Source organism: Stegodyphus dumicola, chromosome 5 (genome assembly GCF_044657685.1).
Source record: "Stegodyphus dumicola isolate Sdum_Otavi_A_Nest chromosome 5, ASM4465768v1".
NCBI classification, from domain to species: Eukaryota; Metazoa; Arthropoda; class Arachnida; order Araneae; family Eresidae; genus Stegodyphus; species Stegodyphus dumicola.
The window spans coordinates 34,875,223-35,163,580 of NC_140772.1; the positions used below are offsets into that span (position 1 = coordinate 34,875,223).

At 33.2% G+C, this 288,358-nt stretch overlaps 5 protein-coding genes across 10 annotated transcripts in view; 2 read left to right on the top strand and 3 right to left on the bottom strand.

Annotated features, from left to right (window-relative positions):
• The window catches only part of stet (rhomboid serine protease stem cell tumor), a 555,200-nt gene extending 548,684 nt beyond the window's left edge, over positions 1-6,516 (top strand). For all 4 annotated transcript variants that reach the window (XM_085816564.1, XM_085816563.1, XM_085816565.1 and 1 more), the window contains 3 exons: positions 1,239-1,339; positions 1,795-1,849; positions 3,471-6,516. In XM_085816564.1, coding sequence (XP_085672690.1) covers positions 1,239-1,339; positions 1,795-1,849; positions 3,471-3,703 — 389 coding nt within the window. In that variant the 3' untranslated portion in view covers positions 3,704-6,516. The remainder of the gene's footprint in view (positions 1-1,238; positions 1,340-1,794; positions 1,850-3,470) is intronic.
• Positions 6,517-27,453: 20,937 nt separating this feature from the next.
• LOC118195183 (protein Njmu-R1-like) lies at positions 27,454-61,592 on the bottom strand. The gene is made up of 11 exons (XM_085816566.1): positions 61,437-61,592; positions 60,665-60,748; positions 56,969-57,100; positions 51,827-51,978; positions 49,385-49,440; positions 44,888-45,007; positions 44,136-44,197; positions 37,130-37,254; positions 30,649-30,749; positions 27,855-27,925; positions 27,454-27,685 (listed from the first exon to the last, which is right to left on the bottom strand). Exons 1-11 carry the CDS (start codon positions 61,538-61,540, stop codon positions 27,532-27,534), a joined length of 1,161 nt encoding a protein of 386 aa, XP_085672692.1. The 5' UTR covers positions 61,541-61,592; the 3' UTR covers positions 27,454-27,531.
• Positions 61,593-72,891: 11,299 nt separating this feature from the next.
• On the bottom strand, positions 72,892-159,784 carry LOC118195184 (uncharacterized). Of its 3 annotated transcripts, none has more exons than XM_085816568.1 (11): positions 159,329-159,531; positions 152,030-152,182; positions 145,500-145,530; positions 141,137-141,265; positions 111,337-111,474; positions 108,010-108,111; positions 99,197-99,300; positions 87,341-87,407; positions 87,098-87,230; positions 86,825-87,010; positions 72,892-74,232 (listed from the first exon to the last, which is right to left on the bottom strand). In XM_085816568.1, the coding sequence occupies exons 1-11, from the start codon at positions 159,364-159,366 to the stop codon at positions 74,201-74,203; spliced, it is 1,113 nt and encodes a 370-aa protein (XP_085672694.1). In that variant the 5' UTR covers positions 159,367-159,531; the 3' UTR covers positions 72,892-74,200. The 3 variants fall into 3 exon arrangements, with proteins under 3 accessions (XP_085672694.1, XP_085672695.1, XP_085672693.1); XM_085816569.1 differs by lacking the exons at positions 72,892-74,232; positions 159,329-159,531 and adding exons at positions 75,596-75,725; positions 159,645-159,784; XM_085816567.1 differs by lacking the exon at positions 72,892-74,232 and adding an exon at positions 75,596-75,725 and having other exon boundaries at positions 159,329-159,522.
• Positions 159,785-200,519: 40,735 nt separating this feature from the next.
• LOC118194298 (LIM/homeobox protein Lhx4-like) lies at positions 200,520-234,746 on the top strand. The gene is made up of 5 exons (XM_085817798.1): positions 200,520-200,577; positions 216,024-216,201; positions 220,818-221,029; positions 223,157-223,302; positions 234,497-234,746. Exons 1-5 carry the CDS (start codon positions 200,520-200,522, stop codon positions 234,743-234,745), a joined length of 843 nt encoding a protein of 280 aa, XP_085673924.1. The 3' UTR covers position 234,746.
• A 7,315-nt stretch (positions 234,747-242,061) lies between these two features.
• Myt1 (protein kinase, membrane associated tyrosine/threonine 1) overlaps positions 242,062-288,358 on the bottom strand; it is a gene marked incomplete at its 5' end in the record, with an annotated part of 53,246 nt that continues 6,949 nt past the window's right edge. Inside the window, 15 exons of the mRNA XM_035365514.2 lie at positions 242,062-242,318; positions 242,420-242,546; positions 245,596-245,700; positions 251,946-252,072; positions 252,592-252,661; positions 258,601-258,636; positions 258,739-258,842; positions 260,693-260,799; positions 265,993-266,084; positions 275,798-275,920; positions 276,011-276,086; positions 282,249-282,374; positions 282,456-282,538; positions 283,537-283,631; positions 287,486-287,636. Coding sequence (XP_035221405.2) covers positions 242,292-242,318; positions 242,420-242,546; positions 245,596-245,700; positions 251,946-252,072; positions 252,592-252,661; positions 258,601-258,636; positions 258,739-258,842; positions 260,693-260,799; positions 265,993-266,084; positions 275,798-275,920; positions 276,011-276,086; positions 282,249-282,374; positions 282,456-282,538; positions 283,537-283,631; positions 287,486-287,636 — 1,449 coding nt within the window. The remainder of the gene's footprint in view (positions 242,319-242,419; positions 242,547-245,595; positions 245,701-251,945; positions 252,073-252,591; positions 252,662-258,600; positions 258,637-258,738; positions 258,843-260,692; positions 260,800-265,992; positions 266,085-275,797; positions 275,921-276,010; positions 276,087-282,248; positions 282,375-282,455; positions 282,539-283,536; positions 283,632-287,485; positions 287,637-288,358) is intronic.

A 288,358-nucleotide genomic window follows, 5' to 3' on the forward strand; every position in this document is an offset into this window, starting at 1 on the left:
TCTTATGTTTTTATTAGTTAGGAGCTGGATTCGCAAAATTACACTAGCTAGATTTATTAAAAGCATTATATATATATATATATTTATAGTTACTTAAAAAGTGAAATGGACAACAAAAGTGTATTCGATGCCAAAGTTATATTCGAGAAGCCCATCTGGTCTAAAATTGTGTGGTAACACTTAATACTGCATCGGAAATTCTAAAGATATGTTTTTAAAAATGATTTTGCTGTTGAATTTTATATAGCGTAAGTGCTAAAAAAGTGATGTTTAATAATAAAGTTAAAAAGACAAGAAAATGCTGTGCCAGCAGGAGCGAGTCCATGAGCAGATAGGTAAACAGTGAACTCAAGGAGAAACAATGCAAACAGAGAACATAAAAAACCTTAACAAACTCTCTGGTGCAATGTTAAAATATGAATTCACTCAGATTTTTTCCTCTTTTATTCTTTTTTTTTTTTTCTCCTTTTGGTAAAATCTTGTTTATTATTATTATATTTTTGAATTTTGTTCATTGCTCTCCTTAGCGTCTTCCTAATGCTCCGATACTTCTAATTTTCGAAACTACGCCCTGCTATTAATGAGAGAATAATTGTAGCTCTCGCGCAAATACTGACACAGAATGGTTTATTAAAACTGAGGACATATTTCACAGTCTGAAGTAGCATATAACTGAAAATTATTTATTTTATTTTCACTTCAGGTAAGAATGCATCTGAGTTAAGAGGAAAATAGATAAGTGGTGCTGCCATCTATTGACTAAAAAGGAAATTTCAACACGACGGTTTCGGCAGGTCCTTAAAATTGGTATTTAGGGTATTATTCTTAGAAATGCTTCAGAATGAGATTCATTGTTCAGATTCGTTGTTTACTTTTACGATTGAGCAGCTTATTTTGACGAATGATTTAATAGTTCTTATACAATCTAGACTACATGCAATCAAATTACGCACTGCTTGACTGAAAACAGCTTAGAAATACTACGATATCATCTGCTATGACTGCTATTATTCGACCAATTTTACTTTTCCATTCTGTATTTTCTGTATACACTTCTATTTTACGCCGATGGTTTGTGGTAACTATTTTTCGATCGTTCCGACATAAATAAACTAATTCTCGACCTGGTTGATCCGCCCCCCGGTGATTTGGGAGTTGAGTGTTACAAAATTATAAATATATATTATTCACTATAATATTTTTAAAAATACAATGGATCTTGTTTTTTCTTTCGACAGGTTCCTTGGGCACTTCAGTTTTCGATACAGACGTCTATCTGGTCGGGGCGTCGGGAGGTGTATACGCGCTGCTGGCGGCCCACTTGGCCAATGTTCTGCTGGTAAGTTCCATTTCCATTTTTCACTTTTATTATCGCATTTTGAAAACAATCAGTCAAAATATTCGAAATAAATTTTTAATGTCAGACCTTTCTGAGATTAAAAATTAATTCTCACCTTTTACCAAATTAAACCTTTCTGAGATTAAAAATTATGGGTGATAATTTTAGTGCACGTAAATGTAACATAAACTTCTTGCTATCAAACTGCACTACAATTAAAAGAAAAGCAAGAATATCTCGATAAATTTACTTCGCTAAAGCGATTTTTGTTTGAACAAACAGTAAAAATTTCGTCCCTGTAGAAGTGGATTGAGTATAAGTTTAATTTTTCTCAATATTGAGCAAATTTACGGAATGAATATGTTTATGTTTATTTAAACTTGTAATAATAATGCACATGAATATATTTTGTTACAACATTAATGTTTTTTTTTTTTTTTTTCATTTCTTCACAGAATTATAACCAGATGGAATTTGGGCTAGCAAGGTTAGGAGGCATTTTTGTCATAGGTAAGTTATTGTTTTAATATATAATATTTATACATATTACAGAGGTACTTTTCTAATGTTTTCGCATCGTTTTTCTTTGAGCTTCGTTCACACGTACTTTCAAAATCATAAGTGGTCTAAGCCGAGACCCGTTGCTAGGCAACCAGACCTTTCTACGTCAGAAAACCTGATTTAAGAATTTTTGCCTAAAGGCTCTAACTTTCCACCTCTTGGCATAAAAGCCGACCAATCATAGCAAAGCGGTTTCGCTGAACACGTTTACGCATGCGCAACTTTTCCTTCCCTGATTGGCTATGGCTTAAACCCTGGACTTATGGACTTTTATGCCTTAAACCGCAAAGCTTTATGACGATAAAACCGTTGTCTGAACGAAGTATTATGCTAAAAAGCCTCCGTCAACAGTCAACGATATTCGGCAAAAAAAACAAAAGAGCTAGCTGCCAATCTATCGAATACTAAAAATCAGGATTTTTTTTTTTTTTTTTTTTTTTTTTTAATCAAGAAAAAAATTTTTTAAGTAATGACAAAAGTAATGCCTAAAAGATAAAAATATATCCGAAAATCATTTTAAAAAAAACATGTTGATTTTTAAAAAAGACGAAATAAAAAGACTGCAGTGACAAAATAGACACATCACTATTCCTAACGAAATAATGCAAACTAAACCGTCTTTGTATATGGTTTTTGAAAAGTATACGTTTATTTTACTTTCTTCATAAACACAAGACAGTTGCTCAGAAATTCTGAAGTCAGTTCTTGAAGCATATGAAGCTCATACCATGTAGTAACAACAGAAACGTTAAGAACAGCCTGATCTCACTTTATGCTCATTGGTAATATACATCACATGATCCATAGTTTTATGCTCAATGGAAAACTGGAACATCGCGTTTTCAGATATATCTGCTCTCACAAGCACAACGGTGGCTTCTAGGCAGCGTGCTTTACCTTAATCAAATAAACCAAACAAATAAAACCTTTAATCTTGCATAGCCACGAAGAATTTTAAGAGCACCCACATTATTTTCTTAAATCTCGAATAGCGGCAAAGAAAAGTAATTTTCTCAAATCTCAAACATTCAGCTAATAAAACACAGTTGAGCACATATTTAAAAGAAGGAAATTTTTCTGCCTAAATAAAGGCATGCCTTCGTGGAGGACTTTCTAAGGAAAATGGCTCATATATATATATATATTGCACGCGTTATGAGAAAAACCATGAAAAATACCATGCAGCCAGCCCCTTCGCCACATTTCAATATCTGAACGAACTACCAGTGTTCGGCGACTTTACCGCTCGACCGGTGGTCGGCCTGATGAAAATTTATAACAAAGAGGTAGAAATGCATTTGGAAGTTAACGCCATTTTGCACCAATCAAAATTCTCAGTTTATTAGGCTATGTGGCAAAGTACGGGAGGTGATATGCGTAAGCAGAGGGATTGACATGTTAGGTTCTCAAAAAAAAAAAAAAAATAAAAATAAAATAAAATAAGAATATGACTTTAACATAAGACTTCATTTATATTATATATTGCATTATTTCAAGAAATTATTGATTTATTAATATGTTATTAATGTGTTGGGTTTATTTTCTAAAAATTCTCTTTGTTATCTTTCAGCGAGTGCCGATGTCGGATTTGCCATCTACGACAGATACGCAGTCGAACAGCAAGGGCCCCCCGTCTCCTACGTAGCTCATCTGACAGGGGCCCTTGCAGGACTAACAATCGGACTTCTAGTTTTAAAGAATTTTGAACAGAAGCTCCACGAGCAAGTTCTATGGTGGGTGGCGCTGGGTGTTTATGCGGCATGCACTCTCTTTGCCGTCCTCTTCAACATCTTCAACTACTAGTGAAACCCTCTATCGGGTTGGAAGCTTTTTTCTCTCAGGGAAGAAACTTGTGACCTCTTCCAAAAAAAATCTCATCAAAAATTCAATTTTTTTTTTAATTGGGAAGATATTTTCACTTTCCAGTAATGCTTTATTTTTGTGACAATTGTACCAGTTATCACAAAATATGAAAGACTGAGGCTCGATTCCAAACTTCGCTGCAGTCTAACAATGAATTTAGTGTTGTTATGCAATAAGTTATTTTTCTCCTCATTTTATATATTTGTTAATTGGAAAAATTGTTTTCCTTTTAAAATAAGAAAATATATTTGTTATGACACCATGTGACTATGGGCAAATAAATACTGATGAGCAGCGAAATATATTCAAAAAGTCTATATCAGATTCCCCGCCACCACCACCACCAATGAATTCCATGTAACTTTCATCTCAGGATATTTTCTACTACCTTTGTGAAATGAATACTCAACTTCAACTCGAACCCCCAAGTGGAGTTTGGGGCATCATGACCCTTAAATTGCTGCAGGACAATTACCTTTTAAAAATATCACTACTGTTGGAATTTGTGCTTCACTGCCATCGAGAATATTTTTTGTCTCAGGATCATCTCCATCTTTTGCATTTATTGTGGATTGTCGATTCAAGATCCCCTGATCGACACGTTGCAAGTCGACGTGTTTGTAGTGTAGTGTGGTAAAATTCACTTGGATGAAGACTTTTCAAGGAATGGCTTCCAACATACAGACTGGATATTTCTGAATCCGACATCCCATCATCCTTGATCATTCATGCAAAGTATTTCCCAAACTAATGTACAGCAGTTTTTCTACATTGTATACAACAAAAGTGATGTGATGAATAAGATTTATGTAAATCATTTTTCTAAGTCAAATCTAGATAGTATAGTTTATTTAAATGTAACGTCTGTATGCGTGTCTGTGATGTTGTGTAATTCTTTTCTGAGTGAATGGGGCCATGTCGTTGTGCCGCTGAGTGTTAAGTGCCTAGTTGGATGACTTCAAGAATTGCTTCAATTTTTTGGAACTGAATATTTGTAAAGTGTGAAAAATCTCTTAGCTTTTTCCAATATAAGATGAAAAGTGTTGTATAAAATAGTTAGTATAAGTTAATTGCAGGCATTAACACTTCACATAGTTATTGAACTTCATTTAAAACTAAAAACTCCGTTCGATTCTTTTTTTTTTTTTTTTTAATTGTGTTAGAGTTATGATATAAACCATTATTCTCCTAAATAATATGCAAGAAGCAAAACGCCTAATAGATTCAATTTAAGTGTGTCAAATCAAGAACGTAGTCATGTAATCAGACATGTGATCGTTAAATTAAAACACAATCGAAATAAGTAAAGAAGTTTTTGAACAAATCTTAAGGTATTTAGGTTTAGTAATGTAACAGAAATTTAATTTTAAAATATTCTCCTTTTTTCTGGAGAGAGAAGACTTTCTCAGGAAAATTTGCAATTTGATATATAATTACAACGAAATTCATATTCCAGAATGCTTAGTTACTGAAAATGAACATTGGTAATAAATAGCAACCAGGTATGTTAAATTAATAAAAATTAATTTTAATTTAGTTAGTAAATAATCAAAAAAAATTTTAATTTCGATATTTTTCGTACGATTTTCTCATAACAAATGTTGAAAAGAAAGGGCATTCAATAAAATCATTATCACGGCATAAAATTTTCTGCATTTTCGTATTATAAAACTCACTGCAAAAAATTACTTTAAGAACTTTCAAATATTTGTTCTCAGAAAGAAATTCATAAGTTTATATTCAATAATGAAATTCAGAAAACAGTATTTTAGAATCGCATGTAAGAATAGAAGTATTAAATATATCACATTAATATCCCTTTTAATCAAAATTTTCAAAATAATATTTTAATTTTAATAGTTTGAAAGTTTTACTAATTATTAATTTATGATTGCTGATTATAAATTAGTTTTGTCAAAGTGCAAAGTCAACAGTAATTACAATCGATTTAAGAAATAACTGCCGATGGACTATTTGCAATTATGGAGTTATTAAATTCTTGCTCACAACGGGTAATTCCAAATAAACTCATTATCAAAAAGTCAGGATATATATTCATTCCATTAGCAGTTTTATTTTACACGTTAATTTAATTGCACATAAACTTATTATCAAAAAAGTCAGAAAATGTATTTATTGCATTAGTAGTTTTATTTTAATTGTTTCTAATTTAATTACATGTAAACTTATTTATTATCAAAAAGTCAGAATTGATATCATTGCATTAGGAGTCTGATTTTACTTGCTTTTAATTTAACTACACATTAACTTATTTTCAAAATATCAAAACATCATTTAGCTATTACATTTATATATATATATATATTGCAATATTATGGAGAAATCTGTTGCATTACTGTCTATTTTAAATCAAATTTATTAAAATATCATTAAAACATTTTCGTTCACCTATAAATTTATTTTTAGTTAATTATTTCATAAACAACACTTTACCGGTTTACACTGTATTATTATTTGTACCAGGCATCCTGTAATGTAACGCATTTCCTAATGCTTCGAATTGCATACCAACTATTTTCTATGCACTTCTGTCATCCCAAGTCATAAATGTATCTGTGGTGTGAATGAAATGTATGAGGAGTGTGATATTTAATAACGGAATGATTAAAATGAAAATTATTAAGTGTGATTGAAACTGCTAAATCCAGAAGGTTTTTGAAATTTTTTTAACATTCATGTTGTTATGTAATTATGTTTAAATTTTTAATTAAAATTTAGTTCAGCTAAAGCAATTTCGAAATGGCTTTTTTTTATTTCTATAGTAACTGCACACAAAAATGACACAATATACTTCGTTATATAAGCCTCATTCTACACAAATACAGGTACTTCGTGCAATACAGAACTTTATCTGTAACTATTAACTAACTAACTAACTGAGGTCCATACTCAAGTGACAGAATTTTGCCAATTTTGACAAAAGTACCATGACTTTTCAAAGATATGCCTAAAACTTTTCTTGCTCATCGCCTTGGAAACATGGAGGTAGGAAAAGAAGGAGGGGCCAGTCGGCACTAGAAGTGAAGCACTACTTTGAAGCTTGGGTCACCAGATGGGGTGTTCTTTGTTTACATTCAGAAGCTCGCTTGACACGGTTCTGATAGTATTTCGACACACGACAGTTCCATACAAATCGAAAAAGGGACACTTTCTCATGAAAGAAACATTCATAGTGTGATGGATAATAGCAATTTGTATAGTTTAGTGACATTTACGCAAAAATCACATCTTGGTTATTTTTCGATAACTAACAGCAGCGCGATTTTGATTATGAATTTGTTTTATAAAATTCTAAGCTGTTGAACTACAAAAATATAAATTTTAAGAAAAATGTTATGCTTAAAGAATGAAAAATACCTTACGGTACATTTGAAATTGTATACGTCTTTCGATACCCTTGATAGAGTATTCGCTACTTTTATTTTATTTTCCAAACGCCAAATGTTTTAAATAAAACAAATTTTTTTCACATCCATACATTATTGCAAAAAGCTTGTATCTGCCTTTGACAAAATACATAAATATTCATTAAATTATTTATAAATGTATTTGAAATGAAGAATATATTCATTTATAAACAACTGTGAAAAAATCTAATTATTAAATGTATCTAATTTATAATGATTATAAATGTTATCTAAATATATAATAACCTTAATATTGAATTGTAAACATAAATTGAAATCCTGCTGACAAATACGTTATAAAACTATTTAAGCAAGAATTGTTTGTATTGGAAAGCAATCTGTTAATAGGTATTGTAAAGCAAATGCTATAAGATGCGCACTTAAGAAAGTAATAAAGAGTTTTGGAATATGTATTGTTGAAATGAAGGGTAAAAAAAAAAAATCTGATAAGTATCATTAGAAGAATTATTCCCCTTACATTTTATAATAACTTCAGAGAAAGTCAAGTACTATTTGTAGTATTTCGCTAATTCCTAATAATTCTCTAATTTAAAATGAACCGAATAGAGCATTAATTATAAATTGACTTACATTTTTCGATTTAAAAGATGCCTCAGAAGCCAAAAAATCATGTCATATTTAAGAAAGTATTTTAGGAAGAAGCTCTATAAATAGAAAAAAAAATAATGCATAATTTTAATATTAATAATACAATAAACTTTGATCTTAATTTTTGTACCTTAAATTACCTTAATTTTTTTTCCTAATGTAATTAACGAAAACTTGTGAAAATATTTCATTCAAATTAAACCATTCTGAGAAAACTGTCCTGTAAAAAGTATAGCATTTAATTCCGTTCAGAATGAAATGTTGTTTAAAAATATGTTGTTTTCATATAATTAGGACTCTGAAGTGTTGTAGAAAAAGAAAATATATACATTTATATGTATATTTACGACGTAATTACAAAATATTTACATCCGAACGCGTCAAATCCCATTGAACTCAGTGGTAAATGACCCAATGTTTTGGTCACCACGTAGGGATCGCCGGTGCTTCAGAGCAGGGTACGGGAGAAACTTGTTTAAGACAACTCCATCTTACTTCCTACCTCCATGCTTGGAAATGGTGGTGGGAGGATTTTTGAGGTATGGTTCAATCGACCAGTAATGCTAAATAACGCCTTTTTGGTTTTTGCCTTTATAGAATTATGAGTCCATAAAACTTTTCATTCTGGAACAGTATAGTCAATTCCATTTTAAGTTTTCCCAGATGATTTTTTTTTTTTTTTTTTTTTTCCGTAATAGTGCAAATAAGTAAACAACGCATCATCTGTAAATAAGTTTGCAGTTTTACTAATATTATATAATAAATTTAGGATAATTTATATTCGAGAAAAACTGTTAAATTGCTCCTATTTGTGTACAGCATGGAAGCATGAATACTTGACGAAGGCAAGACATTTATAGCATCTTCATCATCACATCAAATGTGCATATCTCTATAAAGCAAAATATGTATCATCAATATCCCTAAAATCTGTATCGCACACCAGCGAGTTTATATATGTACATATTTCTTTGGCATTTTCTTCCCTTTCATCTATGTTTGGCGTTTTTTGGGGGGAGATGGGGGGGAGATAGCTATTAAATTTATTTATTTCCCGCATGACAAAACAACTTCCACAAAAGTATTGCTTTGAGAATACACCAGGCAAACATATAGATTACTTCACGCACTTTTCTTTTATTTACCGTTAATTTCAACGAGAGAATGAATAAATATGTGATCTTAGTTAGAAAGGATAGAAATCTTCTATGATAGCTGTTATTGTCCAATAAATAATTTTATCAAGAACTTGTTAACTGCAAAGGTTAATAATTTATAAATTTATTTAATCTATTAAATCAGTTGTCAATAAACTGCTCAAGCATGTCCTATACATCGTCTTTCCATAGTATCTACTAATGTAACCAAATACGGAAGGGGGGCGAAAAGCATAACCATCAACTTTAGATTCATCCTAAGGAGTCAGATTCAAAAGACTGCAGTAGGTAGGCCACATACCTTTCAGATTATAATTGTTTAACAAACTGAGCAATCTAAAACTATACATCTTCTCCTTTTATTCTTATTTATGTTTTCAAAAATGTATCTAATTAAACTAATAAAATGAAATTAAAATTTAATGATGTTAGCTCGATGCTCTGGTTGGTAAGCCTATTTGCCAGAAACTTTCAAAAGAAGTTCTTTGTGCTGGACGCATCCGAAGCCGGCGAGACAGGCCTACTTATTTCTTATCGAATCCTGGTAAAATACTTTACAGCATAGTTATTGAGTTACCTTCATAATTAACAATGCCTCAATGCTTTGAATTTCAGAGCATAATGCACGGACTCCTAAGCGAAGATCCAAAGTTGGAGAAATGTAGGAAGAAAATGAATAAAATGAGGCCTATGCCACATATAATTAACAAACAATGCTTCTAATGTTATATATGTACTTATATCTGTGTACAGAATTTTCTGCAGATGGCGCTATACGCAGAGAATATTTGATTATGTTTATGATTAGTGGGAAAGAAGTTGCCGGTCTGTAATGACAGGAACAATAATTGCTCGTCAAAAATAAATGTTTTATTGCATGATGTGAATCGAGTTTCATATAAGGTTCACTTATTCGCGGATACTTCTCATTACTATTTTAAGATAGAACCCACTCCAAGAACATTTGGAAAAAAAAAAAGAATCTAACACAGTGTTGCGTCCTACGGGTTCGTGGATTTGGAGTAATTGACGACAACACTTGATGAAGAATCAAAAGACAGTTTATGGCGTCAGTATTACACAGGAGTGTTCCAAAGACACGTTTGCATCCGTCGAAAAGCTACGATAAACACGCTGAAACAATCAGTAACACAGTCTTCAGGCTACAACGGTGAAGACAGCTAGCTTCACGGCAAAGCACTAAAGTACAGCTCCCGACTCGGTCGATCGCTCTTAAGCTAATCTCAAAGCACTACTACTGAACTAAACACACTCAAGATACTCTTCACGATAAACTCAAGATACACTCCTACTCCACGTACAGGCAGGGTTTATATAGCTTTTAACCTGCCTTCGAGAACATTCTGGGGAAAACGTTAAGAATTCGTTTTAGAATGTACTCGCTTCATCTATGGCATATCGCCAATTTTATCGTCAAATGTGCGATTTTGCACCAAATCTGGCAACTCTGCCTTTTTTGGCAGTTTCTGGCAATCCTAACCCCTTTTTTACAGGGAAGCTGTCTTACCTAAGGCTCCTATATACCAGGTTGAATCACCAACTTTTCCATCTAGGCGAGAAATAGAAAGCGCTGCTAGTTTTGGCGCGTTTATTGCAGACCCTGGCTGAATGCTTGATGTTTTTTATATATTAATTTTACAGACGCGCGGGATTCCGCGCATATAAACTTTTCAGATAATTTATTAGTTCTCGAATAGTGTATAGACGTTTTCACTTAAATAAAAATTTCACGTATATTTTGTAAAACATATTCAAAATAATTTATGCTTTAGATGTTTCAGTTTAGTTAGCAAAGTAAAATAAATAAGATATGAATAAAAACGTTCGCTACTGTCAAATAGCGAAATTGTTAACGTGTACAGTGTGCAAATAAGTTTATCTTAATGCTATTTTAACAAAAATTTCATTAAAAACATTGTAAATTCATATTCAAAAAATAACTTTGGAGCATGTTGTCAATTAAATATGAGATAAAACGAGCTTACAGTCACTTTCGTTTATAGAAATAATTGTACAAGACTCTGAAGAAACACTTTCTTTTAGGTGTATGAAATATTTCATAACATATATGGAAGAAGAAAGTACAGCATTCTGAGTTTTGAATGTTTTTTCAACAGACATACAAAGGGAGACATTTTTGACATTTTCATTTTTGTCTCTATTTCTTTCATTCATCCCTCGGATCTCTTTGCATAACCCTAATTTAGAAGCACTGTGCCAAGGTGCATTTTAAAAAGCATCAAGGCCAATTAATTAAACGACATTTTTTAAAAAATTACATTGGCTTATACGTATCTGATTAAAGTTATTAAAAACACCAGAATATAGTTCAGCAGCCTTCTGAATATGTAAGCAATTTCTTATTTAGGGATGACAATACAAAATAACGCTTCAGAAAATATTATTTATTATTTATAAAAATCTGTAATCTGTTTTGTAACACAGATCAGTTATAACTGTTTACCAGTGTAATGTGGATTTAATTTGATGAGATTTAACTCTTTTGAAGTATTGAATTCATGAAATGATTTTGTTTTGGCCTTTGAAATTCATCATTACAGGCAGATTTATTTGATTGTTATGCATGCATTAAAAACACCACAATTATTTTACGAAAAATACACATGCAGAGTTTTCATAAATTTAATGTGCTTATCTGAATGTTCTGCATTCATTTGTAAATTTTTACTCTATTGCCAAATTGAATAATACTGTAATTCTGAATATATAGTACTTGCACAATCCTTTCAATTATTGTAAGCAAATTATAGGGGAAGGTAGCCTAATGAGATACATTCCGCAAGAGAAGAAGAGGAAGAATGACTTTGTTGTTTACATTAGCTATACATAAGTCATGTGATCTTTGAAGTCATCTGCATTGTTTGTTTACATTAGCTATTCATAAGTCACGTGATCTCTGATGTCATCGGAATGTATCTCATTTGGACCGCTATGATATACAAAGAATGATGATATCTGCGAGATTCGAGATAGGCATTTTGTTATACGTAGATGTAGGTTAATGTAATTGTGTTTGTAAAGAAACGCCTCGTGGTTACATTGAGAGAAGTGTTATTCGTTTGGCTAAGAAAATCTGTTATTTCGACATAAGTGTGAAAGTAGTTAATTCGTCTAAACGTAAGTAATTAAATGTCTTATTATACCATTACAAAACTTGCTTATTTATCTACAATGTGCAATTATAATTTTGCGAGGTTATGTTAGTTTGACGTTTCTGTACAATATCAAGCATTAAATATTCAAGTTGGACCGAAAACAGTTACCGAAATTGAACCGGTCCAATTTCGGCAACGACATTTTTTTCATGGATAAATTATAATTAACCCTAGAATGCTACCCTTCGAAAAACTTACGAGAATGGCAACCGTTCGTCTGAGACGAAGTATGCGTAAGCGTGCTTAAAACTCATTTTAAAAGCTAATTGCAGAAATATTTCCGCAAGAAGGAAAGTTCTTATCTGTAGTAGCCAAAGTCTCTAGTAGCAAAAATCAGTTCGCCAAAGTTTAACAAAATGCAGAAACATAAAAAAGAAACTGGTGATTCATGGTTTTGTATATTATGTGAAGAAAACAAGGAAGAAATGATACAATGCATGAAATGTCACGCTTGGATATACACTGGTGTGCAAAAATTAAGGACGAAGTCGAAAAATTAGCATATCAGCTGAACGAAGAGGCAGAGCGGACAGAAAGACCAACCAGGAGATTAAGTAAGGTGATGTACGGTAGCACATGCGCAGATATGCAGGTAGACGTAATGTGGGAGTGTCTGAGTAGTATAAAGCATGTTGTCGGTGTAAGATCAGTATTTCTGGCAAAGAGATTGCACGCCGTATAGCAGTTAAAATCACATCGAGTTCCTGCCTCAGCTAGAAATGGCGAACATTCAATCTGTTAGACGACATCTGGATGCTTTTACCCGAGGTCGAATCATTGGGAAGTTGGAGGAAGGCCGCAGTGTGACAAGTGTGGCTGCAGAGTTCGGAATTGCTCACAGCATCGTTTCACGACTTTGGAGACAATTTCAAACTACAGGAACAGCTATCCGGGGTTTAGTAGTGGTCGTCCACGAGGAACCACACCCGCAGATGGCCGGTATATTGCCTTAGAGGCCAGAAGAAACAGGCGGCAGACAGCGGGAAAAATCGCTAGACACACGATACAGGCAACTGGAAGACCGATATCGCGTTTCACCGTGGCCAGAAGACTGCACGGTGGTGGTCTGTTTGCACGATGCCCTGTACGGTGTGTACCTCTAACGCCTGCCCATCGGAGAAGGCGTTCTCTGTGGTGCCGGGAACACCGGAATTCGAGAGACAATGAATGGGGACGAGTACTCTTTACAGATGAGAGCAGATTCAGTCTGAGTAGCGATTCTCATCGCATACTCATCTGGAGAGAGCGGGGAAGCCGCAATCACCCCTCGAATATCATTGAAAGGGACAGGTATGGAGGTGGCGGTGTTCTCGTTTGGGGAGGCATCATGCTTGGTAGTCGTACAGACCTTCACATCTTCGAGTGAAGTTCAGTCAACGGGACCCGTTATTGTAACGAGATTCTTCTTCCATATGTGCGTCTTTTTAGAGGCGCTATGGGTCCGCAGTTCCTTTGCATTGACGACAATGCACCATGTCAGCGCACAGTAGCTGCCGAACAGCTCTTATAGAGTGAGGATATTGAACGTATGGATTGGCCAGCACGATCTCCGGATCTCAATCCCATCGAGCATGTATGGGATTTTCTAGGCAGACGCTTGGCAGCTCGTACCTTACCACCAGTAAGAGCGTTATCACATTAGCTGTTTGTTGCCGGGACAAAACGTTTGTAGCAACAGTTCTGAGAAACGGCCTTTGGCGAAATAGGGTTACCATCTTAACTTGGCAAACAGGCTGAAAGCCAAACAGGAATCAGTTATCGCTCAGATTGGCGAAAGTGACGTTTCCTTTCAAGTGACATTCGCTTCTTCGTGTTGTTTTGTATCGCTCACACGCTTTTCGTTTTAAACTTTATTGTTAGTAATGGAAGATAATTGAAAGGTGATTGCTATCAAGTTAATCACTTTGATCTCCACTCTGGCACTTCATGTAACAGATAAACACACTTCTGGTTATAGCAATCAATTACATCAGTAATAGCCAAATTCTGTATACACCTAAGAATAGTTTAAAAACATGTGCTGGATAAGTCTATTTATCACACATCGCTTATGTGTATTTTCTGTTGTCTGCATTTCAATGAAAATTTGATGGCTCACTGGAAAATTTGTGACCTGGTGAAAGTATTTTCTGACTAACTTTATGGCTCATAATTACGGTTCTGTCCATTCAAATGACAAAAATCTATATGACTGATATTTACCTCCTCACAGCCAGCTGATACTATTCAGCAAAACGAAGATCAAATAAAGCATATGAATACATGAGCAATCAAACATGTGCGAGTTGTTTACTGTCCCATAGAACACTCGGTAATATACCCAAAACACATTAATTATACCAACTCTAGAAATTAGGTGTTCACATCATGAGTTTGTTTTATGGTTTGGTTTATTGAGATTACAGCAAAGCACACTAGGGCTATCTGCCTAAGGGAAGGGATGCCTTCGGGGAGGACTTTCTAAGGGAAACTGGTTCGTATACACGTTACACATGGGGAAAACCACGAAAGCGTCCATGCAGCCGGCCCGTTCGCGGGATTCGAACCTCGGACCGAACTACCAGTGTTCAGCGACTTTACCGCTCGGCCGCTGGTGGGCTCAGTTGGTTTTATGTGATTACCGCAAAGCCTCGAGGGATAACAACAGGAGGGATCCCTTTGTAGAAGATTTTTTAAAACTGGCTCGTATACCAGTTACAAACGGGGCAAACCAAGGAAACGTCATGTAGCCAGCCCGTTCGCGGCATTCTAACCTGAGACAGAACTACCAGTGTTCAACGACGCTTCGGCCACTAGTAGGCCCGTGCATTTAATTGGAAAGTGCAATTCATTATGTAAACAGACATGAAGGTGATAATCAGTTGTACGCTGTTTTAAGTAATCAAATGTTATAAATGCACAGCTGTTACATTTCTTATTATTTATTAGTCATGTTTTTATTACGTAGATCATACATATGATATAATTATGAATTAACCCAATAACAAAATGTGTTCACTCTTTAGTACTCAAATACTCATAAATTATTTTTCAACTGATTATTACATACCCATAATAATTTGCAAAGAACTGATAACTATAGTTGCTGCCAATTACATAATCGTTATCTGAATTAAAAGTAACTTCAAATAAACTTCTTGGAAATGTTCATTTTTGTATTCATACATACATATATATATACACATCTAAGTCATATATTTACATACAGACAGAGAGATGCGATGTTTTAGAAGTTGTTAATATATATTTATTAGTATTAATGTAATGAATAAGATTTATATTAATGAATGTATATACAAATGTTTTTCATCACGCATAATAATAAATCCATAAATTTTCAATGTTTCAATATGTAGCATTTACAATAAAAGTATAGTTTCTAATGTATTTATAATCCAAAAAGTATTTCATTAATAACGTGAAAATAATAGACAAATTTAATGAGTATTCTCATTATTACATAAGCTATGCTTTTCTTTTTTATGCATCTTTTATGCTGTTTAAAATGTGTCACTGATTATGCAGTTAACAATTTAAAAGATAAGTAATTAGGAGAAAAGCCGCGCATATACAAACGTATTCTAAAAAATTATTCAAATTTAAGAAATAAAATTCTATTATATAACAGTGTTATAATACACGATCAGCACGAAATACGACAAATTTGGCGAACTTTTGGCTACGAACAATTTGTAAACAAATCCGAAATGCAAGGACGTCGTAAAATACTGTCAACTCTGAAATTTCCACGATTATATAATTAATGAATATATACACATTTAAAAAATGACTCAGGCAGTTGTATTACAACAAAACAGCAATAATTAAATCGGCCTCTATTTCCACCGTCCATCACTTCACAGTGAGAGCCATCGCCATATTGAAAGTTACCCGTGATCCTTCAGAAGCTGACCTTTCGTCTGATTGGTTGAACGTTCGAGGAACACGTCTCCAGCCGGAACATTTTGGGAAAAGTTTTAAAATGTTGCTCGTAGCCGGGACACGATCCTCCTAGCTAGACGAAACATTTCTCGGAAGCCTGCCGCTTAAAGCCGTACTACTAGAATCTCGTTTCTCGGAATTGTCCCGGATAAGCGCGAGCGTCTATAGATGTGATTCCGGAGCTTCGATTGGCGCTGCAAGACGAATGGGCAGCAATGCCTCAACAACTCATTGACACCCTCATTCTCAGCATGGGCAGACGCTGTGAAACCTGTCTAGCACTCAGGGGAGATCATATTCCCTATTAAAGACCGGATGTTTCTTGCTGGACACCCATCACAGGGATGTTTCGGCCTTCAGTCGCATTGCGCTCCATGCTACTTTTTCAATAAAGCTTCTTTTTATCCCTCTGATTTCTCTTTTAGTAAGTGTTGCTTACATTACTCATGTCCTTACGTACTGGGGATCTTACGGTATTAAATGTGTTGATTTCGAAAGCTTTTGTACAAAGTTATATTGAAAAAACCGTCTCGTCCTTAATTTTTGCTCACCAGTGTATACTCGGTGTGCTGGTGTTAGTGCTGCAATTACAAGGTTCTTTTGTTGTAATTTCCGTTAAGAAAGCTCATGGTCCAATTTAGGAAACTAGCGGTCCAAATAAGGAAAGTGGTTTCCTAAATTGAACCGATGACATGATTGTCGTGTAGTGATTGAGAGATGTCGTGTAGTGGGCCCAAAGAAGGCGGTTGGTCTTATCGGCGAATAGCTCGACATTTGAGTAGAAGCGATGCCACTATTAGACGATGTTGGCAGGAATGGGTGAACCATGGTCGCACACAGCGTAAAGAAGGAAGCGGGTAGGCCTAGAGAAACGACAAAACGTGAAGACCGAGCAATTGTCAGAGCGGCATTCACAGCCCCAGATGCATCATTATCATCGATTGTACGTGCAACTAATGTTTCAGTGACTTCGAGGACCATTCATAGACGGCTCACAAAAAGGGGGCTGAGGTCACGGCGCCCCTTGCGCCGACTACCATTGATCTCCGCACAAGGTCAAGCCCGTTTGCAGTGGTGTCGGGCTCATTCGCACTGGAATGTCACTGAGTGGAGTAGAATAGTGTTCAGTGATGAGTCCCGCTTTGAACTGAGCCACGATGACCAGGGAAGGCGAGTCTGGAGACGCCCGGACAGTGGTGTGATACCAACCTGTCTTCCGGAAGACAGGCCGACAACCAGGAGTGATGGTCTGGGGTGTCATTCCATTTCATAGTAGGACCCCTTTGGTTGTCATCCGTCACAACCTTACAGCACAGCCGACAAAGTTCTAAAGCCCGTTGTGTTGCCCTTCATGTCACGCCACCTGGGCTTACATTTCAGCAAGATAATGCCCGCCCCCACACTGCACATGTTTCTACTGCTTGCTTTAGTGCTTTCCGAACATTACCTTGGCCATCAAGGTCGAGTACGTTTGAGCACGTTTGTAGCATTATGGGCAGAGCCCTCTAACCAGCTCGGGATGTTGACGATCTAACGCGCCAGTTGGACAGAATTTGGCACGATATCCCTCAGGAGGACATCCGCAACCTCTATCAATCGATGCCAAGCCGAATAACTGCTTGCATAAGCTTTAACCGAATAACTGCTTGCTTGACAGAGGTGGACAAACGGGTTACCGACATTTTCTCTTTGTAAAGCTCTATCACTTCAATAAATCATCCAATTTTTCTCAAACTGTAATAATTTGTTTTTCTGTACATGTACATCACTTCTACCGATTTTCGTCCCATTCAGATAACTCGTTCTTGGTGTGTCTCTTTTTTTTTTTTTTTTTTTAACTCTAAATGAAGGAGTAAATAATATTATACATACTAGGCAAAGATGAGCGCCTGAACCAAGTTCACAATTATCTCTTTGGCAATTATTTATCCAATTTTTTTTCCTTCATTTTTAAGAAATTTTACTCACATACAACTTTTCCGTGAATGATTTAAGCAATTAATACCTGCACATCCGCTCATTTTATGCAAAAAAAGCACAAGAAATTGTTGCACCGCTAACTATCAGCCGCCATTGATATTCCCCCTTGGGCTCCCGAATGGCGGATGATTCAGCCTGGTATATAGAAGCCTTAACCTTACCGAGGCTGGGCTTTTCATAACAATACTGTACATCACCGCTACTAATTTTTCTTTTTTCTAGATTAAAAGGCGATAAAATTCTATAACATAAATTATAGTTCCTCATACCAACGTTTCTTTATTAGTTATGGGACCCATTTACTTTTGTGCAACATGTGGAATTCTTTAAAAGTCAATTTATTGTACGGGAAAAGATTTTGTGGCTCTACGCCAAGTATAGTGACTCTGCTTAGATATTTGTCATGAGAAAAATGACATGCAGGTATATAGATATTTTGGAATTAGAAACGTAAAAAATTAACTGTGCCTTCGTAAGAATTAGAATTACAGATTTTCCAATGCTAGCATGCTCCATACTTTTTATAACATTATATAGTCTTAATTATGTTTTATTTTCTTTCGTTCCCTTTTTGGGGGGCGGGGGCAATTTGCTCAGAAGGATGATTAATTTGTTTGGCATTTTGCGTTGACTCACTATAAAACTGCGTTTCACTTTTCAAATTGTTGCCACCAAATATTAGAAACCTGTATTATATTTAAAGAAATTAAATAATGAAGAATTTGCACACTGCGAAAAAACATCGGCACCTAAAGACTTATAATTTTCAATAAGTTGCCCTCCACTATAATATGGGCTTCTGGAAGCCCCGAACTTGGTATCAGGAATTTGTTTTATTATCTATTTTATAATTTGTAAAACTTTAACGAATTTTTGATTAACAAACTCAACGATTTTAATTCTGAAGATACGCTCATTTTAAAATTATGTTGCAATATTGCTGATAAATTGAATTTTATGGTTTAAGTACAAAGAACATGATATTTAATAAATAAAGGTAACACACACGAAAGGTTAAAAAAAGTCCCTTTGGGCGTAATGTAAAATCTGAAAGCTTTTAGATTTTATTTTATTTATTTATTGGTTACTGTGTTCTTAAAAGATGCAAGAATCACTAACGTACTAATATACACATGAATAAGCACAACTTCCTTTTTTCATTCAAATTGTCCACTCTGATAGAATTTTGATCTGTCAAGCTCTCTCTTCTGTTCTTAGTTCTTTTAGAAAGACAGGAGTTACATAATCGAAATGCGGTGTGTTCGCAGAGCCGTGGCTAGGTATTTTATCACCTGAGGGAAAGAGGTAAATGCATGCCACTATACACATTCAGATTAGCTGAATCTGTATACATCTATGTTCAAAACAAGTAATTATAGAAAATAATACCATAATTTTTGCAATATTTTAAAATCAATGTTACAATGTTACTACGTATTGTCTACACTGCCCATAGTTAAAATACCAAGATACTTTGATTACCAACATGGACAACTTTACTTATCTGAGAATGACTTTTGATAATAAATTAGTTTCATGTTGAGTTTAAGTTGGAAGCTTCATGTTAAGCAGCTTACCGAACGTGTTTCAAATAGACTTATGTTAGTATTCTGAAGTGTATAGAAGGGTGTATTTGGGGGTGCGCTCGGTCCACTCATGACATTACATTTAATACTTATATCCCGCGTTTGATGACGTATTGTTTCGAAGCTCTCATCACTGCTCCACAATCGGTGGTTAATAAACTTGAAGTGATGCAAAACTACGCTCTTCGCTTGATTACAGGAGTTGTGAAGACCTCACCTATCGATGCGATGTTATTGTTAATAGGAAATAAACCCTTCCGGGATATTATGAAAATGAGTGCCTTGGTTCTCTATGAAAAGCTGCTGCGGATGGAGGATCCCTACTGGAGGGATTACGCAGTGAAGCCCAGGAAATTAAAAACTCAATATGGATCTATTCAGAAAATCCTGGACATGAAGAAAGATCTTGAAATTCCAGGTAATATACAGCCTCTCTTGACAACCAGAAACCCTTCGGAGGTCATTAATGTCGAAGTAAATGCTAGGCCTAGCCGAAATCATCCAAAGAGAGATGCTGCACCAAGCGTTTTGAAATGTCTCTCTTTGGAGACCATTGCGACTAGATATCCACCTGTTCAATGGCTGAACATTTTTACTGATGGTTCTCAGTTTGACTATTATTTTTTAAGGTTGAGGCTGGTGTGTTTTCGAATCTTTTTTTCCTTGCTACGCCCCTGCAGGAGACATTAGTACCTCCTTTGACGATGAAGTAGTAGCCATTTGTATAGCCCTACAGCAATTATTAGCTATTCATTACAAGTTTGCAAAGGCAGTCATTTTTTTTTTATTATTATTATTCTCACGCAGCCATTCAAACAATTAGCTCTGTTGAACACCCATTAACATCTGAAATTTTGAAGTGTCGAGAATTCCGGAGAACTCTCACAATGAAGGGGGAACAAATCGTTCTCTAGTGAGTGCCTGGCCATTCTGGCAATGAAAAAGCGGACTTACTTGCAAAAAGAGGTACCAGCTTACCACAACATCCTAATACAGCCATTTCTTATTGCAGGATTAAACTGTTTTTAAAAAGTTGATTTACGTCTAATATCTTACGAGATCTTCAGACTCGTACAGCGCTAAAAAGTTGGAGAATGGTAAGTCCTTCTCTTATTCCCGATAGTCCAAGACGCAATGCAGTTGCGGCTTTCCTTCTATCTACAGGACATGATTGCCTTGCATCATGTCCTGTAGATAGAACATTTACCCACCTCTACTATAGGTAATATAGTAGCGCATAGAACTTAAAATACCTATGCGCCCAACTGCACCGCATAGGCATTTTAAGTGATCCTATTTGCCCACTTTGTAATTCTGGAGAAGAAACGGACAGGGACCATCTCGTTCGATGTGGGGCTCATCGTGGTCTTACAGAACATTCGAGATACTGGAAGGTAAGAGCGCTCTTTAGGCAATGATTTCGGTCTTTTCGTTCTTAGTTCTCTTGCTTGTAAGATTTTAGTTCTTTGTAACTTTCTGCCTAGCAACTGGAAATAATAATAATAATAATAACAATAATAAATTACTGTCTTCAGAAAATTAATTCAATAATTTATAAATTTTAAATAAAAACGTTAAAACGTGCATTTTTTTTATAAATAACACTCATATAATACAAAGAGAATGCTAATATTAATATAAGAAGTACACACGATGTTTTTACACATTTTTAGAACGACTTCCATAAAGAATTAAACAAAAGCAAATACTTCGGAATAAAAATTTCCAGCAACTATTTGAAATGAGAAAAATCGTTCGCTTGTTTCAAATTTATCTCTCTTTTAAAAATGTAGCATGTAAACAAGCTGTGGATTGAAGGATACGTTTTTACGCTTTCCGGAAAGGAATTGCTATTCCATAATTCAAAAATATTATGGAAAGCACGGTATTAAAATTCCTAAGTGCAAAATAAGTAACATTATTAATTGGTAAGGGAAAAACTGTCGGTCGTTATTTTAACATGGAAAGAAAACTTCAAGCGATTAACCCAAGAGAGATAAGATAAGTTTCTAATGTTTCTTAAGTTAAATCATTTAAAAAAGAAAATCCACCGGCAAAGAAAACAGTTGCAAAGTCCTTAAATACATCTGTCGTAAGAACAAATATAAAATGATAAAAATATGATGTTCACCAACACTTCCGGAGACATGCTGCTCAACCAGAACAATTTGCAGAACCTTGTATGAAAACTATTTAGCAGGGGCTAAACGAAAGTACATTGTAACCCTTGATGAAAGAGTGATTTAGCTTACCTAAATGACTGCCATACGAAAAGGTCTATTTATTATCGAAAACTAAGAGAAATAATATACGAACTTAGTTCCGTTAATGTAGACAGTTTTAGTAAGGATTTTATGATTGCTACAAGGTTCTCTTATAATGGAAAATTAAAAATAAGAAAACTGGGGGAAAATGTTAAAATCAATTCAATGCACTATCAAGATGTAGAGTCATCAAGTTATTTCGAAGCAGAAAACATGAAAAATGAGCAGCAATGCCCTCGCTGGGACTCGAACCACGGACCTCTCGAATACGCGCCGAGTGTGCCGACCACTACACCACGAAGGCGAAGAAATACTTTATAAAGAAAACGATTTACGTCCGATTTTTAGAGAAGAAATTCTATTTCTTTATCCCAATGACTTCCAAAGAGTGAAACTTCATGAAGACAAAGCAACAAATGACAATTCGAAAAGTACGACTGCAGTCCTTAAAACTGAAGACTGATACAGGTACTGCATATATACGTTTCCAAGATATTCCTGCGAAATGCGCTGACGTGTTCCCTACAGTAGAGCTGGGTAAATGTTTTGGCTCGAGAGCTACATAGTGGAAGCGGAGTTTAGCGGCCGGCCGCACTTTTCAAAACGACTGCATCCATTAGTTAACTTTTTAATTCAGAAAAGGTACACATTTCACCATAAAATTAAATGAATATAAATTAAATATAATAAAAAGAAGCCAATTTGGTTTCAGATTTTAAATTACGGCCAAAGGGTCGTTTTTTTAACATTCTGACAGTTACCTTTATTTATTAAATATCACGTTCTTCACACACCATAAAATTCAGTTCAAGAGCAATATCGCAAAATAGTTTTAAATTGAACATATCTTTAGAATTTCCGATACAGTCTCGGGTGTTGGAGATAAAAATGTTTTTTCTGTACAACGTTGCTATGGCTCGCTTTAAAATCCTTGAGTTTGTTAACCAAAAATTCGTTAAAGTTTTACAAAATACGAAATTGATAAAAAAATAAATTCCAAATTTCAAATTTGGGCTTCCAGATACCCATATTCGCAGTAGGATTACGTCATTCAAAATTCGATGGCTCTATGTACCGTTGTTTTATCACAATGCCAAAAATATACATACATTTATGCAAATTTTTCATTACTTAATTTCTTCAAATATAATGCAGGACTCTAACATTTATTGGCAACACTTTGAAAAAATATACGGACTTTTATAGAGAACCAAAGCAAAATCGCAAAACGGAAACAATAGTCCTTCAGGGCCCCTTTGAACCGAAAATAGCTGCAGTTTTATTCAATTTACTTTGCTAGTTTCATATCATCTATACCAATATGTACTATGACTGCACATTTAACTTTAGAATGAGTTTTATGAGACAAATATACGTCACACTTTTTAGTCGAGTATTTTATATCCAAAGTTTTATATCCTATGGTTTTTTTCGTCCAAAGGGGCTTTGTCCCTTAAGGACTACTGTTTTCGTTTTGCGTCGGAAACCCTATAAACGGTTTATCAATTTTCAAATCGATGCCACCAAATACTGTCGCCCTGTATTATACTTGAAGAAATTAAATAATGAAGAATCAGCATAAATGTATGTATGTTTCTCGCATTGTGATAAAACAACAGTACATAGAGATATCCAATTTTGAATGACGTAATCCTACTGGGAATATGGGCATCTGAAAAGCCAAATTTTAAATTTGTTTTATGATCGACTTCATATTTTGTAAACCTTTAACGAATTTTTGATTAACAAACTCAACGATTTGAAAGCGACCAATAGCAGCACCCTACGGGAGGGGGAGAGGAAAAACCTTTTTATCTCTAGCGCGCGGAACTATCAGAAATTCTAAAAAAAATGTTCATTTTAAAATTATTTTGCGACATTGCTGTTGAACTGAATTTTATGGTTTAAGTGCAAAGAACGTGATATTTAATAAGTAAAGGTAACACACAAAATGTTAAAAAAAAAGTCCCTCTGGACGTAATTTAAAATCTGAAACCTTTCAGATTTTTAGTCCAAAGGGCCTTTGTCCCCGAAAGACTAGTGGTTTCGTTTTCCGATTTTGCGTTGATTGACTACAAACGGCGAATCACTTTTCAAACTGTTGCCACAAAGTATTATCGCCCTGTATTTAAAGAAATTAAATAATGAAAAATCTGCATAAACGTACGTACATTTCTCGCATTGTGATAAAACAACGGTACATAAAGCCATCGAATTTTGAATGACGTAATCCTCTTACGAATATGGGCATGTGGAAGACCAAATTTAAAATTTGTTTTATTATCGATTTTCTATTTTGTAAAACTTTAACGAATTTTTTATTAACAAACTCAAGAATTTCAAAGCGAGCAATGGCAACGTTGTACAGAAAAAACATTTTTATCTTCAGCGCGTGAGTCTCTGTACCGGAAATTCTAAAGATATCCTCATTTTAAAACTATTTTGCGATATTTTGCTGTTGAACTTAATTTTATCGTTTAAGTGCGAAGAACGTAACATTTAATAAATAAATGTAACACACAAAATGTTAAAAAAAAAGGCCCCTTTGGACGTAATTTAAAATCAGAAACATTTCAGAATTTCTTTTCTTTCTTAAATCAGGAGTGTGTGGTAATTGAGATTCTCATCACAGCTTACCAGTTAATCTTTGTCAAAAGAGAATCTATATTTACTTTAGTTGATCTTCAAGCAAGAAAGCCTCTGCTCACAAATATATGTAGACCCAAATACCAAAGTTTTCCCAGCAAATTTCTTCATACAAGGAAATTTTTCAGCAGAAAAAGATTTCTAAAAGTCAACTAATGTCACGGCTTTGCAAAAATACAAAATATCAAATTAATAAATCGAATTTACTTTGTACTTACCTTCAATCTGGCTGCCGGGTAGATCTTACCAAATCCAATAATGAGAAGCTATTAGAACAAACTTTATTACAATCTATTTACATCACCAAAAAATTCGTTAAAGTTCTTCATTTGTTTTTACATAGGACCATTTTTTCCATTATTCAGTTCTCAACTGTTTATTTTTTTCAAAAACATCTACATTGTTCGAGCACTGTTAGTCAGCGTCCTCGATCTATCAGCTCGTGGTTTCATAACATATAGTGTGATCTGGATACATGTCAGTAAGTTCAAACTGCAGCTTCCCAGGTACTGTATCAATATCAGCAATGATGGGATAAGGAAAGAAATTGAATTTATGGGCCAATTTTCTTAAAATCTTCTTGTGACCTTATCCTCTAAACTCTGCAGATGACCCCTAATCTTAGCAGAAACACTTTCAGGCACTCTCTGCTTTCCTAATAAAAGAAAATTTTAATATAAAATAAAGGAATATTGTTGCAAAGTGCCTAATTGCGGTTCTCTGCAAAGCAGGTTTGGGATTTCCAGAAAATGGTAAGAAAGGCAGGGTTGCCAGGTTTGGTGCGAAATCACCTATTTGGTGACAAAATTGCCGATATGCCATAGACAGAGCGAGGGCATTCTAGAATGAAATTCTTACCAGTTTTCCCAAAAATGTTCTCGAGGGCAGGTCAAAAGCTATAAATACCATGCCTGTACGTGGGGTAGCAATGTATCAAGAGTTTTATCGTGAAGAATATCTTGATTCAGTACTAGTGTTTGAGATAATCTTGAGAGCAATCGACCGAATCGGGAGCAGTACTGTAGTGCTTTGTGTGAATTTGTCTTCACCGTTTGACGACTGTAACGTGTCTTTGGAATTGTCCTGTACTGACAAATAAATTGTGTTTTGATTCTTCATTAAGTGTTGTCAACCAATCACTACAGATCCAAGAACCTGTAGAATAATGTAAAATCAAAATCGAGATTCCAAATTTGGGCTTCGAGATGCCCATATTCGAATGCGTTATTCAAAATTTAATTTGATGTCTCTAGGTACCATTGTTTTTTCACAGTGAGAGAAACATTAGATACATTCAGGCAGATTCCTCATTATTTAATTCCTTTAAGTATAATGCAGGGCTCTAATATTTGGTGGTAACAATTTGAAAAGTGAACCGACACAAAATGGCAAAACAAAGTTAATAGCCCTTCTCAGCAAATTGTCCCTTTGGACTAATTAGGAATATAAAATATTACCAAACAATCGCTCGTTTCCGCTGTCCTTCTACTGATCAGTTAGCTGTGACTACCTGTTGCACCTGAGTTTGAGATCCTACCCCTGAAAAACGTATTTTCATACAACTGAGAAATGTACTTACACCATAACAATAGACAAAAAATTCGAGAAGGTTCTAGAGAAAGGAAATATTTTTATAAATGAGAAACATCTCCAGGATATTTATTTGATTTGCCAATGGAATGAAAAAATAAAATTAGAAGTTTGACTTCCATATCACAAAAAGTAACCAGGATGTTTAATTTCAAAACTTGTAATTTTTTATGTCATTTTCAATTTACTTTGAGAGATTAGTTAATTAAGTTTAAATAATTCAAGAAAATTACCTATATATACCTATGTATGCTTAATATACAATGTTTATATGTTTAAATGAAGTGTATAAAAAATGGGTATAATTTAACAGGCTTTCCAACTGGAATCCAGCAGATTTTTTCTCAGCCTGAGAAATAATAATAATAATCTTTCTGAATAATTTTGGTTACAGGGGGAAAAAATCCATCTTTTTTTTTTTTTAACTAACAATGAGGATTTATAAGTGTCTTTTTTCTGAACATAGTTCTCATGCTCTTTAATGCAAAATTTCAAGGTTTTCTTCGTTTGACTAAAATATATAATTTAGCCATATCCAGGGGCATAGCTAGATGGGGGCAAAGGAGGAAATCTGATGTTAGAATTAAATTTTTTCCATTCTAAACCAACAGGAGGGGGTGCGAAATCTGAAGCTCCCTAGTTACGACTCTGGTCATATCGTAAAGGAATACTGTAGATATATCGGGTATTCATATCTGGAATGGGGTCCTTAAGTATCGAACTGCAAATTTTATAAGTAGGAGGGGGGGAAATGAAAAAAAAAAAAAAGAAACTTCTGTAAAATACATACAGCATTATTAATAATTAATGGAAAGAAAGGAAAAGCTACAGAATTCGTATAACTTTAAAAAAAAATTTCTCTGTTAAGATGAACATTTTTTTAACTTTTTCATTAATAATACAAGGTGAGAATGATGCTATTTTTGAATGAGAAAAGAAAAAATCATCTCTTTAAAGAAAAAAAAAAAAAATTAGTCTTACAGGGTGTCCCACAAAACATCCCCATGTTTAAAATTAAATAACTTGAAATTGCAGATAAAAATGCAGCAAATTCTCCCTAATATAAATTCAAGATGATTTTGGCCTTCAGTGAAGGTGGTCGTCTTAGAAAGGTAATGCTTAATATACAATGTTTATTTATATTCTCTGAAATAATATCATATTCATAGGTGGTTATCTTAAGAAGACAGTTACAGTGAGAGGATTTACTGTATAACCTTTACCCACCCCCTTCTTAATAAGTTAAATAAGTGGAACATCAGATTTCTATATGCACACATCAAAGGCAAGAAACTATTTATAAAATTTAATATATAAAATAAATCTATCAAGTTACGACAATAATACACATGTAGTAATATATAGTCATCTAATGATTTGGTCCTGATTTCTTGTTCTTGATAAAATCTTGCAAACATGCAATTATTTCGAGAGCTTCTTCTTCTCCAGTTACAGTTACCTCCCGTTTCACATGATGCAACAGAACATCATCATAGCCACTAGCCTTCAAAAACTGGTAGGCCCTGAAATTTAAAATTTGATGCAAATAAGTGTCATCCATTTGAAATAAATAGCAATTTTCAGCATGACTAAGCATGCACCTTTAGTGCAGAATACAGTTGTTAATCATTACATGTAACAACTTTTAATATGTTGCATATTCATTTACAACAATCATGATCTAATACTAACCTGTATAATGAATAATGGTCAGTTTCTGCTTTTTGTAGTAACCTTTTCAAAGTATTCAAATCTTGAATAGCCTAAAATATCAGGGGGAAAACTGTAAGATTCCTTTTTATATTTATATGCAAATAATTAAAGCCAATATTGCTTCATTCAATAATTGCTTGGTATTATTTAATAATTGCTTTCATCACTTATACAAGTGTATGATGTACGAAGATTCATATTAATTCAAACACTCTAATTTGGAAGTTTAGAAGGTAAAGTTGTTTTCAATTTCACCACCAAGTCCATTTAATTTATATAAATGTTTTATTTTCATATTTTAATTTTGCCTGCTTTTTTTAAAAAAGTATTTTCGCTTTTCCTTTTCCAAGACACTGTATTGGAAAAATAAATATTTCCATTTAGCTTATTAACTATTTTCACTTTCTTCTTAATTGTGAAATTTAATTCTGGTTATTTAGCTTGCTTGCCTTTTGCTTTTTTTTTTACTTTGGTTTTCATCAATGTATCTTTTTTTGTGATATTTGGCACTTTTACTTACACCTCTGAATGGTACAGAATTTTAGATCTGATCTATACTTAAATAGCCTTTATTAGATAAATTTGTATACTTACATACTTTAATCTATATTTTCATTAAGATGATAGTTGAAGGAAGGGGGAATTACAGAAAGTAAGAAAATAAAATATTTTTTAACTAACAAATACTAAGCAATAAAATATGTCTAAATAAATGCAGTCATGCCACACAGAGGAGTAAAAAAAAAATTACCACATTCGTTCCACCATTTTGGATTTGTTTATTGGCTATTTTCAGTTTATTTTCAAATTTAAAATTTAAAAACTAAATTTAGAAAAACAGCATTTAGTTTTTGATTTTACTTTGGTTTTCACCATCATACTTTTCTGCTTGATCTTGGCACATCTTCTAAAACATTCTTCGTTGGCTTCTATTTAACAAATTTTTGCATATTACACATTACATACTTAGGCAATTTTGCCTTTTCTGTAATTTTGGTTTTTCCAGTTTTCTTTCTCTTATTAACTTATACAACTTGTCTTGTACTTTTGCCACTTTTAATTTTAAAATATTTTTTGTCTTCTTTCAAAATTTACATATATTGCCTTTTTCCCATTAAATCCTTTGTATTTAATTTTTTTTTATAACTATAATTTTTGCTTATATCGGGTTTTAACGAAAGTTTTCTGCCACTGAAAACATCGCTTGCGCAAACAGGTCGCGTTGGCATGTTAAATCATATTCTGTCAAACGTTTCTTGGAATTTGAAAGAAAGGGACTTGTTTTAAAACACTGTGTCGTGAAATTTGTAAAATAATATCATTATCATTAACTACAAGGTGTCTGAAATGGAACTATGATGCTAGATTAGAACCATCATCTTTCAGTTCTGTTGCAAAAAGTCAGCTACAGAATGTCACCAAATCATGTATACAGCTTTAGGCACTAATGCTGTATCATATGACACTGTGAAGGTTTGGTACCAAAAATTCAAACACAAGGACTATGATATTCAAGAAACACAGCACTCTGGCTGGCCTCCTGATGTAAATGAGGCCCATCTATAAGAACTTGTGGAAGAAGATCAGTATGGAACCACTCGAGAGCTCGCTAAGGAGTTAGATGTTAGTGACATGCCATCAGTCGCGCTATGGGTTGCATAAACTTGACATACAAGTTCATTGCTGGGTGCCGCATGAGCTGACTCAAGCAGATAAGGACAAGTGTGTTCGGGCCTGAACTAATCTGCTCGAATTCTGTCAAACGAAACGTAATGTCACAATTCTGGACCCGACTGTCACTTTTGATCCATCTTCGATGGCTCGTTCATGACGAGCAATCTACACGTACAGGGATCAGGGGACAAACGTCGAATTGAGTTTCGGCGCAAAAAGGCAATGTTCTATCATGATAATGCAAGACCACACGTGTTTGTATTCACCGGCTGGACTCTACAGACTCGATTGGAATATAGCCCCGAGGAACATCCCTTTTTTTTTTTTTTTATTTCTACCTTTTTTCACACCTGCACCTACATCTTACCGGTGCTATCTTCCATTCTGCACAGGGCGTCCGAAATGAGGTTGATCAGCTTTTGGACTCGTGGCCACCAAGTTTCTGGGCCGAAGGCCTTGAAAAACTACCAAAACGTTGGCAGAAAATCTTAGATTTGGGTACTGATTCCTACCCACACTAAAGGTACTGCTTTCATGTTTTACCCCCTTAACTTTATTAAGAACGTTTTCTGGCAGAAAACTTTAGTTACAACCAGATATTAAATACATATATATTCTTTTATGTACTTAATATCATGGCAGGTTATATTTTGATGAAAGCTTTAAAAAATTTTTTAAAAATTCTTTGAACTTTCTTAGATAAAAAATTATTTTAAATTTTGTATAAATTCATTCTCATTTGATTATTTTTCTTTTGCAGTACATCCAGTTTACCAATCTTAGTTGATATATAAATTCTATTTATTTGTCTCTTTCTTATATTTTTATTACTTATATATATATATGAGAATTTTTATTATTTACAGTATTACTTATATATATAATAACTTTTATTACTTATACTCTCTCAGCATAAACCGTATTAAATTGATTCTCCATTTATACAATAATACCAGAATTCTACACATTTATTGATCACTGAATATACAAAAACATTAAACAGCTTTTATATACACAATATAAACACTTTTATCAATGGCATGTACTTACAAATATATGTTATTCAAAATATAATTAATAAATCTCAAACTCTACTTACTTTGAGTCTGAAACCTTCCAAAATATTATGCATGCCAATATGATCACTTTCATGACAATTTTTCAATTTGTCATACCATCTTGAGCAATAAAAGGAGGCAGCTAGAAGGATTTTTTAAAAATTATAAAATTTACAAAAACACAATTTTATATAGTATATAGTGACCACCCATGATTTCATGCTATTTTATCTTCCATAGGCATGGTCATTTTTAAAAATGTGACATTAATACTTTTAATATGATCCTCTATATTACTTATGTTCTCAGAAATGTTTATCACTTTCAGAGACAGCCATTTTAAAGAGATGATCATTACAAAAAAAGGTTCACTGCAATGTAAATTTAATGTTAAAAATTATACTTTTAATGTGATCCTCTATATTCATGCTCTCAAAATGTTTATCACTTTCAGAGACAGTCATTTTAAAGAGATGATCATTACAAAAGGGTTCACTGCATATGTAAATTTAATGGTAAAAACTAGATAATTTCAATTTGGGGGGAAATTCAGGCAAAAATTAATTTAAATAATTCATTATAAAATGGATATTACAAAGTTCCTAAGTGACATAACTTGAGTCAGTATGGGTTTTAAGTTAACAAATATTCTGCAAAAGAAAAATACTTATATTTAAATAGTACAACCTAAAATGCATGCAATTCAAGGTTGCCAAAAATTAATTAAATTTTGCAAAAATTGAGAAGGCATCATACAAGATGAAATTTAGGAACCTGGAGAATAAAGATCATCTCAGAATTAAAAACTGATATTGCATAATTTAAGAACTTAAAATTTGACACGCCAATGTAGTGTACATACACTGGTTTGCAAAAATTAAGGATGAAGTCGAAAAATTAGCATATCAGCTGAACGAAGAGGCAGAGCGGACAGAAAGACCAAACAGGAGATTAAGTAAGGTGATGTACAGTGTGACATGCGCAGATATGTAGGTAGACGTAATGGGGGAGCGTCTGAGTAGTATAAAGCATGTTGTCGGTGTAAGATCAGTATTTCTGGCAAAGAGATTGCACGCCGTATAGCAGTTAAAATCGACCGAGTTGCTGCCTCAGCGAGAAATGGCGAATAATCAATCTGTTAGACGACATCTGGATGCTTTTACCTGAGGTCGAATCATTCGGAAGTTGGAGGAAGGCCGCAGTGTGACAAGTGTGGCTGCAGAGTTCAGAATTGCTCACAGCATCGTTTCACGACTTTGGAGACAATTTCAAACTACAGGAACAGCTATCTGGGGGTTTAGTAGTGGTCGTCTACGAGGAACCACACCCGCAGATGGCCGGTATATTGCCTTACAGGCCAGAAGAAACAGGCGGCAGACAGCGGGAGAAATCGCTAGACACACGACACAGGCAACTGGAAGACCGATATCGCGTTTCACCGTGGCCAGAATTAATTTTAATACCTGCATTTTATTTTATCACCTTACCTGCACACATGGAAATATTATCATTTTTAAGTTTCATTATGACTATGTTGCGCCAATTATGAATGACATTGGTGAAATGAAATTTTCGAAATTAATTTTTCAAAACTTTAATTATTCATTAATATTTTACATTTCAATCGATACTTTTATATTTTTTAAAATAAATTTTCTAAATTAATTGAGAAAACTACAGAACTTTATTCTTATTTACATATTTCTATACGATTACAAAAGTTGTATAGAAATATGTAAATAAGAATAAAGTTCTGGTATTTTACAATGTATAATTTGTTATGCATAGTTCCCATTATTTATTTAATACTTACAGACTTATGTTAACACTTAAAATTTAGTATTAAAAATTATAATGTGTTTAAATTCTAATTACAAAATGGAAATCCGCTATTTTATGTATTATTATAACATTTAAAATATATGGGTTATAATGAGAATGCTTGATATTTTTAACCTACATATACCAAAACCTTGAAATAGATAAGTATTTAGGTTCGCCTAAACTAATTTTAAGGACACTGAAAAGTTTTTAAGAGGATAGTCTCGAAAGGTACAATTCTTGAAGCCATTTACTTTTATGAAGCTAAGAAAAAGGAAATATTAACGGAATTATAAAGATAGTTGCAGCAGTTACATATTTAAAAATAAGAAATGGTAAAAAAATTGCAGCTAAATTTTATTATGATTAATGTTGGATTTTCAGCCTAATTTAAAAAAAGAAGTGCCACTTCTCTAGCAATCTTTTTATCAAGAACAACTAAAAACGATTACTACCTTCTTAATCTTTGAAATTGGTGCTTTGCATAATTCAAACTTTCTTTGCTATAGGAAAAGTACAATAACCTAAAAAAACTCTAAGTTAAGTAATTGCAATTTTAAATCAGAACCTTAAATATCTAAGCTAAAGATTTTTTTCATGGGAAAAAAAAATAAATTTTAAATTAAATATATAAAAATATACGGGAAATAATTCGATGATTAGTTTTGTTACAGTGCATCAAGAAAATAATAAAATAAAATTAAGGATATTTCAAATAGGCAATACTAGCTAATGAATTTATTTTTACTCCAATGAACAAACCTGTCATTTAAAAATTTCATTTACATTGTAAGAGATTGCAATAGATTTGAGGTTCCTACAAGAAGTGAAAGCGATAAATATCTGATCTAAGTGATACACCAGTATTTATGCTTACAGTCCTCGTCAGGGGGTCCGTATTCTGTGTGCTTGAGTGTGACAAGTACGCTGTCAAGTTGATTTGAATAGAATTTCTAAAGACAGCTTCACAGCTGGTGAAAGGGGGGAAAGAAAGAGTCTGAGGCCAGTTTGGGACACAAAAAATTTATTTTTGCAGGAGAAAAATGGTACGAAATTTTTGCATTCCCCAGGACGGTGAACTGGTTAATTCTATAGATAGGTGTAATTTCTAGTTCAGTTACAAAGTTCCGTTGTTCCTGTAATTGTCATGTCCAGAATTCCCATCAAACTGTCAGCTGACATTTTTTCATTCTCAATAACATCTCTGCTATTTTTTTCACTATCGGTACCATATTTTTTGGATTTAGACCCATACTACGAATTTCAGCATCAATTAGTTAATTGGGGCATTGTCACCGCAATGAAAAACTTCTTGTATCATCTTCATTTATTAGCACTTCTTCATAAATTCCATTAATTGGAAAATTTCACCTTTGTTTGCAATATCATAAAGCTTAGCTAGTGTTTGCTAAACACTACTGGCGGATATATCAGAAGACTGGCAACTAAAGAGGTGCTGTTACCTAAATTTTCTCTTGCTTTTAATGCACTCTGGACATGTTAAGCCAGGATTATAGTTATTTATTATACTTACATTTTTCCCCCACATAAGCTTAAGGCTTATCTCAGTCCTGAATAAATAAATTCCCGCATACACTTAAGGCTTATCTGCACAACAAATCAGGTATCATTACTTCAAACAGCATAAAATGTAATCTCTGACTCTCATTTATAAAAATCTATTTTTTGCATATGTAAAAGAAATTTCAGTTAAATTTCTCCTCATCATTATACTCAACACTTCACAGAACAGTTAGCTGAAGTCTGTAATCATTGCCAGGCATAATGTCAACAGAAAAGTTAGCACGCTCTTTGGTATTGAGTTACTAAATTTTTCGATATCCTTGTGAAGTCATTTCTCAAGCTGTCATGTGTTGATATCATGCAGTTACAAAAGCAAAGAATAAATAATGATCCACCTGGTTAGCATCAAGGAGATAAGCTATTCAGTAAAATGTAAAATCAACACTGTTTCAATTAAGATATATGCCAAGCAGAAAGGCGACCGTGGAGTCAAATTATTGATCATATAGATTTATGCTAATAATTGAATGTTTCTTCAATATGGAGGTATTTTTTAGTGCCGAAATGAAATTAAGAATCAGAACCTTCCACACGTTTTATTATGAAAAAATGTCAAGTGTGCATGCATAAAAGATACAAAAAAATTTTCTTTAAAAAATAAATCAATAAATAAAAATATTCTTAAAATATAACCATTAAATCCATACCTGCAGTGACATCTAGTTTAACTCAGCAGCATTTTCTTTCATTCATTATTATTTCTTTCATTTTATTATTTTTGGATTTTCTTCAGCTTTTTGTAAGTTCATATTAATTTTCCTTATAATTTGGAAACACAAAAAGTCATCCAGTAAAATTATGTATACTACTGTGCATGCTGCGATATGAATCTGAGCATATTTTGCAGATACATTTTTATATTATCAGAAACGTTTAATTTTAACCATATTATTCATTAACTGCATGATGAATTTGAATTAATAATTATTAAAGTCAAATAAATGCATAAAGTGTTTTTAATCACTGCCAACAAGATTGCATTAAAAACATTTGATAATGACTGTTGCAAGAATGGGAGCATATAGACAAAAAAAAAAAAAAAATCCTTGAAAAGGGAGCAGTGGTGGTGGTGTGTGCATATTCTGGTGCAAAACTTTAGAGGTTATATGCGCCGAACCACATGTCAGACACTTAAAACACAGCTGATAGATAAAACAGACATAGATACAAATAGAGGGGGTTAAAATCAAACGAAAAGTATAAAATCCAAAACTGATGAAATGATTAATGCTCAGATGAAGTTGGGTGTAAAATTCTAAAACATGAAATAATTTAAAATACATTTCATTAAAATACTAAGGTGTAACAGCAAGACAAATCAAACTGAATTATAAAGACCTGTCTCTTTCAGGTACTCAAATAAATTTGTATTGGTCTCTTTCCCGATTATAAGGTCCAAAGGCAAGTCAGAGTCATTAAAATATTTCATTTAAAGTCTGTTAAAATGTAGACATTCTATTAAAAAGTGACGAACAGTTAAAACATCATTACAGTTTGAACATACAGGTTGAATTTCGGCCTTCAACAGATAACGATGCGTGACTCGAGTGTGACTGATACGAAAGCGGGTTAAAATTACCTCCTCCCTCCAGTTTCGGTTTGTCTCCCAGTACTCTAATTTAGGTTTGATATTTCTCAATTTATTCAAAACCTGATCGTCCCAGAATAACTGCCATTTAAATGAGATTCTCAGCTTGATGGCTATTTTGATATCACTAAAAGGAACAAGTGGATTTAATAAAACAATTGCAGAATTTGCCAGCTGTATGGCATGGGTGTCTGCCAGCTCGTTACCTTTTACTGCTTACGTGTCCAGGGATCCCAGCAGTAAAGAATATCATACCCTTGGTCTTTAGTTTTTTATGCATTATTAGAATGTCTACTAGCAGAGGATTTCGAGTCTCAGAAAAATTACTTAAAGCTTTTAGAGTACTTAAAGAGTCTGTGTAAATTACAAATTTTTTTCTGGATTTGTTTAGAGATGAATGTAAGAGCGATAGACACAGCAGTTAATTCAGCAGTAAATACAGAACATGCATTTTGCTATCATTTGCTTTCAGTGTGGTTCTGAGATACAAAGTAGGCACATGCATGACTGGCAGATTTTGAACCATGTGTATAGATGGGAGTAAAAGTATCATATTGATCTCTATGCTTAAAGAAAAACTTGCTTGTATATTACCTCATTAGTGTCACTCTTATTGAGATCTTGAAAAACATCCAGTAGCTCAATTTTAGGATTATACCAAGGTGGGAATTCTAGATACTTTACCTATTTTAAATCAAGATCCAGGCAGTAAAGTATCAAACAAGCATCAGACAAGCAAAATTTTTCTATCAGCATTTCTGTTCTTTCTAAGAAAGAAAGTATGTTAAGAGGTCGTGCAGAAAATAGAAGTTTGTGACAGTCTGAAGCAAATAAGAAAAATAGAAGAATAGAAGTTTGTGAATAAATAGAAGTTTGTGACATAGAAGTTTGTGAATAAATAGAAGTTTGTGACATAGAAGCCTGCAGACCTGGAAGAGATGATAAGATTGTGACATAATACTGAAATACTGGTAAAGAGACAATTGCTCACGCCATAGTTGAAGCGCCGGCTCATAATAATCAACATATAGGCTCTGGACAGGAGACGTTCTGAAAGCTCCCGAACTAATCCTCAGAGTCTGATCATGTACGGGATCAAGTTTCACTAAAACAGAAGGCCATGCAGATCCATATACAGTTGATCCGTAGTCTAATCTAGCATATACAAGCGATCTGTAAATACGAAGTAAAGAACCACAAGGGCAGAAGAAAAGAAATTATACCACAAGGGCACAGATAAGGAGAGATGAAAAAGAAAAGAGGAAAGATCACTAGGGCTCCAGGATCATGACCCCCATCTCACTAAGAAGATTATCTCCTGAAGGGCTAGGGTACCTCGGGATTGCCACACCCGTATTCACAAAAGGGAGCAGTAAGTCAAACTAGGTGTTGGAAACACTATGATTCAACCCTAACAAAACTATAAAAGTCAGTATGATTATGTAATTTACAAAATTACACATTTTCTAGACTGCAGGAATATACAGACACACTTCAGTAATACATTTATGGATGTTATTTGAACTGACCTACAGGTTTACTTGTTTCAATTTTCCCATCTGAAATTTTTACTGTTAATACTGACTGTAAACTGGAAGACTCTTCTTTAGCCTTATCTGGAATTCTTGGCATCAAAGAGGCAGTTTCCACAAACCTGAAAAATAAGAATTTTTTAATATTAGTTAAAAAAAATTTTAGTATTTATTTAATAATTTTCAGTATTTAACCATTCTGCAACAGATGACTTAAATAATTCAAATCAATATCTGTAAAAATTAACAGCATATTCAGATTTCCGTTAATTCTAAATTAAATATTAAAATGCATGAATAAAATAAATGGCAATGTTGGAAATTTCAGGCATATATATATTCTCTTTATTACTTACAAATGCTATCTTTAATAGCATGCATAAGAAATGTACTGTTAATTTAAAGATTTTTGATAATTTGTGAGCTAAATCATTAATGTCTGACAGGTTTTTCCATTTAAAGATGATTCACAATGCATATTCTAATTACATTCATTAAACCAATAGTAAACAAATAAAGTTCACTGTTATTTGAAAATTTACTGCTTATTCAAAAGCAGTTTTTAACATTCACTGACAATTTAACGATACTTGATAGCAAATATTCAAATTAAATTGGTGTGTAATCCCAAAATGCTTTGATCAGAGGTATTATGCTGAGAATTTTAATACGCATAAATTAAAATTAGACATTATAAATTACATCTTACCTCATAACAACAATATTGTGATATACTACAATAGAAAAAAAAGATTTTGCTGCAGAATAAATAAGGCTTAATTTTGATGTCCTCGTATAGGCAGATTTTAGGTATGCACTCAACTAACAGCTTTTGAATGATGTCAGTTGGTAAACAGAGGCATAGCTAGAGGAGAGAAAGGGGGGATATTTGTCCCTGGGTGCAGCATCCAGGAGGTGCCAAACTAATGTTAAGAAATTTTAGAATGAAATTTTTTTCATTCTTGGCAAACAGGAGGGAGGGGGCATGAAATCTTCAGTTACCCCGGGTACTGTCTATGATTCTGTTGGTAGAATACAAATGCTTCCACAGAATGTACGAGTACACTGAATTTTAAATTAAGAGAAATATTTCTAATTTTGATTTTAAGCTCTTTTTGGACTTCTGGAAATTAGAAGCAGAATATAAAATCTGCTTCTGATCTCTATACAACTGTAATTACATGTCTAATTGTCATTTTTAGTAATATAAAATAAAATCACAGTACTAGTAATAATAATTCACATTGCTCGCATGAAAGAAACCATTAGATTTTAAAAGGAATCCAGATTAAGATTATAAATGAACAAAATAAAACTTTTTTGTGATTTAAAATAATCACTGTTCTTTTTCGGAAGGCGAGCTAGACTTCTTGGACAGAGAACAATGTATTTCATTTGCAAGTGGGATAGCAGAAATTAACAAAAAAAAAAAAAAAAATGCAATTGAAGGTGTGTTTTATTATAGGATTTTCTTCAGCCTTTTGTAGGTTCATATTAATTTTCCCTATTACTTGGAAACACAAAAAGTCATCCAGTAAAATCATGTATCTTCATGAAATTTTTAGTTTCCAAAAAAATTACATTTGACATTATGCAAAGAACTTAGGTAACATTCTTAAAATTATATACATTTAAGTAAGTATTGAAATTACTCTGCATGTCAAAATATTCTTAATGAGTTTTTTCACAATTGGAAAAAACTGCATAAAACTACTAGTCAGCTATTCTGGCAATTTAAAAAAAATAGAAACTGATGGTTGAGGTGTTTTGTCTATGGGAACCCAAACTTGATCACAAACGACCAGGTATAGACAAAACACAGCCAGCTATCACAGAGATGTTCTCAAAATTGAACCACTTAGGATCAAAAGAACATCCTACAAGAAGAATCAGGGACCTTATAATTGTAGGATAGTCAAAAATATGGTCAGGACAGAATGCTATCTGGTCACAATTATTGCAGAGATGGATTGTACCATCTTTTTCTATCTACATATGCAAGTGCTCAATACCGAGTCAAGTCATGATTTTTGTGATGTCACAAAATGTGAATTAATTTTACAAATCTCATAGTCTTTTTTGATGGTATTACCTCTAAGTTGATAGCTTGCATTTGCATCCTCATGAGTAATTTTATAATACCACTGTTTAGAGTTCTTGCTTCTTTAGCAAGCCTGTCTGCAGTTTCATTTCCAGGAATGCCAACATGAGCAAATATCCACCACAGAATACAGATCTTATCCAAACCATTTGCTTTTTCGTATTCTCATGTAGATAATATTCATGTAAGGCTTTGTTTATTGCTCTCACCTCGCTGATGAAATTTGAGATGAAAGCGCATGTGCTAAACTTGTATTTCATGCTTATAATATTCGGTAGCAATATTATCAAAAAATTACATTTGACATTATGCAAAGAGCTTAGGTAATACTCTTAAAATTCAATACATTTAAGTAAGTATTGAAATTACTATGCATGTCAAAATTTCCTTAATGAGCTAGCTATGCCATTCTGCATAGTTTCATCAGCTGAACTGCATGGATAAGGTTACTTTCTCATATTGTTTTGATAGCCTGCCCTCCCTTCACAAAAACAGTACTTTTGATTTTTTTTCTAAACTTGGTTTAATGAGGTTGGTACAAATTCCAGTGTTCTTGGAAATAGTTGTGAAGAGTAAAGATTGTTTGAGTATTGCAAGGATTCAGTTATCAATACTAATGATTGTCTTACTTCAGATATGAACTATAGGATAGATGAATCTTTAAGTCTGTTTTTCTAGACCAAAGGACTCGAAGGTTTTTTGTGAGACATGATCAGAATTACAGCTTCTAGCTTTGTTAATGAAGCTCATGGTTTAGTATTTTCTCCCATTATTAGGAGTTTCCAGGCTACATTTTTATTGTTTGTAGAGAAACTGCATCGCTAATGGTTTTTGCTGTTCTGGCTGTCTAGATAAATAAGTACTATGATTGAAGCATTGGCCCAGATAGAAGTGTCATACTCAGGATGTGGTATGACTAAGCGCATTCAAGGTGTGAGAGTTGGGTAGGTTGTTCAAAGAGCTGTGTGCTTTGCTTCCCAGTTAATGCCATATAAGCTTTTCAGAATTTTTAGTTTCGTTAAAGCTTATTTCTGCATTTCTTGGTTATTTAGTAAAGCATGATTCAGAATCAAGCTGCACTTCAAGGTATTTTGGATTTGCTGTCTGTGTTAGAGGTTATTATCCATCATGACAGTAGGCCTTATATGATTTCTATGCTTTTGATTTGCAGTAAAAACTGTGAAGAGTGATTTTTGTGGATTAAACTTCAGTGTGAGGTTCTGAGACTAAATTAGAATGTTCTTTAGAGATTGGTTTAGAATGTAAGCAGATTTATCAGCTTTATAGGAAGTATGCCATATCATCTGCATTTTTGTAGCAGGTATGCAACTTGCCATATCATTTGCAATTTTGACATCCTCAAACAGGTGTAAGGTTTATCCCATTTTAACAGTTATCTTTTTAGTTAAAGCTACTTTACTGTTGCTTCTAATTTCAGCTTACAAATTTCCTGCCAAAGTGTGTTTTTAGAATCGCAGTTAAATGCAAATGAAGAAAGAGCAGTATTTAAGTCGCAGTTTCAGTGACTTTGTGAGAGAGCCAGAGATTCTGACTAGGGTGCGTTCACCTTTTGGGCTACTCTCTCTCTAAGCTATTACTAGGCTCAGCCATATTTTGAGTCCCTTGATAGCTTTGCCTTTTCGTTAGCATTTAAGGGGCCAGCTACTGTACAATTTTGATAGCTTCACCTATATCTTTTTAGTTAAGCACTAATTAAGTTTTATTTTTTAGTATTCTTGAGTTAACCCCTTAATCTACAATGATGGGCATAGCCCACGTAAGATGGTCAGGCAAAACCTAACATTCACGGGCATAGCTCACGTACGATGGTCAGGCCAAACCTAATTTTCACAGCATAGCCCGCTTACGGTGATCAGGCCAGAAGTGAATATTACGTGGAATATTTGATACGCAATTACAGTCTGATGCAATAATTGTGGTAGACGCAAGTATTACAAAATGATTATTTATACAAAACTCCAAAATACAAAATTAGTAATCTATAATGGTATGATATAATTCAAAGCATTCTGGTACATGTAACGAAACTTTACACTTTTTACACTTGTGTTCTATGTAGATTTTCTCATATTTGATCTGCATACTAATTCATTTCGGTTACAATATAGTTCCAAAATATGTCATATATCAAATTCTCCTCTACTTCCTCCTAATTGACATAAGGCTTCCTCTCTTATGCCAGGAGTTATCGTATAGTCCCAGATTTTTGGACTATTTCTTATTTCTTTCCAAAGCCAGGACTCTGGTAGTTGATCGTCATTGGATGTATCATCAATAATTATTTGCCTATACTTTCTTTGAAAATTACATAATTCGTCATGTTTATGATTGCCCGGATTAGTTTGTTACTCAAGTCGTGCAAATGTCCCGAACGCTGCGCGAGCTTGTATACAATTTCGGCCTAACATCTTCGAATCTAAATCATAGGTTAAGAGGTTATAGCCCAAGTAGAGGCTTTTCTGGTTTACAGATGTACAGATGGTTACAGATGGTAAAATAATGTTTTACCATGTGTAAAACCTTATTTTGAGCAATAAAGGGTAATTAACCCTGAGTTTCTGTTTGAGCTAAAGCGATTATTTGCTCACCAATTCTCAAGGTTCCACACACTTAGCTGAAAATTCTAGGCAGGAACCTTATACAGGTGATAATGAATATTGTTAATGTACAATAAAAATAGTAATGAGCTGAGAACAGAGCTCTTGAGATTGCCTGCCCAAGTATTCTTATTTTTCAAAAGACCTTCATTGAATCTATATTTAATTTTCATGTTTCCTAAGAAGTAAGCAATCCAAATAAGTGCACTGCCTTTGATACCATGTTTACAGATGATCTTTATGAGTTTATGTCTTCATAGTGTGTCGAAAGTGGTTTTTCTACGAGGTTTTTCCTGATTCAATTCATGCCAAAAAAGAGTAAGATGCTGTAAAATCATTCATCAGATATTTAAACATAATAAAAGATCTTTATATATTTCCTCAAGTGTAAAACCAAATCTTGTCATCTACTTATATGCTGATTGGAGACAAGATATTTCGATTGGAGACAAGATAAGAGGAATTCGATGATTCCACATATTAGATCATGATTTTAAATCTAGTATGATGATATTGAAATTATAAACTTAGAAATATGAAATAATGCAGCATTTATGACTTTTGAAAAAACAAAATTAAAAAAAAAAAAAAAATCAACATTTATTTGTTTGTTTTATTAAACATCTCTTTCATTGTAAGTTGTTTTGCTTTTTGTGCTAATACCTTTTCCTTTAATTCTATAGATAGGCGCAATTTCTTTTTCAGTTAGAAAGTTCCAATGTTTAAGTCTTGTAACTGCCCTGTCCAGAATCCCCACTAAATATTCAACTGAATTTTTTTATTATAAACAACCTGCCTGTCACTTTCTTCACTGTTGGTAGTGATAGTTTCTGGATTTAGATCCATACTACAGATTTTTACCAACTATTTGCTAATTGATGACTAGGGCATTGTTATCACAATTAAAAGCTTCTGTCACATTATCTCCCTTTTTTCACTACTTTTTCACATATTCTATTAACTAGAAAATTTTCTTTTGTTTACAAAATTTGTGAACTTTTAAATTTGCAGCTATCATCATAAAGTTTGTTTCGTGTCCACCATAAAGTATTGATGATGTATCATGAGACTGAGGTCCCATTACTAGCATTAGATATCCCCATTTTCTCAATGTTCTTTACTATTATTGCTTCATCAATCACAGCCCATGCATGCCTAATCCAAAAGCAAATCAACTGATAAAGCAAAAACCAATTACTAAAAAGACTTTCAGAACTTTGAGTTAAAAAGCAATAAACAAAAATGAAAGAGGAAAAATAAGCAAGAAAATACAGTAACTTATTTATTCAATCGTTGTTCCCTTTCTTGCATAGCACAATGGGTCAAAAATGGTTAATGTGAATAATGATGAAAAATGAAGATATACACTGATGAGCCAAAACATTATGACCATCCCCACATTATTCAATGAACTCATCTGGATGATATGGAAGTCATGTGATTCAGCGGGAATGGTACTTAACTGTTACTTGGAGAAGATAAGGAATCATTCTTGCACTTACTTTTGCGAGTGATGGTAAAGGTTGCTGATCTAAATGAATTTGATAGAGGACAGATTGTAATGGCCCGAAGATTCAGAATGAGTATCTACGAAACTGCATGATTAATAGGTTGTTCACGATCTACCGTTATTAGTATTTATGCTAAGTGGATAAATGACAGTGAAACCAGCAGTAGATGCATAGGTGTTGAACATCAGTGCATCATTAAAGAAAGAAGACGTCAGAAACTGTCCCATTCAGTACAGAAAAATTGGTGTTAGATAGTAGCACAGCTAACAGCCCAATACAATGCAGATCCAAGTGCAAGTTTTTCGATACACACAGTTCAGTGGACACTGTTGGATATGACACTGTTCAGCAGAAGTTCTCATCATGTGCTCTTATTGATAAAGCATCTTTATCAACTATGCTTACAGTGGGCCTGGAAAATTAAAGACTGGATCATGGATAAGTGGAAGACAGATATCTGGTTGGATCAATATGATTTCTCATTCATCACATTGATGGTCATGTCAGGGTACGTGGTCTTCCAGGCAAATAGTTGCTACCCCCCCATACACCAGGTAATACACAGGCTGGTTGTAGCTGCATTATGTTTTGGGAGATGTTCTCACGGGTGGCTCTCATGGAATGTCGCAGAATGCGTTATTAAGCAAGTCGTCATAATGTTTTTGCTCTTCAGTGTATGTGCACTGATACTTGTGTTGTTATGTTCTACTTGATACCACTTCCAGTTTACAAATATGTCACATTTCATAAAATACTTAATTGAAAAACCTAACCTTTCTAAATCCCATTTGATATTTTCATCTTCTGAAGCAATTTCTACATTTCCCCAAAGGGACTGAAATTACAAAATAAAATTTTATACAAGTCAGTCATATAATATAAAAATGAATAAAATAAATACATATACAATTTTACTAAGAATGAAATATTAAAATTCACACCAATGAAAAAATTTCAAATCTCATTACATAGAATTTTAATATCCAGACAGACAATATTATAAACATATTTTATGATATTATATCATGATGTCCATACACAATAATAATATTTTACAAAATTTATAATTATAATAATTATGATCGTTTATAGTCATTTAAAATATATTAATTGTAATTAAACTTGTCACTTCTAGTGACTAACTGCACCTGCTTTAATTAGAGAAATTAAGGTAGAAATTTTTCCTTATAAGCAAATTAAATACAAAGGAAAAATGAATGTTCTTAACACTTACATTCTTTGGTATTAAATTTGTGATTAATATGAAAAATGTATCTTACTTATTTTTATGTTTAAGAATAAATGTTTGGTTTTCATTAAACAAAACAAACAAAAAAAAAAAAAAAAAAAAAAAAACCTTAATTTTTAGAAAAAGGACTTTAAATTTTTTTTTCATAACTTTTAAGAAAAGGAAAAATAAAGATATCAAATAAATTTTCCAAACTAGATAATCATTTTCATTGAAGTGCAATAAAACAGAGAATATAAATTACTGGTGATTACAGAAAAATTGCTTTTCACTTACACTATGCAGTACAAGACTTATATCTTCTTTGAATCTTTGAATACAGCGTCCAACATATTCAATGCAATAAAAATACCATGATTTTAATTTAAATTGCACATGTGCTTGGTCTTTTGAGCCCTAAAAAATATATATTTCATAAAAATGCAGAAAATCTTTCTATTACATTACCTAAAATATGCCAAATAACGTTTCACCGAAAGATACATGCACCAACATTGCTATTCTTCATTGTTAAAATATGCACCAACATTGCCTTTTATTCACTTATATTAAATGTACTGTTATCTCTTAAACAGTTCTTGTTTCCACAGTAAATATTGTCAATAATAAGGTTTTCCAATTGCATCCTTCTATTTCATTCTTTATTATTTGACTCAACTAGAGAAGAGATATATTTCTTGCATTCAAAAAAATTTACCATAGTTAAACTCAGTTGATAACAAAACTATGTCTTCTCATTGAAAGTATCATACTGGTGCAAATATTTTTCTACAGAATATTGTTTGGCATATGCTATCCTATAACAGAAAAAAATCATACAGAATATAGCACAAAAAGGTATCAAGCAATGAATACTAAATTCTAAAATAAAGTTTTAAAACTTTACTTTGGCTTATTTTCATTAATTACTTAACTCATTAAGTAATTAATGAGTCAAGTAATTAATGAAATAGGAAATATTCTAGCTTAACATTTGAAATTGGTCGAAAAATTTTACCCTCAGCTTAACTCTAATAAAGGAAACTAGATGGACAGTGTTATATTTTGTCAAAAAATATCATAAAATATTGATTCATGCTGTGTTAATTTTAAACACAATACTCAGTGTCTAAGATATATACATTATATTGTTCTACTTCAGAATAAATTGGTAGAATAATATAATGAAAAATTCTTGAATACTTTGAAATTTTCTATTTAAAAATAGCACAAAACAAAGGTTGAATTTTACTGCTATGTAAAGAATATTGCAATAAATTCATGTTTGTTAGTATACCTGGAATAAATTTCCAGCTGATAATGGTAAGTCAAGCTATCTTTTTGAAATAAAAATCTACTAAAATATATTAAAAAAAACAGAATTCTTGTCCATGTAAGTATAATTAGAAGAATACGACAGATAGTTATAATATCTAACATAGTTTTCATCTTCAAAATAAAGAGAATCCTCTTATGACTATTGCGTTCCCAAGATGGCTGTCTCTGAATATGATTTTAAACACATACTGAATCTGAAAACAGACAGTTGCAATATATCAGCCTGTTTTTATTATAGAACATATATATTGAAGAGGTATCCCCCTCCCCGCAAAAATAACATTGGTAAAAAAACTGTAAACTTTTTAACATTTTACTAAAAAGTATTAAAAGGAATTTCAACTTCATGTACACACATACCTCCACATAGTTCAAATATACCACTTTCCATTCATTGTATTCAAATGATGACATATAATCTAACATCCTTCACAAGACAAGATTTAGATGTAATTATACTTAAAAAAAAACTTCTTGCCTAATTTATCATGTGCTTTGCTCAATAGATAAGAAAGGCTGAATTTAACTGCATATATTACTACTACAATATTGTTCTGGAACAGAAAAAAAAAAAAAAAAAAAAAAAAAAAAACACTATCTTTTTTGACAGACCATGCAACATCTTCATGTTCGCTCTTCTGTGCACACTGCTTTCTATATAAATATAGTCATCACTCTTCATGTCATCACCAGAATCAATAAAGTTTTATTCAAAATTTACACCAAAATAAGATTGCTATTTTTCCCAATTTAAAATGTCTGGAGAAATGTTAAAGCCTTTTCAGTGCAGAATAGCTTTCTAGTGGGTTCTCTCGCACTATGAAATTGACAGCAATAACAAGAACTGATCTTTCCCCAAGGAAGCCATGGTCCCGCAGAAACATAATATGAGCATTAGCTTCTTCTGTCTCAAACTCTTGGCAAATTTAACTCACAAACAGACTTTTCATGTAGAATCATTGAAAACATGTAGTGGAAAGGTTAAGGAATGTTCTTTGTACAAATCCATCATGATCTCAGATTTTCCAAAACATGCTGTTGTCTCAACATTCAGCATTTTGATACACCATGATTGCTTACAAGGTTGCTTTTGCTAATCACGATTCACCTCAGTTCTACTAACACATATAGCAAAAAATCATGAATATCTTAAAAATGTTCGGTACTTTTCTGTTTTGCCGGTGCAGGTGATAAAGTCAGCCATAGTGGCACAACTCATGCCAAACGGAATATCCTCTCTGGTAACCTTTTACACCTCATTTTCAAAACAAATCGAAGCCATTTCTTATCAGATTGATTGTTTCTTTCAATACTGGCATAAAATTACACAGAATTTTTACCAGATAAATTTTATGCTCTAAGGCCATTCACACCAGGAAAATGGAAAAGTACCGTTTTTATCTAAGGAGCACTAATAATAATATAAAACAAATATCCTAAATACATCATTTTTAGATTTTATGTGATAATAAACGAGTTCTTTGATAAGGTCATTCATAAAAGTAAACATTATGTGCACATTGAAATGATCATTCTGATTCTGAAGCAAATTAAGGATTTCTTAATTCTGGCAAAATTTGTATGTGAAAAATGAAAATAGAATAATAGGCACTTTTCTAATACTGTACATAAAATTACATAGAATTTTTACCAGATCAATTTTATGCTATAAGACCATTCTTGGTAATTAAGTCAGTTAGGATGCAATCACACTGCTCACCCGAAGGTGAAAATACAGAAAAGGCAAAGTCAAGGGTTAAATTCATCAATTCTAATGAGAATGCACTAGCGAAGTAAAGCACTGAGGATTTACATAATTTCTGAGTAAGCTATTAAGACAAATTGAAATAATTCTTGCATTTTAAACTTGTATTCCAAATTAAGATTTAACTTGAAATTAGTGTAGATAATTACTGAGAGAATTAGATTTTTGTAGCGTAGTTTACGTGAGATCACTTGGGGTCACATGATATGAACCGGCAAATCAGGATGTTGCACCATGAAAGCATAGTAAATTCTTAAATTGTCTTTTTACAAATTTATTGTCCTTATTTATTGGCTTTTTATAAAATTTTAAACGATATTAAAATGTTTATGCATTCAAATAAAAAATTCTTAGAACTAACATTTGTTAGCATTTTTTATGTGTATATTGTATCGTGTCACCAATAAAGTCTGCTTGGTGAGATTAGTGACGGCGAAACGGAAAAGTACAAAATTTTCATACAGAAGATTGTCTAAGTTCAAAACTTCTTCAGGAATCACATTTCACAGACTACTAAATAGCAATTCAGCTAAGATATTTTGATCATCATGGACTGCAGTTCAGTTAAGATATTTGGAGAAAACAAACAATATATGGAAATCTTTACAACCTGTATACAAATTATGCAGTGGACTGATGAAAAAAATCATTTTATTGTACATAATTATATGTTCTAATGATCATATGCATAATAAATTATAATAAAATGAATATATTAGCAAGAAATTATGATAAATTAGAATACATTTCTCATTGAATAATGTTATATTTGTAATAATGCAGATGTCTTTTTTTTTTCTTTCATTAGTGTACAGTTTTTCATAATATTTATCAATACTTTACATAAATTCAAGCATTAACTTCCGTTTTTTTTTTCATTTTAATTAGTTAACACATATATTTATCTTATTGGCTCTATTTTAAGATGCCCCAAATCCTTGTACTTCTTAAAGTGGTTTGCAAGAAAGGGGGTGAATAGAATTTACAAATAATATACCTTACATACATTAACTTGATATGTCACAGTCATCCTATATAACAGATAACTAAAGGTCTAATATGGCAAGGTAAAATTACCTTGATATGTTTTCTGTTAACATAATAGTTAATGGAGAGGAGATGTTAGCTTGAAATACTTTTTAAATGTTAGATTATGTTTATAAGATAGGTGTAATGTTAGGCTAAAATATTTAATGAAGAAGAGGTATTAATCATAAAATGCTTTTTATATGTCAGTTTATGCATCTAAATTACACATTATATTATGTTGATAAACATTAATGCAGAAGATATACTAAATTAAAATACTTTTTAATTTTATAATTTACTTTTTAATTCTTTTAATATTCTTTTTAATTCTTTAAAATACTTTTTAATTTATGTACATAAGTTGCATGTGATTATCAGAAGATTATTCAAGTCAATATATATTTTTTAAAGTATGCATTTTGCAATTTGCGATTAGAATTTTTTTGTTAGATGAAATATAAAAATCATAGTACGAATGTACCTGTACTTAGCCTACATTTTTAATAAACATATAAGTGAAAACAAAAAACAGAACTGATAATTAATTTAGCAGTACTAACATACATGATATCGTTCTCAAGCACTAGAAAAAGATATACTACTGATGATCTTGACATTCTTATAAATAAAAATATGAAATATTTTTAAAACACATTTATTACCTCAGGATCTAGAGAATGAAGTAATCCTTGACAAAATATACCTAACTCAGGGCAGAATGTAGAATACAGAATTAAGGCAAAATTTTAAAATGTTTTTCAGAAATACTAGATTTCTTAACATATGATGATAGAAAAAAAAAAATCATCATTTAATAGCAAAAAATACATTTTTCTTTTTCCTAAAAAAATTCAGTTATGGTAAATGTATTTTGTTTCACAAAAGAAAACAAATTACAAATAAAAAGAAAAATATGTTTGCACTTAATAACACTGGGTCATCCCAGAATGTTCTGCAATTTTTCAAGTTGAAGTGCATTTCCTCCTAATCATTTTGTTACTTCTAATAAAAAAATGACCCTGGTTGAAGCAGAAGCTTAAAGGTAGTCTTTGCTGTTCATGTTGCGCAATTCTAGCATGTACTGTGGCATAATTTTTGTTTCAGTGCAGTGTTGAAGCATGAAGAAGCCAAAAGTTCATTTTCATCATATATGCTCTTTTACCTTAAAAAAGGGGAAAAATATTTAATAAAACTGTTTGTTTAATTTATGCTATATATGGAAAAAAGCCTATTCCTGATGACAGTTCAAAGATGGTTTGAGAAGTTTAAGCATGGAATATGATGTTCGCTCTAGACTTGAAAATGATCCCTGCTCTGGACAACCATCCTCTGTAAACAAAGACCTATTAAAAAAAGCTGTAGCTAAAAATTCAGACTGCAAAATTCAGGAGCTATCAGACAAACGAAATACTCCAAAAAGGGCAATAGATGATCATTCGAAGAAGATTAGGTACATAACAACAAAGCACTGGTATTCCATATTTTTAATAAAGCAGAATGTGCTTGTTCAAGTTTTGGCATAAGATTCTTTGCTAAAAAAAAAAAAAAAAAAAAAAAAAAATGTTTCTTTTGTGAAATAGCTCATTGTTGGAAGTGAGAAGTGGATACTATTATATATGACAATGTTACACGAAAAGGATAATGGTGTAAGTCAAAAGAACCTCCTTTAGTAACATTGAGCAAAGGACTGTGTTGCAAAAAAGTAATACTTTTTTGTTTGCATGCTGGAACTGCAAAAGAACAATTTTCACTAAATTGGACAATGAATTCAGAAAAATAGTGTACCCAAATGGTTTTTATAAAAATAGAAATAGTAGCAAAATGTTCAGAAATGATGAATCATTACAAAGTTGTCTATCAGAACAATGCTCAGCCCCACATTTCAACAGCATACTTATGTCTCTTCCACATATTCACTACACCTTACTGTCTCAGATTTTCATTTCTTGAGACCACTTCAAAGTTCTCTGAATGGTCTGGAGTTTATTTCTTTGAAGACAGTCAAGCAGCATTTCTGTAAATTCTTTATTAATAAACCTAATGATGCATTTAAAAAAAGGAATTTTCCAGCTGCCACAGAGATGACAAAAAATTCATAGAACAAAATGATGCTTATATGTTGGTGACTGTCAAGCAGTGTTTCAGTAAATTCTTTAATAAATCTAATGACATTTTAAAAAAAAAAAGAATTTTCAAGCTGCTGAAGAGATAAAAAAGATCATAGAGCAAAATGGTGCTTATATGATTCAATGAAATTTCCTTATGCTTTCATACTGCTTCATTTGTATTTATCATAAAAAAAATTGCAAAACTTTTCAGATGACCTAATCACTTATTCTATCACCTATAGCATGATTATAATTATAGCAGTCTTCAAACTATGTTCTGCAGAACCTTAGGATTCCAAACAATTCCTCTGTATTCCAAAACTCAAAATCAAAATTCAAAAGAATTTTTTATCACCATGCAGACCACAAAACTAGCCATCTAAAATAATTAATGATATAACACTTTTCAGATCTACAGTTATTGTTACCTAAAATAATAAAATCTGTGGCATTTCACAATTATCTGTAATCCCCAAAACACGACGCACAAAATGGCATCATCATAATCATCATGATAATTTTAATTGCACTTCTGATCGGTGCTGATTTCTGATGTGTTCATATTACCATTTCCAAGAGTATGTTTTGAATTCATTTTATCTATCTTATGCTTATCACTTTCCGAGAAGCATTTCTTTACGCTTAAAAATAGCCAACCTGAAATATCTGAAAGTTCAAGAATGATTCCTTTGTGATTTATTTTATGAAATTATATTTCTTTCCTCTAAAACTGTTTACACATATGAAAGCTTAAGTACCATTTCATGACTTAATTCATCCCCAATTATATTCTTTCAGATTTTTTAATTCTCTAATTAATAATTTTTACTCTAAAATGAGTCTGATATAGTACAGTTCATAAGTACAACATTAAAATTAATAGTTTTAGGTTCGGTTACCACCAATCACATATAAAAAAAAAACTTAAAATGTTCAAGCAATGATGAACACTATTATTCCAGCTTTATGCATGTCTTAGTATTGCTTTCAAAGGATATGATTCCATAGCTCCATTAGCAGGACCAATGAGACAAATAAAAAATGTGTATACTTTGCGTGAAGAATTATCTGAGGTATCATCATCAGAGACTGGAGCATTTTTTGATAATCTGTGATAATAGCAGCCAAAAGATTGATCAGAATCATCACTAAAAGAAAATATTTTTCAAGAATAAAAATATATTCATATACTGCCATAAACATAACAAATTTTTTCAAGGTGTATTGAATATTTTAAATTCATAAATTAAATCACCCCAAAATATGAAAACTTCTTGTAGATGAAAAATATCAAAATTTTGGAACTACTCTGATATGCGCCCTCAATTCGTCAAATTTCTCGCCAAACATTTTTGGTGAGAAACTCCACGCTGCTATATTACTATCTAAATTTTTTGTCTACATTTCGAACTTTAAGCCTAAAATGTCTCCAAAAACGTATGCAAAAACTGTGTTTTGAACACACAATTTAAGCTAAGAATCCGAAACAAAAACAAAAAATTTACATAGCAAAAATGTAAAGTTCCTAACCAAAAATATTTGACAAGAATCCATGTACACAGTGATATGTTTTAACTTAAAAAAAAAAAAAAAAATCTACAAATGGCACAATCTAGGCAATGAACGAATCTACAAACTACACACACCTTGCTTTAATAAATTAACATAACAAAAATAAATTTCAAAGAATACCATGTACACAGCATCCTGTTTAAACTTAAAAAAAATCTACGAATTGCACAATTTAAGCAACGAACGAATCTACGAACTACGCACACCTCGCTTTAATAAATTAACATAACAACAATAAGTTTCAAAGAATACCATGTACACAGCATTCTGTTTCAACTTTAAAAAATATCTATGAATTGCACAATCAACAAAACGCACTAATCAACAAAATAAACTAAAATAAATTTCAAACAATTAAAAAAAAACAATAATGACATAAATTCATACAGTCAAAAGTCTTTAATCCAGACTCGTCAGGACTTCGGTGATTCCGGATTATCGATTTTTCCGGATTATAGATCATCAGTTTAAATCTGGTAAGATGGCGTGCATAAATTATAAAATTAAAAATGTTAAACCGTAATTTATAAAATAATGAGCAATTATGATCTAAAGGGTACCAAAATTTACAAGAAAAAAGCTTAATATTTATTTGTTTACTTTATTAAACATTTCTTTCAACGCGCGCATGCGTAAAGCATACGTTAAACATAGCCGAAATTAGAAAATTGCAACCAGAAAACTATTTGATTTGTATTCGTGATATTTATAATGACGAGGAATTTGATTTAAATCATATCAAAGACGAAATACATCAAGATGAAATACTACATTTAATAAGGAATTATAAGCCGAATAAAATAAAAACATCTGCCCTGAAGATAACGATAGTGTTGACAGATCAACTTCTGCCACGTTCTTCTGCCAACAAACCAACGAGCATGACAGGAACCAACAAGCTCCAGCAAAAGATTTTTCAATGTCAACAGGGTTGCCCTACAACACGCAATCGCACCAAAAACCAGCGTAGAATACATATAGCCACATTTGGTGAAATTAGGGCGTATATCAGAGTTGTACCAAAATTTTATACCATATGTAAAACACATGGTATAAAATTTTGATATTTTTCATTAACATAACTATCTTAAAAATAAAAATGGTAAAATGTGTTTGAGATATTACTCAGTACAGTTTTGGGTTTCAGCTTATCTGAGGTAATAAGCCAGACTGAGATTTTACAGAAACACAGATTTTAAAAGTATATCACTCTTAAAATTGTAATACAATCTACCAGGTGTACAAGATAAAAAAATAAATAAATAAATAAATAAATAAAAACCTACATGCTGGGAATGCATTCTATGGTACGAGAAGAGAGCTATCCCACCCCCATATTTTTGTTATGAACATAATAAATAATGTAATGATACATTTTATGTTTTATAATAAATTGTTGAAGATCATTTCTTGAAACATGATCTACAGCTGCTACTCCATAATGTTCCTCATACTAAATGTTTGTGCATTAAGCAAAAACATATGCACTGTGTGCACAATTTACACAGGATGTTCAGTAATTTCTGTATCACACATACTGCCACAGATGAATTGGATTGGTAACCCAGATGATTGCATTAGCCATTGTGAAACAGAATGGCAAATGCTATTAAATAGCTACACAATCTCCTAGTTCGAATTCACTAGATTATTTTGTAAGGCTAGGTAAATGAAAGTCTACAGATATGTGTATCCAGTTGCTCTACAGTATTAGTGCATTGAGAACACTGTCCAATGGCACCTAAACACTACAGGTATTTTTGACATATTCGCTGTTCTCAATGTCAATGTGCTACTGCGGAAATGTACTACTGCTTGTGTCTTCCATCTTGAGCATTTACTGCTACTTCTATGCATATGCACAAGCTTCCTTTACTGTCTTTACGATGTGTTCTAAACTATAAACAATGAAATATATTCATTAAGAAAATGTACACATTCTCTTTTAATTATAACAACCTGGGTCATATGTGGCAATATCTATAGCTTTATTCCTTCATTCAACTGTGTGTGTATCATTCCTGAATATATAAGGCAGCTACCCACTTGCATTCCTTTGCCATAAATCTTCCAACATCCTGTAACGGATAAATTATATGTTTCCTGCTACGTACTTTTTGTATATTTTTTACTTATCATCTATAGAATAATTCATTTCTGGGTTGTAGTGACTTTATAATACAATACCCTGTATTCAAGAAGCATTTTAAATGTCTTAACTAACAAGTTTTGCTTTCTAATTATCTTTTTCCCTTAATTTCTTATTCAGCTCAATTCTTCCTAAAAAACTTTAAATGAACTCCTGAGCATTTAAATTACACACAAATGAGCTAAGCATTCAAGATAGTTGGTATGGTCACCTATTGCTATGATACTTTAAGTTTTTTCTGCTTATAATACTAAACTGTCCCAAAGCAGTGGTGAGCATTAGGTCAATTGTGGGCCACCAGTGGACTAACAAGACATTTTAGGGGTAACTGCATTTACTAAGCCCCACATACTAAAAAAAAAACCTATTTATGAAAGACCAACGCAAAATCCACCAGATGGGAAAATTGGGTTTTCACAATCAAGGTGGCTGTGTTTACTTAAGCAAGTGCTTTTATTGATGTGTAAATGGCACATGCACCTTCATAAGAAGAGCACAATGACACAGAAGTACATTCGCCGATTCATATAAGTTTGCTGCAAGTTGAAGACTCATTAGAACTATGAACTGATCATTTGCAGATTATTTTAATGTAAACAAACTATGATATGCAACTTTGTTCTATTTTATTGATGTAATATAAATATTCAGTTTGACAATTTTGTCTTACTTGTATTTCTGGTAAAAATAATAATCTATCATACTTTAAATAGGGATATGATGTCAGAAACAAGTGCAAGAAAAGAAATACAGACGATTTTAATAAAGAATGAGAAGAATGTTTTCCCCCACAATAGCGAATACAAAAGATTCAGATTTATAAAGTTGTATCGATGGCAACTGATGACCAGACAACTCAATGGATTTTTGGCTATGTGTATCAGAAATGATGACTTCTCAAATTTCCTTTTTTATCATTGCATTATTCAAAAGCAAGCCCTCTGTTCTAAAATTCTATATGTGTATCACATTGCATGAATCTACATGAAAATTATGAACAAAATTCAAAGAAGTATCCAGAGAATATTTCAAGATGAACTAGAAAAAACTGAATCTGAGTAAGGAGGATTGTTATATCATACACATCTTCATTGATTAAAATGCATATTTTTATAAAGATTCAGGGATATACTACAAGAGATTTTTTAGAATCAAAAGATTAAGTGTACATTGGACTTAGTGGTAATATCACATTGATAAATTTAGCTTTTGCTATTGACACAACAAACCATTTTAGAATTGCAAAGAAAAAAAAAAAAAAAAATCAAACAGTAGCTAAGTTGGCTGGATTTGTTAATACTTTCAAAAACAAATTAAAGCTAATATCTTCCCAGGTCATGAAGGACAAACTGAAAGTTTTCATAAATATTTCTGGTGAGTTATTAAAAAACAGAGATACATTCAACAAAGAGAAATATTATGAGAAAATAACAGTTCTTTACTCCAAATCAGGCAGATATTTTCAAGAATTTACTAGACTAGGATCTATCATTAGTTTCATGTGTAACCCACTTGGCAATGTTGATATGAAAGAAATAACTAATAATAGAAACAATATATTCTCTTTGTCTCTTGAGAAAAAGTTCTTTTTATTCAAAATGATATAATTTTAAAAGCACGTAGCTCAGAACCTAAAAATAACTTTTAGAATCTAATGGATGAAGCTAAATATCCTAATTTATAAAAGTTGCATTTCATTTATAATCATTTTTTGGCTCTACCTACCCATGGGAATCTGCATTTCTCAAGTTGAATATAATAAAAGTAAAAATACTATTTCTATCTTACAGATGACCACTTAGAATCTAGTGAAAAACTAGCAATTAGTAATTATATACCAAGATATTCAATATTAGCAGACAGTTTGCAGACTAAGTCTTCTACTAATTATAACTTCAAGGGCTAACTTCAGGTGAACATGATTCACTTATTTAGCTTTAGAACACCAAAAAGGTACCATTTGATAAAGGTTTGGCATCAGGAGAAAAGATTTGAAATTTTTAGAGCAAAATTATGTAAATGATGGGGAAGTAATAACTATGTATAAAATTGAGATAACAGGGACTCAAACAATCTAAAACTAAAAAATAAACCATTATTAAACATATATTTTAAAAATTTAAGTAGTTTCTATATACCATTTATCCATAGTTTCTTTTTAAGAGAGAAAAATATAAAAATGTCAATAAAAACATTAATGTGCTTTAATTCTTTATTCTTCTGATTTTTTTAGTCTTCATTTAACAAACTTTCTTATATGACCCGAAATCCACATAAAGAATGGTCCCAAAGTTACAAAACTTTCGGATTTGCTACTGAATATTTCTCAAAATAGATTAAATGAGTAAGTACCACTAATAATGAAACTCAATAAAATACCTTAGAAAACTACACAGACCATGTTTCAATAAAGTCACCTGAATTGCAATGCAGCATATTTTCCCTCGTTTTCAAAACTCAGATCTTCTCTGCCAGAAAGTGTTTTCAGAAGATAACAACGGACTACAGTTTCTTGTTCTGCATCTAAATTTCCTTCTAAAAGTGACAAACTATAAAACAAATTTATGTAATTACTCCAATAGAACAATTACAATATATTATGAAGATATACAGCAATAATAATAGAAATATTATGCATTTAAAAGATACAGAAGTATTTTATATAAAATGATGGATTCAATAAACATATTGAAAGAAGTCCTGCTGAGATTTTTTACAAAACATTTAAATAAATATTACCATATGAATAACTTAAGAAATGTGTAAAGCTAATTCTCTTTTTACATGGCATAAAATTACAAGAATTACCTGGGCCAAACATTATGGTAAGTCAAACAAGAGTGAAAAACTAGTAGTGCCATAAAATTGTAGCATTTTTAAAAGAATAATTTGCAACAAAAGCTGATTATAAAACCATTAGAAGAGTTATTAGGTACCTGGATACAACCGGCTATCAACAAAAAGGAAATTCTCCATCAACAAGAATACAAGGAAAATATGACCTGCACTCATAAAATCCACAGTGAGCAAAGTTATATTGCAGCAATGCTGTATTTCCAAATGAGTTACAATTTACTATATTTGAGTACAATGAATGAATTATTATCTGAAGAAAGCCCAATTAAAAACAAAATTCGGTTGATCTTTACAATATGGTAACTGGTAGTTTGGCGACATTTTGGAGGCGATAAAGGTTACTACCTGGGACTTTGGTAATAATGTGAGCAGTACTCAGTTCCGATTACGCATTATTTTGCGTGAGGGAAATGAGAGATCATGGAATATGTCATGTGATATTAATGGACGAATTACGGTTCTTTAATCGGAAAAGGGGGGAAATCGGGAAAAAATGTGGAAATTTTGTATTTAGCTTTATTCTGTGTTGTGTGAAACAGTGTTGTGTAATTTTTGGATCCCATGGCCCTAACTAAAGTGATTCGAAATGGGTATTTAGGCATTGTGATAAAGAGAAGTTTGCTTTTTATTTAGCAGAGGAAGTATGGAGGAAAAATTCGCAGAAAAAATCTTTGAATAATTTTATTGAATGAATTAGAAAAGTGTATCCGCCACGTAATCAAGATTCTGAAGAAGATTAGGTAAGTTAGTATTTTTAATTATTTGAGGATATTATTTTTATGCATTGTTCTAAATGTAAGGTGGAAAGGAATTTGGTATTATTGGGAAAATTGTTATTAGCAATGATTTAGTTTAAAGTAATTAGGATTGTAAAGTAATTTTTATAAATTTAATGTATGTGCTCATTTATATTTTAAGTAGTGTTTTTGAATTTAATTATATTTTAATGAAATGATAGTTATTTTGTGAATTTTATGTTTGTAGGAATTTGGTATACGTTTAAGTTGAAATAAACGTGCATGGAAATAATTTAAATATTTGATACTAAGTATTTATAATACTTGCGGTATGAATTCATTGGTGACGTGTATAATGTAATAGATGATTTAGAGGTAAAAGTTTTTGGATATTTTATTTATTTTATATGCGGAAATGTTCATATTTGTTAAGGGTAAGTACTTTTTCGCGATCAGGTAATTTCATATATGTTCTTTTTACTGGGTTTAAAGATTGAGAAAATTGTCATGTATTTTCGTGAAATTTTTCTAATTTATGAGAAAAAAGCAGTGTACATGGATATAGTGAAGAGTGTGCGCAATGCCATTTTTGTGCAATTCTGGGATGTTTTTTTAAGTAAAAATAAGTCGACGTGTACATGGTTTAGTGATATTTTAATTAAATGATAGTTATTTTGTGAATTTTATGTTTGTAGGAATTTGGTATACGTTTAAGTTGAAATAAACGTGCATGGAAATAATTTAAATATTTGATACTAAGTATTTGTAATGCTTGCGGTATGAATTCGTTGGTGACGTGTATAATGTAATAGATGATTTAGAGGTAAACGTTTTTGGATATTTTATTTATTTTATATGTGGAAATGTTCATATTTGTAAAGGGTAAGTACTTTTTCGCGATCAGGTAATTTCATATATGTTCTTTTTACTGGGTTTAAAGATTGAGAAAATTGTCATGTATTTTCGTGAAATTTTTCTAATTTATGAGAAAAAAGCAGTGTACATGGATATAGTGAAGAGTGTGCACAATGCCATTTTTGTGCAATTCTGGGATGTTTTTTTAAGTAAAAATAAGTCGGCGTGTACATGGTTTATGTGTATGTGTTATTTTGAAAAACGCGTAAGGTGTATGGTATTGTGCACTTTTTCCCAATTTTGCAGTGAATATTTGTCATGATTAAGCAGTTTTGTTTGATAAAATTTCTAGCATAAGTGTAATTCGGCTAGTAGATTGTTGGAAGAAGTGTTCAGTAGATAAGAAGAAAAGAAACATGTCTTTACTTCGTGAAGACAAAATGGCGGCGGGGAAAAAAAATAGAGGGTTGCTGTAGGAGAGTTGGTTGCCAAATTTTCGCCAAATTTTCGCCAAGTTACCATAATGTAAAGATCAACCAAAAATTCAAGAAACATGTTGCTTATTGTTAAACATGAGGGTGGAAGCATAATTGTATGGGGATGTTCCGCTGCCTCTGGGATGAGAAATTTAGTTTTTATAGAATATAATATGGACCAGTATTAATATATAAACATTCACAATCAAAGCATCAGCAAGAAATTTGGAAAGCAAAATATACTCATGTTCTATGAAAACAATGAATACCATACAGCCCCAAGTATACACTTGCAGTTATCATACAATTGCCATAAAGTTATCAAAACACCTCTAACTTAAATCCTATTGAACAATTATAGAATGAATTTGAGAAAAGAATAAGGAAATGTGGCATTTCTTTGAAAACTCGGTATTTATGTAACTATCAACCGTTGCTGGAAATTTTGGCAACAGTCACTAACTGCCAATCATTACCGCAGAATTCTAAAAGAAATTAGTCATCCATAATTGAAGGTAAATCACACTACTAGGTGGGTCAACAGTGTCAACAGTACCAATATGTAAGTACCAAAAACTCTAAAAAAAAGCAATTCATAAAGAGAAATGGAACAAAATCAAACATACTTACACAGAAACACACACAAACAAACCAAAAAAATGTTGAATTTATACCAAAGTAGATGAAAAGTGTTGTTTTAAATAAAGTATATTCAACTAAATATTGAATGTCCCATTACTTTCAAGTTTTTATTACATATAAAATATCTGCCCAAAGCATCCAAATACTTGAGTTTATTTTCAGAATTTTCTAAATACTTTTCTTTCTTGATAAATATTATTTTGAATAACTCTTTCTCAAAACAAGCAAGTTTTTAACAAAGATAATTAAAGTTTCAAAAGAAAGACAAATAAGTCATTTCGCTAATATTCAGTTACCAATATATGCAAGCAAAATTGAAAATGCAAGTGTTCAAATGGATGTAAACTGCGTAATTATAAATTAAATCCCTTATCTTATTCTGCAATTTAATTTATCATAATATTAATTATAAGACCCTATCAAAAATTTAGAACCAAAAATAAGCAAATAAAATATGGGTCTTATAAATGGGGTAAATAGGATAAATAATCTACTCTTAAAATACAGCAGTAATGAGTTGAGGAAAATAAAATATGGCATCACATACCAAACACTGGGCTCATCACAATCAGGTTTTGAATTGTTCACATAGTCTTGACCTTTAGATATTATATCTGAAGTGGAAGCATGTCTAAAAGTAAAATAATATGCCCAATCAGTACTTTTTGGCTATAAAATTTTACGTAATTTCATAAAAATTAATAAATCATTAACAGATAAACAATAAATGATTTTTAAAAAATACAGAAAATCACTCCAACTTTTGCGCAGAAAAAAATAAATACTAAACACGTAGATTATCGTATAACGTAATCTCCACTGAAAGTACAGATATTCTTAATTATTTAATGTCCGCATAAATGTACAAAATTAATTTCATTTTCATCAATCCTGCTCAGTAGACATATTATAAATAGTGCAAACCATAACGTAACTTCAAAGCAATTTAAAGCTACATATTATTGACTTCTTGTTCTTTTGTTAGTTATTACGCATATGTTGCTAAAAAGGGGAGGAATGTAAATTACATACATTACAAAAATCTCAATTAAAGAGCCTACAAATAAAGTAACCATGTTTACACTAAACGTCTTTATAATGTACAAACTTTTACTGATGTTCTGAGAAATAATGAAAGAATGTAGTGTATTTATTCCAATGAATTCTTACGGCTAAACGATTTCAGAAATAATAAATGGATCGAACGTAAATTATACAGCACTGTAAAAGCTTTCAGAGGTTGGCCGGTTAGGCGCATTCAAGTGAAAGGAACTCTTTCCTAATTAACATTGCCAATAATTAAGGTCTTTAACTCTTACTTATTGTTACTAAATAGGTACAGCGCGTATCTACTATTAGATGAAGATGTGGATTCACTGAAACATTCCGATTTGCTGTTATTCTTGTCAACGATAGCAGACATCTTCTGCTAACACGTTGCCAAAGTCAAAATTTAATGAAGCGTTTCATACCACCGGAAATCGGAAATAAATATCCCAGAAAAAATACACTTATTTTAATTCACTTATTTTAATAGTAGTTTTAACAATGGACAGTTGTCATTGATTAACTTTTTTCGCTGCAACACAAATGCATACAAACATTTCTGTTCGCGGGGCATGGAAGATCCAAGTTGTTCCCGCACAGGCACGTCTGACCAGAAGAAGCAAAACTGAAGGAAGTGCACAGCAACAAGTAAGTTGGTTGTAAGGTTGTTAATCATGAAGAAAAAAATTTGCAGAGACTGCCCGACCCACATGCAGTCAAAGAGTGGGTTTCATTAGTTTCTATTGGGCGTGAAACTTTCAAAATATTAATTTACGTATTATGTTTTCCTGGTATCAGTAACATGTTATGGATAAGGTTTCCCAGTGACTTCCCTAAATTCTAAATAATTCGGCATCCCTCAGTTTTGCAGCTTAAATTAGGCAAATCCCATACATTAATCTTTCGCGCAGTCCGGAAAGATTGACGCTGGTGAGCTGAAGTTTTCTGAAATTCAATAAATACCACAGTTAAACGGGTGAGAAAGAAACACAGATTTATTCAATGAATAGACACTCAGAACTCAAATTAACAGAATACTAAATAAATAAAAAAGCGAAAGGTCAGAAGCTGAGTCACAAAAATCTCTGGGCGTGCACATGCTTGAATTTCAACAGGATGTGCACTTGTGGAGAGAATTTGTACATAATGTCGAATTTCTGGACGACTAACGGACAGATTTTTAATGAAATTTGGTACAAACATATTAAGGTCGTATAGGAATGAATGACGCACATGCTGCCACAGAGCGGAATAAAATGTATTAACAAAACACGGATAGTGCATCAGTTAGAAATAATCCCAACCCTAGTCAATACACTTCTGCCATCTCACTGAGGTCCCGAAGGACTTTGGTAAACCAATCTGTGGGGGTGTTGGATGCAGCACCTACGGATAATTGCATGCAATTCGATGTTGGCCCCTGACTGCGTCCTTCATCTTTTCAAGCAAGGTGTAGTCCGAGGGGGCCAGATCGGGCGAGTATGGAGGATCTGGCAACACAGTGAAGCCTAATGCCTCGTGATTATCGCGTGTGTTCTGGCTGGTGTGAGGACGTGTTGCAAAACACATGCCGTGCCCGTTTGCCCGGACAGCCCTGTCGAATGCGCCGTCGCAGGGTTCTGGCAACTCACAGTACCGATCGCTGTTGATGGTGCACCCAGGCTCTGACCACTTCACGAGAAGAATGCCCTGGACATCCAACAGTGTGTTTAACACCAGCCCAGGCGTTTTTGGGATGTGGGCTTGATGCATCCTTCCACCCCATGGAGCTGTATTTTTTCGGGAGTGTCTTGCAAATCCAAAGCTAGTCCCCCGTGATCAGGCGGATGAAGAAGTCATCCGAATCTGCATCGTGTAGTGCAAGAAATTCTGACGCGCTTCGCCTTTCATTGTGATGTGAGTGCATGAGGCACCCGCTTTGCGCACACATTTGTCATCTCCAAATCACCAAGCACAATCACCTGTAATATTCTTCGCTCAAGCCCTGTTTCTTCCTGCATCTTGTTGAACGTTATGCGCCTGTTCGTCATGATCAAATCCGAGATGGCTGCCACATTTGCTGCTGCACGAGATGTTGCTAGTCGTCCCGCGCTGACACCTTTGGGTGCGGTCTCCAATCCACTGCTGAACTTGGCCAACCAAGAGGATACAGTAGGTCTTGAAGGTGCTTTGCTCCCGCACACCGACACCATGCGACGATGGATCTCACTACCCTGTATTCCTTCCTTCAATAGGAACCACGCTGACAGTGATAGTCACCTTCCATAATTGCTGTCTACGCTCTCAATGACGACGGCAAGAAGGACGGGCGCTGACTTATACCGTTCTCTTGCGGCCAGAGCCATCTATGCATTCTTAGTAGCTAACGCCCTCTTGTGTCTATTTTCACTTGTTTTCCAATCGCATAGTGTAATAGTTTCGTTGTGAGAGCTGTTGTGTGAATCATTTTCTGTACGATCCAAGTACATTTATAACGCAGAAAGAGATATACCATTAAGAAGTCATTTTATATACACATGATTATCAGTAAAGTTCAAGCTCACAGTACAGAGATGTCCAAAATCACGTTGTGATACTGAACTGAAAATGAGTCTATGGAGTATGCTCCTCGGCAGATAGGTCACGCAGAGTGACGGCAGATTCTACAGGAGACATTTGAAGAATCTCTGATTCCACCCCTGCAGCAAAACAGTCTTCACCCTGGGAGATCTCGGAGGGGAATGATCCCAACACTGTCCCGCAAATGCTCTAGAGGGTTAAGATCTGGCTGCCCAATAATACGGCGAATATCCTCACTTGCCAGGTAATAGACGACCAGATGAGACCTGTGGGGATGAGAGTTGTCGTCATTTACAGGAATTCTGGACTAACTGCGCCCCTAAAATGTAGAACATAAGATTCTAAGATATCTTCTGTATACCTCATAGCAATCAGGGGAACCTTTGTCAAGCACATGTAGAAGTATGCTGCCGTCCAACATAATGCCTACACCACCATAATGATCCTTTTCCCTGACGGAGGAGGAATGGCATAGAGTTCCAGGTTTTTTCCAAATACAGGTACACCAAGAATTAATATCCAGGCTGAATCTCAAATCATTTTTTTTTCTCCACTTACCTACAACGACAGTGGCCACTACTTAGGCCAGAAGTGGCGTCCATTTTATTGTGGATGCACCTAATAGCCGGCCACCATTACCTCCTAAGAAGGGACAGACAATTTTTACATCCACGCTTTCTCCGGAATTCGAACACGGGCCCTTCGGTATTGCAGTCAGGATCCCATAACTACTATACCGTCCGGGCTACGAATCTCGAATCATAATCACAGTGTTCCGCTGAAGTCCGGTCCAAGGCGCAAATACTAAACGCGCTGTAGTGTGTGCTGCAGTGAGCAACAACAGTCAGTGAAAACAGCATGTCTTCTGGCATACAGCCCTACCTCATGAAGCCTTCGGGTAAACTACGACACTTGGTTTCCAGAAGAAGCATATAGCCCACAAGAGAGCTCTGAAGCTGTCCCAGTCGTGTGTCGCCACGCTGAAAGGGCCAAATAACGATCCTGATTCGTCGTTGTAGATTTTGGTCGACTTTGTCTTGCTTTTCTAGATATGAATGCAGTATTCTGAAATTGCTTCCACAAATTGCAAACGGCAGTGATCATTACAGTGAGCTGTGTAGTTGCTTGCGTTTGCGACTGGCCTGCTTCTAATGTACAGAAAATTCTCCACCTCATTTCGTCATCCGTAAGTTCATGGCTGCCTATTTTACCTGATACCTTACAGCATGTCCCCAAATCTTGCGAGAAACACGTTGAATGTCATGAAAGATTACGAACACACAAATCGTCGAAAACTCTTCGCGCGCTTATATACACTCCACAATCAGAGTTCCATAGACACGCAAGTGTACGCTTAAGTATTTGACTCTGAATATTTGCATAATTCTTCGGCGGCATAATTAGTACTTTTGGTTCAATACTTTTTGTAAAAACTTCATAATTTGCAAATTTTCTTAATTTTGCTTACAAGTGTATTTATTTCGCATTATGGAGAGTTATGGCATTCCTTCTCCCCTTTGCGATCTAAAGAAGGAATGCAACCAGAATCAGAAGAGGTGAAGTTAGGCTTTGAAATGATTTCACACTTCGTCCATATCTGGTTCTTAACATGAGACGTTCTGTTCTGAAAGGTCATTTTCAGGAATTACACTATCAGACATATTTCGAGATTCCGTTGTGTCTTTAGTGAAAATGATAACATTTCACAAGAGAGACGAGTTTATGAACTCTTTGTTCCATCGGAAAGTGATTTATTTCTAAGCAGAAGTCTCTTCTTATCCTCAGTTTCAAGAGAGTAAAGTCTTTGGTATGGTCTAAGGAGTTCGTTAATCATTGTTTTCCTGCAAGCACACGAGTATTATTGTCTTGTCTGGGATAAAATTCAAGTATTTTTTAACGTGGGATTTTACAAAAAAGGACCGGACGTTAAACCCAAAAACGATGCGACAGTGTTTATTTGGATTATCGTCTTCCATCCAGAGATATTTAAGGTAGTTTCTGTCACTTCAGAAGATACTAATTTGTAAGAAAGCTTGCTTAATATCTATTGTAAGAGTAAATTCGTTCATGCAGAAACGATTTAGTATCACTGGAATGTGTTCAATGAGATTCGAACATTTCGCCAGACATTTATTCAGATGTACCGAGTTTTTAGTATGCGTAGAGGCATCAAATACAGGCTTAATTTTCGTTATAGTTGAATTCTTAACTAAGCTTGATATTGCCAAGAGTCATTACATTATCTTCCTTCAGTTTCTCGATCATTCCGACCACATTTGTAAGACTTCTATGACTTCAAGGCTTCTAAAATGTTAGTTGCTTTCAGTCTGTTAATGATAGCGCGCAATTTTCTTTCGTTTAAATTAGTATCTTCTGAAGTGACAGAAACTACCTTAAATATCTCTGGATGGAAGACGATAATCCAAATAAACACTGTCGCATCGTTTTTGAGCTTAACGTCCGATCCTTTTTTGTAAAATCCCACGTTAAAAAATACTTGAATTTTCGGGAAGTGCAGAACGCAATTTAAGCCAGCGTAACGCTACCTTCTCTAACTATTAACTTTGAAAGCGCAGTCTTCTTGGCTTTGATGCTGCTAAATTAACATGTAAATAATTTTATTAGCCCAAAGGAGCATTTGCTCAGAAGACTAATGCCGGCGTGACCATATGGATACACTGGCCACATCATTGCTTTATAAATATAAAGTTTTCCCCTTTAATGAGAATTCGAAATTTCTACCAGTATGTATAGTTTGAGAGAACTGAGAATACCTTAAACAATGCTGATTATTTTATTGCTGTGGACAGTCACAATCTCTTTAAACAAAACGTTTAAAGTGGTTCCGGCGCCATACTGAAAAGTTTAAAGAAGTTTTTTCCCGATTATCACACGTCATAAGAACTCAGTCAGCTATTAGCTCTTCGTTCACGCTGCGGACGAAACAGCTGAAGACGAGCGAACTCAGGTTTACGTCCTCTGCGTAATGCGAATTTACGCCGGCGAGAAACAATTAGCGGCAACTACGTCGCGAGCGTATTCGTGTGGACGGGCCTTTCATCAAGTTACTCATTTATGACAAAACAAAACAATATTACATTTCTTTATACAGATTATGAACACAAAATCAATAATTATCTTTGTTACCCTGCACTTAATGACTTAAATAGCTTTGGCTATAGAGAAAACTCGACTATAATATCAGAAGGATTTAGTATATTTACAGATGGATCATGCTTGGGTACCGATTACGTACTTGTTCGTATACTTGAAAATAAAGAGTAGTTGTTAAATTAACTGCTATAAAAATAACTAAAAATACTCGTAAAATTTAGCCGTCCGTTATGTTAATAATCTGTAGTGATTTAGTATCCAGATCAGAAGCCCTCAATGGTTCTAATAGTCGGAGTTTACTTGTTTAATTAAATCCAGAATCTGTTTCTAAAACATTCCATCAAAATTTAATCCGATAATTTGTTGAGTACTAGCCATATAGGTACATTTGGAGATGAAATTGCAGATAATATTGCAAAACAAATAGCTCCAGGGTTTAATTTATTTGAAGTGACATTACTTCTGACAGTTTCCCACCTAAAAAAGATAATACATGACCTTCTACTAATTTGGTGGTAGAAAGGATAGATTCTTTCATCAACAGAAAATGGAACCTTTAAATTTTGCCGAAGGTTATCACAAAAACTCTTTCGATCCGATCCGAACAAGTATGGCTGGTGTAGCGCGCGACGCGCGCTGTTTCCAGCTCATGATGAGAGCCAGTCGGCACATGACGGTAGGAAGTCTGACGTAGTAGGAGTTAACAGAATGAGGTGAGGCAGAAGGGGGGCGAGCAAGATGCAGCAAGCCTAGGAATTAGGCCAGACGGAGCAGTGCAAGGTAAAGCAATAATGAGTTTTTATGATAAGATACTGTGAGAGTATACTACATAACAGAACGAGTTTGTAAGAATACAAACTCTCAAAAGCATACATTTGCAAATATAGAGTAACAGTGACAAAAATGCAGTTTGGAAGATCAGATATCTTATAGAAGTTTCGATGAAATAATCAGAAAAGTATTCATAAAAGCTATATACAATATGCACAACTATATACAGGAATATTCTATGTACTTTATGTAGGAACATTCAGATCTCTGGCTAGGTGGGCTGCCAGCGGTCGTAACTCTTTATCTTCCGTTAGTGGAATGTAGTCAAATACATGTAATTTTGTCATGTGAGGGCATGTAACTGCTTTATGGAAAAAGCTGGAGTTTAAGCGATGAAGATGCTCTATGACAGTTTCAATTTTCAAATCCTTGTAAAAACTCTTTGTTCTTCTTCATTCTTTTTAATGCATCTCTATCGATTTTGTATTACAAACAATGAAATCCGTCCATATGAATCACAAGTCAATCCTGAGCAGCTTTATTATGTACTTACATGTTAGCAAACACGTCATTATGCATTTACATGTTAAAAACAATCCTGAGCAGCTTCATTATGCATTTACATGCTAGCAAACACGTCCATTTTATTTACGACTGCCACTGGGAAACTTTTGGCCCGAATGGACAATAAATACAGTAAACCTATTGTACATGGCAGTAATGCAGCTGCTATATAAAACTGAATATACAATATTGTGTATATAATATGAAATGCAACTGCTATATACAATACATATACAACAAACTTAATAAAATTATACATATTTGTGCAGAAACGTATTGTTGCGTACGTATGGGTTCGTAATGCATTGAATTCACACAGAACCGGTTATAGCTTGATAAAATTTATTTCACGGAAAGAAACACTTTACAGTTCTGGAATTTTTCCGATCTACTAAAAACGTTAAACACAAAGCAAAGCAAAACACATCTAAAGAGCAAAGCTCACACGGAGATATCTCAGTACCTCGAAGTCGACTCTGAACAATAAAACTGAGAAACCAATGCTCGCTCCCGTCTTACATAGTTTTACCTCGGCCGCCGAAAAATCTCTAGTACCTTCCGCTTCTCGAAATTACTGGAAGGCCTATGAAGGCAGGATACGGTTACAGTTACATATAAGGGTAAATTAGAGTTATATGGAAATTGCCCTCAATAGGACAATAATACTCAACAAAATATTTATGCACTTTTTGCTTTTGTTAAGAATTGTTTCGTAAATTGTGCTAAAGCATAATAAATTTATAAAATGCTTTAAATTACGCCTTGTTTATAAAGATTCAAAATATTGTATAAATTGCCAAAATGGAAAGCAATGTCACTTTATAATATGATAGTGAAAAATAATCCATTAACCTATTCACCTATCCTATACTTATCAATGAATGGCCAAAAATATATGTTCAAATTGATAATTCACATTCAAAATGGCAGTCGTAGAAACAGACATTTAAATTTTAGATGATTAAAATTAAGGACAAAAAGTCGATTTAAAAAAAACCAAAGGACTTTTTAAGGACCGTACGAACCCTTCATAAATGTAGTTTAGCGTCACAGGACACTTAATGGCATCCAAATAAGCTTAATTTTAGTACAGAAGGATATGTTAACCTCTGCTTACCTGTTCTTCTCCTACATTATGCGGGGGGAGGGGGTATTAAAATTTGAGACCTGACCTGCCTTCTACAAAACAACATGCAGTTGGTAACAGTTTTTTAAAGTTCCCAGATCCTGGCATTAAGAAATTTGCGTTAATGAACATACTATGCTATATTAGAAAAATATTTCTAATATACTATATATATTTCTAATATACTATATAAGAAAAATGAATAATTAATGGCGAAAGAAAATGAAAAACTGGCAACTGGTTTTTTTATACGCTATACATCCATAATTTGTATCTGTTGTCGTGTCTATGATAAAGCCTATTCAAATAGTGAAACAGGCGAAGATGACAATCTGAAAAATGTTCATCATAGATATTCGGTCTCTTAACTCTTTGAGAGGCAGGAAAAGAAAATTAACTTTTTCAGTAAAACTCTTGTTTTATTTACTATATCAGGTGTTACAATAAAATTACAAATACAATTTTGTTCAAGACGCTTGAAAAAAATTACCACTTCTAGTGGTTAGTGTCAGTGACCACCACCCACAGAACATATCCCTACAAATCACTCTCTATCATACTCATGGAAACAGTTTTTCTTTTTCAAGCAGAATGCAACTTTACATGTGCTGCATTCCCACACTGTTCGTACATGCTTTTTCTTTGTGCTGCGGAGTGAATATCGTCGTGATGTTGTCTTCGACGGCTTGTTTTCTCGAAAACGAATTGCTGCATCAACTACTGGTTTATGTTTCTTAATTGCAATCTAATGAGCTACTAGAGAACTTCAGAAACGGACAGTCTTGAAAACCACTCACACGAGTGAGTAAGATGTTCAATAGAAAAGGTAATTACTGTAGGTAACCACCGCCCTTCAAAGAGTTAAACAAGATCCCAATTTTTAACAATTCAGCAAGGAGGCCGAACAATCAAAAATGTGTTTTGATGTTAGTTCTGTGCCCGGGCAGTTCTCACTGTTTCTGTAGGTTTTCCTACCCTTTCAGCAAATTTTCAATCCTCTGTAATGGCTAGTCTCACCTACTGGAATTGAATGTTCCTTCAATATGTATTTGGCCATGGCATTTGTGTCCAAGAGAATGACATTTACGGTATTATTATTGTTGAGATTTCGAGCCAATTTTGCGGTTGGCACAAATTTGGTGAGATCTCTGGCATTTTTCTTGGTCGACGGAATTTCACAAGATTTTACTTTAATATGTTTAAGGCTTACAACAATACGTCGGCTTTTACATCTAACGAATTTTTTTCCCGAAATTTTAAATTCAGAATTTTAATAACAAATATAGTGGCAGCTTTTATGACTTCAGACCAAAAGTTTCAAAGTCCATTCATTTAACTTCGTTACTGTGAAATGTATTTTTTACATGTTCAAATATCCGGCATTTCCCGAGTTCTCATTATCGGATATGGAAATCTGAAGTGATAGCTTTCTTACTTAGATTACAGTTAGTCTACTGTTAATTTTGCTACTTATACATCTGAAACAACAGAAATAAAAGAAACCGATCAAACAGAACTGGCTTAAAAGAAAATTATTCATTTAAAAACAGAAAACATTGTCACATTTGAGAATGTCTCAAAGTTTTCATTTAACAGAAAACTTTGCTTGTTTTAGAGTTTGTGAAAACAATGGAGCGCTTTGCATACGCATTTTCTATCCCTCAAGAATAAATTTGCCCAATCTAGTGAAATTAAATAGAGGGACACATATTATTAAATACACTCTTTTGCAAGAACATCGAAGCACCAAGAAAGACTTTTGCAATTGTGATGAAAAAACATCTTGATCGACCATGCAAATTATGAAAGTTTCAAGGCAAATGAACAGGAATTGCGATCATGTTGCCCATTTCCAGCGCACCGTTCGAAAAGTATAAAACCAGTAACAGAGACGGAAAATTTATCTTTTTTTTTTTTTGGTTGCTGCCATTGTAATTCCGTAAAGAAGCAACTAAAGATGCCATTACGATGATATGGAAGACCTTACAGACACGACTTCGAACATGGTCGCATTGTAGGGATGCGTGAAGCTGAGTGGTCATACCGAGCAATAGGCCGCCACGTGCAGCATGCAGACACTGTTGTGCAAAGATGTTGGCAGCAATGGTTGCTACAAGGAAATTCTCTACAAAATGAAGGCTCCGGAAGGCCAAGGATCAGAAATGCGAGGCAAGATAGGATGACTATTCGCCAGGCCCGAACTGGCAGGGTATCATTGTCAATTTTTCAACGCACTACAGCTACGTCTATACCTCCCGTGGTACCGTCCACCTTCTCATGGTGCTTATTCTGAGGCGGGGTCACGCTCACAAAGGCCTTTAAGACGTTTGCCTTTGACCGAACAACATCGGCAGAGTCGTGTCGCAGCCAATCATTATGGCTGCCATCAGACTGGCATGGTATAGTGTTCAGCGATGCATTCCGCTTCACTCTTGAAGCAGATGACCACCGTGTTCGTGTCTGGAGAGGATGGGGACGGCGGTCCCAATCAGCCTTTGTTTTACAAAGGCATACAGCCATAACCCCTCGTGTGATGGTGTGGGGCGCTATTTCTTATGACAGCAGGTAATCTTTAGTCATCCTCCGTACATCTTTAACAGCTCAACGGTATGTTGATACAATTATGCGGTCGGTTGTATTACCCTTCATGGCACATCATCCTGGAGCCATTTTCAACAAGATAATGCCAGGCCACAGACCGCTCGCATATCTCTGGACTGTCTCCGTGCGGTTGATACTCTTCCTTGGCCAGTAAGGTCACCAGACCTTTCACCAATCGAGCATATCTGGGATATGGTAGACCGCCAGATTTGGGCACCACAAAACATCGCAGATCTGGAGAGACAACTGACGAATGCCTGGCAGAATGTGCGCTGGGTGACACCAGGAACCTCTACCACTCCTTGCCTCGACGAAGTCTAGCATGCATTGCCGCCAGGGGTGGTTCGATCAACTACTATTTTAAACACTCAACAGGTGATTGTGAGCCGTGAACAGGTACTTTGACCTTGATTTTTTAATCATTTTATTATCTGTGTATGAGCTATATACATATTCAGTTTCATCAAAAACAACCCCTTCCTTCATGGTGCTTCGATTTTTCTGCAAGAGTGTATAAAAGACACACTATTTGTAAACAAGGTAATGTGCACTTAATGGCCATATACAAGAGACTGCCAGAGTTCTTTTTACTTTTCGCTTTTATGACTGTTCTCTTGACCTTAGATGTCTTTCCTAAAGTAGCTACTTCGAAATGTACAGAATTGGCAGGCATCTGTGCCATGAAGAAATGAAACTTCAAAAAGACTCCGGCAAATTAGATTTAAAGTAAAATGTACAATTTAAGTATTAAACTAGTTTTAAAATGAATTTAACATAAAATGTAATTAAACACTAAGCTAAGGTTTTGGCCAATTGGCTAAAAAGTATTATGCAAAAACCCCAGCAAAGAAAAAATATTTATTAAAATGCTGTTAAACACGATGCCACTAAAATAATTAATATGTGTACAATCTTGAAAATAAAATTAATAGAGTACCATTTAAAAATTTATTGCAAAATTAAATACAAATGTTACTCATTACATCTTCCTGAAATGCTCTACAAATCTTTGCTATATACAAGGTGTCCCACAAAGGAGGCCCGTTTTGAAAGTTAAATAACTCGAAAACAAAGATCGATAGAAGAATGAAACAAAAGGTATGTTTATTGGGACAGCCATTAAAAACTTATACAGAAGGTTCACATTTAGTTTCAATTGTTTCCAATAGTTAGCGCTATAGTCACAGTGCATTACAGAAAGAAGTAACAAACATATCATCTGCAAATTTTCATTGCAATCACGCCACAATCTTTTCAAAATGTCCACTTTTCACAGTACAGAGGTGATGCAAAGGAAGAACTAAACTTTCACACACCTTCCGTAGTGTGTCAATGAAAATGGATACACATGCCTCCCAGATTGACTTTTCAAGCTCGTCCAATGCTGCAGGCTTCTTCTGGAAAACAGTGTCCTTCATGATGCCCACAAAAAGTAGTCACAAGTGGTAAGATTGGGTGAGTATGGAGGCCAGTCTGTGCCTGTTCCAGTAAATTTGGATTAGCCAAAAGCCATAACTCTATCTCCAAAGTATGCTTCAAGGAACTGTTCGGAACACCTATTCGGTGCAGTGTTGTCCGACTCCATCTTGCACGAACCACGAAGTGTCTGGTCAATCCTCCAACGCTAACAATGTGGCAACAAATTGTTCCAACTTTTCAACATAATGGTAAGAAGTGATTCACACAAGAAGGGAAATATCGAATCCATCATCAATCATTATGAGAATTTCATCCGCGAAGTCTTCTCTCTGTTGCACAGCTCTAACTAGATTGGCTATAACTCAGAATGGCTTGGTGACACCGGATCTTGAACAGAAACATGTGTACCTCTTTCTAAGTATTCTGTGCATACTGGATCACATTAAGGCAGATCCTGCTGGCAAGTCTTCAGGTGGAGCTCCTCGGATTTTGCTGAATAAGTGTAGGAACTATTACGACATTTTCAGGAGTAACTACAGAATGACTGGGACGAACATTCCCCATTAACTCATCAGCCATGCTTCCTGTTCGTTGAAATTTATCGAACAGCACATGAATCATTGTTTTCGAATCAGGACTTTTTGCAATGCTAAATCGGGATAGAAAATTGTGCCTTATTGCAGTGGGACTGTAATTTAACCTGTGAAATTCCAGTACCAGAAAAACACGTTGTTCAATGGAATACATGATTTCATGCATGGATGGATGGATGTCCTTTGATACTCGAACGTTCTTTCACATTTCAGTAACAGTGGAACTGTCTGCAGAATGATCGCTCTCAATCTGAATCCTCGAGCGTAGAAGTCTTCGACCTGGCAGCCTCTACTTTCTTATGTTACTTCTGGCACAACAATCTAAAATGAGACGTCTTAAATTCCGTTAAAAAACAGATAAACATCATTAAAAAGCAATTAAAGATAAGCAACGGCAAAAGTTTAGCATAAATCAGGTGATAGGGAGCAATCAAACGCATTGAAGATCGTAAAGAAAAATTTCCCCAAGTTCATAATTTTCTTGATTAAAATAAAATAAAAGTAGGAAAAATAAATAAAAAAGCACAGTTCACTGATCGCTCTGGACTTCGATCGCTCTTTATGGAGTGGTAATATAGCGAACAGTGCCACCTGTTGGCAACTTTTGTAACTAAATGTGAAACTTCTGTATAAGATTTTGACAGTTGTTCCAATAAACAATAGCTTTTAATTCATTCTTCTTTGGATCTTTGTTTTTGAGTTATTTAATTTTAAAAATGGGGGGTCACACACCATGTATTTGAATATCCCAGATAGCATAAAAGTTAATCTGAAAAATTACTCTGAAAGTACCTCAAGGAAAAATATAATTTGCATAATTTAAGTTACATTAAGTGTGTGTGTGTGTGTATTATGGCAAAGCCTCGAGGGCTATCTGCCTAAGAGGAGGGATGCCTTCGTGGAGGACTTTCTAAGGGAAACTGGCTCGTATACACGTTACACATGGGGAAAACCATGAAAACACCCATGCAGCCAGCCCGTTCGCGGGATTCGAACCTCGGACCGAACTACCAGTGTTCAGCGACTTTACCGCTCGGCTGCTGGTGGGCATAAGTTACATTAAGAGACAACAACATGATCGACTTAGCTTATTTTTATGAATTTCTCATTGATTTTTTCCCCCACAGAATTTGCTTTTCCTTTGACACTTAAAACCGTGTTTCAAAGACATGGTCTAAATACAGAAAAATTAGAAAACTATGAAAGTTGAATATTTATCAAGGAAAAAGGAGATTAGCAGCCTTACTTTCAAGTCTTAATAGTTATCTTTTATGTTAGTTTCAATAATACTGTATATCTGAAGCATACGCTATTATATTTTATACAATAATTGAAAATATTTTTGTTACATATTGTCTTCCTTTAAAACTTATTAAGAATTTTCTTTCAGAAAAAGAACTTGTTTATTTCTCTTATATTTCGTGAAAAAATATTATCACCAAATCTCAGAAACTGAAGGAGAAACAAGCCATTTTCTTATATAGATGTAATTTTTAAATCTAACCACACAAAAGCATAATAAAGATAAGAAGGAAAAAATAATGTTAGAATTATGTTATGATTATATTAGGCAATTACATAATTTTAATTACTATAGTTTTAGCACAAAAAAGTTTTGAATGTAAACTTATAATTCTATATTTTTCTGCAAGAAAAGTAACAAAATATCAAATAAAAAGAGAAATTAGTCTTTTAACATTTTATTACATAACAGAAGTATATAAATGAAATTTACACAACATATTTATTCAACTTTTATTCATCATAGTAGAACTTTCTTTTTGGCTTCTCTCGTTTCTTCTTTTCTGATGCAACTGAATAAAAAATATATAATCATTTTATTGCGAATAAATTGATTTTCAAAACATTAGTATTCACTAATAAATGTGACACAAAATACAGTAACAACCTCTATTAATCAGGTCTCTACTTACTGAAGCAGCAACGAATTTAAAGAAATGACTGGGAAAAAAAATGTAACATTAGAGTGTAAAGAAAATCAGTAACATTTGCAAATTCTTGTATCAGTAATTGGTCTTTCAGCCTTTATATTATTTATGATGGGTCACTTAATGACTTTTCTACTGTATGTTACAATATAGTTTACGTGGCTTATACAGGTTTCGTAGCCACATTTTAGTTAAAGAAATAAGCACCTATAAGCACTTTTCAAGCATATTTTAAGAAAAAAAAAAAAAAAAAATAAGCACCTGTCTAATAACATACACGACTGCATAACCTTAAAAGAAAAATTACACTTGCAATTTAAAATATGAAAAATTCAGTATTTATTACGAGAGAATGAGAATTACTCAACCATGGAAAACAATTAAATTTTTTTAAAAATTTTAAATAACAGTTCAATTTACAGAACTACGTAGCGTATTCGGAAACTAAGTACCGTTTCATTTTAGCGCCATCGCAGCGCAGTGGTATGCATCCCGCGCATGCGCACTAGTCTTTCTTGTTCACTGACTTTCAATTGTTGACATTTTGGTTGCTCTATGTTGTGTTTTCAGTTTGCTGTGCACATTCAAAATGTTTAAGACAATTAGTTCTCCCGCTGACTGTGAGATTCGTGCCGTGATTAAATTTTTGAACACGAGGAATGTTAAACCGGCCGAAATTTATCGTCAAGTGGCAGAAGTTTACGGTGAGTACGCGATAAGTGATGGAATGGTGAGAAAGTGGGTAAGAATGTTTAATGCAGGTCGAACAAATGTCCACGCCGAGGCTCGGAGTGGTCGGCCTTCTGTTGTCACCGATGATTTGGTAAGGAAAGTTGATGAAGCAATTCATGAGAACAGATGCTTCACAATGACACCTCTTTCAGAGGCATTTCCACAAATTTCACATACTGTTTTGTTCGAAATTGTGTCTGACCGCTTGAATTATCGCAAACTGTGTTCCGGATGGGTTCCAAAAATGCTCACTGATGTCCACAAAACAAAGCGACTTGGTAGTACCCTGACATTTCTCACGCGGTACAGTGATGAGGGAGAAAATTTTTTAAACCAAATTGTGACAGGTGATGAAACTTGTTTGGGTCATTTCACACCAGAATCGAAACAACAATCGATGGAGTGGAGACACACTCATTGTCTGAAAAAACAAAAGTTCAAAGTGACAATGTTATCACAAAAAATCATGTGCACTGTCTTCTGGGATAGGAAAGGCGTTTTGCTTACTGAATTTCTTCCCAGAGGTGAAATTATTAATGCGGCACGATATTGTGAGACTTTAACAAAACTAAGGCGTGCCATTCAAAACAAACGAAGAGGAATGCTCAGTAAAGGAATTGTGTTGCTCCATGACAATGCTCGGCCCCATACTGCTGGTGTCACTCAATCGTTTATTCGACAGTTTCATTTGGAGCAGTTCGATCACCCGCCGTACAGCCCGGACTTGGCGCCGTCCGACTATCACTTGTTCCTGCACATGAAGCACGAGCTTGGTGGCAAGCACTTTGGATCTGACGATGACACGAAAAATGCTGTGGAGTCGTGGTTATCGAAACTGGCGGGAAGTTTCTTTGACGATGGCATACAAAAAGTGGTCCCCCGCTATGACAAGTGTTTGATCATTGGTGGAAACTATGTTGAAAGATAGTTTAAGACATGTATTTTCACGTAAAAATAAAATTGGATTCGAAAAAATTGCTTTACTATTTTTTTTCCCCCCAAAATGGTACTTAGTTTCCGAATACGCCTCGTAGTTTACAATGAGAGGGGGAAAAAAATATCCAGAACTAAATTATATTACAAGATTTAATGATGGAATTTCAGTTCAAAATAGAGAAAGTAAATAATAATAAGCCATATTTATTATATTAGCTTGGCACCTAAAAATAAATACAATTTATTTTTCCACTCCTATTAATATTTAAATAATTTAACTTAAAATTCTGAACATTTTCTAAATTTTCATTGTATAACAGTTTTCCCTTAACAGGTACTACAAGCAATGTAATTTAAGTAAAAATGAGTAAAAAGAGAAAGTTTTCCGAAGTCAGAAAACGGGAAATTGCTTCATGCAATCATCCTTTAACAGTAAAAGCTTAACTAACCGGCATACTTGGAAATTGCCGAATATCTGAAAATTCTGAATAGTCGAGCATAACTGGTAAAAGAGGAAAGGGGGGTAGATAGTAGCCGTTTTTTAGATTTTTCAGCTAAATAATGCTTTTGACATTTCGATATGTGAATTATATAAAAAATAGTCCAATGGAAGTGAAAAATAATCCGCGTAGCAAGCACAGTAAAACTCTTTAATCTCTGCGAAATATGGCAAACATTATTGCGCAATACGTGAGCCTTAATTCTTCCGCACGTGATGTTACGCAATCAGAATCAACAACTGTCGGTATTCGCACCGTCATGCGCCTATGTGGCATGTTTATTATTGAGCAGGACACATCGCGCTCCGTGTGATATCCCTACTAGACTCATATTGATTAATAAAGAGATTTACCAACATGAGGTGTTTTTCATTCTAATTTTGAACAGACCAGCATTAAATATCCGGAATAGAATCATTCTTTGCTTGGATTGATAGACCGCAGAACTTTTAGTCCTTTTCAATCTAGGTTGGAAAGTGACCCCCCCCCCACCCAAAAAAAAGTCTGTTACTTGCTTTGCTACGAACTGTAACGGTTTCAATATTCGAGATTTTGTGGAGAAAGGGGAGAACAACCAACTTGCGTACTGTTTAATACATTGGGGGGGGGGAAACTATTTTGACTTTTTGATTATTTTCACTTTATTTATGCCATTCTGAATATTATTCCTTAGAAAACTAATCTGTGTTAAAACACACTCATTTTTGAAGTTTATCTGTACTTCAGCAGTTACTGCAAATATATTATAAATATTCATACATATGCTTATAATATAAGCATATTGATCATAATAAATGCAAATATGAACTGACCACGTGGAACGAGAATGTAAATTATTAAAATCTTGATAGAAATTCAAACATGTGTAGTATTGGGTGGGAGCTAAAGAATACGGAATTTACCAGAATTTCTACCGCTTACGCAATTCTTTGACCAATAGAACGACGTGCACCTGTCTGTACCTGCGCACACCAAAGGTTATGTTAATGCAGAGAAAGGGGCGAAAAGCGATTTCTGGGAGTATGATTCACCATCTGACGATCCATATAAGGAAGAAAAGATGTTTATTTAGTTTCAGCTTTGGTACAGGAAAAAAATGTGCTTTCGGGGGGGGGAAGAACACTAAAAGCAAAAAATAAGCACTAAGAACAAAAAAATAAGTGCTTCAGAGAAAAAGTAAGCATCTATAAGGGCTTTTATTTTTTATCTTCAAATATAAGGACTTATAAGCACTTGTAGGGACCACTACGAACCCCGTTACAGATAAAAAAGACATTTCAAGTAGACACTAACTCACAATGAATTTGTAGGCATGTTTAAAGGATAAAATGATGCAAAGTCATCATTTAAGATGATGTTTTTGGAATGGATAAACGAAGCAAAAAGTGAGCTAAGTTTTCAAGTACTAGACACCAAAGGAATCATTTATGCCATCGATTGAGAGAACAATAAAAACTGCTGCAATAAGAATGATGCTGAGGATATAGAAATAGTGTGTTTGAAAATTTGTCATGCTTAATTCTTAAGCAAAGCTCTTTAAAATTTAGAGCAATATTCTGATGTTTCTCCTGTCGATCTTTTGTTGATCTAAAGGCTTCATATTGGAGCAACTTAAGAGTTAAAACAATATTCATTTTTTGCTTAAATTTGAGAAAATGTTTTACAAACATTTTTATTAGGAAATAAAATTTTGTATGAATTATTTGTTTAACTGAAGGGGGAAAATTATTCATGAAGAAAAAAGGTTAACAATACGGTTACATTTTTACTTAGGAAAAAAGGTTGATGAAATGATAAAAACTGTACATGTTTTTGGGGAATTTCACATAAACAACTGTAGAAAAACTTGGCTAAAGAAAAATTGGGATGATTTAAGATTTAGTCTCTGCACACTAAGATTTGATTATCTGAGGTAGTTAAGATCTCAATAACCTTGGATGATTGAGGTTCTACTACAAAAAAGTAAGGTTCAACCATGCCTACAAATCACTTAGTTACAGAACCATATATAATGAAAACTCTCATGGTGTCCACCACTGAAAATTGTCAGTATTCCTAGAAACCCAATTGTGGATTAACTGTGCTCTATCTAAAAAAAACTAAGATTGTTTATTGCAGAAAGATGGAAAAATACTGTCACAACCATCAGCATAAACCAAAGCTGCCTATGGAAAATACAAAAAATAAAATAAAATTGTATAGATTAACAGTAGACACATCAGGTAATATTTTACAATTTAGTGATGAATCATTTATAAGTTAGCTTTTCCACTTCTAATGATGTTTAATTTTTGTTATTAATAGTATTTCTTTTCGCTTTGAACAGTAATTTAATTTACAAAGTTAAATAAACTTGCTCTCCCAATTCAAGTGCTTGAAAATATAGCTAAATCGTTAACAGTACTTTTATGTTAATTATAAGATCACTTACTTCTCTTTTTTGAGTACTTTTAACTGCTCTGAAATTAACCACAATTTAGAGTTAACTGTGGATGTTGCCTCCAATATTATTTAAGTAAACTGGCTTGGCCTTAATGGAATAATACTACTAAACATTTTGCAAGTACTAAAATATTAAGCAATGGTACTAAATATGTGTAACCATGTTCAATAAACCAGTCATCCCAAACTATAAGTACATGAGCTTGTGTTGATAAAATTAAAGTATTTCATTACAACATATGGTAATGTATTAATACTGTCTAGTTGACAGACCAACTCTACAGTTGCAGAAAATTAGTACCTAAACATCTCTAGTATTTCTTCCAGCATTTTTACTTCCTTGTACAAAGTAAAAAGAAAGTATTGCAATCGCGAAAAGTTTCAGGCGAATTATATTTCAACGAAAATATCCATTTTGATCGCTATCGAATGCAATTTAACGACGTTTTTGCGTGATATTTGTACGTATGGACAGAATAAAAGACTCTTTTCCTCCAAAAGAATTAAAAAACAACTTTAAAATGAATTCTGAAGAGAATTTTTCGTGGCGTCTGTACGAACGTATGTACGTACGTATCTCGCATAACTAAAAAACGAGTAGCCTCAGAACGTTGAAATTTTGTATATAGGACTACTGTATCATGCAGATGTGCACCTCGTATTTTGGTTGCAATCAGCTATATATCCACTCTGTTACACAGCTCAGTCATCTCAGTTTCTTTACTCTTATATGTTTGTAAATTGTACATTTTTTGCTTTAAAAATAATTTAATTATATTGTTCTTATCTTCCGGTGAAGGTTTTTATGCCTTTAGTAAATCTGTATGCAATATTTTTAGAATTATCAACAACTTTCAAGTTGTTTAAGTGCCGCTAAGCCTAATAATTTTTTTGATGGCGGCCATTGCTTGTTTACATTTGAAACAGCAGAGTAGTGTATTTGTTGCCAATCTAGAGAAACCTAGCTTTGCAACAACAAAGATAACGTCTTCATTTATTATTGCGAATTAAATCATGCTTAATCTTTTCTGGAATTTTTTCGAGGAATTTTTAATACAGATATTTTGAGTTTTTATGTATTTTTGCCTTGTCGCGAAGTGAGAACTGAATTAATTGAATGAGAAATACTCAATCGTCTATGAGAAACTGTTTCCTTTTTTGTTTTGTTTGCTTAATTTCATTTATACATCGTTCTAGCTTTATTATAGTATTTGAATAGAACATGTGGCAACGATTAGATAATTCTTTAAATGATATAAATTTTATGCATTCCGAGTTATAATATGAACGAAATATAATACTGTTAAGTGAACCTAGCGCCAGAGTGTCACTATGGTAAACAAATAGAGTGAATTTTAAAGAATTCATTTATTCTATTGTGGTTTATGAGCTTTTGGTGAAGTAGATTTAATTCAATCCAGTAAGTTTAAATGAAATGCAAGAAAAAATGTGTATAATTTAATATTCCGTACAAGGAAGTCATGTGGTGTACACATCAGATTTTTTGCTTAGTGATAGTGTAAAACTTCACTTGCAGTTCAATTCCAAATTTTTCATATATGTTTTTATTAGAAAATAAAATTTTGTATGAATTATTTGTTTAATTGCAGGGGAAAAATTATTCACTAAGAAAAATGATTAACAATATAGTTACACTTTTACTCATTAACAATAAGAAAAAGGGGTTGATGAAATGGTAACAATTGTACACCTTTTTTTTTTTTTTTTTTTTTTTTTTTTTTTTTTTTTTAATCACATAAACAATTGCAGAAAAACTGACATGATTTAAAATTTAGTATCAGCAAACTAAGCTTAATCTTTTCTGGAAATCTGATGTAGTTATGATCCCAATTACCTTAAATGACTGAAGTTCTACTACAAAAAAGTAAGTGATAATGTAAAAACTGCAAACCACTTGCAGTTCAATTCTAAATTTTTCATTAGGAAATACTAGTTTATTAGGAAACATTTGTAGTTCAACCCAGGTCATTATTACTCGGGGTTAGATGAGTTTGCTGCATGAGATCTTCCTTGCATGTGATAAAGAGTTATTTCCAATTTTGTTAGGAAGGCAATAATCGAAGATGGCAGCAATAACATCCCATATGCAGATCTAATCCAGTCTAATCTAACTACAAGGGGAAAGTCAGTAGGCACATTACAAACTGTTGTGGAATAACAAGAAATAGCTGTGAGTAATTTCAAAAGGTGTTACCAGGCACTGATACACAGAGTGACACACAAAAAAATGGCAACTTTTCAAGAATCCAATAAAACCAAGAGTGACGGAAGAAAATCATTTTATTCATAGTAATTGAAACCTTAAAACTTGCCATTTAAGAAACACTAATGGAATTTACATTTTTTAAAAAATTATGTCCTTTAGATGGCGTCCTCCTGTACGAACGCATTCTTGAAATCTGCTGTTGGGATTCCTCACTGACTGCTGTAACATCTTAGCTGAGATTTCATTCTGAATTCTCTGTTTTAAGTCATCCAGAGTTCTTGGGCAAGTCATATACACTTTACTCTTGAGGTAGCTCCACAAGAAAAATCAAAATCAGACAAATTTGGCGATCTAGGGGGCCAGGGAATGTTGCCGAAGCTTGAGATCACACAGTTATCGAAAAATTGTCGCACAACTTCCACTGACTGCTGTGCAGTGTGTGATGTTGCTCCAGCCTGTTGAAACCAGGTTTCTTGAATGTGTGGAAAATTGTTCAGTTCAGGTGTCATGAAAGATTGTAACATCTCCACATAACGATCTGCATTGACAGTTACTGTGATCCCCTGTTCATTTAAAAAAAAAATAAGGTCCAACGATCCCATGTAATGAAACCGCATACCATACTGTCACCTTACTAGTGTGTAAAGGACGCTCAGGAACTTCATTAGGATTTGTGTGATTTGTGAATAATTAAGATTATTGTCTGTTGCTCATTCCACTGATCCATGATTACTAAAACGGCAGAGTGTTTATTTGCTCAAGGTCACTGTTTCGCAGTTTTGCCACCTGCTCATGGCTGCCACTATGCATTTCAAAAATTCCTGTTACTCTGTCCCCCTCTCTGTACAATTCATACTACAAGCTGAGTTGATGAGCAATGCCAATGATTATTGATGTAATGTCATGACAATGTGAAAATGACTACCATGCTGTAAGAGTGTACATTAGAGGAGAAGGGGATTTGTGATACATTTTTATGTTTCTATTTGATTTCTAGAAACAGAGTTAATATGACAGATGCTTCATCTTCCTGCGACATAATGCTTCAACTTCAGGTTGGAATTTATCAACAACATCCAAGCTTATGTTTCACCCCAATGATACAAAGGCTTACATGATATGAATAACCCAGGAGTGTCTTTCAGAATCATTATGGCCTTCTTTAGCAGCCTCCAGAGAACTCCATGATAGCCCCAAATAATTTTCACTCATTTGCTCCCCCACCCCTCAAGACACCCTTCAAAGCTGGCCATCTATGAAATGTGTTCCTGATGGTTCAAGTTTCACAGTTAGGGCAGACAATGAAAAATAGATCCATATATGCTGCGGCAACAACCTAAAGACATGCAAGCAGTTAATCTATTTATTGATTTTGTAATTTTATAAGCACACTCAGAATTTTTAAAAACCACACAAATTCAAAATGGTTATTCCAAAAATATGATAAAATCAGTGTTTTACACAGCAATAGATAAGAGGTATGGGAAGTGTTCTTAATTAAGTTTTTTGAAACCAGCTAATAAATCCCAATTCACATAACTAGAAAAATTTCTCATCGCAATATCTCCTAAAGGCAAGCCTATGATGAAAATGATTAGTGTTTCTTAGAATGTAAACAAACTTCAGTACTGCATATCCCTAAGATTGTCACTTTCATAACATCAAAATTTCTGGAACCATGAGGGGATCATCTTACAAATTCCTTCTATTTATAGCCAAATGATTTTAAATACACTGAAACAAACCTCCAAGCAGCCAAGCCATATATATGTATACCTTCAAAAATATTTATCATGATACCTTTAAGTACATCTTGAAAACTGGATAATTTAGGTAGTATATATATTGAAAGACGAGGAGTCTTGGTACAAAGTGAAAGGTTCCTTTTTGAATCAACCAACACCAACACGCACACACACAGAGAGACAGAAAAAAATTACTAATGATGGCCTTTATGGGAATTTTACAGTTTTAGGGAGGAACTCTTACTGCATGAAGGTTTAATAAAATTAACTACAAATTACGATGATATTCATCTCTGCAGAAGTGGCCACTTTTGAAAGGCAATATTCAAGCCTGATGTTCATTTTTATTCTCTGAAATATCATTTCTTTCAAAAGAGGTTGCACTGAAATATTGATTTTGAAAGTGGGAGAGGACCCGCCAAGAGAGGCACGACAATATCCAAAGGAGGACAGGACAAATTGTACTCTGTTTCCCCACATGATCAATGTCATCCCGCCGCACTGTGCTTGAGTCTTAGTTGGGCCTGAATTCAGTCAGTGTCGATCATATGAGCAGTGCAGTTACATGTATTTTTGATGCAAAAATAAACTAACTTAAGTTTTTATTTATTTATTTTTTGAACTTCTTCGTAAGTTCAGTGAAAAAAGCAAATACAATGATGATTATATTAACATGGTTTTGTTGCTATAAAAAAAATGTGTCAATCTGAAACAATGTGTTATTTGTTACAATGTACTGCCATGATATCTTATCTGGAGCAACATTTGTCGACAGACAAGCTAATGCCACTTTTTTCCTGCAAAATGTGTAAGTTTGAAGCATATGGAAATGGATAACACTGGATCCTTTGCTTAGCCATCTGAAAAAGCACTCAGAGCTTCATATGAGTTATATCTATTTATCGCTGTGGCCAAGAAATGTCACATTATTGGAAAAAAAAACAATCAAATTCTGTCTAGTGAAAGCAACTGATATTGTTCTTGAACTAGAAAGTAAGCAAAAACTTTCAAAAATACTGATTTCTGAAAACATTGTGAAACACAGCATTGATGACATGGCTGAAGAGATGAAAAATCAGTTAGTGCAAGATCTGAAAGACATATCATAAATCCTGAAAAAAATCATCATCCTGGGGGGGATTTTTCGAAATACTGTTGGACAAATGTTCCTGAAATACAGCTTCCAACTCAGTTCGGTCGCTCTTAAGCTAATCCTGAACTAAAAACACTATTACTAAACTCAACTTACAATTCTACTGCTCAAGATACTCTCTATTCTGCATACAGGCAGGGTATATATAGCTTTTGACCTGCTTTCAAGAACATTCTCGGAAAAAACACTAAGAATTAATTACAGAATGTTCTTGTGCCGTCTAGGGCATATTACCAATTTTGTCGCCTAATGGGTAATTTTGTGCCACATCTGGCAACCCTGCCTTCCCTTGAAAATTTCTGGCAAACCTAAACGTGCTTTGCGGAGAAGCTGTCTTACCGCAGCTGAGTACTTGTAAAAATATTTAACAGTTAGGTAACTAATAACAACTATAATCCATAACACATCCACAAAATGAGCCACAATTAATGATGAATATTTTTAAGCACTTCATATGAGATATTTCTAATAATAAACTAATTTATGGACCTTACTTTAAAATGAAATACAAAACAATAAATATCATTCTGCCTCCTGGCAATATCTGCTATTTGAAGAAACTATTTTTAAAACACTCAGTTATTTAGTAAAAATGTTTAATTGAAAATATGCATATAGCATGTCTGGAGTCTGTGTATTTATGTGTGTATACATATGCACTCACTTCTGCCAGTAAAACATGCTGTTTTTACTAATGCTTTAAGTCATTTAGTTTATTCTACGTAATAAATGTTCATTTAGCAGACTCAGAAAAATTTTAAAATTTTATATACCATTACTTAGCCGTAATTAGAAAAATATAAGTGCACATGTAAAAAAAAAAAATTAATTTACAGTTTCCTAAAATGTACTTCAAATTAATGGTGTATAAAAATCTGGCATAAAACTCATTGTTATTTCAAAACCTTCCATTTCAGAAGATATATTTTAATTCAAATAAACAATATGACTAATAAAAGCAAAACTCCACACCATATAACTGAATGATTGTGTGACAAAGTGAATGTATGATAATAAAAAAGTGAATCTTAATTCTAAATGCCATTTAAAGAATACTGAGTTAAGCAATGAAGAAAGTATGCGATAGTTGATGTTAAAAATGCTTGTTCTAAATCCGATGCCAGTAACTCATAAATTCTTAAATAAATTACGAAATAATAACAAAGTAATAATAATCAAATGGAAGTCTTTTAATTCATGCATTAAAAAAGAGAAAGAGATTAACTTACATGTAGAAGGCAGCAAGTCACTAGCAAGATGAAGAAAACTTTCATCATTCGATTCACTGTCTGATTCAGACTTTTTATCCGATTCTTGATCTGGAATATTTTTTGGTCGCCCAATTTTTCTCAGATGCTTTGGCACACGAGCTTTATATCGCATTGCCTTTTTTGAAGAATTAGGGAACTTTCCATCTAAATCGGTTCAAAAAATAAGTTCTGTAAGAAAGGCAAGTTATATCTCTCTTAGATTTAAACATTCAATTTAAATTAAAATACCACCTGTGTTTTTCTGATCATCGACTTGATCATCAGGGTCTGATTTCCCAGAAATATTTCTCAAGTAATATGTAGCTTGTTGTTCAAATGCTGCAGCTTTTAACTGGGCTCTGCGTGACCCTATGTCTTTTGAAACCTGATGTTTTAAAATTAGCATTAAGGTTAGCATTTAAAATTAGCAGGCAAAACATCCGAATAAAAACTGTTTCATTAGCAAGTTTTAAAAAACTTTTAAAAGATACTTACGCTAGACTTAACACTGTTCTGAGTTTTCTTTGAAGAAAAACCAGTTTTGACTACTGTATTTAAATGGCTAAAGAGAGAGAGAGAGAGAGAGAGAAAAAAAAAAAAAAAAAAAAAAGCAATATAAAACTTTACTCAACTGTAATAAATGGATGGATATTAAGTTTGATAAACAAATAATCAATTAATCCAAAAATTCATTCAAAATAACAATTACAGTGTGTCAAAAAGATTAAGAAAGTATGCCTACAAATATCTATATGTACTGATGAGCCAAAACATTATGACTACCTACTCAATAACACATTGCATGACCTCTGGCCTGCAAAACAGCTGCAACTCAATTTGGCATGGATGCCACAAGTTCCTGGATGACTGGAGACAGGTTGTACAAAATGTCTAAGCAGCGGTCACGCAAAGTCTAGACATTCCAACATCGTGATGTTTGAGTTCTGAGCTGCCACTACATGACATCCCAAATGTGCTCTATCAGGTTAAGATCTGGCAAGTTATGCACTAATACATTAATTGGAATTAATTCTTATGCTCCTCAAACCACTCCAAAACGATTTGAGCCTTGGTGACAAGGGATGTTATCCTGCTGGAAGATTCCATTTCCAGTTGACAAGACAGAGGCATGTGAGGGTGTCACTGATCTGGAACTATATTCAGATAGTCTGCAGTTTTCATGGTCTATTCTACCACAACTAAGAGTTTCAGAGCTCATGTGAACATCCCCCAAAAACGTAATACCACCACCAGCAGCCTGTGTATGACCTGTTGTACATGGGGAGCAACTATTCGCCTGGAAGACGGCATACCCTAACACGATCATTGATGTGATGAATAAGAAATCATGACTGATCCAACCAGGCAACTGTCTTCCACTTACCCATAGTCCACTCTCGATGTTCTCGAGCCCACCGTATGCATAGCTTATTTTGGTCAACAGAGGCACGAGTGGGACTTCTGCTGAACAATCCCATATCCAACAGTGTCCGCTGAACTGTGCATTCCGAAACACTTGCACTTGGATCTGTATTGTACTGGGCTGTTAGCTGAGCCATTGCCTGACGCTGATTTGCTGTACCAAGCAAGTGCAACAGTCTGCAATGTCCTTTTTCTTTGATGATGCGTATACGTTCAAGACATTGGCATCTACTGCTGATTTCACCATCATTTATAGACTTTGCATAAATACTAACATGGCAGATTGTAAACAACCTACCAACCATGCATTTTTGCAGATCGTGTCTTCAAACTGTTACCATTTGCCTTCTTTCAAATTAACTTAGATCAGCAGCCTTTCATACCACTTGCAAAAGTAAATGCAAGAATGATACCTCACCTTCTCCACCAGCAGTTAAATACGATTCCCATATCATCACATCAGCCAGACAAGTTCACTGAAAAATGTGGCGATGGTCATTTTCGCTCATTAATATATTTTTCAAATACAGTACTCTCCCTGCATCCGCTGGTAATATGTTCCTAGATTTACTGTGAATAAGAACAAATGCTAGACAAAACGGGACATTTGAGTAACTTATTTATTTAATTTAATTATATTTGAGTAACTTATTTAATTATTGTTAAATTTAATTGATCAGTTATACAAAAAAAGCTATTAATAACAATATTATGGGCAAAAATCAATCTAATAACAAAGTAGTAAGCCACTACCCTATTTACACAGTGCACTACTAAAAAGTAACATAAAATATATTGTCCATTACAGCAGGTATACTCTCTCATAACTATAGAAGTATGTAATATGAAAAGACAAAATTCAGCTTTGATGAATAGTTTTATATGCCCAGAAATGCACAGCGGTTCACCGGTGTTCTCTTATCAACACTGCAGTGCAAACGAGTAAGATTCTCTCAGGGTTCATAGCCACATTATAGTTAAAAAAATAAGCACCTATAAGCATTTTTCAAGAACATTTTAAGAAAAAAATAAGCACCTGTCTAATTACATTATACACAACTGCATAACCTTAAAAATTAGACTTGTAATTTAAAATATGAGAAATGCAGTATTTATTAACAAAGAATGAGCATTACCTCAACCATGGAAAATAATAACTTTTTTTTTTTTTTTTTTTAATTTTAAATAATAGTTCAATTTACAGAACTAGTTTACAATGAGAGGAAAAAAAAAAAACTATGCAGAACTAAACTATATTACAAGATTTAATGATGAAATTTCAGTTCAAAATAGAGAAAAAAAATAATAATAAGGCATATTTATTGTATTCACTTGGAACCTAATAATAAATACAATTTTATTTTTCCACTCATATTGATATTTAAATAATTTAAATCTAAATTCTGAACATTTTCTAAATTTTTCATTGTATATCAGTTTTCTCCTAACAGATATTGCAAGCAAAGTAATTTAAGTAAAAAAGAGGAACATTTCTGAAATCAGAAGACAGAAATTTGCTTCATGCAGTCATCCTTTAACAGTAAAATCTTAACCCGCATACTTGGAAATTGGCGAATATTTGCACAGTCGAGCGTAACTTGAAAAAGAGGAGCGGAGGGGGGGGGGAGACTGTAACCGCTCTTTAAATTTTTCCGCTAAATAAATGCTTTTGACATTTCGATATGCGCATCATATAAAAGTAAACCAATGGAATTGAAAAATATTCTGCTTAGCAAGCACAGTAAAACTCTTTTAAGTGTTCATAAACAAATCTCGGACAAAACATCAAAATTAATTATCTCTGCAAAATATTGCAAGCGTTATTGCGCAATACGTGCGCCGTAATTCTTCCCTATGTGATATTACGCAATTGGAATCAACAGCTGCCGGTATGCGTAATGGCAGACCGCACATTGAGTTGAAGTGTTAAACGAATGTCGCATACTGCGCATGCCCAGAAAACAATTTGGCGTAATTACTATGTTGGCGCGATTTGAAAAGAAGATAAATACGGTATATGGTAGATGTACCGCCATCTGATTGTAAACAAATCTGGCGTTTAAATCTTCATAGAGTATAATGTATATGTAAATTAATTACTGTGTTAAAATACTATTTTTTGCTGTATTGCTCAAACAACTAGAAAACTGAAATTATTACGAAGTAATGTGAAGCAGTGTTTGCATTCAAAATGTAAAATATAATACCTATGAAATTCTGCACATTCCTTTGGAACTGTACAAATTTTCGTTCAGAAAAAGACTGAAATTTAGGATATATTAGTTGAAAATTTATTTATTATACTTTTAAGCAATAAAAACAATTCAGGATTTACCATACGTTCCATTCGTACATACATAAAGAAACACTGAGGGATATAACAAGTGCTTGCAAATAACACTGATGAAGTTTTACAATTTCTTAATGCTAGTTATTAAATTCTTTGAAATGATAACATAAAAGCGTGAATATATGCTAACAAACTAAGCGAGATACTCCAGTTTACAATTACTGAATTATAACATGTAAAAAAATTACATTTAAATAATGAATTATTACGAACATATGTTAACAAATATTAAATGCACTATTATTGACAAATTACAATGAAATATATATTAGAAAAATAAGCAAGTGCAATCGGTATGGACGTTAAAATAACTAATAAGCAAAGTTCACAACATTACAATTGTAAACATCACTCGAACACAATCGACAGCCATGGTGATCACGAATAAACTAGCGTAGGGTTGCTTAGTCGCCAATATTTCTCCCCGCGCCAAAGGTGCACCATCAAGCATGCGCAGTAAGCGAAATTCGCTTAACACTGTTCAACTCAATGTGCGGTCTGCCATTACGCGTCCCGGACGGTAGTGGCTTCCATCCGAGTAAGTAGACTGACGGCCATAAACACGGTTATCACAGTCTTTGTTGCCACCCCCGCCGTGGTCTCCGAAACCCGAGATTTTGATGGCCTGCTGTGCCGGTTCAGTGATAAGGTCTTGAGAGAGCTCGATTTGAGTACGTCTGTACTCCGGGATTAAGGCCTCTGGGTTCGTAGCATTAAAAAAAAAAAAAAAAAAAAAAAAAAAGCACTAAAAGCAAAAAATAAGCACTAAAAACAAAAAAAAATAAGGGCTTTAAAGAAAAAGTAAGCACCTATAAGGGCCTTTATATTTTATTTTCAAATATAAGGACTTATAAGCACTTATGAGGACCGCTACGAACCCTGTTCTCTGTATACAGAAGAGAAGCATTCTTTAGCTGCATTACAAATAATCTTTTGGCGGATTTTCTCAACACTGCAGCTGATAATTTTTACAAAATTATCATTAATTCATCATACAACTAAATTCAAATTTAAGAAAGCAATTTATATATCAATACATTGTGCGTTTACCTGATATACACATAAAATAGTGAAGTGGAAGCTCTATGAAAATAACAGGCACAATTAATAGCATAAAATTCAAATATTACTCAACAAGTAAACATTGAATTGTATTATAAACGGTAAATTACAAGCAACAATTTGATCAATTAAATAAAAGTTACATACATATACATGAAATATTTGAATATTATATAAAATTCGTTGATTCAGTACTTTTTTAGTAAAAGTTCCATGGTATAAATCAGTTGTATAGGTCTCTTAAATTCCCCACTGTATGTTTTCACCAAGCATGTTCACACAATAATTGGAACACAAGTGTATCATGGCCTTTCAAGACTAATTCTGCAACTCAAATCCCACAAAAACTTAGATTTGGTGAAACTACATCACCGACTTCAAGATTCTTTTAATTTCAGGGATACCAAAGAAATAAGCATTTCTTAAATCATGAAACTATAGATTTCTCCATTTCCATAAATTTATTTTGTACGTCTTGTTTGATATTGGTTTTGATTCATTAGACTTTTCTTTTGTTGGACCAGCATTCAGGATCTCAGTAAAGTTGTATGGATATTCAGCTTTATGTTCGATCAACATAAAATGAGCTAGTTTAAATTTTCAGGCTCATATCAGTCACTACACATGTAAGTCAAAGGTTGTCGGTTCACAATATTTTCTACTTCTGTGAGAAGTCATAAATTCTTCAAAATTTAGTTGAGCTCTGCCTAGGATGTTTTTAACAGCTGTTTTAAGGCTTTTCATAAGATGGCTGTAGAATCCCTCCCACTTTGGCACAAGCTCCTAAATTTCCAGGAGAAGCCAGGAATTTTAGCTATCAAAATAGCTAAAAATTTTTCGGCTCCTTGAATTAAGCTGTGAAAATATTGTAAATCTTTGGCAGCATATTTAAATTTTTTGTACTGTGTCTACTGCTATCAAGGAGAAGCATTGAACTTAGTTTCGGCACAAAAAGGTAATGTTCCATCACAATAATGCAAAACCCACGTGTCTGCATTCACAGGTTTGAGTCTGTGCAGATCGAATGGGATCTTTTGCCTTACTCACAATATAGCCTCGACATCGCTCCTTCGCCCTTCTACCTTTTTTAATACCTGCACCTACATCTTACCGGTGCTATCTTCTATTACGCACAGGGCGACCGAAATGAGGTTGATCAGCTTTTGGACTGGCGGCCACCAAGTTTCTGGTTCTTTGAAAAACTACCAAAATGTTGACAGAAAATCATAGATTTGGGTGGTGATTACTACCTGCACTAAAGGTACTGCTTTCATGCTTTTTTCCCCCCTAACTTTATTAAGAATGTTTTTTGGCGGAAAACTTTTGTTACAACTAGATATTTGAGAATCTGTTCAGATGTATGTCTGCTGAAAAATATGAATAAATAACTTAACTAAATACTTTGCAATCCTAGCTGTTATGACCACTCCCATTCATTCATCCAATTATGTTATTTCTCCCACTAGAATAATGTTATGATTTTAAGAGATGCTACTTCGGTTTTTGATAAACAAACTAGTTTTAATTTCACAAAACTTAATACATCTGAAAGATGCTACAATTCATACTACACATTACAGAACATAATATACATTACAGAACACATGAAAAAAAAAATATCACTATTTAGCTTAAAAACATTTTAAGCATTTCTATCAATCGATATTCCTCGTAAATAAATAATTTCTGCAAGCCACTTCTTAAAATCAGTCAATCGGCCAGTTTTTTCTTTCTGAAATCTAAACCTGCCTTCTTTAATCGAGTCAATAAAAATATTAATACATCGCACTAGTTTCTTTATCAAATCAGAAGATAAAAGAAGTTTCAAACTTTCAGAGGAGAAGCAACATTGTTGAAAGGCATGTGTTACCAAATTATATTTCTACCAGAAATTCTAACATTTCTACGAAATTTCATTTTACTCCATTTTTTATACAGTACAAAGTCCGTAATTCAGACGTCCATTATCCGGAATGATCTATAATCCAGAACTCAAAGCCACAAAAAAATTTTTTGTATGCTTTACGCATGTGCATAATGCGTTTACACATGCACATTTCCGGTATGCGCATGCGCGCTTCCAATAGTGAAGAAAGTGACAGAGAGGTTATTGAAAATGAAAACATTTTGATTGACAAGTTAGTCGGTATTCTCGATTCTCAACACAGCAGTTACAGGACTTATACAGTGGAACTTTGTAACTTGAACAAGAAATTATGTCTGCTTATAGAATTAAAGAGAAAGTATTAGCACAAAAAATGAAGCAACTTAAACAACTTATATTGAAAGAAATGTTTAATAAAATAAACAAATAAATATTAATTAAGTTTTTTTTGTGTGTGTGTGTAAATTTTGATACCCTTTAGATCATAATTGCTCTTTATTTCATAAATTACGGTTTCATATTTTTAATTGTATAATTTCGGCATACCATTTTACCAGATTTAAATTGATGATCTACAATCCAGAATCGCCGAAGTCCCAACAAGTCTGGATTATGAACTTTGTACTGTATTATCCTTTGCTATAAAATAGTCACTTTCATTTGAATCCTTTGCAGAAATGGTGAAAAGTCAAACTCATAATTCTAGCAATAAATCTAAGGTTCAATCCCCTAGCTCGGCTACTGCTGCTAAAATCCAACCTGTTAAGAAAAATACTCAAGGAAATAATGCATCCAGTTCCTCACAGGAGAATAATCAATGCTCAGAATTTTTAAGCTTTGTTAAGAATGTAACTGAATTTAATGATATTTTTGGAATTCACAATAAAAGGACCATGAATAATGTATTTAAAGCTTTCATGCCTAAATTGAGAGAGTTAACTGATCCAGTAGATAAAATGTTCATATTTTTTGAAATAATTAATGAAATCAACAATATATCTATGTAGTCAAAGCATGCCCTTTTCAAAATAACAGCAGGTAAATTTTAAAGTAAAATGTAAATTGTAATTCACCTTCAGTTAAAATCTGTGTTTTGCCAATATTATTATGAATTTTAATTATCTTTCCACTTATTTTGTTTTTATCTTCACTTTTTAGACGTTTAGGCCACCTATTATTCCATCCCATGATATTTTTACTTCAAAATATATTTTAATTAACTTTAAATGTACTCTTATGCTTATTTAAATATATCCTCGCCCACCCACCAATGCCTGATTTGCAAGTAGATGCACTTTCTTTACAGGATTTTCATTGAACAAGCTAACCAGTAGCTCCATCCCCCTGCACCGAGGTATCGACTTAGGAGGAGTAACTAACTTGTACATATACGAAGATTAATTCATAGCACTTTCACGAGATTTCATCTCATCTATGAGCATTTTCCATGTTATGGTAGGAAAGAAATGCATTTTTCTCACGAGCTCTACACAGGATGTGGCCTATTTGGCCTGTGCGCCTGTTAACAAGTGTTTCCAACACTCGAGTCTTTCATTTGAATCAGAAAGATCGATCTCTGAATCAGATTTTATTTCAGTCAAAGATTTGTGTTCACCGTAAATTTCTTCATCATCTGGCACTTCATTATTGGAAAATTCGTTACCTTCTTCAACATTTTCTTCACCCAAAGAAACAGCATCAAGTAAACTTCTGAAATGCCACATTTCTTCATCATAACTTTGAAAATGCGCCATAATGAGAGAACAAATTCAGTGCGTCTACCAGTACTCAGAATTGTAACAGAAATGCTCGCGCTGGATGTGACATACTCGTGGCGTTTTCAAGATACCTATTTTTAAAACTCTTTCCCTTATTCTTCCTTTCCTTGGGGGCAGTTCTAAGAAGAATCACCCATTAAAAAAAAAAAAAAAAAAAAAAAAAAAAAAAGTTAGAGAGAAACAGCGAAAAAATGGAGGGCTGGGTATGACATACTCAGGGCAATCAAACCCGGGTTAAATTAAAAAAAAAAAAAAAAAAATTGACAGGAGGCTGTCTGTTCCAAACGACTGCTGGTGTTTAATGCATTAGACGTACTTTTCACTTTTGTGACTCAAGAATTTTTTTTTTTTTTAAACTTCTTTACAAAATGTAAATAATATTCATTCTTGTTTGTACACAATTTTTAATCATAACTTATTTTATGCAATATAGAACCATGATACGAGAAATAACAAACATAATTCAATAACTGTGAAGTAATATTTCGTGCAAATGTAAGATCTATAAATATGTTGCCAAGTATACTTGGATAATATAAAAGTACCATGTTCAAATTAAAGTATTGTTTTAGGAAATCAAATGCCTTTTCATTTCGTTTTGAGTCTACATTATAATCTCCCATCATAATAATTGGTATGCCTATATCTATACTGAACACGTCACCAATGAACAAACTTGACTCAAAGTATCTCATAAGCACACTAAAGAGAAACAATTTTAAATCAGCTGAATTAACATACAGATAAATGTATACTGCTATGAATTTTGTACATCGATAGATGAATTTAGATCAATTATATGTGAAATTGTTGTATTTTTCTCTATAAAGTAACATGATAATCTAGAGAAGCGAAGCTTGCCAGAAAAGTAAAAATACAGAAGCAAGTCTGTTTAACATTGAGTAAATGGTTGTCTCACTAATTTGACAAGATATTGCCAAGCTGGCAACAGTTTGGATGATTAATTTTTGTCGCCAAACTTGACGACCATTTGAAGACATTTTGGTACAGTCCCTGCATATCTGCAATGGATATTGTAATTGAATACCATATATTCCAGCATATAACGTGCACTTTTATTACAAAAAATAAGACCAAAATTTATGGCTGCGTGCTATACACTGGATATAAAAATGATAGCTTAAACATAAGGAAAAAGATTTTTTACATGCACCAAAATGCTGGTTATTTAAAAGAAATAGCATACCTTATGTAATTACACATTTTCATTATCAGATAACGAGAAGAATTAGTCATGTTCATCTTTTGTTACGTCTTCAGGCATATCATCGAATTATGTTTCATCTTCATCATCGATATTTTGTCCCATAAATAAATAATCATTATCCATTCCATCTTTCACAAACACCAAACATCCTTTCTGTAGCACAATTTCCATTTCCTTTTGCAAGGTGAATGGCTTTGCATTTGAAACCAACACTGTGTTGGTTTCTTTTCGTGAGAGCCATAAAAGGAGCACTAGATCAACTGTATTTCAACTAAAGCTAATGCAATATACTTCGATTATCACTTCAAAATCTCAGCTTCAAATGACTACAGAAAGAGAAAACATCTAACTGCTAATATCTAAAAACATCCATGATTTCATTCAGGTTGGGAGTGCGCTACAGTAGTATTCTTCTGAACAGCTGCATTGAATAGCTTCCACCCTCTTTGCTGGAATATTTACTCCTTCAAGAATTTAACACACGCACAAACTATACTGTTCCCCTTATTGCTTGTCAGTGTGCTTTACCAATGTTCACAAAGCTAGGAAAAATGTTTGAATAAGTGATCCCAAAAAATAAGAGCATTGAAAAATGTATCGTTTAGGTGTACTTGTGAAGAATTGGGTGCATGTTATATGGTGAATATACCTAAAAATTAAAAAATACAACTTGAAATTATAGATGCACGTTATATGCCGGAAAATACGATAACTATAATTAATGTTCTGTGTAGCTGTAACAGCAATTTGGTCTTCATATGCCTTCCAGCAATTTCAAGAAGCAGATAATACTAGAAATATCTCAGCGGCTAGGTTAAAAACTATATAGACTGGCATTAATTCTCAGTAATAAGATAATGCAATAAGAATTATAATAATGCAATAAGACCATTAATTCTCAGTTGTCAGTTCAACATGAGTTTGGAGTACTGAGTTATCTCCAGGTTAGCTTTGCTCTTGAGATGTGCATTGCAGTGTGTTTAACATTATTAGCAGTTTGAAATTTAACTACGATTACTGTGAAGAGTTAATCTGTGATTCTGTGAAGAGTTATATGATTATTTTTGTGGAAAGTTCCAGAATTCTAAAGTGTTTCTTTTGATAAAATAAATTTTATCAACTTATCACTAGAGCTGTGTACATTCAATCTGTTACAAACCCTTATGCACATAACAATACAAATATCACTGGCCCCCATTTCTATTATGGTTTAAAGTAAACTTAATTGGATTACAATTGGCCATACTCTTTAAATTCCATACCACTGGTTTTTCGCTGTCTTCAGTAGCTTTCAATCTAAAACCTTCCACCTCAATAGATTTATCCTCACACATCACAATAAAATCGGACTGTTTTATTGTTTAATCTATTGTAATATCGTTATAATGTGTAACCACACTTCGAATATTTAGGTTGTGATAATCAATGATACAATTTCACTTTCATTGTCAATTGTAATTGTCTTGCTCTGGCTTCATTTATTTAAAAATAGTCTGTGATGTTAAAATTTTTTCTCTTCATAGTAGTGTTTTGCTCGTTTTTTGCATAACTTATTTGCTAACAATTTCTTTTCTGTTTCACTTATCTGAATAGTTGCTTGCTCTCTTCTCCATTTCAACAAATTTTTTTGTTGACTCATTTTTATATTTTATTAATTTCAGTGAAACAAAATTCCCAAACTATATAACCAATCACAACCCCATCTAACAAGCAACTGAGACAGAGCTCCCCACCAGATGAGAATGTTAGGGAAAAGGGATTCACGGGCATTCACAGCATGCAAACAGCGTATAACATCAAAATTCCCATAATTTTAGCTAATTTTGCTACTACTAGCTAATACTGCTATGACTGAACTATAATTCCAAATTCTAAAGTTCTTTTTGTATTTTGTAGGGTGCACATTCATCTCTCATATAAAACATGAACCAACTTTCTATGCTTCATACTTGAGGAGATCTAAGCATTTCTGTAATCCACAAAAGCATTACAATTTTTCCTCTCCACAGACCACTATTGAGAAACGTAAATCTACATTAAAAGTTAAAAAAAAAAAAAAAAAAAAGAAGAAGAAGAAGAAGAGAGAGAGAGAGAGAGAACATTTTTAATCTACTGGTTCACATAGCAAAATGGAACATTTAGTAATTTTTAATGCTATTTTAGTTTTTATGCTTCAAAAATTAATTTTCATCAGATATATGCATATGAATACAGAGTATGAAATAGATTTTTCATTTGAATTTAAAGAATGTTTGGTTCATTAATTATGGCACATCACTTGGCAGGTAACTGCTTATGGCAGAGATGCCTTCATGAAAAATCATTTAAGTGCTATTTTGAGGGGGGGGGGACTTTGCTCTACAGCCAGGAAACAAACTGAGGATCACTACTAAACCTGGATATTCCACTGATTTAGCCCCTTAGCAACAATGGGTAGACTTCAAAGCATCAGAAAATGAGCTACTTTAAATTACCTTTTCAATTTTATACAAGTCTACATGCAAATAAATTAACATTACAGCTTATATTCATATTGTGCAAAACAAACTAACAGATAGGCATATGATTGTTGTATCATTTTTATACAAAATCTACTCATGCATGAAAAACTGATTTTCATACTTACTTGACTGTTTCTGAAAATTCTTCACGTGAAGATGAAGATGAAGCAACTGATATAGGCATACTTTCTGAAAGCTCTTCAATTTCTTTAGCAAGATCATCGATAGTCTGTTAAAAAAAATATTTATGTTTTTTACAATAACACATACTACCTCAGAGTATTTTTCATATTCGTTATATATGTTTGAATACACAGAATTAAATAATTTTGATATAACCATCATGGAGGGGAAAATTAAGATATAGAAACTTTTAAAAAATTAAAAACATAAATATCTCTAAAAAAATAAATATGGAATGGTTGAATTCTTGAATCACAATTTTCAAGTTTACCTTCTCCATAAAAAAATATATGTTTTAATTTAAAACCTACAAAAGACTAAGATTTAGCAGAAGCTATAATTAAAAAGAACATAATTACAGCCATTTCAGCCAACCTTGATTATCAGTACTACCTGTGGTCACCCTGAGTGGATATTCTTAAATTTCCTGAAAGAGAATTCACTGTTCTATATTAAGTGTTTATCTATATCAACTTTTTAATAATCCTGCCCTCTTTACATTTGTTTCGATTTAAAAAAGGTTGTGGGAAAATGCAGGAAGTCTGAATTGTTACTCAAATACTTTTGTCAAAAGAAAATTGACTCAAGATTTTATCACACTTGATTTTCAGAGAATAATCATGAAACAAAACATTACAAAAGTTAATGGCACTGCACAGGTAAGCAATGCCTAAAAAAAGAGTGCACCTGTGACAGAAACTGCATTCATAGATCAAAAATTTCTTTTTCAACTACATTACATTTTAATTAATGTTGGCTGGGTAAAATGACATCAATTAAATAATGTGAGAAGTAATTAAATATTTGTAATAATGCAATATTTCATTGGAATAATTTTATGAGGGAGGTTTAGTCAAAACATCTGATCACATATGCTACAGACCTAATAGCAGAGCCCAATAGAATTGTCAAAATTGATGAGAATCTCTTTAAAGAAAAATTATTCTGGAAGTATCTTACCTAAACAGTAAGTACTTTCTGGTTGAATGTCTTGTATATCTTTTACTGTAAAATCTTTTTTTGTACCCTTGCATATAAAAATTAAGCCTGAGAGGCAAAAATTAGCATAAAAGTGGAACAAGGCAACAGAACAGACCAAAAGACCAATTAATAGATTGACTTCGGACCAATACAGTTATGTATAGACATATACTGTATTTGACGGCATATATGACGCATTCTTTTTTCCTAAATTTGGTCTCAAAAACGCTACCTGTGTCTTATACGTAAAGGACACAGGTTAACTTTCAATACTGAATGCTATTTTTAGCCCCGATAAAGGTCCAGACACACATAACTTTTCCTACCTCTGCCATAATTATATTGCGCATGTGTGAAATATCTGTCGCCAAAAAGCGCCAAAGCTCGAAGCTGATGTCGAAGTTCGAACAGGTTCGACAGTCACATTACATCTATGGAGTCCTTCCATCTTTACATGGAAACACTTTACTTTACATGTAAACACCTTCTTTACACCTTTACTTTAACTTTCTTTGACTCAGCCAATAAACGTGTCGGTATTGGTGCTACTCTGTATAAACTTGTCGATATCGGTGCTTAACACTATTTGTTTAAAAAAAGTACCCTGGAAAATATGACTACACAAAACAAGAAATTAAGCTATACAATTAAGTATAAACTAGGAGTGTTAAACTACGCCAAAGTGCATGGAAAGAGAGCAGCAGCAAGGCATTTCGGTCCACCACTTACCGAAAAAATGATATGTACTTGGCGACTGCAAGAAGATCAACTGAAGACTGCTAAAAAACAAAAACATAACCTTCGATGCCCAGCTCCATCTTGGCCTGAACTTGAAAATGCCGTAAAAATGTGGGTGATAGATAAGAGAAAATCTGGGATAAGTGTTTCAACCAAAATGATAATCAAAGAAGCCAAAGGATTTGCAGAAAAACATGGGAATCAGAACTTTTCAGAGTCTGAGGGCTGGTGCTACAGGTTCATGAAAATGCAAGGCTTATCAATGCGCACAAAAACAACTATTGCACAGAAAATGCCAGCAGATTATGAAGGAAAAATACTAGCATTTCATAGGTTTGTTATAAATACATGCAAGAAAACTTCTTTTGAGCTCGGTCAAATAGAAAATATGGATGAAATTCCACTCACATTTGATGTACCATCCAAAAAGACTGTGATTAAAGGGTCTAAATCAAAAACCATAAAAACCACAGGTCATGAAAAAACCCGATATACGGTAGTTCTAACATTTTGTGCTGGTGGCACAAAACTACCGCCGTTTTTCATATTCAAAAGAAAAACTCATCTGAAATAAAAAACTTCGAACGGGTGTAATTGTTCATGTTCATCCGAAAGGCTGGATGAAAGAAGCTGGAATGAAACTGTGGTTACAGAGCGTATGAGCGAGGCGACCTGGTGGACTATTAAGAAAACCCTCTCTTTTGATTTTGGATCAGTTTAGCGCCCATAGAAATGAAGCCATAAAGCAACAGAATTAAAAACCCAGATAGCTGTCATTCCTGGTGGACTGACTAGCCAATTGCAGCCTTTAGATGTATTGGCGAATAAGCCATTTAAGGAAAAAGTGCAAGAACGATGGAACAAGTGAATAGGTGAGCCACATCCCGCCCTCACACTCTCAGGTAGAATGAAGCGGCCCTCTATTTCACAAGTGTGCGAGTGAGTAAAAAGATCTTGGGAGGACGTAAAGGCTGAAGTAATTCTTAAATTCTTTAAGAAGTGTGGAATCAGTAATGCTCTTGACGGAACAGAAGGCGACGCATTATTTGAAGAAAGTGATACTAGCGATGATGATATTCTCGTTTTCGATGATGATGATAGTGAAAAGGAATTTTATGGTTTTGAAAGTGAGAAAGTCTAATTTCATGACAGACAACGTTTTCCTTGAATCTGTGTTTTTTGTTGTTTCTGCTTTATTTTGTATTATGTTTGATCGCTTGCCGTTCATTCATTTATTCATTATTGAAATTTACACATCATGTTCAAAATAGCTTGCTGTTTGTTAATCTTCCTTAATAAAAATACGTTTGGTAATTCCATTCAATGATTGTTTGTTTATTTGGCTTTTACGAAATGCGAGAACTAAAAGAAACCACATTTTAAGTTATTGTGGTCCCGCGCGGACAATTGAAACTTTTTTTTCCTTGTGTGAGGTTTTCTAAATAAGGGTGCGTTTTATATGCCAGTGCATCTTATATGCCGTCATGGAAGGCAAGTTTTTATCTTTTTAATGGCTTGCCTTGCTCTTAATATCCAATATTCTGAACGAAGCTGAGAAAGTACAATCCGAACACCAAGATGATGCATTCATAAATGTGTTTGGCGTATCAGTAGGCTTGTAAAATGATGAGAATATTCCAATAATATGGGATGTTTTTCAGCATGAGATAAATAAGAAAATTGTAGTCGACCACCAAGAAGTATAACATTGTTCTTGAAAAAAGGATTAAATTTTTTTATCCTTGATTTCTTAGGGAGTGATTTTCCTGTCAACAGAGCTTCATATTCCGAAGGAAAGAATTCTTTCTGAATGGTCTGTATCCAATAAATACGAGCTTGATTTAGTTCTGTGGCATGGAACTCACCCACTAACTTTTCTTGTTTCCTATAGTTGTGAATAAAGCGAAGAATCCAAAATGTTACACGTAACAATTGAAAGTAAGAACTGTAGTTTCTCCCCTTTATGATTGGTTGAGTAGATACGATGTGAAGGGTCCGAACTTTTTCTTTCTTTGCCTCTAAGTTATGACTGTAATCTTTAGAAATAGTATCAGAATGAGTCCAATACTCTGGAGATTAGACTAATCATGGAGGGCAGTTCCACCAAATTTCCAAGTTTTTTAGTGTTGATGGTGAAACACCTCCAGAAAGTTTGTCAGCTGGATTGTCTTTGCCAGGGCAATGTCTCCATTATGAAGGATTAGTATAGGAAATAATTTCTGTTACTCTGTTGCTAACAAAAGTTTTCCCCACTTGTTGGTGTCACTGTGCGTCCACCCTAAGACAATTTGAGAATCACTCCACAATGTTGCATTTGACGAACAGATGTTTGTTTCAGCACAGAAATACTGCAACAATTGTGCTCCCATCAGGGCCGACAAGAGCTCCAAGCGAGGCAAGGTAACTTTCTTTATACAAGCTAGTTTGTTGCCACTACACACTAAATTCATATTCTATTGGTCACCTTTAAAGGTAACAATGTACAGAACTGAACCATAGGCACGTTCAGATGCGTCACAAAACACATGAACAGCAAAAGGAGCATGCGATGAAATGCCTATGCATCGAGGAATTTGAAGGGAGCAAATGTCATCAAGTTCTTTTACAGCTGCATACCATAAAGTTGATAAATTAGCAGGTAGTAATTCATCCCACTTGATTCCAGGAATCCATGTATCTTGGAATAAGATTTTCCCAAGGATAGTAAACAGTGAAAAAAGTCCTAAGGGATCATAAAAACTAGTAATGCAGCAGAGTAACCATCTCTTTGTAAGTGATTTGACTGTAGAAACACAGTGGGAAGTCTTGAATGCATTCTTCAAAGTATCAGAATTTGTATTCCAGCCAATACCTAAAACAGTTGTTTCCGTTTTATGAGATTCTTCATGTGTTTGTAGTATATCTTTGAGTTTCAAAGAGTTTGTAGCCCATTTTTCCATAGGCAATTTCATTAGAGCCATTAAATTCTTGATCTCGTGATATAGCATTATAATGCGTGATTCAGTTTCCATACTAGCAAGAGAGTCATCCATATAGAGATGTTTATCTATCATTGGTGCAGCAATTGGAAATTCTGCAATATGTTTTGCAGCCAATTCTTATGTGGCAGCACAGAGTAAAAACGGACTGCAAGTTAGGCTAAATGGTAAATGAGTAAATCTGTATACAGTTATTTCATCTGTAAAAGTAGTTGGTTGAGATGAATCAGATTTTAATTTGTAGTAGACAACCAATAGTTTCAGGAAGAAGATTCGGGACAGCTTCCAAGGTATTGCTCAGTGAAGTGATTCCTGGAGCATGTGAGGAAGCGTCATACACAATTCTCCACTTGGTTTCAGATTGCGTTTTCTTTCTTACAGCATGATGAGGAAGCTGAATCACGCATTATAATGCTATATACTGGCTTCTCATTGGATTCATCTATGGAACAAACTTCAACATGCTTTTGTTCAATGTAATTCAACATGCATTTGTCATATTGTGTCTTTAACACATCACTAGATGCAAGTCTTTTTTGAAGAGAATAAAATCTGTTTTTTGCTTTTAATTTTGTTTGTAGGCAAAGGTGTGACCAATGGTTTTCTAGGCAGAGACACAATTCTTCGATTGTCTTCAGTGTTGTAAGTTTTGTGAAATTTCGATAAAATTTCTTCATCCTGAGTAGTCATTCTTCATTTCTGCACATTTTGTATCCCTATGGAGTCTAATTCCCAAAAGCAACGAACCTGATCATTTAAACAATCAGTTTTAACTTGCACACAAACTTGATGGACAGAAGTCTTCTCAGCGATTGTAGTATTTGTTTTTGTTTCACTAAGAACCCATCCAAACACTGATGGTACCATAACAAAAGATTCTGAAAGCTTGATTGGAGCTTCTGCGGAAACAGTTTGCCAATAATGATCACCACCAATAAGTATTTCTATGGGCAGTGAAGAGACATCCGGTGAATCAGCAATTCTCAATCTTTTCTTCTGAGCAAAGTGAATTATTTCTGGTAGAGCAGTAGGATGTGTAGTATAGGTATTGGAGCCTTCAAATGCAGAGATTGAAAATGCTTGGTTGCACCACAAACTTGAAAGTGAAAGTTGAACACATCTACGTTGTTCTTGTGAAGTAAAAGATTCAAATACTTGAACTGAAAGTGAGGCAGAAATGACAACTTTAAGCTTAAATTTTTCAATAAGGTTTGTGTGAACAAAATTTGCTTGGCTACCACCATCTAAAATGCAGCGTGTTAATTTAGTAGTGCTTGTGGGGCCAGTAACATATACACGTGCAGTTTGCAAATGTGTGAAAATTGTTTATGAAAGGTTATGTGATTTACAGCACTGTTAGTTATCCACAGTTAATTATTTTCAACAGGAGGACAAATAGAAACATGATGCCTTTTCTTGTATTTAGTGCATCATGCAGTATTTTTTCTTGGGCAGTTTGGAACTCTATGACCACGGTTAGTACACAGAAAGCAGCGATTTGAAGTTTTAAGTTTCTGAACATGAGTATCATAGTCTGTAACAGTTTCACAATACTGAGGCTAATGTCCTGTAGTATCACAAAATGGCGAAATTTTCGGCGATTCCAGATTAGGGGTTTTTCCAGATTATGTAGATCATCAATTTAAATCTGGTAAGATGGCATGCAGAAATTATATAATTAAAAATATGAAACCGTAATTTATGAAATAAAAGCAATTATGATCTAAAGGGTATCAAAATTTCCAAACAATATATATATATATATATTTGTTTACTTTATTAAACATTTCTTTCAATGTAAGATTCTCTCTTCTATAAACAGACATAATTTCTTGTTCGGTTACAAAGTTCCACTGTTCAAATAATGTAATTGCTGTGTCGAGAATGCCGATTAACTTGTCAATTGAAATTTTTTCATTTTCAATAACCTCTCTGTCACTTTTTTCACTATTGGAAGCGTAATAAAGAAAATGTGTACATGTTTTACTGGCTTTACGCACATGCGTAGCGGACACGTGCATTAAATGCGCATGCGTAAGATTGCGGCTTTGAGATCCGGATTATAAGTCATTCCGGATAATAGATGTCCGGATTAAGGACTTTGTACTGTATTAAAATTTTGTACAGTGCATTTTATGGTGTGATTAGAAAAAGATGTACCTTTAACTCTTTGTGCTGCAACTACACCTTCCACTTCTTCTGCCAAGAACTGCATCAATCTAGTAATATTACGTTCGTTTAGTTTTTCACGCTTGGGATAGATAATCCAGCGGTAACAAATATCATTGGTGAATGCACGAATAAGTTTTGCACTAGGATTCTACCGTATGCTTCAATATTTTCACCCGGAGCAGTTAAAGCTTGAATTCTTCTGTTACATTCTATGTAAAGACCATTTAGATGCATAGGAGATGGGTCTTGAATAACATTTAAATGTTCTAAGTAATCCAAGTGTGATTGGATAATTCGATCTTTATTTCTGTATCTTTCCTCCAAGAATTTGTTTTGTTATTTCATGCGTCTCCTATTACACTAATTCCATCAACAATGCATTTAGCTTCACCATCTAAATAACCTTTGAGGAAAACATGTTTATCAATAACAGAAAGATGTGGATTGGCATCTATAGAAGATTTAAACTGCTCCCAAAAACATTCCCATTGTTCAAATTCTCCTGTAAATGTTTGTAGTTTAATGGTTGGCAATTTAACTGTATATGATTGAGTCACAGGCACTGTAGTAGAAGGGTCGCGATATGTCATCATCAAATCATTGGTATCCATATTCGAAGCAGTAACATTATTTGCAGTTGGCGATAATTTGTTCTGAATAACTTTTCGTGTTTTGAAAATTGCGGACTCACCAGTATCTATGTAGTTTTCCCACTGCAAATTATCACTTTCATATTTATCGTCAGAAAGGAAGTTGTGAATTTCGTTATCTATCAGTTTCATATCATTTAAAGCAGTTGTTAAGAGATTACAACTATATTCAACCTGCTCGATTGAGAAATCATCGTTCAAAGTATCATTTTTAATAGAAAAACGAGGAACATTACTTCGCACAGCTTTCCGCCTTCGTTTCAGTTGTGTCATTTTGTCTACAGCTTCACCGGTCGGCGCCATTGCCGGAGTAGTAGAAAAGAACAAAAAACAAAACTAAGTTTTAATGTCGAAAGTAAAATAACTCAGCAAAAATAATCCAACAGTAGGAAGTATAAGTTCCTGTTTTGTAAATGGTTTTTTTCAGCACCAGATATATTAGGAAATAGTATTTTATGCTTATTTATTTCCTAACATAAAAATAAAGTATAGAACAAGAAAAAACATTTATGAATACAGAAACGTAAGTGATGCCATTCACAAAAGGGTAATGTTATTTTTAATAGTTCGCTGGCTTTGCCACAACACCATAGTTGCTCTATCACCAAAAGAAGCTAAGTACATAGCAGCAATAGATCGTGTTAAAGAATTTTCAGATCTAAAAACATTTTTTGAACAAATAAATAAGACTATATTACTAATTTAAATACTGAAAATCAGTATTTAAGATTGGAATTTTTAATAGAAAAAGTAAACATAATTACAGAAGGTATTTTTTGTCAGAAAAAGTTGTAAAGATAATATTAATTAATTAATTTATTTTTTGTTACAATAACATAAGAGAAATGCTTACAAAATCTTCTGTTAAAGTTAAATTTAATATATTTACAAATTATTTAGTACATGACAAACTTTATTACGTAGTTGACTTAGAAGGTATGAATTAAAAAGCAAGCATATTAATGTGTAAATATGATTTAACTTAGTCAATTTAATAAAGAAAATAAAAATTAAGTTAAGATATTGAAAGGTAATTTTTCTTTAATAAATTATTTCTGTATTAATGCTCCATATTTTAGCACTTTCTCTGTAATATAAAAGGTTTATTCATTTGGTATTCTGTTATAAGATGTAATTATGTAAAGTAAAATACATAAAACTAAGCATGTTCTTCTATATATGCACAAAATTTTCAACATTATGCATGAAAAACAAAATTATTGCAATACTGAGTACCTTCAAAAGTTCGCTTTCTGCAAGTTCAATGTTTTCTTCCAAAGTTGAAATTTTCTCATTCGATTTTTTCATACTTGGCACTTTAACAGCCTTCGGTCCCAACTAAAACAATTAAGTAATATTTAAATTTTTGCAAGTATCTCATTAAAAAAAAGGGGGGCTATAATGTTGTGTAATTCTTTATTTATTTGTCATAAGTAACTGAAATAATATACACAGTATATAGAATATACAATTATATGTACTATATTATAATCTTTTCAGGTAATGATGCAAAAGAAATTGTATTAATCATGCAGAAGATATATCTAAAAACCGTAATTTCTGAAGGAATTGCAGATGCCAAAATAAATAAGAAAGTAAAAAGTATTTTTGCATTTTATTTAATATTTTTTAATTACAAAGCAAGCATGATGGTTACAAATACAAGACATCTACTTCTCTAGTTTAAATAAGTTGTTTTTAGGCTAGAAAAATGATGAATGTTTTCAGACTATAACATCTTAACTAATCAAGGAACTATTTAGCTGCATCCTGAATATTTAAAATATATAAGCTACATTATTCGAAATTTGGTGTTAGCAGAAAACTTATATACACTCAACTCTCTCTTTAAGATGACTCCTCAGAGTTTCATATGCTTCACATCTTGATGGGAGGTGGTCTTATTAGAGAGATGATGCTCAGCACCAATATTTATTTATGTTCTAAAAATTACAAGTTACCTTCAGAAGTGGTGGCCAAGAAAAGCTTCACTGTGACACTTCACTGTTCTAACAATGATAGGTGCCTCAGAAATGGGTTTCTACTTCCCATGAAAGACATTCACAAGTATCCAGCTCTCAGCAAACTCCCAATTTTTTTAGACTATGGAAGTCGCAGGACTATACTTGTTTACATCTGGTATATAACAAGTGTCCCTGTCCATTATTATCTATGCTTTATGCTGACAATAACATGCATACCAATTGCTTGATAAGTTTGCAGATGTTGTAAGTACCTGGCATTTTTCTAAAAGTAATGATAGGTGTACTGACTCCTCAAAGAAAGTTACAAGGTCAAGTCATATATATTAACATAAACAGACTTACTTTAATATATACAGCAACTCTGTGCAGCTATTTTTATCATTTTACATTTTGCAGCTAAGAATGTAAGAAAAACTGTTTGTACATATATACCAGTACGTGGGAATTTATATTTGTTTATGGAAATGTATACCTACATATCCATGTAGTATGTATGTCTGCATTGATATAATATAATATAAGTGCAGATATGTACATAAAGTGGAAAGCATTCATACCCTTAAATGTGAATAAAGTATATACAGACATGTACATGTACACACACAGGCACACATATGCATTTATGTATATGTGTTTGCATGTGGATTTATGCATACATATATAAACATACAGATATATCTATGTGTATATATTTCATCATCAAGCTCTTAAAGGAGTTTTCATATTTCTTCTTCAGACAGACCTCTTTTCCTTTTCGGCATATAGCTAGAAAAATGACAAAATAATTCCTAAAAAATTTACGAAAATATTCATTATTCTAAAGCAATGCAAGGATCTGTTTACAAGTTACAAACGCAGTTATCGCACATTCTGTAGCTATGTAGCTACAAGAACGAAAAAGGAAAAATTGGGAAAAACCGGATCCTTAACACAAAGATTTCTGAAAGAGATAAGTGGTTAAAACCCCAAGGATGTCAAATTTGACATTTCACCCCACTCTTTCGGCCTGGAAAATGGGGGAAAAAAGACAAGGCTACTAAAGTGGACAATCCCATCCTTTCAAACAGAGGACTGTATGGCCACTATAATGGCCATCCCATCCTCAAAAGGTTAATGCAATGAACTAACTTAGTAGGACAGCATTGTTTTTGAATTATGCAATAAACAATGAAATAATGCCAAGAATTAAATTCAAAGCATATTAACTGTTTTAATTCTATACATAAAGTAGCTAATTTTTGATTAATATAGTTCAACACTTACATGGCTAAAAAATGCAATCAGCATGACGCACATTCAACTCAAAATAAAAAAATCTAAACAAATTTTCTATGGAACAGATAATTATTAGAGATTTTATAAGATAAGTAACATCTTTCTTCATATTTACTCAAATTTTTTCATAAACAAGTTCTGATTGATCCCAGAAAGATTATATATGTGCTATTATCACTAAACTGACTGCAGTTACTACCACATTGTTTTGTTTAAAGATGAAAATGACTATTTTGAGAACATAAACATTGATTTTGAACATCACCTCTCTAAGTTTACTATTTCTGCAGAAGACCAAAATCATATTGAATTGTAGGCTTAGAGAGGATAGACTGTAATTATTTGGAAACTTTTTTCATATATAAAACATATATATTTTTCATATATGTACAAAAGGTGCTTCTTAAAATTACATTAATTATGTCTTAATATTTTATAAACAAACTACTTTTTTTTGGTAATTCTTTCCAATTATAGTGAAACATCTTTAAGTCAACATGTTGTAGAGTTACGCAATTCATTTTGAGTTATCAAGGTAGAATATATTTAAGATTTAACTTCTAATAACTTAAATTTCTAAAAGCAAATATAAAAATTTATGATTACTGTAAACCTTCTCAAATGGTCTTTTCAGTCACTTTTGAAAGCAATAAATATTTTTGACAAAATAATAGGAATCATAGAAGACTGAAGTCACCTGCAGCCATCAGTGGTCACCTTAGAAAAGGTTCATTTTATTTCTTACTTCAGTATAAAGAATTATATAAGAAATGAAGGAGAAGAATTTAGTTTGGTATAAAATCAGTTTAAAATTTTTCACAATCTACTTCTGTACTAATTAGTTAAGTCTTATCATCATATTTTGTCACATCTTGTCTTATCATCACATGATAAAAATTAATGTTTCACTTTCTTATAGCGATATAGTACAGCATGAAATAATTTGCCCAACTTGGACTAATTTAAACAGCACATAACAAAAATGCTTTTAAAAATAAAATACTTAAAAAGAATTTTTTGGACTACATGAGTGATGAAAACAAATTTTCTACACTATTCTAGAGTAATTAAACACTGTACAAATAATCAATCTATCTGCAAAGAGAAGTTACAACAGCACTACAAAATTTTAACTATTATAAAAAATATTTCTTGGATAGTTTTTAAACAACTGATTAGAAAAAAGGTTTCTACAATACACACACAAAAATACATACTCAGTTAATATAAAAAAATGTTAAGAGTGCAGAATTAATTATTTATACATTATTATAGAACATATTTTAGACAGAAAAAAAATTACCAATGTAGCTGACGCTACAAAATCAAATGAGTTTGTAATCATATAATCTAACACATAATGTAATGATCTGTATTTCTCAGTTGCAGCTGTATGACGGATACGCAAAATGTTCTTAAAGTCAGATGTAAGAACTCGAATCTAAAAGGAAAAAAATGACACAGAATCAAATTCTTTAAAAAGATGCTTCAATAAAACATATAGCTGAATACATACTATAAAAACAGAAGAAATAATGTAATAAGTGAAACTGGAATGATTATGATAATCTGTAATTCTTCATTAGAGAATACACTGCATATCAATTCATTGCTATTCTGAATTTATTTCTGAATGAATCTACTGCATTTTGATTTCTAAAAAAAAAAATAAAATGTTTTGCATCAATAAGTAATTTTTAAAAATAAGGCAAAGTAGCAACTTCATGTATGGCATAAAATTTAATCAAAACTATTTATTTCAAGGGCAATCAAGCACAGCTCTCACACTGTCAGAAGCAAATAAAATTCTGCAAAGAAGGGAAGAGCAATAACCATATTTATACCAAATGAAAAGCCAAGCAAACTGAACAGGAATATTGTATCACATGCCTAGGGAAATAGTAACGAACTATGAAAAATTTTAAAAGTGTTAAGGACAGGATCAGAATTAATATCATTAATTAAACAAAATAAATTTTTGCAAATGTGAAAAGCTTCTGGAAAATCCAATTCACAGATTCAACAAGCTTTGTGGATAATTTTTGCAGATCCAGAGTCAATTTTGTGATTAACTTCTAACCGATTAGCTATAATGTTTGTTCATTTCTTCTTTTTGGACATAAGAGAGGTAGAATTTTAATTCCACTTTAGTTTAGTCAACATATCTCAAACCAGACTACCAAGATATGCTATAAATTCCCCCAAAAAAGAGATGGAAGCTTTAAGAATCAAACAGCAGATTTTTTTGATAGGTGAGAATGTGAGCTGAAAGCTGAACTTCTGGAGAATGCATGGCACTTGATAATTCATAGAAGGATGAAATGGAATTATTACAAAGTTATTAATGTCATTTCTAACAATGAAAAGTCTCCTTTCATAGTAACATGAAAATGACAGAAAATCCTGTGTCGCTGGCAACTGATTTCAAATGACTGAGTTCGTCCGAAACTTTGAAGGTGTTTGAGGATGTGAAACAGAAAAGGAAAAATACAACTAAAAAAAAAAAAGTTTCTATAGATTAAAAGCTTTTATTTAAAATGGATATGATAATTAATGAACTAAAAGGAGAAATACAATTTAATGGGAATAAGAGATTTAATAATTCTATTTACAGAATCTACAAATTTATATCATGAATAATAAAAATATGGGGTGCTCATGATAAATTTAAAAAGATAATATACACATTTGACTATGCAATTAATAGATTTCATTATTTAAATGCCTCATGCTTTTATTATTTGTAATATAAAATTGTAGATGAATCCTGTAAATAGAATTATTTAATCTATTATACTCACTAAGCTATATGATAAATCATTTTTCTCCTTTTAGTGCATTAATTATCATATCCTTTTTAAATATAAACTTATTTTATTTTCCATTTTTTAGTCTCAGTTATACATTATCAATGCTGAAATTTTTAGACATCATTAAAATGCAAGCAATAAATTAAAAGAAAATTATGAAATAAAGAAAAATAATTGAAAATTATTCAGAGAATGAAGAAATTGCTTTGAATATTCAGTTTCTGAAATTGCATGTAAAAACAATATTACAAGAAGCATTTCACTTGAAGCTAAAATGGAAGAGAAAATTAATATCGCCAGTTTGTCATTAAGTGAATCAATATGGCAAACTTTGCTGTAAAGTATGCCAAGGTGACAAACTGAAAAGAAATTTTTCTGCAAGAAATACTTTTCATACCATCTACTTCAAACTGCAATATATTGTTTTCAAAAAATGCAGAAAATCGTTCAATTAATATTTTCTGAAAAGAGGACAAAATGTTTGTTTTATAATCTGTGAGAATTTCAAAACTTCATGTCTGAAACATTTTTAGATGTTGAAATTTTAAAACTATGTATGCCAAATACACTCATGTCCATAAATTAAGGATAATGCAAAATCAGGCAAAGGAAGAGTTAGAAGCAAAACAAATTTGACTTATTTGTAAAGCTTATTTATTAAAAAAAAGGTAAAGAGCAAAAAAAGATGCTATATGTGTGATATTATTAAAAAAATTAGCCATTTTTTCTCCCTGGAGCAAATTACAAAAAAACACCTATTTACAAAAAACCAACATTACATGGCTGGTATGATTGTTAATACATTGTATGTCTCCCAGACGATGCAATACAGTCCGTACAACGCTTAGGCATGCTGAATATCAAATTATCCATCTGATCTTGGGGGATATTACACCACTCAAAAAACAACTCTCTCCAAAGTTCCGGTAGACATGTAGAGGAGGTTGACGGGCTGCAACTTGTCGGCCAAGCATGTCCCAAATGTGCTCTACTGGATTCAAGTACGGTGAGAATGCTGACGAGTCCATACGGGTGATATCTTCCGATTGAAGGCATTCACTTACGATGTTTGCAGGGTGAGGACGGGCGTTGTCATCCATAAACACAAATTGTACGCCCATGGCGCCCCAAACAAACATACATGTTGTTCCAGAATGACGTCCCGATAGATTTGGCTTGTCATGGTTCCAATTTGAACATGCAGGTCAGTTCTGGAACCCAGAATAATTCAATCCCAAACGAGCACTCCTGCACCACCGTAACGGTGTCGTTCAATGATGTTTTCTTGGTGGTAATGGGTACCTGGAACTCTCCATATGAAAGTCAGGCGAGAAACTGCAAGCTAAACCTGGACTCGTCGGAAAACATCACACAAGCCCACTGTTGAGGTGTACACAATGCATGCTCTCTACCCCAGGCTAACTGCAGGCGACAGCGAGTTGCAGTAAGTGGAACTTAACTGACAGGTCTATGAGCATATAGACCAATCTGCCCTAAGCGTCTGTACACGGTCTGCCTTGAAATTGTTGTACCAGTGGCTGAAGAGACAGGTCTGAGGCTGTGCTCTGCCTGTTTCTTTTGGCAGTAACTGCCAAATACCGGTCCTCATTCGGCGTTGTAACTTTGGGGCTACCTGTGCTGTAACGTCTACACCATCATCTTGGAATCATTGCCAAAGTCTGGAGATGACACTTTGGTCAATTCCAAGTTCGTCTGATACTTCCAGCTGGGTACGCCCACATTCCAGATGGTCGATAATTCTACCACGTAAAAAATCATCCAAATGCGTCCTTAGTGTCCTAACTATTCGGTTATTGCACTGAAATGCTTATAAAGCGCCTGCGAACAATTTTACTTCTTTGCCTCTATTCCTTATATATCACTCTCGTCATTGTGACGTACCATCGGTGTCATCTGGTTACTTCCTGAAATTTGCATATGATTCTTGAAGATGTGTGTAGTGATTTTACTGGTGATATATTTATTTTAGAGTTCGATTTCCGGGTGACTCCGAATTATCCTTAATTTATGGACATGAGTGTAGTTTAAAAACTGAGCAATTTTCAAACATTTCCCCAAAATTTAGAAATAAAGCTATAGTTTTCATACAAATCTCACCGAAAAGATTTCTTCCCACTGTACTGGATGGTACATACAGTAAAATTTTGATATACATAGTTTGCTCGTTAAACAAAGAATTTGACTGATCCAGCGATCCAGTTCATTTTTCAAATCGAATTTGACAATACCCTTCCTTTCCTTAATATTTTAATAATGCATTTTATTTCAGCAGTACTATTTACTCTAAATCTTTTCTGTCTGCCTCACATACTAAACAAACAAACCCCCCCAAAGGCTTTTTTTTTTTTTTATTCTTATGTATATCATTCAGTCTTTCCCTCTGAACTTCACTTTCTAATAAAATCAATTATTCAAAATAAATTGACATTGACAGAGAATTTTCTCTCATGGTCGTTGATAAAGGCCTTTAAAAAATTTTTCATCTTACTATTAAAGATGACATTCTGCTGTTAGAAATAACACTGATAATCTTGTTGTCCTTTCCATTCCACTCTTTTATCTGTTACAGAATTGCTTGGCTTCCCAGGAAATTTCAAGTCATTTTCTCACCTATCAATAAAAAGACATTGCCCGGGTCTTAAAGATTCCTTTTGGGGGCATTATGTCAGCCCAACTAAAAGAGTATTAAAAGTACGCATCAAGAACATGAATCTTATGTCCAAAAAGAAGTAAATTAATCTTCAATTACTAATTATGGATGGAAATTTAATCACAATTTTGACTTTGTGCCTCTGAAAATGTTCCATACGACTTCTTCAGTCACTGAAAATTGCATTTCTTGGAAGTTTATCACATTCAGAAAAAATTTTCTTCTTTAGGTAATGATATTAATTCTATTTCAATTCTTCTAAATGCTTTTAAGATTTTAATATCTTAATTTTTCATGTTTCATTGCCATTTTCCGATGCTCATGTTCATGTTGCTCCACCCTTTATTTTTGGAATAAATAGGGTTATTGCTCTTCTCTTCTTTGCAGACTTTTTCTACTCCTGACAAACAGGGACCTGTGCCTGAACCTCTCGAAATCATTAATTTGATTTCGAGCTTTGATTAAAATCTACAGCAAATATAAGATTGCTGTTTTGCCTAATTTTTAGTTTTGCTTTGGTATATTTTTTTTTCTTTCAAGAAGTTATGATTAAAAAAATTTCAAAACTTAACAAATTCACTTAGATATAAATTCAGGAAAGTTATAAGATTACAATACAGTGGTTTCTAAACATTAAGCAACATAGCAAACATTAAGCAACAGATAACAACTCAAAAAGTATGCAAGCAAATTTAAGAAAACTTGGTGATATTATTTACACCACTTGTAACTTAAAAACACAAGAAAAATTATATATAATACTTAAATTTTTTACATCAACAAGAACATTAAATCTACCAACAAGGACCAAAGAAGGGCTCATTTACGAGGCACTTAGGCTTGAAGCCTTTATAACCACATCATCAAAGATTAGTAGTATTATCATCAAAAAGAGGTTCTGCAAAGAGGTAAAGATTTAGTGTCTAAAATGTTAAAAAAAAAAAAAAAAAAGTAAACAGCCCTCCACAGTGAAAAAAGGTAAAAAACAATGACTTAATTTAGTAAATTTTAAGATCGAAAAAGGGCCAGAATCAATTTTGAAGGGGTTACATCATGAATTTTGAAAAGCTTCGAAATTTCATTGATCAATGGTCTTGTGGTGTTCACAACACGAGAGTGGAAACACTCGCAAAACACCTTTCACGTCACAGGTGCTTTGGGTCTGGGAGAGGGGGGAAAGCGGGAACTTGTTAGGCGAGTTAGATTTAAAGAGATATAACTTTAAACTTAACCAGAACTTTAAATTTCCTAAATTCAGACATGCAAAATAATTCCTAAATAGTGACCATGATGACTCTAAACAACAATGCAGCATGAGACATCAGCAAGTGTAACAGTGATGTCTCATGCAGGTTATGATGTTGTAAATGAGCTGCCGAGATAGCAATGCCCATTAAATATGTAAAGAAGTTCTAAGCCCCTCTAAGGTTTGGAGGCTAGTGTAATGACTTCGTGGTTCAATAAGGCACCATTTAACAAGACGAAACAAATATTTATTAAAAATAATGTTCAAAGCATAATAGTAACTCAGAGCAGTACATTGCTCCTACAGCATACGGAAATCTACAACCTTCCTCTTCTGAGGCTAACATGCAACTCTCAAGAAATACATTAATTCTTCTCGGAGAAGAGCTACCTGCACCAAGCATGCTCTGTTGATAGCCAAACAATCACCAGATATCACCCCCCCCATCGTAAGATTTTTGTTGATACTATTTGCAAATCAATCATCAATCTGGGAACTAAAATCTAGCAACTGTTTGCGATCAATGAGGGGGGGGGAAGAAAAAAAAAACTACATATGCATTTATACATTCTGCCCTAATTTTCAAATCTCGACTACTATAGACATTTGCAATGTAATACCTACAATGGAACATCAATTTACTACATAAACATATATAAACATAGATAACACATTTTAACTTCACTTGTTCCAAACATTATTATTATTGTAACAATTTATCAATTCTTAACCCAAAGAAACCAAATGGATATTTTTCTTTTATAAACATGTTAAAATATACCCTAGTATTATTCCAATGATGACAGTAAAATTATTTAGCTTCTTACTTTTACATATGAAAATTATCAATAAAACATTATCACAATTTCTGTATTCAAATTACTTACATATATATATAATTCTATTCTTAACGTTATCTTTAATTAATGATGCTGCAACATGATTTATATCCTTGGGAGAAAAATATCTAAATTTACCACTTACCTTGAATATTTGTTATCCAATAATTTTTCTATCTATTTCAAGTTACATAAACATCTTATTTGCTCAAAATTGCAAAATTATTAAGAAAAGCAAAGAAAAACTATCTAATCATTATCTATATAAAATATTCGTAAAAATGAACAGTAAATTAATGTTCAGAAGCATTGGTTTTCAATGCTTCTGGTATCCTATAAATGTAAGGTTTCTTCCTCTCCATATTGGATATTAATCTAATTTTATGAGCTTCAACTTTAGCTATTTTTAGCTTTCCAGTGAATAGTGCTCGGTGCTTACTGATAAGAGCTATCAATTTTCTTCTTTGCTGCAGATTTAAATTTCCTAAATTCAGATTTGCATCTATTTTAAAATCTTCCGGGGGCTCGAGAGATCTTTTCCTGGCAAAGTTATAACTTCTCCAAATTCTTCTTCATCTTCAAATATCACTCCAACTGCATTGATGCTAGATTAGAATTTTCAAAGTTCACAGGTGGGGAATCTGGATAATGCATTTGCATTCGACAGTTTTTTTCCAGGGCAATGTTCTATTTCGAGATTATACTTCTATAAAGCTATGGCCCATCGTTGTAATTTGGACGATTGTGGATCATTTCTCACTATAAAGGCTAGAGGATTACGATCAGTCACAATTCTCACTGATGAACCGAATATCCAAGGTTCGAACTTCTTCAATGCCCATACTATAGCATAAGCTTCATGTCTATAGTAGGCCAGCTTTGTTGGGGGTTCGATAATTTCTTGCTTGCGTAGCACATGGGAAATTGTTTCTCTCGCCTTTGCTGTGATAAACATGCACCTATTCCGATATGGGATGCATCAGAATGAATGACAAACGGATCCTGCAGTGTTGGGGTGATCAACTCTGTTGACATCACTAATCGTTCCTTCAGTTGCTGAAATGTTAACTCATGAATTTCTTTTTATGAATATTTCTGGTTGTTTATTTTTCGTTAGCTCCGTGAGTAGGTTGGCGATCTCTGTATACCTTGGGATATAATCGCAATAATAATCACATAATCCTAACAGACTTTGAAGATCTGTTTTCGTTTTTAGCGTTTCCAGCTTCTTGATTGCCTCTATTTTCTTGGGATCTGTTTGATTTTTTCCCGATCCAATAATGTGTCCTAAATATTTAATTTGAGGTTTCGCAAACAAACATTTCTTCGAATTGATAGTAAATCCAAGTGACTCTAGTTTGGCGAAAACTTTATCCAGATCTAGGAGATGAGTGCCAAAATCTATGGAAAATATAGCTATGTCTTCAATATATGCTCTTGAAAATTGTTGAAATTCTTTCAGCGCGTTATTCATTACTCTCTGAAAAGTTGCTGCTGCATTCCTTAGTTCAAAAGGTAGCACTTTAAACTGATATTGACCTCGATGAGTTTTGAAGGATGTGTACTCTTTACTTTGTTCCTCCATGAGAATTGCCCAATATCCTTTCAGTAAATCCAATCAGTAATAAAGTTGTTATGATGTTGGCTCTTCCTATACTGTACATTAAATCAATGGCGTTTTGCATAGGAAAGTCATCTGGCTTTGTCACTGCATTCAATGCTCGATAATCTAGTCAGAATCTGATATTTCCATCTTTTTTGCTTACACAAACTACTGGATGAGCTATTTCTGCATTACTTTCTTACATTAGTCCTGATTTCAATAATTCTTCCACTTCTTCGTCGACCTTGGTTTTCAATGCTTCTGGTATCCTATAAATGTAAGGTTTCTTCCTCTCCATATTGGGTATTAATCTAATTTTATGAGCTTCAACTTTAGCTATTTTTAGCTTTCCAGTGAATAGTGCTCGGTGCTTACTGATAAGAGCTATCAATTTTCTTCTTTGCTGCAGATTTAAATTTCCTAAATTCAGATTTGCATCTATTTTAAAATCTTCCGGGGGCTCGAGAGATCTTTTCCTGGCAAAGTTATAACTTCTCCAAATTCTTCTTCATCTTCAAATATCACTCCAACTGCATTGACACTAGCTTGGAATTTTCGAATTTTATTTGCATGAACATGTTTGATCCTACCATCAGGTAATTTTACTTTATAGGAATGCGGTGGGGAATGATTCATGATTTCTCCTGGTCCAGTCCATCGTGCATAGATTTTGTTATTTGAATCTGGGATGAGTAAATAAACCGATTTTGAGTAAATAAACCTTGTTCCCCGATTTTGAAAATTTTTGGTATTGATCTCCGATTAAAAGTAGTCAGCATATTTTTGTTGTTTATCACTTGCAATTAAATTGGCTTGTTCAGGTGCTTGTTCTAACCTTATTTTTAAATTCTGTAAGTAATCCACTGCAGATTCACTTAGATCAGGTGGTATAGGTATTTCTCCTGATCATGAAGACTTCAGTACTGCTAAAGGACCTCTTGGTTGTCTTCCGTACATCAGCTGAAATAGTGAGACTCCCGTGGTGCAGTTTGGTACTTCTCTGTATGCAAAAAGTAGGTATGGGATGTGCTTTTCCCAATTTGAAGGATCAGTCCTGATGACATCATGTAACATTTGCTTCAGGGACTTGTTCCATCTTTCTACTAATCCATTTGAAGCACTGTAAGCAGGTGTAGAGAACTAGGGTGAGAACCTAGTCTTTTCTAGAATTCTTCAGTTAATTTTGAAACAAAGTTACTTCCACTGTCACTAGCTATTGTATTAGGGATTCCTGTTTTCATGAAAATCTCCAAAAGTGCGTCGCAAGTGGCTTTTGCTGTCAAGCTTCTCAGTGGAATGGCTTCTGGCCATCGGGAATGTTGATCTACCAGACATAACACATATTTATGTTTCCTAGCAGAGGGAGGTTTAATATGTCCAATAACGTCGATGTTAACTGCTTCGAAAGGTAATCCTGGCCTTCTGACCGGTGTGATGGGAATCTTGTCTGATCGCTTTTCTGGACTCTTCAACTGGCAATCTTTCTTTGCATGTTTTACAAAAGGTTTCGACATCTTGTGCTAATCCAGGCCAAAAAAATAAATATCGTATTCTCTCCTTTGTTTTCCTTATTCCAAGATGGGTACTGAAAATAGAACTATGCGCTAATTCCAACACTTGTGCTCTTCTACTAAGCGGAAGCACTAACTGAAAAACAGTCTGTCCTAATATTTTTGCTTGGTGATGTAAAAGATTACCAATAAATAAATAATTTCCTTTTTTATACAGCTAGTTTCCATGCTTCTCTCAGCAAGGGACAGTTAGCTTGCTCTTCGCATAGGTGTTCAGCAGACGACAAGTCTGTTTACATAATAACTCGCCTTCTCCCTTTCGTCCTCTTCGTTTTTCTCCTCCATAAGCATTAGCAAGGGGGGGGGGCTCAACGCTGTCGTTTGACTGTGAATTGGTGAATAAACTTTGCACGTTTCCTCTTCCGTAATTATTTTTTTCTGCGCTTGATTCTTTTGCCGCAGAATTAATCAACAGTTTGTGGAGTTAGGCAAGGCACATTTAGCTTATCAGTCGCTGCAATTTATGTATCCACAAAATTAAATATATTGCTTCCACGATCTTTATGGTAAATAGGTACACTGCAAACTTTTGCTTCAATTGGTTGTCTGAATGCAGGTGTTAGTGATATTTTACCTTCTTCTCCCTCCTCTAAATCTGGAATGAGCGATGAATGTATGATCTCTGTAATGTATCTGCGTTCCAGATAGCTTCGATTTTCTCAGAGTTAATAAAAACGTTTACTTTTTGCAGTGGTTGAACGATACGTTCTACGAATTCGGATAGTAGAAGGGATGAGTCTACTTTAGCTACGATGGTTTCTCCTTTTGATGTTCTGTATGGGTTTTTTTTTTTTTTTTAGTTTTGGAATCATCCTTTCCCTTCTTATTATTTACTGCAGTTTTGTTCTTTCTTCTTTTGTCTGGACAATCTCTTGCGATGTGTTGATAGTTTCCACAAATATAACATTCCTTTCTTCTCACGTGAAGTCCTTCTTGTTTTGAATATTCTTTTCTCATGGGTGGCGGAATATATTTATCTTGTGTACATGTTGTATCCAGGAATCTCGGTGATCACTTAATTCCATTTTGAACTTCGTCGAAAGATTTTCCGGTTGATCTTTACAATATGGTAACTGGTAGTTTGGTGACATTTTGGAGGCGATAAAGGTTACTACCTGGGACTTTGGTAATAATGTGAGCAGTACTCAGTTCCGATTACGCATTATTTTGTGTGAAGGAAATGAGAGATCATGGGATATGTCATGTGATATTAATGGACGAATTACGGTTCTTTAATCGGAAAAGGGGGGAAATCGGGAAAAAATCTGGAAATTTTGTATTTGGCTTTATTCTGTGTTGTGTGAAACAGTGTTCGTGAATTTTTGGATCCCATGGCTGTAACTAAAGTGAATTCGAAATGGGTATTTATGTATGTATTAATTTAATGTATGTGCTCATTTATATTTTAAGTAGTGTTTTTGAATTTAATTATATTTTAATTAAATGAGAGTTATTTTGTGAATTTTACGTTTGTAGGAATTTGGTATACGTTTTAGTTGAAGTAAACGTGCATGGAAATAATTTAAATATCTGACACTAAGTATTTGTAATGGTTGCGGTATGAATTCGTTGGTGACGTGTATAATGTAATAGATGATTTAGAGGTAAAAGTTTTTGGATATTTTATTTATTTTATATGTGGAAATGTTCATATTTGGAAAGGGTAAATACTTCTTTGCGATCAGGTAATTTCATATATGTTCTTTTTACCGGGTTTAAAGATTGAGAAAATTGTCATGTATTTTCGTGAATTTTTTCTAATTTAAGAGAAAAAAGCAGTGTACATGGATATAGTGAAGAGTGTGCGCAATGCCATTTTTGTGCAATTCTGGGATGTTTTTTGAAGTAAAAATAAGTCGACGTGTACATGGTTTATGTGTATGTGTTATTTTGAAAAACGCGTAAGGAGTATGGTATTGTGCATTTTTTCCCAATTTTGCAGTGAATATTTGTCATGATTAAGCAGTTTTGTTAGATAAAATTTCTAGCATAAGTGTAATTCGGCTAGTAGATTGTTGGAAGAAGTGTTCAGTAGATAAAAAGAAAAGAAACATGTCTTTACTTCGTGAAGACAAAATGGCGGCAGGGAAAAAAAATAGAGGGTTGCTGTAGGAGAGTTGGTCGCCAAATTTTCGCCAAAAAAACGCCAAGTTACCATAATGTAAAGATCAACCGATTTTCCTTTGGCCGTGAAATAAATATCACATTCTGTAGCTAATTCTTGAGGCTTCAGCCATTTATTTCCTTGGTGTATTGTGACGTGTGCAGCCGTTTCTTTATCTAAAGCTTGGAATAATTTATCTGAAATAATTAACTCCTTGAGTGTTTCGAAATCCTTTACTTCTCTTGACTTGCAGTAATAGTCCCATGTAGCTGTAAGTCTTGAAGCGAACTGGATATGCGTTTCGCTGGAATAACGTTTAATTCTTCTGAAGTTTTCTAAACAGGTTTGAGGAGTAGGTTGGTATTCCTTCAAAACAAGAGTTTTCACTTTTCCGTAATTTTTCCGATCTTCCTCCTTTATATAAACAAGAACATTTGAAGCTTTTTCTCCAATTAATTTCAATAATATTTCCGATTTGTATTCTTCGGGAACATTCTTGTGCATAAAGGCTTTTTCGATAGAACCAAAAAATATATTCCATCCTTCTGCTCTCTTCGGTACTGATATAGTCAGTGTTTCTACTCCTTCCATCAACTTGTCGAGGGAAATTTCGGTTTCTCGTTCTGTGTTTTGGATTGAAGATGTCGGACTTCTATTTCCTTCATTTTTAGTTGCTTGAATCTTCACTAATTCTATTTCGTGTTCTCTTTCTGTTTTTAATCTTTCTTCTTCCATTTGTATTCTTTCCATTTCTTCTTTTCTTTTTCTATTCTCCACTGTAGTAATCAGAATTTCTTTACAAAATCAGCATCTTCGATGTATTCCTTGCTATTCTGGAGTTTGTGTTTCAGTACTACCAGCTTCAAATCTGGAAATGCTTCTTCGCCAATATCCAATAGAACTGTTACTAAATCCTCTTTCTTTGTGTTTTTGAACATTTTCTTTTATTCTCCTTTAGAATCAAGCTTTTCGAACTCGCGATTAAATAATTCTTATGTTTCTACTCCCTTTTGCAAATGCGTACTTCTTTCGTGAGTTAGGCTTAACTTTACTCCAGTTTTCAATGCACTAAGCTCCTAACCTCTCTGATGATCTCGTAAGTGAGCATGTTGTACTTCGTGGTTCAAAAAGGCACCATTTAACAAGACAAAACAAACATTCATTAAAAATATGGTTCAAGGCATAATAGTAACTCAGAGCAGTACGTCGCTCCTACAGCATAGGGAAATCTACAACCTTCCTCTTCTGAGGCTAACATGCAACTCTCAATAAATACATTAACCCTTGAGAAGAGCTACCTGCATCAAGCACGCTCTGTTGATCACCAAACAGTCACCAGCTAGAACATGCCTCCTGAAAGCGTCCCACACATGCTCAATGGGATTAAAGTCATGAAATTGTGCTAGAAATTCCATTTGAACTATAGTTCTTTCTTCAAGAAACAGGTGCATGAGGACAGGCATTACTGCTTGCAAAATGAAGGTATTATCAATTGGGGGCAACAGAAGAACAAATAAAACGATTCAGTATGTCATCGCTGTACCTCTGAGCATTGAGAATTCCATGTGGCAACGTATATGAGTCTGTGTGCCCTCTCAAAGATACTCCTCCCCATACAAGAACACTACCTTCTACACAGGTATATTTTCCCCGTATGTAGACAGAAGATAAGAGTTTGCTTCTCTCTATATCAAAACACGTTGAAAATCACTCTATAAAGCAAAGCAGGACTCATCAGTGAACAGAAGGGAATTCCATTGATTTTCAGTTCAGTTTACATGACTATGTGCCTGATTCAAATGCCCTCTCCAGTGGCAAAAGTAAGCGGGACACATAATGCTGTTCGCTCAGCCCACAGACTTATTTCATGCAGCTTTTTGCATACTGTCCTAGCTGATACTGTACTTTCTGTAGCAGAAATATGCCCAGATCTCAGCTAGGATGGAAATCCTGTTGCTATATCGCAAATACCTCAAATTGCAAATATCCATTATCTGCAGCAATACTAACTCTTGGTCTACCTTTGGCAAGGTTTTGAGAGGCTGAGCTAGCAACCAGAAAGATTCCACAAATCGCTTACCTTGGAACAGTCGCCATTTAGCCATCTTGCTATATCAGACTTCATTGACCTCATTTCAATTGCCGTATGGCCTTATAATGCACTTCTGCTGGTAAATGTCACCTCAGACTTTTTGAGGAAAGTGCAGAATTGTCCACTGCTTGGCGCGCTCTCACGTTTTGTCTGCTGGATTTGCAACCCCTCCAGAAGACACTACGGAAGGCGCAACATTTACAATGGCGAACAGTTAAAATAAATACAAAATAAAAGTTGAAGCAAAATTTTGAAAACTGAAAATCCTTTAAAAAAAGCTTAATAATTTAAAAAAACAAACATGGTTAAGAAAACACAGTAAGCTTCAAAAACTTAAAAATCGTTACGAAACGCTGAAGTGTCGTAAAACATTTTTTAGCCTCGAAATTGTTGTAAAACATTTTATAGCCTCGAAATTTCACAACAAATTAATAAAAATAGAGAGCAAAATGATTCTTCTTACCTTGTATCCAGTGCAGCATCAAGCGAGATCATACCTAATTAACTTGTAATCCAAAGTAGGTGTAGACGGAAATTGTAAGATCACAAAACACATTCTTTATTAATATATGAAAATAGATAAAAATTCATTAGTATTCTAAATACATACTGAAAAAGGAGTTATATTATAGAGAGTGTCATATCACTGCTCTGTCCTGAAGGAGTGAGAAAAGTAAGTGTGTAGAATAAGTGTGTTACAAAATTAACTCTTTTGCAGGGTTTCCAGTTTATACAGTTTATTGCACTATTGGCGACAGTCCATCACTATATGCATACCAACACTCCTACTTAATGGGCAGGATCGCCATATGCAGCGATTCTCGAACACAGGCTTGCCTAGTGGTTTGGTGAGTAGATCCGCAATCATGTCGGAGCTTCTGCAGTAGTCTAGGCAGTTTTGTTGAAGTTCACGCAAGTAGTGGTATTTCACGTTTATATGCTTTGTTCTGGAGCTATTTTTCCTGTTTGTGATAGTTTGTTGCATGATCTGTTATCTTCATAGAGAGTAATCGGCAGATTTTGTTTTAGTCCTAGATCTTTAAGCATATTTAACAGCCATTGTGCTTCTTGTGCTGTTTTAGCTGCTGCAATATATTCTGCTTCAGTTGAAGATAGTACAATGCAGTTTTGACGTTTGCTGTTCCATGAAATGCAGTTATTTCCTAGTTTGAATATGTATCTGCTAATGGATTTTCTTGTTGTTCTGTCATTTGCCCAATCTGCATCCGAATATGCAGTTAGTCTGCATGTCCGCTCTTTCTTTGACCGTAATGTGTAAATGTGTAATGTATGTAAAGTGTGAAGACGCAAGTTTTTCACTCCGGTAGACAGCGCCCTCTTCGCGGTAATTCGCCAGTTTTACTGAAAAGCGCCTATTTGACTAAACGTTAACCGCAGAGAAAGGGGAAAAATTCACTTCCATGATCAGCCAATCAGATGGCGAGGTACGCTGTGTATCTGATAGTCAGAGTGAAGACGTGAAGTGTTCGCATGAAGTTGTAGCATGTAGCAGTTGGCCTGCAATTGTTTTAGTTTATCCTCGAGTTTTATCATGTGACATTGTGTAATTATGATTTTTTATATTTTTATCGGGCTTTGCTACTCTTTGTTATCAGGTACGTACTATCATTAGAGAAAGATCTCTGTTAATTTTATTGAATTTCTCGAAAAAAAAAAAGGATAAAATTTTATATATTATTTGTTTTAGTTTAAATAATTTAACCCCTATCTTCATAATTGATAAATGGGTAATACGTACACCAGGTACATCGTCAGCTAACAAACGAAAATATACTGATGAGGAGTCGCAAAATACTGAACTAAATGCCCAATCTTAAAAAATAAGAAAATACAATGAGGAATTTATTAAGTATGGTTTTACATTTTGTGTTGTTGATGATGAATGAAGAACGCCCGATATGTGTCATTTGCAACGAAAAATGAGCAAATGGGAGCACGAAACCAGCTAAATTAAAAAGGCACCTGGAAACTAAACATAAAGAACTTCAAAATAAGCATGCTGATTTTTTTCAAAGACGAGCGGAAAATCTGAAAATTCAAAGTGCACATTTAAAGAAATTTACAACAATACCTCAGAAAGCATTACGAGCTTCTTTACAAGTTTCTTATCTAATAGGAAAAACAATGAAGCCCCATACAATAGGAGAATCCCTTATCCTTCCTGCAGCAACTAAGATGACATCAATTATGCATGGCGATAAATATGAAAATGAACTAAAAACAATACCATTATCAAGAGATACTGCGTCTTGGCGGATTTCCGAAATATCGAGTCAGAAGTCATAAAATGCATACAAAATTCATCTGTATTTGTTTTACAACTGGACGAGACTACCAATATTACTAAAATGTTAGAACTAATTATTTACGTTAGGTTTATTTTTAATGAAGATATAACAGAAACGTTTTTATGTTGCAAAAGTTTGGAAGGAAAAACAACTGGAGAAAAAATATTCGAAGTAATAAATGAATATTTTTAAACAAAGTCCCTTACCTGGGCAAACTGTGTTGCGGTTTGTACTGATGGTGTTGCAGCATTAACAGGTTCGAATAAAGGGCTCAGAGGCTTAATTCAGAAGGTGGCACCTCATATGGTATTTAATCACTGTATGATTCCTTGGCAAGCTCTTGTTGCAAAAGATATGGATGAAGAGTTGCACAACATATTACAAGACACTGTTAGTTCAATTAACTACATCAAACACAGCAGCCATCTCTTTTCAATACTTTGCAATGAGATGGGCTCAACGTATGAGAGATTACTGTTACACACTGAAGTCAGATGGCTTTCACGTGGGAAAATACTACAACGGATATTTGATTTGAGAAATGAAGTGTACATGTTTTTAATAGAAAAGAAACATAGATTGGCAAGTTATTATATCAATGAAGTTTGGCTAGGGAAGCTGAGCTATTTAGTTGATATTTTCGAAAAACTTAACGACTTAAATTTGAGCTTGCAGGGTGAGAATTCAACTATCATAACTTCAGCCAGTAAAATTCAAGCTTTTAAGAATAAGCTTAGTCTCTGGCAAACTGAACTGAACAAAAACAACACCGACATGTTCCCTTTCTTTAACGATTTTATCAACGCAAATAATATAGATATATTTACAATTAAAAACACATCATTTCCAATCACATTGAAAAGTTAAAGGAAAATTTTTCGAGAAGATTCAAGGATTTTCCTGAAAACGATCTTGGTTGCATTCATGATCCATTTTCCTTTGACATATGCAGTTCAACTCCTCAAATTAGTGAGAAAGAGCAATTGATAGATCTAATTAGTGATTATACTCTTTGAAATCAATTTAAGACTCAGCCTTGCCGAAAATTTTGGCTATCCGTGGAAAAACAATATCCCGTTTTATGGAAGAATGCCATCAGAGTGTTAATACAATTTGCATCAACGTATTTATGTGAAACTGGATTTAACAAATTAGTTTCAATAAAAATTAAATACCACTCGAGTTTAAACCCTGAAAATGATATGCGAATTGCAATTAGCAACATAATCCAAACATCGATGAGATAATTAGAAACTTGCAGCCACACACATCTCATTACAGGGCAATTTACTGATTTTTGTGTTATACAAAAAGTATTTTCTTAAAATTATAAATAAAATGAGTCAGATATGATGTTTTTATTCGATGAAACGAAAAGAAATGCGCAAAATATACATCGTATTTGTGAACATTTATCTCTAGGGGTCGCCAAAATTTTCTCTTTACAAAAGGGGTCGCAGTCGAAAAACGTTTACGCACCATTGCTCTAGAAGATCATCTTCAGCTTCTAGTTTGCAATAATTTGTTTTCATTGGCGTATGTGTTGGTTTTTCATTCTGAAGTCCAAACTTTTGAACTATTTCTTCGATTTTATTCTTTTGGTTTATGGCAAAAGTTCTATCCTTAAATCTTTCAATGTTTATGGCGAGGTAGTAGGCGACTTCTCCTAGGTTTCCGATTTCGAATTTAGTGTTCAATTGTTGGATTGTTTCCATTACATCTTCTTCTCTTTCACTTCCTAGAAGCATATCATCTACATATTATATACGTGAATTTTCTATTGATGTTTTTGTAAAACAAGCATGGGTCTGCTTTACTTTGTTTAAATGACATGTTTAGAAGTATTTTTCCAATTTTCAGATTCTAAGCTCTAATGGCTTGTTTTAGTATAGATTTCTTCATCTTGCAAACTTTATTTTCATTTCCAGCTTTTGAGTATCCTTCGGGTTGAGTCACGTAAATTTCTTCTTCTAGTTCTCCATGAAGGAAAGCTGTTTTAACACCCATGTTTGTGTGACACCCATGTGATATGTCTGACACCCATGTTTTTATACGAAGCTGCACATAGGAAGGCTCATAGCGTTGTGTATTTTACTACAGGAGCAAAGGTTTCATCATAGTCAGATCCAAACTTCTGGCTAAATCCTTTTGCGACTAATCTGGCTTTGTATCTTTCAATTTTTCCTTCTGCATTGAGCTTTGTCTTGAAAGACCATTTGCATCCTATTGGTTTTCTTCCTTTTGGTAAATCAACAACTGTTGTTTTCTTCTAGTGAATTTTCTTCTCGAACAGCTGTTAGCTATTTTCTTTTTTCATTTTCTTCCAAACTTTGAATTTCCTTCCAGGTTTTGGGTTCGAGGAAGATTGGATATTTGACATGGAATCCGTAGCGATCAGGAGGTTTACCTTTTGTGAGTGTTCGATTTTCTGACTTCCAAAGGTTCTTCTTCGTGTTGATATTTCTTCCTCTTCGGGTTCTTCTATTTTTATTTCTTCCCGTTCCGAGCTTTCTTCTTTAGAATTTTCTTCATCATGGTTTAATAGATGCTTACAGGCTCGTCAGTTCCAGTGTCTTCAATAAATCGCACAGATCGACTTATTATGATTTTGTCTCCAGGAATTAAAATTCTGTAGCCTTTACTTCTGCTGTCGTAGCGGTCAAATATTCCTTCTATAGCAATATCATCCAGTTTACCTCTTTAGATTTATGGATGTAAGCAAAAGCCTTGCACTCGAAAGTCCTCAGATGAGAGAGGTTGGGTTTCTTGTTATTCCTTAATTCGTATAGAGTTTTTGCATTTGGTTTTGTAGGCATATGATTCTGTAAATAATTTGCAGTCAGCACTGCTTCGGCCCAGTATCTGTGAGGTTAACCTGAGTCAGCTAAAAGACATCTTGTCATCTCCATCAAAGACCTATTTTTGCATTCACTGACTCCATTTTGTGCTGGACAATACGGTACAGTAAGCTGGTGATTTATACCATGTTTTATAAGATATTCTTCAAGTTCCTTACTTGTGTCCTCACCACCGTTATCACTTCTTAGCGTTTTTACCTTTCCCCGAATTTATTATTTGTTAAGAGCAATAAATTGTTTTAGTTTAGAAATTACTTCATTTTTCTTTTTCATTAGGTAAATCATTGTGAACCTCCCGCAATCATTAATAAAAGTTACAAAGTATAGGTATCCATTGACAGACGGTGTTTGTACTGGTCCTAAAACATCAGTGTGAACGAGTTCTAGCAGTTTAGATGCTCTGAATTTCGATTCTTTGGGATACGGAAAATCAGTTAGTTTACATTTTATGCACTGAATGCATTTGGTATCATGTTTACAATTATCTAGTTTAATTCCTTCAGCGAGTTCTTTGTTTACAAATTGCTTGATTGCGTCATCGTTTCTGTGACCAAGGCGTCTACGCCAAAGTTGAACACAGTTCTCATTTTTGCACTGAAATGCTACATGAGCTGATGGTTCATTATTCCTGTCTATTAGTTTAATTTGGTAAAGATTGCTAATTGCATGACATTCTAGAATAATCTGATCTCCCTTCATGATCATACATTTATTTGCTTTAAACAGAACCGAAAGTTCCTTTTCCGTTATTTTCTTAATTGGATTAAATTAGTTTCTAATTCAGGAGCGTATAAAACTTCCAATAAGAGAACTTCAGTTATTTTTTGTTTAGCATTTAATGTTTTAAAACGGAAAGTTCCTATCACTGTTGATTTAATACATTGCCCATTCGCAGTTATAATATCCGACGGATTTATGGGTTTACATTCCGTGAAATATTTCTTATTATTTACCAGGTGGCTACTTGCTCTGCTGTCAAAAATAAAACTCTCGGAGGATTGATGTACAGTGTAGTTAGTAGACAGAGCAACGCTGTCACATCTGGATTTGATTTCTGGTGTTTTAATTTTTGTTTGTTGTTGATTCATCATGAGGTTACCTACATTCAGTGCTTGGCATGTTTTAGAATCCGCATATGTTTTCTTTGAGTTTTGGCGCAGTTCATTTCTTTGTTTCGATTTTAGATGATAACACTCTGATCTAAAATGGTTATTTTTATGACAATATGAGAAAACTTTTCTCTCTTTGTCTTGTTTTGAAATGAGGCTTTAAATGCCTTTGAATCTGATGAACTGTTTTCAAATCTCTTGTTAAATTCATCAATTAATTTCCCTTTTAAGAATTCTGGATTCAGTTCCGATTCTGCTCTGGTTCAAGAGCCATAATGAGCGTATCGTAAGAACTAGGCATTGAACAAAGCAAAAGTGCCGAAACGTGTTCGTCTTTTATGTTCTCACCTATTGATTTGAGTTTATCGACTAACTCCAGTAATGTATTTATATGTGTTTGCATATTTCCATCTTCTTCAAGCTTCAAACTGTAAAGCTTTCGCAAAAGGAATAGTTTACTTGAAAGATTAGACCTTTCATGTACCTGCCTGAGTTTTTCCCAGGTGGCTTTAGCAGTAGTTTCATGTTTAATGTGAATTATTTGGCTGTCTTCAATAAATAAATTTATCATCGCACGACATTGCCAATCCCGTTTACTCCATTGTTCTGTAATGGGACTTCGAGCTACATCTTCGATTACATCGTAAAGATCCTCCTTTATTAGTAGAATTTGCATTTTGAATTTCCATGTTGAGTAATTGCTGGAATTCAGTTTTGCAATTTGCATTTGACTTGAATTCAACATTTTTGTATCGTCGAAAAAATTTATTTTTGGTTTTGATATGAAACTACAGTTTAGCTTTTATAGTTTTTTTTCTTCATTATTATTTAATTAAGTTATGATCTTTTCATCAGTCTCATAATCTTTTGTTGTAAAACATTTTATAGCCTCGAAATTTCACAACAAATAATAAAAATAGAGAGCAAAATAAGTCTTCTTACCTTGTATCCAGCGCAGCATCAAGCGAGATCATACCTAATTAACTTGTAATCCAAAATAGGTGTAGACGGAAATTGTAAGATTACAAAACAAATTCTTTACTAATACATGAAAATAGATAAAAATTCGTTAGTGTTCCAAATACATATTGAAAAAGGAGTTACATTATAAAGTGTCATGTCACTGTCCTGTCCTGAAGGAGTGAGAAAAATAAGAGTGTTACACAATTAACTCTTTTGCAGGGTTCCCAGTTCATACAGTTTATCGCGCTATTGGCGACAGTCCATCACTATATGCATACCAACAGAAATTTCACAACAAATTAATAAAAAATAGAGAGCAAAATGATTCTTCTTACCTTGTATCCAGCGCAGCATTAAGCGAGATCCTACCTAATTAATTTGTAATCCAAAATAGGTGTAGATGGAAATTGTAAGATTACAAAACAAATTCTTTACTAATACATGAAAATAGATAAAAATTCGTTAGTGTTCCAAATACATATTGAAAAAGGAGTTATATTAGAGAGAGTGTCATATCACCATCCTGTCCTGAAAAATGAGAAAAGTAAGTGTTACATATATGTGGCAACTCACTAGTTGCTGGTCAAACTGAAGTGAAGTAATTGTCAGTTAATGTTCGTCTGGAATAAACAATGTGCTATGTGAGAGTGTTGTAATGAACTTAATTATAGATCAATAAATATTAATATGATTAAAACATGGCATAGTCGTGGGGAATAGTATTACAACTAATTGCCAGGCAATCAATCCCCTTGGTTGTTTTTCCTCTCAGCAGACGCAAGATGGAATTTTGTCGCCCACCCCAAGGCTGAAGTTTCGACGGCAGTGGGGCTGAAACTGGCGCAGATTCAAGCAGCTGTTCCAGATTTATATGAAAGCTTCAGGAAATGCTTCAAAAGATTCAGATGTGAAAGTTGCTTTATTTTTAAAGGCCTTAGCAGTGAGGGAGCACAGAGGATGGAGTGACGATGCTTCAAATACTGAGATATCTTTATGTAAAAAATGCAACAGACATCACGTTAATGGACAGTGTCCGGCATATGGAAAAAAATGCTTTAATTGTGGCAAACTAAATCACTTTTCGACTATGTGCAGACTGAAGCACGTCCAAAATGTTTCTCAACATGATAACGCAGATGTATATAGGGAATCTGATAATGAATTCTTCGTGAATTTTATAAATGTTCCAAGAACGAAAAGTGTGTGCTCAACATCGTATACAAAAGAGTGGACTAAAACTACAATTGTCGAAGGGACAACTGTGACTTTTAAGTTGGACACAGGGTCTGAAGTGAGTATTTTGCCTGTGAAAACTTACGAAACACCGAGTGCTAAGAACTCTAATCTTATTTTAAACAAGTGTAATGTTGTATTAGAAGCATTTGGGGGGTCCAAGGTTAAACCTGATGGGTCATTAATGTTACAATGTTCCTCAGATGGTGTGGATCATACTCTAGAGTTTTTAATTGTTTCTAGCAAGCATATACGTCCATTATTAGAAATTGATGCATGTGTTAAACTTAATTTAATTCAGTTTATAAAGAAGGTTGGAATATCAATTAAAGGTAAGTTGCATCAGTATACAATTGTTTTACCTCCATCTAAAGATCAATTTATTATTAATAATTCAGAAGTGTTTGAAGGTGTGGGGAAATTTAGTGAATTGTGTAAAATCATGGTTGATGATCACATAGCTCCTGTAGTGAGGCCACCATGTAGAGTACCACTTAGTTTAAAACCTAAACTTGAATAAAAAATTAAGCGAATCAGAGAGACAGGGCATTATTGCAAAAGTTGATCAACCTTTGAACTGGGTTAGCAATCTAGTAATTATTGAAAAAGCTAATGGATCCTTAAGAATATGCCTTGACCCTCAAGATCTTAAGAAAGCTATAAAAAGAGAACATGTGTTGATTCCAACAATTGAGGAGATTTTACCAAAGCTATGTAATAAATCAATTTACTCTGTTTTGGACTTAATGGATGGTTTTTTCAAATAGCATTAGATGGAAATAGTAGTGATCTTTGTAATTTTAGCACACCATTTGGATGCTATAAATTCTTAAGGCTTCCAATGGGTATTTCCTGTGCACCTGAAATTTTTCAGAAATGCAATCTTGAAAATTTTGGTGATATACCAGGAGTATTGGTCTATTTTGATGACATCCTCATTGCTGCTAGCACTATACAAGAACATGATAAAATTTTAACAGAGGTCATCAACAGAGCTAAAAAAATATTAAATTCAACAAGCAAAAACTTCAATATAGGGTTAATGAGATTAAATATTTAGGTCATTTATTTAATGCATCAGGCATGCGACCTGATCCTGATCGAATTAAAGCCATTACTGAGTTACAGGAACCTCAGAATAAGCATGAATTACAGCGTGTTTCGGGAATGTGTAATTATTTGAGGAAATTTGTACCACATTTTTCAGAGAAAACAGCCATATTAAGGGAACTTTTGAAAAACAAAGTAGAATGGCAGTGGTTACAGCTACATTCTAAAGCATTCAGGGAATTAAAAAAATTAATTTCCAATGCACCTGTGTTAGGAATATTTGAAAGCAGTAAACCTATAACTAACTATACAGGTAGATAGTTCTAAAGATGGGCTAGGCTGCTGCTTATTGCAGAATGGGCAACCAACTGCGTTTTCGTCTCGGAGTTTAAATTATGCAGAAAAAAACTTTGCTCAGATTGAGAATTTCTTAGTATTTTATTTGCTGCTAATAAATTTCACTATTACATTTATGGTAGAGGGGTAAAAGTGCTTACTGATCATAAACCATTAGTTTCAATTATGAACAAAAATATTGCTAATGTGTTGTCAAATAGATTGCAGAGGATAAAAATTAAGCTCTTAAAATATAACTTAAAACTTAAATATTTGCCTGGGAAATATATGTATATTGCAGATTTATTGTCACATTCCTTTATTGATACACACACAAATGAAAACATGGATATGACAGAGATTGTTCATACACTAACAAAACAACTGCAAATATCTGAGAGTAAGAAAAGGGAATTTCAGAAAGCTACATTAGAAGATGAAGGGTTAATGTTAGTAAAAGAATATTGGCAAAATGGATGGCCTTTGAGTGTTAATAAAGTTCCTAAAGAAGCAAGATCTTATTTTAAATTTAAAAATGAGTTGAGTGTTGAACAAGATTTAGTTTTTTTTAATAATCGAATTGTAGTACCCGTTGCATTAAGAAAGTGCATGTTAACATTATTGCATGAAGCTCACTGTGGGATTGAAAAATCAAAGCTAGGGCTCGACAAGTACTATTTTGGCCAGGAATCAACAGTAACATTGAGAATATGATTTCTAAATGCCTAATTTGTGATAGGTTCAGGCCTCAAACAGTAAAAGAACCTCTTGTTTCTCATGAAATTCCCAGTTTACCTTATGAAAAGGTTGGTGCTGATATCTGTGAGTATGCGGGGAAAAGTTATCTAGTAATAGGCTGTTACTTAACGAAATGGGTAGACATAATTCCTCTAAAAATAAAAGTGCAGTGGAAGTTACTAGTAAATTGAAATTGATATTTGCAACACATAGAATACCCAAAACTTTCATTTGTGATAACGTACCATTTAATAGTTGGAAAATGAAGAGTTTCGCAAGGGATTGGAGATTTGAAATAATCACTAGCAGTCCTCGATATCCTAAATCCAATGGATTTGCAGAAAGGTTGGTAGGTATAGCTAAGAGTTTATTTAGAAAAGCAGGATTAGAGAAATTAAATGAGGCTTTACTGGAATATAGAAATACTCCAATTTCACGTATAAATTTATCACCAAGTCAAAGAACTAGGCATTGAACAAAGCAAAAGTGCCGAAACGTGTTCGTCTTTTATGTTCTCACCTATTGACTTGAGTTTATCGACTAACTCCAGTAATGTACTTATATGTGTTTGCATATTTCCGTCTTCTTCAAGCTTCAAACTGTAAAGCTTTCGCAAAAGAAATAGTTTACTTGAAAGATTAGACCTTCCATGTACCTGCCTGAGTTTTTCCCAGGTGGCTTTAGCAGTAGTTTCATGTTTAATGTGAATTACTTGGCTGTCTTCGATAAATAAATTTATCATCACGCGACATTGTCAATCCCGCTTACTCCATTGTTCTGTAATGGGGCTTGGAGGTACATCTTTGATTACATCGTAAAGATCCTTCTTTATTAGTAGCATTTGCATTTTGAATTTCCATGTTGAGTAATTGCTGGAATTCAGTTTTGCATTTGACTTGAATTCAACATTTTTGTATAGTCGAACAATTTAATTTTAGGTTTTCATATGAATTTACAGTTTAGCTTTTACAGTCTTTTTTTTTCTCTTTATTATTATTTAATTAAGCTATGATCTTTCCATCAGTCTCATAATCTTTTGTTGTGAAACATTTTATAGCATCGAAATTTCACAACAAATTAATAAAATAAAGAGCAAAATGATTCTTCTTACCTTGCATCCAGCGCAGCATCAAGTGAGATCATACCTAATTAACTTGTAATCCAAAAATAGGTGTAGAGGAAATTGTAAAATCACAAAACACATTCTTTATTAATACATGAAAATAGATTAAAAATTTGTTAGTATTCCAAATACATATTGAAAAAGGAGTTATATTGTAGAGAGTGTCATATCACTGTCCTGTCCTGAAGGAGGGAGAAAAATAAGTGTGAAGAATGAGTGTGTTACACAATTAACTCTTTCGCACAGACACAATTAACGTTTCCAGTTCACACAGTTTATCGTGCTATTGGCGACAGTCCATCATTATATGCATACCAACATGAAGAATTGAAATACATTCACCTATTAAAAAAAATTGGGGAAAGTGCAGAAGAGTTGACGCATTTTTATGAATTGCACAAACTCGGTATCCATGTTCATATCGACCTATTTTCACTTAAAAAAAATCTCAGAATTGCACGAAAATGGCATTGCACACTGTCTTGACTTTATCCATGTACACATCTACCTATTTTCACTTAACAAAACACCCCAGAATGGCACAAAAATGGCATTGCGCACTGTCTTGACTTTATCCATGTACACATCAACCTATTTTCACTTAAAAAAACATCCCAGAATTGCACAAAAATGGCATTGCGCACTCTCTTGATTTTATCCATGTATACATCAACCTAGTTTCACTTAAAAAGTCAAGAAAATTGACAAAAATCCAATTCTTCTTACTCTTGTAAAAAGCACCACACAAATAAGTGGGAAATTTTTTAAAGTGGAAATCCTTTCAAAAAAAACCTAATAACTTTAAAAACTTAAATCATTTCAAAAACATAGTAAGTTTAAAGAACATAAAATCCTTACAAAACCCTGAAAAATTAATACTTTCACTTCCAAAAAATTTTAAAATATGAAAATCCAGTCCTTACAAAAACATAATTTTAAAAACTAAAAATCGTTTCAACACTTAAAATCATTACAAAACACTGAAAAATAAAAATACTTTCACTCACCTGAAAAGGGGTAATCCACTCCGCTTATCCGGAGAAAGAAAAGTAACGAATTCTCGAAATGTTCTCGAATTATTGTTTAAAATAACTGCACCTCTACCATCTCTTATCATCTACACCAATCAGAAATTCTAAATTTTAAAATACATACGAAATACACAAAAATGCTCCGAATTTTGCGCTCAAAAGAAATTCTCAGTTCAAAATACATACTAGGCATGCGCGAAAATGCTCTGAAATTCACCTTCCAGAATGGCAAAATTGACTTGGATAGCATTTGTCACATTTATCAATCTCGTAAAAAGCATCAAACATAACGCGCCTTTAAGTGGGCAATTCTGCACTTTAGCCCTTTTTTTTTTAATCTAATGGTGGGCACCTGTGTATTCTACAATGGCCAGTCCTGAGGCCAGAAGTGGTGGACATTTTATTGTGGAGGCACCTAATATGCGGCCATCACTACTTCCTATGAAGGGAACGGGACAGCCATAACCATGCCTTCTCCAGGATTCAAACCAGGATCCTTTGGTATTGCAGTTGGCTCCCCTAACCACTGTATTATCTGGGCGGCTCACCTCAAACTAACTTTTTTCATTACACAATTTTTAGATAGTCAAAATGTTTAAAAAAAATCGCCTCAAACTAATTTTTACACTCTGACTATCTCAAAATTGTTTAAAACATCATTGTTCATTGAACAACAATTCCCTTCTAAATAGCTTGTCTTATTATGCATCATATTTACATAAAACGATGGCACAGCCAATCATTTGTATAATACTATTCAGTGCAGTTCTCTTTTATTTATAACATTTCCAAAATTTAAAGAATATTGAACTACTTGTAGCCATTATCACGTCAATTTATTGCTTAACTTTTGGAAATCAGCACAGTTGCAGTCTGCTCTTTTGATGAACAACAACTTATCATGACTGCTCAGTCTTCTTTTAGTATCTCCCAATTATCGTCTTCCAATTTTTTAGTTATAACAACATAGCAAAAATTTCGGATAATTACAAAAAACCATCGTTAATCTCACAATTCCAGAAGATTTTGGCATTCTCTTAAAGCAGTAAACATAGAAAGGTGACATTTAATAAACAAGAATTTTTTTTTTAAATTTTGCTTGCATGCACACACAAAAAAAAAAAAGAAAAAAAATATATATATAATATTTGCGGAATGGCTAGAACTTCATATTTTGAAGAAAAAAGGAAAATTAAAAATAAATAAAACAAGAACTCAGTACCCTATATTATAAGAATAATAATTAAAAAAAAGGACTTAAAAACTAAAATGAAGTGTTAAACTCGCAACATCTCTTCAGAGGTTTAGTGTCGCAAAAATTTGACACAGGACAGACACTTCTCAGGCACTAAATAAAGAACAACTTAATATTGTGTCCTGTTGCATTACCTTGAGACATCAATCCACAGAAAAGATGTTACAAAACATGTAACAACATTTTTTTGTTTATTCTATTCTCTTGCATATTAATTTATTAAATTTTTATTTTTTTGAATTTTCCTTTTTAGTTTAAATCACCAAGTTCTTGCTGTTCCCAAAAAGTTGTAATTTTTTCTTTTTTGTGTTATTCCTTCTAAATTCTCTGCAGCTTTTATCATGTTGCTTAGTTCATGAGTTGAAGTTTATATCACTAATTATTTAAACATTTATGTGCAGAAGAGAGTAACTTTCTGCTAATTTATAAAAAATTCTGGGATATGTTATGAGGAAAATAAAGGAAACCTTAAAAATACTGTTTGCAAACTGTCTGCATTACTATATAGAAGTCTGTTTAAATATTTTTTAAATCTGAAGCAGACAAATCACAAGAAAATTCAAAATAGTTTACAGCTAATTAAAGTGAAAATTAAACTAATATGATAGCACAATACTAAACAACAACTAAATGGTAGCTAAACAAAAACAACTCAATATTTTACTAATTTTTATTGGCTGAATACGAAATCGCCTATTAATTTAAGTTGTAAAGATTTATGGAAATGTAGAGATAAAAAAAAAGAGATCTCTTCTTAATAATGTGGATATTTCTTAAACTCAAATTTATAGTCTAAATATATGAAGAAAAGTTTTCACATAGTAAAATTTTAATTAGATATGGAGAAACTAGCATCAAAATAAAGTTCTTGAAACTTAATGCTTAGTTAATGGTACTGTTGTGCACTATGGGTTTGTACAGAACTTCTTAATAACTACGAAGCTGAAACGGAAGAAAATGACACTTTACTTAATTAAATAAAAGCTCTACAGCAAGGTGAATGCCTATAAATAGTTTTAAAAAAACAAAGATAAGGCAAATTTTTCTTAACATGTGAAGAAGATGGCAGATCACCAAAATCATTTGCACAACAAAGCATTAATCACTAAGCAAGAAGCCCAAATCCCATTTTTTATCTTCCCCAAGAACTAATTTAACAAGCCAGCCAGTTAATCAGACTTATCATGTCTGATTCACTGTTGGCCAAATGTATTAATAAAGTTTCCCAAACATTTCTGAAAACTTTGAAAGTTCGCTTAAAGCTTCAAAAATGCATTTTCTGAAAATATCCAGAATGCTGCCAAGGTGGCATGAAGTCACCAAACGTCACCAAGACTCAGTAGTACGGTTTTTGCCTGCATATTAGTTTTAATTATTATTATTTATTATTTAATTTTTACAATTCAAACATCAATCAATTATAAGATCTACAGTATAATACAAAAAATAAATATTTACAGTCAAAATAAGAGGCTTCAGCTAAACAAAATGCAATACAAAATTACATAAAATATGCAAAATACATAAAAAATCAAGTAAACACAAATGTTTACATAAATTTACAACAACATATATTTAATCACAAAAGAAAAATAAATACCAGTCTATAGCTATTTACTTCTGTAAGTGAAAAAATACTAATGGGGGCAGAACTAATTCAAATAAATGGCTTTCTCCTGATAAGCCTTGGGAATATTTTTGGCAATTAAAGACATGAAAAAATATATTTCATACTGTTGAGCAATATGAATTGAAATACATAAAGTGGTTTAGAAAATGGGGAGAAAAAAGACTAATTTTATTTTTGCTGCAATTATTCATTTTAAATTACTAAATCAATGTTCCAGGGTTAAACATATATTTTATATTTCTTACATTCCATTACAAATCAAGCTTCAGTTATTTAATTTAGGGTCTAAACTGCTGAGTAAAATTTTTGAAATTTTTTAGTTTTAACTGTGTCACGAATTGGAGTATGAATGTAAAGATACTTTTTTTGGAAATTATGCGGAATTCCTTTTTTACCAGTTTGGAATCTTCTGCAGTATTTTACAAAAATGAAAGTTTAACAATTTAAATATCTTTTTCATTCAAGAATTCAAGCATATAAAAAAATATCACAAGCAAAGTGTAACACTTTATCAAAATAAATAAATACTTACCCTTACAGGTGGATCTAAAATCTGAGTTCTGAAAAGGCCATACAATAAAAAGACCCCTCCAACATTTTGCAAAAATGGCAATTCAGGGTATAGAAATGGCAATGATATACGGAAAATTTCTGATGTAAACTACAGTAAAAGAAAGTAAAATTTAAGTTCAGACAAAACTTAAGTAGAACAGCTTTCTTTTTCAATAACAAGTATAGTTTCCTTTAAAACTCCCCAAAAATTTTATGAAATTTCAAAAGTTACACTGCTTTTGAGAAAATAAAAAAATGCTAAACATGTAAACAATAATTGCTTATATAGATATTCTTGAACATCATCCAAATAACAGCTTATTTGTTAGCCAAGAAATTCTATCAATTATATCTGGAATGCCTGTATAATTTTCTTATATCCATCTTTTTGCAGCAAAGGAATGATATCCTCAGTGTTGAAAAACACTGACGATCTATAAAAAAACTTAAGATTATCTTAAGAAAACGAATGTTTTGAAAACACAATTTTTCTACATTTTAGGTTGGCATAGAGGCACAGGACTTTAAATATTGAAACTGCTGTAAGTGTTCAATTAAAATCTTTATAATAAAAATAGAAAATGAAAGAAATTAATTATATATTTATAGTTCATAATTACAAAACAAAATAAACATGCCTAGTATTTTCACGCATTAAGCTGCCGAAAAATTATCATTAAAGACAAAGTAAGAAATTTAAAACACATTTTTCACAAAGACCAAAAATTGAAATTCATAATTAATAAATTTCAAATAATCCTATAAATGCAACAAAGAATTTAAAAAATGTTAAAACTCAAAAGTCTTTAATCCGGACGTCCATAATCCGGACCTCAAAGCTACAAACTTTCTGCGCATGCGTCAACGCATAATGCATTCACGCATGCGCATATGCGTTTACGCATTCGCGTAATACCTTTACACATGTGCATAATACATATAATAGACAGTATAAGCTAAGCTAAAATTATCTAATTATCTATTTCAGTTAATGTTGCAGATTGCGTTCTTCCTTAATCTTTGAATTGGATCTAACTTATTATATTTTGCAGGCTGTTAGAGCAATTTTATAAAAGTAAGCTTGAACTTTCGATTATGTCAAAAAGAATTTCCGATTCTGGAGCTACCAAAGGATCTACAAAGCGAAAGCATGTTTCGATGTCCATCAAACAAAAAGTGGAATTGCTGCAAAAAATGGATAAAGGCATATCCTTTGATTCTCTAATCATTCCAAAATATGTTTATCAATTTCACGCTGCTCTGTGGGGGAGGGGGAAGGAACGACGCGGCGCGCAGTGAACTGGAAGTTTATCTGTCAGCACTATCCTTATCTTCAGGGCAGATGTTTTTATTTTATTCGGCTTATAATTTCTTACTAAATGTAGTATTTCATCTCGATGTACTCTGTCATTGATATGATTTAAATCAAATTCCTCGTCATTATAAATATCACGAATACACATCAAATAGTTTTCTGGTTACAATTTTCTAATTTCGACTATGCGTAATGTATGCTTTATGCATGCGCGCGTTGAAAGAAATATTAAATGAAGTAAACAAATGAATATAAAGCTTTTTTTCTTGTAAATTTTGATACACTTTAGATCATAATTACTCTTTATTTCATAAATTATGATTTCATATTTTTAATTTTATAATTTCTGCATGCCATCTTACCAGATTTAAACTGATGATCTATTATTCGGAAAAACCGATAATCCGGATTCGCCGAAGTCCCGACGAGTCTGGATTAAAGGCTTTTAACTGTATATATATATATATACTTTATGTGTGTGTGTGTGTATATATATATACACACACATAAAGTAAGAAATTTAGAACTAATTTTTAAAATTAATTCTAATTTTCTTACGTCTTTACTGATAATTTTTCAGCAGCTTAATGGGCAAAAATACCATGCATGTTTATATATTTTTTAAATTGTTTTGTAATTATATACATTGCTCTTAGCATACAGAATAGTTTTCCTAAATGATGTAAATGGTTTTGGTTAATTATTGTATGCATTTGCCTAGGAGGGGATGCCTTCATGGAGGATTTTCTACACGTTTGTATTATACATTACATTTACAGAAAGCATAAAAATATCCAAGCATAAAGCAGCATAATTAAGACACAATAACAGGCCGAATAAATACTAATTCAGAAGACAAACAACAAAAATCAGCGTTATATTTACAAAATTTCCACAGGACTAGTTTCGATGGTTTTACCGAACCACCATCCTCAGCTGCAAAACCGCAAATGAATAATTTTCATTTGCGGTTTTGCAGCTGAGGATGGTGGTTTGGTAAAACCATCGAACCTAGTCCTGTGGAAATTTTGTAAATATAACGCTGATTTTTGTTGTTTGTCTTCTGAATTAGTATAAAGCAGCATGTTCCCCTGCTAATCCCTGGGAATTTAACTCACAATAATATGACTCCGGTTCCCAAAACAGGATGACAAATAGACCAATACTAGGATGCAGTTATATGGATTATTACTAAAGTAGGATGTATAGTAGATGAATATAAATAGACTACTGATAGTAATTCCAGAAGTGTTTTTAACTGACATATTCTTAATAGCTGTTGAGATAATAATAATATAGGTACATTAGAACATTACTTCATTTTCTGTAAACCTCTTAACAACCTGATTATTAAGCCATAAAGAAAATGCATTTTAACATTTGATACAAAGTACTTCCCATCATAAGTCCTCTTAAAAAGGCTGAAAATGTCAGAATCGCAGGCTGAAGAAAAAAGTGCGGTAGCATATCCTAATGAAATTGTTATATTTCTATCATGGTATCAGATGCTATTTGCGGTCTAACATTTTCCTGCACAAGAATTGTGTCTGAAGATAACATTCCAGGTTGATTGTCTTAACCTGCTTCCACAAATGCTCAATTCTTTTGCAGTGAACAACAGCAATCTGTCTGGTGCTTTCAGCACTTAACAGATAACGACACTACTCCAATAATCAAAGAAAAAGTTCAACAAGGTCTTTACAACAAACTTCAAATGTGAATGAGTTCAGTGATGGTGGACTTATTACTGTACCCATTCACATTTGAAGGTTATATGCTTATTTGCAAATAAAACAGATAACTAGCCATGCACAAAAGACAAATATATCAACGAATACAACAGTTTTTTCCTTATCTCAAAATGTATTGAAACCACACGCACAGTCCATTTATTTATCACCCTTTATACTCAGGGCTTAATTTCTAAAATTAGAAGTGCAAGAGCCCTATGGAAGACCGTCAGGAAAAAGAAAGAAGAGTAAATAAATAAATAAAATGACTTTTAAAATCATTAACAATTTAAAAATTATACAGTTAATTATTATCAAATTAATAAATAATTATCTAATTAATATTTATTAATTATTATCTAATCTTTAATCAATTAATTAATGATGGATTTCCATTAAAATAATTAAATAATTAAAATGAGGTAAAAAGAGGTAAATTAAAATTTAATAAGCGACTTTTAATATAATTTTATTGCTGCTAAAAATAAAATTTTTTAGATCAAATTTCTACTGAAATTGTTGTTCCTTAATTACATAAAAGAAGTGCCGGAGCTTTCCTATTAAGGTCTCTGGGGGTGCTCCGGTTAGAATTATTATTTATCCCATAAACAGAGAAGTACAGGAGCAATTTAAGCTCTGTTTATACTAATCACTCACTCAGTTTCTAGTGGATATACAGTACAGATATCTAGTCAGTTAGAATTTCATTACACATCAATGTAATTTAACTGGTTCAGCCATTAAACTGAGAATATCATCTCCTCTAATCCATTCTGATTCGATAGATCATCTTTTTCTACCCAGATATAAAATATGTGGAATTACTCTTGCTACAGAAAAGTTAAATTCATTAAAAATAGTAATAAAAATTTAGAATACTGAACATATATCACTATGTATTAAATATCCTAAAATTCTTTCCAGTTAAAAAAATGACTTATTTTTAATCTAAAAGTTTAAAAAATTTTCTGAAGCAGGCTACAAACAGTATTATAAAAAAGGAACTAAAAAATACTGTGACAAGCAGATGATTCTTAAAGATAGGATAATTTTAAACATGAAGTAACCAAAAGGAGGCTTATTAAAATACTATCTACTGCCCAAAATACAAATAAAATAACTTTTGCTATCCTGACAGTTATAAAAAATTCAGCAGTTCTTTACAAAAAATGATTATGAAGGAATTTATTGAAAGCACATGTAATTTATGCTCAACTCATTAGATAAAAGAGCTTATATTTTAGAAAAAAACCATCTGGAAAAAGAATGTTTAGTAATAATAAAAAAGATGAACATACTTCAGATAGTTCTCTTTCATTTGGTCTTCCCCTAGAAAAATAATCATAAATAGTACCTGATTATTAGTTGGACACAAAATAATTCTGTGATGCTTAGTATGAAAGATAATAATAAATTTCAAATATGGTTTATCTTTGTTGAACTTTTAAAAAGTTTTATGGCATATCTTAAATTCTAGGAAAATATAAAAAGGTATAAACCGAAGTTCCTGCACTACTTCTACTAAATCCATTTAAATAATTTTATTTGTACACTTGCATTAATAAAAATATGCACTTATTCAAAATGAATTTTCATGTTCATCTTCAAAATGATTTTTAACAAGCATTGCATGAAGCAATTTTTGCTTATAATCCATGATGAATTTAATTTTCAATTTTAATTAGAACATTAGCTTTAACAGAATTACTAAATCGCCAATTTTTGTTTCTAGCATTTATAGCTGCCAGTGTATGGCAGCTATAAATGCTGGAAACAAAAATTGGCAATTATTTGGCAATTTACCTTTTTTTTCTCCAGTTAACTTATGTAGCTTAAAAAAATTACTAACACCACCTGGAAAAAAGCAACAGCTTTATAAAGATAAGCGATTTTATTAATCACTATTAAAGATTAGATGACAAAATTTGAACACGATTAATCTGAAACAGTGTGAAAACTGACTGGCATTTCCTGTAATAAATAATATTAAAAAAATTCTTCAATTTTTTTCCTATGCCATGATGAAATTTAACATTTCATTGTGAGAAAAGTGACCACTTACTATAATATGTTTTGAAAAGTTCTATTTTTGCTTGAACATTCTACATACATACATATTTTTGAAAAGATTTACCCAATAAAATATTATTATTTGAATTTAATTTTGCAAAATGTTCCAACTGGCAAATTTTAATTTATTTAAAAAATAAAATATTCAAAATTAATATATGAAAATTCACTACCAATGCTTCGATGTAATTACATTTCTATGAAAATTACTCAGAAACAGTAGATGCAATACATTTTTTATCTGGCCAAACTTGTTTTCTGTTAGTTCTTTTCCCATTTCTGAGAATTATTTTAGATAATAAATATCAGATTTCTAGTTCTCAATACGTTAATATCACATAATGTACAGGACTATTAATATTTCAACTTTGAAATAAAGTTGAAGCATTAACAATTTTATATATTATTATATTCCATAACTATATGCGATAATGTTAGATAACTGTATGTCTTAATAATCCATAATACATGGCAAAAAGCAACTGCTTCATGAAGAAATGTAATTTTGCTAATCACTATTAAAGATTAGATGACAAAATTTGAACAAGATTAATTTGAAACTATAAAAATTGGTTTGAAAGTTAATTTTAATGTTTAAAAATTCTTTTAACTTTTTTCCATGCTTATGATGAAATTCAGCATTTCACTGTGAGAAAAGTAACTATACATTACATAAAAAGGAATATATTTCTAAGTAATATTAGAGATGAATATTAGAAACATACAAGTACTATATATGTTTTGAAAAGCTCTGTGCTCTGTTTTTGCTAGCTCATTCTACAAATGTTTCTGAAAAGAACTTTTTTATTTAAATTTCTCTTATCTTGGAAAATGTTCCAAATGGCAATTTTTAACTTATTAAAAAAAATGTTCAAAATTAATATGACAAAATTCACTACCCAATGCTTCAACATAATTTCATTTCAATGAAAATTACTGATAAACACTAGATGCAATGGACTTTTTAAAAATGTGATCAAACTTGTCTTCCATTCGCTCCCCCCCCCAACTTGTGAGAATTATTTTAATCAATAAATACTGCATTTATAGTTCTCCATAGATTTAATATCACATAATGTGCAAGACTGTTAATGTTTCAGCTTTCTTCCAAAGTTGCAGTATTTTTTATATTTGACTTTTATAATTGATTTTGGCTTATTTACATGTCATAATGATAAGCCATAATGTTCAATAGCATCTTAGTAACTACATGTTGCCAAGTTTTACTGCTATTAAATATAGAAAAGTACAGTTTTGATGGTAATTGTACAATAAGAAAAAGTGGTACTTGTAGATTAACTGTCCACGTACTATTAACAACCTACTGGTGGTTTTTGGCAATAAAATATATTTTCAATATCAGCAGATAAAAAAAAAAAAATGTGTTTTTTAATTTCTTGCAGATATTCTTTGACAATCAGTTCAAAACCGCATAAGTTTTGTTATTCTCTGCAGTTCTTCAGGCGTGACTATGTCCCCATTTAAAAAATTCTGAAACTACCTTGGAGTAAAAAAACTTGACATAATTTCAAATAATTCAAAATATTAAAATTTATATGATACACATTTGCAATTTATATTTAAATTGTCAGAAGTTAAATTAGATTTCATCCTTATTTTGTTTGTTATATTTTTATTTATGTTACTAAAATAGTAAATGATTTAACAAGGTGTTTTTATTTTATTTTGAAACTTTTCTTTTGATCCCTCTAGTACTTTACCACAAGTGACCTCCACTTTGGAAACCACATCTGCATGCAGTTCATGGCATAAATTTTATCAATTTAAGAGAAACTGGAGATCACATATGCAGATTTATCTTAGGTAATGCAGGATAAGAGTTTGTTGAGATTCTACCTCATATATAATTTTTATAGTGAGACAGTCACTTACTCATCTATGCAGTCAAAATGCAATAATCTATAACCCATTTAAAGCACTAAATAAGATCAATGACTAATTTTTGTTTGACAAGATGCATTGCTTATTACTAATATTTATTCACATTTCATGATTTTGACATTTTACACACTTAGATCTGGCATACATTTGAAATGGAAGCATTTACATCGAAACATCGGTTTTACGTCTACTGAATAATTTATATCCCAGATGCCAACCTCGTGAAACATTATTTATTATTTTTTTATCCCTCATGACTATCAATGCATGGTAGTTTGAGAAATGACACATGCAGCGATATTTAAGCATTTTGTTTAATTATTATTAGTAGTAATTGAAAACCAAAGAGCGGTAATCTTTTATATTGGCATTACACTTGACGGTGATTACAGATTTCAGCTAGCTCCACTGGGAAGCGTTCAGTGTAATGATGAGAAATTTCTTTCCATACGCAAAATATATATTTTGTAAATGATACTCTCAGGTCAAAAGATTATATTTAATGCTGTTTGAAATAAGAACAACTAATTTATTATCCAGGTGGCAAGTTTTAAATTTAAGAAAGGCAAAGTTTTGTTGATTTGGAGAAACATCGAGCAACAAAATTAAGGAATGTCTAAATCTTTAGAATTTAGGGAAGGCAATGGGATGCAAAATTTTTAGAATTTAAGGAGGCATTCAGCAGCAGAATTTCAGGTTTGCAGAGACTGCATCAAGATGCAAAATATCTGATACTGACCCTGGGTAAACCTTAAGTATACATGGAAATTTATTTATTTGGGACATCTTAAGCATGTGAAAAATGGGTTAAGTATAATAAATAACTAAATTCAAACTTAACTTCATCAGCGTGCAACAGAAGAGAGAAATAATTTAACAGAACAATATGTCTTTAGTCGTCAGTCTCAGGATACATTACCAATAGTGCATAATGGAGCTAAGCTTTATGATAGCAGCCACAAATTTTAACGTTTTCAGATATAGCAAACAAAAAGCAAAATTTCCAATTAATGGAATTTGTAAAGAGATGTGGACAAGTGGCAATAAATGAAGACGACACAAAAGAAGTTTTTCATTATGATGACAATGCTCCAATAATCAATAAATGTACGTATGGTAAAATCCATAGCACTGTTCTATATCTGGAAAACAAAGCTACCAAAAATGAAGAAAGTGATAGTTTGTCGAGAGGGGGGAACAAAAATCGATTGGCAATTTAATGGTTATTCTCAATATGGCAATTAGAGAACTTGAACAATGGAACTTCGTAAATGAACAAGAAATATATAAAATTAAACAGAAAGTATTAGCTCAAAAAATGATGCAACCTAAAAAACCTGCATAGAAAGAAATATTTAATAAAGCAAATCAATAAATACTGAGCATTTCTTTTTTTCTTCCCCTGTAAATTTTGATTTTGATTTTTTTTTTTTTTTTTTTTACTCTTAAATAACTTATAACACTTAAAGTTATAAACCATTTTATATTTTTAATCTTATAATTCCTACATGTCATCTTACTAGATTTAAATGATGATCCAATATCCAGGAAATATGCCGAACCCAGAATCAACAAAGTCTCGATGAGTCCGGATCTCGGATTTCGTATTGTGTGTATATATATATATATATGAAGAAGAATTTTTCTAGATCTAAGCACGCATCTAGTGTTCCGTCTTTTCCTTGTGCTTTTAATATTACAATTAAGCCGGCAGGATAGTTTCCTGCAGCCTGAAACCTCAATGGAAAATTTAATTCAGCTCTTCAAATCATCGTTTTGTGATAAATCCAAGATAATGTGAAAGAAGTGAATCGTCAAGTTTGCTTTTTCAGTGTTTAAAAAATAACAGATCATTCTTCTGCTGTGGTGTTTTGCAAGTGCTTCAAAAAAATAATCACGCGTAATGTTTACAGATTGAAAGTAATCTCCCGATAAATTGAGAAGTTCGAATGCCTAGTGAAAAGGAATATTGAATTTGCTTCGCCGATCTCTACAATATTTAGAAAAAAAGTGCTTTAAATCATCAGTGAATTACCGTGTAGGAATTAAGCATTACAGCAGGTTCAAGATCGATCTGAGTTAGTGTTTGCAAGTATGTGCGACAGAAAATTATTTGCACTTCTGCTTTTTCAACAGCTCAAAAATTATTACATTCGTGTGAATCTAGCTCAGGAACTAAATTATTTAATGTGCTGCGGATTCTATAGTTTATATTTCAACTTTGGTTAAAATTTCTGCAATTTGTTTTGAGAAAATCTGAAATTCTTGTTCATTAATTTTTCTAATTTTTCATAATTATGTGTGAGCAAATTAAGTAATTAATTTTAAGCTATATAAATTATTCATAGGGAAGGATATTAAGATAAGTTTTTATGTTTTTGAAATTTTGTTGAGAATTTTGAATACGAATTTTATAATTATTCTAAAAATAAAGATGTTAAAAATAAGTGAAATTAGTACAGATAGGTAATATGAAATTATGGTAAATGCATGTTAAAATTTATGGTTTATTGTGTGTTAAGTATAGGATGATTAGGGTATACTGGTTCCTTCAACAGAGGCCTGTAATTACCTCTGTACAGTTGTTCCTTTTACCATCTTCATGCAAGATAATGTTGGAGGCTCTCATTTTATGAATGCATGTAAATTTTTTATATTATTATTATTATTATATTTTTTTATTATGGAATGTATTAGTGCAGTTCTCAAAGGCCAGTTACCTTAATGCAAGGAATGGAGGCCTTTTCAAGTAACTGTCTAGGCACCCTGGGCCACCAGTGCAGAGAACACACTGGTTAGCTCAAGAGGACAGCCCTATTGATGGATATGTTTGTTAAGAAGTATTGTGAGGCTTCCAGTTTGGTAAAATCAGGAATTGTAAATGAAAGATGATAACGGTGAAACCATAATTTCTGAAGCTTACTCCTATTATTATATGGTATTAAAATATAATTTATCAATATGAAAATTAATATCATAAATATTTATATGCATTACATTTAATTATAAGTAATGATTATGTAAAAGTTTATTTTGTGATATTCTGCGATAACAAGAACTTTCCCTGAAAAATTATGATTATGTGAACTCTCAAACAAAAAGACTTTTGGACTGAAATGTTGAAAAATTCAATAGGACTCTAAAAATTAAGAATCTATTTAAAAAAAAAAAAAATTATATTTATAAATAATACTTTACAGGATCAAAATTTTATTATTTATTTATATTTTTTTTAATTTGCTTGTGCTTTAACTCTTTTTCTTTAAAAAGGCTTCTCTGTCGCTACACCTTTTTCTTTTTGAAGGGGGGAATATGTAAGATAAAAATATATGAATCAAAATTATAGATTAAACTATAAACATTAATTCTTCCTCTCTATTCTAAAATCGTAATAACTTCTTTGCATTGCGTCATTTCTAGATCACTCTATGATCGGCGCAACTCTGATGACGTAATAATTAAGAACTGAAACTGTCCTTGTAAACCAAAACTTTTCTCTTCGCGTGCTTCCATCTTTCATAACTACGCGCTTCAGCTTTTGCTCTCTACTGTGCTAAGATGTAATTTCGCTGGCTTGCTTTCTATCCCAACAATATCAAAAATGTAAATCTTCTGTGGAAAGGCACGACTAGAGTGCCAAGTGATTGTGGCCACAAATATCAATTGGAAATAAAAATGGAATTAAAACTGCCTCGACTGCCAAGTTCTTTAAATACTACGCAATCAAATTATTCTTCAATATGGATCTAAGCACGCATCTAGTGTTCCGTCTTTTCCTTGTGCTTTTAATATTACATATATATATCAAACTGTATAAATAATGAAATTATATGCTATGAATAATACATGCACATACATATATATAAGTGAAAAGTAATGTTTTCTCCACACGGTGGAAAAAACCTTAAATTCAACACTATTTTCAGCGATGAAATCCGTCAAAAGTTTCTCTGCATCATACAAAAATCCAGCAGCGATATACTTCGGTGGCATCTTTACAAAATGTAACCTAGATTTATAAATAAGGAGAAATTTTAATCAACACAACAAAATTAAAAAAAGAAAATACATGCTCTTTTTAAAATTATGAGAGATGCTTAAATTGTAGCATTTAACATCATTGTGATATATAATTTGTCCTTATTACATACAGACAGCAACATCTCTTTTGATGACTATCTCTCCCTAAGACTAGCATTTCAGAGAACACGAATACACTAAGACCCCGCTTAACGCGGGGGATACGTTCCATCAAAGTAGAGCGTAATGCGAAACAGCGCTAAACGAGGCTATCTTAACATGTAAATAATGGGGTTAGGGGAAGATAGGTAGAAAATTGGTTAATTATTAAATTTAATAATGTTTTTTAATAAAAATAAAACCAAACATTCATTTCTTACAAAAATAAAACAATATAAACGAATATACTTATAAAAACAAATAAAATTCTAAGTCAGTTAGATCATTCAGTCTATTCTGTGTTTCCAATTTTCTGACTTTTTGTCAAGAAGGCATTATGATAGTTTGGCTTAATGGCCTATTGCGCTCAATTTCGTCGTCAATCTATACAGACAGTTGTTTTCCCATTTCCTCTATAATGTTATTTGTAGAACAGTTAATTCTAGTTGCAGAGCTTGACGTAGCTGCAGTTGCCATGACAGTATTTTTTCTTTATTCTTAAGAATTGTCCTTATTGTTGAAGTTGCCAAATTCAATGCAGCACTAATTTAAGATTGACGTTCACCAGAATCTAATCTTCTAATCACTTGCATTTTAGTTTCCAGTGAAATGCTTTTTCTGGTTGCTTTCTTTTCTTGTTTTTTATTATAACCCATGATAAAAACTAAAGATCATAATATTTGTCACTGTATTAATCGTTATAGTATTATAGAAATTTATGCTTACAATAAGGTCAACAAATGTTTCAAATGATAAAAATGTGTCCGTAATGCACCGTACCAAGCAAGAAACGCAACTACACTGTTTCGGATATGTTATTTGGAAACCTAGCGCTGCGCACAATTTCGGGGAATCCCCGTAGTGCTGCGAGCAATTTCGAGGAATCCCCGGGTTGAAAAAAAAAAAAGATCGCTAAACTGAAACAGCGCTAAACGAAACAGCGTTAAGCGGGATCTTACTGTATCCATATTTAATTTGTTGAAGTACAGACAGTGAAAACTGTCTTGAACTACAGATGGTCATCTCAAAGAGGGTTTGCTGTAATTTACAAGGCACTTATAAAAAATTCTAAGAAATGATTTTAATCAGATCTAAATTAGATAATGACATATTTAAGATTATTTTACAAGAAATCTATATAAAGTAATTTTTATAAATGAGTTTTGGATTTTGATAATGATGATAACAACAGATTTATGTTTGTCTAGTACATCCAAACATCCATTATGCTGAAAATGAAAATGATTAGAAATTATATGAAAAAGCAGATTATAATACATACAGTTAATATTTAGCATACACAATGTAAACTAAAAACCCATGGTTTCAGATGATGTTGGTCATCTGCAGATATGGTCATCTTAGACAGATGTTCCATATTAATTCTTATTTATGTTCTTAGAAACACTGTTCATTTTTAGAGGTAACAAATTAAGGGAAAAGTTTGACACTGCATTTTTAAAGCCATTCATAGACTGGTAGAAATATTTGAAATGAGATATTTTAAAATTTGCCTGCACTCCCAATTTAGAGAAACAATTTAAACTTTGCCTGTACTTCAGCATGGTAGCAATTAACACAATTTACTTCCTTAAAATGTAGAAATTACTTACAACTTAAATCTGCAACATTATGACCTATCGAAAATTCTTAGGATGAAATATGAAGGAAAAATTACACATTTCGAAGAAGAATAAATATAAACACATTTTGCCAGTGATTTCTTTAGTTACTTCACATGAGTTCTGTATTTGAAAATGCTGTCATACATTTTTTCTCATAATTAAGGTTTCAATAATTAATCCACAAAACAAACTCAGACATTTATCAGAAATTCACTAAACATGTCATGAAAAATCCTTAATAAAGTGCCCTTTCTCCACTGAAGTGGTTGCTGAATACTGGTTGATTAGACCCAGTGACTGGTTGCCACGAGGCTTTTTCATGGTTTCCTTATTTGGCATAAGCACAACCTAAATTCCTTTAAGATTAATCCACATCCCTTCTCTTATACACGGAATAGTTCTTAAATGAAAATCAACAGCATCGAATTATTATAAACACTATTAAATGCATGGAACAGCATTTTTAAATGCCTATATGAAAATTTTTACATCAGTAGCAATTCCTATCTTGTACAAATAATTTAAATCACAAAGAATTGCAAAAAAAAAAAAAAAAAAAAAATTCTCATCAGTTCTGAGATATTCATTAATTAGAATTCTTTTTGATGTAAATACAGTAACTATTAATGTAATTCAGAAATCAAACAACAAAAATCAGAGTTATATTTTCAAAATTTTCACTGGACTAGTTTCGATGGTTTTACCAAACCACCATCCTCAGCTGCAAAACCACAAATGAACAAGATAGGAAATAGTGATTAGATAAGATAAGAAAGTCTGGGCAAGAATAAGCAAGTGGCGCCATCTGTTGGTGAAACCAGAACTAAAACATAATTTCTTTAAAGGGCAAAGGCAAAGATGGATTGGAATTAGGATCGTTAACTAGAACAGAAAGATTCTTTTGAATGTGAAATGCCTCTAGAAATTCCAGTTCCCCAATGGAAGATGTTTTTTGAATAATTTTGGCAGCAGAAAAAGTGTGATTTTCGGACCAACAATGTTGAGCAACAGAAGACTTCTGTGTTTCCATTTTTCTAACATATGCCTCATGTTCCTTGATGCGAAATTTTAAGGCTCTCTTAGTTTGGCCAATGTAAATTAAACCACACTGGCAAGGAATCCTATAAATACCCCAAGAATTCATATCCGGAATGGGGTCCTTGAGTATGGAACTCGGAATTTTATTGATGGGAGAATAAACAACCCGAAAGTTAAACTTCTGCAAAATATGTGCAAAGCTATAAAGTTGCACATATTTTGCAGAAATGTGTGTATAAGAAAAATAAAGAATATGTAAAAGATTAAATTAGCAATGTAAATTTCCTTTCTCAATTGTAAAAATAGTAACCTCTCTTTCTGAACTGTGTCATTTCTAGATTAATCCATGTCATAAGACTCTTATATAATTCTGGTGATGTAAATGGAACTAAAACTCAAGCAGACAATAGTAATTTTACAGTAATATTATCTATCTAATCAAAATGCATTAAGAACCAATAGCTCAGTCTGCAGATTTCACCCTACTTGCTTCCTACGCTTTGGCTTAGCTGGACTGCTGTCTGTCTGCTCCTTCTATCTTACTGCAAATTTACCTAAAATGCCATTTACATCCTGGCCAGCAACATGAAACTGTCTCATTATCTGCTGGAAAAGGCACCAGCACTGTTCTCATTATCTGCTGGAAAAGGCACTAGCACTGTTCACAATATGAAGTGCTGTTTATAATGGATAATGCAAATTGAAAATGAATGTTTTGATCCTATAATACATTCTCCCTCCTCATACCTTAAACAGAAATGGCGATTCCCGTGAGTGCTGCCTCTCGTGTGTAAATTCTCAGTCAAAGTCTTTTGCAAGCTAAATATTTATTCTGATTTACAGTTTTTTTTTTTTTTTTTTAGTTTGATTATTTCTCATGGATAAGTCAAGTACAGTTATGTAAGTTTTAATACATATTTATCATTTTGTACCAGCCACTTAAGACAGTATAGCGGTTAGGGAGGCCTATTGTGATACCGTATGAACCTGGGTTTGAGTTCCAGAGAAAGCATGAATGTTTGTAAATATATAGTGCCTTTGTGGCGTGGGCACTCTAAAAATATGGTGAGCCGATAATCTTCTCATTTGGCTTGGTGGTGGGAAGAGGGGTGGGAGAACTTCTAATTTTAAATTTTACTTACTAATTATTTATCAAAACATACATAAACAATAATAATGCAGAAGAAAACAATTCAAATTTATATTTATTTTCCACCCGAAATCTAAAGTTTAGTACCTGCAACACATTTTTGTTGGTTACAGTTCTGTTATACAAATATAGCATAACATTAGAGCTAAATATTAAATTTTCAGAGTGAGATTTCTTTCAAATAATTAAACATGCTTAGTTACCATTAAATAACATTTTTATTTAAGCTAAAAATAAACAATCATGAAAACTTTTCAGCAATTTTCCGTAATGTTCCTGTCAAGCTTTTAGGCATTAGTGAAAGAGAAGCTCCAAAACAGGTTTTTTAATTATAAATAATTTCTTATAAGAACAGTTTATAGATGGCAACATATTTATTTCTAGTCACAGCTGCTGGGTGTCAGTATGTGTTTGGCTTCTTTTTCACAGATGCCCAAAAGTGTGGCAAGTGCACAACAGAAAGAACCAACTATTCACATGGAACAAAACTTGACCATAAATAATGACAATATAGTACCTTTTTTCTCTTATTTATTAAAATTTTCTTATGTACATAAATTGAAATACATAAGTTTGTATGCAAATAATCATAAACCTCTTTTTTTACTATAGCTTGACACTTGATGGAGTTTCGGTTCAGATAAAATTTACAGCTTTGAAGGGAAATTCATACAACATGACTACATGTTCATTGGCCAATTGCAAGTTTTCCCAAAAATTAATTTTCCCATTTTTGGGTTTTCATCCGCAGAGAACCCGTTGGCGCTTCGGGAAAGAATCCGTTGGCGCCGTTGCATTTTTACTCGCCAAGCTCGCGGTTCATCGACGATGAGCCGAGCCGTAAATGTGATATTTTGTAAACGTGATTTTTAGTGCATGTAAATTCAAGTTAGCAGACAAAACAAGCATATGGTAGTAAAAATTCACAGATAATAAGCATGTAGATGTAAAACTAACCGGTTAAACGTGATATACGAAAATAAATTTGAATTAAATTCAAGTTACCGTAATGTAAAGATCAACCAAACATTCATTTAAAATTATAAATTAGTATTAATGTATTGAAATTAACCGGTTAAACGTGAGAAACGAAAAAAATTTGTCTTAAATTCCAATTAACACAGAAAACAATATATTCCTTACATCAGCAGTGGTTTGCTAATTTTGATGACCATGGTGATGCATCAAACTATTCTGTCATCTTAGATAATCAATATTTTTTTATTTCAATTTAATCATCTATTTATGTCACACCTACCATCCTCTGAAAGGTTATTGTTAGAAAAGCATTAACAATATATTATCTTGTTAAAATTTTACGCCATAAAAATTGATTTATTCTCATAATTTTAGATGACAATAACCAATTTCAGATCTTTGAATAAGATTGATACCATTTTATTTAAAATGCACATGCATATTTTTGCGGCCTACGGAAACAAATTATTTTAGAGGTTGGAAACCTCATAGTTCTTAGAGCTGTTAATAATTAAGAACACACAACGTGAACAGCCGTGTTACAAATTAGCATTCACCCCTCCCGCCCGTATTTTCTTCCTTTCATCCCGAACCGAGAACTGTTCTCTATCTACGAAAATATTTCTATCTATTCGTTGTTAAAATTTCAGAAAAAATAATAATAAATAAGAGAAGAATAATGTAAATCTGCAAATGCGAACAACAACAGTGATATTTCAACAAAATGAACGCAAGAGAAATGGTTGCAAACTTCGAACAAGCGAAAACGATAAATCGGCTGGGTTACCTGGTTTGAACTATTATCGCCAAAGTTGGCGATGTTTACATTTACCGGGTTCTCTGCGGAAGTGCTTCCATTGTTTTTAGTGCAAAAATTTATAACTGAGCTTCTTAATTTTTTTACAAGTAAAAATAAAATTTAATCAAATCTGTTTCTTCAGATCTTTGAATAAGATTGATACCATACTGTAAATTAATCACCTACCTTATAGATTTTCTCCCTTTATAGATTTCTATTCATGTTTAATTTTAATGGAAACAAAGGAATGTAAACTAGGGTCAAATAACTAAAATTGTAAAATCACAATACCATGTTTAGAGCAAATACATAATTAAAATGTATTTACGGACCCTCAGTTTGAAGCCACTGTGTTAATGTATTACCTTTATGAAATCCAATACAAGGTTGTGACAATAAATTAAATAATGGGAAAAAGAAATAAAAGGAGTCTTCAAACTTCTCAGTCAAGTAAAAAAAAAAACCTTATTCAAAATGCAGTCTTTGAAATCTGTGGAGTAAAATTTTAAGGAAAAGCATATTCTCATACAGTACCTGAATGTGCCAAAACATTTATGAAAGCCGGGTGCCGCTTACAGAAACTTCGTCATTTCGGTAACATACAGTTAAAAAAATAGGGGAAAGTGCAGAATCACCCACTGGTTGGCATGTTTTTAAGAATTGCACATACTGAGTATCCATGTACACATCGACCTATTTTCACTTAAAAGGGCTCTAGTGTAGAATTGGGTGCCCCTTCGATTAGAGACTTTTTTTTAAATTTTGGCGATGAAACCTCACTTCTGGCTACCATGATAGTTTTAACTTTGTTTTAGCTTCCTGATTTTATTTAAATGAAAATAGGTCGATATGTACATGGATAAAGTCAAGACAGTGCACAATGCCATTTTTGTGCAGTTCTAGGATTGTTTTTTTAAGTGAAAACAGATCGATGTGTACATGGACACAGAGTGTGTGCAATTCTTTGACTTCTTATTTTGGTTTTGTGTAGCAGCCATCTTGAAATTGTGCTTTCCTTGCGTCGATCTTGGCGTCAAAAAAAAAAGGGGCAAACAATTGTAAACTTTTACCGGTAAATTCTAATATACGGTGCAGCCTTGCGCAATTTTGAAAATTATCTCCAACACCAAAATGACCCGTTTAACTACTCATCGTATTATGTACCGTTTACTGCTCATCATGAAGTCGCCAAATCTCTTGTACACCGGATAATCCAATTCTTCTTACTCTTGCAAAAAGCGCCAAACAAAGAAGTGGGCTATTCTGCACTTTAACGAAAAAATAATAAAGTATTATACATCCATTAGCATTACTTTATGAGTTGAAAAACCTTAGGTGCAGCATACATTGCGCAAACAAACCCACTAAAGAGTCAAACTATTTTACCTTTTGTTCCCAGCAGATTTCCCAGCATCATGAAACATATCTCATTTTAAATTACAGACCATCCTGCAGTACAAGTCTCAATTAGTCTTTTAGATCTGTTGACCAAAATTCTTATGAATGTAATAAAACTCCTGTTCTTTATATTCACTTTTTTGAATGTTACCTGACGTACTTAACACATTTCTATGCATTTACTTTCAAAGCAAGTTCTGCGCGACACGGGCAACCTTCTCTGGTGTAGCACTATTATAGAATTTCTACTACCATAACTTAATAAACCTTAATAAAATATTTACAAATTAAATTAATTACTCACGAAACCAAAACTTCTTCCTCGAAATTCCCTCCAACAAAGTTATAACCGTTCTTGTTCTTCTTCTGGTTCTGCTTTATGACGCTTGGCTTCCCTTCCGCGCATTGTGCTCCTACACATGCGCAATACAACTTTTAAAAAGTAAAGCGACCGCCTCATCCGCGACCATGAGCGCTAACACGCATGCGCCATTCGGACCGAGTTATTTTGAAAATAGGGTGGAAGGATAGGGACTTCTGAAAATAGGATGGATAAATTCTCTCTTTCCGAAGGTGCTCACTTGACCTTTCACGTCGCAGCAAATAATAACGTTCCTTTTGGAAGAGTCTATGTGTTTTGGCAGAATGCCAGCCAAGGTTGCGTTTGAGACAATTGAACTATATCATTTCTAGCATTGCTTAGAACCCACTACTACAACCTTACCAAGAAATTTCATGAAAGCCAGGCTAAAAAGAACAATGCAGTCATCAAAATCTGTGACTATGATTATAATGGCCTATGCAATTTAAACAGACCTATGGCTGTTCTGAATATTTATAACATGCAATCTGTTTTTAAACTGTAAGGTGATCGATCGTCCTTCTTTAGGGAGGACAGTATTCCTTTGGTAGGCTCTGCCCTTCTCAAGAAGTGTCCTCTCAACTGTCCTCCTTTTCAATATTTTACAAATAATCTGTTTATCTCTGTATTATTTAAAGATGCCGCGTCGAAATGTTACGCGTCCATCGTCATGTGATGGTGCAGTTCGAAAAAACATGATTATAAGATGCATACACAACACGTTCTGGGCATATCAAAACTTCACGCAGCCACATTTGTCTCTCACCCTCACACTTTTACGCACTTTACTTTATTTATTTTAATGTCTCTATAATATTTTAGTTCGCGTTCACATATGACGCAAATACGACTTTCTTTCTTTCACTGTATAATTATTATACTCAAAAGTGTCTTACTAAATAGGATTCACGTTTAATTTGTACATTAATCTAATTTTATTATACAACTCTGTTTTCAACGCAAGTATAAGATAATTAAAAATTTAAATATAGATTTAGTAAGGTTTTACAGTTTTTGTTATTATAGATTTAGTTTTATTTATTTATAATGTGTTTACATTGTTCGTGTAGCTCCATATTTTATTTTTAATTCTATTTAAAGGATGGAAAAATCAAAGAAGAGGAAGTGCCATTTCAACGATCAGTTGGAGAAGGAATTTCCATTTCTCGTGTCAAAGAAAGACACCATTGTTTTCTGCAATATTCGCAGAAAAGAATTTTGTGTTGCAATAGGAGGCAAAGCAGCCATAACTAAGGCTCCTCTAGAGGTATATAGGAGTCTTAACTAAAACACTTAAACATCACCAAACATAAGCAATCATTAGACGCATCAACTCCCAGTAGTAAAGTAACATATTTTTTTAAAAAACTTCTAATTACTCCAAAGAGAAAAAACAGTTAGCTGTAATGGAGGGAACATTTTAATTTCATACAATAACTTATAATCAAAAGTATTCGTAGTATGGATTGTACAACGAAATTTATTTTAATGTCTCTATAATAATATATAAGCAGTAACTATAGATAAATATACAAGCAGTAACTATAGATTATGAAAAACTTTGAAAATCCTAAATTTTCACATGCCAGAACAAAATATGAGGCTATTATTAAATCAGTATTAAAAAATTACCGTGATAATATACTCAGTGGCGTAACTAGAACTCTAGGGCCCCAACGCAATAATAATAATAATAATAATAATAAATAAAATTTAAAAAAATCTTGCCCCCCCCCCAAAAAAAAATTGCAATACCCCCAAAAAAAACGGGTTTCCAGGAGCCAACGTTTGATAATGATTTTTATCAGATTAGGTTTAATAAGTTAAAAATCTGATATGGAGACACATGACTTTCTTGTATCGTTTATTAAATTACACACTTTTTTTTTTTCTGCATTTCATTTAAAGTTATTTCCTCGAATAATTTTAACTTAATTACCTGATCCTTCAAAGCAAGTTGAAAATGACATCAAAAATTGCATTTTTAATTAAATATCCTGTCGGTACAAAACCCATAATATAATATAGGTTTTGTCGTACGGGAGTCAAATTTCCTCTAATTTATTTTTTCATAACGACTAGAAAACTTTCCCAAGTATAGGAAACGGGAGACCGAATGAAAGTTAAAGAAAGTTAAATTTCGAAAACTATGTTGTTGTTTTTTTTAAATTATTATTTGACATTTTTCGTGTCAGCGACGCTAACTACTATACTGGTTGGGGGGCGAAAGCTCTTTTCTAGGGGGGGAATCAAAATAAAAGCATATCTTTTCTGCTTCGTATTCACTTGAAGTTTGGTGTATGTAACACTGAATTCAGCTTTTTTTAATCTGCTTCGAAGAGCCCCCCTAACTATGTCATATGACGCAGAGGGCCCCTGGAAATTTAAAAGAAGACGGATTCTATTATATATATAGTATTTATAAAAGAATCCATTGTCTTTTAATTTTAAACATATAAATGTAGTTCAGCAGGGCATTCAAGGGCCCTCTAAGCCTTCGGGCCCTTATGCGACGGCATTCTTTGCATACATTTATTTACGTCACTGAATATACTTGCAGAAGACTTGAAAAATGCAGCATTTGTAACGGTTTTATCTGATGCATCAAATCATAATGAAACAAAATTATATCCAATATTAGTAAGATATTATAATGTTAACAAGGATATTCACGTAAAATTTTTAAATTTAGAGTCCATTGAGGGCGAAACTGCTGGGAATTTTGCCGAACCACCTATACGGAGTAATAAATGAAAACAATATGAAATATAAAAAAAGAAAAAGTTGTTGCACTAACAGCGGATAATACAAACAGAAATTTTGGCGGGCGAAGACGCAAAGGAGTAAATAATGGCTATGTAAAATTACAAGATTTGCTCCAAAAGAAAATACTAGGCATAGGTTATAATGCACATATTTTGTCAAATGCAATAAACATAGCATCATCTGCCATGCCAATTGATGTAGAAGTAATAATAATGACAATTTATTTGTATTTTAGTCGTTTTACGGTTCGTGTGACTGCTTTAAAAAATGATGAAGATGCAAATGTTGAATACAAGAAACTTTTAGCATATTTTGTTAGAAAATGATATATTGACAAAATTATTCATTCAATGGGAAAATATTCCTTTAATTAAATATTTAAAAGAGATGCAAACATAATTGTTGTACTTTTTTAAATTAATAAAATGTTTCATTTACTTGCGGTTTACATTTTTCTTAAACTTTTTGTCTTCCTTTTCATTGTAAAAAAAATGGTCACCTTATTTATTGGATCTTCTGTATTTAATCTATAGTTACTGCTAGTATATTTATGTATATTCTTGCATTTTATTGTCGTATTACTGTGAATTTTCTCAACGGGCTAACTTGCTCCTATTGCATCTTAATTCTTTACTAGCAGCACTAAAACTTTTCGTACTTGCCAATCTACTTTAAGTGTTTTTGAAAAAATATCAAAAACTTTAAGCGTCAAATATTTAAATCATTATCTTTATGCTTTAATACTTATTATAACTTCACTACCCAGTTAATGTGAAGTATCAATTAGAAAACTTATAATTCGATTAGGAGTAGTGCCTCATTGCCCAGGTACCCAGGACGCCTATTCTACGATTACTGGATCCGTCTACAACTTGAGCGAACAATATTGACTAAAAAAAACCGGTATGGTCAGCCGTTTTCAACTTATCGGAGAACGCCATTCTCTGCTCCTCAGTTGGTAGGAGGGTGGGTCCATTTGACTTTATTGAAAGGGGACAAAGCTTCAAGGATCTTTAGACCAATCGCAGTACAGACGAGTAACGAAATTTATAGCGCGCGTTGCCTAAAGTTCTAGGAATATTCTCCCATTATTTCACAAACTGACACGCTGCATTTGTAACGCGAAAAAATTGCACAAAACAGTATTATAACGAAAACGCAGCGGAAGCTGTGTTATGTGAAGGAAAATCTCGTTTTAAGTTAACGCAGGGATTTAGGGTAAGAACTAAAGAGAGATGAGGGATACTGTGAAAGCAACGGTCAATAGATAAGAGTAAGCTTATCTAAAATCTTTTTAGAAATAAACAATTTCAATCATTTAAATTTATAATATGATTAATTTGCATTGCAATCTAATAACAAACTAAGTTTATTTTATTTTATTTTTCCGTGCTCACATAAAAGCTGTGTTTTCACGAAATTTATTTTACAGTTAATATTAGAAAAATATTTTAGAAAGAAAATATTTCTTTCGAATTAAAATTAGAAAGAAAATATTTCTTTCGTAATATTTCTTCCTTTCTTTTATTTTCTGTTTCTATGAAAATTATATCTTTCAGGAAAAGAAATAAAATTTATTCATTATTACAGTATGGCCGATTGTTGCTGCATTCAGCTATCACATATGCATCAAAATGTTTTATTTTAAATAATTTTTTCTATAATTAACATGAAAGAAAATAATTTTTCAATATAAAATATACAACCAAAATTATAATAATCTATTCTGTATGTGTGATTAATTCGTATTGCTGTTTTTGTCATACATATATTAGTAATACTTTTTTTTAAAATATTGCATTGCTGTTATTTTATTTCTTATATGTATAAGAACTGCTTATTTTAAATATTCTTCCTTGTCAAAAGATTTTATTCTGTGAAAATAATTAAAAGGTAGTAATAATATTTTCAAAATGGAAGTTCTAAAGTAAAAATAATCAATGTATGTCTTCTGCAGTTGAAGAAGTCCTTGTCAAACCAGCGTTTTAACATTTTGACACATTAAATAGAGAACTGTAATAATAATCAATATCTCTTTTACAATATAAAAGTGATAACTTTTATAAACAGTTTGTTTTTAATTTTTTTTTTTTAAATTTATTTTTTTAAGGTGGCAAAGAAACAATGATTTTTAATACTAATAGATTACAAAAGTACTGTTTCATTAATAAACCACTCAGTCTTATAGCATTGTTAATTTATAGCATAATGCAATAATAATGCAGTATAGTAATTCTGCTAATAAGATCGCTAGCGGCGGAGCGGTAGGGTGGCTGAACGCAGGAAGTTCGGTCCCAGGTTCGAATTCCGCCAACGGGCTGGCCGCTTCGGTGTTTTCATGGCTTTCCCCATGTGTAAAGTGTATACGAGCCAGGTTCCCTCAGAAAGTCCTCCTTTCGAAACCAGTTTTAAGTCATAATAAAATTACACACACACACACACACACACACAGAGGGGGGAAAAAAAAAATCTGAAAGCCTTCCGATTTTATATTACGTCCAAAGGGGCGTTTTTTAACGTTTCGCGTGTTACCTTTATTGATTCAATATCATGTTCTTCGCATTTAAACCATAAACTTTAATTCAACAGCAATATCATATAATTTAAAAGAAGCATATCTTTAGAATTTCCAGTACACAGTCTCGTGCGCTAAAGATGAAAATGTTTTTTTTCCCTCCTTTTTACTTCCTTGTACGAAGTAAAAAGGAAGTAAAAAGGAAGCTTTTCGCGATTACAATACTTCCTTTTTACTTCGTACAAGGAAGTAAAAAGGAAGTATTGTAATCGCTAAAAGCTTCAGGCAGCATATTTCAACGAAAATATCCACTTTGACCGCTTTCGAATGCAATTTAACGATGTTTTTGCGTAATATCTATACGTAAGGACAGAATAAAAGATTCTTTTCCTCCAAAAAAAACTAAAAAACTGCTTTAAAATGAATTCTGAAGAGAATTTTTCGTGGCGTCTGTACAAACGTATGTACGTACGTACGTACGTGCGTGCGTACGTACGTACCTCGCATAACTCAAAAGCGAGTAGCCTCAGAACGTTGAAATTTTGTATATAAGACTACTGTAACATGTAGATGTGTACCTCGTATTTTGGTTTCTATCGGCCGCGCCAAGCGTATATAAATATATTTATAAATATATCCACTCTGTTACTCGGCTCAGTGATCTCAGTTTCTTTACTCTTATATGTTTGTAAATTGTACATTTTTTACTTTAAAAATGATTGAATCATGTTGCTTTTATCTTCCAGTTAAAGTTTTTATGCCTTTCGTAATTCTGGAAGCAATATTTGTACAATTATCAACAATTTAAAAAGCTGTTTTAGTGCGGTTAAGTTTTAAATAACATGGTGTACATATTTGTTTACATTTGAAACAGCAGAATTGTAGATTTGTTGCCAATCTAGAGTCACTAAGCTTCGCAACACAAAAATAACGCCTTCATTTATTATTGCGAATTAAATCATGCTTAATCCTTTCTGGAGTTTTTTCGAGGAAATAAGTATTTAAGATTTACTTCGTAATTTTTAATACAGATATTTTGAGTTTTTATGTATTTTTGCCTTGTCGCGAAGTGAAAACTGAATTAATTGAATGAGAAATACTCAATCGTCTATGAAAAACTGTTTCTTTTTCGTTTTGTTTGCTTAATTTCTTTTATACATTCTAGCTTTGTTATAGTATTTGAATAGAACATGTGGCAACGATTAGATGATTCCTTAAATGATATAAATTTTGTGCATTCTGAGTTACAATATGAACGAAATATAATACTGTTAAGTGAACCTAGCACCAGAGTGTCGCTATGGTAAACAAAGTGAATTTTAAAGAACGCATTTATTCTATTGTGGTTTATGCGTTGTCGGCGAAGTAGGTTTAATTCAATCTAATAAGTTAAATGAAATGCAAGAAAAAATGCGTATAATTTAATATTCCGTACAAGGAAGTCATGTGGTGTACACATCAGATTTTTTTATTTCGTACAGTGTTGCCATTGCTAGCTTTGAAATCGTAGAGTTTCTTAATCAAACACTCATAAATACTTTACAAAATATGAAATAGATAATAAAACAAATTCCTAGTTCTAAATTTGAGTTTCCAGATGCCTATATTAGGGTGGCGAATTTGAAAAGTGGAATTTTGTTTTGTTAAAAAATTCCCGCCCCTTTTTTTAGCCCAAAGGGGCAATTTGCCAAGAAGGGCTATTAATTTCGTTTTTGGCATTTCGTTCACTATAAAACGGCGTTTCACTTTTCAAATAGTTGCCAAATGTTAGAGTCCTGCATTATATTTGAAGAAATTAAATAATGAAGAATCTATATGAATGTATGTATGTTTCTCGCATTGTGAAAAAAGCAACGAAACCCAGAGACATCAAATTTTGAACACCGTAGTCCTCCACTCGAATATGGGCATCTGGAAGCCCAAATTTGGAATTTGTTTTATTATCCACTCATATTTTGTAAATCTTTAACGAATTTTTGATTAACAAACTCAGCGATAACAAAGCAAGCAATGGCAACACTGTACGAAAAAAAAAAAATATCTCAAGGGCGCGAGGCTCTATATCGGAAATTCTAAAAATATGCTCTCTTTTTTTTTTTTTTTTTTTTTTTTTTTTGTGATATTGCTGTTAAATTGAATTTTATGGTTTAAGTGCGCAGAATGTGATATTTAATAAATAAAGATAATACACAAAACGTTGAAAAACGCCCTTGGGCGTAATATAATATCTGAAGGCTTTCAGATTTTTTTTTTTTTTTTTTCATTTTTTTAATTGCTGCCTGTCAGCTGCTGCTTTCAAATTGTGCATTGGTCCGTGTGTAATGTAAGTTTGAGACCGCTGTTGTAAAGTATCGTTTTGTAATATATCTTTTGAATTGTGGCAAAGTGCCATTGTATTGTAAAATTGTATTTTCATATTGTGTTGTAAAAATACTGTATTTCATATTTTTCCAAAGGACAATTTACTTTGGGCGAAAAAAAATGCACACATGTGTCGAAGACAGAATTCTGCTACTGGCAAGAACGCTTGCTTGGATTACCGCAAAAAGAACTGTCAAAATCCTGTGAAGAACTGTGAGAACAAAAGAAAAATAATGAAGTGTGCTTTTGAAAGACTACACAAATTAAGTGTGAAGAAAATTCATTTTAAAGCCGGTTCCGAAAATGATGATAGGAATAATAAATCAGATATGAATGATTTTAAAATACAACTCACAAATAATGACATAAATACTGCTGAATACCCTAACTGTAAAAATAAACAAGAAAGCAAAGATAATTTGTATATTTATAATCATATAAAACGTCAAAGTAATTTCGCATAAAAAAGATATTCCTCCTTTGCCCCTCTTTTTGAAAGATTAACTAATTCTCTTTAGATACTGTGAGTAAATTTGCTTTCTCAAACTTAAGACAGAGATCATGCATTTATTTAAATGCAGTGTATGTATATAAATGTGAGTCTAGGTTAGTTAATTATTAAAAAAAAATATCTGTTATTATATCATATCGGAAGAGAAACACGCCAATGTAAAATTAATATAGGTCAAAAAAGCAGTCTTAGATTCGATAAAATTTTGAATAGAACTATCAGTTTCAAAAGCAGTCAAACATAAGTTCCTCTTCTTCAGCTGCAGGAAAAAAATGTCATTCAAAACTAAGCCAAGTGAATATTTTTTTTTTTTTTGCCTAACTTTAAAAAGTTGTTATTATAGTTATCTTAGGAAGAGTAATAGAATTCTCCTACTTAGTATGCAGATGAAGAACAAATAATTAATGCCACAGTTTTTTCTTCATGATTTCATAATAAATGCACAGGGAGAAAGCCTGCAACTTTTAAAAAAATCAGCGTATTTTGTTTATTATTTTAAATTAATAAATAGGTATTATTAATTTTTAAACGTTATAAATGGATACAGTAATAACGTCTTTTCTAAATTAAAGCTATTTTTTTTTGCTTATGGTTTTGTAAGGCTGTTTTTTCAAATTCAAATCTGCGAATTGCGTCTTTGTAGTGAGTGTCAACTTAACTACGCAACCACTCCTCACTTTCTATTTCGGGGGGGGCGGAGCTTTATAAACTAACCATTCTAAGTCCTGTGAGACCCCCCCCTTTATTACTTTGAAGAATTTCTTGAGAGAGAAAATGGGAATCTTGGGCATCGGCGGTTGTATTAGATTGCATCATTTGCTTTTTCCATCTCCGACCTATTTTCAATTTGCTTCTGTCCCCGGACGCTTAATGGCAAACCGCACATTGAGTTGATCAATGTTAACGAATTTCGCTTACTGCGCATGCTCAGTGGTGTACCGCTACCGTGGGAGAAAATACCGGCGACTAAGCATGAGCAGCTCTACACAAGCCTGTTCGTCCTGTAAGTCTTATCGACTGTTTACAATTGCAACAGTCTATTTCATTTACTTATAATAATTTATTTGATTTTTAATTCAGTAATTTAAACTAGATTTAATCCTTAATTTGTTAAAGTATATATGAATGGAAGGTATGGTAAATACTCAATTGTTTTTATTCCTCGGAAGTATAATCAGCTAATATATCTTGTAATGTTTACTGTTTCGTAATCCTTTTTTAAAAAAAAAATTGGGTAGTTTACAATCGACATTTACACTCCAAGTAATGAAGCAGCTTACAACCCGACACGTTTTGAAACCTCGAACTGTTTACGCTCAAGATAACACAATATCGACCATATACCGTATTTACCTTCTTTTAAAATTGCGCCAAAGTCGTAACTGCGCCAAATTCTCTTTTGGGCATGCGCAGCAAGCGAAATTCGTTTAACATTGATCAACTCAATGTGCGGTTTACCATTACGCGTCCCGGACGGGTCAGAATACTCTGGCGACGAGCCCTATTCGACTCGAAGCAATCAATGGGCCACTGAGACTACGTGATCCCTACTTCGAAATCCATACTGCATAGGTGTCAGGTGTGACGTGTAGGCGCCAAATCGTCTATAGACGACTTAGGTGCTAGTTTGGGTGTTGTAAGTAGTAAAGCAGCTACCATACTGCGATCTTTTGAGACTCGTCGTCTGACTGGAATAACTTATACATTATTATTATTATAAGTATTATTTTTGTCTGTACTATTTTTAACCTTATCTTTTTCTCATACTGGTCTTTGCTATTTTTTAATGCCATTATGTGAGGTATGGTTTATTCTCCATTTCCTTGAATAGATTTGCTAGAATTATGAGCCAATATAAATACAGAGTGCTTCAATTTGTTAAACTAGTACTAATAAAATAAATTGCGATAGTTAAATTAATAAACAAATGCTGTGTTTAATGAAGAAAAATTTAACTAATATTTTAATTAATAAACTCTGTAATTTAATTTTTTTTCCTTTCTACACACTACCATTGCTCCATTCTTCGTGCTATATCTTGCATTTGTTACTCCCAGCGTTACGCAAAGCGCTCGACAGTGTAGGCTGTGTAGGCTTACTTCCATTGATTTGTCTTCACGCGTTTTTTCCTTTTCAATGCGCTTTTCTTCCTTTCTTCCTCTTTCCTATCATCAAAGGGCCGGACAATCAAACGAACTCAACTAAAACTACTGGGGCTTATAATTGATGAAAAGCTCTCCTGGCTGCCTCATCTCAGAGCAGTCCGCGCGAGGACACACGCAATTGCAAATACCTTAAGGAGGCTTCAAGGCTCAGACTGGGGCTTTAGACCACATATCCTAAAAATCCTCTATCAGTCCGTCGTGGAAGAAATGGCCCTCTATGGAGCGGCAATCTGGGCAACTCCAATGAACGAAAGGAAAAGGTGGTGTGGTGGTGTGGTGTATTTAATTATGGCAAAGCACACTAGGGCTATCTGCCTAAGAGGAGGGATGCCTTTCGTGGAGGACTTTCTAAGGGAAACTGGCTCGTATACACGTTACACATGGGGAAAACCACGAAAACACCCATGCAGCCAGCCCATTCGCGGGATTCGAACCTCGGACCGAACTACCAGTGTTCAGCGACTATACCGCTCGGCCGCTGGTGGGCCCGAAAGGAAAAGGAAATTGCTCAGTAGTATAGAACGCCCCTTGGCTTTGGCTATTACAAAAGGATACCGTACAACATCGACAGCGGCAGCCACAATGCTGGCGGGACTTTTGCTATTACATATTTGAGCAGCACAAGAAGCAGCAGTAACGACTATTCTCCAATTACATCTCTGCACTACTTATGGACCGTTATGCTATGATCCAGAGGAGTATGAAACAAAACGTCTCATAAACGCAACAGATCCTTCACACCATGGAAAAGGGGATGTAGCACACACCACCTCTCAGCACAGCCTCCATGAAAAAATAAGGCCAGTAAATGTCATCCATTCGTCTAACTACGGAAAAGGAATCTCGGCCCACACATCATGGAATGATGACTCTGACATAAAGGGTCAATATTATGTTTATACGGATGGTTCAAAAGTTGACGGACAAGTAGGCTGTGGCCTTATAGTAACTAAGAACAAGGAAACTCTGATAACATGGAAAGGTCCTATGGGACAGAATAATTCAGTTTTCCAGGCTGAAGCAATTGCAATTCGCAAAGCTATCGAGTTAACAAATCCCCCAGTAGGATCCACGATTAATATTCTTACAGACAGCTTCTCGGTCATATATGCCTTACGAAATCCCAGACATCCTTCTCATATCATAGCGAAGATTCAGGACACACTGAAGGAGCGTTCGTCGACAATGAATATCCTCATATCTTGGATAAAGGCGCATGCCGGCATTCAAGGTAATGAGGAAGCCAACAAGCTAGCAAAAGAAGCAGCTCACAATATCGATGCACAATGCGTAATTACCAAACTCCCGTGGTCTCACCTTAAAAAAGTGACAAGAACAGCAGCTCAGCACCAGTGGCAATGGGAATGGGACTCTACCGAACAAAGCAGGAAGACCTATGAATATTACCATAAAATTTCGCTCGATCATCTCGAGTCATCCCCACAAATAACGAGATTTGTGACGGGGCACGGGCCTTTCCCCTCCTATTACTATGAGAGAGGAATTGCAAATACCGAAAGTTGTGTCTGTGGAGGCATTGGTAAACCAGACCATTACTTGACCCAATGCCCTCTAACCGCACAGTGGCATGTGCAGCTTCCGGAACAGGCAACTTCTCATAAGCGTTATCTGATCAAACAGCCAGCATTTCGCATCAAAATATGTAAGATAATGCAGAAACTGGAGGAATTGGGAACAGATTTGTGCAGAGTGGAGTAGTTCCGTGTCAATCTCTCTTCTCTCTCTCTTCTATCTTTTATTTATTTATTTATTTATTTTTATTTTTATTGCATATATTAGGAAACATGTATGTATTACGGCCCACTGTATATATTATGAAACATGTATATACTATGGCCAATGAAAATTATTATGAACTATGTATGTATTATGTAACAGGCTCAATATATTATGAACTATGTAAGCAAGTATGAACTATGTACTATGCAAGCATGTATATGTATGAACTATGTAAGCAACTATGTACTATGCAAGCAACTATGTACTATGCAAGCATGTATATGTATGAACTATGTAAGCAAGTATTATGAAAGAGCTATGTATTATGAACTACTTTTATATAAGCATGTACTATGAACTATGTAACTATGTAAGCATATATTATGAACTATGTGACTATAAGCATATGTTATGAACTATGTAAGCATGTGTACAGGACCAATGTATGCCCTGATAGGCCCCATGAGGTGTTGCCCCGGATAGTTGCGGAAGCTGGACTAGACCCGAATAGTCTTAGTAAGCCGCACGGGTGTCCAGATTCTGCTCTCAACTCAACTCAACTCAACTCTTTCCTATCATTACTGCAGTTTGATTTATTGGCAGGAATTTTTTTCCCCGATATGGTCCCGCAATGTATATGTATGTATATGGATATGGATATCTGCTTTTGTCTGCTGCTGTGTTTTGAAAAATGTATGAATATTTAGTTTTGTCTGATATTATGTGTCTTTTTGCTGTTGTGTCTAAAGGTGAAAGCAAACATTTTGTCCTGTATTCCATGTTTAGGCGTACCTCCTTTTTCTTTCTTTTCTGTTTTAAATTATTACTTTTTTTATATTTACTTTCTTATCTTAGCTTAACGTTAGCTTCCTAACTACATTTTAGATTGTTATGTAACTGGATCCCCTATCTTTTTTTCCCGTTTCCTTCCTTTGGTTTTTCCGGCTCTTTCAACTAGCCCGAGCACATATAGTTTCCAAAGCGCCTCACCCCTGATCAGAGGTTTTTTAGCTTCGTTTTGTACTCTGATAAGAAATAAATGTTCAGGAGTGTTCAATTATTGGAACAAAGCATTCCTCCTTTTTTAACCCCTTTCCATTCAGATTAGGTTAGATTTTTCAACTCCTCACTCAACTTACTATACATAATTTAAGAACTCCATAATTTAACATTATGGTACATTCATGATTAGGTTACCTCACGCTTTTCATCTTTTCTACCTTACTTAAGTCCATAAATAATTTTTCCTATGTAGTTTTGGGCTTTATTTATTTATTTATTTATTTTTTGTCTTTTTTAACCCATTTTTTTACCTGGCTTTAAAAAAGAATTCATATCAAATGCTACGAAATTATTTTTCTCTCAAACAAAATTACCCTCTTTCTAATTGCATTTTCTTCACACCTAAGTTCGATTTTTCGCCATGCGGGCAGAAAGACTTAGCGGGTGCAAAACAACTCATCTGTCCACCTTGTCTGTCTTTCTGAATAGCATGATACATTATCATACATGATCATTTTGTTTCTAGATGTCTTAATCCGATCTGTTTCTAAATGTCTTAACGGTGCCCTGATATCAATGTTATATTGCTGAAATTAATTTTTTTATGAATGCCTGCTCCGCCTGGGTCACATAATAGAATTGATGAACGTCAGTGAGGTACGTAGTCGGAAGACCTACTGATTCATGGGAAATCGCGCTACTACTGTCCTTGCGACATCTGAAAATTGTAAATGTAACTTGAATGTTTTGAGTGAAGTGAAGGTACGGTAGACTAATTTTGACCTAAACTGGCAAACCTAGAAACTAGTGGAAGCATCAATGTAATCAATTTTCATATTTCTTGAAAAGAATGTAGAGGAATGACAATTTACAGTTGATGAACCTGTAAGATCTACTTGTTTATCTTCTAATGTGACAAATGAAGTACCTGTAGGAACTACACAGGAGAAGGGTAAAAAGAACCCTTAATTAACTCTTTGAAATTCCCAGTGCGTGGACTTGACGCTAAGACACTACGCCTCACTCGGGCGGTAACTCAAATAACAAGAACTAAACTTGTAAAGTCCAACAGGTGCACTTCTGTATGAAAGACTGGAGTAGTAGTAACTACGCAAGAGAAGGGTTAAAGTATCCTTTATTAGTTCTTTAAAATTTACAATGCGTCAACTCGACGCTAACAAACTTCGCCTCTGCTTGGCCGGTAACTGAAAGTCAGATAATGAAACTAAAAGTTGAAGATATTAACAAGTGATAGAACTAACCTACAGGGCTCAGAGAGATCCCGTAAACCCCCTTCGAAAACCAGTGTCAGCAAGTAAATGCAATTAAGCCACTTGAACCAGCAATAAGCAAACATAACTACGGCAGAGGTAGCGGTTATACCCTAACTCTCTAACTCCTACTGAACCTCGGCTTTTAAATACTTTCTTCAAAGTAGAAATTTGCATTCCTTCCCGCGCGCTACAAAATTTAACTATTCTGGCACTGACAATTAGAGGAATGAAAGCTTATAGGAACATATCAAACTTTAACTTGTTAGTTAAAATAAATATAAATCTCTACAGTTGTCCATGTCAGAATTTAGGAGACTTGGATAAAGGTCCTTAAAGACCTATTGCAAACTGTTAAATTCTAGATAAAACAGTCCTAAGCCCCGTTTACACGCAAGAACTAATCTTAGATTTAATTACAACACAAATAATTCGTTTTCATCTATTTGCTCCGCCGTAGAATTCCTCATTCTTGCTTATTAGGGCACTCAGTCTTGCCCTTCCAGTCACCTGGAAGGAATAACTATGAATACAGGTTTCTATCAAACAATAAATAACACTTTATTTTCACAAACCCTTTTATTGAGCTTCTACCCAACTCTAATATTTATTGTAACTTTCTTAGTTTAACGAAATTTACGGTGTTTACATGACATAAGTATTCATCCACATTCAAGCTTTACTTTAGCTTGATCCCCTTTTGGCTCTCCACAATGTGTGGTGCAAAACGCAAATGCTATATGTCAAAGTGAACAAACTCTCCATCTAAACACACAAATGTTAGCATATAACAACCTTCTAAGACACTCCCTAATTCAAATTCTTAATTCTCCATGAGCTAATTAACTAGAGTGTTAGTGGAGAGCTCTACAAAGCATTCATACCCAGTGCTTAAATTGCGCCGGAGCTCACCGGAGCCCTTCTCAGTTTTTAAGATAAATTACAATTTTAGCCGGAACGCACCGGAGCCCTAAATAAGATGAGCTCCGGTACTTCTTTTTATAAAACTGAACCACAATTTAAAGGGAAAAAATTTAGAATTCCTAACCTTTTATCTTAACAATAAGCAGACCTTGCAATACTCTATTTCCCTAGAAATACGAACTCATGAGAACATGAGACGTTCAAGTAAAGTCCCCTCACTCACATGCTTTCCCTTTAAGATCCTTTACATGCACCTCACTTTCTCTTTAAGAAAAGCAATAAATCTGTTGGAGTTTGTTTAGAAACGCGTAAATTTCTCGCCATACCATCGTATTTAGTGTATTTTTATCGATGCTTACAGTTAGTTATCCTCGCAGGAAGGAAATTTTGTGTTCTTAAATGTGCTTTAAGTGACAGCGAGTACAATAAGAGTGTTTACTGAGATAAACTGCTCAAGCACGTCCTATACATCGTCTTCCCACAGTATCCACTAATGGGAGGAAAGCGTAACCAGCAACTTTACATTCATCCTTAGGAGTCAGATTCAGGACTCATTTTATCCCTGACATACATATGCTTGATGGCTATAATTATATCAGCAGAGAGCCGCGGTCAAAGAGAACTTTCTCTCTCACCAAGATTACCCTCATTTTTTGTTTCCACACACTCATACTCTCATTCTGTTTCGCCCTGGAATTTTCATCAGCTATACTTTAAGTATATCTAATTTTTGTGATGATAAAAGAGCTCCCCCCTACGGGCAGAGCTTAAATTGGACCGGATCCCACCGGATCTCGGCTTCGGTGCTTCTTAGTTTTTGTAATAAATCATAATTCTAGCAGGAACGCACCGGAGCTCTGAATAAGAAAGCTGCGGCACTCCTTTTATGTAATTGAATAGCAATTTCAGTATAAATTTTATCTCGAAAATTTTATTTTAACAATAAAATTATATTAAAAATCGCGTGTTAAATTTCAATTTATCTCTTTACATTTTATTTAATTTTAATTATTTAATTACTTCAGTCTTTAATTATTTCAATAAATAATAATTAATTAGCTAATAATTATAAATTAAATTATAATTAATTAAGTATCTAATAATTATCGATTAAATTATATAATAATTATTGATTAAATAACAATTTATATACACTAATAAAATAGCTATTAATTCATTTGATAATAATTAGATAAAATAGCTATTAATTCATTTGATAATAATTTTAAAATTATTAATGAATTTAATAGTCATTTTATTTATTTATTTACTCTTGTTCCTCTTTGCTGACGGTATTCCATAGGGCTCCCGCACTTCTAATCTTAGAAATTAAGCCCTGTTCATACCAAAAATTTGAAGATATTAACAAGTAGTAGAATTACTCTACAGGGCTCATATAATTCTGTTACCTAAAACCGCGTCAAAAATCTAGTGGCAAGAAAGTAATAGCTGTTGCTCTACGTTAACCAGCAATAATTGCAGAAACAGAACTTCACGCTACAGAGATATAGCCGCTTGTCCAAACTCTCTAACGTTCCCTTCTAGAACTCAGTATTTAAACCTTTCTCCTCAAGCTAGAATTTGCATTATTTCACTCGCGCTACCAAATTTAAATATTCTGGCATTGACAATTAGGGAAATGAAGGCTTATAGGAAAGAAAGCAAACTTAAATTTAACTGGTTATTAAAATTAAATATAAATCCCTACAAGCTGATGAATGAGATTGAAGGTGACTTTCGTCTTCATCCAAAAACAGTAAAAGCACGCTTCCTTGAAACGTATGGCTATGACGTACTGATAATAGTTGAAATGCTTTATATTCTGTGTCACAAGGTTATTATTGATTCATAGTATCAGGAAAGGTTGCCAGAGGATGAGCTAAGAATTGTTTACAGCAGATGCTATTATCATTGACGATGCCCGATCTCAACTGTACAACGTGATATGGCACTCCAACAGATTGATTTTTGGAAGACGTTGAGGACCTCACTTTAGAATCTCTTCAACCTTTTACAAATGCTTTAATTATGAGAAAGAATAAAGGAAATACTGACAAATGGAGGAAGAAATCACTTTTAAGAGGACTGCTTACTTATTGCCATGAGGCCAGAGCCAGATATATCTTCTCTGCAAGTAGGGGTTGCAGCACTTTTGTGTAAAAAGTACGGATGGCGCAGGTTGCTTTTGTGTTAAGTTGTTTCAGATTTCGGTCATCCTACACGGAAGCTACATGTTTTTAAATGTTTTCCACCATCCAACCACCTCTGACTACTAATTAACAAGCATTTTCTCAAATGGTGTATGATAACACAAACTTCAGCGTGCGAACTATTGATGGGTTCAATACACTCCATTTCACTCGATGGGTGGCATACTTCGTGTGACTTTAAAGTCTGCTGCTCTTTCCCGAATCAATACATAGCTTGGTTCAAGAATATACCTTCAGTAGAAAGTATTGGATACTGTTTTATTAAGACTGACGTCCAACCTGAAAACTCCCAGCTCCATCAACACCGGACCCATTAGACAAGCAATCGACAAGACGATATACCAATCCTCCAGATGACCTGTTTGATCTACCCGGAGGAGAAACGAGGAAGCAATTCTGAGCTTTATTTGAAAGTATAAATTTCATACAGGAATTGCATTCCAGACCATACTATCTTTTACATCTCCTTTTCATGGGACTCTAGTGCTCAAACTGACTTTTGCAAGTACTATAGTCATCTGAAACTCCATTTTTTCTTTTCCACATGAAGATAATCCTCAGAAATGTCGGAAAATACCGTGACAAAATATTTTATATCGACTGAAAACCTTTGATTACTTTGGTTCTAAGAATTTTTTTTTTTTTTTTTTTTGTAAATAAAATTCAAACATATTTTTTCTTTCGTTAGAACTTCCCGATTTCGATTACTATGTAATTACTTTTACTTGTAATAATTTTACTCAGCATGGTCATTTCCAAAAACTGATTAGTTTTCGAGTTATAAACGAAAAACTTAAAGACGATAGTCCCAAATGTTTCAGTCTTTTTTTTTTTAATTTTCGTTTCGAAGCCAGCCTCTGGCGATGTGGAAAATCTAAATTCGGATTCAGCACCCAAAATAACCATATAAAAATTGTGAGAAAAAGAATTCTATAATCTTTTTTTAAACACCCTTTTCGAGTCTTCGATGACTAGATTACGAGGTATTAAAATTTGTATGTGAATTCTTCGACTACATGGGTAAATAAACTGAGTTTGAATTTAATGCTATTGTGCCTCTGCACAAAATTGTTGCATTGTTCAACACCATGAATTAACAGGCGTTTTCGCAAAGAAATATAAGTACCCTATGCTTTCTGTCGTCCAGGCCCTATGAATCATTCGCGCCCCTAAGTTTTGCTGCTCGGTTCTGCCGTAACGACTCTTGCAACGGTTCCTAAAATGTATGCATATTACTTAATTTCATCCTAAGAATGTTTTACATTATATATTTGCATTAAACCCAATTTCTAGCATTATAGATCTTATATTTTAATTATTTTAAGAATATTTGTTTATAAACACATAATTATTAATAAAAATCAATGTGGTTGATTACTGTCACAGAAGCGTCTGTTAGCACCCATTTCCTCCGGCCCTGTTCTTAACTGCACAAGACGCGGATTTAAGGCTCATCTTTTAAAAAGCCATAAAGTCATGATGTAATTTACAAACTCTGCTCTTCCATTGTAAAGATTAAAAATTGCGTGTTGAAATGTTTAAAAAGGGAATTTAGTAGCATATAATTGAAAAGATAACAAATCTTCATGCGCTCTACCCGCATGTAGGCGGTTCGACTTAGAGTTTCCCCGTGGTTCCAGGAAAAAAAAAAAAAAACTCACTGTGCGAACGTACAGGAACTTTAATTCCAGCCAAGCCTTATAGATTTAAGGTTAGATGGACACATTATATTGTGCGCGCGCATAAAAGGGACGCGCACAGGATTGTGGATATTTCCGCTTCTGAAGAGAACTCTTCGCCTCGTAGAACCTAGCTGCATGAAGCTAAAATATGATAAATATGTTTCATTGACGATTTTAAATGTAAGCAGATTTTTGGTTTGCACATTCTTAAACAAATAAGGAAAAAAAAAAAAAAAAAAAAAAAACACGCAGCAAGAAGGAGTTATCCGAATGGGACGGAAATCGGTAGAAGTGATGTACATGTACAGAAAAACAAATCATTACAGTTTGAGAAAAATTGAATGATTTATTGAAGTGACAGAGCTTCACAAAGTGAAAAAGGTCAGTAATGCGTTTGTCCACATCATCTTGCCCTTATGCAAGCAGTTATTCGGCTTAGCATCGATTGATAGAGGTTGCGGATGTCCTCCTGAGGGATATCGTGCCAAATTCTGTCCAACTGGCGCCTTAGATAGTCAACATTCCGAGCTGGTTGAAGTGCCCTGCTCATAATGCTCCAAACGTGCTCAACAGGAGAGAGATCCGGCGACCTTGCTGGCCAAGGTAATGTTCTGCAAGCACTAAGGCAAGCAGTAGAAACATGTGCAGTGTAGGAGTGGGCATCATCTTGCTGAAATGTAAGCCCAGGGTGGTATGATATGAAGAGCAACACAACGGGCCTTAGAATTTCGTCGACATACCGCTGTGCTGTAAGGTTGCTACGAGTGACAAGCAAATGGGTCCTATTATGAAATGAAATGGCATCCCAGACCATCACTCCTGGTTGTCGACCTGTCTACCGGAAGACAGTCAGGTTGGTATCACACAGCTGTCCGGGGCGTCTCCAGACTCACCTTCGCTGGTCATCGGGGCTCAGTTCAAAGCGGGACTCATCACTGAAGACTATTCTATGCTAGTTAGTGACATTCCAGTGCGAATGACCCCGACATTACTGCAAACGGGCTTGACGTTGTACAGAGGTCAGTGGTAGTCGGCGCAAGGGGAGCCGTAACCTCAGCCCCCTTTCTGTGAGCCGTCTATGAATGGTCCTTGCGGTCACTGAAGCACTAGTTGCACGTAGAATCGATGATAATGATGCATATGGGGCTGTGAGTGCCGCTCTGACGATTGGTCGGTCTTCATGTTCTGTCGTTTCTCTAGGCCTACCGTTTCCTTCTTGACTCTGCGTGCGGCCATGGTTCACCCATTCCTGCCAACATCGTCTAATAATGGCATCGCTTCTGCTCAGATGTCGAGCTATTCGCCGATAAGACCCACCGGCTTCTTTGAGTCCAACTACCCGACCTCTCTCAAATTCTGTCATTTGCGCATATCGTTCGCGAACCTGTATGGAAGGCATAGTTACTGTCTACCAGTGGAATGAAATTCGTGAAGAATTATGACCTGGAATCGTAATTTCGCCTCTTAAATATCCTGCCAGTTGCGCAGATCAGATGCGCTGTAGCGACCACCGTCCATTCATTGGCAGCCAAAATGTAAAATTTTGCATTTTCCGTCGAAACCTGTATGCATATTAATTTGTGTCCAGTTTGCTTTATATCTTCTCGGTGCGTCGGTTTTTTTGTTTTGTCTAAGAGTGTATTTTAATCTAATTTGAAGGCTCAGTATGCCTTTAACTTCGCAATCCTGATTTTTAATGATAGTATGCATTATTGCACTGTCTTGGTGACGGTACGCTTCTCTCATAGCGCGACTTCATATAGTAAATGGTGTTGACCGCGTTTGTTAAGGTTGCTTATTACTTACTAAAAAAAAAAAAAGTTAATTTGCATCTATGAGAAGCTCTATCAATAATACAAAAACGACCACTGAGAATTAATATTGAATACATAGGTAAGTGTTGGAAATTATTGTCCTCATTATGTGAGGATTTTGCTAGCGGCAGTCTCTCCAGTCGAGAGTTCAAGAGCATTTGGATTTCTTGCTTTGTCTAAAACAGGACTGCAGACTGAATTAGTCACGCTCTCTTAATTTTTCAGTTGTATTTTACGTCTTCTGATTCGTTATGAAAGAAACAATATCAGAGGAGCAACAATATATCATCTGTTCATCAGCCTCCCTGAAATCGAAAGGCTTTGGTGATAGACACAGTGCAGATTGTTCAAATCCCTTGAGACTGAACATGAAGTTTATTCTTGCAATATCAAGTGAAGCCGTAGTTGAGAGAATTATTGCTTCTTCAATGTGAGAGCCTATCGTATCGCACCTCAGTTCGGATACTGTGTGACCTGGTGGCACATATGAATTTCTTATCTTTGTGTGGGCCTCCGAAATACTATAACTGATCCTTTTTTCACTATTTGGTAAAATGTTGGTGTCTCGAGAGAACCAGAACAGCTGTTCTGGTTCTGTTGGATGTTTAGGAACCTAAATGTTTCTCAATGAAGTTCTGCTTCCATCTCGTTTTTCTCAGTTTGTCAAATCAAATACTCTGGAACCCTTCTTAAATCTCCAGATTTGGAGCCACTTCACCAAATGTCTGTAATTTTGAGCTCAGTGCCCTCTCCAAGTCCATAAAATTTTAGTAGACGATATTTCTGGTTCTTCTGGAGCTCTTAGAAGCTTTTTTAAGATTATGCAAACATAACTTCGCGAAATACAATGTACTAAAATGATTATTAGTGCAAAAACATTACCTAAAGTTAACACAAAGTGTAAAGGAAATATATTTAGATTTACTATATAAATATATGCATATAAACTACAAATAAGTATAGTGCACCTTCGCCTGGTGATCACTGTCTAGGACGACCATCTATGAAATTCATTAGTATTTCTGAGATTATAACCAAACAGGTTTATTAAAGGTCACTTTTCGAAGAAGGCCTTTCATCGGAAGACCAGCATCATATGGAACTACACTGGTGTGCAAAAATAATCAGCAGAACGAAAAGAGAGAGGACAGAAAGACCAATCAGGAGATTAAGTAAGGTGATGTACGGTAGCACATGCGCAGATATGCAGGTAGACGTAATCTGGGAGTGTCTGAGTAGTATAAAGCATGTTGTCGGTGTAAGATCAGTATTTCTGGCAAAGAGATTGCACGCCGTATAGCAATTAAAATCACACTGAGTTGCTGCCTCAGCGAGAAATGGCGAATAATCAATCTGTTAGACGACATCTGGATGCTTTTACCCGAGGTCGAATCATTGGGAAGTTGGAGGAAGGCCGCAGTGTGACCAGTGTGGCTGCAGAGTTCGAAATTGCTCACAGCATCGTTTCACGACTTTTGAGACAGTTTCAAACTACAGGAACAGCTATCCGGGGGTTTAGTAGTGGTCGTCCACGAGGAACCACATCCGCAGATGACCGGTATATTGCCTTACAGGCCAGAAGAAACAGGCGGCAGACAGCGGGAGAAATCGCTAGACACACGACACAGGCGACTGGACGACCGATATCGCGTTTTACCGTGGCCAGAAGACTGCACGGTGGTGGTCTGTTTGCAGGACGCCGTGTACGGTGTGTACCTCTAACGCCTGCCCATCGGAGAAGGCGTTCTCTGTGGTGCCGGGAACACCGGAATTAGAGAGACAATGAATGGGGACGGGTACTCTTTACAGATGAGAGCAGATTCAGTCTGAGTAGCGATTCTCATCGCATACTCATCTGGAGAGAGCGGGGCAGCCGCAATCATCCCTCGAACATCATTGAAAGAGTCAGGTATGGAGGTGTCGGTGTTCTCGTTTGGGGAGGCATCATGCTTGGTAGTCGTACAGACCTTCACATCTTCGACGCAGGTTCAGTCAACGGGACCCGTTATTGTAACGAGATTCTTCTTTCATATGTGCGTCTTTTTAGAGGTGCTATGGGTCCGCAGTTCCTTTTCATGGATGAAAATGCACCATGTCATCGCACAGTAGCTGCCGAACAGCTCTTAGAGAGTGAGAATATTGAACGTATGGATTGGCCGGCACGATCTGAGGATCTCAATCCCATCGAGCATGTATGGGATTTTCTAGGCAGACGTTTGGCAGCTCGTACCTTACCACCAATAACGATTCCGGAGCTTCGGTTGACGCTGCAAGACGAATGGGCAGCAATGCCTCAACTCATTGACACCCTCATTCTCAACATGGGAAGACGCTGTGAAACCTGCCTAGCAGTCAGGGGAGATCATATCCCCTATTAAAGACTGGATGTTTCTTGCTGGACACCCATCACAGGGATGTTTCGGCCTTCAGTCGCATTGTGCTCCATGCTACTTTTTCAATAAAGCTTCTTTTTATCCCTCTGATTTCTCTTTTAGTAAGTGTTGCTTACATTACTCATGTCCTTACGTATTGGGGATCTTAACGGTATTAAATGTGTTGATTTGGAAAGCTTTTGTACAAAGTTATATTGAAAAAACCGTCTCGACCTTAATTTTTGCACACCAGTGTATAAATGTTTATCTCATAGAGCGTTCGCTGTATTAATATTAAATCACAACAACAAATCTTCAAATTTACAACGAATATAGTATTATTCTGTATCTATATAACAATATGTTTTAGACTTATCTAATTATGACCTAAATTTTTAAGTGAGTTTTTCTATCTTAGGTAATGGTTCTAGCTCCTATATAAATATAAATCTTAATGGAAAAAATACTTAGAAAAAGATGTAAATGAAGAAACTTTGAAAGAAACCAGATTACTGTTCAACTTACCCACCTAGTTAGTTAGTATTGATTATACGGCGAGTAATTCTCGCAAGATTAGAATTTATCTACAGAAACACTGCATGTCTTATAAGATATTTTTTTCTCCTTCTAGCATGTCTTCGTAGTGTAACGGTAGACACACGGGCGTATTCGAAAGGTCCAAGTTCGAATCTCGGCGAAGGCATTACTCATTGTTCATGTACAAAATGACCGTCCAAACTAAGAAAAAGTGGTAGACAATAATTCATCACCACCAGGATTTGGCGATTTCCTCCTTCCAGCATGCCTTCATGGTGTAATGGTAGATCACTCGACGCGTATTCGAGAGGTCCAGGTTCGAATCCCGATGAGAGCATTGCTTATTTCTCGTCTCTTGCTTTTTAAATAAATAAATAAATAATTTTTTTTTATTTTAATGACTCTACGATCTGAAACTATGAAAATACATGTTACGATCTTATAACATTTTTGCCCAGTTTAAAGAGAAATGTGTTTTGTCAATAGTGATTATTCAAATATACCAGCAGATTCCATCAAAATAAATGTATAAAAAAGAAAGAATGAAACTATGCATTTATTTTAAATCCGTAAGTCTGAAAATACCGTTTCCATCAGTAGCTGAGACAGCAAGAGAAATGTAAGACTGCTGGTTCTACAAACAGAAATATTGCTGCTACAAAAGACATAAACAACCTAAAATCTTCCCCCTTATTTTGTACACCTTAAAGTCTTTTATTTCGGGGATATTTTCTGTTACTTACTTGAAGTATTTCAAGTAACAAAGTAATTAAAGTAATTTAAATCTTTTTATGTCGAAAGCATCGTTAGAGGATTCTTCAAAGATTTTTGGAGACTTAAGGTCGTTACATAACTTTTACTTGAGCATTTAGCAAGTCATGTAACTTAACAGGTATTGCTGTAGTGGGAAACAGATCTCGAATCTGTCGTCAATCGCTTCGCAGATAACTTCTCCTCAGACAGCTGTCTTTCGACAAAGCTTCAGAACTTTTAATCATTAAAATTAAATTTGCTTGCAAATGCTTAACAAATATCATCATTTGGAAGTAATAAACACACTATTTAACACTATGAACTTCCTTTCCTTTTCGAAAACGATTGATTATTCTCAGTTCTATTCTCAGTTAAACGATTGATTATTCTCAGTTCTCTAAGTTTCAGATCATTCTGCTCTTCTGCGGAAGTTCAATAAATATGCTAATTTATGTTCCCTGATACGCTAATCGTTTTCAGAGATTGCCATCTTACAGAAGTAGGCACTACAAGTGAGTTCACTGCAATTAAAATTTTATTTTACTTTTTAATAATATAAGAAACCATATTTAAGATGACTGCACAAGATCCCGGGCAATTTTGGCCGCTTGTAGAGGTGATCGTCTGAAAGAAGCCAACATTCAGTGATGGTGAGTTTCAATTAGCATATTATTCCAGGCTTCTGCCTTAAAGAAAATTACTGAAGTGTGGTATAATGGGTTTTTAAAACCGTAATTAATTAAAAATAGTGATGAACTTTAAGGGGGATCACGGGGCTTCGCGTAAGCTCTCTGTAAAAGTTGTGTTTAATTTTCTCTTTTAACTCCTTCCCTTCCTCTTTTTCTTTTTTTCCCCCTCATTTATTTCAAGAAAAACACCTGTATTGCATATCATAATCATACTTTTACTTACATTAGTCTTTCTTTTCCTAAGAATTAAGATGTCATCTGGTTTCGTTTAAATTTGACCAAACCCATCGTAGATAATTTAAAATGTAGACCATCGTAGATAATTTAAAATGTAGATAATTTAAAATGTAGATATTTCAAAATGTTTTAGCCCTTGTCTCACAAGGACTAAAACATAGTTTTGAAATACCGTTGAGATGTCTTTTAACAGAAAAATTGCATAACAAAACTTCTAAAGGTAATGGTCAAGACATTATGATGACTATCATTATTAATACTGCTGAAATTGAATGAGATTTCGTCTCGATGAGAAATATTTCCACAATAAAAATATTTTTAACTGTGCAACGTATTTTAGATTTACTGCTAATGACATTAAATGGAAAATTTTTTAAAGAAATTAATATGACTTTATGTTAATTATGAAGTATAAAAACAGTAAAGCAGATTTAGGGAGAAGGATTTTGGCAGTATTTGCGGAAAGTCACTCTGCTACGTTTCTTGCTGGAGGTGTGGTGTGGTGTATTTAATTATGGCAAAGCACACTAGGGCTATCTGCTTAAGGGAAGGGACGCTTTCGTGGAGCGACTTTCCGAGGGAAACGGCTCGTATACACTTTACACATGGGAAAAACCATGAAAACACCCATGCAGCCAGCCCGTTCGCGGGATTCGAACCTCGGACCGAACTACCAGCGTTCAACGACTTTACCGCTCGGCCGCTGGTGGGCCTTCCTGCTGGAGGAAATTTGTCTTAATTGACTTCGGCAAGCCGCTTTTGCTTTACGAATACTATGCTTTATTAAGGACGCGTTGTGTTTCACCACCCAGTTTGATATGAATGTTTGTTTTGAATTGCTCGCAAACTGCGGAGCTTGTTTCTGTTAAAGTTTTGTGTAACCTCAGGTTGACATGCTAATAATTAGGTTTTCTTTTAACCATTCGTTTTCAATTGTGATTTATGCAGTTAGTAAGATGAAGCTATACATTTTCGGAATACGTTTATGGTTCTGGTAGATTTAGCACAATGATGCATTGGAAAACCGTACAAATTTTATACTAAATCTTATGTATCTTTTTTTGAAAAAATATCCCTCGGCTTCCTAGAAGATCAACTGAAATAAAAGAAAGAAGATAATAATGTGTGGCAGCTTCTGGCATAAACTGCGCTGCATAGTTAAATTGAATCGTTATTATGTCTAACTTCTGTGGATGTTATCATTTATGCGTTATTTATTCAAAATTTTGTCAGCTTTTAATGTTTTCTTATTCCAAATACTCTAGCAAAAATAAGTAAATGAACAAATAAATAACAAATACTATAATCACAATTTAAAAAATACTTTAATGAAATAATATTCTAAAATACACGAAAGAACCTTTCATGTAAAACAAAAAAAGAAGAAAAAATCTGAGTGGTTTTCAGATTTTAAATTGCGTCCAAAGACGCGTTTTTTTAACATTTTGTGTGTTACCTTTATTTATTAAATATCACGTTCTTTGCACTTAAACCATAAAATTAAGTTCAAGAGCAATCTCGCAAAATAATTTTAAAATGAGCATATCTTTAGAATTTACGATACACAGTTCCGCACGCTGGAGATAAAAAGGTTTTTTTTCATCATCGAGTGTTGCCATTGCTCGCTTTGATATCCTTGAGTTTGTTAATCAAAAATTCGTTAAAGTTTTAAAAAATAGGAAATCGATCATAAAACAAATTTCAAATTTCAAATTTGGTCTTCCACATGCTCATATTCGTTGGAGGATTACGTTATTCAAAATTCGATGACTCTATGTACAGTTGTTTTATCACAATACGAGAAATATACATACATTTATGCAGATTTTTCATTATTTAATTTCTTCAAATATAATGCAGGACTCTAACATTTTGTGGCAACAGTTTGAAAAGTGAACCGACATTTATCCGTCCGACGCAAAATGCCAAAACGAAACTAATAGTCCTTCGGGATTCAAATCCCTTTGGACTAAAAAAAAAAAAAAAAAAAATGTACTATTTATTTTGTTTAAAAGTTTTTAAAACTTAATAAAATATTCATCTGTTGAAGTTTGCGTCTCTTCTGGGAGAGATTGCCAACAATATATTCAGTAACTTTTAGTCTGGTTTCCAAATTTAAAACTTTTTATTTTTTAATTTACAAACACTCTAAATTAAGGTTAATTATTATTTTACAAACATTTTTTTTTAACTAAATGGACAAACATTTTTCTTGCAGGATTTCGGAACATGAAAGCGGAAAACAGGAAAAAAAAAAAAAAAAAAAAAAAAGGCTCGAGAAAGGGCATGACAGATACATCGAAGTGCCACCTTCGAAGTAACACAGAAGCATAAGGAAAACTTTAATATAAATATTAGTACACGAATTTCTAATATTTATATTAATGTTGTACTTTACATAATCAGAAGGAAGTGTATGTGACAAATTACACACGATGCTGAAGAGTGCTATTTACTTTATTCAATTAAGAAAAGAAAGAAAAAAAAAAAAAAAAAAAAAAAAAAAGAACTGATTGCGATTAACTGTTGTGTTGTATAAAAATAATTGTTACTGCTACAAATAAGAACCGGAAATGTAATTTTTGGTTTTATTGAAAGTAAACGGTGGCCAGGTGCCTCCATAATAAAATGACCACCACTTTCGGCCTTAGTAGCGGTGAAAGCCTAAAAATGGTTAGTGCCAGCCATTAAAAAATAAATAAATAAATAAATAAATAAATAAAATAAAAACAAAATAAAATAAATAAATAAATAAATAAATAAAAATAATAAATAAATAAATAAAATAAAAAATAAAAAATTGTAAAGTGCTTTAGTCTAACAGCGAAATTAAACGGTTTCGTTATAAGGCATTTTTCTCGCCTTCTTAACATGCCTTCGTGGTCAGCATACTCGGTGCATATTTGAGAGGTCCGTGGTTCGACTCCTGGCGACGGCATTGCTCATTTTTCATGTCTCCTGCTTCGAAATAACCTAATATCTCTACACCTTTTAATTATAATACAGGGATTCAGCTAGTGGTGACTGCCTCTGAAAATGAAGATTGTTTATGAGAATATATACATACACTGAGCACCATCTTTCTAAGATGGTCATCTCCACAAAAGACCAAATTTATCTGGAACTTATTCGTCTTTGAGAAGGTTTTCTGTAATTGGGGATGCAACCCACAGAGTTTTATTGCTACTTAGGCTTACAAAGTCTAGGCTTAGGGCTCCAAGTTGCCCATTATCATCTTGTAACTTCTTATAACTAACTCTGCTTTTCTCTCACGAAAACAAGGAAAGCGAATACTACAGGCCCCTGAAAGGTTTCTGGATTAGACCTTCAAGTTGTCTGGTCCTTCGTTAAAAGTCAGAATAGCCACTTATTCGCAATGTCTGGCATATATATTCTACAATTTAGGGCTAAATGCCTGTCCAAAGTCATTTATTTGATTTATTTCAAATATTTAAATATAATTCTACATAAAATTATCTACATAACCGCTCGTGATTATACTGACATCGCAACTGCTAATCTCTTCTCTACCATATAATAAAATAAAGAGTTTGTGTGTGTGTATGTGTGTGCCTTTCGTTCGCGCTGCGCGTAAGCTAATAGACCCACGGCTACGAAATTTGGTACATAGGTGCATCTAGACAAGAGCCAGTGCACCTCGAAGCGATTTTTTCGAAATTCGAATTCGAATTTTTTTTTATTTTATATTTTGTGAAAGAAATCGCGTCATTTTGAGACATAATGGGCTATAAGAAAGAGAGATTTTACTCTACTCATTCCATTTTCACATCGTCATGAAATGTAGACAGTTATTTTACGAACTTAAAATAAATTTCGTGTTTCAATAAATCGATTCAATACGAATTTATTTAACAAAGGGAGATTAACACCTTTTCGATGGGATTTTTTCTAAAAAAGTTTATTTTTAAAAATGTACAGTTTATTTTTCTTTGATTTTTGGACACGTTAAACTTTCATCCTTGCGACTGCTTTTACAAAACGAATTTTGGAAAAATAATAATATTTTGTATTTTAAAAAAATTTTTTAAATGAAGCTTCCGAGTACACTTCTCACATCTCACATCTTTAAAAACGTGATTTTGGCAACAATTTTACTTTCTTATTGTTGTTGATAGAATTTTGATGTAATCGCATCATTTTGAATAGTTTCATTCTTTTAGAAATATGGGTTTGGCAACAATTTTTCATCGTATTTCTTGTGTCACTGTTTTTAAGAGATTGGCATATTTCATTGTCATTTTTTTTATATACATAATAAATTTTTATTAATTTTTTTCATAAAGTTGTTCTGCAGAATAAAATTCTGCTTGGAATTTTATGTTTTTTGAGTTGCTTTCATGTTATTTTTTTCTTATTTCACTGTTAAGATACTGAAAAGTTTTGCAGGTTTTTTTTTATTCAACGGAAAGTTGGTTAATTTCTTTTTATTAGGATAATTAATATTTGTATTAAGGGATATAGCTTATTTCATTGTAATTTTTTTTCTCTTGAAAATATAAGATAAAATATCATTAATTATACTTTGCTTTTCAGAATTTTTTGTTTTTTGTATTCTTTTATGTTACTTATTGCTAATTTCACTGTTTTTAAGATATTGAAAAGTTTTGAGTGATTTTTTTTAGGAAACAAAGTTCTTAACCTCCTTTATACCATTTCAGTTCTTAAGAGTTTGCAAAGGGAAGTTGGTTAATTTATTTATTAGGATAATTAATATTTGTATTAAGGGATATTGCTTATTTCATTGTAATTTTGTTATACGTAATAACTTTTTTTATGAAGTTTTTCTGCAGAGTAAAATTCTACGCAGTTTTTAAATTTAAAGTTTGTTCTCTTCAGCCGTTTTTCCGGTACATTTAAAAGCCAGACGAAGGCTGGCAGCGAAGCTGCTAGTCTTTAATAAATATTCAAATTTAACTCTTTTCATGATGACTATTTCTTTAATTTTGAAAAATTTCTGCACTCATATAATTCTGACTGGATTAGATTGAGTGGATTATGACAAATCAAGCGAGACTATCTGCTGGAAGGATGCCTACGAGAACGACGTTTTAAGGAACACAAATTATATTCATATTCCCCACAAGAAAAATCGTGAAAACTTCCAGTCATGAGACAGTCCAATTGCTAAGTTTTGAAAACATTCCGAATTATTAATATTCTGTGATATTATCTCTCGACCACTGTAGGCCATATTATTCTGAAGAAATTTGTTTATTTAATGAACATAAACAAACTGTTTTACTTTGAATTTTAGAAATTCATTCTTTGACTTATTATTTAGTTCTGTCAGACGCGAATGACTTATTTATTATCATTTTATATTCAGTAGCATTTGTCAATGAAATTAAATTGCTAACTAAGATCCCCTGAAAAGTCACAATTTACAATTAAACATTTATCTGTGAAAAATTCAAAAATTTACCTATATTTCAGGTTTTTTACTTTCTAACTTTTTTAATAGATAATTTTTAATAGTCAATAAGAGCCTAACTCCTATAAAAGTGAAGAAGTGTATTCTAAAATATCTTCTTCAATAAATTAGGCAACTATTCAGCAATTCGTAGCAAGTTTAACTGCTGCAGAAATCGATAGCACGAAAGCTTTTTAAATCTTTCCCGAAATTTCAGCTCACAAAGCTGGAGATACATTCTTCGGCTAAACGAGAGAAGCATGATGTCGTCTGAAGTCTTAAACTGTTTGCTGAAAGTCGATTTTCATAATCTAATGGAACTTGAAGGAATAGCGGTGGTCAAACAAGGGGCCTTTCTCATCTCTAGAAACTTAGTGATGTACCAATGTTTGCCTAACCGCTTAGCGACCTTCTATTGGATTATCAACCTTCGCTGGTGAATCGTGTGATGTCACGGTGAAAGGCAGATTGTTTAGTTGTCGCTTTCTCTCTGTGATGTTTTTTTATGTCCTGACTATTCGACTTTTAAAAAGGCTGAGAAATTGATGCAGCAGTTAGAGGATAAAATTATGAAAGTTGGTTTCTCAGAAATATAAGGAAAGTTTTGAGCACCAGTTATAACGAAAGCATGCAAAAATCTTCAGTTGCATAATGAAAATGCCTACAAATTCATAAAATTTCTGTCCAGCTCTTCTACTCTCTCATTCATTTCATAGAATTATTATTTATACATGGATGATTCTATAGAAGTTTCTATACAGATTTATGTATTGATTTATTATTTAACACTGTAATTTGCAAATATCTGAAAATAAAGAGAATAAATATTCATCTGTACGAAAATAACAATTTTTCCTGTCTTGAATTATTCAGTTATATTGGATTATAAGGTATTTCTCCCGCCATCTTGGCATGCCTTCGTGTTGTGGGGGTCTGCACGCTGGGCGCGTATTCCAGAGGTCTTAGTTCGATTCCCGGAGAAGGCGTTGCTCTTTTGCATCTTTCCTGCTTCCAAAAAAATAACCTAATGACTTTACAAATAGCGCCCTAACTAAAAGGGTGGCATGCTTTCGTGGTGTGGCGGTCTTCACGCTAGGCGCGTATTCCAGAGGTCCTAGTTCGATTCCCGGAGAAGGCGTTGCTCTTTTGCATCTTTCCTGCTTCCAAAAAAATAACCTAATAACTCTACAAATGGCGCCCTAACTAATCATGATTCTCCACACCCAGGATTTGGCGATTAGATCCCCTAAAAAAACCCCAGCCGCCGTTTAAAAGGGGGGAGTACATAAGTTATTTCTCCCTCCTTCTTGGCATGCTTTCGTGATGTAGTGGTCTGCACGCGGGGGGCGTAATCCAGAGGTCCGTGATTCGATTTCCGGCGAAGGAGTTGCTCCTTTTTCATCTTTCCTGCTTCCCCCCCCCAAAAAAAAAACTTAATGACAGGATAAATACGATTACAATTAAATTCAATTTTTTTTAATATGTAGAAAAAAGCAGTTATCTAAGTTTTGATTAATTGAAGTTCCACAGCATCCGAGGCAAAGCCATATTAAAAATAATGCACCACCTTCCTTATTTTTAATAAAAACTTTGAAAAAAGTGCCGAATTGATCCCAGTTGAAACTCATGCACGATCTGTCAGTCAGAATTTCTAAATTCAATGGAAAATATTATTTTTACACAGTGAAAAATGTGAAGATCCAGCTTTTGTTAATATTTGATGCTAAGGTGACTGGAAGTGCGGGGAAAGCGGCTAAAAGATAAAGAAAATTAAGGTATTGAACATTTTTAAGCAAATCCCAAACGGCAAAATATGTTAAAAAAAAAGATTTACCATTCTTACCTGTTTTTATTTTATTTTAAATTCTAACAAAATATAATTGTTCGTATTTAAAAGGAATTGCAGCTGAAAACATATTTTACCTCATAATTGATGTACGTGTAACCTATATAATAAACAATCGCTCAAGAGCGGAACTCTAAAAGTTCAGATATAATCGAGTTAATTTTAGTTTTAGTAAACTGCACATATTTTAATCGAGTTGTATTTACCTTTATTATTGGTAAATTTTGTTAGATTTTAGCCCAAAGGGTGTTAGCCCAGGATAGCTATGAATTTCGTTTTGGCATTTTGCTTTGAAAACTTTAAATGTCGGTTCGCTTTTCAAACCTGGAAGCCCAAGTTTGGAATTTAGAATTTGTCTTATTATCTACTTCATATTTTGTAAAGCATTTATGAGTTTTTGATTAAGAAATTTCAAAGCGAGCAATAGCAACACTGTACGAAAAAAAAAAAAAAAAAAAAAAAAAAAAGTCTGAAGGGTTTTTAGATTTTAAATTACGTCTAAAGGGGCGTTCTTTTTAAAGTTTTGTGTGCGTAACCTTTATTTATTAAATATCATGTTCTTTGCACTTGAATAATAAAATTCAGTTCAATAGCAATGTCGCAAAATAATTTTAAAATGAGCCTGTCTTTAGAATTTCAGATACACAGTTCCGCACGCTGGAGATAAAATGGGTTCCGCGCCCCCGTAGAGTGTTGCCATTGCTCGCTTTTAAATCGGTGAGTTTGTTGCTCACAAAATATGTTATCGATAATAATACAAATTCCAAATTTCAAATTTGGTCTTCCACATGCCCATATTCGTAGGAGGATTACGTCATTCAAAATTTGATGGCTCTATGTACCGTTGTTTTATCACAATGCGAGAAATATACATACATTTATGCAGATTTTTCATTATTTATTTTCTTCACATATAATGCGGGATTCTAACATTTGGTGGCAACAGTTTGAAAAGTGACATTTATAATGATTCAACGCAAATTCGCAAAACGGAAATAATAGTCCTTCAGGGGCAAAGCCCCTTTGGGCTCAAAATTATCTCCAGTATAAGATTGTGTATCGGAAATTCTAGATATACTCATTTTAAAATTATTTTGCGATATTGCTGTTGAACTGAATTTATGGTTTAAGTGCAAAGAACATGATATTTAATAAATAAAGGTAACCCATAAAACGTTAAAAAAACGCCCCTTTGAAAGTAACGTAAAATCTGAAAGCTTTCAGATTTTTTTTTTTTTTTTTTTTTTGTTTTTGTTTTGTTGAATTTTGTTTGTTTGACAGAAGTTTTACTATGATTCATAGCTTTTGCCTCTTCGTTCAACTCTGCAAGACGAGAAATAATTATTTTCTATTCTGAAATTGATGAAAAAAAAAATTGTTAAGAGTTTACCCCATGATTTTTGTCTTGCGAGAAAGAAACTGCACTTTCATATTTTCCAGCAGAAACTTATCAGCACTTTAACTAACATTAAATGCCAATGAATAAGTTTTCTTTCGGACATACATTTGAAGTGACTCGTTATGTTTGCGGAGTAGGAAGCACGAAATATCAACTACGCCTTCCAACTAGCTACCAGTTGGACATTTTAATTCCTCGAAAGCGAATGCGAGAAGTCCTCGTACGCTAGCTTCCGAAATAAGGTTAAAAACACTAATTGCAAAATATCTCAAAATGTATATCACGAATTCGAATTTTCGTAAAGAAGTATTTCATTCCATGAGGGATCGGTTTGATTATGGCAAAGCACTCAAGGCCTATTTGCCAAAGAGGAGGGTCGCCTCTTGGAGGACGTTCTAAAGGAAATTGACTTGGTATACACGTTACACATGGGAAGAACCACGAAAACATTTATGCAGAGAGCCCATTCGCCCGGGATCGAACCCATGTTGAATTATCAGTGTCCAGCGACTTTACCACTCGGCCACTGGTGGGCGTCGTGAGGAATTTTACATTAGAAAAGATGAATGTGTGTGCCGTGGACGCACACATTCATCTGTTGGTCGAATCCATGCCATCGAATTTTGAATTCATCAGTTGGTCAAGTCAAATAGATTCTTCTCCTTCCCCCCCCCCCTACAACGTGAATTGATGAACGACTTTTTCCCTGTCTGCGGGAAAAGGTGAGTGATCGTTATTTAGCACTGATTGCGTTACAATTTATTATTACCTTTCGGTTAAAGCAAAGACGAGGTTTTTACTCCAAAGTTTTAGTTTAAAATGCTGTGTATATGTATTATATGTACACTAATGTTCAAAAATGTTTAAGAATGTTTTTACTCGAAATATTGTGTGCAGTTAATTTTTTGATAAATTTCATGTGTTGTTTTGTGAACTTTACAACTCACTCCTACTCAGAATTTGAATTATATTTTAATTAACCCACCTTCGTTTAATCTTTATTTAATATCTTTTGTTTAATTTCATTGTGTTTTTTTAATCGTATCGTCAAATCTCGAAATATATATACAGCTTTAAAATGGGATTTATTCTCTACTTTTTAATTCTGCCATTCTAATTCCCATGTATTTCACACCGTAAGACCGCTTTTAACACTGTAGGAGAAGCGTATGAAGTTATTTGCTTATAGCAGAACTTTCGTGTATGATTTTCTAATGGGTTAGGTGGTTTTCATTCCTTCTTTTATTTTTAATACAGCTAAATGAAAAGAAAGGTTATTGGGCTTACGAAGGGGCGTCTTCATAGAGCATTCATATTTTGTAGTATTCACTTTGCGATTGGAAAAAGCGACGAAAAACGTCCAAGCAGTCAACTCGTTTCCCTATATTGGAACTTGGGTCGAATTATATTAGTAGTCAGAAGTGTTAAGCACTCGGCTACAGGTAGAAGTGACTGACTAATGGACTCATATTTATATTACACATGGGTAAAGGCACAAAAATCCTTGTAGTCAGCTCATTCCTGATCAGCTTAATTCAGGTGGAATTAGTACTAGTGTTCAACTGTCTAGTCTGCTTTGGTAGGATGCTCCTAATCAAGAATGACGTGGTATATTTAAATTTATCAATAGACTAAATAGTAGTATATCTGACGGGCTAGAACGAAATACAATAAAAATCGTGGATAGTCATTCAATACGTGGTACTTAAACCATGCACATCAAAGAAATCAAATCAAAATATTACTAATAAACAAAAACTTTCAGAATTAGTTAATAATTCAGACGCTAATTAGAATATTAAATGAATAATTATTAATTGCTAATTCGAAGAAGAATAATGAAGGCAGATTTAGAAGATTCGGTCAGATATTCATGGTAAATTATGAAAAGTCTTCACAGGAAACATCAGGACCTATTCAGAAGAAAAATATAGTACCTTCAAAAGACAATTATCCATATAAATTTGACAAAATGCGCATTATAACAGAAAATTGTTAAGGAAGAAATGTTATAAAAACTTTTATTCATTTTTTCACTTAGCGTATTTTATTTTATATCTTGTTATGCACTTTTCACATCTAAGAATAACAGTCTCATGAAATTCAGATTACCAGAAAGAGAAAATTTTGCGCATGCATAGAACAATTATGATACATTAAAAATACGTAATTAATTTATTCACTTAGCGTATTTTAAGTTCATATTTTGTGATACATTTTTGACATCTACTAAGAATAACGGTCTCAGGAAATGTAGACTATTAGAACTGAAAAAAAATTACGCAGGCATAAAGCAACTTTGATACATATTGTTACGAATTTTCTATATAGATATATAACTTTAGTGAAATTATATGTGAAATCATTGTATTTTTCTGTGTAACGTATACGAAAAGCTGAGAGAGATGATGCTTTGCCGGAAAACTAGGAATACAGGGGCAAGTCTATTTAACATTGAGTGAATGACTATCTGGCTAATTTGACCAGATATCGCCAAAACGTGGCTACATTTTGTTCAGGTTCCTGTATAACTGTAAGGGATATATCAAATGAATTATTATGTAATTGATGCTTTATGTAACTGCAATCTTATTCGGCCCTCATATATCTTCCAGTAATTTCGAGAAGCAGAAAGTACTAGAAATATCTTGGTGGACGAGTCAAAATTATAAAACCGAAGAGAGCATCAGTTTCGTCCTTATATGCTACACATCCCCTAAGAGATTTAAATTTCACAAAGTAAACTCTACACATGCACTGCTGTATTTGTATATATTGATTATTTTTCTCACTTAAATTTTCTGCTTGTATTTTGTGTATCTATTTTTATCTCTACTGTGACTTTAATCTTATATTCCAATCCATTAGGATTCTAGTTAGATCTCTCAAGCTATAAGGTATTTCTCCCGCCTTCCTAGCGTGCCTTCGTGGTGTAGTGGTTCTGCACGCTGGCCCGGTATTCCAGAGGTCCGTGGTTAGAGTCCCGGTAAAGGCGATTGCTGATTTTTCATCTTGCCTGCTTACAAAAATGTACCTAATATCTCTACAAAGCTTAGGAGAAGATGTTTTCCTCGCTTCAATATTTGTTAAATTTTCTTTTTTGTGAACCTCACTTGATGTATTTTTACGAGAGTTCTCAGTTCAGAGAGACTTCAAAGTATTGAGATATTCGCGAAAGCTTCGCCTTTTGGATGTGCTTTACACTGCATTGTGTTTAATGTTCTTAGTAGTTTGAAGTGTAACTATTCGTTGTATTCTGTTGATGCTGTGAACACCTGTACGAATATTTCTGTGGAAAGTTCCAGAAGTCTGAAGTGCTTATTTCGATAAAATAAATTTTATTAACGTAGCATCAGATTCAATTTATTACGAACCCGTACTGACGCAACAGTATTAAAAAATTTCTTGAAGAAGAATGAGCTTAAAAATAGGGGGAGAAAATGTAAACTATTAGTTTTTAACTTACGCATATATGAAATTAATGTACTTTGCCTTGTTTTGAATATTGTGTGCACTTCACGAAAAGTTGGAAACAATAAAAAATGGACAGTGACAAAGTGACAGTGTTATATCCTTTCCAGAAACTGAAAACCAAGATTTACAAAATATTATTACAAAAAGCCCAGTCGCGGTAAGATAGCTTCCCCGAAAAGCGGAGGTAGAGCTGCCAGAAAGGGGCAGGGAAAGGCAGGGTTGCCAGATTTTGTGCGAAATAGCCCATCTGGCGACATTTGGCAACAAAACTGGCGATATGCCATAGATGGAGCGAGAACATTTCAGAACGCCTTCTTAGCGGTTTTCCTCGGGACGTTCTGTAGGTAGGTTAAAACTAAATATACTCTACCTGTACGCCGAGAGAGTAATATCTTGAATTCGGTAATGTAGTAGTGACTGGAATTCAGAGATTAGCTTGAGAGCGATCGACCGAGTCGCGAGCTGTGTTTAGTTCTTTGCCGTGAAGCTGTCTTCACCGTTATAGGTTGAAGGCTGTGTTGCTGATTGTTTCTGCGTATTTATCCTGGTTTTTCAACGACTGTAAACGTGACCTTGGAACTGTCCTCTTTAATTCTGACGAATAAACTGTATTTTAATTCCTCATCAAGTGTTATAATCAACTACTCCAAATCCACGAGCCTGTAGAATGCAACAATGTATTTATTATAATTTGGATATGTTTGAAAAGATGGCTTAAAAAAAAAAAAAACAAAAAAACATGGCATTTAAACCTATAATGAGACTTCAATACGTGTCTCATTTCTGGTTCGCGTTGTTGAAAAAGGTACCTGCAGCAACCGATAAATTAAAAAAACTCAAAGCCATTATTAACTGATTTAATTATTTAAAATTTTTTAACTTATCGGTTTTGTGTTAAATACTTTATCTTTTGATTTTGTTTAAAACTTTTTGTTAATACTGGAGAACGGTCACTTTAAAAATCAAATTTAATAAAGTCCCAAAAATGACCTGTAGTATACCTTAGCATGCTTACCACATGAAAATCGTATACTGTAAAGGCCCTTATTTTCGTGGGCTGTAATTTTCGCGAATTTTATATGAATAGAACCGAAAGTTGAAAAATTTCAAAAGTACCTAAGTAAAGTTGAGAAAGTTGAAAAATTCCAAAAGACTTCCTAGCTATTCTCGACGAATTCGTTAAGCGTGTTCGTACAGTGATCGACAAAAATGTTGTTCCCCCTGAGATGTTCGATAACTTTCGTTAACATCTAATTACACATTGGATGAACGTGGTTCAAAACAAGTGTCTGTAATCGTCATGGAAGATAAAAGAGAGATGACTGTTTTGTTAGCATGTTCCCTTGCTGGAAACCTACTTTTACCACAACTGTTGTTCGCTGGAAAAACAACAAATTGTCATCCAAAGTTTAAATTTCGCGCGGACTGGGACGTGTGGCACACCGATTCGCCCTGGAGTAATACTGACACAATGATTCGATACATCGAGAATATTCTTGTACCTTATTACGACAAGCAAAGAGAGATTCTCGGGCTAGTTCCAGAACAACCTGGTGTAGCATTCTTCGAAGTTTTCAAGGCACACCAAAATCCTCTTTTTCTGACTGAACTAGAGAAGAAGAATATTATTCCAGTTTTTGTGCCCGCTTCCTGCACACGAGAGCTCCAACCTTTGGACTTAACTGTAAATGGCGAGTTCAAGCGTTTGCTCAAGAATGAGTTTATTGAGTGGTATTCTAATGAGCTTCAATTTCTAGAGAAAAAAGAATCCGTGGACTTGCGAATATCACGACTAAAACCGATTCACGCTTCTTGGCTTGTGCGCGTATTTAACGGTATTGAAGCCAAACATGAGATATAATTTTGAATGGCTTCAAAGAAGCTGGTATAAATAGTATTCCAGCTTCTTTGAATGAGAAGTGAATGAGCTGTCTTCTATTAATTTTATTGTTTTGTATTCGAGAAATATAGTTGTATATTATTCAAAAAATAGTTATAAGAAAGAAAGTTGTCAAGAAAATGCTTGTAACTGTGCAATAAATCATTAAATTTTGGGTAAGCGAAAAATTTCTGATTTTTTATTATTATTTGAGGCGGGAAAAAAGGTATTTCGCGAGGCTTAAATTTTCGCGATTACGACGGGCTCCCGAAAATCGTGAAAATTAAAGTCTCGCGAAAATAAGGGCCTTTACAGTATATGTCGAATTAGATGTTTGAAAGAAATCCCACAAAATGTTAGGCAGAATTTTTTTTTTTTTTCCAATTCTAATTATTGCACGATCCTTCTCGTGACCTCTAGTAATGAGCAAAAAAAGAGGGGCTGTTAAAAATTTCTCGAAGGGACCATTTTTTAATTCGCAGGCCAGCACGGAATTCCCCAGCATCGGCTTCGTCAAAGATAAGTGACATTTTCTACTCTCGCGCGCTGGAGATAGTTTTTTTTTTCGCACAGTGTTGCCACTGCTAGCTTTGAAATCATTGAGTTCGTTAATCAAAAATTCGTTAAAGTTTTACAAAATATGAAATAGATAATAAAATAAATTCCAAATTTGGGTTTCCAGATGCCCATATTCTAGTAGAAGATTACGTTATTCAAAATTCGATGGCTCTAGGTACCGTTGTTTTATCACAATGCGAGATTTATGCAGATTCCTCATTATTTAATTTATTTAAATATAATGGAGGGCTCTAACATTTGGTGACAAAAATTTGAAAAGTGATGCCCCGTTTGTAGTGATTCGATGCGAAATTTAATTAATAATAAGTAGAATAATATGCTTTATTCACATAAATATTCTTATATACCTTAAAGTCACTTTTAATTGCTTACTTTCTTTACCATACTATTTATTTACTAATTTCTTATTTTAATTGTTTAAATTCTTTACTAACATTTCTCCCAATCCTGAATGTTAAATTAAAAAAAAAAAAAAAAAGAATTAATGAATTGCAATTCCCTGTTCATCTCCATGGTGTGCCATTGGTTGGGAGTTTAGAAGGGCGGGTCCGTCTTTTGATTGACAGTCTTGAGAAAACGGTAGGTTGGGGAAGTTAGAGGAAGTCGAAAAACTTATCCAGATTCTGAAAAGACAAGTAATATTGTTCCTTTTCCTAGTAATATGGACATTCCAGATGATTTTATAGGGCTTTTAACAGAAAACCATATGCTTTATAAAGGTAAGTATGCAATTTTGCATTATATACATTTAACTGCGAAAAAAAAATTTGCGATGAAAAAAAGTATTTAGTGTATAGACTTATATATAACAAAATTTTTTGTCTTTTGGAAGTAAAACGTGTGCCTTAAAACAAAAATCATAATTTTTGTTATTTAAAATTACTTATTATAAAAATAAGCACGTTTGAAAAGACATTTGTTACGAAGAATAATAATAAAAAATAGAAAAGAAGGCATTTTAAAAATATAATTTTAATTTAATATATAAACAGAGTTACGAGTAAGTGAGAAAATTATTTATCAATATTTATAATCAATACCAGTGATTTTTTTTAAAATTATGGCTGAGAGAGAATTATTCAGACGATTTTATAAAACACAAATATCGATGAATTTCCATAAGACGGCCAACCTAACTCGAGAATTGATGTTCAATGCTGACGTATGTTTACACTCTAAGAAATTCAAAATTTTTACTTTCAGAATTGATCGATTACTGTTAGGTTATTGGATATGGCAAAGCATATAAGAATTGTTTGTAAAGAGAGGGATGCCTTCTTGGGAAAAATTTTAAGGGTCATCTTACGGAGGGGTCGCCATATGAGACTTCATATTATTAATAATATTAAGAAAAATATATAAATTATTAAGTACAGTGGACCGTACTATAACGATCGCTTGTATTTCTAGGAGATTTATTCTTGTATGGAGGTGTCTTTTAAAGAGTTGATGTCCAATACCGATGTGAATTATGCTCTCAGAAATACGATTACTTTCAGATATGGTCAACTTATGGAGATGGTCGCCATGAGGGGTTGTACTGTACTTTTGCGTCTTTAAATGCTATTTGGGTTAACCACGTATATATTTAATATGAAAGATTAATTAAAGATCTTCTGCCCTTTGTAAAGGTATAAACCTCTCAAAACTGGACAATTTACCAGACCGCGTGACTGATAAATGTAAGGCAATGTAACGTAATTTGACCCCATAAACGAAAAGCTTATAAATACTTCTAAAGTCGAAGTTTTAAAAGTTAATTACAGTAAAATCTCTCAAAACGACCACCGTCCACAGAAGATCCATCTGGAAGTGAGGAGCATCACTGAGAGCATAACATCATCGGGTTTGAACTTTACCGAGTAAGAACAACCACCTCCACTGTGTACAAAAGTCATTTGAAACATGGGTAATCGTCTCAGAGAGAGTTTATTGCAGTTTTATTTTAAACGAATTACATTTTAAGGTGCGTAATAAAAATGGGGAAGGTATTTAGTCTTTATTCTTACATTAAACATTTCAACATGAATTTCTGATATGCGTTTTATTTGGCTTCTTTAATATTATTCGTATACAAATATAGTATAACGTGAATAATACAGAAATAGATGAAATATGAAAATGTTTTCGTTTTAAAATAATGGCGATTATCAGTAGAAAATATAATGAACCCTCTGTAAGACGACAGCTCATTATTCCAGATGATTTTAGTTTCCTGCGCAAGGTAGTTTACTTTTCGTGATGTTCAATACTGATTCTATTTTTATTCTCAGGCATACTATCTTTTTTTTACCTGTCTGAAGGAAGGAAGGCCTTTGTGGAAGACTTTTTAATGAAAATCTGCTGGTGTTCATGTCACACACAGGAAGAGCCCCGAAAAATAAATGTACATCGAGCTTGTTAGCCTCAATTCTAAGTTGGGTAGAATTACCAGTATTCAGCGGTTTTAACCATTCGGCAATAGGTAGGGCAATTGTCTTAGAGAGGTGGTTACTTTGAGACGGTTCACTGTAGTAATATCTGGCCGCCTTCGAAAGTGAGGAATTAGTAAGAGCAAATATCTTCCATGTGTTTAAAACCTTAATAAATGTGTTTTATTTTTTGCGCTTTCTGAAAAATTACTTTTTTTCAGCATCTCCAAGATATTATTGATTTCATTACGTGAATTTCCTTCACTGATAGCGTACCGGTGGCCGAGCGGTAAAGCTGCTGACCACTTGTAGTTCGGTTCGAGATTCGAATCCCGCGAACGGGATGACTGCGTGGACGTTTTCGTGGTTTTTCCCAGTGTAACATGTATACGAGCCAGTTTCCCTTAGAAAGTCTTCCACGAAGACATCCCTCCGCTTAGGCAGGTAGCCTTAATATGCTTTGCCATAATTAAGTAAACCAAATCTTCCCTGGCAAAATATAAGTTTATGGGTCAATGGATCCGTTTATGGGGTTTATGGATCCTTCCTAAGATCGAGCCCCCCACATTTCTAGATCGTGTTTTATCTTCTGTGGAAACGATAATTTTAGAATGGTAACGGTCAATACTAATGTTTATTTGTGTTTATTTGTCAGAAATGCTACTCACTTTTAGAGATGATTCTTTGTGAGAGGCTAAGAGCCCCGAGAAAATGCACTATATTTGTTGCAAATTTCATGCGCAGTAGAAAAAGGGATAACTAGTCTTAAATAATATCCTTTTTTTATTAAATGCGTGAAAAAGTTTCAATTGGCATTTGATGGAATAATATCAAATTCCCCTTCCCATTCTACAGTTTGGCACTGCTAGTTTTAACAGTTTCAAACAAGCTTGTTTTGTGGAGATTATTAGGCTCTAGAAGCCAGAAACATCAAGAATGAACTACGCCTTCGTTGGGATTCAAATTATGGATCTTTCAACTGCTAGTTGGATTTGCTAATTACTTATGCCACGACAGAGTAAACTGGAAATGCTATGCTGTTAAATATGTAGTTTTATATTCTGTATATTGAATTTCTGGGGATTCATTCTTTAACTCGTAGGTTTATAGTAACTGCTTAACTTAAGCCTATTTCAGCTATTAAACTGAAATTCTGAAAAGGGAAATCGAATTGCAATTTTTTAATTATTCATTTCATTTGCTTATTTATTTTTTAATTTGTAAGGTATCGTAAAAGCGACTGTTATTTTTTTCAAATAATCAAGTTTCTGCCCGTCATAATTAATACACTTAAAATGCATTTATAATACATTTAATGCACATCGTTAACGTCTCGCATTAAGTTAATCAAAACATAAAAGGAAAAAAAAAATCACTGAAACCTTGCCGATTAAGATCCCGACTAAAACGCTTCTACACAAATTATGACTTGTTGACAAAACAAAATATTGAAGTTGGATTTGAATGCTCTGTAGGTTTGCTGGCAGATTAACAGAGAAGATGAAGGCTATCTGTTAAGCGAGGGATGTATTCGTGGAGGTCTTTCCATAAGAAAACTGGTTCATATTAGCTTTGCACATGAGAAAACCTCGACATCCCCATACAACCAAAACGTTTGCTGGAAATTGAACCCGGAAAAAAACCACAGCAGTCTTACCCGCTGAACGCTGGTTGTTATCTGCTCATGGAAAGCCTAAAAAACTGCTCTTAAATTCTATAAGGTAGTTCTCCCACCTTCTTAGCGTGCCTTTGTGGTGTATTGGTTCTGCATGCTGGGCCGGTATTCCAGAGGTCCATGGTTCGATTCCCGGAGAAGGCAATTGCTAATTTTTCATCCCTTCGGCTTTTCCAATAAACCTAATGTCTCTACAATTCAAGGATTCTTAAGCAGCTATTTGAACGGTGTTATACTGAGCTAAGACAGGCAAGAATTATCTTTGCTTGGTTGATTACTTATTTTATCGTGTTTGGTATTCAAGAGTAACAGTAGTAAATTAATTATATATATTGTTACGAATTTGGTATTTAAAAAGCTAATGTTAGTTTAATTATAAATTAAATGGTTTTATTTCTCGCGCAGTGCAGCGCGTGACGAATATTAAAAGAAAGCTAAGCCGAAAAATTGAAAATACAAGAGCGCGTGCATTAAATAAATAAATATCTCTTTTTGATTTCGAGAAAGTACTGGAAAATTCTAGCGCGTGATTTTAAAATCTTATAAAAGGAGGAAAACATCTCAGTTTGTAGTAGTTGCTTAGTTTGTTGTTGTTTAGAAAACTGCCGTTGTTGATTATAGCGAATTCGCGGATTAGCGTTCTTTAGCTGTTTTGAATTACGTTCTATAAAAGATAACTACTGTGAGATATTGTGATACTGCATGATAATTTGAGAAAATTTAAGCATTTCTGTTGTGATAATAATAAATTTTTGTTCATTTTTCATCGGACTTGTGCGTTCATTTCATAACGAACCCGTACGCACGCAACAATATGTAAAAGAAGTAAAGAAAGACTAATAAAAAAATCTGAAAGGTTTCAGATTTTAAATTACGTCCAAAGGGGCTTTTTTTAACATTTTGCCTGTTACCTTTATTTATTAAATATCACGTTCTTCGCACTTAAACCATAAAATTTAGTTCAAGAGCAATGTTGCAAAATAATTTTAAAATGAGCCATGTCTTTAGAATTTCCGATACACAGTTCCGCACGCTAGAGACAAAAAGGTTTTTTTTCCCCCCATAGAGTGTTCCCCTTTGCTCGCTTTGAAATCCCTGAGTTTTTTAATCAAAAATTCGTTAAAGTTTTACAAAATATGAAATCGATAGTAAAACAAATTCCAAATTTCAAACTTGGGCTTTCGTATGCCCATATTCGCAGTAGGATTATGTCATTCAGAATTGGATGGCTCTAGGTACCGTTCACTGTGCGAGATACATATATTTATGTAGATTCTTCATTATTTAATTTCTTCAAATATAATACAGCGCGATAGTATTTGGTGGCAACGATCTGAAAAGTGATACGCCGTGTATAGGGTTCCGACGCAAAATCGCGAAAAGAAAATAATAGTCCTTCAGGGGCAAAGCCCCTTTGGACTAATAAATAAATAAAAATAAAAATACAATAGAAAATGTAAATAAATAACAATATATATAAATAAACTGAAAATAAATAAATAAGAATTCAAAATAATAAATAAAAAGAAATAATTAAATAACAAATTTATCATGAACAGGAAATGGATGCAGTATCCTCTTGTTCTAACTTGCGTCTTTGCCTACATACTGCATAAATTCCAATACATAAAGTGTGTACATGATTGAATTTAATTATCTCGGACGTCAATTCCAGAAATTTTTGTCCTTATTTTTCTCGATTCTTAACAGTAGTCAGATATACCATATGTATCGAGTATAACTTCGGAAGAAAATTATGGTGAGTTATAAACAAAATGTTATCGTTTGAAATTTTGCATTCTTACTCGAGGCCGTGCTACCGAAGAAGATACACTCTTTTGCATAAAAATCGAAGCACCATGAAGGAAGTGGTTGTTTTTGATGAAATTGAAAATGTGCAATTAGCTGATACACAGATAATAAAATTATTAAAAAATCAAGGTCATAGTACTTGTTCACGGCTCACAATCACCCATTGAGTGTTCAAATGAGTACGTGGTTGAACTGCCCTTAACAGCAATGCATGCTTGAATTCGACGAGGCAAGGAGTGGTAGAGGTTCCTAATGTCATTCTGCGACACATTCTGCCAGGCATTCATCAGTTGTCGCTCCAGATCTGCGATATTTTGCGGTGCCCGAATCTGGCGGCCTTTCATATCTCAGACATGTTCGATTGGTGAAAGATCTGGTGACTTTGCTGTCCAAGGAAGAGTATCAACCTCACGGAGACAGTTCAGATATATGCGAGGCCCACCACCGGCCGAGCGATAAAGTCGCTGAACACTGGTAGCTCGGTCCGAGGCTCGAATTCCGCGAACGGGCTGGCTGCATGGGCGGTTTCGTGGTTTTCCCCATGTGTAACAGGTATACGAGCCCATTTCCCTTAAAAAGTCCTCCACGAAGGCATCCCTCCCCTTAGACATATAGCCCTAGTGTGCTTTGCCATAATTAAATAAACCAAACCAAACCAGAGATATGCGAAAGGTATGTGGCCTGGCATTATCTTGTTGGAAAATGGCCCCAGGATGACGTGCCATGCAGGCTAATGCAACCGGCCGCAGGATGGTATCAATATATCGTTGAGCTGTTAAAGATGTACGGAGAATGATTAAAGATAACCTGCTGTCATTAGAAATAGAGCCCTACAACATCACACCAAGGGTTATTGGTTGTATGCCTTTGTAAAACAAAAGCTGATTGGGACCGCTGGCTCCATCCTCTCCAGACACGAACACGAACACGGTAGTCATCTGTTTCAAGAATGAAGCGGGATTCATCGCTGTGCAGTATAGGATGCCAGTCTGATGGCAGCCATTATGATCGGCTGCGACACCATTCCAGACGACTCCATCGATGTTGTGGGGTCAAAGGCAAACGTCTTAAAGGTCTCTGTGAGCATAACCCCGCCTCAGAACAAGCGCCGTGAGATGGTGGACGGTACTACGGGGCCTGGCGTTGAATAGTCGACAATGATACGTTGGGGTGGTCCGAGCCTGTCGAATAATCATCCTATCTTGCCTCGCATTTTTGCTCCTTGGCCTTCCAGAGCCTTCATTTCGTCCGCAATTTCCTTATAGCAACCATTGCTGCCAACATCTTTGCACAACAGTGTCTGTACGCTGCAGGTGGCGGCCAATTGCTCGGTATGACCACCCAGCTTCACGCAACCCTTCAATGCAACCACGTTCGAAGTCGTTTAGTTGTATGTAAGGTCTTCGATATCGTCGTAATAGTGTCTTTATTTGCTTCTTTACGGAATTACAATGGCAGCAACAAAAGAAGATAAATTGTTCGCCTCTGTTACTGGTTTTATACTTTGAGAATTGCGCACTAGAAATGTGTGCTGTAATCGCAATTCCTATTCATTCGCCTTGAAACTTTGATCATTTGCATGTTCGATCAAGATGCTTTTGTATACAAAATTTCATTACGATCACAAAAGTCCTTCTTGGTGCTTCGATTTGTTTGCAAAAGAGTGTACATATCATACAGATCTTATAGTGTGTACAATGATGACAATTTTTACAGTAATGCACGTTGCATAGTACAGAGAGAATTATTACATTTTTTGAGTATGTATATTTACAAATTTGAACGTAAAATTTTTGTTAATATAAAAATTAAGTAATAAGTACAGACATTAAAAACATTTTTTGAAGAACTGAGACTTAACTAGTTTAGAATATAAATTAATACGACAATGTAAAAGCATAACTTAACTACATATGAAATACAGAACTAAAATACAATATTGACTATTATTAGGAAAGCATATACATGCTTAAATTAACATACCCCTATCCGAAAGACGAATTGTTTTGGTATCAGAAAATAGGCAAAATAAAATACTTAAATGAAATTAAACATATTCAGTTGAGAATAATAAAAATGGTAAGTGATATTAGTATATTAATATAAGACAGGAGAGAGACTGTTAGTGTTTTTTGAAAAAGAAGCTTTATGTAGTTTAATATTGTTAATAGAAGAATAGAGAGATATTGTTGTAGTCTTTGAGTTTTGAAGTGTGATATACAGGGGTTGGACAAAAATATGGAAACACCTTTAAAAAAACATGTTTCTTTGCTTAATATGGTGTAGGAAACCCGTTGGCATCCAAAACAGTTTGCAGTCTTCTCGGAATGAATAAATACAGTTCCTGTATGTTTGCCAAGGGAATATTATACCATTCTTCCTGCAAAACGGTGGCAAGTTCAGATAACGATGTTGGCGGTGGATAACGAGAACGCACTTTCCGTTCCAATGTAGACCCCAAAGGTTCGATAATATTCAGGACTGTGGTGGCCAGGGGAGATGGGACAACTCATCCTCGTGCTCAGAAAACCAGTTCTGGACAATGTGAGCTGTGTGAACAGCGGCTTTGTCGTCTTGGAAGACACCATCACCATCGGAGAACAAAGTTTGTACCATGGGATGAACTTGATCGGCCAAAATGTTCACATAAATCTTGGCAGTCATGTGCCCTGACACAGTTATCATGGGGCTGGCAGAGAACCACGATATGGCTGCCCAAACCATAACAGAACCCCCGCCATGTTTCACTCTTGGCAACAAGCAGTCTGTATTATAGGCTTGAGATGCCGTTCTCCAGATGTAAACTCGGCCAGAAGTAGGAAACAATGTGAAAGAAGACTCGTCAGACCATATTACTCGCTTCCACTGCTCTATAGTCCAGGCTTTATGACTTAAACACCACCTTTTCCTGTTACGGGCATTAGCATCACTGATGAGTGGCTTCTCAATTGCAGCACGGCCAGCAATTCCCTGTTTATGAAGCTCCCTTCTAATTGTTTTGGTACTCACAGGGTTCGGTAACACAACCTTCATTTCAGCAGTAACTTTTGCAGCTGTGGTCTTCTTATTTTTCGTCACAATTGCATTTAATGATCGTCTGTCACGATCACTCAGGACACACATTCGTCCGCGCTGTGATTTAGCAGATGATGTTGTCCGCTTTTCAAATATGCGGAATAAATCTTCGATACAGTACCTCTTGAAACACTAAACACCTCGGCTACCTTGCTTACGGAAGCACCTACCATACGTGCTCCAACAATTTGCCCACGTTCGAAGTCTGTTAACTCTGACATAATGCAATGACAACCTCACATAACAGTACTCCGACAACAACTGAACTGTTTAGCACATTTACGAAGTTGTATAGGTGGCGTCAGTAGTCAAAAACGTCAGCGCCACCTACATATTTCATTAAAATCAATCTTTCTTTTCAAACATGCATTTCACAAGGTGTTTCCATATTTTTGTCCATCCACTGTAGTTAATACTATTAATAGAAGAAAGAGGGGTAATCTAAGTTGTGAAAAGAGAGAAGAGTAATGGTATGTATTAGGAGAAAGAAGTAAGAAGATAGTGTTTAGAGAATAGAGAGAAATTTAACAATGGTGATTAATTATGATCCAGAGTTATAACAGACAATTTTGAAAACTATATTACAGCATTATGATAAAGTTATTGATAAATCAAGTGAAAATATAAATAAAATTAATATTGCACAGTATCCAGTGAGTCACTTGACTAATATAATATTGTAAAACTTAGCAACAAATGATAAACACTGATGATGTAAAGACATATGTGAATATGACAGATAAATTGTAAGAGAACCAATTAACAAGTGATATACTATTAGACAAGTAATGTAATATAAGACAAGTAATATACGAAATAATATATTATTTAAATAAAAATAAAAATGTCCTGGATAAATGATACTGACTAATGAAAGTGGTAGATTAAAAATTTAAAACGTCTATCTATAAAGTTCATCTAATATTTAAAATGTCTGTTAATTAGATATTTAGTAGGAGTAAAAACTGTACAGACATGTATTTAGATTTTGTAAACTACTTGTGAGAATAATACGTAAATACATAAATGAAAACATGTACGAATAATTTATAGATAAATGTATAGATCATTCATAAGAAGTCTATAATTTCACAGTCTTTGAAATAAAGTCCTTGAATATATGTTTTAAAATTTCATAGTCTTTGAAATAAAGTCCTTGAATATATGTTTTAAAATTTCATAGTCTTTGAAATAAAGTCCTTGAATATATGTTTTAAAATTTCATAGTCTTTGAAATAAAGTCCTTGAATATATGTTTTAAAATTTCATAGTCTTTGAAATAAAGTCCTTGAATATATGTTTTAAAATTTCATAGTCTTTGGAAAATTCTAAGTGTAGTCTGGAAATGAATAAAGATTTGAGGGTTGAAGATTGTTTGGAGAATAAAAATATTGTTATTTGAAGATTATTCTTTTAATAGGCTGCTCTTGATTTGATGTAATCAATCTTAAGTTAGTATGAAGGACATCTTACATCATTTGCACTGTGGTGTATATCGAAATTCGTGTGACAGTGAATGTTGTTGACTTGGCAGTTAATGCAAGAAGGGTAAAGTTCTTGGCACTAGGAGTGATGATGACGATCTCCGCAGAACATACATTGTGTCCAGTTGTTGCAGAAATTGTAATTATGTGTGAAGTCCTGACAATAAGAATAAACAGCGTTTGATTCCAAAATGTTCAGTTATACGAATGAATTTTCATTCTATTGCTATTGTTCTTAGTATTGTAGGCTATTGAAGGCAGAAGATAAGCATTCGATAATTCATTTGGAGGTGGAATCTATATGTTCTGAAAGTTTGCGGGTTGAAGTGAAGGAATGACTTGGTAGGTTGGTATTCGATGGAAATAGATTGATGACTGCGAAGTAACCATTAGACAAAGCCTGCTCAGTAGATTGATTACTATTATTATTATAAGGGCACAGCCCCGATCCTCGATCCTCCTAGCCGGCACAAGACGGCCGTATGATAAAAAACGTAGATTGATTATTATTATTATTATTATAAGGGCACAGCCCCTATCCTCCAAGCCGGCACAAGCCGGTCGTATGATAAAAAAATGGGACTGGACAGGGGAAAAAATATATGTATATATATAAGGGAAAAAAAACATAGGAAGTCTAAAATCTGAGTCTCAGTGCCGAATTTCAACTCTATCTTTGTTCGTATTTATAATCTCCATTATTGTCTCTGCAAAATCTTTCAAATTTGAATAGTTCCTTTTAAAATCTTCCTTAAAATTCTTTTTATATGTCTCTCTTGCACACCGGGTAAGCGTACAGTCATGGACGAAAGTGCCTGGCTTCCCCAAACTTATCACAAATTAAGCATTTATCATCATTCCGTAGATGGAACCGATTAAAATAAGCCGGGAGACGTCCATGATTAGTCAGTACCTGATTTATATCAACATTATTTATAATATTCATCTTCTTGTTTAACTTTATATTTTTCGTTAACTCTTTTTTTCTTATTAGACGACTCCCATCAAAAATTCCCTTCTGTATAAATCCAGTTTTCCATTTCAGCAATGGTCTTTTTTCTTGCATCTTAGATATCAAAATTATCGGTCCCATCCCCAAGGGCCACCCTTTTAGCAAGGGTGTCCGCTCTTTCATTTCCGACAATTCCACTGTGTGCTTTCACCCAGTGTAATTTAACAATATGTTTTCTTTCAGCCTTTTTAAACAAGGCTTTTTAAATAAGGCTTTTTAAACAAGGCTTTTATTTCATTAATTAGTCGATTTTTATGATCTGGTTGGGCGAGTGCCTGAAGCGCAGATAGGGCATCAGTATAAATATTTATAAAACATCGAACTGTTAATTTTTTATTAATCCAATTCAAAGCCTCTGTCAATGCGTATAGTTCTGCTCGATAAACTGAATTCATTGGTTTAAGTTTTATTCTGGCATTGTCAATTTCCCCTCCATGAATATAAATTTCCACAGCGCTACCCACTCCCCGATCAATTTCAGAACCATCAGTATAAACGTCTATTTCGCCACCAGAAAGAAACTCAAGGTCATAAAATAATCCAAATCATGTCATTGAGTGAATAATATACTCATTCTCTTGTTGAAAGGCCTTACTTGTGAGTACTATTTGTCCAATATCAGTATCTATAATAATTCTATTAGCTAACAGAAACTTTCTGTAGTATAATTTGTATGGAATCGAGAGGGGTGAAACACCCGCAAGGACGCAGGCAACTTCATTTGAAACGGTCCTGAAGGTTCTTGTAATGGCAAGCATCCAGCCTCTCTGCAGGGTGTTCAATTTCATTCTAATCCTAAGTACCTCCTCTGCCCGGCAGCCCCAAGCTCCGACTCCATAAAATACACTTATGTCCATAAATTAAGGATAATTCGGAGTCACGCGGAAATTGAACTCTAAAATAAATATATCACCTGTAAAATCACTACACACATCTTCAAGAATCATATGCAAATTTCAGGAAGTAACCAGATGACACCGATGGTACGTCACAATGACGAGAGTGTAAGAGAGTGATATATAAGGAATAGAGGCAAAGAAGTAAAATTGTTCGCAGGCGCTTTATAAGCATTTCAGTGCAATAACCGAATAGTTATGACACAAAGGACGCATTTGGATGATTTTTTACGTGGTAGAATTATCGGCCGTCTGGAATGTGGGCATACCCAACTGGAAGTATCAGACGAACTTGGAATTGCCCAGAGTGTCATCTGCAGGCTTTGGCAACGATTACAAGATGATGGTAATGTGAGTAGACGTTACAGCACAGGTCGCCCCAGAGTTACAACGCCGAATGAAGGACCAGTATTTGGCAGTTACTGCCAAAAGAAACCGGCGGAGAACAGCCTCAAACCTGTCTCGTCAGCTCTCTTCAGCCACTGGTACGACAATTTCAAGGCAGACCGTTTACAGTAGCTTAGAGCAGATTGGTCTATATGCTCGTAGACCTGTCAGATGCGTTCCACTTACTGCAACTCACTGTCGCCTGCGGTTAGCCTGTAGTAGAGAGCATGCATTGTGGACACCGCAACAGTGGGCTTGTGTGATGTTTTTCGACGAGTCCAGGTTTAGCTTGCAGTCTGATTCTCGCCGGACTTCAACGTTAAGGTGGTGCAGGAGTGCTCGTTTGGGGTGGAATTATTCTGGGTTCCTGAATACTGACCTGCATGTTCAAATTGGAACCATGACAAGCCAAATCTATCGGGACGTCATTCTGGAACAACATGTACGTTTGTTTCGGGGCGCCATGGGCACACAATTTGTGTTTATAGATGACAACGCCCGACCTCACCGTGCAAACATGGTAAGCGAATGCCTTCAGTCGGAGGATATCACCCGTATGGACTGGCCAGCATTCTCACCGGACTTGAATCCAGTAGAACACGTGTGGGACATGCTTGGCCTACGGGTTCCAGTCCCTCCACTTCCTCCTACATGTCTACCGGAACTTCGGAGAGCATTGCTTTTTGAGTGGTGTAATATCCCCCAAGATCAGATCGATAATTTGATACTAAGCATGCCTAGGCGTTGTACGGACTGTATTGCATCGTCTGGGAGACGTACAATGTATTAACAATCATACCAACCATGTAATATTGGATTTTTGTAAATAGGTTTTTTTTTTGTAATTAGCTCCAGGGAGAAAAAATCGCAAATTTTTTTAATAATATCAAACATATTGCATCTTTTTTTGCTCTTTACCTTTTGTTTAATAAATAAGCTTTACAAATAAGTCAAATTTGTTTTGCTTCTAACTCTTCCTTTGCCTGATTTTGCATTATCCTTAATTTATGGACATGAGTGTATTTTAGGGATGATCACATTTCTAAAAATCTCTCTCAGGGTGGAACTCTTTCTATTCAAAGTATCAGCATTAAAATTATACTTATAACATTTTAAAATGTTATCTGGGATTCTATGTATATGCTTAAAATATTCCGCAAAACTCAATTTGCTGTCAATAATAATTCCAATAATAATTGCTGTCAATAATATTGATGATATCTTTCTCTGTATATTTTGAAAGAACGTGATGAAGATTACACCGCAATAGTCTGGGTACTGAGATCCTGAGCAGTATTTCTTTGACGGAGAGGTTTAATACTTTCTGTTTCTTTCAGCAGATACACATCATTATTATTGTGACAGGATACGGCGATGCCACTACTTCTAAGTACAGTTATCTTAACAAGATTTATGTTTAGGTTAGTTAATGGTAGATTCTGATCAAAATCTTCAAAGAGTTTTGAGGTTGTATTGTTACCTTTAGAAAAAAATTAGCAAAGTCGGTAGTTTTTTAGTCCAAAGGGATTTGAATCCCGAAGGACTATTAGTTTCGTTTTGGCATTTTGCGTCGGACTCATAAATGTCGGTTCACTTTTCAAACTGTTGCCACAAAATGTTAGAGTCCTGCATTATATTTGAAGAAATTAAATAATGAAAAATCTGCATAAATGTATGTATATTTCTCGTATTGTGATAAAACAACGGTACATTGAGTCATCGAATTTTGAATAACGTAATCCTCCAACGAATATGAGCACGTGGAAGACCAAATTTGAAATTTGAAATTTGTTTTATGATCGATTTCCTATTTTTTAAAACTTTGACGAATTTTTGATTAACAAACTCAAGGATTTCAAAGCGAGCAATGGCAACGTTGTGCAGAAAAAACATTTTTATCTCCAGCGCGTGAGTCTCTGTATCGGAAATTCTAAAGATATGCTCGTTTTAAAACTATTTTGCGATATTGCTGTTGCACTGGATCTTATGGTTTAAGTGCGAGGAACATGATATTTAATAAAGAAAGGTAACACACAAAATGTTAAAAAACGCCCCTTTGGACGTAATTTAAAATCTGAAACATTTCAGATTTTTTTTTTTATTGGAGAGGATATTGTCATTTTTGTGACAGTTATCTCGTGCTATATTATGAGAAGCAAGAGAATGCTAAAGTGAACTGGATCATGACTAACGGGAAATTCTGATTGAGATTGTGAAACTTGAATTTTGCATTCAGGTGATATTTGGAAGGATTTAGCATAAGATTTTTAAGTTTGTTAAGAGAAAATCTGTTAGGAGAAACTTGTACAGATTTATCGACTTACTGCTTATTTTCTAGGTTGATCACCACGGCATTTTTTAGGTTATCGAAGATATTTTTGAGGATTTCTTGTAGTTTTAATGGAATGATGGTTTTTCTTTCCTTTCTTGGTTTTTAATAGTTTTATACCTTTATTGTAGTAATTTTCGATTTGATTAGCACTTTCCATCATATTGAAGACGAGGTCTTGTGATTCCTCAATAATAGACTCCGAATTTAGATCAAAGTCAGAATTAATTTCTGAAAGAGCATCTATCTAACTCATTTTGAGTATTGGGTAGATAATAAATGGTCAGAATATGTATGACAAAGTAATTAATGCAAAGCTGTGATAGATATGAGCAGTAATAGATCCTTATCAGATATTTTCTTATTTATAAAGACTAACGTATTATATTATGTTACAATGGACATCATATGACCGAACAACTAAATTACAGGTAAAATACTAGTATGTATGGTAAAAGTTGTAGAATGAGTAACATAAGTAGTATAGTACAATAAAAAAGAAAACAATAACAACAGGTGATGGTGATATTAACAAGAGAAGGTAAACACTAGTGGTACAATACATTGTACTAATTACTGAAATAAATAGCAATTAGATTCATATTATATACAATATGCGATTATATAAAGTTTATACAATGTACCTTTATGTTAAAATATTTTTACAATAAAAGGATTAGAAGAAAAGGTAACAAAAGGCATACACTATAATACACTCATGATCGATGATACTGACACCTCACCCAAAAAATACATTCGTTGTCATAACACTCGTACATGTAACGACAACTGTACTTGTAAGACCACTAGAATTGCAATTGTTCAAGACTTTTAGGGACTTGAATCGAGATTCAAAAAAGTACCAAATGCCAAAACGAATAGTTGGTACATGCATGGTAGTGCAACTTAACGTTCCAAAAATTTTGGACACTCTATAAGGACGTTTCTGACGTCGATTAACGTATTACGTGATTTTCCAATCTAGTACTCAAAAATAAGCAAGCTATTATTAGTATTAATGCGCTTTTATAATAAATATCTTAGAGTTTTTCTTTTCAATAACAGTCCAAATGTTTTCCTGCAGGGGAACTAGTACTGCGATGCTCAGGTTGCCAGAATCCGATTTTTGATAGAGTCATGCTAAAACTTCGAGACCAACTGTGGCATTCAGGTTGTTTACGGTGCTCGGTCTGCTCTGTACTTTTGTCGGAGAGATGTTATCACAGAGATTCTGCAAACTTCTGCAAGGAACACTTCTTCAGGTACGTATGGCTCTCTTGAGAAGAGCATAATCTCCAGTTGTTGGAACCAGCCAAATCTAATAAACCTCTGAATTCTTGTTTAAAATTCTCCATGAAGGCATCCCATTCCCTTACGCAAACAGCCCTCTTTTGTTTTGCAGAATTCAAAATAATCCGACCTAGCCATTTCTTTTAAAATTCACTATAACAAGTTACTTATATTATGAGTTATTTTTTAAGGCTTGCAATAAAGTTTACCTACTGTTTTAACTTTTCTTTGTTTCACGCTACGTAATTCACTCAAACCAGAAGGTTATGCAAATTAATTAGCATATGAAAGTGAGTTTAAAAAGGTAGACAGTTTAATTTAATTTAATACCTAATGGAGTGAAAGATCGCCATCATTGACTCGAACACTTAAATAAGCAAGTTCTGTTCAAATTCTGTTCTCCGATTTTGCATTCTTTAGGTCTTTTGTAAAATATAGGATATTCTTTATAAAAGTTATTGAATCTTTGCCTTGCAAATATATATATCTTGGGGAAATGATTACGTTATCTTTGGACATTGGATAAGACAAAATAGTCATGAAATTATCTTGCTTTTTCAATTTTTTCAGAAGGACAAAATTTTCATATATTGTTTGACCAAACGATCTGAGCTCTGTTTTTGAATAAAACATTCATCCTCAAGGGCAGCTGTAAACATGAAGCATTTTGCATTAAAGATAAGGTGAACATAATTCAAAAAATACAAAATAGATGCAGCTAAAGCGATATCTGCCGGGAATACAATTTATTTAAATCTGCAGCTGATGATAGCGTATGGAAAAATAAAGACTTGGTTATTTCTTCTCATGGTAAAAAATTGGATTCAAGAAAAAATTTGAGAAAAGCAAACATAAGGATGTTAAAGCAGAACTGCTAAAACCTTTTACCATTTAAAGAAGCCGCAGTCTGCCAATATCTGAATAAATGCTTCAGACAAAGGACAATAAATTTACCAAACACTTTGAAAAAATTGATTTTTATGTTCAAATATCTACTTAGATATGTTTAAGAAACGAAACAATATTTTATAAAGGAAAATTGTCGGAGAATTAGGTAAAATTAGATGTCGAAGAATGAAAAAAAAAAAAAAAAAAAAAAAAAAAAATATGGGATGATATTTCTCGTCAGTATCCGAAAAAGACGCTTCGAGCCGATGAAGCTTGGTTGCTTTACAACAGGGATGTCAAACTCATAGGTACACTTGGGCTAAACAAACAAGGTTTAACTTCAGGCGGGCCGCAAAAAAAAAAAAAAAAAAAAAAAAAAAAAAAAAAAAACTAGAACTTTAGGCGGGCCGCAAAAAATACAATTTTTCGTTTAATTTTACTACCACTTGGTTTTGATATAGACATACTAAATACAAAGGGCTGCAATAAACACGGTTAACGTTAAAAAGTTAACAAAAATTTATTCTTTCCACAAGAGATAAATCAAAATGCTGAAATATTTCTTCAAAAATATTCTAACAATATCACAAAATGTCAAACGTTTAGCAAAAATCAATTCAAAACAGAGAAACTAATTCTATCTCACAGCGAAATCGCTACAAATCAATCACAGCATTAAGTAAACAAACAGTTCGCTAGAACTACAGCTACTACTGAGATGAGTTGTTTGTTCTCGGCTTTTATAAGCTTTATAATTAATTTCTCGAATATACTGGAAACATCTATAAATATCTGGATTTTTGTGGATGGCAACAGCAATTACGAGATATTTATTTATTAGGTATTAAATGCACGCGCTGTTCTATTTTTAACCTTCCAACGCAGCTGTCTTTTCAAAAATCGTCTGCGTTGCTAAGGCAACATGAAGCAAATCTAATTACAATTCTAAATAAAAAGAACTAACTAAATAAATAACTATGAAATCCGTAATAATATGAATTAAGTAATAATTAATAATAAAGCAAAGTGTATGCACCAATATATCGTACAAAACTATGACTGGAAAACAGAGACCAAGAGTTCGGCCACATTCGGCTATCGGGGAATGCGTACAAGTTCTGAGTGCACGTGTCCCCCAAAAGCCGAAGGTAGCTGAACACAAGCTACTCACACGCATTTGTAATTTAAGTAGTGTGTGTGTCAGCTCGCTGTGAGTAATCTAACAACACTGAATAAATTATCGTTAATTACTTAGCAATAAACATTTCATTTTTTTCTTCGTCGATATGTTATTTTATTATTATATATTATTATTTGCCGATATATTGGCCAGGCCGCAAAAATATTTGTTGTGGGCCGCATGCGGCCCGCGGGCCGCGAGTTTAACATCCTTGCTCTACAAGATAATGTCAAACCAAATATTAAATTTTAAAGACCAAAGACGCACTAACGGAAACTTTTTAAAAGCATGAATTATAGTTCTTTCTTTTGTTTAACAGTATGAATGGCATTGAGCTTCAAAGGCTTTTGGTGACTGGAAAATCTCAAAAGTCAAGAGCACTTCAAAAGTGGAAAAGCTCATCTTTAAAGCTAATCTTATGGCATCTTCCTTTAAAGCTATTCTTAAGGCATGGATGTTCTCAAAACTGTTTGAAGAAAAGTTTTTTGAGATGAAAAAACTTCGGCCAAAAAGCGAAAGATTCTACTGCTGGTTACTGTACTTGATTTAACAAAGATGCCCAAAAATTCAAAATGGATTAAAATTGTTTTCTTAACCCCGAACACAATTTCCATGCTGCAACCTATGGATCAAGATGTGATCAGGAGCTTGAAGTATCATTACAGGAAATAGCTTCTTTCAAGCATTTTGCAAAAGTACTACAAACACACCTATTATAACGTTTCACTCCAAACTGGAAGAGAAACATGCTATTATAAAATTTTAAATTAGGGAAAACAACAACTATATTTTAGCTTATATTTTGAGCAAAACTCTTTTGATTTCAACAGATCAGACACAGATCCCTTATCATAGCGAGCAAAAACAAACTTCTAAATGGAAGAACAATTCGTTCGCTTCTCCTATTTTTTAATAATTTGTTAATTAATTAATAATAGACAGATTTCATATGAAAGAATAATATCTTACGTTTTTCCGGTTGGCGACTTAACAGGAAACAAAGTAAATTCGTGTTTCGAGGCTAATATCCCTTTTGGCATAGTAAAAATTAAAAAAAAATCTGATGTGTACACCGCATGACTTCCTTGTATTGGATTGAATTAAATCTACTTCGCCGACAGCGCATAAACCACAATAGAATAAATGCACTCTTTAAAACTTACTATGTTTGTTTATCATAGCGACACTCTGGCCCTAGGTTCACTTAACAGCATTACATTTCATTCATTTTTTAATTCACAATGCACCAAATTTATATCATCTTAAGAATAATCTAATCGTTGCCATATGATCTATTAATCCACTTATGTTATCGGATTGGAGTTAGGAAACCAAACTTTCAGTTTTTGAAGTTCGTTATAGCGAGTTTCAACTACACTAAATTACGCAGCTTCTAGATTAATTTGGTATTCTCTAGAGATGTTTTGCTTAAAGAAGAAATATTCAATAACTATATTTATTTATGATTTATTTATACAAATACAGTAAGACCCCGCTTAACGCGGGGGATACGTTCCATCGAAGTAGAGCGTAATGCGAAACAGCGCTAAGCGAGGCTATCTTAACATGTAAATAATGGGGTTAGGGGAAGACGGATAAAAAATGGTTAGGCATTAAATTTAATAATGTTTTTTTTTAATAAAAATAAAATCAAACATTTATTTCTTACAAAAATAAAAACAATATAAACGCATATACTTTTAAAAACAAATAAAATTCTCAGTCAGATCATTCAGTCTATTCTGGGTTTCCAATTTTCTGCCTTTTTGTCAAGAAGGCATTATGATAGATTGGCTTAATGGCATATTGCGTTCAATTTCGTCGTCAATCCATATAGACAGTCGTTTTTCCATTTCCTCTATAATGTTATTTCTAGAACGGGTAATTCTAGTTGCAGAGCTTGACGTAGTTGCAGTTGCCGATGACAGTATTTTTTCTTTATTCTTAAGAATTGTCCTTATTGTTGAAATTGCCAAAATCAATGCAGCACTAATGTGAGATTGACGTTCACCAGAATCTAATCTTCTAATCACTTGCATTTGAGTTTCCAGTGAAATGCTTTTTCTGGTTGCTTTCTTTTCTTGTTTTTTATTATCACCCACGATAAGAACTAAAGATCATACATACTATTTGTCACTGTATTATTAATCGTTATAGTATTATATATCAAATTTACAATAATGTCAACAAATGTTGTTTCAAATGATAAAAAGCAAGAAACACAACTACACTGTTTCGGATGTGTTATTTGGAAACCTAGCGCTGCGCACAATTTCGGAGAATCCCCGGGTTGAAATAAAAGAGCGCTAAACCGAAACAGCGTTAAGCGGGGTCTTACTGTACTGGTCTCTTAAGGAGTCTGATGGAGATGATCGCCAAGACAAGGTTTATTGTATTTTTAGTATATTTTGAAATTATTAATATTTAAATTTTCACAAGAATTTTGTAAACGTCAATAACTTATGCAGTGACAAGTGTATCCTGCTGTGTTAGCTTTCCAAATGTGGTTTCTTTTCCTAGGAAATATGGCAGCCGTTGTGCTGGATGTGGTAATGGGGTTTTACCGCTGGAAACAGTGCGAAAAGTTCGCAGCTTGGTTTTCCACATGCAGTGCTTCATATGCATCTTATGCGGAAGGCAACTTGCGACGGGAGATCGCTTCTACTTGATGGAAGACCAGAAACTTATTTGTCAGCCAGATTATATGGCAATTTCTCTTATTGGAGATAGGGGTAAGTTATGCAAAGAATTATTATTTACAGTTCTTTCAAAAATAATAAATAAATAAAATAAAAGTTTATTTTCATATTTTGGGGATTGCTTAAAAAGGGTCTTTTAAATTTTAATCTGGTTTATCAGAAGGGATTATCAATAGAGATGGTCCAAGTGGAATAGCGAAACGTTTTACTGGATATTAGATGAATATCCATACTATAGAATAGCATGGGAAAATTATACATCTTTTGTGTGTTTAAAAAGTGGAAAAATATGTAATAATGTAATTCTATAAAAATATTTAATGTTCTTAATTAGATATAAATGCATTTTTATTTAGACCAATCACATTAAAAAGTAAGAAAAAATAATGTTATTTAGATATGCATTTATTGTTTACTTTGTTTGCTTAGTTAATGATTTAGTTTGTTAATTAATTAATAACAGATAGATTTAATATGAAAGAATAATATCTTACGTTTTTCCGAATGGCGACTTAATATGAAAAAAAGCAAATTCGTGTTTCAAGACTAGTATCGTTGTTGGCATAGTAAAAATTAAAAAATCTGATGTGCACACCACATGACTTAATTGTACGGATTATTAAATTATACGCATTTTTTCTTGCATTTCATTTAAACTTTATTGGATTGAATTAAATTTATATTGTCGATAGCGCATAAACTACAATAGAATAAATGCATATTTTAAAATTCACTACGTTTACCACAGCGACACTCTGGCTCCAAGTTCGCTTAACAGCGTTACATTTCATTCATTTTTTAACCCAGAATGCACAAAATGTATATCATCTTAAGAATTATCTAATCTTTGCCACATCAAATACTATAATAAATATAAAACGATATATAAAAGAAAATAAGCAAACAAAAAAAAAAAAAAAAAAAGTTTTTCTCAGACGATTCAATATTTCTTATTCAATTAATTCAGTTTTCACCTCGCGACAAGGCAAAAATACATAAAAACTTAAAATATCTGTATTGAAAATTATGAAGTAAATCTTAAACACTTATTTCCTCAAATAAACTCCAGAATGGATTAAGCATGATTTAATTCGCAATGGCATTATCTTTGTTAGTGCGAAGCTTACTTTCTCTAGATTGGCATCAAATCTACTATTCTGCTGTTTCAAATGAAAACAAACATGGCCGCCATGACAAAAATAATTAGACTTAGCCGCAATAGAACAACTTTTAAATTGTTGATAATTCTAAAAATATTGCATGTAGATTTACTAAAGGCATAAAAACCTTAACCGGAAGATAAGAACAATATAATTCAATCATTTTTAAAATAAGAAAAAAAAAAAAAAAAAAAGCACAATTTACAAACATATAAGAATAAAGAAACTTAGCTCACTGAGCCAAGTAACAGAGTGGATATATATATATATATATATATTTATATACATTTGGTGCGGCCGATTGCAACCAAAACATGTTATAGTGCTGCACATCTACATGTTATAGCAGTCCTACATGCAAAATTTCAACGTTCTGAGACTACTCGTTTTTGAGTTATGCGAGATACGTAAGTAGGTACAGAAGCAACGAAAAATTATCTTCAGAATTCATTTTAAATCAATTTTATATTTTCTTTTTGGGGAAAAAAATACTTTATTCTGTTCTTAAAGATGTCGCGCAAAACATCGTTAAAGTGCATTGGATAGCGGTCAAAATCGATATTTTCGTTGAAATATGATACCCAAAATTTTTTCACGATTATTTAGACCTCCAGATTCTTCTAGGATATCTTTACTTACTTGCTTCTTATTATGTCTTTATCGTGCTTAGGATCATCAATGTCCCCTTTCCAAGATCTCCTCAACCCTCAAGTTTAAGTTATATATTTCGAAAATATCTGACAGAAGATCCTCTTTTTCCAGAAGCAAAATATTCTGCGTCATTATGCGAAGTTTCATCGCTTAACTATGAAAAGTAAATAAACAAGCACAAAAATTGTGGCACCATTTTTTATTGATTACAACCTCGTGGAGCAAAGCTTAACCTCACATTTTTGTTTTCTTATTAAAATGCTTAATTTGCTAAACATTAAATATAAAAATTTCGCTAATACATATAAAAGGAAGCTTAAGATGACAGCATACTCTTCTTTCAGAACAGGTGCCAGCAGCAAACGCCCTCGCACCACTATATCCACAGTCCAGCTGGAAGCACTGAAGGCGGCCTATCAACGAAGCTCCAAGCCAAGTCGTCACGTCAGAGAACAACTGTCAGCTGAGACGGGACTTGATATGCGGGTAGTTCAGGTAATCATTCCTCAGATTTATTGTGCACCAAAATTTCAAATAAAAATTCAGCGGAGAAATAGCAATCAATATACAATGAAACCTCGCGCCCTCACCCTTCTGAAAGTCCTTGTTTATTCAATTGAAACAGTAAAGAGCACAAACGCTACCTGCCTGGAGAGGAAAGATGCTTTCCTGGAGGTATTTCTAGGGAAATCTAGTTCGTATTCATGTTACACATGGGATACATCCATGCTGCTAACTTCCTTGCATGATTCGAATTACCAGTGTTCAGCAATTCTATCCATTGTTCCCTTGGTAGAAGTAATATTATTTCTGAGAATATTTATAAAGAATATTTGCTTCCCTGGCTGCATACTGTCGTGGCCACCACCTCGGTGTGGTGAAGGCCGACAACGTTTTCCGGATGGTAAGCGGCTGACGGGCCTGCCATCAAGTAGTAAGTGGCTGAAGAATACTATACTGAAGAGCTTGGCCAAAATAGCAGGACAGTCGAAGAGATGGTCTGGAGAAAATTGGATATCAGTAAAGTGAGGACCGTTATTATAATTTCGCTGGCCATCACAGGGTATCTTCATTCCTTTGAAGTGTTTTGTCCTCAGTCTGGCTATGGTAGTGGAAATGATACGGTTACAGTTTAGGGTAGGAATGGAATTCTTCTTGATTGATTGGGAGGTAAATCTTCGGCTGGCTATTGAGTCAGCATCTGTAAGGGTTAAGCTGTTAGAAAGTTGAGAACTATTTCAGGCGTCTTTGGCAAGGCCATCAGTCTGCACATTTCCGTAAATATCAACATGCGCTGGTATCCACTGCAGTGCACAGGTCCTTTGGGCTGCAGTAGTTTTGTTCATGAGCAAGATAATGTCCTGGATAAGTTGAGAGTTGCCCCTTAAGATGGCTTGGAGCGCAAATTTAGAATCAAAGAATAATAAGAGGCCACTGGAGTTCTGGACTGCCTTGGAAAGGTAGATATCTAAAGCCTTTTTGATGGCTACAGGCTCGCAGGTATAATTTGAGACAATTTTACCAACAGGAATTTTATGGGATTCAGATTCTCCATTAGCATGAAGGAAATACAGGGGTTGGACAAAAATATGGAAACACCTTTAAAAAAACATGTTTCTTTGCTTAATATGGTGTAGGAAACCCGTTGACATCCAAAACAGCTTGCAGTCTTTTCGGAATGGATAAATACAGTTCCTGTATGTTTGCCAAGGGAATATTATACCATTCTTCCTGCAAAACGGTGGCAAGTTCAGATAACGATGTTGGCGGTGGATAATGAGAACGCACTTTCCGTTCCAATGTAGACCACAAAGGTTCGATAATATTCAGGTCTGGTGACTGTGGTGGCCAGGGAAGATGGGACAACTCATCCTCGTGCTCAGAAAACTAGTCCTGGACAATGTGAGCTGTGTGAACAGGGGCTTTGTTGTCTTGGAAGACACCATCACCATCGGGGAACAAAGTTTGTACCATGGGATGAACTTGATCGGCCAAAATGTTCACATAAGTCTTGGCAGTCATGTGCACTGACACAGTTATCATGGGGCTAGCAGAGAACCACGATATGGATGCCCAAACCATAACAGAACCCCCGCCATGTTTCACTCTTGGCAACAAGCAGTCTGTATTATAGGCTTGAGATGGCGTTCTCCAGATGTAAACTCGGCCAGAAGTAGGAAACAATGTGAAAGAAGACTCGTCAGACCATATTACTCGCTTCCACTGCTCTATAGTCCAGGCTTTATGACTTAAACACCACCTTTTCCTGTTACGGGCATTAGCATCACTGATGAGTGGCTTCTCAATTGCAGCACGGCCAGCAATTCCCTGTTTATGAAGCTCCCTTCTAATTGTTTTGGTACTCGCAGGGTTCGGTAACACAACATTCATTTCAGCAGTAACTTTTGCAGCTGTGGTCTTCTTATTTTTCGTCACAATTGCCCTTAATGATCGTCTGTCACGATCACTCAGGACACACTTTCATCCGCGCTGTGATTTAGCAGATGATGTTTTTCCGCTTTTCAAATATGCGGAATAAATCTTCGATACAGTACCTCTTGAAACACTAAACACCTCGGCTACCTTGCTTACGGAAGCACCTCCCATACGTGCTCCAACAATTTGCCCACGTTCGAAGTCTGTTAACTCTGACATAATGCAATGACAACCTCACATAACAGTACTCCGACAACAACTGAACTGTTTAGCACATTTACGAAGTTGTATAGGTGGCGTCAGTAGTCAAAAATGCCAGCGTCACCTACATATTTCATTAAAATCAATCTTTCTTTTCAAACATGGATTTCACAAGGTGTTTCCATATTTTTGTCCATCCACTGTAGATGCCAGCGCCATCCCTGTAGAGGTCTGAGTCGCAGGAACCATCGGTAAATGCAATAGCTAGATTTTGGGCCGAATTTGAAAGTTCAATGATGGTGTAATTGCCTTTTCTCCTTGATTATGACAGCTAGCTCTTTTTTATTACAAAGTTGCAAGCGGTTTAAATTTAGAACTGCTTGTTGGGAAGGACTGATAGAGAGAAGAAGTTCTTTAACAATATCAATTTCTTCATGCCGTAAGTTGATTTCTCTCCTGATTTTATTGTCGAATTGTAGGATGGAGGACCGTTTTAATCTATTTTTTTCTTTCCATTTGAAGGTTTTGCTGGAGATATGAAGATCTCTAAGGCTTCTAATTTTGTTTGTGAACTTGAACGATGGCCAATTTTCTTCTGTTTTCTAATAAGGTTAGGCCGCATTCAGTTTCTGCTTTGTTGTTATTTGTAGATGAAACGGCACCAATAATGATCTTAGATGCTCTGTACTGGACAGTGTCGATCTTACTCTTTGCAGAAGATGAGACTGGTTCCAGATGGGGGCAGCATATTCCAGAATGGGCCTAACCAGCGAATATTTTAGTCTAGAAACCGGTTAATTACATTTGGTGTAAATGGTAGCACTTTTTAACGGTTGTACTTATTAATAAACTTCGTCATTGATTATCATCTCATGATCTCTGCTCCGAACACCTCAACCAAAGACCAAAACAGTCTGGAAGCCTCGGTTCATGTTTCATTGTACTTAATATTGAAAAACTAATTTATACACAATATTATTATGGAATCCAGAGAATGTGATTAAAGAAAATAAAAGAGATCTAGTACTCTTAATGCTTAAGACTAGATTTATTACATCAAGTGTCTGTAACTGATCCAATCATTTTAAAGAAACAGCAAAGGTTTTGTAAAGATTCCGCAGCTCAACAACGTCAGCATCACAAAATGATGAATGAATAATTTTACTATGCTATCAATATTAAATAGCTATGCTTAAGAGTTTTAAGTTCTCGCTTTTTCCAACTGAGAAATCAAATATAATTTTTTATTTATTTAAAATTATCCTTAATGGTGTTGCGTGCGTACCGGTTCGTAATAGATTGAATGCACACAGGTCTAGATTGATAATTTTTTTTAATCAAAAGAAACATTTCAGAATCCTAGAACTTTCCACAGAAATACTCGTACAAGTGTTCACAGTATCACAGAGTACAATCAGTAGTTACACTTCAAACTACAAAGAATGTTAAACGCAATGCAATGCAAAGCGCATCTAAAGAGGAAGTTAACCGGGAGATATATCAGTATTCCGAGTTAGAGCTGAGCTAACAACTCACAACTACAACTACAAGCAGATGCTCTCTCCGGTCTTATATAGCTTTCACCTGGCCGCCGAGATATTTCTAGTACTTTCTGCTTCTAGATATTACTGGCAGGCAGGCCGAGTACGGTTACAGAGCATCCAAAATGAATGTTATTCAATTGCAGTACTTATTACGGTGACACAGGGACTGGACCAAAATGTCGCCAAATGGTCCGGAAGTTTGGCGATTTCTTGCCAAATTTGGTGACAAAAAATAGTTGCTGCTAGCTTGATGATACCTCGCCAGATTAACGAGAGAGCCATTTACTCAATGTTAACAAACTTGCTCTGTATTCTAATTCAGAAGTCAAACAACAAAAATCAGCGTTATATTTACAAAATTTTCACAGGACTAGTTTCGATGGTTTTACCGAACCACCATCTTCAGCTGCAAAACCGCAAATGAACAAGGTAGGAAATAATGATTAGATAAGATAAGAAAGCCTGGACAAGAATAAGCAAGTGGCGCCATCTGTTGGTGAAACCAGAACTAAAACATAATTTCTTTAAAGGCCGAAGGCAAATTTGGATTGGAATTAGGATCGTTAACTAGAACAGAAAGATTTTTATGAATGTGAAACGCCTCTAGAAAATCCAGTTCTCCAATGGAAGATGTGTTTTGAATAATTTTGGCAGCAGAAAAACTGAAAGTGTGGTTTTCGGACCAACAATGTTGAGCAACAGAAAACTTCTGTGTTTCCTTTTTTCTAACATATGTCTCATGTTCCTTGACGCGAAATTTTAAGGCTCTCTTAGTTTGGCCAATGTAAATTAAACCACACTGGCAAGGAATCCTATAAATACCCCAGGAATTCATATCCGGAATGGGGTCCTTGAGTATGGAACTCGGAATTTTATTGATGGGAGAATAAAAAACCCGAAAGTTAAATTTCTGCAAAATATGTGCAACTTTATAGCTAATTGATGGAAAGAAGGGAATGACAACAGAATTTTTATAATCTCCTAAAACAAGAGTGTGCCTTTTAGTGTGTTGAGATGAGAATTTTTTAACTGCTTGATTAATAATGTTGGGTGGAAAGCCCCTGTCAATAGCGATTGCTTTTAATTTTTTAATTTTAATTGTAAATATAACGCTTATTTTTGTTGTTTGACTTCTGAATTAGTATTTATTCGGCGTGTTATTGTCTTAATTGCTCTGTATTGTTACTTTTCCGGCAAGCTTCGCTCCTTTAGATTTTCATGTTACATTATGCGAAAGAAACACAACAGTTTCACATATAATTTCACTAAAATTATCTACCTGTGCACAAAATTTGTAACAATTATTTAAAATCGTGGAAAAATAGCCGTTTCAAATAACTCGATTGATTTCGATAATACCTCAGATATCCTTTGGAAGTAAAAAGTAACATTAAAATAAATTCTTCTTGTAACTGAGAGATTTGCATCGGACAATATTTACTAAAAATAAATCAGCCCCCTCCCAAAAAAAAGGGGGAGGAAAGAAAAGCGAATTCGAAATTAACACCAACCGAAATAGGAAACATAGCTCCTCTTATGTTGCATCTGTGCAGAACGAGACGTAATTCAGAAAATTCAAAATTTGGTGTTGTAACTGAATGAGTTGGCAACAACTGAAGATAAACTTCCGAAAATCAGACTTCTTCGAAACATTTTGTTAAGTGACTGCAAATTTCTTGAGTGCTATATCTTTGGTTGTAACTGAATTATTTACAGAGCCAGCACTAAGTCGATGCAACTGGAGCATCTGCACTGGACTGGAAAATTTGGCGGCTGCAAAATATTTAAAATTTAGGGGCCGGAAAGACTGCACCTGTCAGCAAAAACCTAGCGTTATCTTTGATTATTTTTACACTGTGAATTTCTGTATATACATAGTATTTTCTCACAATGCAATAATAAAGAACAATCACACTCATTTACGGAATAAATACTTAAATTGATAAAAACTTCCCACGAAACAATCGAATTCATCTTCTGATTTCATCCAAAACTGGCCATTTCCTTTCTGATAACTTTTTCTCTATTTTTCCTGGCCTTCTCCATTGAGAAGCGAGTTTTTGGAGATGAATTACTGCTAACATGGCATTTCTCTGCTGGAGTTCGCGTTTTATGCAATTTTTTGTCCTACCTTTTTTATTTCACTTCTTCCATTCTCTGTAGCTAATTCTCTACATTTCTTTAATGTATTAATTATTTCGAAGACATTATCTTCTTTTTCCTGAGGATCTAACCATTTCTCATATAATAATGTGATAAGAGTTTTAAGATGCTTCCATATACTAATTCCGGCTGGAATAAAACCTGTACTATCAGGAGGTACAGTCCGCAGAGCGAAGAGAGCGGCAGCCACTTCAGTTTCCCAATTTGGGCAACTTCATTACTACTTTTAAGTGTTGTTTTATTCAACCAATAGATGTGCTCCACAGGCTTGGTATTGGAATCGTAAACCGAACTTCCGGAAATTTTTATACCAAACCTCTTTAAAACATTCATCCGTTAAGCAACTTATAAAAGATTTTTTTCAATCAGTTTGAATATCCTTTGGAAAGACCATCTGACTAAATACCTGCAAAAGTGCATTTACTGCAGATTTCGTCACTGTATCCGGCACCGAGACGGCCTCAGAGTACTTAGAGGCTAAACACATAACTATAATAAATTATATTTATTCCCTTCAGTAGATGTAGGCATACGTCTGCAAACATCAATATTAGCTTTATTAAAGACTTCAGATATCACTGGTGTGGTTACCAATGGGGCTTTCTTTTTGACATTTGCTTTTCGTGCACGTTGGCAACAGTCACAGATTTTAACAAATTGCTCAATTACATTATAATAACTTGGTCAGAAGAACTGTCTTAGTAACCGATCTTTGGTTTTAAGAACTACTAAATAATCAAAAGTTTCTTCATGAAAAATTATAATTTTATGTCTGAGGATTTCTGGAACAATTTTATTTTCGTCTGCATCAAACTTATTAATTTTCATTACTAAAAATCTAATTTTTAATCCCATAATTTATCTTACTTCCATTTTTTTACTAATTCTAATCATAGAATTTACTTTTTTTCGTTTATTTTTTAATCTTTACAGTTTACATTTTTTTTTTTTTTTTTGTTGTTGTTCAGAAATAAATGTAGTACTCGAATTTATTTGAATCACAGGACTTATGGGCTACAAGGGTCGAAAGGAGGCAATATCTCTCTGTTTTCAGACGTCTCCTTTCCGTCCTCCTCATCTTCGTTACCTAAGTCTGTTCAGAATTTTGGTACACCTGACTGTTAACCAGAGAACAGGGGCTCCATTACCTAGCTGACATGATGTCTGCCTTACACGGATTAAAGCCCCTGCCTCCAGAAGCTATTTATTATGACTAAGCAGAATAAGTTTACAGTGGCATACAAGGCCTTCAAGAACACAAGAACATAAGTAACATAGTCATAAAAGACCCTAAAGAAAGCATGTTACAAGTAGTACCTATAGCATTCAAACAATAAACCGAGTATACTTTCATAATTTGTACTGAAAATACGAAATACTTTCAAAACTGAGTCCAACTAATTTAAATAAAAACTATAGTACAAACAAAATATAATACATCCATTACTGCATTATACACAATTAATATCAATTAGATTCACAAATTCAAGAAGAACCATTCAATTTAGGAAAAAAAAAAAAATGCATAAAGATAAACTAAGACAATAATAAACTGCCAAATAAAATTTTTTCATATGAATTCAGAATTAAGAACCAATAACTATGATACCTGAACAATATTATCATAAAATACACTGAACCTGAGATATTATTACAATGCAAAACATAAATTTGGTTTAAAAACAAAACCACTCCAAGTAATATAAAAACTCTACATCAGGTTTGCTGGCGACGCGATAGAAATACAGTACAAGAATAATGCCAACATAAATATATGAAAAATTCCGATTCCAAAAACCACATACATTCAAAAATAAGTCAAAGAAAATTATTATAAAATACTGCCTTAAATGCACATTTTACAATAGAGAACTCAAGTAAAACCAATAAAATTCACAAAAACAGGTCAACTATTCAATTCAGAAAAGTGCAAAAAGGTATATAAAATAATTATTCTAGATTAGGTTTGCTGGCATCGCTAAGACAAATGCAATACTAGAAAAATGCCGAATTAAATTTTACAGAATTTCAAAATCAAAAACAAAATGCATTCAAGATTAAAGTAAAGAAAATTAATATAAAATAACTATCATGAATGCAAATTTTTATAATAGAATGCACAATTAATGCCTATCAAATTCACCAAAGTGAATCAATTCAATTACAAAAGAACGCATTAAAATATGCAAAATAATAAAATTGTCACAAAAATTTTCAGTTAAATTTAAGAATTACAAAACTAATAAGCTACAATTAACTGTTACAATTTATAAGAGCATAGATGCATTCAATGTCAGATACGTCTGTTCTACGTAAAACCACTTCTAATTTTAAATCAGTAACATAAGTAGTGGAAACAACAAAACTGAACAATAATAAGCATCAAACACACAAAGTTAAACAATTACCATTATACAGTAAAAATCTAACAGTCGCTGAAAGTCAATTACTCACTCCCAATAGAGATGATCTGAGAGAATTATTTACAGAAAAATTTAATTCCTGACAGAAAAGCATAATTTCCTTAAATTTCTTACTCTCACTAGAGTTTTTTAATATCATTTCAGCCCATTTTGGCCTGTGTTGATCTAAAGGTTTATTCAAGTGAAGGTTTTTAGTAAATGGACAGTGAAAGATAAAGTGTTCAGGGTCTCCCAACTCCCCGCAAGAACAAAGCTCAGTCGTACGTAGTCCAAATCGAAAGAGATATGTATTAAAAGGTCCATGACCAGTGAAAAATTGAGTATAAAAATTCGATGTGCTTCTTTGACTGAGTGAAACTTTTGGAAAGAAAGAGAAGACTCGTCTTCCTGTGGAGTCATTAGTCCATCTTTCCTGCCATTTCACAAGCAGTGTATTTAAAGTCTCGCTCTTCAAGTGTGAAAAAGGCAATTTCGTTGGATTTTCAATTCCGTTGATATCATTAGCAGCCCATTTAGCTAAAGTATCTGCTTCTTCGTTGCCCAGTATGCCAACATGAGCTGGCACCCAGGTAAGAAGTGGTCTTTCAGATGAATTAAATCTTAGCAATTTCTCTTGAATAACTTGTACAATCGGATTTCTATTCGTAATGTCTGAGATAGCCTGCAGACTAGATAATGAATCACTGAAGATCTTAGTCTTGCCCAATAGATTTCTTTTAACATAAGTGAGAGCAGCGTTTATCGCTAAAAGTTCTGCCTGAAAAACAGTATTTCTGTTATCAAGCCTTCGAGTCCATGTATATACCTTTTGAGTATTGTTAAATACACAAAATGCACAACCTGTTCCACGTTCAGTTTTAGAACCATCTGTAAATAGAGCAATGTCATTGGCTACTGGAGCCGTATAGTATAAATTGACTGCAGATTTGAGTTTTAAAGAGGCAGGATGGCCAAGATTAGATGGAACCCGTAGTTCATAATCATTTACTAGGTGATGTTGGTTCCATAAATCCCCATTCAATCGTAATCGTAGGATCCGTCCTAAGAAAGAGTCTCTTTGAGCCTGCAGATCTAATGGAGGTATACCCGCCAAAATCTGCAGTGAGGCTGTCGAGGTTGTTCTATAACCTTTGGAAATAAGTAATAGCTGATGCCTCTGTATTGAATTCAGTAAGCCACTCATAGTTTTGTTCATATCAAAACCCCAAATGGAGACTCCGTACAAAAGAACTCTTTCAGTGATTGTTTTATACCACAGCCGCATTTCGGTTTCCTTAGATTCTAGTGTTTGGGACAGAGTAAACATTTTTTATATAACAAGAGTCATTTTTCTTCATTAAGGCCGCGGCTTGTTTGCAAAGATATATCGTCTTTGGTCTAAAAATGGTCCCCTTTAAAAGCTGCTTCGGTTATTACCGTACTCAAATCGTATTCAGTAACCACTTCAGCAGCAAGTAAACAAGTTATATGATCATCCGGTAAATGTCGAACCCATAAGTGTTTTCCATTCATTCTATCTCTATCTGCATATTTCTGGCAAATAACATTTTCTGTAGCCCTTGTATTTCTTAGTATAGGCATTTTAAAGCCATTTACTCTCCCATTAAATATAGTAACAGAGACTCTTCTGATTTTCCACCTACTAGGTACTAGTCTGCTTTTTGAGTTCTTAAGTTGAGGGACTGAGGACTTAGACGATAAAAAAAACCCATAGTCGTTTTCTCTTATCAAAGTTCGACTGTCTTTTTTCCCGAAATTGTGCCCTGAAAAGTTTTATTACCTTTGAAACCTAAATATTAAATTTCGCAAAATTTGGTGAGAAACTTACTGAGAAATTTAAAAATTTATCTTGGCGCACATTTTTCAGTCTGCGACAAAAATAATTCACTCGGCGAAATTCTTAATTTAGGGTAACCTATTTTCCTTTCCCTTTCGCTGTGCATGAGCGGAAAGAATGTAAATTTCTCGGGAAATTTTGAAAAATTTAAATTTTTTGCTGATACGTCAAGAAATTCATCTACTTAAAGTGATGGTAAAAATTTTATAGGTTTTAATTCAAAATTTTTTCGAAAAATTTATAAAAATTACTTAAAAATACAAATTTTAAAAATAAGTTTAAAAAAAAAAGATATTAATAAACATAAGAAAAAAAAAGAGATATTAATAAATATATACCAAATTCAATTAACAGCAAGGAGCTACAAATTTGACAGTTTATTTTATAAAAACTACTCGTACGATTTTTGCAAAATTTGGCATTTTGGTAAAATTTGAGTCGTAGAATTGAAATATAGAAAAAAAAAAAAAAAAAAAAGGTATGGCATTTCAGAAAAAGTCAGATTTTGTGTCAGAATACAACGCTATATATAAATCTAATAGGTATTCTAATATTCTAAGTCTCGCTTTCGAGACATGAAAAATGGAAGTTAAATTTCATCAATTGGCCCAGTAGAATGGGAGATAGAGAATTGTTTTTTTGTGCAAGGTGTACCAATATGCGATACATACAAAGGAGGGGCACCACAATAATTTCGCGAAGGGAGCCAAATGGGCCTTGTTCTGGTGACATTGATGGTGCAATGTGACAACATATCCTATACACTTACATGTGGCAAACCCTATTCTCCATATTATCTTGAAAGAGCGGTAAAAATTTAGAAACTTGAAACCTTTTTCACAACTAAATATTAAACAATAATGTTCTGTTCACGTGCGGAAATACATCTAGTAATTTTCTCAGGCAATTGAAAAGATGAAGTCTTAAATAGACTGTAATATATGACAGTCGAAATATCTCAAGTCATTTACCGAGAAGAAAAATCCAAAAATTTATGGTCATATTTGAATGCTCTAATAGTTCTCATGAAATTTATGTGACATAAAAGCATATAATTTCAATGAGACTGTTCTCCCTTTTCTTAGGTTTGGTTCCAAAACAGACGAGCTAAAGAGAAACGTTTGAAGAAAGAAGCTAAAAAGCCATACTGGGAAAAGAAGTATTATGAAGTAAAGCCTCAGAAAGACAAAACAGCCAACACTCACACTATTGTAGAAGAAATGTTACACAGTGGATCCAGTAGCATAAACTCAGCTGACTGGTTGTTTTCAATTCCAGACTTCAAATTCACAGTTTTCCAACAAATATTGTGTTACACAAATAATAGAAAGTAGATTTGTGATACATTGCATGTAAAGCAATTCTTTATTGTTTCAAGTCATGGTAGTATAAGAAGGTGCATTAAATATATTAATTCGTCAGATTTTAGCATTTCCTAATAAGAAGTATGTACACTGAAGAGCCTAAACTTTTATGATGACTTGCTTCATAATGCATTGCACAACTTTTCTTCTGCAAAACAGCTGCAACTCACCTTGGCATGGATGTCACAAGTTCTTGGTAGATGACTGAAGACATGTTGTATAAAATGTCTAAGCAGTGGTCACGCTACTTAGACAAATGTCTTGTACAAAATGTCTAAGAGCATATTTTGTAAAGTCAAGATATTCCTTCATGGTAAACTCTGAGCTGCTGCTCCATGACATCCCAAATATATCAGGCTAAAATCCAGCAAGTTAGATGGTCAGGACATTAACTGAAATTCATGCCTATGCTTCTCAAACCATTCCAACATAATTCGAGCCTTATGACATAAGGCATTGTTCTGTTGGAAGATTCCATTTCCAGTTGGGAAGATAGACGACATGTACGAATGCAACTGATCTGCAGTTATATTCAGACAGTCCACAGCTTTCATGGTCTCACAGCCGCCCATGAGAATGTTCCCCAGAGCATAATACCACTAAGGGTCCCACAGCCGCCCATGAGAATGTTCCCCAAAGCATAATACCACCACCATCAGCCTGTGTATGTCCTGCTGTACAGGGAGAAGTAACTGTTTGCCTGAAAGACGGCATACTCTGACAAGACCATTGATGTGATGAATGAGAAATTGTAATTCATCTGACCAAACAACCGTCTTCCACTTACCAATGGCCCAGTATTGATGTTCCTGCACCCAATGTAGGCGTAGTTGACAATGATGCTTGGTCAACAGAGGCACATGAGCGGGATGTATGCTGCGCAGTCCCATACCCAACAGTGTCTGTTGAACTGTGTATTCTGAAACACTTGCATTTGGACCTGTAATGTATTGGGCTGTCAGTTCAGCCACTGTCTGGTGCCGTGCACCGAGTAGGACAGTCTTCGACATCCTTTTTCTTTGATGATGTGTGGATGTCCAACACCTTGGCATCTACTGCTGGTTTCACCATTATTTATCCAATCTGCATAAATAGTAACAAAGGGGAGGTCGTGAACAACCTACCAGTCATGCAGTTTAGATACTCGTTCAGAGTTATCAGGCCATTACAATCTTATCCACGGGCCAATTTACCTATGGGAGGTAGACTGTTTTGCATGGTCTAATCCCAATCTGCCCTCTATTAAATTCACGATCAGCAGCCTTTCCCATCACTCACAAAAATAATTCATTACCTCCTCCAGCAGCAGTTAAATACCCTTCCCACTTAATAAATGCCCTTCACGTCATACAGACATGTTCGCTGAAAAATGTGGGGATGGTCATAATGTTTTGGCTCATGAGTGTATACGTGTATTAAAAAACAGGAATATTGAAAATATTCCTGTATTTTAAATACATAAGTTTTATATATCTTGTTTGAAGACAAATTTTCTGTTTTCTTTATGGAATTAATTGATGCGTGATTGATTCAGTAATCAAGATAATTGAAACTCTTAGTTAAAATCTCTCTTTATTGAAAGATACAGAGTTCATATGCATAGGATGTAAAAAATGGGGATTTGTTTCTTTATATATTCTACTAGGCAAACTAACTATGATATACGTATGTTTCTCTCTCTTATGTTCATATATATAAAGAAGAGGAAATTATGTTTGTTTATTGAGAAACAACGTAAAAATTGTTATCACAAACCATCACCTTAAAACAACTGTTCATAGAAAACTTGGAAAGGAAAAGAAAAATATGTAGTATAAACAGCAGTTACAGCAGATGAACTTTGCTAAAAAACAGGTAAGCAAGTTTGTACACAATGACATTTTGAAGTTCTCCAGTACGTATTATTCTTTAATGTCATTTATAACTCTGTGTTTTTCATTTCTAATGATGTTTATTTTTCCATTAGTGATAATTTGTTCCTTTTGTTTCAAACACTAATTTAATTTACACAACAAAATGCTATCATTCCCAGATTCAACCACTGAATGTATAGCTAAATTGTTGGTACTTCAGGATTAAAGAGGCCACCGTGTTTTGATGAAATTTCAAATTAATTTGGCAAAAACTAGAAAACACAATGACAACCTTAAAAAATGAAAAACTGCAATCATATAATATAATACAGTAAAAGTGCAGAAATCTGCAAAGCTTGGGACCAGAGATTGTGTGGATTTCAAAACAGAAAAGATAAATCATAATATTCAGACTAAAAGTGCAAAATAAATAAGGTGTATTAGATACATTTAATTAAATTATTATATACATTATTACAATAATTTATTATATGCATTAAATTTTTATTACATATATAAATTGATTATATTATTCATTTACATTAGTGATTACAGGGATATTTAAAAGCATTAGGGATGTACTCAATAGACATATAAAGATAAGGGATTTTAATAAAGCATAAAATATTTCTTTTTTTACGTATTTTAAATAATTTTCTGATAGAAGTTTGTTTTAAAACTTTCGGGGTGCTCCAGAGTAAGTTTTGTTTGTAAATTATAGAGTCATAATCTCTTGGCCTGTGTCACAGCTCTGTTGTTCTAAAAATTTTAGGTATTTTTCACCATGTTTCAGACCCTCATTAAAAGATATTTTCTCACTTCTATCACATTCACTATCTGTGTCGGTATCAGAATTGTCTTCTTGCTGTGGCGAGTTCAAAACAAAGCCAATGATTTCATCATCAGTCATCTGATTTGCCAGTTGTTGGCTCCCATTTATCAATATCTTCTTACAAAGCCTCTTCATTTATTCTTTCTTTCGATTATAAAAGCAATTCTCTTGCTTTAACCCTTGCTGCACTGACCTTACAACCAGAAAAATCACTGTCTTCACTCTCAGTTTCAATAAACATATAAGATGGCCATACATTAACTAATGTTGTTTGGGAAACAGAATTCCATGATTCAGCTAACAAATAAATGCAGTCTTTGATGATGAATTTTTTTTTTTTTTTTTTAAATATATAATCACAAAGTGGAATAGAATGGAAAAAGAAAAATTTTTTTTCAGAAACTTTGATTTATAGTGGCATTTAATACTGTGTATTATGCCCTGGTTCATTGGTTGGATCAATGATGTAGTATTTGGGGGCATAAAAAGGGTCATGACATGTTAAAATTATTGTATCCGGATGTGCAGAGCAGTTATCTAACAATAGTAAAATCTTGCAATTTGATGGCAACCCCACACTGTTAAAATGTCTTCTACTCTCTTTAATGAAATGCTTCAGGAACCATTCAGTTATAAGTTGTTTTGTGAACCAGGAATTTTTATTATTCCTGTAAATCATAGGTAAGGATTTTACTTCTTTCAGAGCTCTGGGATCGGTGCTCTTACCCATTACCACTGGTTTACATTTGTAAGTTCCAGCTGCATTGCTGCATACTAAAATGGTAACTCTTTCTTTAGCTTCTTTCACCCCTGAAGGTACACTTTCTTTGCTTGTCACAAATGTCTTTCTTGGCAAACATCGCCAAAAAAGTCCAGTCTCATCCATATTAAAAATCTGGGGTAAGATTTTCTTCTTCCACTAACACGGAAAATTTATTAATAAACTCCTCTGCAGCATCTTTAGCTGCTTAAAGTTTTTCCCCACGTGCTTTCAGATAACGTAGACCGTGTCTCTGTTTAAATCTGTTCAGCTAACCGCTGCTGAAATTGCATGGCTCCTCATTTTTGAATCAGCATGAATCTGAATCTCTCAGGAGTGGTCCTGAAATTGGTACCCATCACTCCGCCGCTGCCGGAACCACTCATACAAGATAGCATTGAGGTTTGCCAATTTTGCCTCATGCAAAGATTTCTGCTTTCGGAGATTCTGGTGTTAGAATCACTGTTGTTGTAAAATTTCAACAGCTTTTCTTTATTTTTCCACATATCATGCACAGTTCATGTTGCAATTCCATACGATTCTGCTATAAACCGAGGAGTAGCACTTGCCTCCATCTTTTGCAGAATTTCCACTTTTTGCATTACCGTCAATGAAACGTGTTACGTTTTTCAACACTGCAAGCAGTAAAATCACGAGGGCGTTTATCTGTCATTGTATTAAAAAGTGTTGAAATTAAAAATATTCTTAATTTAAGCACAAAATATCTGGATAAAAAAAAAGCGGCAGCACTAAACAATCTTGTGAAATAACAAAGCTCAGAAAATACAACAATGAGAATTGTGAACTTGAAAGAAGAATTGAGTGAATCGTCTGCTTTTTTACCTCGATGCAGATTGGAGGAGAAAAAACTTTTATCATGATGTCAATAATTTTGTACTTCTGTTATGACCCATTATTATTCGGTAAGTATTTTTTCTTCAATATTTCGTACTCCATGTTGCAGTTTCCGGTACTTGACTGTACCTATAATGTGCGTGATGATGAATATGTTAATTTTATAAATTTTTTAAGTGAAAACAGATTGTTGTGTGCACAGGGAAACAGAAAACATGAGAGAATTGCACAAACTTTGCACTGCACACATTAAATATTATATACATTAAATTATGACCTATTGTTGTTACTGTAAGTTTACTGTTATTGTTATTACAGGTATTACAAGTTTGACAGTTCTGGTGACTAATCTTCTGATTTTGGTGATTGAGGGAGGTGGCTGCTTTAATTTTGAAGTACCAAATTGACAATTGTATCTTTCTATTAACTACGAATACAGATTATCAATGCATTATTTTAACTGCTCTTGGATTAATTTTGATTTGGAATTAACTGTAGGCAATTACCCGTACATCAGTTGTTGATTAGACTTAATAATTATGAAATATCTCAAAATAAGATAAAAATTTTTAGGAAAACAATTTCAACATAGAGAATAGGGCAGAAGACTATGAATAAAATCGAATTTTTAGCACAGTCCCAAAACAGAAAGACATCTGTTGGAGAAGTCCAATAGAATTTGAACAGAAGTCACTGTTGTCTTGGAACTAATGTAATTGTGAGTATCTTCTTCACTTGCATTTTCAGTATCACTCTCTGCCTCTTCCGTTCTTATGACATTTGAAACAATATCCACATCACCAAAGCATTGAAAGCATAACTCAGTCAAACTGGCATCACACCATTTCTCAGTGTTTTTCAGATCAACATTTATATACAAATACAACAAATATGTATGACACAAAAAAAAATCCCAGTGATCAATTCAAATGACGCCTTTGACTATGTACATGTAGAATGAACTGCATGAGGAAATCATTCAAACCAAACCTAAAAGATGTAATTCAGCAGTTTTTAAAGCATGCTCGGATTTGCATGTTTTTTAACACTCTTGTGCGCATAGCACATGTGGATATCACCATGCACAGATAATCAAAAGCACAGTGTGTATATATAAATATAATTCAAATTCAAGAATAATGACTACTTAAAGTTTTAATTTAGGGTCAATGTGTATCCTAATGATATAATTTATTGATTCAATACGTATCACCAAATTTACGATTGTTTTCTTTGAAGTGTTTAAGAAACATGCATTAGACATAAAATACCTTGTCATATTAAGAAAAAAAAAAAAAAAAAAAGCTTTGTTTAGTACAAAATTTTAATCTCTTTATTAATAGTTAACTGAAAACCTTTATCTTTTACGGATTGCACTAATTCTGTGTGGTATGGTGTTGACTAATTTTTATCATATTTCAACAGGAAGCGAATACCATGCATCTTGCACAATTCTCCACAGTTCCTTTAAATTTGATGGGTGAGAGTTTGTTTATCTTTTAGTTTATGTGCCATATGTTCTTAACTGAGTTCAGTGACTATGGCCAATGGCAAAATGTCATTCATGTTTCATTCGAACCAGCTTTGTTGAATGCATAGGACTACTACCTTGTTCACAATACCATTTCAGTGGCATAGTTTCTAAGGTATACACCTCTTTGGTCATGATACTATCTATATAAAAATATATGGACCATACCATACCACAAAAAATGAGCTCATATGGCTCAGAATTTTACCAGCACGTATTTCAAAGAATAGACTAGCAAGATGCTGAGGCCAGAATATAACTTTAAGCAAAGCTGGGAAAAGTAAATAACAAGACATAGCTGCCAGAAACTTCAATTCTAAACCCTCAGCTTAAATACACAAAAACCTGATTCACATTCTGTTGATGAATACAAAAAGAAAAACTTATAGTAAAGGCTCAAATCACAATAATTATTTAATTAAAATAAAATACCTTTAAACTTCCTCATAAAAATCTGAAATCACAAACTTTGGAACAACAAAAATATATTTACCGCGTGATTCTTTCTGAAAAATATCTGAACAAAAATTATATTAAATTTATTGTTAATACTGAATTTTTTAATAAAAATACAGCAGGCCCCCCGGAAGCTACCAACATTTCTGAGAACAAATGTCAATAATTTTAAACAAAGACTAGCATAAAAAAGGAATCTGAAAAAATTCCTAACACTAGCATCGTTATTAAAAAATATTCATTTTAGAATTCTTTACTGCATTTTAGTTTTATAAAAATTTTATTTCTAAAAAGTAAACAAAATATTATTCTTAAAATAGTATTTGCAATATGATGATATATCACTAGTATACATTTTAAAAAGTTTACACTAATATTAAAGTTTTTTTAGTGGGGCGTTATTTAAGTTTACTACAGCATCAAAACTAAAGACTGAAGAGTAGACTTCAAATAAAATTTAAACTTTGAAAACAAAGCAAAACAAACAAAAAAAAAAAAAAAAAACTCAAGGTACTTCTTTTTAATGAAAATATGGGATTAATCTCCTTGGAAAGTTTTCTGAAAAATCTTTCTTTTCAAAGTAAGATAATTCTTATATAGTTACTGCAACTTTAATAATTAATAAACCAAATCATTCGAAACTGATAAATATCAAATATGAAATGACAAAAGAAAAATCCAAAATTTAAATGGTCAACATTCATATTGTAGGTACATCACTTTATAAACACACTTTTTCTTTAAAAAAAAAATCATTTTGATTGTACATTGTGGAACAACAGAATGTTTATGTATGGTACAATTCCAAACAAAAGCCTAAAAACAAAATTTAGAAATCTACTTGTTAACTACATGCAGCAAGATTAATGTCAAAAATCTTTCTGCAAGCAAAAACTACAGAAATAAAATTAATTGGTATTCTTCATACTTAAAAGTCTTTAAATCTGTTTCTGATATTCCGAAAACTTTTGATAAAATTCAATATGAATCATACAAGCATTCTAAAATAAGAAATATATTTTGTTTTATTGTGCATAAAATATACAAAACATTTGCATAATATTTTTTATAGAAATAAAAATTAATAACATGAACACTACAGCACTATAAAATGTCTTCAAATAAATGAAGGGATCAATTCAATAATTTACATTATTTACAAACTTTTTAATGCGAAGTTATACATATACACCAAACAGCAAAATGCTGAATATTTCCTAAAATTATGATCAATCTTCTGTCAATGAGTCAAATACCTAAATAACAGAAAACAAGATATTTAGAGAAATTAAAGGAAATGCAGATTTATTAATTGAACATTTTATTTTAAGAAAAAAATAACAACAAAAATACATACACTCATCAGGTTCTTTGGTGGAATATTTGAAATCAAACTGAGATCATCATCTGAATCACTTTCTTTGAAAAGTTGTAAACGAGGACTTTTAAACTGTTTAGGGCTAACACCAGAAGAAGGAGAAATCCTTAAAAAAGAAAATAAATTAAAAATTCAAGAGTACCGAACATCACTATTTCCACATGAAATAAAAAAATAAATCAAATGACATTAAAACATACTTCATCAGGTTTTAATAATTTAATTTTTAATGCTAAGTACAAGGATTAGGGTTATCTGGATTAAAACAAACTACAACAACTTTTCGCTTAAGGGAAGAAAGCTATTGTAGAAGATTATCTAACAGAAAAACTTGTATTGAAATTAGAGTTGGGATAAACCACAATTTCTGAAACTGTGGGTTGTGACCCCCATGGGGGTAGCAGGACCTGCAGCAGGGGGTCACCAAAAATTTTAACAGTTTTGATATTTCTTTAACTTATTATAATAATTTTACAATTACCAAATATTTGTACACAGTGTATCTGAAAATAGATAAAGATAAGACCACACAGACAAAGAAAAAAATGAAAACATTTCGACGCATTCTTTTTATAATATAAACGTTCATTTTACTTGATTTGCACGTGATGCTGTCATCATGACTTATTTAAAATTTTCACATTGTTCTATGTTTTAAAACTAAAAATTAAAGTTAATAAACTAAAACTGCAATAGTATATTACAGTACAAGTGAAAAAATTGACAGTTTCACTCACGCCTGTGTCGGATTTGTGCAATGCTTATGGGGTCGCAAAAAAATCTCACTGATAAAAAGAGGTTGCGACTGAAAAAAGTTTAAGAAGCCCTGGGATAAACCATGAAAATTCCCATACAACCACTTCAGTTGCTGAGATTCAAATTTAAGCCAAACAAAGCATTTATCAGTTTTATCACTTAACCACGATAGAGTTTACGGCTAAATAGTCTGGCAACACTGCATTTCAGTTATGCATGAATATGTTGTTAATAATCATGTTAGGTAATTATAAGATAGAATCTAGCACTAAACCATAAAAAATTATTTAGAAAATTAAAAGAGAGGGATTTAGCAAATATTTTAGCAAGCCCTTACAAAATATATGTCTGCCAAATAAGATTAGGAATAGCCTTATTTTGAAAAACCTAAAACAAATGTAAATATATTATTTTAATGAAACAATTTAGTATTGATAAACAGTGCAATTTATTAATTAAATATATACTAAAATAGCTAAAAAATTGAAATGAATTATTTCAAACATTTACTGCTTTTTTTTTTTCTTTTATCTGAAACAAAAATTTGCATTCAGTTACATTTATATTTAAACATGTACAAAGTTTACATATTTTTCAGTTTTTCAATTTCTCTTTTAGCATCTCATAAAAATATTTGGTACTATTCCGTTTTGAGGACCGTAAAAAATCGCCAAACTATTATTGATGCCAGGGCTGCCAAAAATAATTGCAGCAACCCTAACGCAAGAAAGGAAGTATAATAGGAAATAACTATCTAAGATTATTGTTTTAATTTAGATGAAAGGTTAATTTCATATAATACTTTTTTATTATTATAATTTATATAAAAAAGGCTAAACATAACTAAATGGAAGCATAAAAGTAAATAACTATTTCAGATCATTATTATAATTTATATAAAAAAAGGCTAAACATAACTGAATGGATTCTTGCATCGCTATTTCGCTACTGAGTTATCGCTAAAGCATAATTTCATCTCGTTGTTTTTTCAAACATAATTTTCTATAATGAATGATGCCTTTTCTTTGAAAAAATTCTATTGCAGACTTTTCGTCATGGGCAATTCCCAAATAGTTAAATCCACAGTATATCAAAAAAGGATTTAAAAATTAAACTAATATTTCAATGGCGTCTTACAAAATATAGAACTATCTAAACTTATGCAATTTTACATCAGCACGTATGCTAGATTTGGTGTTCTGTTAAATAGGCGCGTTTGCTAGATTTGCGCATACATTTTTGCTGCAATTTTTTTACGGTCCTCAAAACAGAATAGTAACAAATATTTAATAAGCATTTTTAAGGGTAAGTTAATAGCGATACATTCAAATTTCCTATTAGGATGCATCCACAGGGCCAAGGCTTTTGTTCTTTATCAGTGAATGTCTACTAAATGGGAGTGAACTGGTCTTCTACTTTAAAGTTCAAGAGATTCAAAAATTGTCTGCTAAAACAGAGTGTCTGTTAATGGAGGCTGGACTGTAAACTTAACTTTTCTGTAATATTAAATTACTGATTTAATGGTACAAATAATTTTTATATCTGAATAGAATTGAGACTTAGAATCTGGACTATTTTAACTTAACTAAAGCATCACTTAAAGAAAACCTACATTCCTGGTTCAATGTTCTCATAAAAAAAAACACTTGTTTTTGTTAAATTAACTTTAATACAGATAGTGATATAATATATTACTACACACCATATTCTCTTTATGTATGTACCTATTAATATATATTCATGGTTTAGAAGTAATAAAAACAAAATATTTGAACATTATTTTAACAATGTGTATCAGTAATATTATTCATTTCTGGATTTTTTTACACCTGTTACATGTACTTGCACCTCACCATATACAGAGAGGTATGCAGGTGTGGTGAAAATTGCTGGAAACTGTGCAGTACAATTTATTCAGTTCTGTGGATTTCGTGGGAGACCGTGGATAAGTAATAATAAATATATTTAAAGTTTTTTTAATGTTATTTTTTAAAATAAAATTAAAATACAATAAATAATAATAATAATAATGAATTCTTATTTTTTAATATTCAGAATTGATTTTTATACAAAGAAACACATCCATCATTATTTTTTATTTTAGTACTTTCTTCCCACATAGCATTACATGGAACAATATCTACTTTGTAAAATGATAATTCAGTACATTCAACTTTTACTAAATTTAAGTAATTTCGACAGAAAGAAATTCTGATGTGTTTAGATAACTGATGTGAAATCCATAATTTTTATAACATTCAATCTACAAGACTGGCTTGAAAATTTTAATTCACTTTTAAAAAACGGAAAAGAAAAATAGTTTATAAAACCAATGATAAAATATTAAATGAATGAATTTAGTTTCATATTAAAAAGCTTCTACATAAATTATATCTAACCCTTTTTTTTTGCTACTAGACAAACAAGGAGATCCGGAAGCATCATGAAGCTTTTCTTTCCAATAACGAAATCCACATGGAGTAGACATTGCCAGACATGCTGCTCTGTAAAATATAATATTAAATGTGTGATTCACTACATACAATTGACTAATTCAGTTAAGCAGAGTACACTTTTTGACTATTTTCAAACATGCTTGAATAAGCTACACATAAAGAAAATTCACAGTATAGATACTGAACTCAAAATTCTTTGTCTGCATCAGCTTCAAAGTAAAATAATTTTATTTTGATTCCAGTTTTACAGTAATTAAATACATGGCAATAAAAATCTAATAAATTACATACGGTTTTCCTATTAAACTACATTAACTAAACTGAACTGGTAACTTTAAAGAATCTTTTGAGATATTTAATATATCACTTAAGAAAGTCTAAGTTCATTATATAAGCATGTTAACTAATCCAATTTGATAACTTTAATGAATCTCTTTGACCATCACCTATAAAAGTAACACTTAAAATTTAAATAAATTCTCACTTTTTAAGCAATCATATTTAAGATAGACTTAAAATGTTTGGTAGAATTGTGTTGTACTCCCAAATTTTGCGATATCCCAAAATTTTACATACAGTCACATTCTTTTGCAGATATTGATACCATTATTCACTATTTACACCTGTTCTGGCATCTTTTGTGAAAACTCATTCCATGCCATTTTTTTTTCAGCAATAATTAAAGTCATAATTGATAATCATTGAAGTACTCTTCTTGGCAATATATTCCATGACGTATTGATCACAGCTATACTAATCCTTCATCAAATTTACATTTTACTGAGAAATGCAAAGTTTGACAAATATGGAAGGTGTAGAAATAATGCTGAGAATATTTTAACTAGCCCATGATTATCACTTAGGCCCACAAGGATTTGATTTAGGGGTCAGTCTTTGGTAAGGGTGATTGTAACCCAATTAAAAATAAATAAATAAATAAATGTAGGGGGGGAACCCAACATAACTCAAAATAATTCATCATAGTAATGTAATACACGTACATACACAAACACATATTTTCAAACAGTTTGATTCGGAAAGTCAAAAAAATATAATTTATGTTTTACCACACCATTTCATAGAGAAGCTTAATTTTTATTTTATTTATTTGGTTTCTTAACACTTTTTTTTTTAAATAATTGATAAGCTTAGTTTTTTTTTTTTTTGGGGGGGGGGACAGAGTAAGGCTTAAGTGTTGAATTACTGTGTTTATATTTTCCTTTGCTAATACATGAAAAATATCATAAAGTTTAATGCAAGGAATGATTTCTCACTTAACTCTTTATATATTATATTAGAACACGAAGTATCTGAATTGTGTTTATTAATAGATACTGTGAAGAGGAACTGCTAGTAGGAAAAGAATGGTTTATGAGGAGGAGAATGAATTCTGGCAAGTTGTTCAACTATTCAGCAAATTATCTTTAAAATCTTCACCAATAGAATCTTGCGGGAGATTTTTTGATCCAAAAATTTCACATGTATTTTTGTTTAATGAGAATAAACAATATTTCCCAGACTGCACAGCATATAGGTTACCAACATTTCAAGGATGTTCTATATTCTGTCACAATATCACCCATATAATCAAATGCACATTTAATAGTGGATATATGGAAGCAAGTTAAAATAAATTTATCAGTTTTATCAATACTGGGTAGTTCTGTTTTCCATCTCATTATAGCTTTTAGAACAAAGGTTTACAATATCAGTTTCTTCTATTTCTGTATACGATAAGTGATTATATAATTGACTTCTTGGTCTAACAGAAACTTTTCATCTTTTGAAATGACATTTGGCAAATTATATGCTAATTCAAAAAAGCAATGCAGGGAGTTGTTTCACCACACACAGCAGGATTCATGTCATTAAATTTGATGGAGACAAGAGTACTTTAGGGGTAGCCTTACCTGCATATAATCAGCACAAACTATATATGCCTCTTTTAGAATACATTTAAACTCCTTTCATGATGGATTAATCTTGCCAGAATTCCTAATTTTTTTCAGTCTCTGCACCAATAAAATCTATGTTATTAGGAAGGTCATCCTGGAAATCGCAAATATTATTCTTCACAATATGAATGTTCACAAGTTCAAACATTTGGACATGTAACTAACTCATGGAGGAAAGTTTTCCAGCTTTAGAATAAGTTAACACATTTATTAAAATGAGACAAAATAGACTGACAATGAGGCAGCACTCAGACAATATTCTTTTTTGCTCAATAGAAAGTTTATAGCTTATTCAAAAATTTCTTTCTTAAAGCTGCTGTTATATCTTTAATTTTATTAATCTGATCTTCTAGTATATTATTTTTGATAAATATTTCTTTTGTACTATCCATACATTGAATGTTGATCAATTGCTATCATCCAAGAAAAGTAAAATAACAATAATGCACTCCATAAATACACAATTATGTCAACAGTACTATACAATATGAGGACTGAACAATTCTACCTATGATCTGAAATCAATAGTGGCTTCAATGGTTTTATGTTTAATAATTTATAGTTTATGTTTAATATATGTCTTTTTTGGAGATGAAAGAAACTTTACTCTGATAAATGATATTTGGCTTCAGATTTATGAAGGAAACAATGCATTTAATCTCCTTTGAAAACTTTGTGCACAATTATTACATCCTAAACATCTGCAACAAAAAGACCATTCCAAACACTTTTTCACTCCAAATATGGTCCTTGTCGATGATCTGATGAACAATGTGTTAATGCATTTTATGCATGTTCAGATTATAAATCAATATTTAAGACAAATTGCTGACTGCAGTTCTAGACTTCTGTATCAATTCAACAATCTGATGCTGATCTTTTGTGTACCTTTCTTCCCATTGTGTGATGCAAAAAAAGTGGCCACCAAAATTTGATCATTGTAATTAAGTATATCGCAGCATTCTTTAAATTATTTAATTAACCAGATATTTCTGATACAAAAATTATCTTAAAATTTTCATATTATTTCTAAGGATTCACTCACAGATGTATCTAAATGCTGATGGAATAGAAAACTTAGTCATTCATCAAATTGTGATATCTTTTAACTTAAACATTTTTGAAAAAATAAAGCTATATTAATTACATTGAACCCTTTTTTGGGGTGAGGGATTACTCTTGTATCTTACCATTCTCCATGAAAGTTGGTGAGCATTTTGGTGAGGTTATGCCAGGCATTGTGGTATGTGATTCTCTAGATATAGTGATTGATATAGGCATTGTGGTATGTGATTCTCTAGTCTCTAGATATAACTAATCCTAAAAATAAATATTTTCAAGTACAGTCAAAAGTCGTTAATTTGGACACCCATAATCCGAAATGATCTATAATCTGTACCTCAAAAGCTAAAACCTTTCTGCGCATGCGCCGCGTTGACACATGCGCATAGGCGTTACGCGTGCGCGTAAGACCTTTTACGACTGCGCATATGTGTGTGCACAAGTGCAGAAAACGTTTTCGCGTGCATGTTTTATGTATAACGGACAGTATAGGCTAAAATTATCTACTGTAATTTCGCACGTATAGTCTGCACCACCGGATAGCCCGCGGACAATATGTCGTTTTTTTTTAATACGGCAATATTCCCATGCTTTTTAAACACATTCTTTTGTTTGCACAAATTTCTCACCAATTTCTTGTCCACTTCAAAATAACGGAGTAAAATCTTAGTATACGGTGCAGCCTTGGCGCGACTTTGAAAATTATCGCCAACACCAAAAATGATCCAAAGAACGTCTATATATATACTATACACGCATAGTATATATACTATATACATAGTATATACTATGTTTAACTATATATTTTCTTTGAATGACCCGTTAACTACTCATCGTATATGTCCCGTTTCCACTGCTCATCATAAAGTCGCCAAAAGTAGTCAAATCCCGTGTGCACCGGATACTAGGATTAAACCAATAACGGCCCGCTTCTCTATTTCCATCTTTTTCAGTTTTCTCAACCACCTCTCAGCAGTAAATCTCCGGCAATGTTTCATCAACGTTATCGAAGATGAAAGACAAAATACTGTGCAACGTGCTATCCTTGTGATAAGTGGTAATGAAATGTGACCTTCGACCCCACTCACTCGGTGTTGCCAAACCAAGCTATAAGTAAACGAATCACGCTTTTTTTCATACTCCAGGTACTTGCTACTATGGCTCCTAAAAACCGAGCTGACGAATCAACTACTTTTCCCCCTCCCGCAGTCGTGCTAAAGCAGTGCGAAGAATACTTGGAATCTCGCGCTTTTTTTATATTTGATCATCGGCAGTTCACGACAGCGTGTTTTTTAAATTTCAACAATTTTAACCGTGAACAAACAGCGTATTATCCGCAGTGGTGGATAGTCCACAACTTCAAAAATTCCCATTTTAAACACAGATAATCCGCGGACTATACGCGCAAAATTACGGTAATTATCTATTTCAGTTAATGTTGATGATTGCGTTGTTCCTTAATCTTCGAATTGGATCCGGCTTATTATTTTTTGCAGACTGTAAGAGCAATTTTATAAAAGTAAACTTGAACTTTCAATTATGTGAAATAGAATTTCCGATTCTGGAGCTCCCCAAAGGATCGTACAAAACGAAAGTATGTTTCGATGTCCATCAAACAAAAAGTGGAATTGCTGCAAAAAATGGATAAAGACACGAAGAATGTGACAGAGAGGTTAGTGAAAACAAAAAAAAAATTTGATTGACAAGTTAGTCGGTATTCTCGGCACAGCAATTAACGGGACTTGAACAGCGGAACTTTGTAACTGAACAAGAAATCATGTCTCTTTATAGAATTAAAGAGAAAGTATTATAACATAAAATGAAGCAACTTAAACTACTAACATTGAAAGAAATGTTTAATAAAGTAAACAAATAAATATTAAGCTTTTTTTTTTTTTTTTTTTTTTTTTTTGTAAATTTTGATACCCTTTAGATTATAATTGTTCTTTATTTCATAAATTATGGTTTCATATTTTTAATTTTAGAATTTCTGCATGCCATCTTACGAGATTTAAACTGATGATCTATAATCCGGAATCGCCGAAGTGCCGACCAGTCCGGATTAACGACTTTTGACTGTATAGCATTTAAAGCAACATTAAATGGTCTTTTTATCTACCCCTCTCACTTGTTAAAAAATGATAAAAATCCAGGATCTGCTTTCCACAGAACAATATGCATGGGAACATATCCAAGGTAATAAAAATGTGCCATCAAAAGTGTTTAACAAATGAGTTTTTATTTGAGTACTGACAAACAACAGAGATGCAATGGATACCTGTGGATAGCAAATATCTATTTGAAAAATAATACCTAGGAAGGATCTCAAAATTTATTTTCTGACTGCATTCAGATTAATTTACAGCTGAATTTGGCTGATAAAACAGTAGTTCACTGAAACAATAGGTGCAAAAAGTTTACATATGTAATTTTGTACCTAGGCCAATAAAATGGGAAGGCATAATAGAAAGTGGAATTTGATGAAATTCTCTTTCACAAAGCGCAAAAATCAAATGGGAATAATGCTTTTGGAGCAGTGATTGCTTGGTGAATGACACAGAGAAACCAACAAATATTTCAAGTTCTAAATAGAAGGGTGGGTATATTTATGGAAGCCATAAAGGAAAGAAATAAAGATGGAAGTTTAATTTTTTTAATTCTTGGAAAGCTTAACTGAAGACTTAAGAATTTCAGGATTCAAACATCATAATATCAATCCCAGATATAACTTTATTCATTCAGAATCTGGTACCGTACACAGTTCATCGAAAGACTAAAAGACTCAGTAAAATGGTAAAATAAAAAATATGATAAAACTGCATGACAGCATTTAAAGTTTTACTTAATCAAATTTACGTGATATTGACTTTGCAAAGAGGATGACTTATTATCTCTATTTTCCCAGATATTTTGGATATTAGTTAAGATTTTTGGCCATTTTAATGATAGATGCACACTCACCAAGAAGTGCACTAACATTCCTGGGGAAAGACGTAATACAATTTAGAAATACAAATGCTCTATAATGCATACGCTTGTTTTTATACCAATTTGGTGATAAATGTATTTAATCATTAATGGTTTTATACAATTTTTTTTTATAAAACTCAAAATTTTACAAAATGTTGTATTTTTCTCAATAGGTTTAAAGACTAAATTTTTGAGTCTACTTCTAATTTTATGAGCATTCTAAGCTAAAGACCGTTAACTTGCCAAATAATATAATATTTATAAGCAAATGTATACTTTCATTCATTTTATGTGAACAGAACTTACTGTGAACATTCAAAACTGGAGCTATGGCTATCACAAAACGATAAATCATTGAAAATAGAGTGATTTTCCCCACTGCATGAGTCGTTCAATATACTGTGGATCTTATGAGCATTCTCATAAAACACATCTAAAAAAGAAGAAAATAAGAATATTTTTAAAATAATGATAAAAAAATATGCAAGTTATTTGTATTGTTACAAAATTAAATTATTCGGTTGTGAATTTCATGCTTTCATGAGAGTGCATAAACTCATATTCTTTGCACAGAATCCAACACCTATCGCATTCATGGCATCAGTCTGTCCGCTTCAGAATCAAACGTTTAAGTGTTTAAGAAAATGAAGTGACATATGCCAATAAAATACAATAAAAACAAGAAAGCTACTAATATTCATTGTCAGATATGTGGAGTATGTAGCGAAATGCAGTAAAATGCAAAAATAGGTATCATTGCTTAAATAAGGTTGGTAAAGTTCCATGATAATTTGTACTTGACCTTAATTAATCAAAGGCTGACTGCATGCAGAGGAATTTTTTTTTTTTTTTTTTTTTTTTTTTTTTTTTTTTTTTTTAATGTAGTAGTTGTAGCAGTATTTAAAACAAACAATTCAGGACTTGAGGAAAGAACATATAAGTTTATATTTACCATCAGGTATACTGGAACTCCAGTCTGAAGATGGTGATTTATAACTTTCTGGTGTGAAGCAATTTTGTACCTGATAAAATAAAATAAACCATTAAAGAAATGCAGCAAACATTAATAAAATTATATTTAATATTGAAATATAGAATACAGCCTATTTGAGAATGTTTACATATATATATATATATATATGTATTTTGTCTTTCATCTCATCCCAACTTACTAGAATCTATGTCGAGCAAGACACCATCTTGAACAAATTTCTTCCTTCTTCAGCCGATAACCCCCCCCCAACACACACCTTGTCAGGTTGTGCCAACTGTCTGTCACTTTTCATTGGCTCTTTTTTCATGACGTTTCTTCCCCTTTTACTTCATTGCACCTCGTTGGTTAGTTACTTTCTTATCTTTTCTGGAGGCAAACGTCCATTTGTTAACACATGGCTCTTCACAGTAGATGTTGTCAATCAAGTTCTTTTTTTTTTTTTTTTTAAATTTTTTTTCCCCTTGTTTTAATATTTGGCCATTGCAAGACCCAAATTAATTTGCTTTTAATTTTAAATTTTCTAGTTTTTCCTTTGTTTACAAAGTTTAAACTCTTTGAGCTAGTAGGTAATCCCTAAGAATCTTGTATTATTGACTAATAGCAATTCGCTATTTATTTTATTTTGTACATTTGCCTAACTAGGCCAGTTTGTATATTTTTTTCTTACACCATTAATGTATTAATGTGTTTTTCATTTTTTTACAAGCGGACGCGTTGGGAAATGAAACAGAGAAATTGAGACTAAAGTTTTTATCTAAGTTATTTTATCAGTAAAATCTTCAAAAAGTTTTGTGTAAAGTCTGGATTTTCCGTTTTGACGAAACGCGATATGGAATTAGCTGGATTCGAAAACCATTATGTATTTCCCCTGAAGAGTCAGTAATGATATTCGAATTGGGCTAATTTACCATTTACCACTTCTTTTTTTTTGTATTTTTGCTTATGTCTTATATAACAATTGTATTTTTATTCAAATGTTTAAAGCTTGTCTTAACTTAATCAACATATTACTTCCAATCTGATTTGAGTTTCAAATACGCTTATTATTTGTAAGTATTCTAGTGATAATTTCGTTTATTTTGTATTTACACTTTTCATTGCACTTTATTTTAACTTGTCTTAAAATTTTTCACCGGAACCACAGTATCACGACTTTTAAGCAGAAGCAAAAAGAATTTTCTTTTTACCTTGTTTTCTAATTTTTGCAGCTCAATGATGAAAATTCTTGACCACAAAGGTCTTTTTTAGTTTGTTTTCCTTTCTTAAATTATCATATATATTGTTTCATAAGAATAAAATGAATTTAATTAAAAAAAACTAAATTTAAATACAAATTTAATTAAACATTCTTTGCACCATTGCTGCAAGAAATGAAATTTAAATTTAAACAAATTTAAATGAATTTGAATTTAAATTTGTTTAAATAAATATATATATATATGTATGTATATACAGTTCTTAAGAAATTTCTATTATATATATATATATTTCTTAAGAACTGTTAATGCAAGCACCTATAGAAATTTTGTTTATGGCACAAGGTCAAGCAGACTGGTTGCCTGTACCACATGAAATGAACAACCCACCAGAACTGTTGGTAGAGAATTAAGTCTGTCACAAGGTCAACACACAATGAACATTTATATGGTATGTGCGAAACTTGGGCGAGATTTTTTTACCCTCTAATATGCCCTTTATTGCTATATTAGGTAAAATTATTGTACTATAAATCTTCAAAACCAAAGAGATTTAAAAATCTCCCTATATAAAAGAGAAAGTGCAATGAAACTTCCCCAAGATGACCAATGACAGTTCCAGACAAATTCTAATCCTTTGTGAAGGTGAATCGCCTCAAATAGGTGATCACTATAAAAAGTTTGACAATGCTAATGCATGTGTTTATTGATACATTTTAACATATTATATAACATTTAAAAAAAATGTTAGAGGCATATTTAAGATTAAAAACAAAAGATTGAATGCATTACTGAATTTTAATAGATTGATAAACTAAGGTTCATGCTATGCCACATAAAAATACATGCATTTAAAATAAGTTTTACAAGATCTGGAGTAGAAGAGAAGAAATTCTTATGAAAAGCAGTTTCATATTTATTATTAGCAGGAATTTCACAACACAAACAATATAAGCTTTCATCTTTGGAGGGGGGACTGAATAGAATCTGCAGAGATATCATCTAGAAATATGCTGTTCTGATTATTTAAAATCTATAAAGAATTTTATAAAATACTGATATTAGAATTTTCCCACAAAAATGCAGGAATTTAAGCGTAAAATCAGTTCTTAGCATAAATGGATTAATTTTTTGTAATTGGCAATGAGTGAAACTAACCATAATACCTTATTTCACAAGATTTGTTTATGTACAATGTATGGAAGTAAAGTAATTAATTTTACTACCTGCATATACAGTGTGTCTACAAAGTGTTAGGAGAATTTTTTTTAAACAAATTCCAGCAGCAAATCTGCCATATGATACACATATGATCTTTCCATTTTCAATTTATTAAACTATTGGCTCATCCCGAAAGTTCCAAGGTTTTTCAAATAGAAGCCCATTTTCTTCTAATTATTTTATTACTGGTGATAAGGAGTAGCCTTAAACAAAGCAAACATTTAAATATGGTCTTTTCTGCTCATGTTGTGTAATTTTAGCATGTATTGTAGCATAATTTTTGTTTCAGTGAAGTGTAAAGAATAGAGAACCCAGAAGTTAATTTTTATCATATTATGCTTTTATTAAAAAAAAAAAAAAAAGAGCTTGTAAAACTTTTGTAAAATTTGTGTTATATATGAATAAAGCACAGTTTCTAATGACATAGTTCAAACGTAGTTTAAGCTTGGAAATTTCAGCCATAACGATGGTGTCCACTCCTAGGTAAATAAGGACCCATTAAAAGAAACGATCGGCGAAAATCCATCCTATACAATTCAGGAACTTGATGCCCAAACGAATTGGAGCAGTTATCTGTGCAAAAGGTGGTCCAATAAAATATTGATCTTGGATTTCTAATTCATTGACCTATGTGTGTAATTGATAGCATTATATTATTAAGACACCTCTAACTGCTTCTCCTAAAATATCATCTGCTTAGGGACAAAATTTTCTACACAGTTACTTGTTTGCTTTGACCCAGTGAACATCTGGTGACATACACTGAAGAGCCAAAACATTATGACCACCTACTATGTGTCACGTTGCACGGACTTTGGCCTGCAAAACAGCTGCATGTCGCCTTAGCATGGCTGCCACAAGTTCTTGGTAGATGACTGGAAACAGTTTATACCAAAGCCCTAAGAAGCAAACACACAAAGTCGAGATATTCCGAAATGGTGGTATTTGGGCTCTGAGCTGCCGCTCTATGACATCCCAAATGTGCTCTATCGCATTAGATGGGGCAGGCCATTAACTATAATTCATCCTTATGTTCCTCGAAACACTCCAGCATAATTTGAGCCTTGTGATATGAGGCGTTGTCCTGCTGGAAGATTCCATTTCCAAAAGGGTAGACAGACGCTAGGTTAGAGTGCAACTGATCCGAAATTATGCTCAGATAGTCCGCAGTTTCCGTGGTCTGTTGTACCACAACTAAGGGTTCCAAAGCCACCCATGAGAACATCCCTCAAAGCATAATACCGCCACCATCAACCTGTGTATGACCCGCTGTACAGAGAGGGAGCAAATTCTCGCTTGAAGACGGTGTGACACGACCACCGACATGATGAATGAGAAATCGTGATTCATCAGACAGGCAACTGTCTTCCATGGTCCGGTCTCTATATTCTCAGGCCTACTGTAGGCATAGCTGACAATAACACTTGGTCAACAGAGGCACACGAGTGGGACATCTGCTGCGCAGTCCTATATCCAACAGTGTCCGCTGAACTGCGTGTTCAGAAACATTTGCACTTGGACTTGCATTGTATTGGGCTGTCAGCCGAGCGATTGTCTGGCGCCGATTTTGCTGTAGCAAAAGGGCCAGTCTACGATGTCCCCTTTTTTTTTTTTTTTTGGATGATGCTTAGACATCCAGCACCTTGCATCTACTGTTGCTTTCAGCGTTATTTATCCATTTTGTTGAAATGCTATCAACGGCAGATTGTGAATAGACTACCAATAATGCGATTTCGGAGATACTCATTCCGAGTCTTCGAGACATCACAATCTGCCTCTATCAAATTCACTTAGATCTGTAGCCTTTCCCATCACTCGCAAAAGAAAGTGCAAGAAGGATTCCTTACCATCTCCAGAGGAGTGGTTAAATAGCATTCCCATTTAATCACATACTGTCCACATCATCCAGATGAGTTCATTGAAAAATATGGGAATAGTCATAATATTTTGGCTCGTCAGTGTAGATTCCAAAGCTGAGCTAGATCAAAATGACAGACACTAATCCTGGTTCTAAAAAATTGTGACTGGAGGTGAAACTTCGTGGTTTGATTCTGAGTCATAACGAGAACCATCTGCTTAGGTTGCATGAGGTTCACCATGGCCACAGTAAAAATCATATTAATGACTTTTTTTGGGTTAGAAACGGCTAATTCCTGATGAGGTTGTCCCCCAAGATAGTGAACTCAATAATTTATACAGATGTAAGAAGCTGACTTCTGAAGAAAATTTAGCACATTAAACCTGAAAAAGCCCAATGAAATAACTGGTATCTGCTGTATAATAACACATCCTCATATAATTTCATTCCCGTTCAGCAGTTTCTAGCTAACTTGCTTATTTGTCAGACTGGGCCCCTGCACACTACCTTCTCTTTTCCCTGAAATGAAATTCACTTCAAAGGTCATTATTTTAATAGCATTGGGAAAATGTAACCAAAGTCTTAAACATTATACCAAAACATTAATTCAATGAAGGACTGAAGTAACTGTATGAATGTCAGTGCACACTTAAAATGATTGTTTATTGAAGGATAAGAAGCAAGAATGCTCCCCTTCCCCATTTTTGATTTTGCATAAACTTGGTCCTAAAACTTTATAATGTACTGAATACATATTAAGATAAAGTAAAATTTTCAGGATTAAATACTTCAAAAAGCATTTAAACAATTGTATTGCACTTTCTTGGTATGAGGACAAAAAATACAGTACAGGATCATTCGAAATAGATCTGATATGTAAGCTGCTTTGTGCATGGGTAGCCATATTTTAAAACAGCAGAATTATGCTTGCTCAAGTTTCGGCATTTGATTATTTGCTAGAAACTAAATAAATAAAGTAAAAGCTCTTTTTTTTTTTTTTTTTTTTTTTTTAAATGGATTACTACTAGTGAGATGAAGTGGATACTATGCAATAATGTTACAAGAAAAAGGTCACACGGAAAGCCAAAAGTTGTTGTAACTAAATCACACAATAAATCTGGAAAAATGCTGTTCCAAAATGGCAGTTTAAAAAGCAGAAATTGAAGCAAAGCACCCAGAACTGCCCAATTGTCAAGGTGTTGTTTTGCATCAAGACAATGCTTGACTCCAGATTTCAATGAACGTCAGACAAAGACTTATTGAATATGGCTGGGATGTTTTGTGTCATCTGCCATATTCACTAGAACTTGCCCTCTTGAATTTCAATCTCTTCAAAATTCTTTGAATAGCCTGGAGTTCATTTCTTCGGAGCTTGTCAAACAGGACCTCAATAAATTTTTATAAATTTTAATGACTTTTTTAAGAAAGGAATTTTCTAGCTGCTGGAGAGATAAAAAAGGAAAGAACAAAATGATGCTTTTACAATTCCATGAACTTTTTTTAATGTTTTCGTACTGCTTCACTTGTATAGTTCACTTGTTCACAGTTTCAATATTAAACCAAAGTGGCATGCATATAAAAGACAAACTGCACTTCATGAATAACATTGTGTCCTTTCTCTGTCAGCTGCAAAACCAATGTTACTATTTACTTTTTATGGATTCAACAACATACATTAAGAGATATACTTACCAAATGTGAGAAATGGACTGACTTTTTATGGAATACCTAAAAAGAAAAAGAAAAAGAAGAGAAGGGGGGAAAACATCAAGACAGTGAAATCACCTAAAACTCTGAATTTAAATAACCAATCTTCAGCTAAAAACTTACTTTATTTACAGAATCAATTTGAAAAATATCAGCGACTGTAGGCCTTTTTAAGTAATCAGGCTCCATCATAGCAAATATCACTTCACAAAGCTCAAAACTAAGGCCTAAAAAACAGTACTAATAAATTATATGAATATTATCAAAGTATCATATATTACAATACCATCTTATAAGGTAATGAAAATGATTTACATAATACAGAAAGTTTTATAATGCAAATACATGCAAGAGAGCCACAAATAAGATGAAAATGCATGATTTAAAGATAATTTTATATAATTAAAAGAGCGAAATTTCACAAAGAATATGTTGCTAATGATAGTCAATTTAGAACTTTGTGAATAATGAAACGAAACAACAAATAATAAGATTTTTGAAAGAATTTTGTGAAAAAAAAAGTAACTGTCAAGAAGTGAAATAAAATTATAAAATAAATAAATAAATAAGAGCAAATAATTTTATATTATATCTCAATATTTGGAATTTCCTTTAAAATATTTTTCAGTTTAAAATGATTTTATTCACTGCCAAAAATTTTTGCAATTGTACTAGCATCAAAATATCAGTAAACAGAGTGTATTTATGAACCTACTAAACTAAAAAGTTAGAAGTCTTCTCAGCATTAACATTTTAACAATATATATATATAGAGAGAGAGAGAGAGAGTAAATATTAGAAAACCTCACTTCTCTCTATTTACATACAGAAAAGATGTGAGGCTATTTCTATTCACAAGCCAGTTACTTATGTTATCAATCTTTACCGTCATTTCACTTTTCTGTTTTCCTACCTGAAAGTCAATAAGGAAGAAAGAGATAGTATTTAAATGAAGGTTTCGGGAGTTTAATTCAAAGCATATTCTGAATCTCAAGGCCACATTACCAGGTTAGTTAGCTCAGATAAGATTGTACTATTCAATTTTGCATTATAGTTGCCTATATTTAAATTGCTATGCTGGTAAGAAATTTTGAGCCAACTTTGCATTAATTCGAATTATATAGTCTTGGGCTACTAGCTTGTAATTAAAATTTGAATTTGATTGTTATTTTAAGTTATCTTTCGACAAGTGACTGTTGGAGTTTGTGAGCACGAATTGTGCATTTATATTTAAAGTCTGATTTCATAAAAAAGTTTAAAAAATAAAAGATTAACATGCAAATCTGCACTGTAAAAGAAAAAATAAATTGCAACTTGTTTGAAAGATGAAAGATAAACAAGTGAATCTGCACTTGGAAAAGGAAATAAATAAATTATATTTATAAAATACATATTCAGTTAACAGGTCAAGTCATGCACATTTCAAACGGGATTAAATCAAATTTTAACTAAATGTTAATTAAAAAAAAATCACACCTATGCAATTTTTGATCAGCCTTGTAATATCTGTAATGAAGTACATAAGATGATATTCCTTCATATTTCATTCAGTCAAAAGTGAATTATATATTTATTTATGTACTAATTTTAACACACTATATATGATAAAACTTAACTGTTCATTATTTTCAATCATGCAAATTTCATATTTCTGAGAAACTGTTTTGCTATGAATGCGGTTCAATTTTCTCTATGATTCTGACTGAAATTCAGCTTTTAATTTCTCTGATCAAACACTGATAAACTAATTACAAATCAAATCTAAGTATGTAAATCATTTTATGCATTTCTAAAAAAAATATAATGAAATAACTATGAACACTACAAAAAAAAAAAAAAAAAAAATATCTCATTCATTATAGTGGAAATAATGAAAGAAACACATGTATAAGAAAAATGTAATTAAACATTTACGAAAAAATAGAAATAGCCTAAATTTCTAAGCATGCAAATACTTTTTATCAAATACATTCTCTTTCAAAATAGAAAAAAAAAAAAAAAAAAAAAAAAATCATAATAAATCATGAGATTTACTTATTAAAAGTTCAAATGACAATGTAATTCACAACATACCAACCTTTCAAAAATTCTGCTGGTATTTCCAATTTTCTCAACTGATGCCACATTTCATCACCTTGAGGCAAGTCTAAGTCACAAGCCAGCTCTAGTATAGTAATACCCAAGCTACAAATAGAAACAAAGATAATAAATTTAAGAGGTATGCTGATTTTAAAATTAGGCATCATTCAAGTAGATGAAAGATTCACATATGAAATGTCTCTTAAAATGACCAAAACCTTTGGTAAAATGGATGACAATTTGAGGCCATATTTAACCTAATAATAATAAAAAAATCTGAAAGCTTTCAGATTTTATATTATGCCCAAAGAAGAATTTTTTAAACATTTTGCATGTTACCTTTATTTGTTAAATATCATGTTTTTTGCACTTAAACCATAAAATTCAATTCAACAGCAATGTCATAAAATATTTAAAAGCATATCTTTAGAATTTATGATGCACTGTCTCGCACACTGGAGATAAAAATGTTCTTTTCTTCTGTAGATTGTTGTCATTGTTCACTTTGAAATCGTTGAGTTTCTTAATAAAATAAAAAATAAAATAAAATAAATAAATGCTTTACAAAATATGAAATAGATAATAAAACAAATTCAAAATTTGGGCTTCCAGATGCCCATATTTGGGTGGAGATATACGCTATTCAAAATTTGATGGCTCTAGGTACTGTTGTTTTATGACATGAGATACATACATATATTTATGCAGATTCTTCATTATTAAATTTCTTTAAATATAATACAGGGCTCTAATATTTGATGACAATAATTAAAAAGCTATTTGCTGTTTATGGCGAATCAATGCAAAATACCAAAACGAAATTAATAGCTCTTCTAGAATAATGCCCTTTGGGGGGGGGGAACATGTTTTCACTTTTTATTTAAACAATATAAATACACAGATGGAAAAATCATACAGGCAGTTGCCCTTGCTAAACAACAGACTAATCACTTTTTACTACAATACCATCTCCTTACCATGTTCACTTATGAAATTGAATTGTACTTCTGAAATCCTGAACAAATATCCAGACTGATAATCAGCTCACTTAAATCATTATGCCTAAACACTTAAAATATCTGGATTTGTGAGTAGTTGTCTTAGAAGGAAGGTTTACTGGACTTTAACAGCAACTGCCAAGAAATGCTCAGAGTAATTAAACATATGAACAAAAGAACAGGTGTGACATAACCAGCTGCCCACACTGCCTATAAACAAGTCACATAAAATTGTGTCCATGGCTATAATATCTACAACTGTAAACAGGCAAATATAATGCATCAACAGATGAGCCAGCTTAATATCAGAAAGTCATGGTTTTTCCCATGAGAGACATCAACACAAAGGAGTTTCCCTTAAAAGTTCTCCATGAAGGCACCTCTTCTCTTAGATAGATAGCTCTTGTGCGCTTTGCTATATTCAGTTAACCTAAACTAATGTATTGACTTTTGAACTAATTAATACAATTATCATATTATAGATGCAAACATCTAACAACAGATAAATTAATAGTTTTTAAAAATTTTGAATTATAAACTGCTTTACACTAACTGCATTAATAAGAATTCATATTTTATTTGTTGTAAAGTAGAAATTCCTTTTGTCATCAAAATGGTTCATAAAAGGAAACATTTCTAAACACAGTGTAACGTCTTAAGCTATTTTATCGACCATCACGAAGTTCTCAGAAAAGAATGACCTGCTTGTCTGCAAAACGGGGTTAGTCAATTTGGGCATTAACCTTTGTAGAGGCAATATTTATTTTATTATGTGAAATTGCTGTGTCAGATTTACATGTTTAAATTGATAGGTCACTCATAACCCTGAATGATTTTGAGAAACCTAATTATAATGTCAAGTTTCCAAATTTAAGAGGCATGTGTTATTTATAAATTAAGTTCTGTTTTCCTTTTGTCAAAAAGTATTTTAGAAATTTGCTTACTGTACTGAGCATTATTACCTGTTTGAGCTGAAATATTTTATTTAAAATTATAAGCTGAAAAAAAAAAAAATCTGAAATGTTTCAGATTTTAAATTACGTCCAAAGGGGCGTTTTGTAACATTTTGTGTGTTACCTTTCTTTATTAAATATCATGTTCCTCGCACTTAAACCACAAGATCCAGTGCAACAGCAATATCGCAAAATAGTTTTAAAACGAGCATATCTTTAGAATTTCCGATACAGAGACTCACGCGCTGGAGATAAAAATGTTTTTTCTGCACAACGTTGCCATTGCTCGCTTTGAAATCCTTGAGTTTGTTAATCAAAAATTCGTCAAAGTTTTAAAAAATAGGAAATCGATCATAAAACAAATTTCAAATTTCAAATTTGGTCTTCCACATGCTCATATTCGTTGGAGGATTACGTTATTCAAAATTCGATGACTCTATGTACCGTTATTTTATGACAATGTGAGAAATATACATACATTTATGCAGATTTTCATTATTTAATTTCTTCAAATATAATGCAGGACTCTAACATTTTATGGCAACAGTTTGAAAAGTGAACCGACATTTATCCGTCCGACGCAAAATGCCAAAACGAAAGTAATAGTCCTTCGGGACTCAAGTCCCTTTGGACTAATTATTTGTTCTAAATTATCTTTACTTCTTAACATTTTGCTAATCGCAAGTAGTCTGTGCAAAGCATATCATAAATTGCAATGTCATTTTTAGTGTGAAAGATTTTGATAGTAAGCAGCTAATACTTTTGAAAAACTATTTTATTTTGTGTATGATATGAAATTTTGGAATTTGAAATATGTCATATCTTGGGAAGGGTAGGAAACAGATCTCATAAATCTGTCTGAGGAATTAGGTTTAGAGATTCCCCCCAATGCAAAAATACAGGATCTTAAAAACCTTATCATGCAATGTCCTCATTATGACGAAAAAGTTGTCGAGGCAACGCTAGAGTCCATTATTGAAGCTCGGATAGAACAGCATAGGCTCGAAGAAGCCGAACAGCAGAGACTAAAAAAGGAAAGGGAGAGAGAGTTTGAATTGGAATGACTGAGGTTGACAAACGGCAACAATGTCAAAGAAAATTCCCAGAATAATATTCCTAGGTCAATACGAGAATTGCAAAATTTAATGCAGAGATATAATCCCGAATCATCGGATATTTCTCTTTATTTAGCGATGCTTGAGCATCAGGCTCGGAAAGCGAATGTAGACGAAGGAGACTGGGTGTCGCATTTGATGGCTTTATTGCCAATAGACATTGTTTCTATTATTCTACGGGAACCAGAAGAGGAACTCGATAATTACGCTTGTGTAAACAAAATTCTTTTACAACATTTCAAATTGAGCCCAGAGGCTTTTCGGGTTAAATTTGTTCAGCACCAGCGGCGTGCAGGTACTTGATATAAAGATTTTATGTTCGAGCTGAGGAATTATCTGGATGAGTGGTTGAACGGAGCGGAAGTGCAAGATTTTGATTTGCTGAAAGACTTAATGTTGACAAATCAAATTAAACGTCGCGTAAACAGCGAAATTTGCGAACATTTCGTGGATGATTGGCCGAATATATCCTCCTCTGAATTAGTCAGAAAATTAGATGAATATGAAGTACTTAGGTCCATAAAAAAACCAACAGGGTTTGTTAAAAGCACTGAACTAGACACTAAGGAAAGGAAGAAAGGTGAACCTACAGATCGAATACGTCATGATGAGGGTGCGGAAGGAAAGACTGCCGAGAAATGGAAGTCAAATGTCTTCGAAAAACGGAGGGTACCTAGATGCTATGAATGGAACTCAGAGAATCATCTCCGATACCAGTGCCCATGATTAAAAGCTACGACGGAATCTATTGAAGTTGTAAATAATTTGGATATTTTGGGTACTCCAAACATGCGGCTTAACCCATATATTAGTACTGTGAAAGTCAACGATCGAAAGATTAAAATGTTTAGAGATACTGGATCCACTATTGACTTAATAGGAAGGGATCATGTAACATCAGAAATGTTGTTAAAGGAAACTGTCTTGATAAAGCAACCTTTGGACCTGCAACCGGTTCGGTTGCCTCTAGCACAAGTAGAACTCGAAGGACAGAATTTTGGGAAGGTAATTACTAAAGCAGCAGTAATTAGCATATTAAACATAAATTTTGTCTTTGCGAGTCTGGCACACACATCACATCAGCACTACCTATCTGTTTTCAAATAAGTCCCACATGATGCTCATTAATGCAGTGAATTCCTTTTCTTTTTTAAGCCAGAACTCAAAAATACTCCACTACTTGGTCTCAAATTTTTAACACCCCGCTTCTCCCTAAAATGCTAGGAAAAAACAGTATAATGTTTTAATATTCTAAGGATTTCAGTTAAAAATCCATTTATTATCAGTGGCACATCATTTTTATTTGATGCTCCTTTTCTTCAAGGTAGAGAGGAGGTCATGCACAAATAACATAGAATTTCAATGAATTATGTTAAGGATTTTGAAAAATGTATGTAATGGAAAGGTTAGTTTGGAAGAACAACATGCATGTCGAACTTAAAAATATTTACTTAATCATGGATGATGATAAGAGCAGTTATATTATTCCTTCTTAACAAAAATTAAGCAATGATGATTAATTGGAATTACACAATAACCATAATGAAGATCTTATGAGTGTGTTATGACATCTCATTTACCTATGACTAATACCAAAACACAGTGTTCCACAGCTTTCTTTCTTTCTTTTTTTAAATCAAAACTCCTGATGGTAAAATACGCAAATACCCTGACCACAACATGGTATCTTCCCAGGTATGTTGATGATGTGTTACAGTTTCTTGTTCTAATATCTATTACTGTTATATTACCCATTATTAGGGCAATTTCTTTGTACAGCACAATAACTTTGTAAAACAAAAGTTGAAAACTCACAAGTGAATGTGAAAGAGTTCAAGTCACGCATGCATATATATGAGGTAAGGAATTTAAAAATTAGGCTTATAAATTATTCAAGTGACACAGTATGCTGTGAAACTAATTAAAAGATCAACATATATGTGTGTGTGCATAATAATTTTGAATATGTTGGGGATAGTAATTGGATGATGACAATGAAAATCTAATCTCAGTCAGTTGACACACTCTTTAAGTAATATATTCTTGAAACACACATAGTTGATCGGACACAAGATGTGGAACTAATATTTTATATTATTAGCTGACTTTTTACATACTGATAAAAAAGAGGCAGAAAATAACATGTTAGCAGCAATGAGATGATGGGAAGACTAGACAATAAAAGTATTACATGAAAATTTAACATTTTAAAATTATTAATTACTTTAGTACCTGAAAATATCAGCAGCTTTTGTAAAAATGCCTTGCATTAATTCTGGTGCTATGTATCTTGGATCTCCTTCTATTGCATCTGTAACATCAGGCTAGACAGAAAATGAATTATTGTCATAAAATAATTCAAAATACTTAATAGACAGCACATTATACTTTAAATTATGAATTAAAATATCACCTCTATATAGATGAGATAGTAAAAACTATCACATATAGTAAAGAATACACATGCTGTTTTAAAATTTAGTTTTATTTTTTACACTATTTAGATAACTATATATATATACATACATAACTATATATATATATATATATATATATACATCTTATGTATATACATACATAAGGCCACATATTTTGTTTTTCTTCTAATTAAAAATTTTGGCTGTATTGAAATCACTGATTTTGTTAAATAATGAAATCATTTAAAAGCATTGTCATGAAGGAAACATGGAAATGCTTTTTAACAAAGATTAGTATTTACATTTATACTGAAAAAATTTTCTGCTTTGCCACTTGCTTTGACTCAGTTCTGATTTCAAAATGAAGTGATTCTTTATAATTCCCTAACAATTTTATTTATTTATTATTTTTTTAACAAAAGAGTGTGATAGGACTTCTTTAAGAAAATATAACTTTTAGTGCCAACTTTAGCACATTTACCAATTAAAGCAGGTGCATATCTGCACTAGTAATTCCTTTCCTTTGAAAAATTCTCAAAACAGTGTTTGTTCATCTCATGTCTATTTTTATTCTACTTGTATCATGCATTTACACTAAACTTGCCAAAAAATTTACAGAAGAAATTTATTACTTCCAGGCATGTATATCACAAGTGCTCTAATTCTCATGTAATGATGGGATGGAAATGTAATGCTAATAAGTGTTACAGCAAGAACTGGGAGATGGTTACAAGAGTCACTTCATTACTACTTATTTCTACCCATCAAAGATTTTCAATTCTTAAAACAGATGTCAGGAGATATTTTCTTTTCTCTTGTAACTCAGTACACAGTTCTATCTTCTTATATAGAAGGTAAGTGACTTCTGCAAGCAGGGACATGCTGCAGACAATAATAATCTGATTGACATGATTTTCAATGCAATTACTCAACAATACATACTGGAAACCAACACAGGTGTTTCAATGATTCTGCTAAATGTTAAAAATATATTTCAACAAAAAGCACCAGCTAATATCTAAGTATCAGTAACTCTTTACCTTTTCTAAGAAAATATTCCTTAAGGGTTATTCAGATTATTTTCCCCCAAGAATGATGATGTAAACTACTGATCAGAGACTACTGCCCAACTTAACTGGAAAACAGTTTCACTATGAATGAAAAACATTCTAAGATGCAAATTTTTTCAGTTGCTGATTTTTGAAAGCTTAATCTTTCTTGCAATCTGACAATAATGAATCAGACTTTTAGAAGTTTTAACATATAAATGTCACAACAAACCATCATAAATCAAAACCCCTTCTTTTTAAAAATAAAAAAAAAAAAAAAAAAAAAAAAAAAAAAACAGAGGTTAGCAGCATTATTAAAAACATAAGGCACAATTGAAGTTGAAAATCTAAAAAAAGTAAAAAAAAAAAAAAAAAAAAAAAAAAAAAAAAAAAAAAAAAAAACTATTTTTATGTGCACATTTATTTAAAAGCACTTAAAAATATATTTTTTTAAAAAAATGCTCTTTTTAAAACATTCTGCAAGAGTATTTTTTAAAAAAAGGAGGAGGTCTTTTGCTTTTGCAAATAACAAAAACATAGGAACAGTAAAAAGAAGTATCCATAAAGATTTTTTCCATCATGAATTTCTCCATGTTAGAGTCAACTGCACAGTTAGTTGCATATTTTCTTCCACAATCAGTTTAAAGCCAAAACAACAACGGCAGTAAAGCACCAAACACTGATGTGACAGGTAAAGTGGTGAAATTAAACTGGCAGATGGCTATTTAGCACTTGGCAGAAAAATCACATAAGTATTGGGCTTTGTTGAGCTAATACACGCTGAATGTCCAACATACTCTGATGCATATAATGTTAACACCGCATATGGCCAAAATGACATCTGTCTCAGATCAAGCCACATATATTTCATGCTATGTCATGCTAGGAGAGGTAACCAACAAATTGCTAACAAGCAATAATTTTACAACACAGTATACGATATATTATCAAATGATATATCATTACCATTATAAGGGCACAGCCCCAATCATCCTAGCCGAATGCACTTTTAAACCAGTAAGATATAAGATAATTGTACGTTAAGAAATTACAGCAGAAAATAAATTACAATTATCTGTATGCAAAACGGAATACATAATGTTGTCATTAACCATCAGAAACCCATTAAGAAATTGTTCAACTGGAACTGTAATGGTATCAACATTAACCTTTCATTACTATTTACAATTTCTACCCATCAAAGATCTTCAAATCTTAAAACAGATGTCAGAAGATATTTTCTTTCATTTCTCCTGCAACTCGGTACACAGTACTGTGATACAGGGAGTGTTTACACACTATTAGAAAAATGTTCAGGATGTTTAATTAAAGCTTAAAATGTAAAGAGTATTTCCTTAAATTTATAATTTTACAACACAGTATACGATATATTATCAAATGATATATCATTATCATTATAAGGGCACAGCCCCAATCATCCTAGCCGAATGCACTTTAAACCAGTAAGATATAAGATAATTGTACGTTAAGAAATTACAGCAGAAAATAAATTACAATTATCTGTATGCAAAACGGAATACATAATGTTGTCATTAACCATCAGAAACCCATTAAGAAATTGTTCAACTGGAACTGTAATGGTATCAACATTAACCTTTCATTACTATTTACAATTTCTACCCATCAAAGATCTTCAAATCTTAAAACAGATGTCAGAAGATATTTTCTTTCATTTCTCCTGCAACTCGGTACACAGTACTGTGATACAGGGGGTGTTTACACACTATTAGAAAAATGTTCAGGATGTTTAATTAAAGCTTAAAATGTAAAGAGTATTTCCTTAAATGTTCCAATTGATAGCCTTTGTTTTCTGCATTATTAATCTGCATCATGATTTCCTTGACAGAATGACTTTTTTAAAAATTTCCAGGGGTATTGATTTCCGATGCTCTTCCACTACTTCCCACAGTCCACCAATCACGGTGGGCTCTTTTCAAGAGACCAAAAGCACAATAGTCAACAGGTGAAACATTAAGAGGACTTTGCAAGAATTCATTGAAAAGTTGCATATAAAATACCTGCCTGATATAAAATGTCTTTATTTTTTCATGGAATGCAGTGGTACTTTTCAAAGATATGACATTTTGCTTTGTCTTGATGAAGTTTCACTATCTGAAAGTCAATAGGAAAAAATAATGGAATTTGTTCTGTAAATATTGGAAGTAAAACTTTCTCTTGGTAGCACCTTGAGTACATTCCCCCCCCCATTCTTCTTACTTTTAGTTTCCCATTGTAAGGGAATCCTGTAGCAATCATAAATCCTTACTGAAACTTTCTCTGCCATTGAAAAAACCAGATTTATACATTTTTTCTCTTCATTTTCAATAATGCAGTCAATTAGGTAAATCAATGCTTTATCAACAGTCAGAATGCATTTCTAACTATCTCCTGCTAAAGAGTTTTCATGCAAGGTTCTACAAATTGTTCAGTGTTGCACTACATGCCTCAGCAAAAGCTGGTGAACATTATGTTTCTTTTTAAGTTGTAAACCTTGGTTTATTATTTGATTTATTGTTGCTATACATGTATTTAAAGACTTTGCAACTAATTCCTGCATAGGCAGATTTTCTCTTGTTACCAATACTTGAACTTTGAAAACAGTAGAAAGAATGCATACCTTTTTAAGTATTCATTTGTAGAAAGAATGCATACCTTTTTAAGTATTCTTTCCAGGCAGAAGTAATGATTGATGGCTTTTCATTTTCCGATATACAATGCTGCTTATTCTGTACTTAGAAATTTTAATATCATGCATTTTACAATTTTTGAGTTATGGAATAGAAATGTTTCTCTTCGGAAAATTCAAAAACAGGCAAAGAAGAAAAATCTGAAACCTTTCAGATTTTAATGGTTACCCAAAAGGACTCAAAAGTTAAATATGGCTTACCAGTAGAGAATATCAACACAAATGGCCCAAGAACATTTCATAGGATAAACAGCAAAACATTTCAGAGGATACTAGATGAATATAATTTAGACTAACATAGGAACATTATACATCTTCTGTATGCTAATATATATATATATATATATATATATACAGTCAAAAGTCTTTAATCCGGACTCGTCGGGACTTCGGCGATTCCGGATTATCGATTTTTCCAGATTATAGATCATCAGTTTAAATCTGGTAAGATGGCATGCAGAAATTATAAAATTAAAAATATGAAACCGTAATTTATAAAATAATGAGCAATTATGATCTAAAGGGTATCCAAATTTACCAAAAAAGAAGCCTAATATTTATTTGTTTACTTTATTAAACATTTCTTTTAACGCGCGGATGCGTAAAGCATACCTTACTCATAGCTGAAATTGGAAAATTGCAACCAGAAAACTATGTGATTTGTATTCGTGATATTTATAATGACGAGGAATTTGATTTAAATCATATCAAAGACGGAGTACATCGAAATTATATACTACATTTAGTGAGGAATTATAAGCCGACTAAAATAAAAACATCTGCCCTGAAGATAACGATAGTGTTGACAGATCAACTTCCAGTTCATTGCGCGCCGCGACGTGCCCCCCCCCCCGCAGAGCAGTGTGAAATTGATAAACAGATTTCGGAACGGTTAGATAAACAAAGGATATGCTTTTATCCATTTTTTGTAGCAATTCGTTTTTTGTTTGATGGACATCGAAACATACTTTCGTTTTCTAGATCCTTTGGGAGCTCCAGCATCGGAAATTCTATTTGACATAATCGAAAGTTCAAGCTTACTTTTAGAAAATTGCTCTTACAGTCTGCAAAAAATAACAAGCCGGATCCAATTTGAAGATTAAGGAACAACGCAATTATCAACATTAACTGAAATAGATAATTAGATAATTTTAGCTTTTACCGTCCGTTATACATTAAACGCGAACGCGAAAACGTATTCTGCACTTGCGCAGATGCATATGCGCAGTCGTAAATGTCTTGCGCGCACGAGTAAAACGCCTATGCGCATGCATCAATGCGGCACATGCGCAGAAAGATTTTAGCTTTGAGGTCCGGATTATAGATCATTCCGGATTACGGGCGTCCGAATTAACGACTTTTGACTGTATATATATATATATTAACAATATATTAACATATTTCTATTCCTTGGTAATGATATATGAAAAGTTATTTAATTATAAATTAAATTTTTTAATTTTTAATATCAGGAAACATGGTAAATCAGCTGCCCCTAGCCAGAGTTCAAATTACAGATCTTTCAGTACTAACCATTTCATCACAAGAGCACCCTGGGAGAAATGATAATTCCATATAGCTATCTTTCTGGTCAAAGTGCATTTATTCCTTTCACAATCAGTCTATATAATCTAAATATTTTTGTAACACCCAGTCAGTACAGTCATTAGGGGAATCTACTGAAGGGCCCAGGTTCGAATCCTGGAGAAAGCAAGGATGTTTGTAAATGTATAGTGTCTGTGCAGCATGAGAGCACTCTAAATATGTGGCAAGCTGTAAGTCCTCTCGAGAGGTTGGGGGGGGGGTGAAAATGAGCGAAGTTGCACTGTCACCTGTATGGTGCTCAAGGCTTTTGCTAAAGACAGGCAGAATCTTGCTCTCCTTGTTACGATAAATTTGGTGGGCTTGTTCTGATGTCACTATCAGGCAAGTGAGATAAGTCAATATAACAACAAATATTTTTGTTTAACATTTTTGCATAAATTATACTGAAGTGTCTACTTATACATGATAATTCCATTTTTAGCCTATGCATAGACCTTATACAAGTACTTTTGTAAAATTTTGTTTGCTCCCAAGTACCTTCGCCTATCCGTCACTGAATCGTTTCTGACATGTATTGCATAACATGTACTTTACTACAAATACCTGGATCCGTTCCAACGTAAACTCAGTAATTAAAAATATGCATTTTTCACAGGCATTTAAAACACTGTATTCTTACAAATAATATAACTTACCAATATCGTTTAGTAAATTACAGAATAAAATGATGTAATAACTATTTTTCAATACGCAAATAAATAAAAAGATGCTTAACCCGTCAGCACACGCACTGGGGTAAAATCCACCCCATGTGCAGTCTTTTCTTAGAAAATAAGGGAAGGTCGTACGTGGCCTTTCTAGTACTTCATGTACCTTTAAAAATCGAGGTTAACAAAGGGTCGTCCAGAGGAATTTTTCCAGTGTCTTTGGGAATTTGTGTTTTCGGGGAAGTAATGTGCGATGGGAATGTAGCTACCCCGCGCGTGTACTAACGTTTCACTTCTAGAAAAACATTCATTGAGATGAGTGTGTACGAGCGAGAATCGTAAAGACTGTGGGTTCTTCCCGCTAGTGTTGAAACTGATAGCGAAATTGAAGATTCCGAATCTGAGTGCGATAATATTTCTGAAAGTGCTCACGAAACTGATTCTGACTAGTAATATGATGATTCACATGATTTAGGGAGCATATCTTCTTTGACATCAGATGATTTTTACGTTTGAAAATATGGAACAATTTGAAGTAAAAAATTACCATCGAAAAATGTTCGGACACGACCGCACATTATAGTGACACATTTACCTGGCGTCAAGAAAAGTTTTTGAAATTCGAAAAATCCAACTGAGTGTTTATTGCAAATTTTTGATGAAGAAATAATGGAAGAATTGGTGAAATCAACAAACATTTACATTTCATCAATAACAAACAAACTCTCTAGAGAATGTGATGCACAAGAAACAAGTGCAGCTGAATTGAAGGCGTTGCTTTTCCTATTATATTATGCTGGAGTGCTGAGAGCAGCACTTCTCAAAGCAAAGATTTGTGGTCAGCTGACGGAAGCGGAATAATAATGTCTATCAACCGATTCCACTTCCTGTTGAGGTGTATTAGGTTTAATGACATAAATTTACTAGCAGAGCAAAAGATGACGGCTAGATGACACTTATTAGAAATGTTCTTGAAATATTTGTCAAAAACATACGAAAAATGTATTATCTGAATATTGTACTATAGATGAAAAATTAGAACCTTTTCAAGAAAGATGTCGATTCAGACAATATATAAAAAGTAAGTTTCCAAGATATGGAATAAAAACTTTTGCTTTGTGCGATTCTCATACATTTTACGCATAAAACATAGAAAGCAGCAGTCTGTCGGACTATATAGACAATCAAATGTGGCTTTAGATGTTGTACAAAGACTTATTGCACCCATAAGTGGCACTGAAAGAAATATAACTAGGGAGAATTGGTACATGATCATTCCTTTGGCCAATGAAGTATTGAAAAGCACAGACAGATTGACATGTTTTGGGACACTTCGAAAAGATAAGCGTGAAATTCCAGAATTTCTGCCAAATAAAACAGGCTTCTGCACTCTTCGCGTTTTGGATTTAGAGGTAAAGAATTAACTCTTACTTCATAGGTTCCAAAAAAGAGTAAATCGATTCTTGTTCTATCGTCCATGCATGAGGATAATCAAATCGATCGTCTAAACAGCAGCTCAAGCTGGAAATGATAACTTTTTGCAACTCTACAAAAGGTGATGTTTATACTGTTGATGAGTTATATGGAACTTAGTCTGTTTCAAGAAAGTGCTGCCGCTGGGCTCTAATGGTATTTTTCGGACTAATGAACATTGCAAGTATAAATGCTTTTATTATTCGTCTATCAAATAACGACCAAGTGAATATGAACCGAAGAGCTTTTCTCAAAGATTTAGCATAGAACATGTCCTGAAAAAAGGGCTGCAATTCCTCTCTCTCTATCGAAAGAACTCAAAACTGGAGTAAAAAGGTTGGCAGGAATAGAAGATGTAGCAGACCTTCACCCTAAGAAATTGTCTGTAAAAATATGTTGTCACACTATGTGAGGATTGTTCAAAACGAGATTATTTGAATAATTAAACTCAGATAGGAGGGGGGGGGAGGAAAACCTATGTGTTATTTATATTTTTTAATGTTCGTATTTAGAATCTATTCTTTGATATGAATAATTGTAATACATTATATTGAGTTATATTTATACATTTATTTAAAACAAAGAAAATGCATTTATTTATATGTTGGGGAGTAAATTCGAAAAACAAACACTGGGGTAAAATTTGTCCCGCGCGTGTACTAACGTAGCACAGTGATGCGCGTGTGCTGAAGGGTTAACTAAATTATATAAAAGTTTATAAACCCACAATAATTTAAAATTACATAATGAAACATGTGATAAAAAGTAAATTTTAAAGTTTCATTTCTTGAATTTCCAAATAAAAAGTTTCCCTCATTTGAAAAAATAGCACTTTCTAATGGATGATTCAATTTAATTTAGATACACATGCAGATAGAATGGATTTTGACTAAACAAATCAATAAGCAGCCAATACTCTATTTTTACTAGGAAATTTTCCTAACAATAACACATTACAGCTATGATTGGCAAAAACCTAATGTTTTAAATGCGAATAAAAATTTAGTATTTTTATTAGAAAGTTTGTATCACAAAAGATAAGGGATATTTATGATACATATACATCATGTGGGTTCTTTATTATAAATAAATTTCAGTATGATTAGTTTTGTTTCAATATGTGAAACTGAAGCAAAAGAGGTTATAATGGTATTATAGTACATCTTGGTCATTTCGGAAACTTTATAATATTTTCCTTTCATGAACATCCATCCTGACTTGTGGAAAAATTTCAACATATACATACAAGGTGTTTAATAAAAGAATAGTGCAGTTTTAAAAATTAATAATAAATCACTGTATTATTTTATATGGGCAAACCTTACAGCAGAAGCAGAGGAAACCGTCCAAGTTTTAGTTGCATTAATCACAATCCTTCAGTATGTGCACCCTTCATCACATGACACACATTTACATGATAATCAAATTCTTCTCATACTTGTAGCATATTTGTCGTGACGGTCTGCAGTGCATGCTTTATCCAATCACAAACTTCCCCCAAGGCTCACGGGCGTTGGCGGTGTAAGAATAATCGAATATTCCAGAAAAAGAAATTGAATAGTGTTAAATCCAGCAAACGGGGTGGCTAGGGAAGAAGGCTGTCTGCTGCTGCAGCATGTCGGATCCAGCATTAGTGAACTACAAGATTAAGAAACTCTTGTACATTCCTGCGAGAACTGAGTGCAGTACTGTCCAGTTGCAAAATGTAATCATCAGAATTGGTGTTCAGCTAGGGTAACAAACAGATTTCCATCATGTCTCGAAATGAGTCATCAATCACATTTTCTTGTTCGAAGAAAACTGGCTCGTGCATTTCCAAAGATCTAGACACACCAAAACAGAGCACACAGACAGTCGCCAATGCTTACAGTGAAGGTTTTACCACGGGTAAGGTAATAAATTGATTTATTATTAATTTTTAAAACTGTACCATTCATTTATAAACAGCCTGTATATATATTTAAGATCATACAACATACAAATTTAGGGTATATATATATATATATATAAACAGCAAACTCTCCACTACCTAGTTTAGCTCTTTCTCTCTCTATATATATGTATATATATAAAGAAGTAAGACAAAAAATAAAGATGAGATGTATATTTAACTTGAATTTGATATAAGAAATGAAATACCTTTGACAGATCAAGAACTAGACCAAAATCACCGAGTTTGCACACACCATCCTCCGAAATAAAAATATTGTCAGGTTTAATATCTAAATGAACTAAATTGTGGTTATGTAAATGCTTCACAGCCTAAAGGGAGAGGGAGAAAAAGATATTGCAAATGTGTCTGTTAAAGTCTTAATAAAAGCAAGATAAAAAGCAATTAACAAATCTACTTACTGATAACAAATCGATTAAGTACGACCAGATGATACTTTCTGGAATGTTATGATTCTTATCTGCATATTGACTTAAGCTGGAGGAGATAAAAAAAGTTGTTCAATACAAAATACTTATGCATTAAAATTCTGAAAGGCAAATAAATAAATAAAACCTTTAGTTTTTACAGTCTGCAAATTTGGGTAATCTAGATCGAAGTAAAGATTTCTAGTATATGTCCATGGCTTGAAGAACTTTAAACTAATTAACAGTGAATGCTCTAGTATGCTCTAATAATCTGGCCAATATATCTGAGAGCATATATACCCAATAGCACAAAACATGATCTCTCTAACATGACCAACCCCACAAAGAAATTAATAAAATTAATATCTCTTGAAAATGGATAGTCATCTTGGAAAGGATTCTCTGTATTAAAGAATCCCCAATTAACATATGTGGAATAACTACACTGAGGATTACTTAGGCTATATCCATATTCAAGGACAAGTTAAATTTGTACACAATTGAATGATGGAAATTCTTTTCGCAAACCATCACATAGAAACAAAACTGTCTATGGAAAATATATAATTAAAAAAAAAAAAAAAAAAAAAAAAAAAAAAAAAAAAAAAAGAGGGGGAAGATGCATGGGATAACAACAAAGAAAATACATAATCTCATAATATTTGAAAGTTGTTTTTATCTACAATGGTATGCAATTGAACACTGCAGGGGACAGTTCTATATCTCACGTTCTACTGGGCCAATAGACAAAATTCAAATTGTGTTTTCCATGTCTCAAAAACACAACTTAGAGTATATATTAGATTTATATATAGCATTGTTCCAACATAGGTATTTTGACACAAAATCAGACTTTTTCTGAAATAACATCAATTCTTTTCCATATTTTGATTCTACAACTCAAATTATGCACCATGCGATATAAATTCCAAATTTATCCAAAATGCTTATTCCGATTCAAGAATAGTCAACATAAAAAAAGAGACAGAAATGTCAGATAAGCAAAATTAAGAGCCAGGTTTGTCTGAAATTGACTTTTAAGAATCAAAAATTGTTTCTAAAAAACCTTAATGTCCATATTAATCCTGGAAATTTTTATTTTTATTTTTTATTATTATTTTTTTTCCATTATTTTACCTTAAAATTAAGACCAAAATTAACTATCATCACTTGAAATCAATTGTCCTTTTATCTTCTGTCACTATTTAACTCCATCACATGGATCTTTATTTTGTGTCTGAATTACAAATGCTTCATTTGCACTATCCGCTTTCTACATACAGGGATCTCCTTCTCAATACAAAGAAGTGAATTATCTCATTTCTTAAATGATTTTTAAATAGACTCAGCTTTTCTGCTTTCAAGGTTAAAAACCTACATCTTAGATTAGGAATGACTAAAGCAGCAGTCTCTAAACTATTTAGCCCATAGGCCATATTGGCTCTTTCACGAAGATTCGAGAGCCAATATCGAGTTAATTCATCATACCACGGCGATACAATTATGATGAACAGCATACATGTTGTTAAACAAGAGAGTGAGATTTTTATGATTGGATTTATAAGCTATGATCTCACAAAAAGTCTTGTTTTTTGGGCTTTCATGCAATTTCACCTAACATAAATTTCTTAAAGCTGTTTTTAAATATTTACAAAAATATATTTTTGTCTCAGAATGTTACACATTTCTTTGATTTACTTTACTTTACTTTTCAATGGTTTTACCTCCCCATTGGCACAATTTATCAGCGCATTTTACTTACATTTTGGTCAAGTGCAAACTTTTGCCCATAAGTATTTCATATTCTGGATAAGTTTTGTGTGAAAAAAAAAAAAAAAAAAAAAAAAACTCCAAGATTAAAATAAATTACATCATGTACAGAACAAAAATTAAGTTTAAAATAAAATCACTACTGAAAATTTCTATCAACCAACCTGGAATACTACTATGAAAGTAGGAAAGATAACCCAGAAAACCTTTATTCTTGTAAAATGTATCATGAGAATTTTTTATTTTCTTGTGTGCAGTAAAAGAATTATTGTAATCGGGAAAAATTTAGAATATCGTATTTCATTGAAAATATCAATTTTGACCTCTCTCGAATCCATCAGAATGATTTTTTTGGGGGGCGGGATGTATGTGACATCTCTACATACGCACAGAATACAGTACCATTTTCCCAAAATGGGTTGCAAAATATATTCAGGAGATATATTTTTTTGTGAAGTCTGTACTGCGTATGTATGTATCTTGCATAATTCAGAAACGAGTGCTCTCAAAATGTTGAAGGTTTGTATATTGGACTGCCCTTTTTGATTGCAATTGGCTGCCTTAAAATTCTCTCTCTCTCTCTAGATATATATATATACCCACTCTGTTACCAGGCTCAGTAAGCTCATTTTTTTTATTCTTATACAATTGAAAATTGTGCATTTTTTGCTCTAAAAGTGACCAAATTATATTTTTCTTATTCAATTAAGGATTTTACGACTTTAGTTAATCTGCATACACTAGTTGTAGAATTATCAACAATTTAAAAGTTACTCCAGTGCTACTAACTAAGGCACTATTTGTTTATATTTTAAACTCTTGCTTTGTTTGAAGATGTTTCGAGTTTTTATGTATTTTTTTGTCTTGCTGTGAATTGAGAACTGAATTGATTGAATGAGAAATATATCTCTAATGAAATTTGAGGAAACAAGTTTAAATGAAGAGCGGCAAAACATGTATGCAATTTAAAGGACATATGAGGAAGTCATTCGTGTCTAAATGAGATTTTTTTATTTTGAGTGTTACAGTACTTCACTCATTGTAAATTTAGAAACAGTTGTATAATGTTTATAAGATGCTTTATAAAGAACATGTATGACAGGCAACACATTTCTAGATTATCTATTATATAAAATAGTTAATGTGTATGTTATTTGTACTTTAAATTTTATAACATTATTCTAAAGAAACCCCTGGTGGGGCAGATCATTAGTGCTCTTGGGCCAGATTCAGCCCTCGGGCTGTAGTTTGGAGATCCCTGAACTAAAGATAATTTTTATGCCCCAGTTATACCTAAAATTACTGATTATGTCAATGAAAACTAGACGTCGATTTACACACAGGAAAATGCAGTTCCGATTACTGCATTGCAGCCAGAAAATTGATTGCATTTTGATATATGCATTATATTAAGGTGATTCCACATTGAATTAATTCTACCAAAACCAAAAAATGTGGTGGGCTTAGAAAAACTTCTTAAATAGAGTTCTATTACATAATTAAAAAATCAATACTTATGTTATCACATCTGTTGGATCTTTTTCATAATAGCACAACAAGGGAGAGGGGTCTTAAACATAAGAAAAATGTTGCTTAGGTTAGTTATTTCAATAAACAAAGAACTATACAAGAGTGGCACATTTTAAAAACTTATTATTGGTAATACTTTGAAAATATGAACGTTGTCATAAAAGATAATGACATATTTTAAAGGAAACATATGGGGAACAAAATCAATTCAAATAAATTTTTGCCTTAAATAAATTTTATAATATTTTCTGCTGGAAGAAACAAGTTGGCATGCATACCATTTACAGAAACTAGTTTGGTGCATTATATTATACACTGGAAAATATCCCACTTGCTAAATAAGAGATGATTCAGAATGCTTTCAAACCTAAATGAAATATTTTTCAGTACTTCCTCGTTTAAACGAGCACTGCATTTTTCACCAAACTAAATAAAATTAATTATAAACTACAGTCAAAAGTCGTTAATCCGGACTCGTCGGGACTTCGGCGATTCCAGATTATAGATCATCAGTTTAAATCTGGTAGGACGGCATGCAGAAATTACAAAATTAAAAATATGAAACCGTAATTTATGAAATAAAGAACAATTATGATCTAAAGGATATCAAAATTTACAAAAAGAAAAAGCTTAATATTTATTTGTTTACTTTATTAAACATTTCTTTCAATATAAAAGTTGTTTAAGTTGCTTCGTTTCATGTGATAATACTTTCTCTTTAATTCTATTAAACAGACATAATTTCTTGTTTAGTTACAAAGTTCCGCTGTTGAAGTCCTATAATTGCTGTGTTGAAAATACTGACTAATTTGTCAATGGAAATTTTTTCGTTTTCAATAACCTCTGGGTCACTTTCTTCACTATCGGAAGCGAATAATAATGATGAGTAACTTGATTTAAATCATATCAAAGACGGAGTACATCAAGATGAAATACTACATTTAGTAAGGAATTATAAGCCAAACAAAATAAAAACATCTGCCCTGAAGATAAGGATAGTGCTGACAGCTCAACTTCCAATTCATTGTGCGCCGTGGCGTGAAATTGATAAACAGATTTCGAAACATACTTTCGCTTTGTAGATCCTTTACATATTAGTAAATATATATTGGAAATTCTATTTGACATAATCGAAAGTTCAAGCTTACTTTTATAAAATTGCTCTAACAGTCTGCAAAAAATAATAAGCCAGATCCAATTCGAAGATTAAGGAACAACGCAATCTGCAACATTAACTGAATTAGATAATTTTAGCTTAGCTTATATCGTCCGGTACACATTAAACGCGCATGCGCACACACATATTTGCAGCCGTAAAAGTCTTACGCGCACTCGTAAATGCCTATGCGCATGCGTGAACGCGATGCATGCACAGAAAGTTTGTAGCTTTGAGGTCCAGATTATAGATCATTCCAGATTATGGGTGTTCGAATTAACGACTTTTGACTGTATTACATGCAAATTTTAAATGTTGGTAAAGGAGTGTCTGCTTTAGTACTTAGCCTGTGTAGCTACTAATGCAGAGACTAAATTTATAATTAGCCTGTGTAGGCTTAAGTGAATTTATGGCTGCTTTAACAAGAAAGTATCTATGTTTCTTATCCTTCATCAAAAACTAGCCACAATTCAAAATTATCTTACATTTTTTTTTTTTTTTTTTGGATTAAGGTTATCTAATATTTACTTTAGACTAGTGGAAGTACCCAATGGCAGTTAAGTTAGATTGAGGGCAATGCATCTAACAACAGAGAGAACGATACCCCTGTAATCCTTCTCTAATAATGATGCAAAAAATACGATTCATAGTGATACATTTTTCAGTCTGATGGGATATGGAATCCACATAAAAAATTTTCATAGAAAAACAAACTAATTCTCTCTCATTATAATCAGCAACAATGGCATGCAGTTTTTAATGATTTTCCTCTTTCTAATCAAATGGTTGTAAAAGCTCAAGTTCCATCCCATATTTCACCTATAGTCAATTTTTATAGATTGAATGTGACAAAAAATTTATCATAATTAATCAGAAATCAATAATGCAAACAAACAAACAGACAATATTCCTTATATATGTAGATTTTGTAAAACTTATGAATTTTTGATTAACAAACTCTACGATTTGAAAGCCAGTAGAAGCAACACTTTTCGAAATAAAGCATTTTTATCTCCAACGCACAAGACTGTTGCCACTCAGGAAAATGAGTGCGAAAATTAATGTTTTTGGAGTTTTTAATTAATATCTTGCCTAATTAAAGTTGTACGCATTCGAAATGGCTTCCCATGAATTTCTGGAATCTGGAATAATGCATTTAATGTTTAGAAATGCTATATTTTTATTTCATTGTAAAACTTAAAATTTTTTTCTTAACAAACTCCATGATTTGAAAGTGAGCAATGGCAACAACTTTCGAAATAAAGCAGATTTTTAGCTCCAGCTTGCGAGACTGTTGCCACTCGGAAAAATGAGGGCGAAAATTATCCTTTTTCAGAGATTTTAATTAATATCTCTGATTTTAGCTACTTTTTTTTTTTTTTTTTTTTTTTTTTAAGAAAAAAGTGGACGTCAACTTTTTTTAGGACCCAGAAAAGAATAGTAGAACATTTGGTGACATAAACTATAGTACTGACTGAGTAATTAGCGAACAAACACACAGACTTTCTTCTTTAAACATATATATATAGAGAGAGAGATTAAGGTTTAAGACATGTGGCTTTTGTTTCTTTTTAATCACAAATAAATGAGCTCTCTTGTGGTAACTATCTTTGAAACTCATCAATATTTCTGAGAACATTGCCTATGACAACCAGTTTCATAGAAAATCAAAATTACATATAGAATTCTCATCTTAGGAAAGATTCACTGTATTTTAAAGGTTAAGAAACAAATTACATCATTAGCTAAAAAATATGCTCAATTTTGTTAACTTACCTACAACTACATAATTCAGTTTGAATGTAAAGATACTGTTTTTCTTCCCAAGCTTTGTAAAAGGTAACACAGTTTGGATGACTAGGTAGTTGTTCATGCTTCTGGACTTCCTGTATTTTCCGTGCTCTGAAATCACAATAAAATTTATTATTATCAAATTTTGCAAACTATCAACATTTATACAGTAAATAAAGTAGACTTAGAAACCTGTCAGATCTTCCAGTAAATTTTTCTTTAGCACGTTTGACTGCATAATATTTTCCGTCTTCTTTGCATTTTACTTTAAAAACCTATAACAACAAGTATAACCTAAATTAAAATTTTCAAATAAAACAACAAAAATTGTTACTTGCAGATCTTCGAGGCAATTAGTTTTCCAAAATTTTACACACACACACACCAAGAAGTGAGTTAGTTTGTTGGGTGAACCAACAAACTAACTCACCAAACTAAACACAAATTTTTAGCAGCAATGATTCTGCAACTGCCACAGGAATAGCTAGGAAACAATTTTAGCAGCTCCAATATTTTTGTCACATATATTCAGCAAAATGAGATTTCAAGTATGATATTTTAGAAAAGTGTTTTAGTGCCTTTTAAGAACTTCAACTGAAACCATTCTACTTTTTTAGAGAATTATCAAAGTACCTAAAAATTTAGTTTACATGAGATCAATCCTATACACAAAAAAACTCGCCAATTAAAAAATTTTTATTGGGTCTTCTGATCTAGTCTTTAGTTTAGCAAACTTCTTCATAAAGTAGAAATATTAATCATTACAAATATTTAATTGCTTCTAGTACTACTTGATTGATAATTTTTTCTAATCAACATTAGATAAAACATAATGCAATCAAAAAAGGAATTTTTGATTTATTAAACCAGTTTCTGTCATAGATCTTTTCTTTTTTAGGTATTGTTTACTAGTACAGTATCATGTAAGTTCATTGTAAAGTTTGATCTCATGATTGCTCAGCCAACACCCAATGCATAGCAGAATTTTCCTTTTTTGGACGAACACAGCAGAAATATAAATTTAAAAAAGCATATGGAATATCATATAACAAGGAACTGAACACAAGAAACTAGCATACAAAAGATAAAAGGGCACAGATGAAGGATAAGTACAGAAAAATTTAGGGTTGCTATACTAGACTTCATCACAGTTTTCCTGAAGATCCACAAGTACCCCCCAAAATTAGTAAATAGGATTAGAAAAGATTACTAAGACAAATAATACTGTTCTTTTCAGACACAAACAGTGAGAATGAAAGTTAAAAAAACTTACATCTCCAAATGATCCAGAGCCAAGCTTACATATGACTTCAAAACACTGATGAAAGTATAATTTATTACTGCTGGAATCATATTTTGAAGATAATGCTAATATCGTAAAGAAGTATAACAAAATGTATTAAGAACAGATTGTACGTATATTACAACAGCTCAAATAAATTATTAAGATATAAACATTAACCTATACACTTTTGAAAAACTATGTGTCAATCACCTAGAGTTGGTAGGTGTCCCAATTTTGAATTTCAAGTCCTGGTGTCCTTGCTATATCTTTCAGGATGTTCAAATGTCCCGGTTTACACCTTTTTGATTTTTACTACTGCTTGTGTTATCAAACAAGTAGCGTCCCTTCAACTCAGCACACAACACACTGTGTTCCTTGCATATTCTCATAGTTTTCAGTCTGCAACTGTACACAGAGATGTTTTGATGATTACTCAGATCAGTTGATTACAAAGCATTTCACGACAAAGTTGGAAAAGATAATATTTATTTAGATATAATTTATTTCATTTTTTTTCAACTGATGTAAATACATTTTTACTAATTAAATTTAAGCTAGTAATTCCTTAAACATTGTTTCTAAAATTAATGAAAACGTTTCTAAATATTTTACAATTTTTTTAGCCCTGCCAAAGAGAAAGTGCAAATTTTCCAACAAATGTGGCGAGAAATACTTTTTTATTGAAAAATGCACAATAGAATATGAAGGCTTCTGCAAACACAGTAATATATATTTAAATATTTAGTCATGCGGGAACTTCAGATATAAAAGATCACACTGGAAAGGAAAAACATAAATCCAACATATGATCCTCAAGTATAAGTAAAACTCTCATGAATTATTTTGTAAAACATGACAGTTTAAACTGCAGCAATCTTTTGCTTCTCCAGACTGTTTTAATAAGATAATACCAAAAATATTTACAGATTTAAAAATTACTACACGCTATGCTTCAGCTAAAGCAAAAACAATATGTTTGATTACACAAGTCTTGAGCCTCATTCGGTTGATCTCATTTATTAAACTTCTCAACTTCAAAGTTACTCATTTTATAGCATCAATACTGATGCAAGTAATGATAATGAAAAAATAAAAACCCTTTTCATCTCTGTATTAAATATTATACCAAAACAGGCATAAATATAAAATTATTGAAATTACAAAGTTTAAGAGGAGAGATATCAGATACGGTCATCAATTTCTGTATACAGATTTTAAAGGATTTAAAATTTGACATAAAGATTAGAATTAGATTTGGAGGTGATAATGTTATCATTGATTTCAGAGGCATGGTACTAATTATGCGTACAATAAACTAAAAACAGAAATTAGAACAGATACTGGATGAACTGGGTGACCTGCTCGCATATTACATACTATCTGGTTGTAACCAAAGTTTTCAGCCAAAAAATGTTCTTAATAAAGTTGGGGGGGGGGAACACAAAAGCAGTACTTTTAGTGCAGGTAGTAATCAACATCTTCGGCCCAGAAACATGGTGGCCACAAGTCCAAAAATAGATCACTCTTATTTCAGATGTCCTGTGCAGAACGGAAGATAGCACCAGAAAGATGTAGCTGCAGGTGTGAAAAAAGGTAGAAGTCCAAAGAAGCCATGTCAGGGCTATATGGTAGGTGTGGCAAAAGATAAAATTAGAGTCCCTACAGAGTCCATCTGGTGAATGCAGACACATGTGGTCTTGCATTATCTTGATGGAACTTTACCTGTTTGCACCAGATCCCAGTTTGGTATTTTTCTTTGATAGCAGCATCAATACGGACTAGCATCTCACTGTATACCTACTGTCAAGGATTTTACCTCTTTCCAGATACTATTTGTGGATAATACAACAGCAATCCCACCAGATACTAAGCAAGACCTTTTTGTTAGTCAAATTGCGCTTTGTGACGCAGCCAACTGGCTCACTGGGTGCAGACCAACCCAATTTTCAGTCTGTGCTGTTGAAGCAAATCTACTTTTCATCACAGGTGACGATTGAGTACAGAATTCTGTCCTTGTGTTGATATTCGAGCAGATTAGTGCAGGCTCAAACATGTGTGTCCTTACCTGCTTAAGTCAGCTCATGCAGCACACAGCAATTGAACTTGTACATCAAGTTTATGCAATGCGTAATGCAACCAATGGCCATTGCACTAACATGTAACTCCCTAGCAAGCTCTCGAGTGGTTGCATACTGATCTTCTTCCACAAGTTCTTGCAGGCAGGCCTCATCAACATCAGCAGGCCAGAGTACTCTGCTTCTTGAATGTCATAGTCTTTGTTTTTGAACTTCCGGTACCAAATCTTCACAGTGTCATGTGATGTAACATCAGTACTTAAAGTTGTACACATGATTTGGTGACATTCTGTAGCTGACTTTTTGCAACAGAACTGGAAATAAATGATGGTTCTAATCTGGTAGCATGATAGTCCCATTTCAGACATAATAATAATATGATAACGATATTTATATAGATAATATTTTTTACAAATTTAACAACACACTTTTCTAAAGCAAGTTTCTTTCTTTCAAATGCCAAAAATCATTTGACAAAATATGATTAAACATGCGAACATGAACTGTTTGCTCAAACGATATTTGTGGTGGCAGGAAACTTTTGTTAAAACAGATATAATACAAACAGCAGTAGACTAATTATCATGAGACATTCATCTAATAATTCAAAAAATATTTATTTATTTTGTTATGTACGCTGTCAGGACACAAAAGTTAAAAAATTTCTGAGAATTTGCTAGAGCAGAACATAAAACTTTGCTCTAACATTTTAAAACAAGATGGATGTCTTTGTTACCAGCTATTATAGAAGCTTTAAATGTTATTACATAGACTGAGAATGTAGCAACGGAAAAGTTGAAAATTCAATTTTTACCCTTTTAAGTTAAATCTGTGTTAAGAAAATAATATTAATAATAAAGACTTTCATGAAGAAGTAATAAAATAATAAAATTTTAGAAAACAATGACCGAATATTTGAAACTGTGGACAATACAATTAAAGAAATACTTTGTATTTTCTTGGATGACTTAATATAGTGACTTATATATATTTAACTCATTATATTAAGTCTTGGATGACTTAATATAATGAGTTAAATTGCATAAATCTGCACAAATAATTTTTTCCATATCATGTCACAACGATAATGAAAAAAGAATATTTTCTTTGAATGATCGATGAGAGGATACTGTTGAAAGTATTCTTCACTGCTTAGAAAATTAGGATTTTAATTGTTGTGAAATGCATACTTACTGAATAATAAGACCCAGTTAAAAAGTAAAGAAAAGGAATAAAAGGTCAGTTTTATTTTTGTGATATTTTAGTAACATCTGTGAGATTATTTTTATGGATTTAATTTTTGTTCCAAAAAATATATTCCTTATAAAGATGCAAATATGTTTTATATATCATACATATATACAAAAGTATACATTTTGTTCTTAATAAATGTATTGTATGTTACAATTTGAGTTTTTTGGAGGGCTCGTTGGGTCCCAGTTTATGACATTAACTACATATTAAATTCTTTGTACTTTTCTGTTAATGGTGCACCAGAGACCAAATGTAACAGCCTATATATATATATATATATATATTGAATAATGAACAGTTGCACAATGACGACATTTACACAACTCTCTCATTTTTTCAAGCAAAAACAGATCGCTGTGCACATGCGGAGAACAACAGTTTCATTCTCCCCATATACACAGTGATCTCCTTTCACTTCAAAAAGTTTCAGAAAATTGCATGAATATATGCATAACATTGGACTTTCACACATCAAACATTATATGGATGTTTATGTTTAGCACTAAGTGGTACCCTGTTAACAGAAAAAAAAAAGTACAAATTCTTTTAATACAGAGATGCTTCATAAAAGAGATCCGATTCCGAAAAGCAGTTCATAAAAAGGATACATGATGCTGAATCTCGAAAACTGATACTCTGGGCTTGGTCTGAATAGCCGCTTTGATTAGAAAATAAACGACTCACAGAAGCACAGCCTTTACCTTGAACTTTTATTCTAGGGGTCGGAGGTGGCTTTGATGCAGGAAAACTCAGCCTTTCCTAATTAAGTCAAAAATATCATTTAAGAGTTTATCACTATATATAAATGTCCTATTAAAATGTTGTTACAAGAGATATAAAAACACCTTATACAGTCAAAAGTCATTAACCCATAATCCGGACCTCAAAGCTACAAACTTTCTGCCCATGCGTCGCGTTGACGCGTAAGACATTTACGGCTGCACATAATACGTTTACGCATGTGCGTTTAATGTATAACGGACAGTATAAGCTAAAATTATCTATTTCAGTTAATGTTGCAGATTGCGTTGTTCCTTAATCTTCGAATTGGATCCAGCTTATTATTTTTTGCAGACTGTTAGAGCAATTTTATAAAAGTACGCTTGAACTTTCGATTATGTCAAATAGAATTTCCGATGCTGGAGCTCCCAAAGGATCTACAAAGCGAAAGTATGTTTTGATGTCCATCAAACAAAAAGTGGAATTGCTGCAAAAAATGGATAAAGGCATATCCTTTGTTTCTCAAACCATTCCAAAATCTGTTTATCAATTTCACGCTGCTCTGCGGCCGGGGGGGGGGGAATGCCAAGGCACGCAATGAATTGGAAGTTAATCTGTCAGCACTATCCTTATCTTCAAGGGCAGATGTTTTTATTTTATTCGGCTTACAATTCCTTACTAAATGTAGTATTTCATCTCAAAGTACTCCCTTTTTGATATGATTTAAATCAAATTCCTCTTTATTATAATTCGCTTCCGAT

Excerpts from the sequence above, each read along its gene's own strand:
- LOC118195183 (XM_085816566.1), bottom strand. The coding sequence starts at position 61,540 with ATGTCTGCTATCGTTGACAAGAATAACAGCAAATCGGAATGTTTCAGT. Across the intron at positions 57,101-60,664 it reads TGTGATGAGCCCAGTGTTTG|TTTGTCACTTTTAGAAGGAA; the intron begins GTATGTGATGCC and ends TTTGTTTTATAG. Across the intron at positions 51,979-56,968 it reads TATGCTGCATTGCAATTCAG|TGATGATTCTGATCAATCTT; the intron begins GTGACTTTATTG and ends ATTTTCTTTTAG.
- LOC118195184 (XM_085816567.1), bottom strand. The coding sequence starts at position 159,366 with ATGTTTCATGATGCTGGGAAATCTGCTGGGAACAAAAG. Across the intron at positions 145,531-152,029 it reads TACTTTTCACTTATATATAT|GGGAAGACCAAATGAAAGAG; the intron begins GTATGTGCATGT and ends TTATTTTTCTAG. Across the intron at positions 87,231-87,340 it reads AGAACAGTGTTAAGTCTAGC|GTTTCAAAAGACATAGGGTC; the intron begins GTAAGTATCTTT and ends TTAAAACATCAG.
- LOC118194298 (XM_085817798.1), top strand. The coding sequence starts at position 200,520 with ATGGACATTCCAGATGATTTTATAGGGCTTTTAACAGAAAACCATATG. Across the intron at positions 200,578-216,023 it reads AAACCATATGCTTTATAAAG|GGGAACTAGTACTGCGATGC; the intron begins GTAAGTATGCAA and ends GTTTTCCTGCAG. Across the intron at positions 216,202-220,817 it reads TGCAAGGAACACTTCTTCAG|GAAATATGGCAGCCGTTGTG; the intron begins GTACGTATGGCT and ends TTCTTTTCCTAG.